The sequence below is a fragment of the Nerophis lumbriciformis genome, linkage group LG27, assembly GCF_033978685.3.
Source record: "Nerophis lumbriciformis linkage group LG27, RoL_Nlum_v2.1, whole genome shotgun sequence".
NCBI lineage: Eukaryota > Metazoa > Chordata > Actinopteri > Syngnathiformes > Syngnathidae > Nerophis > Nerophis lumbriciformis.
Window position 1 is genome coordinate 15,686,171 of NC_084574.2, and position 265,843 is coordinate 15,952,013.

The 265,843-nt window shown below is 39.2% G+C and overlaps 2 protein-coding genes, 236 non-coding genes and 4 pseudogenes across 240 annotated transcripts in view; 1 reads left to right on the forward strand and 241 right to left on the reverse strand.

The window, feature by feature from the left end:
• tmod1 (tropomodulin 1) overlaps positions 1–10,823 on the forward strand; it is a 54,855-nt gene extending 44,032 nt beyond the window's left edge. For 2 of the 3 annotated variants that reach the window (XM_061922802.2, XM_061922803.2), the window contains exons 10-12: positions 1,993–2,137; positions 4,788–4,887; positions 9,655–10,823. In XM_061922802.2, the coding sequence (XP_061778786.1) occupies positions 1,993–2,137; positions 4,788–4,887; positions 9,655–9,673 (264 nt within the window). In that variant the 3' untranslated portion in view covers positions 9,674–10,823. The remainder of the gene's footprint in view (positions 1–1,992; positions 2,138–4,787; positions 4,888–9,654) is intronic. The other variant, XM_061922805.2, reaches the window with a different exon arrangement.
• On the reverse strand, positions 5,732–5,948 carry LOC133570314 (small nucleolar RNA U3). The gene has a single exon (XR_009810091.1). It is a non-coding gene; the product is annotated as a small nucleolar RNA U3 (small nucleolar RNA).
• On the reverse strand, positions 6,240–6,426 carry LOC133570315 (small nucleolar RNA U3; annotated as a pseudogene).
• A 32,736-nt stretch (positions 10,824–43,559) lies between the features above and the next one.
• On the reverse strand, positions 43,560–43,631 carry trnaw-cca (transfer RNA tryptophan (anticodon CCA)). Its single transcript has one exon. It is a non-coding gene; the product is annotated as a tRNA-Trp (tRNA).
• A 288-nt stretch (positions 43,632–43,919) lies between these two features.
• Positions 43,920–43,991, reverse strand: trnac-gca (transfer RNA cysteine (anticodon GCA)). Its single transcript has one exon. It is a non-coding gene; the product is annotated as a tRNA-Cys (tRNA).
• Positions 43,992–44,260: 269 nt separating this feature from the next.
• trnac-gca (transfer RNA cysteine (anticodon GCA)) lies at positions 44,261–44,332 on the reverse strand. The gene has a single exon. It is a non-coding gene; the product is annotated as a tRNA-Cys (tRNA).
• Positions 44,333–44,603: 271 nt separating this feature from the next.
• trnac-gca (transfer RNA cysteine (anticodon GCA)) lies at positions 44,604–44,675 on the reverse strand. The gene has a single exon. It is a non-coding gene; the product is annotated as a tRNA-Cys (tRNA).
• A 271-nt stretch (positions 44,676–44,946) lies between these two features.
• On the reverse strand, positions 44,947–45,018 carry trnac-gca (transfer RNA cysteine (anticodon GCA)). Its single transcript has one exon. It is a non-coding gene; the product is annotated as a tRNA-Cys (tRNA).
• Positions 45,019–45,289: 271 nt separating this feature from the next.
• trnac-gca (transfer RNA cysteine (anticodon GCA)) lies at positions 45,290–45,361 on the reverse strand. Its single transcript has one exon. It is a non-coding gene; the product is annotated as a tRNA-Cys (tRNA).
• A 271-nt stretch (positions 45,362–45,632) lies between these two features.
• On the reverse strand, positions 45,633–45,704 carry trnac-gca (transfer RNA cysteine (anticodon GCA)). The gene has a single exon. It is a non-coding gene; the product is annotated as a tRNA-Cys (tRNA).
• Positions 45,705–45,975: 271 nt separating this feature from the next.
• On the reverse strand, positions 45,976–46,047 carry trnac-gca (transfer RNA cysteine (anticodon GCA)). The gene has a single exon. It is a non-coding gene; the product is annotated as a tRNA-Cys (tRNA).
• A 1,151-nt stretch (positions 46,048–47,198) lies between these two features.
• Positions 47,199–47,270, reverse strand: trnac-gca (transfer RNA cysteine (anticodon GCA)). The gene has a single exon. It is a non-coding gene; the product is annotated as a tRNA-Cys (tRNA).
• A 269-nt stretch (positions 47,271–47,539) lies between these two features.
• Positions 47,540–47,611, reverse strand: trnac-gca (transfer RNA cysteine (anticodon GCA)). The gene has a single exon. It is a non-coding gene; the product is annotated as a tRNA-Cys (tRNA).
• A 271-nt stretch (positions 47,612–47,882) lies between these two features.
• trnac-gca (transfer RNA cysteine (anticodon GCA)) lies at positions 47,883–47,954 on the reverse strand. The gene has a single exon. It is a non-coding gene; the product is annotated as a tRNA-Cys (tRNA).
• A 271-nt stretch (positions 47,955–48,225) lies between these two features.
• On the reverse strand, positions 48,226–48,297 carry trnac-gca (transfer RNA cysteine (anticodon GCA)). The gene has a single exon. It is a non-coding gene; the product is annotated as a tRNA-Cys (tRNA).
• Positions 48,298–48,568: 271 nt separating this feature from the next.
• trnac-gca (transfer RNA cysteine (anticodon GCA)) lies at positions 48,569–48,640 on the reverse strand. The gene has a single exon. It is a non-coding gene; the product is annotated as a tRNA-Cys (tRNA).
• Positions 48,641–49,791: 1,151 nt separating this feature from the next.
• trnac-gca (transfer RNA cysteine (anticodon GCA)) lies at positions 49,792–49,863 on the reverse strand. Its single transcript has one exon. It is a non-coding gene; the product is annotated as a tRNA-Cys (tRNA).
• Positions 49,864–50,132: 269 nt separating this feature from the next.
• On the reverse strand, positions 50,133–50,204 carry trnac-gca (transfer RNA cysteine (anticodon GCA)). Its single transcript has one exon. It is a non-coding gene; the product is annotated as a tRNA-Cys (tRNA).
• A 271-nt stretch (positions 50,205–50,475) lies between these two features.
• Positions 50,476–50,547, reverse strand: trnac-gca (transfer RNA cysteine (anticodon GCA)). The gene has a single exon. It is a non-coding gene; the product is annotated as a tRNA-Cys (tRNA).
• A 598-nt stretch (positions 50,548–51,145) lies between these two features.
• On the reverse strand, positions 51,146–51,217 carry trnac-gca (transfer RNA cysteine (anticodon GCA)). Its single transcript has one exon. It is a non-coding gene; the product is annotated as a tRNA-Cys (tRNA).
• Positions 51,218–51,823: 606 nt separating this feature from the next.
• Positions 51,824–51,895, reverse strand: trnac-gca (transfer RNA cysteine (anticodon GCA)). Its single transcript has one exon. It is a non-coding gene; the product is annotated as a tRNA-Cys (tRNA).
• Positions 51,896–52,501: 606 nt separating this feature from the next.
• Positions 52,502–52,573, reverse strand: trnac-gca (transfer RNA cysteine (anticodon GCA)). The gene has a single exon. It is a non-coding gene; the product is annotated as a tRNA-Cys (tRNA).
• Positions 52,574–52,841: 268 nt separating this feature from the next.
• On the reverse strand, positions 52,842–52,913 carry trnac-gca (transfer RNA cysteine (anticodon GCA)). Its single transcript has one exon. It is a non-coding gene; the product is annotated as a tRNA-Cys (tRNA).
• A 271-nt stretch (positions 52,914–53,184) lies between these two features.
• Positions 53,185–53,256, reverse strand: trnac-gca (transfer RNA cysteine (anticodon GCA)). Its single transcript has one exon. It is a non-coding gene; the product is annotated as a tRNA-Cys (tRNA).
• A 606-nt stretch (positions 53,257–53,862) lies between these two features.
• On the reverse strand, positions 53,863–53,934 carry trnac-gca (transfer RNA cysteine (anticodon GCA)). The gene has a single exon. It is a non-coding gene; the product is annotated as a tRNA-Cys (tRNA).
• A 269-nt stretch (positions 53,935–54,203) lies between these two features.
• Positions 54,204–54,275, reverse strand: trnac-gca (transfer RNA cysteine (anticodon GCA)). The gene has a single exon. It is a non-coding gene; the product is annotated as a tRNA-Cys (tRNA).
• A 439-nt stretch (positions 54,276–54,714) lies between these two features.
• On the reverse strand, positions 54,715–54,786 carry trnac-gca (transfer RNA cysteine (anticodon GCA)). Its single transcript has one exon. It is a non-coding gene; the product is annotated as a tRNA-Cys (tRNA).
• A 5,872-nt stretch (positions 54,787–60,658) lies between these two features.
• On the reverse strand, positions 60,659–60,873 carry LOC133570421 (small nucleolar RNA U3). The gene has a single exon (XR_009810188.2). It is a non-coding gene; the product is annotated as a small nucleolar RNA U3 (small nucleolar RNA).
• A 341-nt stretch (positions 60,874–61,214) lies between these two features.
• LOC133570353 (U5 spliceosomal RNA) lies at positions 61,215–61,327 on the reverse strand. Its single transcript, XR_009810127.2, has one exon. It is a non-coding gene; the product is annotated as a U5 spliceosomal RNA (small nuclear RNA).
• A 280-nt stretch (positions 61,328–61,607) lies between these two features.
• LOC133570352 (U5 spliceosomal RNA) lies at positions 61,608–61,720 on the reverse strand. Its single transcript, XR_009810126.1, has one exon. It is a non-coding gene; the product is annotated as a U5 spliceosomal RNA (small nuclear RNA).
• Positions 61,721–62,150: 430 nt separating this feature from the next.
• On the reverse strand, positions 62,151–62,365 carry LOC133570430 (small nucleolar RNA U3). Its single transcript, XR_009810197.2, has one exon. It is a non-coding gene; the product is annotated as a small nucleolar RNA U3 (small nucleolar RNA).
• Positions 62,366–62,705: 340 nt separating this feature from the next.
• On the reverse strand, positions 62,706–62,818 carry LOC140680091 (U5 spliceosomal RNA). Its single transcript, XR_012051382.1, has one exon. It is a non-coding gene; the product is annotated as a U5 spliceosomal RNA (small nuclear RNA).
• Positions 62,819–63,095: 277 nt separating this feature from the next.
• On the reverse strand, positions 63,096–63,208 carry LOC140680100 (U5 spliceosomal RNA). Its single transcript, XR_012051391.1, has one exon. It is a non-coding gene; the product is annotated as a U5 spliceosomal RNA (small nuclear RNA).
• A 430-nt stretch (positions 63,209–63,638) lies between these two features.
• On the reverse strand, positions 63,639–63,843 carry LOC140680000 (small nucleolar RNA U3). Its single transcript, XR_012051292.1, has one exon. It is a non-coding gene; the product is annotated as a small nucleolar RNA U3 (small nucleolar RNA).
• A 341-nt stretch (positions 63,844–64,184) lies between these two features.
• Positions 64,185–64,297, reverse strand: LOC140680002 (U5 spliceosomal RNA). Its single transcript, XR_012051294.1, has one exon. It is a non-coding gene; the product is annotated as a U5 spliceosomal RNA (small nuclear RNA).
• A 268-nt stretch (positions 64,298–64,565) lies between these two features.
• Positions 64,566–64,678, reverse strand: LOC140680068 (U5 spliceosomal RNA). The gene has a single exon (XR_012051359.1). It is a non-coding gene; the product is annotated as a U5 spliceosomal RNA (small nuclear RNA).
• Positions 64,679–65,108: 430 nt separating this feature from the next.
• On the reverse strand, positions 65,109–65,319 carry LOC140679994 (small nucleolar RNA U3). Its single transcript, XR_012051288.1, has one exon. It is a non-coding gene; the product is annotated as a small nucleolar RNA U3 (small nucleolar RNA).
• A 315-nt stretch (positions 65,320–65,634) lies between these two features.
• On the reverse strand, positions 65,635–65,751 carry LOC140680099 (U5 spliceosomal RNA). Its single transcript, XR_012051390.1, has one exon. It is a non-coding gene; the product is annotated as a U5 spliceosomal RNA (small nuclear RNA).
• A 260-nt stretch (positions 65,752–66,011) lies between these two features.
• Positions 66,012–66,122, reverse strand: LOC133570361 (U5 spliceosomal RNA). Its single transcript, XR_009810134.2, has one exon. It is a non-coding gene; the product is annotated as a U5 spliceosomal RNA (small nuclear RNA).
• Positions 66,123–66,554: 432 nt separating this feature from the next.
• Positions 66,555–66,763, reverse strand: LOC140680001 (small nucleolar RNA U3). Its single transcript, XR_012051293.1, has one exon. It is a non-coding gene; the product is annotated as a small nucleolar RNA U3 (small nucleolar RNA).
• A 375-nt stretch (positions 66,764–67,138) lies between these two features.
• Positions 67,139–67,251, reverse strand: LOC140680069 (U5 spliceosomal RNA). The gene has a single exon (XR_012051360.1). It is a non-coding gene; the product is annotated as a U5 spliceosomal RNA (small nuclear RNA).
• Positions 67,252–67,531: 280 nt separating this feature from the next.
• Positions 67,532–67,644, reverse strand: LOC140680012 (U5 spliceosomal RNA). Its single transcript, XR_012051304.1, has one exon. It is a non-coding gene; the product is annotated as a U5 spliceosomal RNA (small nuclear RNA).
• Positions 67,645–68,074: 430 nt separating this feature from the next.
• Positions 68,075–68,289, reverse strand: LOC133570429 (small nucleolar RNA U3). Its single transcript, XR_009810196.1, has one exon. It is a non-coding gene; the product is annotated as a small nucleolar RNA U3 (small nucleolar RNA).
• A 311-nt stretch (positions 68,290–68,600) lies between these two features.
• Positions 68,601–68,714, reverse strand: LOC140680076 (U5 spliceosomal RNA). Its single transcript, XR_012051367.1, has one exon. It is a non-coding gene; the product is annotated as a U5 spliceosomal RNA (small nuclear RNA).
• A 278-nt stretch (positions 68,715–68,992) lies between these two features.
• On the reverse strand, positions 68,993–69,103 carry LOC140680006 (U5 spliceosomal RNA). The gene has a single exon (XR_012051298.1). It is a non-coding gene; the product is annotated as a U5 spliceosomal RNA (small nuclear RNA).
• Positions 69,104–69,535: 432 nt separating this feature from the next.
• LOC140680103 (small nucleolar RNA U3) lies at positions 69,536–69,750 on the reverse strand. Its single transcript, XR_012051394.1, has one exon. It is a non-coding gene; the product is annotated as a small nucleolar RNA U3 (small nucleolar RNA).
• Positions 69,751–70,061: 311 nt separating this feature from the next.
• LOC140680057 (U5 spliceosomal RNA) lies at positions 70,062–70,175 on the reverse strand. The gene has a single exon (XR_012051349.1). It is a non-coding gene; the product is annotated as a U5 spliceosomal RNA (small nuclear RNA).
• Positions 70,176–70,455: 280 nt separating this feature from the next.
• On the reverse strand, positions 70,456–70,568 carry LOC140680045 (U5 spliceosomal RNA). The gene has a single exon (XR_012051337.1). It is a non-coding gene; the product is annotated as a U5 spliceosomal RNA (small nuclear RNA).
• A 430-nt stretch (positions 70,569–70,998) lies between these two features.
• Positions 70,999–71,213, reverse strand: LOC140679991 (small nucleolar RNA U3). The gene has a single exon (XR_012051285.1). It is a non-coding gene; the product is annotated as a small nucleolar RNA U3 (small nucleolar RNA).
• Positions 71,214–71,524: 311 nt separating this feature from the next.
• On the reverse strand, positions 71,525–71,638 carry LOC140680058 (U5 spliceosomal RNA). Its single transcript, XR_012051350.1, has one exon. It is a non-coding gene; the product is annotated as a U5 spliceosomal RNA (small nuclear RNA).
• Positions 71,639–71,918: 280 nt separating this feature from the next.
• Positions 71,919–72,031, reverse strand: LOC140680042 (U5 spliceosomal RNA). The gene has a single exon (XR_012051334.1). It is a non-coding gene; the product is annotated as a U5 spliceosomal RNA (small nuclear RNA).
• A 430-nt stretch (positions 72,032–72,461) lies between these two features.
• On the reverse strand, positions 72,462–72,676 carry LOC140679985 (small nucleolar RNA U3). Its single transcript, XR_012051279.1, has one exon. It is a non-coding gene; the product is annotated as a small nucleolar RNA U3 (small nucleolar RNA).
• A 314-nt stretch (positions 72,677–72,990) lies between these two features.
• LOC140680098 (U5 spliceosomal RNA) lies at positions 72,991–73,107 on the reverse strand. Its single transcript, XR_012051389.1, has one exon. It is a non-coding gene; the product is annotated as a U5 spliceosomal RNA (small nuclear RNA).
• Positions 73,108–73,367: 260 nt separating this feature from the next.
• LOC140680038 (U5 spliceosomal RNA) lies at positions 73,368–73,478 on the reverse strand. Its single transcript, XR_012051330.1, has one exon. It is a non-coding gene; the product is annotated as a U5 spliceosomal RNA (small nuclear RNA).
• Positions 73,479–73,910: 432 nt separating this feature from the next.
• Positions 73,911–74,125, reverse strand: LOC140679975 (small nucleolar RNA U3). The gene has a single exon (XR_012051269.1). It is a non-coding gene; the product is annotated as a small nucleolar RNA U3 (small nucleolar RNA).
• Positions 74,126–74,436: 311 nt separating this feature from the next.
• LOC140680077 (U5 spliceosomal RNA) lies at positions 74,437–74,550 on the reverse strand. The gene has a single exon (XR_012051368.1). It is a non-coding gene; the product is annotated as a U5 spliceosomal RNA (small nuclear RNA).
• Positions 74,551–74,828: 278 nt separating this feature from the next.
• LOC140680052 (U5 spliceosomal RNA) lies at positions 74,829–74,939 on the reverse strand. The gene has a single exon (XR_012051344.1). It is a non-coding gene; the product is annotated as a U5 spliceosomal RNA (small nuclear RNA).
• A 432-nt stretch (positions 74,940–75,371) lies between these two features.
• On the reverse strand, positions 75,372–75,586 carry LOC140680104 (small nucleolar RNA U3). The gene has a single exon (XR_012051395.1). It is a non-coding gene; the product is annotated as a small nucleolar RNA U3 (small nucleolar RNA).
• A 311-nt stretch (positions 75,587–75,897) lies between these two features.
• Positions 75,898–76,011, reverse strand: LOC140680078 (U5 spliceosomal RNA). The gene has a single exon (XR_012051369.1). It is a non-coding gene; the product is annotated as a U5 spliceosomal RNA (small nuclear RNA).
• A 278-nt stretch (positions 76,012–76,289) lies between these two features.
• Positions 76,290–76,400, reverse strand: LOC140680053 (U5 spliceosomal RNA). Its single transcript, XR_012051345.1, has one exon. It is a non-coding gene; the product is annotated as a U5 spliceosomal RNA (small nuclear RNA).
• A 432-nt stretch (positions 76,401–76,832) lies between these two features.
• On the reverse strand, positions 76,833–77,047 carry LOC140679996 (small nucleolar RNA U3). Its single transcript, XR_012051290.1, has one exon. It is a non-coding gene; the product is annotated as a small nucleolar RNA U3 (small nucleolar RNA).
• A 375-nt stretch (positions 77,048–77,422) lies between these two features.
• Positions 77,423–77,535, reverse strand: LOC133570360 (U5 spliceosomal RNA). Its single transcript, XR_009810133.2, has one exon. It is a non-coding gene; the product is annotated as a U5 spliceosomal RNA (small nuclear RNA).
• A 260-nt stretch (positions 77,536–77,795) lies between these two features.
• LOC133570372 (U5 spliceosomal RNA) lies at positions 77,796–77,906 on the reverse strand. Its single transcript, XR_009810144.2, has one exon. It is a non-coding gene; the product is annotated as a U5 spliceosomal RNA (small nuclear RNA).
• A 432-nt stretch (positions 77,907–78,338) lies between these two features.
• LOC133570437 (small nucleolar RNA U3) lies at positions 78,339–78,553 on the reverse strand. The gene has a single exon (XR_009810204.2). It is a non-coding gene; the product is annotated as a small nucleolar RNA U3 (small nucleolar RNA).
• Positions 78,554–78,864: 311 nt separating this feature from the next.
• Positions 78,865–78,978, reverse strand: LOC140680079 (U5 spliceosomal RNA). The gene has a single exon (XR_012051370.1). It is a non-coding gene; the product is annotated as a U5 spliceosomal RNA (small nuclear RNA).
• Positions 78,979–79,256: 278 nt separating this feature from the next.
• LOC140680054 (U5 spliceosomal RNA) lies at positions 79,257–79,367 on the reverse strand. The gene has a single exon (XR_012051346.1). It is a non-coding gene; the product is annotated as a U5 spliceosomal RNA (small nuclear RNA).
• A 432-nt stretch (positions 79,368–79,799) lies between these two features.
• Positions 79,800–80,014, reverse strand: LOC133570427 (small nucleolar RNA U3). The gene has a single exon (XR_009810194.2). It is a non-coding gene; the product is annotated as a small nucleolar RNA U3 (small nucleolar RNA).
• A 311-nt stretch (positions 80,015–80,325) lies between these two features.
• On the reverse strand, positions 80,326–80,439 carry LOC140680080 (U5 spliceosomal RNA). Its single transcript, XR_012051371.1, has one exon. It is a non-coding gene; the product is annotated as a U5 spliceosomal RNA (small nuclear RNA).
• A 278-nt stretch (positions 80,440–80,717) lies between these two features.
• On the reverse strand, positions 80,718–80,828 carry LOC140680055 (U5 spliceosomal RNA). The gene has a single exon (XR_012051347.1). It is a non-coding gene; the product is annotated as a U5 spliceosomal RNA (small nuclear RNA).
• A 432-nt stretch (positions 80,829–81,260) lies between these two features.
• On the reverse strand, positions 81,261–81,475 carry LOC133570435 (small nucleolar RNA U3). The gene has a single exon (XR_009810202.2). It is a non-coding gene; the product is annotated as a small nucleolar RNA U3 (small nucleolar RNA).
• A 375-nt stretch (positions 81,476–81,850) lies between these two features.
• On the reverse strand, positions 81,851–81,963 carry LOC133570371 (U5 spliceosomal RNA). Its single transcript, XR_009810143.2, has one exon. It is a non-coding gene; the product is annotated as a U5 spliceosomal RNA (small nuclear RNA).
• Positions 81,964–82,243: 280 nt separating this feature from the next.
• On the reverse strand, positions 82,244–82,356 carry LOC133570350 (U5 spliceosomal RNA). The gene has a single exon (XR_009810124.1). It is a non-coding gene; the product is annotated as a U5 spliceosomal RNA (small nuclear RNA).
• A 260-nt stretch (positions 82,357–82,616) lies between these two features.
• LOC133570349 (U5 spliceosomal RNA) lies at positions 82,617–82,729 on the reverse strand. The gene has a single exon (XR_009810123.1). It is a non-coding gene; the product is annotated as a U5 spliceosomal RNA (small nuclear RNA).
• A 430-nt stretch (positions 82,730–83,159) lies between these two features.
• Positions 83,160–83,374, reverse strand: LOC140680102 (small nucleolar RNA U3). Its single transcript, XR_012051393.1, has one exon. It is a non-coding gene; the product is annotated as a small nucleolar RNA U3 (small nucleolar RNA).
• A 311-nt stretch (positions 83,375–83,685) lies between these two features.
• On the reverse strand, positions 83,686–83,799 carry LOC133570393 (U5 spliceosomal RNA). The gene has a single exon (XR_009810162.1). It is a non-coding gene; the product is annotated as a U5 spliceosomal RNA (small nuclear RNA).
• Positions 83,800–84,077: 278 nt separating this feature from the next.
• Positions 84,078–84,188, reverse strand: LOC133570341 (U5 spliceosomal RNA). Its single transcript, XR_009810115.2, has one exon. It is a non-coding gene; the product is annotated as a U5 spliceosomal RNA (small nuclear RNA).
• A 432-nt stretch (positions 84,189–84,620) lies between these two features.
• LOC133570449 (small nucleolar RNA U3) lies at positions 84,621–84,835 on the reverse strand. The gene has a single exon (XR_009810216.2). It is a non-coding gene; the product is annotated as a small nucleolar RNA U3 (small nucleolar RNA).
• Positions 84,836–85,146: 311 nt separating this feature from the next.
• Positions 85,147–85,260, reverse strand: LOC140680064 (U5 spliceosomal RNA). The gene has a single exon (XR_012051356.1). It is a non-coding gene; the product is annotated as a U5 spliceosomal RNA (small nuclear RNA).
• A 280-nt stretch (positions 85,261–85,540) lies between these two features.
• On the reverse strand, positions 85,541–85,653 carry LOC140680013 (U5 spliceosomal RNA). Its single transcript, XR_012051305.1, has one exon. It is a non-coding gene; the product is annotated as a U5 spliceosomal RNA (small nuclear RNA).
• A 280-nt stretch (positions 85,654–85,933) lies between these two features.
• On the reverse strand, positions 85,934–86,046 carry LOC140680014 (U5 spliceosomal RNA). Its single transcript, XR_012051306.1, has one exon. It is a non-coding gene; the product is annotated as a U5 spliceosomal RNA (small nuclear RNA).
• A 279-nt stretch (positions 86,047–86,325) lies between these two features.
• Positions 86,326–86,437, reverse strand: LOC140680089 (U5 spliceosomal RNA). The gene has a single exon (XR_012051380.1). It is a non-coding gene; the product is annotated as a U5 spliceosomal RNA (small nuclear RNA).
• A 431-nt stretch (positions 86,438–86,868) lies between these two features.
• On the reverse strand, positions 86,869–87,083 carry LOC140680096 (small nucleolar RNA U3). Its single transcript, XR_012051387.1, has one exon. It is a non-coding gene; the product is annotated as a small nucleolar RNA U3 (small nucleolar RNA).
• A 339-nt stretch (positions 87,084–87,422) lies between these two features.
• Positions 87,423–87,534, reverse strand: LOC140680074 (U5 spliceosomal RNA). Its single transcript, XR_012051365.1, has one exon. It is a non-coding gene; the product is annotated as a U5 spliceosomal RNA (small nuclear RNA).
• Positions 87,535–87,816: 282 nt separating this feature from the next.
• On the reverse strand, positions 87,817–87,929 carry LOC140680004 (U5 spliceosomal RNA). The gene has a single exon (XR_012051296.1). It is a non-coding gene; the product is annotated as a U5 spliceosomal RNA (small nuclear RNA).
• Positions 87,930–88,359: 430 nt separating this feature from the next.
• LOC140680105 (small nucleolar RNA U3) lies at positions 88,360–88,574 on the reverse strand. The gene has a single exon (XR_012051396.1). It is a non-coding gene; the product is annotated as a small nucleolar RNA U3 (small nucleolar RNA).
• A 340-nt stretch (positions 88,575–88,914) lies between these two features.
• On the reverse strand, positions 88,915–89,027 carry LOC133570348 (U5 spliceosomal RNA). Its single transcript, XR_009810122.2, has one exon. It is a non-coding gene; the product is annotated as a U5 spliceosomal RNA (small nuclear RNA).
• Positions 89,028–89,286: 259 nt separating this feature from the next.
• Positions 89,287–89,399, reverse strand: LOC133570373 (U5 spliceosomal RNA). The gene has a single exon (XR_009810145.2). It is a non-coding gene; the product is annotated as a U5 spliceosomal RNA (small nuclear RNA).
• A 430-nt stretch (positions 89,400–89,829) lies between these two features.
• LOC140679990 (small nucleolar RNA U3) lies at positions 89,830–90,043 on the reverse strand. Its single transcript, XR_012051284.1, has one exon. It is a non-coding gene; the product is annotated as a small nucleolar RNA U3 (small nucleolar RNA).
• A 311-nt stretch (positions 90,044–90,354) lies between these two features.
• Positions 90,355–90,468, reverse strand: LOC133570398 (U5 spliceosomal RNA). The gene has a single exon (XR_009810166.2). It is a non-coding gene; the product is annotated as a U5 spliceosomal RNA (small nuclear RNA).
• Positions 90,469–90,748: 280 nt separating this feature from the next.
• LOC140680043 (U5 spliceosomal RNA) lies at positions 90,749–90,861 on the reverse strand. The gene has a single exon (XR_012051335.1). It is a non-coding gene; the product is annotated as a U5 spliceosomal RNA (small nuclear RNA).
• Positions 90,862–91,291: 430 nt separating this feature from the next.
• Positions 91,292–91,506, reverse strand: LOC140679979 (small nucleolar RNA U3). Its single transcript, XR_012051273.1, has one exon. It is a non-coding gene; the product is annotated as a small nucleolar RNA U3 (small nucleolar RNA).
• A 340-nt stretch (positions 91,507–91,846) lies between these two features.
• On the reverse strand, positions 91,847–91,959 carry LOC133570385 (U5 spliceosomal RNA). The gene has a single exon (XR_009810155.2). It is a non-coding gene; the product is annotated as a U5 spliceosomal RNA (small nuclear RNA).
• Positions 91,960–92,219: 260 nt separating this feature from the next.
• On the reverse strand, positions 92,220–92,332 carry LOC140680015 (U5 spliceosomal RNA). The gene has a single exon (XR_012051307.1). It is a non-coding gene; the product is annotated as a U5 spliceosomal RNA (small nuclear RNA).
• A 430-nt stretch (positions 92,333–92,762) lies between these two features.
• Positions 92,763–92,977, reverse strand: LOC133570440 (small nucleolar RNA U3). The gene has a single exon (XR_009810207.1). It is a non-coding gene; the product is annotated as a small nucleolar RNA U3 (small nucleolar RNA).
• Positions 92,978–93,288: 311 nt separating this feature from the next.
• On the reverse strand, positions 93,289–93,402 carry LOC133570330 (U5 spliceosomal RNA). Its single transcript, XR_009810105.2, has one exon. It is a non-coding gene; the product is annotated as a U5 spliceosomal RNA (small nuclear RNA).
• A 264-nt stretch (positions 93,403–93,666) lies between these two features.
• On the reverse strand, positions 93,667–93,777 carry LOC133570381 (U5 spliceosomal RNA). The gene has a single exon (XR_009810151.2). It is a non-coding gene; the product is annotated as a U5 spliceosomal RNA (small nuclear RNA).
• A 432-nt stretch (positions 93,778–94,209) lies between these two features.
• LOC133570452 (small nucleolar RNA U3) lies at positions 94,210–94,424 on the reverse strand. Its single transcript, XR_009810219.2, has one exon. It is a non-coding gene; the product is annotated as a small nucleolar RNA U3 (small nucleolar RNA).
• Positions 94,425–94,764: 340 nt separating this feature from the next.
• LOC133570394 (U5 spliceosomal RNA) lies at positions 94,765–94,877 on the reverse strand. Its single transcript, XR_009810163.2, has one exon. It is a non-coding gene; the product is annotated as a U5 spliceosomal RNA (small nuclear RNA).
• Positions 94,878–95,157: 280 nt separating this feature from the next.
• LOC133570345 (U5 spliceosomal RNA) lies at positions 95,158–95,270 on the reverse strand. Its single transcript, XR_009810119.2, has one exon. It is a non-coding gene; the product is annotated as a U5 spliceosomal RNA (small nuclear RNA).
• Positions 95,271–95,700: 430 nt separating this feature from the next.
• LOC133570439 (small nucleolar RNA U3) lies at positions 95,701–95,911 on the reverse strand. The gene has a single exon (XR_009810206.2). It is a non-coding gene; the product is annotated as a small nucleolar RNA U3 (small nucleolar RNA).
• Positions 95,912–96,252: 341 nt separating this feature from the next.
• LOC133570329 (U5 spliceosomal RNA) lies at positions 96,253–96,365 on the reverse strand. The gene has a single exon (XR_009810104.2). It is a non-coding gene; the product is annotated as a U5 spliceosomal RNA (small nuclear RNA).
• Positions 96,366–96,633: 268 nt separating this feature from the next.
• On the reverse strand, positions 96,634–96,746 carry LOC133570333 (U5 spliceosomal RNA). Its single transcript, XR_009810108.2, has one exon. It is a non-coding gene; the product is annotated as a U5 spliceosomal RNA (small nuclear RNA).
• A 430-nt stretch (positions 96,747–97,176) lies between these two features.
• LOC133570423 (small nucleolar RNA U3) lies at positions 97,177–97,387 on the reverse strand. The gene has a single exon (XR_009810190.2). It is a non-coding gene; the product is annotated as a small nucleolar RNA U3 (small nucleolar RNA).
• Positions 97,388–97,728: 341 nt separating this feature from the next.
• LOC133570343 (U5 spliceosomal RNA) lies at positions 97,729–97,841 on the reverse strand. The gene has a single exon (XR_009810117.2). It is a non-coding gene; the product is annotated as a U5 spliceosomal RNA (small nuclear RNA).
• Positions 97,842–98,121: 280 nt separating this feature from the next.
• Positions 98,122–98,234, reverse strand: LOC140680016 (U5 spliceosomal RNA). The gene has a single exon (XR_012051308.1). It is a non-coding gene; the product is annotated as a U5 spliceosomal RNA (small nuclear RNA).
• Positions 98,235–100,189: 1,955 nt separating this feature from the next.
• Positions 100,190–100,302, reverse strand: LOC140680046 (U5 spliceosomal RNA). Its single transcript, XR_012051338.1, has one exon. It is a non-coding gene; the product is annotated as a U5 spliceosomal RNA (small nuclear RNA).
• A 430-nt stretch (positions 100,303–100,732) lies between these two features.
• LOC140680106 (small nucleolar RNA U3) lies at positions 100,733–100,947 on the reverse strand. The gene has a single exon (XR_012051397.1). It is a non-coding gene; the product is annotated as a small nucleolar RNA U3 (small nucleolar RNA).
• A 311-nt stretch (positions 100,948–101,258) lies between these two features.
• On the reverse strand, positions 101,259–101,372 carry LOC140680081 (U5 spliceosomal RNA). The gene has a single exon (XR_012051372.1). It is a non-coding gene; the product is annotated as a U5 spliceosomal RNA (small nuclear RNA).
• Positions 101,373–101,650: 278 nt separating this feature from the next.
• LOC140680007 (U5 spliceosomal RNA) lies at positions 101,651–101,763 on the reverse strand. The gene has a single exon (XR_012051299.1). It is a non-coding gene; the product is annotated as a U5 spliceosomal RNA (small nuclear RNA).
• Positions 101,764–102,193: 430 nt separating this feature from the next.
• On the reverse strand, positions 102,194–102,411 carry LOC140679992 (small nucleolar RNA U3). The gene has a single exon (XR_012051286.1). It is a non-coding gene; the product is annotated as a small nucleolar RNA U3 (small nucleolar RNA).
• Positions 102,412–102,751: 340 nt separating this feature from the next.
• Positions 102,752–102,864, reverse strand: LOC140680017 (U5 spliceosomal RNA). Its single transcript, XR_012051309.1, has one exon. It is a non-coding gene; the product is annotated as a U5 spliceosomal RNA (small nuclear RNA).
• A 280-nt stretch (positions 102,865–103,144) lies between these two features.
• On the reverse strand, positions 103,145–103,257 carry LOC140680072 (U5 spliceosomal RNA). The gene has a single exon (XR_012051363.1). It is a non-coding gene; the product is annotated as a U5 spliceosomal RNA (small nuclear RNA).
• A 280-nt stretch (positions 103,258–103,537) lies between these two features.
• On the reverse strand, positions 103,538–103,650 carry LOC133570365 (U5 spliceosomal RNA). Its single transcript, XR_009810137.1, has one exon. It is a non-coding gene; the product is annotated as a U5 spliceosomal RNA (small nuclear RNA).
• A 279-nt stretch (positions 103,651–103,929) lies between these two features.
• Positions 103,930–104,041, reverse strand: LOC133570335 (U5 spliceosomal RNA). The gene has a single exon (XR_009810110.2). It is a non-coding gene; the product is annotated as a U5 spliceosomal RNA (small nuclear RNA).
• A 431-nt stretch (positions 104,042–104,472) lies between these two features.
• On the reverse strand, positions 104,473–104,687 carry LOC133570426 (small nucleolar RNA U3). Its single transcript, XR_009810193.2, has one exon. It is a non-coding gene; the product is annotated as a small nucleolar RNA U3 (small nucleolar RNA).
• A 340-nt stretch (positions 104,688–105,027) lies between these two features.
• Positions 105,028–105,140, reverse strand: LOC133570357 (U5 spliceosomal RNA). Its single transcript, XR_009810130.2, has one exon. It is a non-coding gene; the product is annotated as a U5 spliceosomal RNA (small nuclear RNA).
• Positions 105,141–105,420: 280 nt separating this feature from the next.
• LOC133570356 (U5 spliceosomal RNA) lies at positions 105,421–105,533 on the reverse strand. Its single transcript, XR_009810129.1, has one exon. It is a non-coding gene; the product is annotated as a U5 spliceosomal RNA (small nuclear RNA).
• Positions 105,534–105,793: 260 nt separating this feature from the next.
• LOC133570376 (U5 spliceosomal RNA) lies at positions 105,794–105,906 on the reverse strand. The gene has a single exon (XR_009810148.2). It is a non-coding gene; the product is annotated as a U5 spliceosomal RNA (small nuclear RNA).
• Positions 105,907–106,336: 430 nt separating this feature from the next.
• On the reverse strand, positions 106,337–106,551 carry LOC133570311 (small nucleolar RNA U3). Its single transcript, XR_009810088.2, has one exon. It is a non-coding gene; the product is annotated as a small nucleolar RNA U3 (small nucleolar RNA).
• A 311-nt stretch (positions 106,552–106,862) lies between these two features.
• On the reverse strand, positions 106,863–106,976 carry LOC133570325 (U5 spliceosomal RNA). The gene has a single exon (XR_009810100.2). It is a non-coding gene; the product is annotated as a U5 spliceosomal RNA (small nuclear RNA).
• A 264-nt stretch (positions 106,977–107,240) lies between these two features.
• LOC140680049 (U5 spliceosomal RNA) lies at positions 107,241–107,351 on the reverse strand. Its single transcript, XR_012051341.1, has one exon. It is a non-coding gene; the product is annotated as a U5 spliceosomal RNA (small nuclear RNA).
• Positions 107,352–107,783: 432 nt separating this feature from the next.
• LOC140679976 (small nucleolar RNA U3) lies at positions 107,784–107,998 on the reverse strand. The gene has a single exon (XR_012051270.1). It is a non-coding gene; the product is annotated as a small nucleolar RNA U3 (small nucleolar RNA).
• Positions 107,999–108,309: 311 nt separating this feature from the next.
• On the reverse strand, positions 108,310–108,423 carry LOC140680059 (U5 spliceosomal RNA). Its single transcript, XR_012051351.1, has one exon. It is a non-coding gene; the product is annotated as a U5 spliceosomal RNA (small nuclear RNA).
• Positions 108,424–108,703: 280 nt separating this feature from the next.
• On the reverse strand, positions 108,704–108,816 carry LOC133570347 (U5 spliceosomal RNA). Its single transcript, XR_009810121.2, has one exon. It is a non-coding gene; the product is annotated as a U5 spliceosomal RNA (small nuclear RNA).
• Positions 108,817–109,246: 430 nt separating this feature from the next.
• LOC133570441 (small nucleolar RNA U3) lies at positions 109,247–109,461 on the reverse strand. Its single transcript, XR_009810208.1, has one exon. It is a non-coding gene; the product is annotated as a small nucleolar RNA U3 (small nucleolar RNA).
• Positions 109,462–109,772: 311 nt separating this feature from the next.
• On the reverse strand, positions 109,773–109,886 carry LOC140680082 (U5 spliceosomal RNA). Its single transcript, XR_012051373.1, has one exon. It is a non-coding gene; the product is annotated as a U5 spliceosomal RNA (small nuclear RNA).
• A 278-nt stretch (positions 109,887–110,164) lies between these two features.
• LOC140680008 (U5 spliceosomal RNA) lies at positions 110,165–110,277 on the reverse strand. Its single transcript, XR_012051300.1, has one exon. It is a non-coding gene; the product is annotated as a U5 spliceosomal RNA (small nuclear RNA).
• Positions 110,278–110,707: 430 nt separating this feature from the next.
• On the reverse strand, positions 110,708–110,922 carry LOC133570424 (small nucleolar RNA U3). Its single transcript, XR_009810191.2, has one exon. It is a non-coding gene; the product is annotated as a small nucleolar RNA U3 (small nucleolar RNA).
• A 340-nt stretch (positions 110,923–111,262) lies between these two features.
• On the reverse strand, positions 111,263–111,375 carry LOC133570346 (U5 spliceosomal RNA). Its single transcript, XR_009810120.2, has one exon. It is a non-coding gene; the product is annotated as a U5 spliceosomal RNA (small nuclear RNA).
• Positions 111,376–111,635: 260 nt separating this feature from the next.
• On the reverse strand, positions 111,636–111,748 carry LOC133570351 (U5 spliceosomal RNA). Its single transcript, XR_009810125.1, has one exon. It is a non-coding gene; the product is annotated as a U5 spliceosomal RNA (small nuclear RNA).
• Positions 111,749–112,178: 430 nt separating this feature from the next.
• On the reverse strand, positions 112,179–112,393 carry LOC140680107 (small nucleolar RNA U3). Its single transcript, XR_012051398.1, has one exon. It is a non-coding gene; the product is annotated as a small nucleolar RNA U3 (small nucleolar RNA).
• A 311-nt stretch (positions 112,394–112,704) lies between these two features.
• LOC140680083 (U5 spliceosomal RNA) lies at positions 112,705–112,818 on the reverse strand. Its single transcript, XR_012051374.1, has one exon. It is a non-coding gene; the product is annotated as a U5 spliceosomal RNA (small nuclear RNA).
• Positions 112,819–113,096: 278 nt separating this feature from the next.
• Positions 113,097–113,207, reverse strand: LOC140680056 (U5 spliceosomal RNA). Its single transcript, XR_012051348.1, has one exon. It is a non-coding gene; the product is annotated as a U5 spliceosomal RNA (small nuclear RNA).
• Positions 113,208–113,639: 432 nt separating this feature from the next.
• LOC140679997 (small nucleolar RNA U3) lies at positions 113,640–113,854 on the reverse strand. The gene has a single exon (XR_012051291.1). It is a non-coding gene; the product is annotated as a small nucleolar RNA U3 (small nucleolar RNA).
• A 375-nt stretch (positions 113,855–114,229) lies between these two features.
• On the reverse strand, positions 114,230–114,337 carry LOC140680067 (U5 spliceosomal RNA; annotated as a pseudogene).
• Positions 114,338–114,619: 282 nt separating this feature from the next.
• LOC140680018 (U5 spliceosomal RNA) lies at positions 114,620–114,732 on the reverse strand. The gene has a single exon (XR_012051310.1). It is a non-coding gene; the product is annotated as a U5 spliceosomal RNA (small nuclear RNA).
• Positions 114,733–114,992: 260 nt separating this feature from the next.
• On the reverse strand, positions 114,993–115,105 carry LOC140680019 (U5 spliceosomal RNA). Its single transcript, XR_012051311.1, has one exon. It is a non-coding gene; the product is annotated as a U5 spliceosomal RNA (small nuclear RNA).
• Positions 115,106–115,535: 430 nt separating this feature from the next.
• LOC133570434 (small nucleolar RNA U3) lies at positions 115,536–115,750 on the reverse strand. The gene has a single exon (XR_009810201.1). It is a non-coding gene; the product is annotated as a small nucleolar RNA U3 (small nucleolar RNA).
• A 311-nt stretch (positions 115,751–116,061) lies between these two features.
• Positions 116,062–116,175, reverse strand: LOC133570323 (U5 spliceosomal RNA). Its single transcript, XR_009810098.2, has one exon. It is a non-coding gene; the product is annotated as a U5 spliceosomal RNA (small nuclear RNA).
• Positions 116,176–116,453: 278 nt separating this feature from the next.
• Positions 116,454–116,564, reverse strand: LOC140680070 (U5 spliceosomal RNA). The gene has a single exon (XR_012051361.1). It is a non-coding gene; the product is annotated as a U5 spliceosomal RNA (small nuclear RNA).
• A 432-nt stretch (positions 116,565–116,996) lies between these two features.
• Positions 116,997–117,211, reverse strand: LOC140680108 (small nucleolar RNA U3). Its single transcript, XR_012051399.1, has one exon. It is a non-coding gene; the product is annotated as a small nucleolar RNA U3 (small nucleolar RNA).
• Positions 117,212–117,522: 311 nt separating this feature from the next.
• LOC140680060 (U5 spliceosomal RNA) lies at positions 117,523–117,636 on the reverse strand. The gene has a single exon (XR_012051352.1). It is a non-coding gene; the product is annotated as a U5 spliceosomal RNA (small nuclear RNA).
• A 280-nt stretch (positions 117,637–117,916) lies between these two features.
• LOC140680047 (U5 spliceosomal RNA) lies at positions 117,917–118,029 on the reverse strand. Its single transcript, XR_012051339.1, has one exon. It is a non-coding gene; the product is annotated as a U5 spliceosomal RNA (small nuclear RNA).
• Positions 118,030–118,459: 430 nt separating this feature from the next.
• On the reverse strand, positions 118,460–118,674 carry LOC140679988 (small nucleolar RNA U3). Its single transcript, XR_012051282.1, has one exon. It is a non-coding gene; the product is annotated as a small nucleolar RNA U3 (small nucleolar RNA).
• A 314-nt stretch (positions 118,675–118,988) lies between these two features.
• Positions 118,989–119,105, reverse strand: LOC140680095 (U5 spliceosomal RNA). Its single transcript, XR_012051386.1, has one exon. It is a non-coding gene; the product is annotated as a U5 spliceosomal RNA (small nuclear RNA).
• A 260-nt stretch (positions 119,106–119,365) lies between these two features.
• LOC140680039 (U5 spliceosomal RNA) lies at positions 119,366–119,476 on the reverse strand. The gene has a single exon (XR_012051331.1). It is a non-coding gene; the product is annotated as a U5 spliceosomal RNA (small nuclear RNA).
• Positions 119,477–119,908: 432 nt separating this feature from the next.
• On the reverse strand, positions 119,909–120,146 carry LOC140679998 (small nucleolar RNA U3; annotated as a pseudogene).
• A 340-nt stretch (positions 120,147–120,486) lies between these two features.
• On the reverse strand, positions 120,487–120,599 carry LOC140680020 (U5 spliceosomal RNA). Its single transcript, XR_012051312.1, has one exon. It is a non-coding gene; the product is annotated as a U5 spliceosomal RNA (small nuclear RNA).
• A 280-nt stretch (positions 120,600–120,879) lies between these two features.
• LOC133570374 (U5 spliceosomal RNA) lies at positions 120,880–120,992 on the reverse strand. Its single transcript, XR_009810146.2, has one exon. It is a non-coding gene; the product is annotated as a U5 spliceosomal RNA (small nuclear RNA).
• Positions 120,993–121,272: 280 nt separating this feature from the next.
• On the reverse strand, positions 121,273–121,385 carry LOC140680021 (U5 spliceosomal RNA). Its single transcript, XR_012051313.1, has one exon. It is a non-coding gene; the product is annotated as a U5 spliceosomal RNA (small nuclear RNA).
• A 279-nt stretch (positions 121,386–121,664) lies between these two features.
• Positions 121,665–121,776, reverse strand: LOC140680090 (U5 spliceosomal RNA). The gene has a single exon (XR_012051381.1). It is a non-coding gene; the product is annotated as a U5 spliceosomal RNA (small nuclear RNA).
• Positions 121,777–122,207: 431 nt separating this feature from the next.
• On the reverse strand, positions 122,208–122,422 carry LOC140680101 (small nucleolar RNA U3). The gene has a single exon (XR_012051392.1). It is a non-coding gene; the product is annotated as a small nucleolar RNA U3 (small nucleolar RNA).
• A 339-nt stretch (positions 122,423–122,761) lies between these two features.
• On the reverse strand, positions 122,762–122,873 carry LOC140680075 (U5 spliceosomal RNA). Its single transcript, XR_012051366.1, has one exon. It is a non-coding gene; the product is annotated as a U5 spliceosomal RNA (small nuclear RNA).
• A 282-nt stretch (positions 122,874–123,155) lies between these two features.
• On the reverse strand, positions 123,156–123,268 carry LOC140680005 (U5 spliceosomal RNA). Its single transcript, XR_012051297.1, has one exon. It is a non-coding gene; the product is annotated as a U5 spliceosomal RNA (small nuclear RNA).
• Positions 123,269–123,698: 430 nt separating this feature from the next.
• On the reverse strand, positions 123,699–123,913 carry LOC140680109 (small nucleolar RNA U3). The gene has a single exon (XR_012051400.1). It is a non-coding gene; the product is annotated as a small nucleolar RNA U3 (small nucleolar RNA).
• A 340-nt stretch (positions 123,914–124,253) lies between these two features.
• LOC140680022 (U5 spliceosomal RNA) lies at positions 124,254–124,366 on the reverse strand. Its single transcript, XR_012051314.1, has one exon. It is a non-coding gene; the product is annotated as a U5 spliceosomal RNA (small nuclear RNA).
• Positions 124,367–124,625: 259 nt separating this feature from the next.
• LOC140680094 (U5 spliceosomal RNA) lies at positions 124,626–124,738 on the reverse strand. The gene has a single exon (XR_012051385.1). It is a non-coding gene; the product is annotated as a U5 spliceosomal RNA (small nuclear RNA).
• A 430-nt stretch (positions 124,739–125,168) lies between these two features.
• Positions 125,169–125,382, reverse strand: LOC140679995 (small nucleolar RNA U3). Its single transcript, XR_012051289.1, has one exon. It is a non-coding gene; the product is annotated as a small nucleolar RNA U3 (small nucleolar RNA).
• A 311-nt stretch (positions 125,383–125,693) lies between these two features.
• LOC133570392 (U5 spliceosomal RNA) lies at positions 125,694–125,807 on the reverse strand. Its single transcript, XR_009810161.2, has one exon. It is a non-coding gene; the product is annotated as a U5 spliceosomal RNA (small nuclear RNA).
• Positions 125,808–126,087: 280 nt separating this feature from the next.
• On the reverse strand, positions 126,088–126,200 carry LOC140680044 (U5 spliceosomal RNA). Its single transcript, XR_012051336.1, has one exon. It is a non-coding gene; the product is annotated as a U5 spliceosomal RNA (small nuclear RNA).
• A 430-nt stretch (positions 126,201–126,630) lies between these two features.
• LOC140679980 (small nucleolar RNA U3) lies at positions 126,631–126,845 on the reverse strand. The gene has a single exon (XR_012051274.1). It is a non-coding gene; the product is annotated as a small nucleolar RNA U3 (small nucleolar RNA).
• Positions 126,846–127,175: 330 nt separating this feature from the next.
• LOC140680023 (U5 spliceosomal RNA) lies at positions 127,176–127,288 on the reverse strand. The gene has a single exon (XR_012051315.1). It is a non-coding gene; the product is annotated as a U5 spliceosomal RNA (small nuclear RNA).
• Positions 127,289–127,548: 260 nt separating this feature from the next.
• On the reverse strand, positions 127,549–127,661 carry LOC140680024 (U5 spliceosomal RNA). Its single transcript, XR_012051316.1, has one exon. It is a non-coding gene; the product is annotated as a U5 spliceosomal RNA (small nuclear RNA).
• Positions 127,662–128,091: 430 nt separating this feature from the next.
• Positions 128,092–128,306, reverse strand: LOC140680110 (small nucleolar RNA U3). The gene has a single exon (XR_012051401.1). It is a non-coding gene; the product is annotated as a small nucleolar RNA U3 (small nucleolar RNA).
• Positions 128,307–128,617: 311 nt separating this feature from the next.
• LOC140680084 (U5 spliceosomal RNA) lies at positions 128,618–128,731 on the reverse strand. The gene has a single exon (XR_012051375.1). It is a non-coding gene; the product is annotated as a U5 spliceosomal RNA (small nuclear RNA).
• Positions 128,732–128,995: 264 nt separating this feature from the next.
• Positions 128,996–129,108, reverse strand: LOC140680025 (U5 spliceosomal RNA). The gene has a single exon (XR_012051317.1). It is a non-coding gene; the product is annotated as a U5 spliceosomal RNA (small nuclear RNA).
• Positions 129,109–129,538: 430 nt separating this feature from the next.
• LOC140679981 (small nucleolar RNA U3) lies at positions 129,539–129,753 on the reverse strand. The gene has a single exon (XR_012051275.1). It is a non-coding gene; the product is annotated as a small nucleolar RNA U3 (small nucleolar RNA).
• A 314-nt stretch (positions 129,754–130,067) lies between these two features.
• Positions 130,068–130,184, reverse strand: LOC140680097 (U5 spliceosomal RNA). The gene has a single exon (XR_012051388.1). It is a non-coding gene; the product is annotated as a U5 spliceosomal RNA (small nuclear RNA).
• Positions 130,185–130,444: 260 nt separating this feature from the next.
• On the reverse strand, positions 130,445–130,555 carry LOC140680040 (U5 spliceosomal RNA). The gene has a single exon (XR_012051332.1). It is a non-coding gene; the product is annotated as a U5 spliceosomal RNA (small nuclear RNA).
• Positions 130,556–130,987: 432 nt separating this feature from the next.
• Positions 130,988–131,225, reverse strand: LOC140679999 (small nucleolar RNA U3; annotated as a pseudogene).
• Positions 131,226–131,565: 340 nt separating this feature from the next.
• Positions 131,566–131,678, reverse strand: LOC140680026 (U5 spliceosomal RNA). Its single transcript, XR_012051318.1, has one exon. It is a non-coding gene; the product is annotated as a U5 spliceosomal RNA (small nuclear RNA).
• A 280-nt stretch (positions 131,679–131,958) lies between these two features.
• LOC140680073 (U5 spliceosomal RNA) lies at positions 131,959–132,071 on the reverse strand. Its single transcript, XR_012051364.1, has one exon. It is a non-coding gene; the product is annotated as a U5 spliceosomal RNA (small nuclear RNA).
• Positions 132,072–132,351: 280 nt separating this feature from the next.
• Positions 132,352–132,464, reverse strand: LOC133570389 (U5 spliceosomal RNA). Its single transcript, XR_009810159.2, has one exon. It is a non-coding gene; the product is annotated as a U5 spliceosomal RNA (small nuclear RNA).
• A 279-nt stretch (positions 132,465–132,743) lies between these two features.
• Positions 132,744–132,855, reverse strand: LOC133570339 (U5 spliceosomal RNA). The gene has a single exon (XR_009810113.2). It is a non-coding gene; the product is annotated as a U5 spliceosomal RNA (small nuclear RNA).
• Positions 132,856–133,286: 431 nt separating this feature from the next.
• On the reverse strand, positions 133,287–133,501 carry LOC133570442 (small nucleolar RNA U3). The gene has a single exon (XR_009810209.2). It is a non-coding gene; the product is annotated as a small nucleolar RNA U3 (small nucleolar RNA).
• A 340-nt stretch (positions 133,502–133,841) lies between these two features.
• Positions 133,842–133,954, reverse strand: LOC133570384 (U5 spliceosomal RNA). The gene has a single exon (XR_009810154.2). It is a non-coding gene; the product is annotated as a U5 spliceosomal RNA (small nuclear RNA).
• A 280-nt stretch (positions 133,955–134,234) lies between these two features.
• On the reverse strand, positions 134,235–134,347 carry LOC140680027 (U5 spliceosomal RNA). The gene has a single exon (XR_012051319.1). It is a non-coding gene; the product is annotated as a U5 spliceosomal RNA (small nuclear RNA).
• A 260-nt stretch (positions 134,348–134,607) lies between these two features.
• Positions 134,608–134,720, reverse strand: LOC133570379 (U5 spliceosomal RNA). The gene has a single exon (XR_009810150.2). It is a non-coding gene; the product is annotated as a U5 spliceosomal RNA (small nuclear RNA).
• Positions 134,721–135,150: 430 nt separating this feature from the next.
• Positions 135,151–135,365, reverse strand: LOC133570312 (small nucleolar RNA U3). The gene has a single exon (XR_009810089.2). It is a non-coding gene; the product is annotated as a small nucleolar RNA U3 (small nucleolar RNA).
• Positions 135,366–135,676: 311 nt separating this feature from the next.
• Positions 135,677–135,790, reverse strand: LOC133570319 (U5 spliceosomal RNA). The gene has a single exon (XR_009810095.2). It is a non-coding gene; the product is annotated as a U5 spliceosomal RNA (small nuclear RNA).
• Positions 135,791–136,054: 264 nt separating this feature from the next.
• LOC140680050 (U5 spliceosomal RNA) lies at positions 136,055–136,165 on the reverse strand. The gene has a single exon (XR_012051342.1). It is a non-coding gene; the product is annotated as a U5 spliceosomal RNA (small nuclear RNA).
• Positions 136,166–136,597: 432 nt separating this feature from the next.
• LOC140679977 (small nucleolar RNA U3) lies at positions 136,598–136,812 on the reverse strand. The gene has a single exon (XR_012051271.1). It is a non-coding gene; the product is annotated as a small nucleolar RNA U3 (small nucleolar RNA).
• Positions 136,813–137,123: 311 nt separating this feature from the next.
• On the reverse strand, positions 137,124–137,237 carry LOC140680061 (U5 spliceosomal RNA). The gene has a single exon (XR_012051353.1). It is a non-coding gene; the product is annotated as a U5 spliceosomal RNA (small nuclear RNA).
• A 280-nt stretch (positions 137,238–137,517) lies between these two features.
• On the reverse strand, positions 137,518–137,630 carry LOC140680028 (U5 spliceosomal RNA). Its single transcript, XR_012051320.1, has one exon. It is a non-coding gene; the product is annotated as a U5 spliceosomal RNA (small nuclear RNA).
• A 430-nt stretch (positions 137,631–138,060) lies between these two features.
• On the reverse strand, positions 138,061–138,275 carry LOC140680111 (small nucleolar RNA U3). Its single transcript, XR_012051402.1, has one exon. It is a non-coding gene; the product is annotated as a small nucleolar RNA U3 (small nucleolar RNA).
• Positions 138,276–138,586: 311 nt separating this feature from the next.
• On the reverse strand, positions 138,587–138,700 carry LOC140680085 (U5 spliceosomal RNA). Its single transcript, XR_012051376.1, has one exon. It is a non-coding gene; the product is annotated as a U5 spliceosomal RNA (small nuclear RNA).
• Positions 138,701–138,978: 278 nt separating this feature from the next.
• On the reverse strand, positions 138,979–139,091 carry LOC140680009 (U5 spliceosomal RNA). Its single transcript, XR_012051301.1, has one exon. It is a non-coding gene; the product is annotated as a U5 spliceosomal RNA (small nuclear RNA).
• Positions 139,092–139,521: 430 nt separating this feature from the next.
• LOC133570308 (small nucleolar RNA U3) lies at positions 139,522–139,736 on the reverse strand. Its single transcript, XR_009810085.2, has one exon. It is a non-coding gene; the product is annotated as a small nucleolar RNA U3 (small nucleolar RNA).
• A 311-nt stretch (positions 139,737–140,047) lies between these two features.
• On the reverse strand, positions 140,048–140,161 carry LOC140680066 (U5 spliceosomal RNA). Its single transcript, XR_012051358.1, has one exon. It is a non-coding gene; the product is annotated as a U5 spliceosomal RNA (small nuclear RNA).
• A 280-nt stretch (positions 140,162–140,441) lies between these two features.
• On the reverse strand, positions 140,442–140,554 carry LOC140680029 (U5 spliceosomal RNA). The gene has a single exon (XR_012051321.1). It is a non-coding gene; the product is annotated as a U5 spliceosomal RNA (small nuclear RNA).
• Positions 140,555–140,984: 430 nt separating this feature from the next.
• LOC140680112 (small nucleolar RNA U3) lies at positions 140,985–141,199 on the reverse strand. The gene has a single exon (XR_012051403.1). It is a non-coding gene; the product is annotated as a small nucleolar RNA U3 (small nucleolar RNA).
• A 311-nt stretch (positions 141,200–141,510) lies between these two features.
• LOC140680086 (U5 spliceosomal RNA) lies at positions 141,511–141,624 on the reverse strand. The gene has a single exon (XR_012051377.1). It is a non-coding gene; the product is annotated as a U5 spliceosomal RNA (small nuclear RNA).
• A 278-nt stretch (positions 141,625–141,902) lies between these two features.
• LOC140680010 (U5 spliceosomal RNA) lies at positions 141,903–142,015 on the reverse strand. The gene has a single exon (XR_012051302.1). It is a non-coding gene; the product is annotated as a U5 spliceosomal RNA (small nuclear RNA).
• Positions 142,016–142,445: 430 nt separating this feature from the next.
• On the reverse strand, positions 142,446–142,660 carry LOC140679982 (small nucleolar RNA U3). The gene has a single exon (XR_012051276.1). It is a non-coding gene; the product is annotated as a small nucleolar RNA U3 (small nucleolar RNA).
• Positions 142,661–143,000: 340 nt separating this feature from the next.
• Positions 143,001–143,113, reverse strand: LOC133570387 (U5 spliceosomal RNA). The gene has a single exon (XR_009810157.2). It is a non-coding gene; the product is annotated as a U5 spliceosomal RNA (small nuclear RNA).
• Positions 143,114–143,373: 260 nt separating this feature from the next.
• LOC140680030 (U5 spliceosomal RNA) lies at positions 143,374–143,486 on the reverse strand. The gene has a single exon (XR_012051322.1). It is a non-coding gene; the product is annotated as a U5 spliceosomal RNA (small nuclear RNA).
• Positions 143,487–143,916: 430 nt separating this feature from the next.
• LOC140679986 (small nucleolar RNA U3) lies at positions 143,917–144,131 on the reverse strand. Its single transcript, XR_012051280.1, has one exon. It is a non-coding gene; the product is annotated as a small nucleolar RNA U3 (small nucleolar RNA).
• A 308-nt stretch (positions 144,132–144,439) lies between these two features.
• On the reverse strand, positions 144,440–144,554 carry LOC140680092 (U5 spliceosomal RNA). The gene has a single exon (XR_012051383.1). It is a non-coding gene; the product is annotated as a U5 spliceosomal RNA (small nuclear RNA).
• A 282-nt stretch (positions 144,555–144,836) lies between these two features.
• Positions 144,837–144,949, reverse strand: LOC140680031 (U5 spliceosomal RNA). Its single transcript, XR_012051323.1, has one exon. It is a non-coding gene; the product is annotated as a U5 spliceosomal RNA (small nuclear RNA).
• A 260-nt stretch (positions 144,950–145,209) lies between these two features.
• Positions 145,210–145,322, reverse strand: LOC140680032 (U5 spliceosomal RNA). Its single transcript, XR_012051324.1, has one exon. It is a non-coding gene; the product is annotated as a U5 spliceosomal RNA (small nuclear RNA).
• Positions 145,323–145,752: 430 nt separating this feature from the next.
• On the reverse strand, positions 145,753–145,967 carry LOC140680113 (small nucleolar RNA U3). The gene has a single exon (XR_012051404.1). It is a non-coding gene; the product is annotated as a small nucleolar RNA U3 (small nucleolar RNA).
• Positions 145,968–146,278: 311 nt separating this feature from the next.
• On the reverse strand, positions 146,279–146,392 carry LOC140680087 (U5 spliceosomal RNA). The gene has a single exon (XR_012051378.1). It is a non-coding gene; the product is annotated as a U5 spliceosomal RNA (small nuclear RNA).
• Positions 146,393–146,670: 278 nt separating this feature from the next.
• LOC140680071 (U5 spliceosomal RNA) lies at positions 146,671–146,781 on the reverse strand. Its single transcript, XR_012051362.1, has one exon. It is a non-coding gene; the product is annotated as a U5 spliceosomal RNA (small nuclear RNA).
• Positions 146,782–147,213: 432 nt separating this feature from the next.
• LOC140680114 (small nucleolar RNA U3) lies at positions 147,214–147,428 on the reverse strand. Its single transcript, XR_012051405.1, has one exon. It is a non-coding gene; the product is annotated as a small nucleolar RNA U3 (small nucleolar RNA).
• Positions 147,429–147,739: 311 nt separating this feature from the next.
• Positions 147,740–147,853, reverse strand: LOC140680062 (U5 spliceosomal RNA). Its single transcript, XR_012051354.1, has one exon. It is a non-coding gene; the product is annotated as a U5 spliceosomal RNA (small nuclear RNA).
• Positions 147,854–148,133: 280 nt separating this feature from the next.
• On the reverse strand, positions 148,134–148,246 carry LOC140680048 (U5 spliceosomal RNA). Its single transcript, XR_012051340.1, has one exon. It is a non-coding gene; the product is annotated as a U5 spliceosomal RNA (small nuclear RNA).
• Positions 148,247–148,676: 430 nt separating this feature from the next.
• On the reverse strand, positions 148,677–148,894 carry LOC140679993 (small nucleolar RNA U3). Its single transcript, XR_012051287.1, has one exon. It is a non-coding gene; the product is annotated as a small nucleolar RNA U3 (small nucleolar RNA).
• A 340-nt stretch (positions 148,895–149,234) lies between these two features.
• Positions 149,235–149,347, reverse strand: LOC140680065 (U5 spliceosomal RNA). Its single transcript, XR_012051357.1, has one exon. It is a non-coding gene; the product is annotated as a U5 spliceosomal RNA (small nuclear RNA).
• A 280-nt stretch (positions 149,348–149,627) lies between these two features.
• Positions 149,628–149,740, reverse strand: LOC140680033 (U5 spliceosomal RNA). The gene has a single exon (XR_012051325.1). It is a non-coding gene; the product is annotated as a U5 spliceosomal RNA (small nuclear RNA).
• A 280-nt stretch (positions 149,741–150,020) lies between these two features.
• Positions 150,021–150,133, reverse strand: LOC140680034 (U5 spliceosomal RNA). Its single transcript, XR_012051326.1, has one exon. It is a non-coding gene; the product is annotated as a U5 spliceosomal RNA (small nuclear RNA).
• Positions 150,134–150,412: 279 nt separating this feature from the next.
• On the reverse strand, positions 150,413–150,524 carry LOC133570342 (U5 spliceosomal RNA). The gene has a single exon (XR_009810116.2). It is a non-coding gene; the product is annotated as a U5 spliceosomal RNA (small nuclear RNA).
• Positions 150,525–150,955: 431 nt separating this feature from the next.
• On the reverse strand, positions 150,956–151,170 carry LOC133570420 (small nucleolar RNA U3). The gene has a single exon (XR_009810187.2). It is a non-coding gene; the product is annotated as a small nucleolar RNA U3 (small nucleolar RNA).
• Positions 151,171–151,509: 339 nt separating this feature from the next.
• Positions 151,510–151,621, reverse strand: LOC133570388 (U5 spliceosomal RNA). The gene has a single exon (XR_009810158.2). It is a non-coding gene; the product is annotated as a U5 spliceosomal RNA (small nuclear RNA).
• A 282-nt stretch (positions 151,622–151,903) lies between these two features.
• Positions 151,904–152,016, reverse strand: LOC133570386 (U5 spliceosomal RNA). The gene has a single exon (XR_009810156.2). It is a non-coding gene; the product is annotated as a U5 spliceosomal RNA (small nuclear RNA).
• Positions 152,017–152,446: 430 nt separating this feature from the next.
• LOC133570304 (small nucleolar RNA U3) lies at positions 152,447–152,661 on the reverse strand. Its single transcript, XR_009810081.2, has one exon. It is a non-coding gene; the product is annotated as a small nucleolar RNA U3 (small nucleolar RNA).
• Positions 152,662–153,001: 340 nt separating this feature from the next.
• LOC133570318 (U5 spliceosomal RNA) lies at positions 153,002–153,114 on the reverse strand. Its single transcript, XR_009810094.2, has one exon. It is a non-coding gene; the product is annotated as a U5 spliceosomal RNA (small nuclear RNA).
• Positions 153,115–153,373: 259 nt separating this feature from the next.
• LOC140680003 (U5 spliceosomal RNA) lies at positions 153,374–153,486 on the reverse strand. Its single transcript, XR_012051295.1, has one exon. It is a non-coding gene; the product is annotated as a U5 spliceosomal RNA (small nuclear RNA).
• Positions 153,487–153,766: 280 nt separating this feature from the next.
• LOC140680035 (U5 spliceosomal RNA) lies at positions 153,767–153,879 on the reverse strand. The gene has a single exon (XR_012051327.1). It is a non-coding gene; the product is annotated as a U5 spliceosomal RNA (small nuclear RNA).
• A 260-nt stretch (positions 153,880–154,139) lies between these two features.
• Positions 154,140–154,252, reverse strand: LOC140680036 (U5 spliceosomal RNA). The gene has a single exon (XR_012051328.1). It is a non-coding gene; the product is annotated as a U5 spliceosomal RNA (small nuclear RNA).
• Positions 154,253–154,683: 431 nt separating this feature from the next.
• Positions 154,684–154,898, reverse strand: LOC140679989 (small nucleolar RNA U3). The gene has a single exon (XR_012051283.1). It is a non-coding gene; the product is annotated as a small nucleolar RNA U3 (small nucleolar RNA).
• Positions 154,899–155,209: 311 nt separating this feature from the next.
• Positions 155,210–155,323, reverse strand: LOC140680088 (U5 spliceosomal RNA). Its single transcript, XR_012051379.1, has one exon. It is a non-coding gene; the product is annotated as a U5 spliceosomal RNA (small nuclear RNA).
• A 264-nt stretch (positions 155,324–155,587) lies between these two features.
• Positions 155,588–155,698, reverse strand: LOC140680051 (U5 spliceosomal RNA). Its single transcript, XR_012051343.1, has one exon. It is a non-coding gene; the product is annotated as a U5 spliceosomal RNA (small nuclear RNA).
• A 432-nt stretch (positions 155,699–156,130) lies between these two features.
• Positions 156,131–156,345, reverse strand: LOC140679978 (small nucleolar RNA U3). Its single transcript, XR_012051272.1, has one exon. It is a non-coding gene; the product is annotated as a small nucleolar RNA U3 (small nucleolar RNA).
• A 311-nt stretch (positions 156,346–156,656) lies between these two features.
• On the reverse strand, positions 156,657–156,770 carry LOC140680063 (U5 spliceosomal RNA). Its single transcript, XR_012051355.1, has one exon. It is a non-coding gene; the product is annotated as a U5 spliceosomal RNA (small nuclear RNA).
• Positions 156,771–157,050: 280 nt separating this feature from the next.
• Positions 157,051–157,163, reverse strand: LOC133570354 (U5 spliceosomal RNA). The gene has a single exon (XR_009810128.1). It is a non-coding gene; the product is annotated as a U5 spliceosomal RNA (small nuclear RNA).
• A 430-nt stretch (positions 157,164–157,593) lies between these two features.
• On the reverse strand, positions 157,594–157,808 carry LOC133570433 (small nucleolar RNA U3). Its single transcript, XR_009810200.2, has one exon. It is a non-coding gene; the product is annotated as a small nucleolar RNA U3 (small nucleolar RNA).
• Positions 157,809–158,119: 311 nt separating this feature from the next.
• LOC133570395 (U5 spliceosomal RNA) lies at positions 158,120–158,233 on the reverse strand. Its single transcript, XR_009810164.1, has one exon. It is a non-coding gene; the product is annotated as a U5 spliceosomal RNA (small nuclear RNA).
• Positions 158,234–158,511: 278 nt separating this feature from the next.
• On the reverse strand, positions 158,512–158,624 carry LOC140680011 (U5 spliceosomal RNA). Its single transcript, XR_012051303.1, has one exon. It is a non-coding gene; the product is annotated as a U5 spliceosomal RNA (small nuclear RNA).
• Positions 158,625–159,054: 430 nt separating this feature from the next.
• LOC140679983 (small nucleolar RNA U3) lies at positions 159,055–159,269 on the reverse strand. The gene has a single exon (XR_012051277.1). It is a non-coding gene; the product is annotated as a small nucleolar RNA U3 (small nucleolar RNA).
• Positions 159,270–159,609: 340 nt separating this feature from the next.
• On the reverse strand, positions 159,610–159,722 carry LOC133570331 (U5 spliceosomal RNA). The gene has a single exon (XR_009810106.2). It is a non-coding gene; the product is annotated as a U5 spliceosomal RNA (small nuclear RNA).
• A 260-nt stretch (positions 159,723–159,982) lies between these two features.
• Positions 159,983–160,095, reverse strand: LOC133570334 (U5 spliceosomal RNA). The gene has a single exon (XR_009810109.2). It is a non-coding gene; the product is annotated as a U5 spliceosomal RNA (small nuclear RNA).
• Positions 160,096–160,525: 430 nt separating this feature from the next.
• Positions 160,526–160,740, reverse strand: LOC140679987 (small nucleolar RNA U3). The gene has a single exon (XR_012051281.1). It is a non-coding gene; the product is annotated as a small nucleolar RNA U3 (small nucleolar RNA).
• Positions 160,741–161,048: 308 nt separating this feature from the next.
• On the reverse strand, positions 161,049–161,163 carry LOC140680093 (U5 spliceosomal RNA). Its single transcript, XR_012051384.1, has one exon. It is a non-coding gene; the product is annotated as a U5 spliceosomal RNA (small nuclear RNA).
• A 282-nt stretch (positions 161,164–161,445) lies between these two features.
• On the reverse strand, positions 161,446–161,558 carry LOC140680037 (U5 spliceosomal RNA). Its single transcript, XR_012051329.1, has one exon. It is a non-coding gene; the product is annotated as a U5 spliceosomal RNA (small nuclear RNA).
• Positions 161,559–161,818: 260 nt separating this feature from the next.
• LOC140680041 (U5 spliceosomal RNA) lies at positions 161,819–161,929 on the reverse strand. Its single transcript, XR_012051333.1, has one exon. It is a non-coding gene; the product is annotated as a U5 spliceosomal RNA (small nuclear RNA).
• A 432-nt stretch (positions 161,930–162,361) lies between these two features.
• On the reverse strand, positions 162,362–162,576 carry LOC140679984 (small nucleolar RNA U3). The gene has a single exon (XR_012051278.1). It is a non-coding gene; the product is annotated as a small nucleolar RNA U3 (small nucleolar RNA).
• A 314-nt stretch (positions 162,577–162,890) lies between these two features.
• Positions 162,891–163,007, reverse strand: LOC133570400 (U5 spliceosomal RNA). The gene has a single exon (XR_009810168.1). It is a non-coding gene; the product is annotated as a U5 spliceosomal RNA (small nuclear RNA).
• Positions 163,008–163,267: 260 nt separating this feature from the next.
• Positions 163,268–163,378, reverse strand: LOC133570370 (U5 spliceosomal RNA). The gene has a single exon (XR_009810142.1). It is a non-coding gene; the product is annotated as a U5 spliceosomal RNA (small nuclear RNA).
• A 432-nt stretch (positions 163,379–163,810) lies between these two features.
• Positions 163,811–164,025, reverse strand: LOC133570450 (small nucleolar RNA U3). The gene has a single exon (XR_009810217.2). It is a non-coding gene; the product is annotated as a small nucleolar RNA U3 (small nucleolar RNA).
• A 1,311-nt stretch (positions 164,026–165,336) lies between these two features.
• LOC133570401 (U5 spliceosomal RNA) lies at positions 165,337–165,448 on the reverse strand. Its single transcript, XR_009810169.2, has one exon. It is a non-coding gene; the product is annotated as a U5 spliceosomal RNA (small nuclear RNA).
• A 6,639-nt stretch (positions 165,449–172,087) lies between these two features.
• On the reverse strand, positions 172,088–172,201 carry LOC133570321 (U5 spliceosomal RNA). Its single transcript, XR_009810097.2, has one exon. It is a non-coding gene; the product is annotated as a U5 spliceosomal RNA (small nuclear RNA).
• A 4,340-nt stretch (positions 172,202–176,541) lies between these two features.
• On the reverse strand, positions 176,542–222,579 carry cplx2a (complexin 2a). Its single transcript, XM_061922801.2, has 4 exons — positions 222,332–222,579; positions 221,601–221,689; positions 184,423–184,601; positions 176,542–177,767 (listed from the first exon to the last, which is right to left on the reverse strand). Exons 2-4 carry the CDS (start codon positions 221,629–221,631, stop codon positions 177,576–177,578), a joined length of 402 nt encoding a protein of 133 aa, XP_061778785.1. The 5' UTR covers positions 221,632–221,689; positions 222,332–222,579; the 3' UTR covers positions 176,542–177,575.
• Between the last annotated feature and the right edge of the window lie 43,264 nt (positions 222,580–265,843).

Below are 265,843 nucleotides of genomic sequence, written 5' to 3' on the forward strand. Positions count from 1 at the left end.
AAGCACTTGATGAAAGCGGATACAATTTCACCCTCACCTATGAACCCACGCCAGGAAACCAGCCAAAAAAGAACAGAAAACGAAACAACATCATCTGGTACAACCCCCCATACAGCAAAAACGTCTCAACTAACATTGGCCACAAATTCCTCACTCTGATTGACAAACACTTCCCCAAAGGCAACACCCTAAGAAAAGTATTCAACAAGAACAACATTAAATTGAGCTACAGCTGTATGAACAATATACGACAAATCATCTCAAACCACAACAAGACAATTGCAAATGAGCCGTCGGCCCCTGAACAGAGCGACTCCAAAACCAACAAAGGCTGCAACTGCCGCAAGAAACCTGATTACATTATTTATTGTTATTATTATAGTATGTGGGCTTTGTACCGAGGATGTCGTTGTGGCTTGTGCAGCCCTTTGAGACACTTGTGATTTAGGGCTATATAAATAAAGATTGATTGATTGATTGATTGATACCCTCTCAACGGGGGGTGCTTACAAACATCAGTTGTTTACCAATCTAAGGTAACACGCAAGGACATTAACACATCCGACACATATGTAGGATTAACCGAGGGAGAGTTTAAAACCAGATGGAACAATCACAAGGCTTCTTTCAGGAACCAAAACCTGCGAAATACCACAGAACTCAGCAAACACATTTGGGACCTCAAAGACAATAATGTTGAATATTCAATAACATGGCAAATTCTTGCATCCAGCACACCTTACAATAGTGGTAATAAAAGATGTAACCTATGCTTGAAAGAGAAACTGTTTATTATATACCGTCCAGACCTGTCATCCCTCAACAAGCGCAGTGAAATTGTATCAGCATGCCGCCACAGACGGAAACACCTCCTCGGTAACACATGAGCCAATCACCACGCCCCTACGCCAGCCTGTACCCACCCACTCTGTGCCTTATATAAACCATGGTATGTGAATGCTTCCATTAAAATCTCCTGATGATTGAGGGAACCCCTCATGAAACAGGCCTGTAGAGATGAAGTAGTCTTGTGATTTTCTTCCCACACATACATATATATATATACACATGTACATATATATATATGTGTGTGTGTGTGTGCATATATATATATATATATATATATATATATATATATATATATATATATATATATATATATATATATATATATATATATATGTGTGTGTATATACTGTATATGTGTATGTATATATATACATCTGTATATCTATAATATATATATATGTATATATATACAAATATATGTATATATAGATATATATGTATATATATATTTTTTATATACATACATATATATATGTGTATGTATCAAACACATACACACCATTTTGAAACATGCTGCAACCCGTACATAATCACAACATAAAAAGCACAAAACAGCTCCATTTAAAAAAGAGAGGGAAACAAAAGTAGTGAACAGAAGGAAAACATTTACGTCGGGCAAACAGAAATGCACATATCCACGTTTGCTAACAGTGGAAGTCACTGCTTATTCAGCACCTGCAGTGAGCAAACTAGTCCAGAAGATGGCGCCATAGCACAAATAATAACCTCTCCGTTTATGTTAGGTTCTGCGCATGTCAATGTAAAGTATACCGATTTAAGGGGTGATGCATGAAAATGCATGTCATAATCAGATAAAAAAAATTCAGGGTCCATGTACACAGTAACATTCTAATCCGTATGATGATCAGATTAAATACATTTTTGGCTATTGATTCTTATGGGGAACTCTGCTTCACTATACAAACTTTTCGGTTTACGAACCATATTCAAGAACCAATAAAAAGATGTTTCACTTTATCACTAAAATGTGCCCGCTTACGTAAAAATCTACATAAATGGCTGAGGGCTTTTGTTGATATAACACGAAGGGATCATCATTTCTATGAAAATAATGCTCACTGTGTGCACTTCACATTGTCAACTCCTTTATAGTTGCTCCTCTCTCTCTCTCGCTCTCTCCAGAGTCAGCCGTTAGGCAACAAGGTGGAGATGGAGATAGCCAGCATGTTGGAGAAAAACACCACACTGTTGAGGTTCGGCTACCATTTCACCCAGCAGGGCCCGCGCCTCAGAGGCTCCAACGCCATGATGAACAACAATGACCTTGGTGGGCACACACACACAATTTTACTCACTAACCAACCATCATATTAAGTCATATGATCAAATATAGTAAACTGCAATCAGGTTGTGCCTTTGTAAAGACAACGAGCAGAGCACGGACCTTGCTTGAATGTTGTCATTAAGATGTATTTATTGGACTAAAATTCAGTGGTTTCTTCTCTCATGCCCCACAAAGTTTTGTCAAAATTATTAATTAGGGTTGGGGATACGAAACAATGAATTGTTTGAATGTAGATGATTGTGAACAACTGATTGAGTTTAAATGAATGCACTGCTCAGCTACAACCAGCAGGGAATGCTGTTTACCCAGTCTGTAAAAAAAACCCACTGACATCAGCTATTTAAAATTTTCCCTAGAATTTTTAATACGGTAATGTTCCTTATGGTGAGTTTATAATTGTTGTCTCAAAGTGCATTGTGATGAGAGGTGTTTATAATATTCTGAGCATGTCTTACTGCTAAATATGTGTATACCAATGCTTAGTTAAGTACACTATTGTGGGCATTGTTATATTTCTAAAGCCTGCGTTTTTAATAGTTTGTAATGTCAAAAGATGTACCTTAAATTGCGAATGAAATTGAAAGATGATATGTCACTAGTAGGGGTGTAACGATTCATTTTAACAATGATTCGATTTGAGTCATAATGTGATGTTGCCCTTACGATTTATTGACAATTTTTCTTTAGAACGATACAATCCGAAACGATTCAGTGAGTTGAAATCGATTCAGTAACTTTATAGCAAAAAACAAATCAACCTGTGTGACTGTGAAATAAATAGCATGCTGGACACTATAAGTGAAGTGTCCTATATTCCTGTTATTCCTTGTAAGGGAATTAGGTATAAATTAATTATTAATACAAACAAGCAGGATAACAACAATTAATGGCCAATGCATTCACATCTTATTTGAATAAAGTGCAACCAACCCTTTAGGTTGAATTAACAAGAGGAAACACTTTCTGCTCTTATTTTAAAAATTAAATAATTTTTTAGTAAAAGTACAGTAATCGACATTTTAACAGTAGATTTACCTGTTACTTTTTGCTGTTGTTTTTAGCATAAAATAGTACAATATTAATATAATAAACGAAATGCAACCAACATTCCTCCAGGTTGAATTAAAAGTAGATTTACTTGAGAATTTCAATGCAACTAAATATTTTCAGCTTAAAAGAGCAGTGGTTTGACCTGCTACTACTCTCACTTTAGAAAAGTCGCAACGAATACAAACGCCACAACACAAAAACATAGAGCCATAACGCAACAACTCAAAGCCAAAGCACAACAATACATTGACGCAACAGAAGTGACAGCGGACACGTTTTGGCAACAAGCCACAATGGCTGAGGAGTAAAGTTGAAAACGGTGTAATGAACAAAATTTTCAGTTATAAATTACTTTTTTTTGTTTTTCACTAACACTAATATACTATGTTCATTATACTGTTTTTAACCTTCTGCCTCAGCTTGATCCGTCCCTGTAACTTGCACCACTCTCACTTCCGTTGTGTCCGCCGTTACAGTTGTCTTGTGGCTTTATATAATAGTTTTGTGGTGTTTGTATTTGTTGTGGCTTTTGTAATCGTGCTGTAGCTGAAAGTTGTTGTGTGGTTGCTTTATGATATTGTTTTGTAGCATTTGCATTTTTTGTGACCTTTCTGAAAAATCGTAGATATTCGCCATTTTTGTTTCGATGACTGATTTCATCGGGCAGGCAAACTTGAGTAATCTTTAATGTACTATCATTAAAAGGTCATTGCCATTCTTAAATCCAATGATTTCTTATTTCTAGTATGGATAGAATTAACATATTGCCTTTTAAAACGATGTTGGCTCGATCTTCTTGAAGGCCAACGTGCCGAGCACGGCTTGAATCAGTGGTTGAATCTTAGGAATATACATATATATATATTAATATATCATTTAATCGTTACACCCCTAATCGCTGGTACACAGGCTTTAAGAACCTACACTTTTTTCAAATAATTTTAGGTCAATACTGTTTGAATGACCCCGCTGGTTGTGTAAGAATTGTACATTTGGCAGTGTTAGTTGTTACACGCTCCAAGGCTGTCACTTTATCTCTCGATTACACATTTTGCTTTAAGCAAACTCTTAACAGAAGAATCAGAGTGATGTCCTCAGCTTCTATCTTAGTGCAGTCTGACAGCTGAGACAAACTAAAACCTTTGTAAATTATGACATCAGCTCTAAAACCAGAACAGAGTGCATGGAAGAGGACTGACCTCATTGCCCATAAGCACTTGAAGTAAATGTTGCATCAACTGGAGTTGGATAATTTATGTGAAGAACTGTTTTTGTGTGTGTTTTCGTAGTTCTGTAGCATTTGAGAGCTTACGTCAAAAGTTTTTTTGAATAATTTCCTTGAAAGGCTTGATGAAACTGTTACTCCAAACTCAACCACTAGGGAGAACAATCATACTCTGATTGTGCTCTAATCAAGCTGCATAATGTTATTCGTCAGGAAAAAACAGACTATATTTAATAGCCCATCCAACAGTGTATTTAGGTAAAATAATTTATTAAACGTCCACTGTTTTTATGCCTGTTAATGTGGTTTAAAAAAATCCATATTTCATTTACATAACTACCTCCTCTCGTTTTGAAGCCCGTGTTGTCAGGTCAGAGTCTGATGGCTCCTTCACCCTCACTTTGTCCGTCCCTGAGCTGGAACGGGCCTTTGGGAAAAAGTTCAAGTCAAAGACTAAGTAAACACCATATGGCCATTCAGTCTCACTCTGTTATCTTTCACTTATGGTCCACTTGTCTACTGAAACGCTGCCGCCTCCTCTCAAAGCTTCTCTTGCGCTCCTTTCAACATCCTCTGTGTTCTCTTCAGGTTGCCGACTATACTGTCCTTCAGCTCTAACCTCAGAACAGAAATACTTAGTTAAAACTTTATGGATGAGCATCCTTGATCTTAAAATTGTTATATAGAAATCGAGATGTTTTGATAGTCTAACCAAACCCTACTTTTAAACGTATCAACATACTAGAGCTGCAACGATTAGTCGACATTGTGAGGCACAATCACTAACCCCTATTCCACAGTACTTCCCCGACCTTACACTTTAGAAACACATTTCTCAAGTCAATTACTATAGAAAGAATACCTGAAAGTATAGTCCTGATTTCACATCAACAATAACAGGAAGTCATCTTCAAGACTACCTTTTTTACTGAGGATGCATTCATGTTGACAAATATGTATTCTAGTAAATTAGTATAAAATGTACAGGTCTCCATAGAGGTACATTAATGTAGGATGTAATCAGTAAAAAAGTATTTACTGAAAGCGCAGACTAACTTTATGGAGCCAAGCGCTATTCAGTCGGCCAGTTAATTGAAATGTACGAATCCAACCACACGTCAAATGCATTTGGTGCCACTCTACTTCAAAATGTGTTAATTCAAAGCCTAGTATTTGCATTTCAATTTGAGAATGCGTGTAACACCTTATCAATCAACAGTCAATAACATAGAAATGACTCTAATTGCTGCAGCACATTGATGACTTCCTTATTGAATATGTTCATGCTGACAAATCAATTAACCACTCTGAACATTCCTTCTTTCAATCAAGGCTTCATTAAGAAGTTACAAACAATCATCAATGACAGAGAACATAGGATAGAATCATTATTCTCCCTCAGTTTCATGTTGATGAAGGATTATTTGATCCGATCATCGCGGTTAGCAAAACCATACAGTTGAGAAACGTATTTCTCAAGTCAACGACTATAGAATGGATCCCTGAAAGTGTAGTCTTAGTTTTATAACAAGTGATAACAGAAAATGATCTTCTACAGTATGGATACTGTAGCAGGATATACCTCTGTTAACGTCATCATTACCGAGAGTTAAAAAAATTATTCTTCAATGGGAAAACTAACATGTTACTTCAGAATGTGTAGATTCCAAGACTTCTCATTACAGGTTGAAAGTGCTATAAACTAAGAACAAAACCACAGGAACCGACAGTCAAGTAGATACAACTCTAACTGTTGTAGCACAGTGATGACTTGCTTATTAAAACTTGTTCATGCTGACAAGTCAATCAATCACTCAAAATAGATTCCTTCCATTGAAGCTTTATTAAGAAGCAAAGAACAATCATAATTGTTCTGTCAGCTTCATGTTCAGGAAGAAACATCTAATCTCATCATCATGGTTAGCAAGACCTTACACTTTAGAAACACATTTCTCAAGACAATAACTTTAGAAATGATCTCTAAAAGTATAGTCTTGATTTTATAGCAATTGCTGAAAGGAAGTCATCTTCAGGACTACTATTGTCACTCAGAGGATGTACTTACGTTAATGGATACACATTTTACTGTTTTGAATGCAGAAACTAATTATAATTAAAATAAATGTCCTTTCCCCCCAATGAAGACTCAACAGCGTCGGTCAATCAACCAAAGACCTAAACAGACAAACACTCACATGAATCCAATCAATCACACTCTCACTAATTTCCATAACATGTGAGTCACATCGTTTACAAAGTGCATTCATATATTGAAAGTATATAAGAATGCTGACACCAAAGGATAAACGCTGGGTGAATTAGCATCAGACGAAATACCAACATATGGGGAACATATGATAGAATCATTACTTTGTATAACATTTGTTTTTAGAAAGTGATACATACGGTCTTCTTAGTGGTTGGTGAGACAAGTTTTATAAACACAATTATCAAGTCTGCAGAAATTATCCTTGTTTGTATGCTCCTAATGTCTTCATGACAGGAAGTCATACATGACTGTTTTCACTCAGGATACTTTCTCTCATTTCAATCCAATTTCATGGGTGGTAAACAAAATTTCTCTTCCCTCTGCTGCAATTCTGCTTTTTTTCTCACATATGAAAAAACTTTCACTTTTCATCAGCTATGTGAGCAACATGTCTTGTTTTTTTGTTTTTTTTACCGGTTTCCTCTCAAGCAGTCATTGCTGCATTTTAAGTAGAAGTCATGCTAATACAGGGTTCTTATTGGTGCTTTTTAGGTCTTCAAAAGTACTTTAAAATATATCTGTGGATGTTCTAATTGGATTTGCAAGAAATGTAATCAATTGCAACTGTACTGTTTGATTTGTCTTAGATGACGTTACGCCTCTCATCCAAGTAGGCTTCATCAGTTTATGCTCTAGACCACTGGTTCTTAACCTGGGTTCGATCGAACCCTCGGTGAGTCGGCCTCAGGGGTTCGACGGAGCCTCCGCCGCGGAGGTCAAGACACACCCCACTCATCGTGTAAATAAAAACTTCTCTCTATCAGCGTATTATGGATACCCCCAAACAATGTTCCCTCTAATTTTCCATATGCTTGAGCAAACGCAAAAACTCCTTGAGCATTCAGTGGAGCACATGTGAGTGACGTCAGACATGCACATGCACTGTGGCCACACCAGCAGCACACCAGTCCCAAACCTGACTAAATAACAAGTTAAATGTTTTATCATTATAATCAAATGACAGCAGTCATTTCCATGAGATTATTTTCTAATATAAGTGTTTTGGCCCACTTACAATAACAATAACAAAAAATATTGTTTTTCATGAGCTGTGTACTTGGTGGGGGGTCCTGCTTTGGAAATAATTTGTACCCCTTTTAGATATCACATTTAGTTCCCACTAAAACATTCACATGTTGCACAATGAGATGTAAACATGGGATTATGTGTACATTCCTGTAACTTTATGTTTGTAAAATATATCTTTATTAGTATTTCTTTAATATGATAACATAATTTCATGATTAATATTTACAAATTAAGAAAAGACATTTTATTTTTCACTAAAGAAGGGTTCGGTGAATGCGCATATGAAACTGGTGGGGTTCGGTTCCTCCAACAAGGTTAAGAACCACTGCTCTAGACTTATATTGGTCAGAAACATCCTTGCCCAGGCACACCCTCCTAGTGTTGGAGTATCAATAGTCTAACACCAACTGCTAGACTCGATCTGACCAATCTAAGTCTATAAGCATGAGCTGATGAAGCTTACTTGGATGAGAGGCAAAACTTCTTCACCAAACAGTCCAGTTGTGACCGATTGAATGCCCCGACAATACTTTAAGTTACAAAAGTACGTTTAAGGTATCAAATTGACCTTGGGAAAATTGTCTGAGCCCTGTAGTAGTAGCAGTCACAATCATTTAAAGGGAAACTGCACTTTTTAAAAATGTTGCCTACCGTTCAGTCATTGTTAGAGACAAGAAAACAAAAGGGTTTTGGTTTTTTTTGCCTTGTTGTATGTAAACATTCGCTCGTTCTTGGTGGCTAGCAATGCAGCTAATGGGAGCAATCAATTCCACCTCTAAATCCCTTTAAAAATGCGTTCAAAAACTGTCAACAATACTTCATTTACGTTCCGTAACCTGTATAATAACCAAACCGTAACAACATTGTTATTGTAAGAGTGAACACTGAGGAATTATTTTACTAGCGTAGTAACACATTGGCATGCTTCGGTATTATCCGTAAAAGCTTACTACGGCAAGAGATAAGCTACCTTCTACGTCAGCACAAAACACATTTGAGTTTGTAATGCACAACACAATGCGATAGGACACCAATCAGGTACTGACTAAAAAAACATGAACAATCATATTACAGTATCTGTAAAGTATTAGCCCACATTTCATGTTTTGTTTGTACACAGCTAGCCAGGCAGCATATACCGTCTGTCATGACACACACATGACGTGCTGCATGATCAATATTAAGTGTGATTCACTCGATGTCCAGCTGGCCAGGGACGTTTTTTCTGGTTTATTTTGGTAATCACTCCATTTATGTTAAAATAGCTTGGCTTCAAATTCCACATTTTCCAGCTTCGAGTCTCTTTCACCTCACTCTCTCGGCTTCCGTCCGCTCCAACGATTCACTCTTCCTTCGTGCTTGCTTCTAGAAGCAGTAGTTCATCCTCCGTATACTCAGCTTCAAAAAGATAAGGTTGCGAATCCTCATTTGTCCAAGAATAGTCATCTTTGTTGTTTGTTACCAAATCTGCCATGATTAGGAGACACACACGTCTTTGTTTCAGGAAGTAAGAACACACTATTGTTACTGGAAGTCGGTAGTGTGCTGATGTCGAAATGGGAATACACGTGCTCAGGAATTAGTTCCGGCAATGATTAAAATGACCAAAATACAGTATATATTGAACATATTTCACATTGTTATAAACATGCCTGTTACTACATAATATATAGACCTGCAGTGTGTATATAAAACGTTGATGGCCGCATTTTCCAAGTGTTTTTTATCATCTTTAAAATAATTGAAAAAAAATATGTGTGTTCTTGTCTCTAATAATGATTGTGAACTATAGGCAAAAATTCCCAAAAAACTGCAGTTCCCCTTAAGTATTCTATTTTGCTTGTTTTCTGTCCCTGTTCTTTCTCTGTCCTTCCTGTTCCTGTCATCTGGTTCTCGTCCTCTCATATGCCGTCTCTCCATCCACAGTGAGAAAGAGAAGGCTTGAAGGAGGACCCATCCTCCCCAAGTGTCGGACAAATGTGTAGAAACCGCCCCCGACCCTCCATCACCCTCCTGGTTTGTTTTTTGCCTCCCACCTGCCATTTAAAAAAAAAAAAAAAAAAAAAAAAACACTTCCCTACAGCCTCTACAGACGGCCTTGAACATCATCTCTTGGTTATGCAAGTGCAATTCAGGGTTCCAAGAAAATACTTTTTGGACTTTTTAAGAAGGTGGATAGTAAACGATGAAACCAGTGTGGTCCGCAGTATCCACGCATGCGAAAAGAGATGATTAGTTTTTCAATCAATCAAAGTTTATTTATATAGCCCTTAATCACAAGTGTCTCAAAGGGCTGCACAAGCCACTACGACATCCTCGGCTCAGATCCCACATCAGGGCAAGAAAAAACTCAACCCAATGGGTTTTTGAATGTTTATGTGCTGGGATGGAAACTAACCGCACAGTGCTGCCATCTAGCGTCCTTTACTAGCAACTGCAGTGCCTTGACTCCTTGGACTGTTTGTGATTGATGATGGCTTCACATTTTGGAACAGTTACATTTGGCAATCTGTGTTTCTACTGTTGTGTTGAATTATCATTATTAGTCGTATGATTGTTTTGCTGTAAATGACGTGTTCTGATGTTGTTCTTCACATCTTTCTGCAAGTTTTACACTGTTTGTCCCATCCATAGCCAAAACCAAAGTGTCAGACCGCAGGATATTTAGTTTATGACATCCAAGAATAATGCCGTTTCTTAACAAATATATGACACTTATTTGCCATGTCACCAAAAATGTGGATGATTTGGCAGATAATAGTCAACATTGAGAACTCAATGTTCTCCATGTGGCCGTCGCTGTATTCATTTTGGCCATTTCTAGGTTTTGTGGCAGTTGTAGCTCAATATGTAAAAGTTAAAGTTCCACTGATAGTCACACAAACACACTTGTTGTGGTAAAATTACCCTCTGCATTTGACCCATCCCCTTGTTCCACCCCCTGGGAGGTGAGGGGAGCAGTGAGCAGCAGCGGTGGCCGCACTCAGGAATTATTTTGGTGATTGAACACCCAAATTCCAACCTTACAGTCAGGGTACCCACACAACACATTAGGGGTGTTAATTCCCAACTAAAATCGAAGCCAAAAGTTAGGACACTCATTCAATGTTTTTTTTTATTTTCATGACTATTTACATTGTAGATTGTCACTGAAGGCATCAAAACTATGAATAAACACATGTGGAGTTATGTACTTAACAAAAAAAGGTGAAATAACCGAAAACATGTTTTTACATTTTGTCAGGCCTGTATGTTTTTGATGGCTGGTTAATAATATCATAATAATAATTACAAATAATTAATAATAGTAAACGAAATAATGATAATTGGAACAGGTACGATTATAATGGAATAAAATAAATATACTGTTGACAAAAGATTTTTAGATCATTTAAAATGTCATAAGTGACACAAATCCCTATTTCTTATTAATGATTGCCCCTGACATACATATATATATACATATATATATATATATATATACATATATATACATATATATATATATATATATATATATATATATATACATATATATACATATATATATATATATATATATATATATATATATATATATATATATATATATATATATATATATATATATATATAGTAAGGCCACAAGTTTGGACACACCTCATTCAATGCGTTTTCTTTATTTTCATGACTAGAAAATAGTAGATTGTCACTGAAGGCATCAAAACTATGAATGAACACATGTGGAGTTATGTACTTAACAAAAAAAAAAGGTGAAATAACCGAAAACATGTTTTATATTTTAGTTTCTTCAAAATAGCCACCCTTTGCTCGGATTACTGTTTTGCACACTCTTGGCATTCTCTCGATGAGCTTCAAGTGGTAGTCACCTGAAATGGTTTTCACTTCACAGGCCTTCAGTGACAATCTACAATGTAAAGAGTCATGGAAATAAAGAAAACACATTAAAATGAGAAGGTGTGTCTAAACTTTTGGCCTGTACCGTATGTTTTATTCTTTTTTTAATTTGACAATACAAATATTGAGAGAGCTGAAATTGAATGTTATGTATCACTTTTCTCGGACGCTCCTACAAAGTTGTGTATTTTTCCGTTTCTTCTCTTACCCCATCTTGGTTCCCGAATTCTGATGCCGTGTGTGTGTGTGTGTGTGTGTGAAAACATAAAGAGCTTAAAGGCCTACTGAAATGCGATTTTCTTATTTAAACGGGGATAGCAGGTCCATTCTATGTGTCATACTTGATCATTTCGCGATATTGCCATATTTTTGCTGAAAGGATTTAGTAGAGAACATCGACGATAAAGTTCGCAACTTTTGGTCGCTGATAAAAAAGCCTTGCCTGTACCGGAAGTAGCAGACGAGTAGCGCGACGTCACAGGTTGTGGAGCTCCTCACATCCACACATTGTTTACAATCATGGCCACCAGCAGCGAGAGCGATTCGGACCGAGAAAGCGACGATTTCCCCATTAATTTGAGCGAGGATGAAAGATTTGTGGATGAGGAAAGTGAGAGTGAAGGACTAGAGGGCAGTGGGAGCGATTCAGATAGGGAAGATGCTGTGAGAGGCGGGTGGGACCTGATATTCAGCTGGGAATGACTAAAACAGTAAATAAACACAAGACATATATATACTCTATTAGCCACAACACAACCAGGCTTATATTTAATATGTCACAAATTAATCCCGCATAACAAACACCTCCCCCCTCTCGTGCATATAACCCGCCAATACAACTCAAACACCTGCACAACACACTCAATCCCACAGCCCAAAGTACCATTCACCTCCCCAAAGTTCATACAGCACATATATTTCCCCAAAGTCCCCAAATTTACATACGTGACATGCACATAGCGGCACGCACGTACGGGCAAGCGATCAAATGTTTGGAAGCCGCAGCTGCATGCGTACTCACGGTACCGTGTCTGCGTATCCAACTCAAAGTCCTCCTGGTAAGAGTCTCTGTTGTCCCAGTTCTCCACAGGCCAATGGTAAAGCTTGACTGTCATCTTTCGGGAATGTAAACAATGAAACACCGGCTGTGTTATCCGGCACAACAGTCAGGGGGTGCATTCTACGGCGGGGGTGCGTTATCCGGCACAACACCTGCCGCAATACACCGCTTCCCACCTACAGCTTTCTTCTTTGCTGTCTCCATTGTTCATTGAACAAATTGCAAAAGATTCACCAACACAGATGTCCAGAATACTGTGGAATTTTGCGATGAACACAGACAACTTAATAGCTGGCCACCATGCTGTCCCAAAATGTCCGCTACAATCTGTGATGTCACGCGCAGGCGTCATCATACTGAGACGTTTTCAGCAGGATATTTCGTGCAAAATTTAAAATTGCACTTTAGTAAGCTGCCGTATTGGCATGTGTTGCAATGTTAAGATTTCATCATTGATATATAAACTATCAGACTGCGTGGTCGGTAGTAGTGGGTTTCAGTAGGCCTTTAAGCCACCAACTTTAGTTGAACACACACATTTATACACCTTTGTCGCTCTAAACCAGTTAAATCCCAGCAAACATCTCTCTTTCGAAAGCCTCTCCGGGATTTCTGCAATGTTGCGACGGCACTAGTTCTAATTCGAATGTGTCTCTACATCACGTCTTTGTTGAAATTGACTGACATGTCGACTTGCACCTGAGCAAACGCCGACCCATATCTATAACTGTCTGGGTTAGGTCACTTTGAACTTTTCCAAACAACTTCTAATCAAAACAAATATTACTTTAATCAGGTGACATTGTTGACTTATCTTTAAGTCCAACCCCTTGCCTGGTATTTTTCTTTTTCTTATAGAGCGTTGATTCTTAATGCAGCACCTCTACATTTTCATCTTTTTTTATTTACTTGATCTTACAAAAATGACCTTATACGACAGCTGGCAGCTAATCACACACAAACATGGAATTCCGATCAGGAAGATTCACGGTATTAAGCTAAGGTTTTAATGGATGAAGTTCAGCTTTTGAAGAAGTTTTATTGGATACTGCAAGTTTGATCTTCTATTGTTCTTTATTTCACCAAATGACTAAGTAGATAACAGACTTAGACTTAGGCAAACTTTAATGATCCACAAGGGAAATTGTTCCACACAGTAGCTCAGTTACAAAGGATGGGAAGTGTAAGGATGGAAAGGACAATGGAGGTATAAAATAGACTAAAAATTAACCGTAGTAGCAATATAAAATATAACATATATGTAATATTTACATAATATATGTACAGTATATGGTATATACTGATATATTATATTATATGTTTATATCAATATATAACTGACCATGTACAATAGCAATCAATCAATGTTTACTTATATAGCCCTAAATCACGAGTGTCTCAAAGGGCTGCACAAGCCACAACGACATACTCGGCTCAGATCCCACATCAGGGCAAGGAAAAACTCAACCCAATGGGATAACAATGAGAAACCTTGGAGGGGACCGCAGATGTGGGGACCCCCACCCCCACCCTTGGGCGAGCGGTGCTATGGACGTCGAGTGGATCTAGCATAATATTGTGAGAGTCCAGTCCATAGTGGATCTAACATAATGGTGAGAGTCCAGTCCGTAGTGGGCCATCTGGAGGTTACAGTACATGTAACAGCTGCAGCATAAAATAGAGAGGAACATCAGGAATTTATTAGGATAAGGAGGGAATAGCAGCTGCAATCGTGCAGGAAATAGAACGCACTAATAGCTGCTAACAGAACACATTAAAATTGTTCACTAACATAAAGGGATGAGAATCTAATTTAAAAAAAAAAAAAAATGTTGTGACATTTAAAACAAACCGTTGTGACTGCTGAGCAAATATGAATTACGGATGTAAACATTTGTTATTTAACTGAGTGACACTTGCAGCGTTTGTGTTTCCACATGTTCTTCCCCATCTGCATCCTATTTGTAGCATCGTAGGACTTGATCAAGACGTGTGTTAGATAGTTCACATCTTTTGGTTTGGTTTTTGAAATAAAAGAGCCTTGAAAATGAAATATTCACAGTGTTTTGTTTTATTACACTAAAATCAAAAGTCCTACACAATTATCAAAACCTTACACCAGGGGTCCCCAAACTTTTTGACTCGGGGGCTGCATTGGGTTAAAAAAATGTGGCCGGCGGCCGGGTTGTGTATATGTATATATATATATATATATATATATATATATATATATATATATATATATATATATATATATATATATATATATATATATATATATATACCAGTGACGTGCAGTCACTAGAGGCAGGTGAGGCGCGGCCTCACCTGCCATCATGGAAAGAAAAAAAATGTAAAAAGAAAAAAAAAAATTAAATTGTTATATGTATCCAGTGATTATACTATAAAGTTATTTTCCATTTAACTTCACCAGTTTTAGATTATTTTTATTCAAAATCGCTGAATTTTCACATTTGCCGTTCAAATACTGAGAAGAGATGGTGCGGTGAACAGCAGCCAGTCGAGGCACGTCACTCAGTGCCGCAACATGGATTGCGCAATGACTCGGCTAACTGCTGGCCTGCTGTGCAGTGAGACCGTATTGCTATATGAATTATATTATACATTTCCATAGTTTAGTTAGCTGAGGTATATAATGTACAGTGTATTTTGTCAACAACTGTATGTGTGTAAAGTATTTCTTGTGCTGAGCGATCATAAAACGGCTACAAAAGACACACTGTGTGAGGCTCGCCTCCTGCACCCCCGCTGTTATGCCCGTTTGATAGTGGACTATTACTGACACCTTGTGGCGATGGAAAATGTTGCGCGTCATTAGTTTGGGCACTTCCGGTTTACGATCTTAGTCCAGTTTATGAGACAATGAGAGTCAGACAAGTTGTGTTAGCTCTTACAAGCCTTGGAAAAGATAAGTCCGTAAGTAAACTGTTTGACTTGTTTATGTGGCTCAATATGAAGGTGGAAAGTGGCTAAATTTGATAGTAAGATGTGTATTGAAAAAACGATTTTTGTGCACTAATTTAATGGATGTTTGAGGACTTAAAATGGCTGCCGGTCGCATATTTCCACCATAGAAGTAGTTTCAACGCTCAGCAGTATTTGTTTGGTGATAATGCTGTATATTTGTGTAAAGCTAATGTTTACATATTGTGTATTACATTTCAGTATGTTGGTTGAATCATATAGCTTATACATTGTCATTGTGTGTATTTCAGTTTTACAAATAAATAAATAAAATAAAAGTCCAGTGCAAGACAAAGCAAGATCAACAACAATAAAGAGCCTAAATGGATTAATCTGCTTTGGAACTTTATTAGAACGTCCTGGATTGGTTGTTAGCTGTCTGCCAAGCTGTACAACCTCAACACATATAGTGAGGGCAGAACACCCGCCGTAGAATTGTTATATCAACTAAAGTCCACACTGCAGACTGCAGGTGTACTTAATTCACAACTCCTCCAACACGAACATTATTGTTTTTGCACTTTTTGGCTTCTTATTAAATAACTTTTGTAACCTATTTTCATGGGCTTTCCTCTTTGTGATGTTAAGTTCCTGTTATGCGCTGTTATACAGTATATGCCTTGAGCTCTTATTTTGAAGGCGCTAAGAGCGGAAGTGATGTCACGTTGCGGAGGTTTTTGAAAGAAGGTAAATAAAGTGGTCCTCGTGTAAACTGGAGCCTCCGTGTTTGTTATTTTGTAGTTTCATACAGTATAGGCGACATTTATAAACCCTCGGTTACACTTTTTTAAATAGATTCAATCTTGCACGTGGAAAGTTTAAGTGAGGGCTTTAGTTGCGGCGCATGGACTTAATTTCTAAGTAAAGGTAAGACCATAATAACATTTTTTTTATTAAATGTGCTTTTTTGTGTGCTACAGTTTGTATGTGTAAAGTTAAAGTTAAGTTAAAGTACCAATGATTGTCACACACACACTAGGTGTAATGAAATTTGTCCTCTGCATTTGACCCATCCCCTTGATCACCCCCTGGGAGGTGAGGGGAGCAGTGGGCAGCAGCGGCGCTGCGCCTGGAATCATTATTGGTGATTTAACCCCCAATTCCAACCCTTGATGCTGAGTGCCAAGCAGGGAAGAATGCTGGTATGAGCTTTTAAACATAACCCGTTAACTGCTGCCAATCAAATGGTGAATAAGATACTCTTTAGGGTTCATATGTTTGTAAATCTGACTGTGATGAAGTCAGTGCCTCACCAGCCATCAACCTCACCGCACGTCACTGATATATACACACACACACACATATATATATATACACATATATAAATATAAATGTGTGTGTGTATATACACACATATACATATATATATATATATATATATATATATATATATATGTGTGTGTGTGTGTTTGTATATATATACATATACATATATATATATATACACATATATATATACACACACACGCATATATAGATGTACACAGACACACATATAGATGTATATGTATACACGCACACACGCATATATATATATACTAGAGATGCGCGGTTTGCGGACACAACCGCGGAGTCCGCGGATTATCCGCGGATCGGGCGGATGAAATTTAAAAAAAAAAGATTTTATCCACTCGCGGGTCGGGTCGGGCGGATTAATTAGATTTTTTTTTTTTTTTTTTTTTTTTTTTGCGGGTGGCAGTTAAACCAATTCGGAAATATATATACATAGTTAAATGTTGTTACCCACATACGAAAAACGAGCAGGCACCTGCAGCATATGCCACAACAGAAGAAAAAAAAAGAAAAGAGATGGACACTTTTACGGAGCGGAGAAGGGACGCCTCGCCGGGGTCCGGGACCGAGGCCCCTTCCCCGAGAGGGCCCCACCGGGAGCCGTAGCTGAGGCGATCCGCGAGAAGGGCCCGACGCACGTCCAGGGTCACTACCGCGCCCACCGCACCGACACCCCGCCTCGTCCGCTTTCGCCGCGGCCGGCGTCACGCGCAGCAGGTAAGCAGCTTACCTGCCCGCCACCCCCGTGGCCGGGGGCTCGTAACATGGGTCACTCCGCGCGCTCCGCCCGCGCAGCTTACCTGCTTGCCACCCCTGTTGCCGGGGGCGCGTAACAGGGGTCACTCCGCGCGCAGTGCGCTCACGAAAGGGGTGGGGCTCACCCTGGTTGATATAGAGAGCAGGACGGTGGCCATGGAATTTCATTTAAGGTTTGTGATAAACCATCAAACTCATTCGTTAAAAGGACTCTATAGTAATATAAAGCGAATTTTTCTGGACATTATCATGCAAGAAAAGTTTATTTTTGGGATCGCGATCACCGCGTAATGATTTTGCCTCCGTAAATAAAACTTCGGCATTTATCACATTTTTCACCCTTTTTTTTTTTTTTAATTAATATTAGATATATAACAACGGGCGGATGGCGGGCGGGTGCAGTTCTGATCAAACGTTACATCGGGTGGATGGCGGATGGTTGACGACTTTCTGACGCGGTTGCGGATGAAATAAATTGCCTATCCGCGCATCTCTAGTGTGTATATATATATATATATATATATATATATATGTGTATGTATATACAGTATATATACTGTATATATGTGTATATATATATGTGTATGTACACACACACATATATACAGTATATACATATATATACAGTATATACATATATATATGTGTGTGTGTGTATATATATATATATATATATATATATATATATATATATATATATATATATATATATGTATATATATATATATATATATATATATATATATATACATACATATATATATATATATATATATATATATATATATATATATATATATATATATATTCCTTGTGCATTTGATGTCACGTTATCGATGGAAAAATGCATTTTTTAGACAATACGATTTGCTTGAGTGGCTAGGAAACACCGAGAGTAACAAGCAGTAGAAAATGATCTAGAGAGGACAGATTTAAAAATAAAAAAAAGTATTATTATTAATTTAGTTTTAAACTTGGGACTTCCAGCGGTACGCTGGTGGGCCGGATCCGGCCCGTGGGCCATAGTTTGGGGACCCCTGCCTTACACTCTCAGAGCAAAACACCAGACCCGTTTACACAACTATAAGCACGATGTCAGCATCACACTTTTTGCAAACCACTGCACACAAGGAATTGCAAAACACTTATAGTATACATCAGACCGGTGGTCCCAGACTTGTGGCAATTGCAGCTCCCGAGACAATATTTTGTGCCCCCCCCACCACCTTAAAGGTGCAGTTTGCAACTTCCTCACAACATTTTTTTTAAAGCAAAATATATAACAAAAACATCACAGGCTAGCTTATGTTACCATTAGTGGTTTAACAGAACACATCTTTGTCTATATTTTTCCCATTTACAAAGTATATATACATTTCAATCAATCAAAGTTTATTTATATAGCCCTTAATCACAAGTGTCTCAAAGGGCTGCACAAGTCACAACGACATCCCACATCAGGGCAAGAAACAACTCAACCCAGTGGGATACAGTGAGAAACCTTGGAGGGGACCGCAGATGTGCGGCGACCGGTGTGAGTCACTAGAGAAAAGCGCTATATAAATATAATTCACTTCACTATTGTAGCCTGATGTAGTTTGCAGTCACATAGCGACACCTGTCCGTCAGCAATAACAGTCCCCGGTAACCCCGTCCAATTATAGGGTGACACCGTCGTTATTTTTTTATTTGCATTGCGCTATTTGCTTTGTATTTGTGTTTTCTCACACAATGAACTCTACTTATATTTCTATTTGATGTCATTTGGTTCTTTTTTGGTTTCTATGACTAAGTTTCAAACAACAACAACAACAACAGAAAGAAAGAAAAAATGGCTGAACACAACAGTGACACCAAATGGAATGATTTATAGTCCACAGTCCCAAACATGTTTTTTTCTTATTTTCTTGCTCCTTTTTTTCATGTGTTTATTTATTTTGTTCATCTTATTTTTGTGTTGGAAATGACAAATTAAGACATTTTTAAGCTTTTCTTGTGGAAGCCTCACCCAGACTCTGCCTCCAGCGGCGCCCAGGGAAATTGAGTTTAAGACCCCTGCATTAAACCAAGGTGCGTATCATGACGTCACTTCCTTGCAAATTCCAAAACACTGACTTTCAAATGATTATATAATAATAATAACAATGAATAATTTCTAAGTCTTTGTTAGCCGTTTGTGAGGTTTTGTGCTCGTGCGCTACGTTCGCTTGCATCCTGTGCATCTCCTGGGGGCTAAGCCCCCCCTGTCCTTAAAAGCTAGTGACGTCCCTGCTACTGAGTTTTCCTTCCATTTTAGGTGTTCCCACACCTTAGACAACTTTTGTCGCTTCTTAATTCCCTCGTTTTGCTATGGCTCTTGTCCACTGCTTTCTGCGGCGTCTGCCATTGCGAGTTATGTCGGCAAAAAAGTTTTCTAAACTCAAGCGTATTTAAAGAAGCGGTGTTGTGCAGTGCAGGGGGCACATGATCTGGCGTAAACACGCTGTGCAATACCTAAACAGTCCGTGTGAAACGTGGGCTTTGACTACTGTTTACTAAAGGAGGCAAAATGTCGTAAAAAAAATTAACGACGCCTCCTGCAGCGAAAATTCCTCGAATATATTTTGTAATCAAATTACTCGAGGAATCGTTTCAGCTCTACATACAGCTAGCCTAAATAGCATGTTAGCATTGCTTAGCTTGCAGTCATGCATTGATTGATTGATTGAAACTTGTATTAGTAGATTGCACAGTACAGTACATATTCCGTACAATTGACCACTAAATGGTAACACCCGAATAGGTTTTTCAACTTGTTTAAGTCGGGGTCCAGTTAAATTGATTCATGATACAGATATATACTATCATCACAATACAGTCATAACACAAGATAATCATCAGAGTATATACATTGAATTATTTACATTATTTACAATCCGGGGTGTGGGATATGGAGGGGGGGGGGGGTTAGGTTTGGTTGATATCAACACTTCAGTCATCAACAATTGCATCATCAGAGAAATGGACATTGGAACAGTGTAGGTCTGACTTGGTAGGATATGTACAGCAAGTAGTGGACATAGAAAGAGAGATCAGAAAGCATAAGAACAAGTATCAACATTTGATTATTTACATTTGATTATTTACAATCCGGGGAGGTAGGATGTGGAAGGGAGGGTGTTCATTTAGGGTTGAAGTTGCCTGGAGGTGTTCTTTTAGTGCGGTTTTGAAAGAGGATAAAGATGCCCTTTGTTTTACACCTGTTGGGAGTGCATTCCACATTGATGTGGCATAGAAAGAGAATGAGTTAAGACCTTTGTTGGATCGGAATCTGGGTTTAACGTGGTTAGTGGAGCTCCCCCTGGTGTTGTGGTTATGGCGGTCATTTACGTTAAGGAAGTAGTTTGACATGTACTTCGGTATCAGGGAGGTGTAGCGGATTTTATAGACTAGGCTCAGTGCAAGTTGTTTTACTCTGTCCTCCACCCTGAGCCACTTTGGAGAAGTGGGTAGGAGTGAGGTGGGATCTGGGGTGGAGGTCTAGAAGTAATCTGACGAGCTTGTTCTGGGATGTTTAGAGTCTAGATTTGAGGGTTTTGGAGGTGCTAGGGTACCAGGAGGTGCATGCGTAATCGAAAAAGGGTTGAACGAGAGTTCCCGCTAGAATTTTCAGGGTGCTTTTGTTGACCAGAGAGGAGATTCTATAGAGAAATCTCGTTCGTTGGTTGACCTTTTTGATTACCTTGGTTGCCATTTTATCACAGGAAAGATTAGCCTCTAGAATGGAACCTAGGTAGGTGACCTCATATTTCCTGGTGATAACAATGTCACCCACCTTTATAGTGAAGTCACTGACTTTCTTAAGGTTGATGTGGGACCCAAACAGGATGGATTTCGTTTTACCCAAGTGTATAGATAGCTTGTTGTCAGCGAGCCAGGTGCAAATTCTACAGAGTTCAGCATTGAGGATTTTCTCCACCTGGGATTTGTCCTTGCCGGATACCAGCAGGGCCGAGTCATCCGCAAACAAGAATAATTCACAGTCGCATGCTGATGACATGTCGTTTATGTACAAACCCCGTTTCCATATGAGTTGGGAAATTGTGTTAGATGTAAATATAAACGGAATAGAATTATTTGCAAATCATTTTCAACCCATATTCAGTTGAATGTGCTACAAAGACAACATATTTGATGTTCAAACTGATAAACATTTTTTTTTGTGCAAATAATCATTAAAGGGGAACATTATCACCAGACCTATGTAAGCGTCAATATATACCTTGATGTTGCAGAAAAAATACCATATATTTTTTTAACCGATTTCCGAACTCTAAATGGGTGAATTTTGGCGAATTAAACGCCTTTCTAATATTCGCTCACGTTGTGACGTCACATCGGGAAGCAATCCGCCATCAAACACCGAGTCAAATCAGCTCTGTTATTTTCCGTTTTTTCGACTGTTTTCCGTACCTTGGAGACATCATGCCTCGTCGGTGTGTTGTCGGAGGGTGTAACAACACCAACAGGGACGGATTCAAGTTGCACCAGTGGCCCAAAGATGCGAAAGTGGCAAGAAATTGGACGTTTGTTCCGCACACTTTACCAACGAAAGCTATGCTACGACAGAGATGGCAAGAATGTGTGGATATTCTGCGACACTCAAAGCAGATGCATTTCCAACGATAAAGTCAAAGAAATCTGCCGCCAGACCCCCATTGAATCTGCCGGAGTGTGTGAGCAATTCAGGGACAAAGGACCTCGGTAGCACGGCAAGCAATGGCGGCAGTTTGTTCCCGCAGACGAGATCTAAACCCCATGGATGTCTTGGCTCACACCGTCCCTTATGCCACCGAAGATGATCAAGAGAAGAATATCGACCCTAGCTTCCCTGGCCTGCTGACATGAGGGTATGTCTACAGAATATATTAATTAAAGAAAATTGGGCTGTCTGCACTCTCAAAGTGCATGTTGTTGCCAAATGTATTTCATATGCTGTAAACCTAGTCCATAGTTGTTAGTTTCCTTTAATGTCAAACAAACACATACCAATCGTTGGTTAGAAGGCGATCGCCAAATTTGTCCTCGCTTTCTCCCGTGTCGCTGGCTGTCGTGTCGTTTTCGTCGGTTTCGCTTGCATACGGTTCAAACCGATATGGCTCAATAGCTTCAGTTTCTTCTTCAATTTCGTTTTCGCTACCTGCCTCCACACTACAACCATCCGTTTCAATACATGCGTAATCTGTTGAATCGCTTAAGCCGCTGAAATCCGAGTCTGAATCCGAGCTAATGTCGCTATAGCTTGCTGTTCTTTCCGCCATGTTTGTTTGTGTTGGCTTCACTATGTGACGTCACAGGAAAATGGACGGGTGTTTATAACGATGGTTAAAATCAGGCACTTTGAAGCTTTTTTGACGGATATTGCGTGATTGATAAAATTTTGAAAAAAACTTCGAAAAATATAATAAGCCACTGGGAACTGATTTTTAATGGTTTTAACCATTCTGAAATTGTGATAATGTTCCCCTTTAACTTTAGAATTTGATGCCAGCAACACGTGACAAAGAAGTTGGGAAAGGTGGCAATAAATACTGATAAAGTTGAGGAATGCTCTTTAAACACTTATTTGGAACACCCCACAGGTGAACAGGCAAATTGGGAACAAGTGGGTGCCACGATTGGGTATAAAAGTAGATTCCATGAAATGCTCAGTCATTCACAAACAAGGATGGAGGGAGGGTCATCACTTTTATACAAATGCGTGAGCAAATTGTTGAACAGTTTAAGAAAAATCTTTCTCATCCAGCTATTGCAAGGAATTTAGGGATTTCACCATCTACGGTCCGTAATATCATCAAAGGGTTCAGAGCATTGGCGTTGTTAGGCCTATTTTAGGGGGGGGCTCAAGCCCCCTTAAAATATTCTTAAGCCCCCCTAAATAATTTGGTGTTAAAAAAAAAATAATTATTATTATTTTATTTTATTTTTTTTTTACAAATACATGCCGACATATTCATTATAAAGTGGCCCGAATATGAGTTTAAATAAATAATCATATAACCTGTCATTATTCACTCAGTTTCCCCTCACTTCATAGCATAAGGTAGAGAGCCCCTTTCATGCGTCGGTATCCAATCCATTCCACTTGTTCATATAGAAAAGCCCACATCACTCAAAATCCAGTCCGCATTTTCTCTGCGACCTTGCTTGCGGTCCTGCAGGTGTATGAAGCACATTAGCACACAACACTGCAGAACAAGAACGTGAACGGATGCAAAATGGACATAAGAAACTTTTTCAAGAAAGTAAGTATTCATCACTGCTTGTAGTAAAATGTATTAGCTCCACTTTACACCTGGTCTGTGTTTGACAAAAAGTTACATTCCCGCTCTAAAACAATGCTGCTACTTAGTTAGCTAGTTAGCCTGAAATGCATCATGAAGGTCCTGGTTATTTATAAAGTTAAATGTGCACTCTTTTTTACCATTTGCTATCTTTGGGGTTACTTCCTTCTGGAGCATCAGCTGTTATTCTCACTTTACACATGGAGGAGAACAGGAGCTGAGCTCATTCACCTATGACTATCATCAGTAGATAATAATAATAATCACTCCACAACCCCTATTGACCTGTAGGAGTCAGGGCAGAGGAGCACAGAAAGTGAGAGGAGGGAGGCCTCTACTGGAAAGGTGAGTAGGAGAATAATGATACATATAAATAAATATTAAAACTTCTTTTTTTTAAATGGCTTATCGATTAGCCATTTGTTTTATTTATTTCTGGGTGGATCATGTTGACTATTGGTCCTCCTAATTGTGAATCATTCTGGTGATGACACATACGGACATATATATATATATATATATATATATATATATATATATATATATATATATATATATATATATATATATATATATATATACAGTATATATATATACATATATCCATCCATCCATCCATTTTCTACCGCTTATTCATATATATATATATATATATATATATATATATATATATATATATATATATACTATATATATATTATTTATTTATGTAATATATTGTATTTGTAATCTACTTTACATTTGATTCCAAATCTCAAAGTGCTACAGAATTACAACCATTGACGTTGTTAGGCCTATTTTGGCATTGTATTAAATAAATAAAATAAAAATGGCTTATCGATAAGCCATTTGTTTTATTTGATATATATATATATAAACACAGACACCATCATTGTAGTCATTTTTCTCCTGCGTGGACTTCCGTCTTCCTTTACAATGAGTGAAGCTGCACGAAACCTTGTGTCTGCAATTGTAAATAATGTAGTTTTTAAGTTTTGTGTTTCTTGTAGAATCTATATAAAGTAATATACATTAGCCTATTGTTAAAATAATGAAAAAAAAACATCATTAAATATATTTGTTTTATTGTATTGTTACATTAATAGCTGTTGTATTATTATAGGATGGCTTGTTAAACATTTCATAGGATTTTCAGAGGGAGGAAAAAAACAAAACATTTAATACAAAATGTAAAATGAATAAATACATAAAAAGAAAAAGAAAAAAATGGTTAAAAGCCATCGCCCTGGGGAGCATTTATTTTCGTCCCGTGCATTTTTTTTACCGTCCCCGGGACGACGGGACTACGTTAATCTCAGGCCCTGGAAATTACATTTAATTGTTTGCATTATTTGTTTCAGCATTACACTTTGAAGATGGTCCCTCAGCTCTGTGACAGTTTTGGCTCTTTTTCAGATCAGCAGACGGACTCTAAGTCTTTCTTATTTACAGTATATATAAACGTTTCTCATTTCTATTCAAACTTCCATATATATTTAATTTCCTTAACAGTTTACCATAATATATATATATATATATATATATATATATATATATATATATATATATATATATATATATATGTATATATATATATATATATATATGTATATATATATATATATATATATATATATATATATATGTATATATATATATATATATATATATATATATATATATATATATATATATATATATATATATATATATATATATATATATTTATATATATTTTATATATATAAGCAAAATTATCCCGATCCAGATATTACTTTAATTCTAGTAATTAAGTAATATTTCCAGGGCTTGAATTTACAACCATTTTAGTCACATATGTGCCCAAAATGTAATCTGTGCAACTTCAAAATATTTGGGAACAAACAATTATTGTATTGTGAGCGAAAGTCGTGGCATTAGCCTCTATGTTGTGAAGGAATAACATAGAGGCTAATGCCATGACTTTCATTGTGTTTCAGTGTATCTTGAAGGATCATGCAAGTAATTGTTTCTTGTTGATGCTGTAAACAAAATGTCACTGTGCAAACCCATGTTTGTTGTTGTACTGAACACAGATTGAAAATAAACCGACTGAAGTAATAATAATAACAATGAATAATTTCTAGGTCTCTGTTAGCCGTTTGTGAAGTTTTGTGCTCGTGCGCTACGTTCGCTCGCATCCTGTGCATCTCCTGGGGGCTAAGCCCCCCCTGTCCTTAAAAGCTAGTGATGTCCCTGTATGTTGGTAGCATTTTGTTCCACCTTAAGTCTCCAATTAGCTTTTTATATGAGCCGGAAAGAAAGATATACCAGTACCAGGATGGCCCGGTGGTTAAGACTCTTGTTTAGGATTAGGATTAAACAGTCCTGGGTTCAATACCAGACGGTTTGACAGTATTTTATTCCACTATTTTATAGTGTAGTTTACCCAGCAACAAGTCCCTGATTACCTTTCTATATGAGCTAGAAAAAAATGTTCACAAGATGCAGGATGGCCCAGTGGTTAAGATTCTTGACATGCAATAAACAGTCCTGAGTTCAATACCTGTCTGTTTGACAGTATTTTGGTCCATCTCTTGTGTATTTTACCCAGCAAAGAGTCCCTGTATAGATTTCTATACAAGCCGGATACAGGATTTTCAAAAGATCCAGCATAGCACAGTGGGTAAGACTGTTGACTTGGAATGAAGGGTGCTGGGTTCAATCCCAGGTAAATTGCTAGTATTTTGTTCCACCTTTAGTCTCTGATTAGCTTTTTATATGAGCCGGAAAACACCACTTACCAGTGCCAGGATGGCCCAGTGGTTAAGATTCTTGACATGAAATAAACAGTCCTGAGTTCGATTCCTGTCTGGTTGACAGTATTTTGGTCCACCTCTTGTATATTTTACCCAGCAAAGATTCCCTGGTTAGCTTTCTATACAAGCCGGATAGAGGACTTTTACAAGGCCCAGAATAGCACAGTGGGTAAGACTGTTGACTTGGAATGAATGGTGCTGGGTTCAATCCCAGGTAAGTTGCTAGTATTTTGTTCCACCTTAGGTCTCTGTTTAGCTTTTTATGTGAGCCGGAAAGAATGGCTTACCAGTGCCAGGATGGCCCAGTGGTAAAGACTCTTGATTAGGATTAAACAGTCCTGGGTTCAATACCAGACGGTTTGACAGAATTTTATTCCACTATTTTATAGTGTAGTTTGCCCAGCAACGAGTCCCTGATTACCTTTCTATATGAGCCAGAAAAACATCTTACAAGACCCAGGATGGCCCAGTGGTTAAGATTCTAGACATGCAATAAACAGTCTTGAGTTAGATACCTGTCTGGTTGACAGTATTTTGGTCCACCTCTTGTGTATTTTACCCAGCAAAGATTCCCTGGTTAGCTTTCTATACAAGCCGGATAGAGGACTTTTACAAGGCCCAGAATAGCACAGTGGGTAAGACTGTTGACTTGGAATGAATGGTGCTGGGTTCAATCCCAGGTAAGTTGCTAGTATTTTGTTCCACCTTAGGTCTCTGATTAGCTTTTTATGAGCCACAAAGAAAGGCTTACCAGTGCCAGGATGGCCCAGTGGTAAAGACTCTTGAATGGGATTAAACAGTCCTGGGTTCAATACCAGTCGGGTTGGCAGTATTTTATTCCACTGGTTTATAGTGAAGTTTACCCAGCAACGAGTCCCTGATTACCTTTCTTAATGAGCCAGAAAAACGTCCTCACAAGACCCAGGATGGCCCAGTGGTTAAGATTCTTTACATGCAATAAACAGTCCTGAGTTAAATACCTGTCTGGTTGACAATATTTTGGTCCACCTCTTGTGTATTTTGCCCAGCAAAGAGTCCCTGATTAGCTTTTTATACAAGCCGGATAGAGGACTTTTACAAGGCCCAAAATAGCACAGTGGGTAAGACTGTTGACTTGGAATGAATGGTGCTGGGTTCAATCCCAGGTAAGTTGCTAGTATTTTGTTCCACCTTAGGTCTCTGTTTAGCTTTTTATATGAGCCGGAAAGAATGGCTTACCAGTGCCAGGATGGCCCAGTGGTAAAGACTCTTGATTAGGATTAAACAGTCCTGGGTTCAATACCAGACGGTTTGACAGCATTTTATTCCACTATTTTATAGTGTAGTTTGCCCAGCAACGAGTCCCTGATTACCTTTCTATATGAGCCAGAAAAACATCTTACAAGACCCAGGATGGCCCAGTGGTTAAGATTCTAGACATGCAATAAACAGTCTTGAGTTAGATACCTGTCTGGTTGACTATATTTTGGTCCACCTCTTGTGTATTTTACCCAGCAAAGATTCCCTGGTTAGCTTTCTATACAAGCCGGATAGAAGACTTTTATAAGGCCCAGAATAGCACAGTGGGTAAGACTGTTGACTTGGAATGAATGGTGCTGGGTTCAATCCCAGGTAAGTTGCTAGTATTTTGTTCCACCTTAGGTCTCTGATTAGCTTTTTATGAGCCAGAAAGAAAGGCTTACCAGTGCCAGGATGGCCCAGTGGTAAAGACTCTTGAATGGGATTAAACAGTCCTGGGTTCAATACCAGTCGGGTTGGCAGTATTTTATTCCACTGGTTTATAGTGAAGTTTACCCAGCAACGAGTCTCTGATTACCTTTCTTAATGAGCCAGAAAAACATCTTACAAGACCCAGGATGGTCCAGTGGTTAAGATTCTAGACATGCAATAAACAGTCCTGAGTTCGATACCTGTGTGGTTGACAGTATTTTGGTCCATCTCTTGTGTATTTTACCAGCAAAGAGTCCCTGATTAGATTTCTATACAAACCGGATACAGTACTTCAAAAGATCCAGGACAGCACAGTGGGTAAGACTGTTGAATTGGAATGAAGGGTGCTGGGTTCAATCCCAGGTAAGTTGCTAGTATTTTGTTCCACCTTAAGTCTTTGATTAACTTTTTATATGAGCCGGAAAAAGGAGCTTACCAGTGCCAGGATGACCCACTGGTTAAGACTCTTGATTAGGATTAAACAGTCCTGGGTTCAATATCAGTCGGGTTGACAGTGTTTTATTCCACTGGTTTATAGTGTAGTTTACCCAGCAACGAGTCTCTGATTACCTTTCTTAATGAGCCAGAAAAACTTCCTCACAAGACCCAGGATGGCCCAGTGGTTAAGATTCTTGACATGCGATAAACAGTCCTGAGTTCAATACCTGTCTGGTTGACAATATTTTGGTCCACCTCTTGTGTATTTTACCCAGCAAAGAGTCCCTGATTAGCTTTCTATACAAGCCGGATAGAGGTTTTTTACAAGCCCCAGAATAGCACAGTGGGTAAGACTGTTGACTTGGAATGAATGGTGCTGGGTTCAATCCCAGGTAAGTTGCTAGTATTTTGTTCCACCTTAGGTCTCTGTTTAGCTTTTTTTATGAGCCGGAAAGAATGGCTTACCAGTGCCAGGATGGCCCAGTGGTAAAGACTCTTGATTAGGATTAAACAGTCCTGGGTTCAATACCAGATGGTTTGACAGCATTTTATTCCACTATTTTATAGTGTAGTTTACCCAGCAACGAGTCCCTGATTACCTTTCTATATGAGCCAGAAAAACATCTTACAAGACCCAGGATGGCCCAGTGGTTAAGATTCTAGACATGCAATAAACAGTCTTGAGTTCGATACCTGTCTGGTTGACAGTATTTTGGTCCACCTCTTGTGTATTTTACCCAGCAAAGAGTCCCTGATTAGATTTCTATACAAACCGGATACAGGATTTCAAAAGATCCAGGATAGCACAGTGGGTAAGACTGTTGAATTGGAATGAAGGGTGCTGGGTTCAATCCCAGGTAAGTTGATAGCATTTTGTTCCACCTTTAGTCTCTGATTAGCTTTTTATATGAGCCGTAAAAAGAAAATTACCAGTGCCAGGATGGCCCAGTGTTTAAGACTCTTGATTAGGATTAAACAGTCCTGGGTTCAATACCAGACGTTTTGACAGCATTTTATTCCACTATTTTATAGTGTAGTTTACCCAGCAACGAGTCCCTGATTACCTTTCTATATGAGCCAGAAAAACATCTTACAAGACCCAGGATGGCCCAGTGGTTAAGATTCTAGACATGCAATAAACAGTCCTGAGTTCGATACCTGTGTGGTTGACAGTATTTTGGTCCACCTCTTGTGTATTTTACCCAGCAAAGAGTCCCTGATTAGCTTTCTATACAAGCCGGATAGAGGTTTTTTACAAGGCCCAGAATAGCACAGTGGGTAAGACTGTTGAATTGGAATGAAGGGTGCTGGGTTCAATCCCAGGTAAGTTGCTAGTATTTTGTTCCACCTTTGGTCTCTGTTTAGCTTTTTATATGAGCCGGAAAGAATGGCTTACCAGTGCCAGGATGGCCCAGTGGTTAAGACTCTTGAATGGGATTAAACAGTCCTGGTTTCAATACCAGTTGGGTTGGCAGTATTTTATTCCACTGGTTTATAGTGAAGTTTACCCAGCAACGAGTCCCTGATTACCTTTCTATATGAGCCAGAAAAACATCTTACAAGACCCAGGATGGCCCAGTTGTTAAGATTCTAGACATACAATAAACAGTCCTGAGTTCGATACCTGTCTGGTTGACAGTATTTTGGTCCACCTCTTGTGTATTTTACCCAGCAAAGAGTCCCTGATTAGATTTCTATACAAGCCGGAAGCAGGATTTCAAAATATCCAGGATAGCACAGTGGGTAAGACTGTTGAATTGGAATGAAGGGTGCTGGGTTCAATCCCAGGTAAGTTGCTAGTATTTTGTTCCACCTTAAGTCTTTGATTAGCTTTTTATATGAACCGGAAAAAGTAGTTTACCAGTGCCAGGATGGCCCAGTGGTTAAGACTTTTGATTAGGATTAAACAGTCCTGGGTTCAATATCAGTCGGGTTGACAGTATTTTATTCCACTGGTTTATAGTATAGTTTACCCAGCAACGAGTCTCTGATTACCTTTCTTAGTGAGCCAGAAAAACATCCTCACAAGACCCAGGATGGCCCAGTGGTTAAGATTCTTGACATGCAATAAACAGTCCAGAGTTCAATACCTGTCTGGTTGACAGTATTTTGGTCCACCTCTTGTGTATTTTACCCAGCAAAGAGTCCCTCATTAGCTTTCTATACAAGCCGGATAGAGGTTTTTTACAAGGCCCAGAATAGCACAGTGGATAAGACTGTTGACTTGGAATGAATGGTGCTGGGTTCAATCCCAGGTAAGTTGCTAGTATTTTGTTCCACCTTAGGTCTCTGTTTAGCTTTTATATGAGCCGGAAAGAACGGCTAACCAGTGCCAGGATGGCCCAGTGGTTAAGACTCTTGAATGGGATTAAACAGTCCTGGGTTCAATACCAGTCGGGTTGGCAGTATTTTATTCCACTGGTTTATAGTGAAGTTTACCCAGCAACTAGTCTCTGATTAGCTTTCTATACAAGCCGGATACAAGAGTTCTCAAGACCCGAGATAGCACAGTGGGTAAGGCTGTTGACATGGAATAAAGGGTGCTGGGTTCAAATCCAGTAAAATGGCTTGTATCTTCTGAAGCTTTGATTGGAAGTGTTGAATGATATATTTCACCTCCATGTGTAATGGAAACATAATAATTAACTTATTTAATTTTTTTTTTAACTGTTCCAATTATCTTTTTTTTAAATTGTACCCAGGAGAGTTCATTGGTCAACGCTATCTATTATTAAGTTTTACTCCTATTCCCCCCACCTCAGGAATTACACTCACACGCTCACACTCATACACGCACACACACACACTCTCTCTCTCTCTCTCACACACACACACACAGGTAACCCCTGAGGTGTATTCATTGACTATTTGACAATTATTATTATCTTTAGCATTGACTTTATTTTTTAACTTTATTTTATTCAAGCAACGAGCACATAACGTTACTCAATTTATGTCGTTTTGATGACATTCAGCCAAATTAATGTTTACTTGTCTGGGGTTTGAACCAAGTACCCCTGTATTGGGAGCCCACAGTGTTGACCATTGAGCTATTCTGGGTCCCATCATATCCTGATTTTCGCTCATATACAAATGCAATCAGTGGACTATGATAGAAATGAAACAAAAACATACATTTTCCTAGTCATGGATTTGAACCTCATACGACTGACTGAGAGGTAGCAGTCTTAGCCACCATGCCATGCAGGGTCTTGGTATAACTTCATTTTTGTTCATATACAAATGCAATCAGTGAACTATTCTAGAGGTAAAACAAAACAACTAAACTTTCAAAGTAAGAGATTTGAAGCCACCACTACTAACTGAGATGCAGCAGTCTTAACCACTATGCTATCATGGGTCTTGCTGAGTTGGGATTCTGGGGAGCCCACAGTGTTGACTATTAAACTATCCAGAATCTTGTTGATTCATGATTTTTGTTTATTTACAAATGCAATAAGTGATATATGATAGAGGTAAAACAAATTCCTCAACTTTAAAAGTCAAGGATTTGAACTCAGTACAACGGACTCAGAAGCAGCAGTCTTAACCACTGTTCTATCCTGGGTTTTCTTCACTGATGTAATGGTGAACTAGTAAACTAGTAACCTACGATTGAGGTGATACAAAAACATAGAACCAGCTATTTTTCACTGTGAGAAGAGGTGACATCCCTGCAGCAAACATCTGCTGAGCGCGTCATTCTCGATGTAGGTGGTGCCAGGATGGCCCAGTGGTTAAGACTGTTGATTAGAATTAAACAGTCCTGGGTTCTATACCAGACGTTTTGACAGTATTTTATTCCACTATTTTATAGTGTAGTTTGCCCAGCAACAAGTCCCTGATTACCTTTCTATATGAGGCAGAAAAACATCTAAACAAGACCCAGGATGGCCCAGTTGTTAAGATTCTTGACATGCAATAAACAGTTGTGAGTTCGATACCTGTCTGGTTGACAGTATATTGGTCCACCTCTTGTGTATTTTACCCAGCAAAGAGTCCCTGATTAGATTTCTATACAAGCCGCATACAGTATTTCAAAAGATCCAAGATAGCACAGTGGGTAAGACTGTTGACTTGGAATGAAGGGTGCTGGGTTCAATCCCAGGTAAGTTGCTAGTATTTTGTTCCACCTTAGGTCTCTGATTAGCTTTTTTATGAGCCAGAAAGAAAGGCTTACCAGTGCCAGGATGGCCCAGTGGTAAAGACTCTTGAATAGGATTAAACAGTCCTGGTTTCAATACCAGACGGTTTGACAGCATTTTATTCCACTATTTTATAGTGTAGTTTACCCAGCAACGAGTCCCTGATTACCTTTCTATATGAGCCAGAAAAACATCTTACAAGACCCAGGATGGCCCAGTGGTTAAGATTCTAGACATGCAATAAACAGTCCTGAGTTCGATACCTGTCTGGTTGACAGTATTTTGGTCCACCTCTTGTGTATTTTACCCAGCAAAGAGTCCCTGATTAGATTTCTATACAAACCGGATAGAGGTTTATCACAAGGCCCAGAATAGCACAGTGGGTAAGACTGTTGACTTGGAATGAATAGTGCTGGGTTCAATCCCAGGTAAGTTGCTAGTATTTTGTTCCACCTTAGGTCTCTGTTTAGCTTTTTATATGAGCCGGAAAGAATGGCTTGCCAGTGCCAGGATGGCCTAGTGGTTAAGACTCTTGAATGGGATTAAACAGTCCTGGGTTCAATACCAGTCGGGTTGGCAGTATTTTATTCCACTGGTTTATAGTGAAGTTTACCCAGCAACAAGTCTCTGATTAGCTTTCTATACAAGCCGGATACAAGAGTTCTCAAGACCCGGGATATCCCAGTGGGTAAGGCTGTTGACTTGGAATAAAGGGTGCTGGGTTCAAATCCAGTAAATTGACTTGTATCTTCTGAAGCTTTGATTGGAAGTGTTGAATGATATATTTCACCTCCATGTGTAATGAAAACATAATAATTAACTTATTTAATTTTTTAACTGTTCCAATTAACTTTTTTTTTAATTGTACCCAGGAGAGCTCATTGGTCAACGCTCTCTATTATTAAGTTTTACTCCTATTCCCCCCACCTCAGGAATTACACTCACACGCACTCATACACACACACACTCTCTCACACAGGTAACCCCTGAGGTGTATTCATTGACTATTTGACAATTATTATTATCTTTAGCATTGACTTTATTTTTTAACTTTATTTTATTCAAGCAACGAGCACATAACATTACTCAATTTATGTCGTTTTGACGACATTCAGCCAAATTAATGATTGTCTGGGGTTTGAACCAAGTACCCCTGTATTGGGAGCCCACAGTGTTGACCATTGAGCTATTCTGGGTCCCATCATAACCTGATTTTCGCTCATATACAAATGCAATCAGTGGACTATGATAGAAATGAAACAAAAACATACATTTTCCTAGTCATGGATTTGAACCTCATATGACTGACTGAGAGGTAGCAGTCTTAATCACCATGCTATGCAGAGTCTTGGTATAACTTCATTTTTGTTCATATCCAAATGCAATCAGTGAACTATTCTAGAGGTAAAACAAAACAACTAAACTTTCAAAGTAAGAGATTTGAAGCCACCACTACTAACTGAGATGCAGCAGTCTTAACCACTATGCTATCATGGGTCTTGCTGAGTTGGGATTCTGGGGAGCCCACAGTGTTGACTATTAAACTATCCAGAATCTTGTTGATTCATGATTTTTGTTTATTTACAAATGCAATCAGTGATATATGATAGAGGTAAAACAAATTCCTCAACTTTAAAAGTCAAGGATTTGAACTCAGTACTACAGACTCAGAGGTAGCTGTCTTAAACACTGTTCTATCCTGGGTTTTCTTAACTGAAGAAATGGTGAACTAGTAAACTAGTAACCTACGATTGAGGCGATACAAAAACATAGAACCAACTATTTTTTGCTGTGAGAAGAGGTGACATCCCTGCAGCAAACATCTGCTGAGTGCATCATTCTCGAAGCGGGTGGTGCTTCACTTCAGTGTTCAGGTTTGCAGTTAAGTTGCAGTGATAACAGAACATTTATAGTAGATTGTTACTGTGACTGATTTAGTAAGTAAGATGACATAAATGTTCCTGCTCTAAATACACCATCATTGTAGTCATTTTTCTCCTGCGTGGACTTTCGTCTTCCTTTACAATGAGTGAAGCTGCACGAAACCTTGTGTCTGCAATTGTAAATAATGTAGTTTTTAAGTTTTGTGTTTCTTGTAGAATCTATATAAAGTTATATACATTAGCCTATTGTTAAAATAATGAAAAAAGCTTCATTAATTATATTTGTTGTATTGTATTATTACATTAATAGCTGTTGTATTATTATAGGATGGCTTGTTAAACATCTCATAGGATTTTCAGAGGGAGGAAAAACCAAGACATTTAATATAAAATGTAAAATACATAAATACATAAAAAGAAAAAGAATAAAAATGGTTAAAAGCCATCGTCCCGGGGAGCATTTCATTTCGTCCCGTGCATTTTTTTTTACCGACGACGGTACGACGGGACTACATTAATCTCAAGCCCTGGAAGTTACATTTTGTTGTTTGCATTATTTGTTTCAGCATTGCACTTTGAAGATGGTCCCTCAGCTCTTTGACAGCTTTGGCTCTTTTTCAGATCAGCGGACGGACTCTAAGTCTTTCTTATTTACAGTATATATATAAACGTTTCTCATTTCTATTCAAACTTCCATATATATTTAATTTCCTTAACGGCTTACCATAAATATATATATATATATATATATATATATATATATATATATATATATATATATATATATATATATATATATATATATATATATATATATATATATATATATATATATATATATTATATAAGCCAAATCATCCCGATCCATATATTACTTTAATTCAAGTAATTAAGTAATATTTCAGGGCTTGAATTTACAACCAGTTTAGTCACATATGTGCCCAAAATGTAATCTGTGCAACTTCAAAATATTTGGGAACAAACAATTATTGTATTGTGAGCGAAAGTCATGGCATTAGCCTCTATGTTGTGAAGTAATAACATAGAGGCTAATGCCATGACTTTCATTGTGTTTCAGTGTATCTTGAAGGATCATGCAAGTAATTGTTTCTTGTTGATGCTGTAAACAAAATGTCACTGTGCAAACCCATGTTTGTTGTTGTACTGAACACAGATTGAAAGTAAACCGACTGAAATAATAATAATAACAATGAATAATTTATAAGTCTTTGTTAGCCGTTTGTGAAGTTTTGTGCTCGTGCGCTATGTTCGCTTGCATCCTGTGCATCTCCTGGGGGCTAAGCCCTCCCTGTCCTTAAACGCTAGTGACGCCCCTGGTGACAATCATTGGTACTTTAACTTAACTTTGCAAAGTTAAGCACAACTTAATTTAATAAAAATTATATTTTGTTACTGCATGGAAACGTTTCATATGACTAAATTCGGTGTGCCTAACCTAAAACACTTTTAGCAATTGGAATGTACATGAAGTACACAAACCAGCAAAAGTGCAAATACTGAAAATGTATCACATACAACATAAGACCAATGCAGCAGAATGATGAAAACATAATTAATTTCTCTAAATCAGTCAAAATTTCAACAAAATAAGTTCATGCTACAAAAGTGGTGAACACATGGTCATAACTACCATTGAGGACACCAAGGTCATGGCCATGTTATTTTTTTAAGAGACAAAAAAAAAGATGATTTGGCCGGCGAGATGACAGCTCACGCTTGATTTCAAAAAGCAACCTCAATTTAAATTTTTAAAGCCTTGTTGACTGATAAGTGACGTTTCCAATCCAATCCACTTTATTTATATAGCACATTTAAACAACAAAAATGTTTCCGAAGTGCTGCACAACAATATTAAAAACAATATTCAAATATTATCCTTAGCTCCAGCAATGACTGAAAAAACAAACAATAAATCAATATAAAAATAAATATGATTAAAAACGATTTTAAAGGGTAAAACCAATTAAAACAGTAAATAGAAATCAAAATGTATTTTAAAAAAAACAAACCTTTTTGTCACCCTCTTGTGGACAATGTTGGAACCACAGGTCAGTACACATGACTTACGCAATTTTGACGTGACTATTTGAATGACCCAATCCAAATTTAATTTCTTAGTCATGGTGCAGAAAAAAAAAATTAACCAGCACAAACTGTCAACACACATGGCCACACATATAACACGACCTGCTTACTGAACTTTGTGGATATCATACAAAATATATCCCGTCACCATAAAAAAAATAAAAAAAAATCGTAATTTAAATCCATTGCAAGGCATGATGGGAAAGATGCAAAAAAACTCTTTCTACACTTATCTGTGTTTGAGTTGAATTGATTACAAAGCTTTAAAAAGGTCCTCACGGAAGTAAACAAAGTAGGAATTGAAATTTCACATACTCTTGATATTCAATTATAATAAATTATAATATGTGAACACGCACGCACACACACACACACACACACACACACATATATGTGTATACGTTGGGTCAGGAAAAAACACAGAGGCTATTTAATCCCTACAAGCCTGTTTCGCAAGAAGTTTCTCTGCTCTTCAGGGAATAAATATATATATATATATATATATATATATATATATATATATGTATATATATATATATATATATATATATATATATATATATATATATATATATATATATATATATATATATATATATATATATATATATATATATATATATATATATATATATATATATATATATGTAACTGCTGTGTACCCGTCCCGCCAAGAACCCACACACAGGCTGGATTGGATGATGTGGTTCTTTACTGGTAGCTGCAGTAAGTGATCGGAACGCACATACACACAATATGTGGTTCGCACCTTCGCTGGTTTCGATGTCATTAGCAGAGGACAGGAAGTCTGCCCAATTACATAACATTTTCATATTCTTACAATTACATGAGATGCAATTACAGATGTAACTTAATACAATGTTTTTTAACAGTATACTTTTTAACGTGTGATCGTATAGTGGTTTTAACTTGCTTTTATCTTTCAATACAACATATTCTTTACCTGGTTTTTAACCAACATCATCCTTTTTTATATATTTATGAAATAGAAAATAGAAAAATACAAAATACAATACAAGACATGACACAAATGATTAAATGGACTTTTAGCACCCTCTGGTGGTGACTATCGAATATGACAGACCACGTTGTCCATCCATCCATCCATCTTCTTCCGCTTATCCGAGGTCGGGTCGCGGGGGAAGCAGCCTAAGCAGGGAAGCCCAGACTTCCCTCTCCCCAGCCACTTCGTCCAGCTCCTCCCGGGGGATCCCGAGGCGTTCCCAGGCCAGCCGGGAGACATAGTCTTCCCAACGTGTCCTGGGTCTTCCTCGTGGCCTCCTACCGGTCGGACATGCCCTAAACACCTCCCTAGGGAGGCGCTCGGGTGGCATCCTGACCAGATGCCCGAACCACCTCATCTGGCTCCTCTCGATGCGGAGGAGCAGCGGCTTTACTTTGAGCTCCCCCCGGATGACAGAGCTTCTCACCCTATCTCTAAGGGAGAGCCCCGCCACCCGGCGGAGGAAACTCATTTCGGCCGCTTGTACCCGTGATCTTGTCCTTTCGGTCATAACCCAAAGCTCATGACCATAGGTGAGGATGGGAACGTAGATCGACCGGTAAATTGAGAGCTTTGCCTTCCGGCTCAGCTCCTTCTTCACCACAACGGATCGATACAGCGTCCGCATTACTGAAGACGCCGCACCGATCCGCCTGTCGATCTCACGATCCACTCTTCCCCCACTCGTGAACAAGACTCCGAGGTACTTGAACTCCTCCACTTGGGGCAAGATCTCCTCCCCAACCCGGAGATGGCACTCCACCCTTTTCCGGGCGAGACCACGTTGTTCACATGTTAAAATGGCGAACAATACACATTTAAATATGAACGTCTTGACACGTAAAACGCACATTGTGCAACAATTATTACCTGCAATGAGTGATCAGAACGCACATACACACAATATGTGGTTAGCACCTCTGCTGGTTTCGATGTCTACAGGGGGAAATAATATCGACTTCAGTGCAAAATAGTAGTACATCTGACGTGAGCAACAATAGGTTCAAAACGAAAATTCCACAACATAGCATTTCAGCTGCGATTAAATAACTGTGTATCTTACAATAAATCTCACGTTAGCTTTAGTGTAATATATAATATTTTGCAGAGCAATATCAGTACATGGCTTACCATTAGCAGAGGACAGGAAGTCTACTAATAGCTTCCGGTTTGCGGTCATATTTACAGACTTTCAGGTACCAACGGGTGGCGCAATTGGACCTCTCATTGCATAACAAACAATATACACATTTTACAAGGAATTTCACTCAAATAATCAAAGTATTTATTTTACTCGTTACATACATATATATATATATATATATATATATATATATATATATATATATATATATATATATATATATATATATATATACATATATATATATATATATATATATATATATATATATATATATATATATATATATATATATATATGTCTTAATAAGGTTATCCAAAAAATAGTGCTCGATACCGTAGTAGAGCGCAATATATGTATGTGTGGGAAAAAAATCACAAGACTACTTCATCTCTACAGGCCTGTTTCATGAGGGGTTCCCTCAATCATCAGGAGATTTTTTTTTTTTTTTTTTTTTTTTTTTTTTTAAATCTCCTGATGATTGAGGGAACCCCTCATGAAACAGGCCTGTAGAGATGAAGTAGTCTTGTGATTTTTTCCCCACACATACATATATATATATTTATATATATATATATATATATATATATATATATATATATATTAGGGGTGTGGGAAAAAATTGATTCGTTGTGCGATTCAGAATCGATTCTCATTTTTTTTAAATCGATTTATTTATTTTTATTTATTTATTTTTTCCTTTTTTTTTTTCTTTTTTTAATAAATCAATCCAACAAAAAAATACACAGCAATACCATAACAATGCAATCCAATTCCAAAACCAACCCGACCCAGCAACACTCAGAACTGCAATAAACAGAGCAATTGAGAGGAGACACAAACACGACACAGAACAAACCAAAAGTAGTGAAACAAAAATTTCAACATAGCAGTGATTAAAAATCCCTCATTGACATTATCATTAGACATTTATTAAAAAATAAAAAAAGAACAATAGTGTCACAGTGGCTTACACTTGCATCGCATCTCATACGCTTGACAACACACAGTGTCCAATATTTTCACAAAGATAAAATAAGTCATATTTTTGGTTCATTTAATAGTTAAAACAAATTTACATTATTGCAATCAGTTGATAAAACATTGTCCTTTACAATTATAAAAGCTTTTTACAAAAATCTACTACTCTGCTTGCATGTCAGCAGACTGGGGTAGATCCTGCTGAAATCCTATGTATTGAATGAATAGAGGATCGTTTTGAATCAGGAAAATATCGTTTTTGAATCAAGAATCGTGTTGAATTGAAAAAATATCGATTTTGAATCGAATCGTGGGACACCCAAAGATTCACAGCCCTAATATATATATATATATTGTATTCATATATACAATATATATACTATACATACTGTATATGTATATATACAGTACATATACACAGATTCAAATTTATACTGTATATCTAAGGGCTGTCAAGTGATTACCATTTTTAAGTCAGAGTAATCACACTCTAGATCTGTAATTAACCATGAGTAATCACAAATTATTTTTCTAGCATGTTTTTTGTTTATTGTTTTTATATACCGTATTTTCCGCACTATAAGGCGCACCGGATTATTAGCCGCACCTTCAATGAATGGCATATTTCATAACTTTGTCCACCAATAAGCCGCCCCGGACTATAAGCCGCGCCTACGCTGCGCTAAAGGGAATGTCAAAAAAACAGTCAGATAGGTCAGTCAAACTTTAATAATATATTAAAAACCAGCGTTCTAACAACTCTGTTCACTCCCAAAATGTACGCAAATGTGCAATCACAAACATAGTAAAATTCAAAATAGTGCAGAGCAATAGCAACATAATGTTGCTCGAACGTTAATGTCACAACACACAAAATAAACATAGCGCTCACTTTCTGAAGTTATTCTTCATTCGTAAATCCTTCGTCTTCGGTGTCCGAAGTGAAAAGTTGGGCAAATTTACGATCCACTGGCAGATGTTGGCGTCGTCTGGCGCTGCCTCCTCGTCTTAGTGAAGGTGTGTTCGCCTTCTGTCATCCATTGTTCCCACGCAGTTAGCAGTCTAGCTTCGAATGCCCTGTTGACACCAATATCTAGCGGCTGGAGGTCTTTTGTCAATCCACCCGGAATGACGGCGAGTATTGAATTAAGCGCGTAAGCGTGTCTCTCAATGTGCTGTTATGAGCTAGCAAATATAACAACTACACTACCCAGCATGCAACGATAGTTACGAGCATGCGCGGTAGCCCTGAGAAGCGTTGTATGCTGGCAGTTAGAATGTGGTTATGAGCACGCTGTGAGTAAACGTTGAGAACTCAGTTAACACGCCTCGTCTGCATTATTTATAATTAGACAGACAACACACTTAATAGGAGCCATTTTGGGGTCTTTACATAAACACACAAATGGAAATGAAACGTCACATATCCCAGCATGCACCGCGCGCTTCTTCTACGGGGAAAAAAGATGGCGGCTGTTTACCGTAGTTGCGAGACCTAAACTTTATGAAAATGAATCTTAATATTTATCCATATATAAAGCGCACCGGGTTATAAGGCGCACTGTCAGCTTTTGAGAAAATTTGTGGTTTTTAGGTGCGCCTTATAGTGCGGAAAATACGGTATATATATATATATATATTTCATTTATTTAAGTATCTTTATTTTATATTATTTAAAAAAAAAAGTTTTATATTTATCTATTTTTTTGTTTTTTTAAGTGGCATCATTCAGAGCCTGCAGGTTTCAGAAAGGCCTTATCTCATTAATTTTTTACTACGACTTTGAGGTAAAATCTCAGCACAGTCCTGTTACCTAAATATTTTCAATGTCATTTGTTTGTCTTCCAAATAAACGAATGTGGTAAATAACTGTAAAGCGTCAACATGCTATCAGCATCCATCCATCCATTTTCTACCGCTTATTCCCTTTGGGGTCGCGGGGGGGCGCTGGAGCCTATCTCAGCTACAATCGGGCGGAAGGCGGGGTACTATCAGCATGTATATATATATATATATATATATATATATATATATACATATATTGCGCTCTACTACGGTATCGAGCACTATTTTTTGGATAACCTTATTAAGACATATATATATATATATATATATATATATATATCATCCGGACACGGAACATTTTCCTTACATTCATGTTGCACTAAAACAATTGTCGTTGTGTTGCTGCAGCTTCAATTATTGTTCACTACAATTGTTGTATTGATTGATCATGGTTCATCACTAACGGAGGTTAGGAGCAATTTATCGATAGTTGCAGTGTCGCAATTATGGGATATTTTTTAAATTTGTGAGCCATGTATTAAGTATCACAATGGAAGGAAAGGAACCTTTGTCCATGGGGCGGAATAGAGGTGTTACAAGATCCAGGATAGCTCAGTCGTTAACACAACTCGCTCTCAGTTATTGGCTCTGGTTTTGAATCCCAGTTCGGTCGAATGGTATTCAGTTTTGCTTCACCTCCATTGTAGTTTAACTGAGACAGGGTTCCCTAATTATATTTGCAATTGATGCCCGGAATCTTTTCTGAAGAAGACCCAGGATGGCTGAGTGGTTAAAACCGTTGCCTCCTCAACAAGTGCTACTGGGTTCAAATCCCAGTAGGACTGGTAGGTAACTTACAAAAATCTAGTTGGAAGAGTTAGTGTTTTATGGCATCTCTTTGATAGTTTACTGAGACAGGGTTACAATTTAATATGGCAATAGGGCCCGAAATCTGGCATTAAAAACCACAAGGATAGCTGAGTGGTTAACACTGGTAACTGTGAGCCAAGGGGTACTGGGTACGAACCCCGTTCTGGTTACAATGCTCCAGTCAAAAGAGTGAGTGTTTTGTTTCACCTCCATTATAGTTTACTGAGACAGGTTCTCATTTAAATATGTCATTGGGGCCCTGAAATCTGCTCTTCAACTGACCAAGGATAGCTGAGTGGTTAAACAGCTAGCTCCCAATCAAAGGGAACTAGGTTCAAATCCAAGTCATGGTCAAGTGATGACTAGGATAGGTCCAGCTGGGGGAGTTTCAGTTTTATATCATAGTTTACTAGGACAGGTTATGTCATTGGGGCCCGAAAACAGTGAATTGGCAGATAAAGTATAGTTGAGTGGTTAAGGCAGCTATCTCTCGCTCAAAGGGGATTGGTTTCAAATCCACGTCATGTCGTGCAGTGACTAGGAAAGCTCCAACTGAAACAACAGCCTTTGAACAATGCTAACGAGGTTTGTACAAGTTGAGACTTTGTTCAAAGGAAGTGCAGGAACCTGATGAGGGGGCACCCAGAGTTGAACTGGGGACCTCTTGATCTGGAGTCAAATGCTCTACCACTGAGCTACACCCCCTTAACAGCATGATGATTCCATTATACATTATACAAAACACTTATTGGGTTTAAAACATTGCTCAAGAAGATTGTAGAAGATCAGAAAATGCTCGGAGGAAGTGGAAGACTCTGATAAGGGGGCGGTGCTTAGAGCTGAACTGGGGACTTCTTGATCTGCAGTTAAGTGCTCTACCAATGAGCTACACCACTTGGCAATGTTACTGATTTAATTGTACAAACATGTTTGGGGTTTAAAACATCCCTCAAGAAAATGTTTAAAGATCAGAAAAATTGGTTTATCTCGAAGAGGGGGCACCCAGAGTTGAACTGGGGACCTCTTGATCTGCAGTCAAATGCTCTACCACTGAGCTACACCCCCTGATAAGCTTGATGATTTCATTATACCAAACACTTTTTGGGTTTAAAACATTGCTTAAGAAGATCAGAAAATGCTCGGAAGAAGTGGAAGACTGATAAGGGGATGGTGCTCAGAGCTGAACCGGGCACTTCTTGATCTGCAATTAAGTGCTCTACCAAAGAGCTACACCACCTGGCAATGTTACCGATTTAATTGTACCAACATGTTTGGGGCTTTAAACATTGCTCAAGAAAATGTTTAAAGCTCAGAAAAAGTGGTTTATCCTGAAGAGGGGGCACCCAGAGTTGAACTGGGGACCTCTTGATCTGCAGTCAAATGCTCTACCACTGAGCTATACCCCCTGATATGCATGATGATTTCATTATACAAAACACTTTTTGGGTTTAAAACATTGCTTAAGAAGATCAGAAAATGCTCGGAAGAAGTGGAAGACTCTGAAAAGGGGGTGGTGCTCAGAGCTGAACTGGGGACTTCTTGATCTGAAGTTAAGTGCTCTACCAATGAGCTACACCACTTGGCAATGTTACTGATTTAATTGTACAAACATGTTTGGGGTTTAAAACATCCCTCAAGAAAATGTTTAAAGATCAGAAAAATTGGTTTATCTCGAAGAGGGGGCACCCAGAGTTGAACTGGGGACCTCTTGATCTGCAGTCAAATGCTCTACCACTGAGCTACACCCCCTGATAAGCTTGATGATTTCATTATACCAAACACTTTTTGGGTTTAAAACATTGCTTAAGAAGATCAGAAAATGCTCGGAAGAAGTGGAAGACTCTGATAAGGGGGCGGTGCTCAGAGCTGAACTGGGGACTTCTTGATCTGCAGTTAAGCGCTTTACCAAAGAGCTACACCACCTGGCAATGTTACCGATTTAATTGTACAAACATGTTTGGGGCTTAAAACATTGCTCAAGAAAATGTTTAAAGCTCAGAAAAAGTGGTTTATCCTGAAGAGGGGGCACCCAGAGTTGAACTGGGGACCTCTTGAGCTGCAGTCAAATGCTCTACCACTGAGCTATACCCCCTGATATGCATGATGATTTCATTATACAAAACACTTTTTGGGTTTAAAACATTGCTTAAGAAGATCAGAAAATGCTCGGAAGAAGTGGAAGACTCTGAAAAGGGGGTGGTGCTCAGAGCTGAACTGGGGACTTCTTGATCTGCAGTTAAGTGCTCTACCAATGAGCTACACCACTTGGCAATGTTACTGATTTAATTGTACAAACATGTTTGGGGTTTAAAACATCCCTCAAGAAAATGTTTAAAGATCAGAAAAATTGGTTTATCTCGAAGAGGGGGCACCCAGAGTTGAACTGGGGACCTCTTGATCTGCAGTCAAATGCTCTACCACTGAGCTACACCCCCTGATAAGCTTGATGATTTCATTATACCAAACACTTTTTGGGTTTAAAACATTGCTTAAGAAGATCAGAAAATGCTCGGAAGAAGTGGAAGACTCTGATAAGGGGGCGGTGCTCAGAGCTGAACTGGGGACTTCTTGATCTGCAGTTAAGCGCTCTACCAAAGAGCTACACCACCTGGCAATGTTACCGATTTAATTGTACAAACATGTTTGGGGCTTAAAACATTGCTCAAGAAAATGTTTAAAGCTCAGAAAAAGTGGTTTATCCTGAAGAGGGGGTACCCAGAGTTGAACTGGGGACCTCTTGATCTGCAGTCAAATGCTCTACCACTGAGCTATACCCCCTGATATGCATGATGATTTCATTATACAAAACACTTTTTGGGTTTAAAACATTGCTTAAGAAGATCAGAAAATGCTCGGAAGAAGTGGAAGACTCTTATAAGGGGGTGGTGCTCAGAGCTGAACTGGGGACTTCTTGATCTGCAGTTAAGTGCTCTACCAATGAGCTACACCACTTGGCAATGTTACTGATTTAATTGTACAAACATGTTTGGGGTTTAAAACATCGCTCAAGAAAATGTTTAAAGCTCAGAAAAAGTGGTTTATCCTGAAGAGGGGGTACCCAGAGTTGAACTGGGGACCTCTTGATGTGCAGTCAAATGCTCTACCACTGAGCTACACCCCCTGTTAGACACAGTAATTCCATTATACATAACACGATCAGTGTATAAAACATGGCTCAAAAAGTTTGAAGAAGCTCAGGAAACCGTCGGAAAAAATGGAGGACTCTTATGAGGGGGCACCCAGAGTTGAATTGGGGACCTTTTTATCCGCAGTCAAATGCTCTACCAGTGAGCTGCAAACACAATCCGAAAACCTTGTTTCATCTTCCAAAATATGGTTTAGGTTTTGAACATTGCTTTTTAAAACTTGTATGTATTGGTATTGACCACAAAAAGTAAAGAGGAACACATATGAGAGTAACCAGATTTGAAGTGGAGAATTCTTGTTCTGCAGTTAAACACTGTACCACTGAGCAACACACCCGTCTGAAAATTTAAACGTGTTTAATTGTAAAAACAGCATTTGTGGTTTTGATTAATGCTAATGAGGGTTGTACAAGTTGAGACTTTGTTCAAAGGAAGTGCAGGACCCCAATGAGGGAGAACCCAGAGTTGAATTGGGGACCTCTTGATCTGCAGTAAAATGCTCTACCACTGAGCTACACCCCCTGACAAACATTATGATTTCATTATACAAAACACTTTTTGGGTTTAAAACATTGCTCAAGAAGATCAGAAAATGCTCAGAAGAAGTGGAAGACTGATAAAGGGGCGGTGGTCAGAGCTGAACTGGGAATCTTTTGATCTGCAGTTAAGTGCTCTATCAATGAGCTACAACTCCTGGCAATGTAACAGATTTAATTGTACAAACATGTTTGGGGTTCAAAACATCGCTCAAAAATATGTTTAAAGCTCAGAAAAAGTGGTTTATCCTGAAGACGGGGCACCCAGAATTGAACTGGGGACCTCTTGATCTGCAGTCAACCACTGAGCTACACCCCCTGATAAGCATGATGATTTCATTATACAAAACACTTTTTGGGTTTAAAACATTGCTTAAGAAGATCAGAAAATGCTCGGAAGAAGTGGAAGACTCTGATAAAGGGGCGGTGCTCAGAGCTGAACTGGGGACTTCTTGATCTGCAGTTAAGTGCTCTACCAATGAGCTGCACCACTTGGCAATGTTAGTGATTTAATTGTACAAACATGTTTGGGGTTTAAAACATCCCTCAAGAAAATGTTTAAAGATCAGAAATAGTGGTTTATTCTGAAGAGGGGGCACCCAGAGTTGAACTGGGGACCTCTTGATCTGCAGTCAAATGCTCTACCACTGAGCTATACCCCCTGATATGCATGATGATTTCATTATACAAAACACTTTTTGGGTTTAAAACATTGCTTAAGAAGATCAGAAAATGCTCGGAAGAAGTGGAAGACTGATAAGGGGATGGTGCTCAGAGCTGAACCGGGCACTTCTTGATCTGCAATTAAGTGCTCTACCAAAGAGCTACACCACCTGGCAATGTTACCGATTTAATTGTACAAACATGTTTGGGGCTTTAAACATTGCTCAAGAAAATGTTTAAAGCTCAGAAAAAGTGGTTTATCCTGAAGAGGGGGCACCCAGAGTTGAACTGGGGACCTCTTGATCTGCAGTCAAATGCTCTACCACTGAGCTATACCCCCTGATATGCATGATGATTTCATTATACAAAACACTTTTTGGGTTTAAAACATTGCTTAAGAAGATCAGAAAATGCTCGGAAGAAGTGGAAGACTCTGAAAAGGGGGTGGTGCTCAGAGCTGAACTGGGGACTTCTTGATCTGCAGTTAAGTGCTCTACCAATGAGCTACACCACTTGGCAATGTTACTGATTTAATTGTACAAACATGTTTGGGGTTTAAAACATCCCTCAAGAAAATGTTTAAAGATCAGAAAAATTGGTTTATCTCGAAGAGGGGGCACCCAGAGTTGAACTGGGGACCTCTTGATCTGCAGTCAAATGCTCTACCACTGAGCTACACCCCCTGATGAGCTTGATGATTTCATTATACCAAACACTTTTTGGGTTTAAAACATTGCTTAAGAAGATCAGAAAATGCTCGGAAGAAGTGGAAGACTCTGATAAGGGGGCGGTGCTCAGAGCTGAACTGGGGACTTCTTGATCTGCAGTTAAGCGCTCTACCAAAGAGCTACACCACCTGGCAATGTTACCGATTTAATTGTACAAACATGTTTGGGGCTTAAAACATTGCTCAAGAAAATGTTTAAAGCTCAGAAAAAGTGGTTTATCCTGAAGAGGGGGTACCCAGAGTTGAACTGGGGACCTCTTGATCTGCAGTCAAATGCTCTACCACTGAGCTATACCCCCTGATATGCATGATGATTTCATTATACAAAACACTTTTTGGGTTTAAAACATTGCTTAAGAAGATCAGAAAATGCTCGGAAGAAGTGGAAGACTCTTATAAGGGGGTGGTGCTCAGAGCTGAACTGGGGACTTCTTGATCTGCAGTTAAGTGCTCTACCAATGAGCTACACCACTTGGCAATGTTACTGATTTAATTGTACAAACATGTTTGGGGTTTAATACATCGCTCAAGAAAATGTTTAAAGCTCAGAAAAAGTGGTTTATCCTGAAGAGGGGGTACCCAGAGTTGAACTGGGGACCTCTTGATGTGCAGTCAAATGCTCTACCACTGAGCTACACCCCCTGTTAGACACAGTAATTCCATTATACATAACACGATCAGTGTATAAAACATGGCTCAAAAAGTTTGAAGAAGCTCAGGAAACCGTCGGAAAAAATGGAGGACTCTTATGAGGGGGCACCCAGAGTTGAATTGGGGACCTTTTTATCCGCAGTCAAATGCTCTACCAGTGAGCTGCAAACACAATCCGAAAACCTTGTTTCATCTTCCAAAATATGGTTTAGGTTTTGAACATTGCTTTTTAAAACTTGTATGTATTGGTATTGACCACAAAAAGTAAAGAGGAACACATATGAGAGTAACCAGATTTGAAGTGGAGAATTCTTGTTCTGCAGTTAAACACTGTACCACTGAGCAACACACCCGTCTGAAAATTTAAACGTGTTTAATTGTAAAAACAGCATTTGTGGTTTTGATTAATGCTAATGAGGGTTGTACAAGTTGAGACTTTGTTCAAAGGAAGTGCAGGACCCCAATGAGGGGGCACCCAGAGTTGAATTGGGGACCTCTTGATCTGCAGTAAAATGCTCTACCACTGAGCTACACCCCCTGACAAACATTATGATTTCATTATACAAAACACTTTTTGGGTTTAAAACATTGCTCAAGAAGATCAGAAAATGCTCAGAAGAAGTGGAAGACTGATAAAGGGGCGGTGGTCAGAGCTGAACTGGGAATCTTTTGATCTGCAGTTAAGTGCTCTATCAATGAGCTACAACTCCTGGCAATGTAACAGATTTAATTGTACAAACATGTTTGGGGTTCAAAACATCGCTCAAAAATATGTTTAAAGCTCAGAAAAAGTGGTTTATCCTGAAGACGGGGCACCCAGAATTGAACTGGGGACCTCTTGATCTGCAGTCAACCACTGAGCTACACCCCCTGATAAGCATGATGATTTCATTATACAAAACACTTTTTGGGTATAAAACATTGCTTAAGAAGATCAGAAAATGCTCGGAAGAAGTGGAAGACTCTGATAAAGGGGCGGTGCTCAGAGCTGAACTGGGGACTTCTTGATCTGCAGTTAAGTGCTCTACCAATGAGCTGCACCACTTGGCAATGTTAGTGATTTAATTGTACAAACATGTTTGGGGTTTAAAACATCCCTCAAGAAAATGTTTAAAGATCAGAAAAAGTGGTTTATTCTGAAGAGGGGGCACCCAGAGTTGAACTGGGGACCTCTTGATCTGCAGTCAAATGCTCTACCACTGAGCTATACCCCCTGATATGCATGATGATTTCATTATACAAAACACTTTTTGGGTTTAAAACATTGCTTAAGAAGATCAGAAAATGCTCGGAAGAAGTGGAAGACTGATAAGGGGATGGTGCTCAGAGCTGAACCGGGCACTTCTTGATCTGCAATTAAGTGCTCTACCAAAGAGCTACACCACCTGGCAATGTTACCGATTTAATTGTACAAACATGTTTGGGGCTTTAAACATTGCTCAAGAAAATGTTTAAAGCTCAGAAAAAGTGGTTTATCCTGAAGAGGGGGCACCCAGAGTTGAACTGGGGACCTCTTGAGCTGCAGTCAAATGCTCTACCACTGAGCTATACCCCCTGATATGCATGATGATTTCATTATACAAAACACTTTTTGGGTTTAAAACATTGCTTAAGAAGATCAGAAAATGCTCGGAAGAAGTGGAAGACTCTGAAAAGGGGGTGGTGCTCAGAGCTGAACTGGGGACTTCTTGATCTGCAGTTAAGTGCTCTACCAATGAGCTACACCACTTGGCAATGTTACTGATTTAATTGTACAAACATGTTTGGGGTTTAAAACATCCCTCAAGAAAATGTTTAAAGATCAGAAAAATTGGTTTATCTCGAAGAGGGGGCACCCAGAGTTGAACTGGGGACCTCTTGATCTGCAGTCAAATGCTCTACCACTGAGCTACACCCCCTGATAAGCTTGATGATTTCATTATACCAAACACTTTTTGGGTTTAAAACATTGCTTAAGAAGATCAGAAAATGCTCGGAAGAAGTGGAAGACTCTGATAAGGGGGCGGTGCTCAGAGCTGAACTGGGGACTTCTTGATCTGCAGTTAAGCGCTTTACCAAAGAGCTACACCACCTGGCAATGTTACCGATTTAATTGTACAAACATGTTTGGGGCTTAAAACATTGCTCAAGAAAATGTTTAAAGCTCAGAAAAAGTGGTTTATCCTGAAGACGGGGCACCCAGAGTTGAACTGGAGTCAAATGCTCTACCACTGAGCTATACCCCCTGATATGCATGATGATTTCATTATACAAAACACTTTTTGGGTTTAAAACATTGCTTAAGAAGATCAGAAAATGCTCGGAAGAAGTGGAAGACTCTTATAAGGGGGTGGTGCTCAGAGCTGAACTGGGGACTTCTTGATCTGCAGTTAAGTGCTCTACCAATGAGCTGCACCACTTGGCAATGTTAGTGATTTAATTGTACAAACATGTTTGGGGTTTAAAACATCCCTCAAGAAAATGTTTAAAGATTAGAAAAAGTGGTTTATTCTGAAGAGGGGGCACCCAGAGTTGAACTGGGGACCTCTTGATCTGCAGTCAAATGCTCTACCACTGAGCTATACCCCCTGATATGCATGATGATTTCATTATACAAAACACTTTTTGGGTTTAAAACATTGCTTAAGAAGATCAGAAAATGCTCGGAAGAAGTGGAAGACTGATATGGGGGTGGTGCTCAGAGCTGAACCGGGCACTTCTTGATCTGCAGTTAAGTGCTCTACCAAAGAGCTACACCACCTGGCAATGTTACCGATTTAATTGTACAAACATGTTTGGGGCTTTAAACATTGCTCAAGAAAATGTTTAAAGCTCAGAAAAAGTGGTTTATCCTGAAGACGGGGCACCCAGAGTTGAACTGGAGTCAAATGCTCTACCACTGAGCTACACCCCCTTAACAGAAGGATGATTCCATTATACAAAACACTTATTGGGTTTAAAACATTGCTCAAGAAGATTGTAGAAGATCAGAAAATGCTCGGAGGAAGTGGAAGACTCTGATAAAGGGGCGGTGCTCAGAGCTGAACTGGGGACTTCTTGATCTGCAGTTAAGTGCTCTACCAATGAGCTACACCACTTGGCAATGTTACTGATTTAATTGTACAAACATGTTTGGGGTTTAAAACATCTCTCAAGAAAATGTTTAAAGATCAGAAAAAGTGGTTTATTCTGAAGAGGGGGCACCCAGAGTTGAACTGGGGACCTCTTGATCTGCAGTCAAATGCTCTACCACTGAGCTATACCCCCTGATATGCATGATGATTTCATTATACAAAACACTTTTTGGGTTTAAAACATTGCTTAAGAAGATCAGAAAATGCTCGGAAGAAGTGGAAAACTGATAAAGGGGCGGTGGTCAGAGCTGAACTGGGAACCTTTTGATCTGCAGTTAAGTGCTCTACCAATGAGCTACAACTCCTGGCAATGTAACAGATTTAATTGTACAAACATGTTTGGGGTTTAAAACATCGCTCAAGAATATGTTTAAAGCTCAGAAAAAGTGGTTTATCCTGAAGACGGGGCACCCAGAGTTGAACTGGAGTCAAATGCTCTACCACTGAGCTACACCCCCTTAACAGAAGGATGATTCCATTATACAAAACACTTATTGGGTTTAAAACATTGCTCAAGAAGATTGTAGAAGATCAGAAAATGCTCGGAGGAAGTGGAAGACTCTGATAAAGGGGCGGTGCTCAGAGCTGAACTGGGGACTTCTTGATCTGCAGTTAAGTGCTCTACCAATGAGCTACACCACTTGGCAATGTTACTGATTTAATTGTACAAACATGTTTGGGGTTTAAAACATCTCTCAAGAAAATGTTTAAAGATCAGAAATAGTGGTTTATTCTGAAGAGGGGGCACCCAGAGTTGAACTGGGGACCTCTTGATCTGCAGTCAAATGCTCTACCACTGAGCTATACCCCCTGATATGCATGATGATTTCTTTATACAAAACACTTTTTGGGTTTAAAACATTGCTTAAGAAGATCAGAAAATGCTCGGAAGAAGTGGAAGACTGATAAGGGGGTGGTGCTCAGAGCTGAACCGGGCACTTCTTGATCTGCAGTTAAGTGCTCTACCAAAGAGCTACACCACCTGGCAATGTTACCGATTTAATTGTACAAACATGTTTGGGGCTTTAAACATTGCTCAAGAAAATGTTTAAAGCTCAGAAAAAGTGGTTTATCCTGAAGAGGGGCACCCAGAGTTGAACTGGGGACCTCTTGATCTGCAGTCAAATGCTCTACCACTGAGCTATACCCCCTGATATGCATGATGATTTCATTATACAAAACACTTTTTGGGTTTAAAACATTGCTTAAGAAGATCAGAAAATGCTCGGAAGAAGTGGAAGACTCTGAAAAGGGGGTGGTGCTCAGAGCTGAACTGGGGACTTCTTGATCTGCAGTTAAGTGCTCTACCAATGAGCTACACCACTTGGCAATGTTACTGATTTAATTGTACAAACATGTTTGGGGTTTAAAACATCCCTCAAGAAAATGTTTAAAGATCAGAAAAAGTGGTTTATCCTGTCGAGGGGGAACCCAGAGTTGAACTGGGGACCTCTTGATCTGCAGTCAAATGCTCTACCACTGAGCTATGCCCCCTGACAAGCATTATCATTTCATTATACAAAACACTTTTTGGGTTTAAAACATTGCTCAAGAAGATCAGAAAATGCTCAGAAGAAGTGGAAGACTGATAAAGGGGCGGTGGTCAGAGCTGAACTGGGAACTTTTTGATCTGCAGTTAAGTGCTCTACCAATGAGCTACAACTCCTGGCAATGTAACAGATTTAATTGTACAAACATGTTTGGGGTTTAAAACATCACTCAAGAATATGTTTAAAGCTCAGAAAAAGTGGTTTATACTGAAGACGGGGCACCCAGAGTTGAACTGGAGTCAAATGCTCTACCACTGAGCTACACCCCCTTAACAGAAGGATGATTCCATTATACAAAACACTTATTGGGTTTAAAACATTGCTCAAGAAGATTGTAGAAGATCAGAAAATGCTCGGAGGAAGTGGAAGACTCTGATAAAGGGGTGGTGCTCAGAGCTGAACTGGGGACTTCTTGATCTGCAGTTAAGTGCTCTACCAATGAGCTACACCACTTGGCAATGTTACTGATTTAATTGTACAAACATGTTTGGGGTTTAAAACATCTCTCAAGAAAATGTTTAAAGATCAGAAAAAGTGGTTTATTCTGAAGAGGGGGCACCCAGAGTTGAACTGGGGACCTCTTGATCTGCAGTCAAATGCTCTACCACTGAGCTATACCCCCTGATATGCATGATGATTTCATTATACAAAACACTTTTTGGGTTTAAAACATTGCTTAAGAAAATCAGAAAATGCTCAGCTGAAGTGGAAGACTGATAAAGGGGCAGTGGTCAGAGCTGAACTGGGGACTTCTTGATCTGCAGTTAAGTGCTCTACCAATGAGCGACACCACTTGGCAATGTTACTGAATTAATTGTACAAACATGTTTGGGGTTTAAAACATCCCTCAAGAAAATGTTTAAAGCTCAGAAAAAGTGGTTTATCCTCAAGAGGGGGCACCCAGAGTTGAACTGGGGACCTCTTGATCTGCAGTCAAATGCTCTACCACTGAGCTATACCCCCTGACAACCACAACAATTCCATTATACATAACACGATCAGCGTATAAAACATGGCTCAAAAAGTTTGAAGAAGCTCAGGAAACCATCGGAAAAAGTGGAGGACTCTTGTGAGGAGGAGCCCAGAGTTGAATTGGGGACTTTTTTATCCGCAGTCAAATGCTCTACCAGTGAGCTGCAAACACAATCCAAAAACCTTGTTTCATCTTCCAAAATATGGTTTAGGTTTTGAACATTGCTTTTTATAACTTGTATGTATTGGTATTGACCACAAAATGTAAAGAGGAACACATATGAGAGTAACCAGATTTGAAGTGGAGAATTCTTGTTCTGCAGTTAAACACTGTACCACTGAGCAACAGATAGAGTGTGTGGTTTTGATTAATGCTAATGAGGGTTGTACAAGTTGAGACTTTGTTCAAAGGAAGTGCAAGAACTTGATGAGGGGGCACCCAGAGTTGAACTGGGGACCTCTTGATCTGCAGTCAAATGCTCTACCACTGAGCTACACCCCCTTAACAGTTTGATGATTCCATTATACAAAAGACTTTTTGGGTTCAAAACATTGCTCAAGAAGATTGTAGAAGATCAGAAAATGCTTGGAGGAAGTGGAAGACTCTGAGTAGATAGCGGTGCTTAAAGCTGAACTGGAGACTTCTTGATCTGCAGTTAAATGCTCTACCAATGAGCTACACCACCTGCCAATGTTACTGATTTAATTGTACAAACATGTTTGGGGCTTTACACATTGCTAAAGAAAATGTTTCAAGCTCAGAAAAAGCGGTTTATCCTGAAGATGGGGCACCCAGAGTTGAACTGGGCACCTCTTGATTTGCAGTCAAATGCTCTACCAATGAGGTACACCATCTGCCATCATCGCAGATTTAATTGTACAAAACTTGTTTGGGGTTGAAAACATTGCCCCAACAAATTGTAGAATCTCATAAAGAAGGCCCATAGTTGAACAGTTTCTTTCTTTAGCTTTCTCATTGTTGCAAATTGGTTCTGCTGTTAGAGCAGTAGCAGTAGAAAGAGTGTACCTGGGCTGTGCAATCAATCAACTATACTTCTATTGCGCTACTCTGTGGAATTACTTGGTATTACAGGACAATGAATGTGGTCCTATTTATTACAGATTTTGCTCAATTCTGTTTTATTTTTTGGCGGGCCGGATAAGAAAGACCATAGTTTGCCCACCCCTGCCCTACGCTGACCTGGGACATTGACTAAAGCCCTGTGGCCAATTATGTTTCTGCATCTCCTTGTTGTAGTGCTTGAACCTGATTGGTTTAACTATGTATCGTTGAACCTGAGTGTGGGGGATACAGTTTTTTTTGGATTGCATAAACACTCTGATAAAAAGTCTTAAACAATTATTAAAAACCTTACACTCGAGGAGCAAAACATCGGACAACAATAGCACAACAATAAGCACAATATCGGCTTCACACTTTTTGCAAACCACTGAACACAGCGAATTGCAAAAAAAAGATGCATATCATGATGTTACTTCCTTGCAAATTCCAAAGCACTGACTTGCAAATGACCATACTCATTAGCCAATTGGTTAAACACAACCCTCAGGTGCACCAACATATAATTGCTTAACTACAGACACACCAATCAGGTTTCAGCACAATTTTCGATGCGATATATAGAACTTAAAAAAAAATATTGTGTGATATCTTTTTATACTTTATACATGATTGTGTGACTGCTCGGTTGTTGGAGTCTGCAATTAAGCTTGATGATGATGGTGATGATATACCTTCCACCATAATCTCCGTTTCTCAATCCAATCGAGGAGTTCTCCTCAACATGGCGGTGGAAGGTGTATGATCTCCAGGCTCAGGTGAACCTCATTCAGGCCATGAAGAAGGGCTGTGACCAAGTGGACGCCATAGCCATTTAGAGATGAATTCGACATGCCCAGCGGTTCTTCCCATGCGGCCTTTCTAATTACATTGATGTTGATTAAATTCTCTCCCAGCAGGCACCAGACATTGATACAACGTTGATTATACATACGTGTCCTTTAAAACTGACTTTGAAACAACGTTGCAAAATAGTTGTATTTGTGAATTGAGACAACGTTGATGTCTAACGTTGGTTGTTGGTTGGGAAATGACCAAATTCCAATGGTCAAATCAACGTCACAACCAGACATTGAATAAATGTTGTCAAAAAGCATGTTGTTTCAACGTTGTGTTTGTGTTGTAGAATATTAGTTGACCAAAATTCAATGGTCAAATCAACGTCAGAGCAGGCGGTGACACTCAGGGCCGATGACTAAGACTTCAGTCTTGTCCTGGTTAAGCTGTAAAAAGTTATCTGCCGAAATGCAGCTAAAAAGAGTATCAATTGGTCTTGTGTCATCAGGAGACGTGGAAATATACAACTGTGTGTCGTCAGCATAACTGTGGAAATTAATTCCATGTCTCCTGATGACACTGCCAAGTGGAATCATGTAAATATTAAAAATAATACGACCTATATTGATCCTTGAGGCACACCACATGTGATTTCATAGGTATGTGAGGAGCAAGTATCCATACTTACGAAAAACGTTCTGTCTGACAGATAGGAAGTGAACCATTTGTGAACAGTACCAGAAAGGCCACCCAGGTGTTTCAGTCTATTTAAAACTCAAACTCAATTTACCTGGGGGCCACTGGATGCAGAGTCTGGGTGAGGCTGGGCCGCAAGAAAATATTTCTTTAAAAAAATATTTTTAAATGTCTTTATTTTTATTTTCAACACAAAATAAAATCAAAATATAAATGAACAACATGAGAATTAAGTAAATAAATCAGTCATAAATAATAACAATAATAATTCGATTTCTCCAGATAGCAACAATGTATACACATACTTACTATGTGAGAAGTAACAATAAATAAATCTGTGAACCTGAACATGGCTTCTCTTGCCTACTTCTTGCTGCTAGACACCTGGCAGCGCTTCCTCTCGCATAGCTGAGCTACATTTGACTGGAGAGAGGAAGCAATTGAGACCCTCAGTATGGCTTGAAGATGATCCTCAGTAAGTCTGGACCTGTACTTGGACTTATTGAAGTTCAAGGTGGAGGAGAGCTTTTCGCACAAGTATGTGCTCCCAAAAAGGCACATGGTCCGCTTGTACATTCGGGAAAGTTCAGGGAAGCTGGGAGGCAATTTTCTCAAAAATTTTCCAAGTTTGTCTGCTTTTCCACTCACCTCCCTGAACTTGGCTTTGAGGTCAGAGTTGCACTGCAGGTCAATGAGCTGCATTTGACGCACAGGAGGGGCATCTTGCACATCAATGGAGAAGGTGTCTGCAAAAATTAGAAATGTGGCTCTGTGTGTCTTGAAGTCTGCACATCTGTGATCAAATTCCTCCCCTCGCTTCAAAATTGCATCAACATACATCTCACCACTGAATGGTGTGCCTGCATCCACGAGTGCCTTGCATGCTGGGAAATGGCAAAGGTTTGTCTGAGATAGCTGGGTTTCCATAACTGACATTTTGTGGAGAATGCTCTCACGTTGTCATAGTTGCCGCTGGCCTTGTAACTTCTTGTTCAGTACATTAAGCTCATGTGTGATGTCAACAAGTATAGCTAAGTCCATGAGCCATTTGAGATCACTTAGCACAGCCACCCCAACCTTCTCCATGAAGGCTTTCACTTCTGCTCTCAACTCAAAAAATCTCTTCGAGTTTCCCCTGCCGAGCCAACGTACCTCAGTGAAGTAGAGCACATTCCCATATTCAGACTCCATTTCCTCTAAAAAAGGAAACTTCTGTGCTTTAAGCCCCTGGATCTGATTTGGTTTATGCATTTGACAACAGACATCACGTGGTCAAACTTCAGGCATGTGCTGCAAAGGTCCTGCTGATGGATAATGCAGTGCAAAGCAATGGCCTCCTCTGCACCCTCATCTTTCAGTTTTTTTTTTAACAAGTGTCACTAGTCTATTTTTCTTCCCTGTCATTGATAGCGCTCCATCGGTTGTTATTCCAACTAACCTCTTCCATGGCAAACCGGCATTCTCGAAGGCATCACACAGCTGGTGAAATATCTCCTGAGCAGTGGTCTGACCATGCATTGGAACTACTGTGAGCAACTCCTCTATCACTTCAAAATTGTCATCAATACCACAGACATATATTGCGAGCTGGGCAGTGTCTGTGATGTCTGTGGTCTCATCAAGAGCGACCGAGTATGAACTGAAATATTTGGCTTTCTCGCACAGTTGATCATAAATGTTAGTTGACAAGTCAGAAATGCGCTGTGCCACGGTATTGGCAGAAAGGCTGATGTTGCTAAACTGATCTTTCTTTTCTGGACAAACTATACTTGCAGCCTGTAACATGCACTTTTTAATGAATTCACCTTCTTTGAACGGCTTTCCCGCCCTAGCAACCATCTCACTCACCATGTAGCTAGCTTTGACTGCTGCATCGCTCTTTTCGGTTGCTTTCTTGAAGAAATCTTGTTGCCTCAGTAGACTGGTTTTAAAACTTGCAACCCGGTTCATTGTCTCATCTCCCTGGTATTTTGCATACTCCTCAGCATGTCTAGTTGTATAATGACGTTTTAAATTGTATTCCTTGTGCACCGCAACTTTCTCTGTGCAAATAAGACACGTCGGGGTGCCCCTGTGCTCAACAAAGAAATATTGCATCTCCCACTTTTCCTGGAATTGTCTTTGCTCATCACTAACCTTTCTCTTCACTGCAGGCTTTGAAAAAGACATGTTTGGGGTTGGGGAATATATTTGTATTCAGCCAACGCACGTAGAATAATGTTATTTTCGCAATGTGTGTCGTTCCGCGGTTCCTCCCTACAGCAACACGGCGGTCGGCAGATAATAGCCGGGAAATAGCTCGGGATAGCGAGCGCAAAAAAGTGACGGCTCCCGGAATGTTATCCGGCGTCATATAGAAATATATGTAGTGTTCATCGTGTGAGACAATGCAAATTAAACAATTAAAAAAACAAATAACGGTTTGAATTGGTCCAGGTTATTGGGGACTGTTATTACTGACGGACAGGTGTCATGGTGTGACTGCAGCCAGGCACGTAAGAAAACCCTCGTCTCCATGGCAACGTTTCTGTCGCTTTCACTCATTTGCCGCTTTTCCACTAACGCAGGGGTAGGCAACCCAGAACGTTGAAAGAACCATTTTGGACCCAAATAACAAAAATTGTTTCTGTCTGGAGCCAACAGGGGGGGCTCACTGTGGAGTTTACAGTTACGGTAACACAACTAACCCCAAAAAGGCTAACATCACGACTCACGTGTTACACGTCCGATTCGCCCAGCGACTCTCTGTCGGGAAGACAGCGCTGTGCTGCTGACTTGACATGACTTGACTTGTCAGCGCTGGGGTCCAGTGCACCACAGTTTTGTATTGTCGCTCGGTCCTTCGGCGGAGTGCTTCGGAAGCTACCGGACCGCACGTCTCCCCGGCCCGGCCTGTTTACAGCGCCGCCGGGGGAGGGAGCGAGAGAGAGACACACACACAGTGACAGAGAGATTTATTGATTGATTGAAACTTTTATTAGTAGATTGCACAGTTCAGTACATATTCCGTACAATTGACCACTAAATGGTAACACCCGAATAAGTTTTTCAACTTGTTTAAGTCGGGGTCCACGTAATCGATTCATGAGAGCGAGCAGGCGGGCGAGTAAAGGAAGAATTTAGTCCATGGATGTTAGTCAAGTATCATCCAGCCTTAGTTTAATGGGCACAACGGGTTCTGGTACTTAGCCAAAAAACAATAGGCATCAGTTTAATTTGTTTTTCTTCTAGTTCTAAATATACAAGTTATAACATGTATGGGTGTTTAGTGCAATGCGGTCATACGATTTGTTGCCACTGTTCATTGGAAGACAAGTCTCCTCATATCAAACTGAGAATGCTTTAATCAAAGAGTAACATTGTAGCTATCAACAGTCAAGAGATTTATGCGACTTTAAGACAAACAAGAGTGATCTAATGGCTGAACGTACTTTGGCCGACCCCATTCCGGCCACACGGTTTCAAGGTGACACTTGAGTTAACCAACAACTGATGGTATCAAGTCATGTTCACAAGTAATGCTGCAGCACCTTACAAATGTCCACGGATTTTAGTCAAGTATCATCGCGCCTTAGTTTAATGGAAACAACGGCTTCTGGTACTTAGCCAAAACACAACAGGCATCAGTTTAATTTGTTTTTCTTCTATTTCCAAATATACAAGTTATGGGTATTTAAGTGCCATGCGGTCGTACGATTTGTTGCCATTGTTCATTGGAAGACTAGTCTCCTCATATCCAACTGAGGATGCTTTAATTAAAGAGGATCATTTTAGCAATAAGCCATACATTTTCAAGACTTTCTTAATAAAGATGTAGATAACCACTCTGAACATATTCCTTCCATCAAAGCCTCATTAAGAAGCAAAGAACAATCATCAATGACAAAGAACACATGACAGAATCATTATTCTATGTCAGCTTCATGTTCAGGAAGAAACATCTCATCTCATCATCATGGTTAGCAAAACCTTACACTTTAGAAACACATTTCTCAAGACAAAATCTTTAGAAATGATCCCTGAAAGTATAGTCTTAACATTCTAACAATTGCTGAGAGGAAGTCATCTGCAAGACTACTGTTTTCACTCACAGGGTGCATTTTGTTGATGTACAACACATTTTACGGTTTTATATTTTGAAAAACCAAAACAGTTCAAATAAATTTACTTTCCCCCGATGAAATCAAGTGGATTGTAAAAAGTTCAAAAAGAAAAGCACTGGTCAATTGACCGAGGACCTGAATGTTGGCAAGGAACTTAAAAGTTTTAAATCAGACCGGATCCATTCATTACCGCATGTTTACCACTGGCTGTACCCTTGGTATTGTTGCAACAGTCAACCTATGCTCATTGTTATTGTTTTCAAAGAAAAGACAAGCCCTGCTTCACAGGGCATTCAAAAATTTAGTTATACTCTTGTTGTTCCTCCCCACGGAAATCTTTAGTAAAAGGCGAAAGATTTATGCAACTTGAAGAGAAACAAAAGTGTTCTGCAGGCTCAACGTACTTTGGCCGAGCCCATTCCCGGCCACACCAAGGTAACACACGGTTTCAAGGTGACACTTTAGTTAACCAACAACTGATGGTATCCAGGGACATTCACAAGCAATGCTGCAGCACCTTACAAAGGTCCACAGATTTTAAATGACACCGGATCATTTCATTACCACATGTTCACCACTGGCTGTATCCTTTGTATAGTTGCAACTGCACACCTAACATTGCAACAGTCACACTCCACTCGTTGTTATTGTTTTCACAGGTAGGCTAGTCCTGCTTTACAGGACATTTAAAAATTTAGTTTTACTCTTGTTGTTCCTCCCCACGGAAATCTTTAGTAAAAGGCGAAAGATTTATGCGACTTGAAGAGAAACAAGAGTGATCTGCAGGCTGAACATTCTTTGGCCGACCCCATTCCCAGCCACACCAAGGTAACACACGGTTTCAAGGTGACACTTTAGTTAACCAACAACTGATGGTATCCAGTCACATTCACAAGCAATGCTGCAGCACCTTACAAAGATCCACGGATTTTAGTCAAGTATCATCTCACCTTAGTTTAATGGGCACTACGGGTTCTGGTACTTAGCCAAAAAACAATAGGCATCAGTTTAATTTGTTTTTCTTCTATTTCCAAATATACAAGTTATAACATGTATGGGTTTTTAAGTGCCATGCGGTCGTACGATTTGTTGCCACTGTTCATTGGAAGACTAGTCTCCTCATATCCAACTGAGAATGCTTTAATCAAAGAGTAACATTTTAGCAATAAGCCATACATTTTCAAGACTTTCTTATTAAAGATGTAGGTAACCACTCTGAACATATTCCTTCCTTCCTAACCTCATTAAGAAGCAAAGAACAATCATCAATGACAAAGAACACATGACAGAATCATTATTCTATGTCAGCTTCATGTTCAGGAAGAAACATCTCATCTCATCATCATGGTTAGCAAAACCTTACACTTTAGAAACACATTTCTCAAGACAAAATCTTTGGAAATGATCCCTGAAAGTATAGTCTTAACATTCTAACAATTGCTGAGAGGAAGTCATCTGCAAGACTACTGTTTTCACTCACAGGGTGCATTTTGTTGATGTTCAACACATTTTACGATTTTAAATTTTGAAAAACCAAAACAGTTCAAATAAATATACTTTCCCCCGTTGAAATCAAGTGGATTGTAAAAAGTTCAAAAAGAAAAGCACTGGTCAATTGACCGAGGACCTGAATGTTGGCAAGGAACTTAAAAGTTTTAAATCAGACCGGATTCATTCATTACCGCATGTTTACCACTGGCTGTACCCTTGGTATTGTTGCAACAGTCAACCTATGCTCATTGTTATTGTTTTCACAGGTAGGCAAGTCCTGCTTTACAGGACATTTAAAAATTTAGTTTTACTCTTGTTGTTCCTCCCCACAGAAATCTTTAGTAAAAGGCGAAAGATTTATGCAACTTGAAGAGAAACAAGAGTGATCTGCAGGCCGAACGTACTTTGGCCGACCCCATTCCCGGCCACACCAAGGTAACACACGGTTTCAAGGTGACACTTTAGTTAACCAACAACTGATGGTATCCAGGGACATTCACAAGCAATGCTGCAGCACCTTACAAAGGTCCACAGATTTCAAATGACACCGGATCCTTTCATTACCACATGTTTACCACTGGCTGTATCCTTTGTATAGTTGCAACTGCACACCTAATATTACAACGGTCACACTCCACTCGTTGTTATTTTCACAGGTAGGCAAGACCTGCTTTACAGGACATTTAAAAATTTAGTTTTACTCTTGTTGTTCCTCCCCACGGAGATCTTTAGCAAAAGGCGAAAGATTTATGCAACTTGAAGAGAAACAAGAGTGATCTGCAGGCTGAACATACTTTGGCCGACCCCATTCCCGGCCACACCAAGGTAACACACGGTTTCAAGGTGACACTTTAGTTAACCAACAACTGATGATATCCAGTCACATTCACAAGCAATGCTGCAGCACCTTACAAAGATCCACGGATTTTAGTCAAGTATCATCTCACCTTAGTTTAATGGGCACTACGGGTTCTGGTACTTAGCCAAAAAACAATAGGCATCAGTTTAATTTGTTTTTCTTCTATTTCCAAATGTACAAGTTATAACATGTATGGGTTTTTAAGTGCCATGCGGTCGTACGATTTGTTGCCACTGTTCATTGGAAGACTAGTCTCCTCAAATCCAACTGAGAATGCTTTAATCAAAGAGTAACATTTTAGCAATAAGCCATACATTTTCAAGACTTTCTTATTAAAGATGTAGGTAACCACTCTGAACATATTCCTTCCTAACCTCATTAAGAAGCAAAGAACAATCATCAATGACAAAGAACACATGACAGAATCATTATTCTATGTCAGCTTCATGTTCAGGAAGAAACATCTCATCTCATGGTTAGCAAACCCTTACACTTTAGAAACACATTTCTCAAGACAACATCTTTAGAAATTATCCCTGAAAGTATAGTCTTAACATTCTAACAATTGCTGAGAGGAAGTCATCTGCAAGACTACTGTTTTCACTCACAGGGTGCATTTTGTTGATGTTCAACACATTTTACGGTTTTAAATTTTGAAAAACCAAAACAGTTCAAATAAATTTACTTTCCCCCGATGAAATCAAGTGGATTGTAAAAAGTTAAAAAAGAAAAGCACTGGTCAATTGACCGAGGACCTGAATGTTGGCAAGGAACTTAAAAGTTTTAAATCAGACCGGATCCATTCATTACCGCATGTTTACCACTGGCTGTACCCTTGGTATTGTTGCAACAGTCAACCTATGCTCATTGTTATTGTTTTCACAGAAACGACAAGCCCTGCTTCACAGGGCATTCAAAAATTTAGTTACACTCTTGTTGTTCCTCCCCACGGAAATCTTTAGTAAAAGGCGAAAGATTTATGCGACTTGAAGAGAAACAAGAGTGATCTGCAGGCCGAACGTACTTTGGCCGACCCCACCAAGGTAACACACGGTTTCAAGGTGACCTTTTAGTTAACCAACAACTGATGGTATCCAGGGACATTCACAAGCAATGCTGCAGCACCTTACAAAGGTCCACAGATTTCAAATGACACCGGATCCTTTCATTACCACATGTTTACCACTGGCTGTATCCTTTGTATAGTTGCAACTGCACACCTAACATTACAACGGTCACACTCCACTCGTTGTTATTGTTTTCACAGGTAGGCAAGTCCTGCTTTACAGGACATTTAAACATTTAGTTTTACTCTTGTTGTTCCTCCCCACGGAAATCTTTAGTAAAAGGCGAAAGATTTATGCGACTTGAAGAGAAACAAGAGTGATCTGCAGGCTGAACATACTTTGGCCGACCCCATTCCCGGCCACACCAAGGTAACACACGGTTTCAAGGTGACACTTTAGCTAACCAACAACTGATGATATCCAGTCACATTCACAAGCAATGCTGCAGCACCTTACAAAGATCCACGGATTTTAGTCAAGTATCATCTCACCTTAGTTTAATGGGCACTACGGGTTCTGGTACTTAGCCAAAAAACAATAGGCATCAGTTTAATTTGTTTTTCTTCTATTTCCAAATGTACAAGTTATAACATGTATGGGTTTTTAAGTGCCATGCGGTCGTACGATTTGTTGCCACTGTTCATTGGAAGACTAGTCTCCTCAAATCCAACTGAGAATGCTTTAATCAAAGAGTAGCATTTTAGCAATAAGCCATACATTTTCAAGACTTTCTTATTAAAGATGTAGGTAACCACTCTGAACATATTCCTTCCTAACATCATTAAGAAGCAAAGAACAATCATCAATGACAAAGAACACATGACAGAATCATTATTCTATGTCAGCTTCATGTTCAGGAAGAAACATCTCATCTCATCATCATGGTTAGCAAAACCTTACACTTTAGAAACACATTTCTCAAGACAACATCTTTAGAAATGATCCCTGAAAGTATAGTCTTAACATTCTAACAATTGCTGAGAGGAAGTCATCTGCAAGACTACTGTTTTCACTCACAGGGTGCATTTTGTTGATGTTCAACACATTTTACGGTTTTAAATTTTGAAAAACCAAAACAGTTCAAATAAATTTACTTTCCCCCAAATGAAATCAAGTGGATTGTAAAAAGTTCAAAAAGAAAAGCACTAGTCAATTGACCGAGGACCTGAATGTTGGCAAGGAACTTAAAAGTTTTAAATCAGACCGGATCCATTCATTACCGCATGTCTACCACTGGCTGTACCCTTGGTATTGTTGCAACAGTCAACCTATGCTCATTGTTATTGTTTTCACAGGGCATTTAAAAATTTAGTTTTACTCTTGTTGTTCCTCCCCACGGAAATATTTAGTAAAAGGCGAAAGATTTATGCGACTTGAAGAGAAACAAGAGTGTTCTGCAGGCTCAACGTACTTTGGCCGACCCCATTCCCGGCCACACCAAGGTAACACACGGTTTCAAGGTGACACTTTAGTGAACCAACAACTGATGGTATCCAGGGACATTCACAAGCAATGCTGCAGCACCTTACAAAGGTCCACAGATTTTAAATGACACCGGATCATTTCATTACCACATGTTCACCACTGGCTGTATCCTTTGTATAGTTGCAACAGTCACACTCCACTCGTTGTTATTGTTTTCACAGGTAGGCAAGTCCTGCTTTACAGGACATTTAAAAATTTAGTTTTACTCTTGTTGTTCCTCCCCACGGAAATCTTTAGTAAAAGGCGAAAGATTTATGCGACTTGAAGAGAAACAAGAATGATCTGCAGGCTGAACGTACTTTGGCCGACCCCATTCCCAGCCACACCAAGGTAACACACGGTGTCAAGGTGACACTTTAGTTAACCAACAACTGATGGTATCCAGTCACATTCACAAGCAATGCTGCAGCACCTTACAAAGATCCACGGATTTTAGTCAAGTATCATCTCACCTTAGTTTAATGGGCACTACGGGTTCTGGTACTTAGCCAAAAAACAATAGGCATCAGTTTAATTTGTTTTTCTTCTATTTCCAAATATACAAGTTATAACATGTATGGGTTTTTAAGTGCCATGCGGTCGTACGATTTGATGCCACTGTTCATTGGAAGACTAGTCTCCTCATATCCAACTGAGAATGCTTTAATCAAAGAGTAACATTTTAGCAATAAGCCATACATTTTCAAGACTTTCTTATTAAAGATGTAGGTAACCACTCTGAACATATTCCTTCCTTCCTAAACTCATTAAGAAGCAAAGAAAAATCATCAATGACAAAGAACACATGACAGAATCATTATTCTATGTCAGCTTCATGTTCAGGAAGAAACATCTCATCTCATCGTTAGCAAAACCTTACACTTTAGAAACACATTTCTCAAGACAACATCTTTAGAAATGATCCCTGAAAGTATAGTCTTAACATTCTAACAATTGCTGAGAGGAAGTCATCTGCAAGACTACTGTTTTCACTCACAGGGTGCATTTTGTTGATGTTCAACACATTTTACGGTTTTAAATTTTGAAAAACCAAAACAGTTCAAATAAATTTACTTTCCCCCGATGAAATCAAGTGGATTGTAAAAAGTTCAAAAAGAAAAGCACTGGTCAATTGACCGAGGACCTGAATGTTGGCAAGGAACTTAAAAGTTTTAAATCAGACCGGATCCATTCATTACCGCATGTTTACCACTGGCTGTACCCTTGGTATTGTTGCAACAGTCAACCTGGCTGTACCCTTGGTATTGTTGCAACAGTCAACCTATGCTCATTGTTATTGTTTTCACAGGTAGGCAAGTCCTGCTTTACAGGACATTTAAAAATTTAGTTTTACTCTTGTTGTTCCTCCCCATGGAAATCTTTAGTAAAAGGCGAAAGATTTATGCGACTTGAAGAGAAACAAGAGTGATCTGCAGGCCGAACGTACTTTGGCCGACCCCATTCCCGGCCACACCAAGGTAACACACGGTTTCATGGTGACACTTTAGTTAACCAACAACTGATGGTATCCAGGGACATTCACAAGCAATGCTGCAGCACCTTACAAAGGTCCACAGATTTTAAATGACACCGGATCATTTCATTACTACATGTTCACCACTGGCTGTATCCTTTGTATAGTTGCAACTGCACACCTAACATTGCAACAGTCACACTCCACTCATTGTTAATGTTTTCACAGGTAGGCAAGTCCTGCTTTACAGGACATTTAAAAATTTAGTTTTACTCTTGTTGTTCCTCCCCACGGAAATCTTTAGTAAAAGGCGAAAGATTTATGCGACTTGAAGAGAAACAAGAGTGATCTGCAGGCTGAACATACTTTGGCCGACCCCATTCCCAGCCACACCAAGGTAACACACGGTTTCAAGGTGACACTTTAGTTAACCAACAACTGATGGTATCCAGTCACATTCACAAGCAATGCTGCAGCACCTTACAAAGATCCACGGATTTTAGTCAAGTATCATCTCACCTTAGTTTAATGGGCACTACGGGTTCTGGTACTTAGCCAAAAAACAATAGGCATCAGTTTAATTTGTTTTTGTTCTATTTCCAAATATACAAGTTATAACATGAATGGGTTTTTAAGTGCCATGCGGTCGTACGATTTGTTGCCACTGTTCATTGGAAGACTAGTCTCCTCATAACCAACTGAGAATGCTTTAATCAAAGAGTAACATTTTAGCAATAAGCCATACATTTTCAAGACTTTCTTATTAAAGATGCAGGTAACCACTCTGAACATATTCCTTCCTTCCTAACCTCATTAAGAAGCAAAGAACAATCATCAATGACAAAGAACACATGACAGAATCATTATTCTATGTCAGCTTCATGTTCAGGAAGAAACATCTCATCTCATCATCATGGTTAGCAAAACCTTACACTTTAGAAACACATTTCTCAAGACAAAATCTTTAGAAATGATCCCTGAAAGTATAGTCTTAACATTCTAACAATTGCTGAGAGGAAGTCATCTGCAAGACTACTGTTTTCACTCACAGGGTGCATTTTGTTGATGTTCAACACATTTTACGGTTTTAAATTTTGAAAAACCAAAACAGTTCAAATAAATTTACTTTCCCCCGATGAAATCAAGTGGATTGTAAAAAGTTCAAAAAGAAAAGCACTGGTCAATTGACCGAGGACCTGAATGTTGGCAAGGAACTTAAAAGTTTTAAATCAGACCGGATCCATTCATTACCGCATGTTTACCACTGGCTGTACCCTTGGTATTGTTGCAACAGTCAACCTATGCTCATTGTTATCACAGGGCATTCAAAAATTTAGTTATACTCTTGTTGTTCCTCCCCACGGAAATCTTTAGTAAAAGGCGAAAGATTTATGCGACTTGAAGAGAAACAAGAGTGTTCTGCAGGCTCAACGTACTTTGGCCGACCCCATTCCCGGCCACACCAAGGTAACACACGGTCAAGGTGACACTTTAGTTAACCAACAACTGACGGTATCCAGGGACATTCACAAGCAATGCTGCAGCACCTTACAAAGGTCCACAGATTTTAAATGACACCGGATCATTTCATTACCACATGTTCACCACTGGCTGTATCCTTTGTATAGTTGCAACTGCACACCTAACATTGCAACAGTCACATTCCACTCATTGTTAATGTTTTCACAGGTAGGCAAGTCCTGCTTTACAGGACATTTAAAAATTTAGTTTTAATCTTGTTGTTCCTCCCCACGGAAATCTTTAGTAAAAGGCGAAAGATTTATGCGACTTGAAGAGAAACAAGAGTGTTCTGCAGGCTCAACGTACTTTGGCCGACCCCATTCCCAGCCACACCAAGGTAACACTCGGTTTCAAGGTGACACTTTAGTTAACCAACAACTGATGGTATCCAGTCACATTCACAAGCAATGCTGCAGCACCTTACAAAGATCCACGGATTTTAGCCAAGTATCATCTCACCTTAGTTTAATGGGCACTACGGGTTCTGGTACTTAGCCAAAAAACAATAGGCATCAGTTTAATTTGTTTTTGTTCTATTTCCAAATATACAAGTTATAACATGAATGGGTTTTTAAGTGCCATGCGGTCGTACGATTTGTTGCCACTGTTCATTGGAAGACTAGTCTCCTCATAACCAACTGAGAATGCTTTAATCAAAGAGTAACATTTTAGCAATAAGCCATACATTTTCAAGACTTTCTTATTAAAGATGCAGGTAACCACTCTGAACATATTCCTTCCTTCCTAACCTCATTAAGAAGCAAAGAACAATCATCAATGACAAAGAACACATGACAGAATCATTATTCTATGTCAGCTTCATGTTCAGGAAGAAACATCTCATCTCATCATCATGGTTAGCAAAACCTTACACTTTAGAAACACATTTCTCAAGACAACATCTTTAGAAATGATCCCTGAAAGTATAGTCTTAACATTCTAACAATTGTTGAGAGGAAGTCATCTGCAAGACTACTGTTTTCACTCACAGGGTGCATTTTGTTGATGTTCAACACATTTTACGGTTTTAAATTTTGAAAAACCAAAACAGTTCAAATAAATTTACTTTCCCCCGATGAAATCAAGTGGATTGTAAAAAGTTCAAAAAGAAAAGCACTGGTCAATTGACCGAGGACCTGAATGTTGGCAAGGAACTTAAAAGTTTTAAATCAGACCGGATCCATTCATTACCGCATGTTTACCACTGGCTGTACCCTTGGTATTGTTGCAACAGTCAACCTATGCTCATTGTTATCACAAGGCATTCAAAAATTTAGTTATACTCTTGTTGTTCCTCCCCACGGAAATCTTTAGTAAAAGGCGAAAGATTTATGCGACTTGAAGAGAAACAAGAGTGTTCTGTAGGCTCAACGTACTTTGGCCGACCCCATTCCCGGCCACACCAAGGTAACACACGGTTTCAAGGTGACACTTTAGTTAACCAACAACTGATGGTATCCAGGGACATTCACAAGCAATGCTGCAGCACCTTACAAAGGTCCACAGATTTTAAATGGCACCGGATCATTTCATTACCACATGTTCACCACTGGCTGTATCCTTTGTATAGTTGCAACTGCACACCTAACATTGCAACAGTCACACTCCACTCATTGTTAATGTTTTCACAGGTAGGCAAGTCCTGCTTTACAGGACATTTAAAAATTTACTTTTACTCTTGTTGTTCCTCCCCACGGAAATCTTTAGTAAAAGGCGAAAGATTTATGCGACTTGAAGAGAAACAAGAGTGATCTGCAGGCTGAACATACTTTGGCCGACCCCATTCCCAGCCACACCAAGGTAACACACGGTTTCAAGGTGACACTTTAGTTAACCAACAACTGATGGTATCCAGTCACATTCACAAGCAATGCTGCAGCACCTTACAAAGATCCACGGATTTTAGTCAAGTATCATCTCACCTTAGTTTAATGGGCACTACGGGTTCTGGTACTTAGCCAAAAAACAATAGGCATCAGTTTAATTTGTTTTTCTTCTATTTCCAAATATACAAGTTATAACATGTATGGGTTTTTAAGTGCCATGCGGTCGTACGATTTGTTGCCACTGTTCATTGGAAGACTAGTCTCCTCATATCCAGCTGAGAATGCTTTAATCAAAGAGTAACATTTTAGCAATAAGCCATACATTTTCAAGACTCTCTTATTAAAGATGTAGGTAACCACTCTGAACATATTCCTTCCTTCCCAAACTCATTAAGAAGCAAAGAACAATCATCAATGACAAAGAACACATGACAGAATCATTATTCTATGTCAGCTTCATGTTCAGGAAGAAACATCTCATCTCATCATCATGGTTAGCAAAACCTTACACTTTAGAAACACATTTCTCAAGACAACATCTTTGGAAATGATCCCTGAAAGTATAGTCTTAACATTCTAACAATTGCTGAGAGGAAGTCATCTGCAAGACTACTGTTTTCACTCACAGGGTGCATTTTGTTGATGTTCAACACATTTTACGGTTTTAAATTTTGAAAAACCAAAACAGTTCAAATAAATTTACTTTCCCCCGATAAAATCAAGTGGATTGTAAAAAGTTCAAAAAGAAAAGCACTGGTCAATTGACCGAGGACCTGAATGTTGGCAAGGAACTTAAAAGTTTTAAATCAGACCGGATCCATTCATTACCGCATGTTTACCACTGGCTGTACCCTTGGTATTGTTGCAACAGTCAACCTATGCTCATTGTTATCACAAGGCATTCAAAAATTTAGTTATACTCTTGTTGTTCCTCCCCACGGAAATCTTTAGTAAAAGGCGAAAGATTTATGCGACTTGAAGAGAAACAAGAGTGTTCTGCAGGCTCAACGTACTTTGGCCGACCCCATTCCCGGCCACACCAAGGTAACACACGGTTTCAAGGTGACACTTTAGTTAACCAACAACTGATGGTATCCAGGGACATTCACAAGCAATGCTGCAGCACCTTACAAAGGTCCACAGATTTTAAATGACACCGGATCATTTCATTACCACATGTTCACCACTGGCTGTATCCTTTGTATAGTTGCAACTGCACACCTAACATTGCAACAGTCACACTCCACTCATTGTTAATGTTTTCACAGGTAGGCAAGTCCTGCTTTACAGGACATTTAAAAATTTAGTTTTACTCTTGTTGTTCCTCCCCACGGAAATCTTTAGTAAAAGGCGAAAGATTTATGCGGCTTGAAGAGAAACAAGAGTGATCTGCAGGCTGAACATACTTTGGCCGACCCCATTCCCAGCCACACCAAGGTAACACACGGTTTCAAGGTGACACTTTAGTTAACCAACAACTGATGGTATCCAGTCACATTCACAAGCAATGCTGCAGCACCTTACAAAGATCCACGGATTTTAGTCAAGTATCATCTCACCTTAGTTTAATGGGCACTACGGGTTCTGGTACTTAGCCAAAAAACAAAAGGCATCAGTTTAATTTGTTTTTCTTCTATTTCCAAATATACAAGTTATAACATGTATGGGTTTTTAAGTGCCATGCGGTCGTACGATTTGTTGCCACTGTTCATTGGAAGACTAGTCTCCTCATATCCAACTGAGAATGCTTTAATCAAAGAGTAACATTTTAGCAATAAGCCATACATTTTCAAGACTTTCTTATTAAAGATGCAGGTAACCACTCTGAACATATTCCTTCCTTCCTAAACTCATTAAGAAGCAAAGAACAATCATCAATGACAAAGAACACATGACAGAATCATTATTCCATGTCAGCTTCATGTTCAGGAAGAAACATCTCATCTCATCATCATGGTTAGCAAAACCTTACACTTTAGAAACACATTTCTCAAGACAACATCTTTAGAAATGATCCCTGAAAGTATAGTCTTAACATTCTAACAATTGCTGAGAGGAAGTCATCTGCAAGACTACTGTTTTCACTCACAGGGTGCATTTTGTTGATGTTCAACACATTTTACGGTTTTAAATTTTGAAAAACCAAAACAGTTCAAATAAATTTACTTTCCCCCGATAAAATCAAGTGGATTGTAAAAAGTTCAAAAAGAAAAGCACTGGTCAATTGACCGAGGACCTGAATGTTGGCAAGGAACTTAAAAGTTTTAAATCAGACCGGATCCATTCATTACCGCATGTTTACCACTGGCTGTACCCTTGGTATTGTTGCAACAGTCAACCTATGCTCATTGTTATTGTTTTCACAGGGCATTCAAAAATTTAGTTATACTCTTGTTGTTCCTCCCCACGGAAATATTTAGTAAAAGGCAAAAGATTTATGCGACTTGAAGAGAAACAAGAGTGTTCTGCAGGCTCAACGTACTTTGGCCGACCCCATTCCCGGCCACACCAAGGTAACACACGGTTTCAAGGTGACACTTTAGTGAACCAACAACTGATGGTATCCAGGGACATTCACAAGCAATGCTGCAGCACCTTACAAAGGTCCACAGATTTTAAATGACACCGGATCATTTCATTACCACATGTTCACCACTGGCTGTATCCTCTGTATAGTTGCAACAGTCACACTCCACTCGTTGTTATTGTTTTCACAGGTAGGCAAGTCCTGCTTTACAGGACATTTAAAAATTTAGTTTTACTCTTGTTGTTCCTCCCCACGGAAATCTTTAGTAAAAGGCGAAAGATTTATGCGACTTGAAGAGAAACAAGAATGATCTGCAGGCTGAACGTACTTTGGCCGACCCCATTCCCAGCCACACCAAGGTAACACACGGTGTCAAGGTGGCACTTTAGTTAACCAACAACTGATGGTATCCAGTCACATTCACAAGCAATGCTGCAGCACCTTACAAAGATCCACGGATTTTAGTCAAGTATCATCTCACCTTAGTTTAATGGGCACTACGGGTTCTGGTACTTAGCCAAAAAACAATAGGCATCAGTTTAATTTGTTTTTCTTCTATTTCCAAATATACAAGTTATAACATGTATGGGTTTTTAAGTGCCATGCGGTCGTACGATTTGTTGCCACTGTTCATTGGAAGACTAGTCTCCTCAAATCCAACTGAGAATGCTTTAATCAAAGAGTAACATTTTAGCAATAAGCCATACATTTTCAAGACTTTCTTATTAAAGATGTAGGTAACCACTCTGAACATATTCCTTCCTTCCTAACCTCATTAAGAAGCAAAGAACAATCATCAATGACAAAGAACACATGACAGAATCATTATTCTATGTCAGCTTCATGTTCTGGAAGAAACATCTCATCTCATCATCATGGTTAGCAAAACCTTACACTTTAGAAACACATTTCTCAAGACAAAATCTTTAGAAATGATCCCTGAAAGTATAGTCTTAACATTTTAACAATTGCTGAGAGGAAGTCATCTGCAAGACTACTGTTTTCACTCACAGGGTGCATTTTGTTGATGTTCAACACATTTTACGGTTTTAAATTTTGAAAAACCAAAACAGTTCAAATAAATTTACTTTCCCCCGATAAAATCAAGTGGATTGTAAAAAGTTCAAAAAGAAAAGCACTGGTCAATTGACCGAGGACCTGAATGTTGGCAAGGAACTTAAAAGTTTTAAATCAGACCGGATCCATTCATTACCGCATGTTTACCACTGGCTGTACCCTTGGTATTGTTGCAACAGTCAACCTATGCTCATTGTTATCACAGGGCATTCAAAAATTTAGTTATACTCTTGTTGTTCCTCCCCACGGAAATCTTTAGTAAAAGGCGAAAGATTTATGCGACTTGAAGAGAAACAAGAGTGTTCTGCAGGCTCAACGTACTTTGGCCGACCCCATTCCCGGCCACACCAAGGTAACACACGGTCAAGGTGACACTTTAGTTAACCAACAACTGACGGTATCCAGGGACATTCACAAGCAATGCTGCAGCACCTTACAAAGGTCCACAGATTTTAAATGACACCGGATCATTTCATTACCACATGTTCACCACTGGCTGTATCCTTTGTATAGTTGCAACTGCACACCTAACATTGCAACAGTCACACTCCACTCATTGTTAATGTTTTCACAGGTAGGCAAGTCCTGCTTTACAGGACATTTAAAAATTTAGTTTTAATCTTGTTGTTCCTCCCCACGGAAATCTTTAGTAAAAGGCGAAAGATTCATGCGACTTGAAGAGAAACAAGAATGATCTGCAGGCTGAACGTACTTTGGCCGACCCCATTCCCAGCCACACCAAGGTAACACACGGTGTCAAGGTGACACTTTAGTTAACCAACAACTGATGGTATCCAGTCACATTCACAAGCAATGCTGCAGCACCTTACAAAGATCCACGGATTTTAGTCAAGTATCATCTCACCTTAGTTTAATGGGCACTACGGGTTCTGGTACTTAGCCAAAAAACAATAGGCATCAGTTTAATTTGTTTTTGTTCTATTTCCAAATATACAAGTTATAACATGAATGGGTTTTTAAGTGCCATGCGGTCGTACGATTTGTTGCCACTGTTCATTGGAAGACTAGTCTCCTCATAACCAACTGAGAATGCTTTAATCAAAGAGTAACATTTTAGCAATAAGCCATACATTTTCAAGACTTTCTTATTAAAGATGCAGGTAACCACTCTGAACATATTCCTTCCTTCCTAACCTCATTAAGAAGCAAAGAACAATCATCAATGACAAAGAACACATGACAGAATCATTATTCTATGTCAGCTTCATGTTCAGGAAGAAACATCTCATCTCATCATCATGGTTAGCAAAACCTTACACTTTAGAAACACATTTCTCAAGACAACATCTTTAGAAATGATCCCTGAAAGTATAGTCTTAACATTCTAACAATTGCTGAGAGGAAGTCATCTGCAAGACTACTGTTTTCACTCACAGGGTGCATTTTGTTGATGTTCAACACATTTTACGGTTTTAAATTTTGAAAAACCAAAACAGTTCAAATAAATTTACTTTCCCCCGATGAAATCAAGTGGATTGTAAAAAGTTCAAAAAGAAAAGCACTGGTCAATTGACCGAGGACCTGAATGTTGGCAAGGAACTTAAAAGTTTTAAATCAGACCGGATCCATTCATTACCGCATGTTTACCACTGGCTGTACCCTTGGTATTGTTGCAACAGTCAACCTATGCTCATTGTTATCACAGGGCATTCAAAAATTTAGTTATACTCTTGTTGTTCCTCCCCACGGAAATCTTTAGTAAAAGGCGAAAGATTTATGCGACTTGAAGAGAAACAAGAGTGTTCTGCAGGCTCAACGTACTTTGGCCGACCCCATTCCCGGCCACACCAAGGTAACACACGGTCAAGGTGACACTTTAGTTAACCAACAACTGACGGTATCCAGGGACATTCACAAGCAATGCTGCAGCACCTTACAAAGGTCCACAGATTTTAAATGACACCGGATCATTTCATTACCACATGTTCACCACTGGCTGTATCCTTTGTATAGTTGCAACTGCACACCTAACATTGCAACAGTCACACTCCACTCATTGTTAATGTTTTCACAGGTAGGCAAGTCCTGCTTTACAGGACATTTAAAAATTTAGTTTTAATCTTGTTGTTCCTCCCCACGGAAATCTTTAGTAAAAGGCGAAAGATTCATGCGACTTGAAGAGAAACAAGAATGATCTGCAGGCTGAACGTACTTTGGCCGACCCCATTCCCAGCCACACCAAGGTAACACACGGTGTCAAGGTGACACTTTAGTTAACCAACAACTGATGGTATCCAGTCACATTCACAAGCAATGCTGCAGCACCTTACAAAGATCCACGGATTTTAGTCAAGTATCATCTCACCTTAGTTTAATGGGCACTACGGGTTCTGGTACTTAGCCAAAAAACAATAGGCATCAGTTTAATTTGTTTTTCTTCTATTTCCAAATATACAAGTTATAACATGTATGGGTTTTTAAGTGCCATGCGGTCGTACGATTTGATGCCACTGTTCATTGGAAGACTAGTCTCCTCATATCCAACTGAGAATGCTTTAATCAAAGAGTAACATTTTAGCAATAAGCCATACATTTTCAAGACTTTCTTATTAAAGATGTAGGTAACCACTCTGAACATATTCCTTCCTTCCTAAACTCATTAAGAAGCAAAGAAAAATCATCAATGACAAAGAACACATGACAGAATCATTATTCTATGTCAGCTTCATGTTCAGGAAGAAACATCTCATCTCATCATCATGGTTAGCAAAACCTTACACTTTAGAAACACATTTCTCAAGACAACATCTTTAGAAATGATCCCTGAAAGTATAGTCTTAACATTCTAACAATTGCTGAGAGGAAGTCATCTGCAAGACTACTGTTTTCACTCACAGGGTGCATTTTGTTGATGTTCAACACATTTTACGGTTTTAAATTTTGAAAAACCAAAACAGTTCAAATAAATTTACTTTCCCCCGATGAAATCAAGTGGATTGTGAAAAGTTCAAAAAGAAAAGCACTGGTCAATTGACCGAGGACCTGAATGTTGGCAAGGAACTTAAAAGTTTTAAATCAGACCGGATCCATTCATTACCGCATGTTTACCACTGGCTGTACCCTTGGTATTGTTGCAACAGTCAACCTGGCTGTACCCTTGGTATTGTTGCAACAGTCAACCTATGCTCATTGTTATTGTTTTCACAGGTAGGCAAGTCCTGCTTTACAGGACATTTAAAAATTTAGTTTTACTCTTGTTGTTCCTCCCCACGGAAATCTTTAGTAAAAGGCGAAAGATTTATGCGACTTGAAGAGAAACAAGAGTGTTCTGCAGGCTCAACGTACTTTGGCCGACCCCATTCCCGGCCACACCAAGGTAACACACGGTTTCAAGGTGACACTTTAGTGAACCAACAACTGATGGTATCCAGGGACATTCACAAGCAATGCTGCAGCACCTTACAAAGGTCCACAGATTTTAAATGACACCGGATCATTTCATTACCACATGTTCACCACTGGCTGTATCCTCTGTATAGTTGCAACAGTCACACTCCACTCGTTGTTATTGTTTTCACAGGTAGGCAAGTCCTGCTTTACAGGACATTTAAAAATTTAGTTTTACTCTTGTTGTTCCTCCCCACGGAAATCTTTAGTAAAAGGCGAAAGATTTATGCGACTTGAAGAGAAACAAGAATGATCTGCAGGCTGAACGTACTTTGGCCGACCCCATTCCCAGCCACACCAAGGTAACACACGGTGTCAAGGTGGCACTTTAGTTAACCAACAACTGATGGTATCCAGTCACATTCACAAGCAATGCTGCAGCACCTTACAAAGATCCACGGATTTTAGTCAAGTATCATCTCACCTTAGTTTAATGGGCACTACGGGTTCTGGTACTTAGCCAAAAAACAATAGGCATCAGTTTAATTTGTTTTTCTTCTATTTCCAAATATACAAGTTATAACATGTATGGGTTTTTAAGTGCCATGCGGTCGTACGATTTGTTGCCACTGTTCATTGGAAGACTAGTCTCCTCAAATCCAACTGAGAATGCTTTAATCAAAGAGTAACATTTTAGCAATAAGCCATACATTTTCAAGACTTTCTTATTAAAGATGTAGGTAACCACTCTGAACATATTCCTTCCTTCCTAACCTCATTAAGAAGCAAAGAACAATCATCAATGACAAAGAACACATGACAGAATCATTATTCTATGTCAGCTTCATGTTCTGGAAGAAACATCTCATCTCATCATCATGGTTAGCAAAACCTTACACTTTAGAAACACATTTCTCAAGACAAAATCTTTAGAAATGATCCCTGAAAGTATAGTCTTAACATTTTAACAATTGCTGAGAGGAAGTCATCTGCAAGACTACTGTTTTCACTCACAGGGTGCATTTTGTTGATGTTCAACACATTTTACGGTTTTAAATTTTGAAAAACCAAAACAGTTCAAATAAATTTACTTTCCCCCGATAAAATCAAGTGGATTGTAAAAAGTTCAAAAAGAAAAGCACTGGTCAATTGACCGAGGACCTGAATGTTGGCAAGGAACTTAAAAGTTTTAAATCAGACCGGATCCATTCATTACCGCATGTTTACCACTGGCTGTACCCTTGGTATTGTTGCAACAGTCAACCTATGCTCATTGTTATCACAGGGCATTCAAAAATTTAGTTATACTCTTGTTGTTCCTCCCCACGGAAATCTTTAGTAAAAGGCGAAAGATTTATGCGACTTGAAGAGAAACAAGAGTGTTCTGCAGGCTCAACGTACTTTGGCCGACCCCATTCCCGGCCACACCAAGGTAACACACGGTCAAGGTGACACTTTAGTTAACCAACAACTGACGGTATCCAGGGACATTCACAAGCAATGCTGCAGCACCTTACAAAGGTCCACAGATTTTAAATGACACCGGATCATTTCATTACCACATGTTCACCACTGGCTGTATCCTTTGTATAGTTGCAACTGCACACCTAACATTGCAACAGTCACACTCCACTCATTGTTAATGTTTTCACAGGTAGGCAAGTCCTGCTTTACAGGACATTTAAAAATTTAGTTTTAATCTTGTTGTTCCTCCCCACGGAAATCTTTAGTAAAAGGCGAAAGATTCATGCGACTTGAAGAGAAACAAGAATGATCTGCAGGCTGAACGTACTTTGGCCGACCCCATTCCCAGCCACACCAAGGTAACACACGGTGTCAAGGTGACACTTTAGTTAACCAACAACTGATGGTATCCAGTCACATTCACAAGCAATGCTGCAGCACCTTACAAAGATCCACGGATTTTAGTCAAGTATCATCTCACCTTAGTTTAATGGGCACTACGGGTTCTGGTACTTAGCCAAAAAACAATAGGCATCAGTTTAATTTGTTTTTGTTCTATTTCCAAATATACAAGTTATAACATGAATGGGTTTTTAAGTGCCATGCGGTCGTACGATTTGTTGCCACTGTTCATTGGAAGACTAGTCTCCTCATAACCAACTGAGAATGCTTTAATCAAAGAGTAACATTTTAGCAATAAGCCATACATTTTCAAGACTTTCTTATTAAAGATGCAGGTAACCACTCTGAACATATTCCTTCCTTCCTAACCTCATTAAGAAGCAAAGAACAATCATCAATGACAAAGAACACATGACAGAATCATTATTCTATGTCAGCTTCATGTTCAGGAAGAAACATCTCATCTCATCATCATGGTTAGCAAAACCTTACACTTTAGAAACACATTTCTCAAGACAACATCTTTAGAAATGATCCCTGAAAGTATAGTCTTAACATTCTAACAATTGCTGAGAGGAAGTCATCTGCAAGACTACTGTTTTCACTCACAGGGTGCATTTTGTTGATGTTCAACACATTTTACGGTTTTAAATTTTGAAAAACCAAAACAGTTCAAATAAATTTACTTTCCCCCGATGAAATCAAGTGGATTGTAAAAAGTTCAAAAAGAAAAGCACTGGTCAATTGACCGAGGACCTGAATGTTGGCAAGGAACTTAAAAGTTTTAAATCAGACCGGATCCATTCATTACCGCATGTTTACCACTGGCTGTACCCTTGGTATTGTTGCAACAGTCAACCTATGCTCATTGTTATCACAGGGCATTCAAAAATTTAGTTATACTCTTGTTGTTCCTCCCCACGGAAATCTTTAGTAAAAGGCGAAAGATTTATGCGACTTGAAGAGAAACAAGAGTGTTCTGCAGGCTCAACGTACTTTGGCCGACCCCATTCCCGGCCACACCAAGGTAACACACGGTCAAGGTGACACTTTAGTTAACCAACAACTGACGGTATCCAGGGACATTCACAAGCAATGCTGCAGCACCTTACAAAGGTCCACAGATTTTAAATGACACCGGATCATTTCATTACCACATGTTCACCACTGGCTGTATCCTTTGTATAGTTGCAACTGCACACCTAACATTGCAACAGTCACACTCCACTCATTGTTAATGTTTTCACAGGTAGGCAAGTCCTGCTTTACAGGACATTTAAAAATTTAGTTTTAATCTTGTTGTTCCTCCCCACGGAAATCTTTAGTAAAAGGCGAAAGATTCATGCGACTTGAAGAGAAACAAGAATGATCTGCAGGCTGAACGTACTTTGGCCGACCCCATTCCCAGCCACACCAAGGTAACACACGGTGTCAAGGTGACACTTTAGTTAACCAACAACTGATGGTATCCAGTCACATTCACAAGCAATGCTGCAGCACCTTACAAAGATCCACGGATTTTAGTCAAGTATCATCTCACCTTAGTTTAATGGGCACTACGGGTTCTGGTACTTAGCCAAAAAACAATAGGCATCAGTTTAATTTGTTTTTCTTCTATTTCCAAATATACAAGTTATAACATGTATGGGTTTTTAAGTGCCATGCGGTCGTACGATTTGATGCCACTGTTCATTGGAAGACTAGTCTCCTCATATCCAACTGAGAATGCTTTAATCAAAGAGTAACATTTTAGCAATAAGCCATACATTTTCAAGACTTTCTTATTAAAGATGTAGGTAACCACTCTGAACATATTCCTTCCTTCCTAAACTCATTAAGAAGCAAAGAAAAATCATCAATGACAAAGAACACATGACAGAATCATTATTCTATGTCAGCTTCATGTTCAGGAAGAAACATCTCATCTCATCATCATGGTTAGCAAAACCTTACACTTTAGAAACACATTTCTCAAGACAACATCTTTAGAAATGATCCCTGAAAGTATAGTCTTAACATTCTAACAATTGCTGAGAGGAAGTCATCTGCAAGACTACTGTTTTCACTCACAGGGTGCATTTTGTTGATGTTCAACACATTTTACGGTTTTAAATTTTGAAAAACCAAAACAGTTCAAATAAATTTACTTTCCCCCGATGAAATCAAGTGGATTGTGAAAAGTTCAAAAAGAAAAGCACTGGTCAATTGACCGAGGACCTGAATGTTGGCAAGGAACTTAAAAGTTTTAAATCAGACCGGATCCATTCATTACCGCATGTTTACCACTGGCTGTACCCTTGGTATTGTTGCAACAGTCAACCTGGCTGTACCCTTGGTATTGTTGCAACAGTCAACCTATGCTCATTGTTATTGTTTTCACAGGTAGGCAAGTCCTGCTTTACAGGACATTTAAAAATTTAGTTTTACTCTTGTTGTTCCTCCCCACGGAAATCTTTAGTAAAAGGCGAAAGATTTATGCGACTTGAAGAGAAACAAGAGTGATCTGCAGGCCGAACGTACTTTGGCCGACCCCATTCCCGGCCACACCAAGGTAACACACGGTTTCATGGGGACACTTTAGTTAACCAACAACTGATGGTATCCAGGGACATTCACAAGCAATGCTGCAGCACCTTACAAAGGTCCACAGATTTTAAATGACACCGGATCATTTCATTACCACATGTTCACCACTGGCTGTATCCTTTGTATAGTTGCAACTGCACACCTAACATTGCAACAGTCACACTCCACTCATTGTTAATGTTTTCACAGGTAGGCAAGTCCTGCTTTACAGGACATTTAAAAATTTAGTTTTACTCTTGTTGTTCCTCCCCACGGAAATCTTTAGTAAAAGGCGAAAGATTTATGCGACTTGAAGAGAAACAAGAGTGATCTGCAGGCTGAACATCCTTTGGCCGACCCCATTCCCAGCCACACCAAGGTAACACACGGTTTCAAGGTGACACTTTAGTTAACCAACAACTGATGGTATCCAGGGACATTCACAAGCAATGCTGCAGCACCTTACAAAGGTCCACAGATTTTAAATGACACCGGATCATTTCATTACCACATGTTCACCACTGGCTGTATCCTTTGTATAGTTGCAACAGTCACACTCCACTCATTGTTAATGTTTTCACAGGTAGGCAAGTCCTGCTTTACAGGACATTTAAAAATTTAGTTTTACTCTTGTTGTTCCTCCCCACGGAAATCTTTAGTAAAAGGCGAAAGATTTATGCGACTTGAAGAGAAACAAGAGTGATCTGCAGGCTGAACATACTTTGGCCGACCCCATTCCCAGCCACACCAAGGTAACACACGGTTTCAAGGTGACACTTTAGTTAACCAACAACTGATGGTATCCAGTCACATTCACAAGCAATGCTGCAGCACCTTACAAAGATCCACGGATTTTAGTCAAGTATCATCTCACCTTAGTTTAATGGGCACTACGGGTTCTGGTACTTAGCCAAAAAACAATAGGCATCAGTTTAATTTGTTTTTGTTCTATTTCCAAATATACAAGTTATAACATGAATGGGTTTTTAAGTGCCATGCGGTCGTACGATTTGTTGCCACTGTTCATTGGAAGACTAGTCTCCTCATAACCAACTGAGAATGCTTTAATCAAAGAGTAACATTTTAGCAATAAGCCATACATTTTCAAGACTTTCTTATTAAAGATGCAGGTAACCACTCTGAACATATTCCTTCCTTCCTAACCTCATTAAGAAGCAAAGAACAGTCATCAATGACAAAGAACACATGACAGAATCATTATTCTATGTCAGCTTCATGTTCAGGAAGAAACATCTCATCTCATCATCATGGTTAGCAAAACCTTACACTTTAGAAACACATTTCTCAAGACAACATCTTTAGAAATGATCCCTGAAAGTATAGTCTTAACATTCTAACAATTGCTGAGAGGAAGTCATCTGCAAGACTACTGTTTTCACTCACAGGGTGCATTTTGTTGATGTTCAACACATTTTACGGTTTTAAATTTTGAAAAACCAAAACAGTTCAAATAAATTTACTTTCCCCCGATGAAATCAAGTGGATTGTAAAAAGTTCAAAAAGAAAAGCACTGGTCAATTGACCGAGGACCTGAATGTTGGCAAGGAACTTAAAAGTTTTAAATCAGACCGGATCCATTCATTACCGCATGTTTACCACTGGCTGTACCCTTGGTATTGTTGCAACAGTCAACCTATGCTCATTGTTATCACAGGGCATTCAAAAATTTAGTTATACTCTTGTTGTTCCTCCCCACGGAAATCTTTAGTAAAAGGCGAAAGATTTATGCGACTTGAAGAGAAACAAGAGTGTTCTGCAGGCTCAACGTACTTTGGCCGACCCCATTCCCGGCCACACCAAGGTAACACACGGTCAAGGTGACACTTTAGTTAACCAACAACTGACGGTATCCAGGGACATTCACAAGCAATGCTGCAGCACCTTACAAAGGTCCACAGATTTTAAATGACACCGGATCATTTCATTACCACATGTTCACCACTGGCTGTATCCTTTGTATAGTTGCAACTGCACACCTAACATTGCAACAGTCACATTCCACTCATTGTTAATGTTTTCACAGGTAGGCAAGTCCTGCTTTACAGGACATTTAAAAATTTAGTTTTAATCTTGTTGTTCCTCCCCACGGAAATCTTTAGTAAAAAGCGAAAGATTTATGCGACTTGAAGAGAAACAAGAGTGATCTGCAGGCTGAACATACTTTGGCCGACCCCATTCCCAGCCACACCAAGGTAACACTCGGTTTCAAGGTGACACTTTAGTTAACCAACAACTGATGGTATCCAGTCACATTCACAAGCAATGCTGCAGCACCTTACAAAGATCCACGGATTTTAGCCAAGTATCATCTCACCTTAGTTTAATGGGCACTACGGGTTCTGGTACTTAGCCAAAAAACAATAGGCATCAGTTTAATTTGTTTTTGTTCTATTTCCAAATATACAAGTTATAACATGAATGGGTTTTTAAGTGCCATGCGGTCGTACGATTTGTTGCCACTGTTCATTGGAAGACTAGTCTCCTCATAACCAACTGAGAATGCTTTAATCAAAGAGTAACATTTTAGCAATAAGCCATACATTTTCAAGACTTTCTTATTAAAGATGCAGGTAACCACTCTGAACATATTCCTTCCTTCCTAACCTCATTAAGAAGCAAAGAACAATCATCAATGACAAAGAACACATGACAGAATCATTATTCTATGTCAGCTTCATGTTCAGGAAGAAACATCTCATCTCATCATCATGGTTAGCAAAACCTTACACTTTAGAAACACATTTCTCAAGACAACATCTTTAGAAATGATCCCTGAAAGTATAGTCTTAACATTCTAACAATTGTTGAGAGGAAGTCATCTGCAAGACTACTGTTTTCACTCACAGGGTGCATTTTGTTGATGTTCAACACATTTTACGGTTTTAAATTTTGAAAAACCAAAACAGTTCAAATAAATTTACTTTCCCCCGATGAAATCAAGTGGATTGTAAAAAGTTCAAAAAGAAAAGCACTGGTCAATTGACCGAGGACCTGAATGTTGGCAAGGAACTTAAAAGTTTTAAATCAGACCGGATCTATTCATTACCGCATGTTTACCACTGGCTGTACCCTTGGTATTGTTGCAACAGTCAACCTATGCTCATTGTTATCACAAGGCATTCAAAAATTTAGTTATACTCTTGTTGTTCCTCCCCACGGAAATCTTTAGTAAAAGGCAAAAGATTTATGCGACTTGAAGAGAAACAAGAGTGTTCTGCAGGCTCGACGTACTTTGGCCGACCCCATTCCCGGCCACACCAAGGTAACACACGGTTTCAAGGTGACACTTTAGTTAACCAACAACTGATGGTATCCAGGGACATTCACAAGCAATGCTGCAGCACCTTACAAAGGTCCACAGATTTTAAATGGCACCGGATCATTTCATTACCACATGTTCACCACTGGCTGTATCCTTTGTATAGTTGCAACTGCACACCTAACATTGCAACAGTCACACTCCACTCATTGTTAATGTTTTCACAGGTAGGCAAGTCCTGCTTTACAGGACATTTAAAAATTTAGTTTTACTCTTGTTGTTCCTCCCCACGGAAATCTTTAGTAAAAGGCGAAAGATTTATGCGACTTGAAGAGAAACAAGAGTGATCTGCAGGCTGAACATACTTTGGCCGACCCCATTCCCAGCCACACCAAGGTAACACACGGTTTCAAGGTGACACTTTAGTTAACCAACAACTGATGGTATCCAGGGACATTCACAAGCAATGCTGCAGCACCTTACAAAGGTCCACAGATTTTAAATGACACCGGATCATTTCATTACCACATGTTCACCACTGGCTGTATCCTTTGTATAGTTGCAACTGCACACCTAACATTGCAACAGTCACACTCCACTCATTGTTAATGTTTTCACAGGTAGGCAAGTCCTGCTTTACAGGACATTTAAAAATTTAGTTTTACTCTTGTTGTTCCTCCCCACGGAAATCTTTAGTAAAAGGCGAAAGATTTATGCGACTTGAAGAGAAACAAGAGTGATCTGCAGGCTGAACATACTTTGGCCGACCCCATTCCCAGCCACACCAAGGTAACACACGGTTTCAAGGTGACACTTTAGTTAACCAACAACTGATGGTATCCAGGGACATTCACAAGCAATGCTGCAGCACCTTACAAAGGTCCACAGATTTCAAATGACACCGGATCCTTTCATTACCACATGTTTACCACTGGCTGTATCCTTTGTATAGTTGCAACTGCACACCTAACATTACAACAGTCACACTCCACTCGTTGTTATTGTTTTCACAGGTAGGCAAGTCCTGCTTTACAGGACATTTAAAAAATTAGTTTTACTCTTGTTGCTCCTCCCCACGGAAATCTTTAGTAAAAGGCGAAAGATGTATGCGACTTGAAGAGAAACAAGAGTGATCTGCAGGCTGAACATACTTTGGCCGACCCCATTCCCGGCCACACCAAGGTAACACACGGTTTCAAGGTGACACTTTAGTTAACCAACAACTGATGGTATCCAGTCACATTCACAAGCAATGCTGCAGCACCTTACAAAGATCCACGGATTTTAGTCAAGTATCATCTCACCTTAGTTTAATGGGCACTACGGGTTCTGGTACTTAGCCAAAAAACAATAGGCATCAGTTTAATTTGTTTTCCTTCTATTTCCAAATGTACAAGTCATAACATGTATGGGTTTTAAGTGCCATGCGGTCGTACGATTTGTTGCCACTGTTCATTGGAAGACTAGTCTCCTCATATCCAACTGAGAATGCTTTAATCAAAGAGTAACAGTTTAGCAATAAGCCATACATTTTCAAGACTTTCTTATTAAAGATGTAGGTAACCACTCTGAACATATTCCTTCCTTCCTAACCTCATTAAGAAGCAAAGAACAATCATCAATGACAAAGAACACATGACTGAATCATTATTCTATGTCAGCTTCATGTTCAGGAAGAAACATCTCATCTCATCATCATGGTTAGCAAAACCTTACACTTTAGAAACACATTTCTCAAGACAAAATCTTTAGAAATGATCCCTGAAAGTATAGTCTTAACATTCTAACAATTGCTGAGAGGAAGTCATCTGCAAGACTACTGTTTTCACTCACAGGGTGGATTTTGTTGATGTTCAACACATTTTACGGTTTTAAATTTTGAAAAACCAAAACAGTTCAAATAAATATACTTTCCCCCGTTGAAATCAAGTGGATTGTAAAAAGTTCAAAAAGAAAAGCACTGGTCAATTGACCGAGGACCTGAATGTTGGCAAGGAACTTAAAAGTTTTAAATCAGACCGGATCCATTCATTACCGCATGTTTACCACTGGCTGTACCCTTGGTATTGTTGCAACAGTCAACCTATGCTCATTGTTATTGTTTTCACAGGTAGGCAAGTCCTGCTTTAGAGGACATTTAAAAATTTAGTTTTACTCTTGTTGTTCCTCCCCACGGAAATCTTTAGTAAAAGGCGAAAGATTTACGCGACTTGAAGAGAAACAAGAGTGATCTGCAGGCCGAACGTACTTTGGCCGACCCCATTTCCGGCCACACCAAGGTAACACACGGTTTCAAGGTGACACTTTAGTTAACCAACAACTGATGGTATCCAGGGACATTCACAAGCAATGCTGCAGCACCTTACAAAGGTCCACAGATTTCAAATGACACCGGATCCTTTCATTACCACATATTTACCACTGGCTGTATCCTTTGTATAGGTACAACTGCACACCTAACATTACAACGGTCACACTCCACTCATTGTTATTGTTTTCACAGATAGGCAAGTCCTGCTTTACAGGGCATTCAAAAATTTAGTTTTACTCTTGTTGTTCCTCCCCACGGAAATCTTTAGTAAAAGGCGAAAGATTTATGCGACTTGAAGAGAAACAAGAGTGATCTGCAGGCTGAACATACTTTGGCCGACCCTATTCCCGGCCACACCAAGGTAACACACGGTTTCAAGGTGACACTTTAGTTAACCAACAACTGATGGTATCCAGTCACATTCACAAGCAATGCTGCAGCACCTTACAAAGATCCACGGATTTTAGTCAAGTATCATCTCACCTTAGTTTAATGGGCACTACGGGTTCTGGTACTTAGCCAAAAAACAATAGGTATCAGTTTAATTTGTTTTTCTTCTATTTCCAAATGTACAAGTTATAACATGTATGGGTTTTTAAGTGCCATGCGGTCGTACGATTTGTTGCCACTGTTCATTGGAAGACTAGTCTCCTCAAATCCAACTGAGAATGCTTTAATCAAAGAGTAACATTTTAGCAATAAGCCATACATTTTCAAGACTTTCTTATTAAAGATGTAGGTAACCACTCTGAACATATTCCTTCCTTCCTAACCTCATTAAGAAGCAAAGAACAATCATCAATGACAAAGAACACATGACAGAATCATTATTCTATGTCAGCTTCATGTTCAGGAAGAAACATCTCATCTCATCATCATGGTTAGCAAAACCTTACACTTTAGAAACACATTTCTCAAGACAACATCTTTAGAAATGATCCCTGAAAGTATAGTCTTAACATTCTAACAATTGCTGAGAGGAAGTCATCTGCAAGACTACTGTGTTCACTCACAGGGTGCATTTTGTTGACGTTCAACACATTTTACGGTTTTAAATTTTGGAAAACCAAAACAGTTCAAATAAATTTACTTTCCCCCGATGAAATCAAGTGGATTGTAAAAAGTTCAAAAAGAAAAGCACTGGTCAATTGACCGAGGACCTGAATGTTGGCAAGGAACTTAAAAGTTTCAAATCAGACCGGATCCATTCATTACCGCATGTTTACCACTGGCTGTACCCTTGGTATTGTTGCAACAGTCAACCTATGCTCATTGTTATTGTTTTCACAGGTAGGCAAGTCCTGCTTTACAGGACATTTAAAAATTTAGTTTTACTCTTGTTGTTCCTCCCCACGGAAATCTTTAGTAAAAGGCGAAAGATTTATGCGACTTGAAGAGAAACAAGAGTGATCTGCAGGCCGAACGTACTTTGGGCGACCCATTCCCACACCAAGGTAACACACGGTTTCAAGGTGACACTTTAGTTAACCAACAACTGATGGTATCCAGGGACATTCACAAGCAATGCTGCAGCACCTTACAAAGGTACACCGGATCATTTCATTACCACATGTTCACCACTGGCTGTATCCTTTGTATAGTTGCAACTGCACACCTAACATTGCAACAGTCACACTCCACTCATTGTTAATGTTTTCACAGGTAGGCAAGTCCTGCTTTACAGGACATTTAAAAATTTAGTTTTACTCTTGTTGTTCCTCCCCACAGAAATCTTCAGTAAAAGGCGAAAGATTTATGCGACTTGAAGAGAAACAAGAGTGATCTGCAGGCTGAACATACTTTGGCCGACCCCATTCCCGGCCACACCAAGGTAACACACGGTTTCAAGGTGACACTTTAGTTAACCAACAACTGATGGTATCCAGTCACATTCACAAGCAATGCTGCAGCACCTTACAAAGATCCACGGATTTTAGTCAAGTATCATCTCACCTTAGTTTAATGGGCACTACGGGTTCTGGTACTTAGCCAAAAAACAATAGGCATCAGTTTAATTTGTTTTTCTTCTATTTCCAAATGTACAAGTTATAACATGTATGGGTTTTTAAGTGCCATGCGGTCGTACGATTTGTTGCCACTGTTCATTGGAAGACTAGTCTCCTCAAATCCAACTGAGAATGCTTTAATCAAAGAGTAACATTTTAGCAATAAGCCATACATTTTCAAGACTTTCTTATTAAAGATGTAGGTAACCACTCTGAACATATTCCTTCCTTCCTAACCTCATTAAGAAGCAAAGAACAATCATCAATGACAAAGAACACATGACAGAATCATTATTCTATGTCAGCTTCATGTTCAGGAAGAAACATCTCATCTCATCATCATGGTTAGCAAAACCTTACACTTTAGAACACATTTCTCAAGACAACATCTTTAGAAATTATCCCTGAAAGTATAGTCTTAACATTCTAACAATTGCTGAGAGGAAGTCATCTGCAAGACTACTGTTTTCACTCACAGGGTGCATTTTGTTGATGTTCAACACATTTTACGGTTTTAAATTTTGAAAAACCAAAACAGTTCAAATAAATTTACTTTCCCCCGATGAAATCAAGTGGATTGTAAAAAGTTCAAAAAGAAAAGCACTGGTCAATTGACCGAGGACCTGAATGTTGGCAAGGAACTTAAAAGTTTTAAATCAGACCGGATCCATTCATTACCGCATGTTTACCACTGGCTGTACCCTTGGTATTGTTGCAACAGTCAACCTATGCTCATTGCTATCACAAGGCATTCAAAAATTTAGTTATACTCTTGTTGTTCCTCCCCACGGAAATCTTTAGTAAAAGGCGAAAGATTTATGCGACTTGAAGAGAAACAAGAGTGTTCTGCAGGCTCAACGTACTTTGGCCGACCCCATTCCCGGCCACACCAAGGTAACACACGGTTTCAAGGTGACACTTTAGTTAACCAACAACTGATGGTATCCAGGGACATTCACAAGCAATGCTGCAGCACCTTACAAAGGTCCACAGATTTTAAATGACACCGGATCATTTCATTACCACATGTTCACCACTGGCTGTATCCTTTGTATAGTTGCAACTGCACACCTAACATTGCAACAGTCACACTCCACTCATTGTTAATGTTTTCACAGGTAGGGAAGTCCTGCTTTACAGGACATTTAAAAATTTAGTTTTACTCTTGTTGTTCCTCCCCACGGAAATCTTTAGTAAAAGGCGAAAGATTTATGCGGCTTGAAGAGAAACAAGAGTGATCTGCAGGCTGAACATACTTTGGCCGACCCCATTCCCAGCCACACCAAGGTAACACACGGTTTCAAGGTGACACTTTAGTTAACCAACAACTGATGGTATCCAGTCACATTCACAAGCAATGCTGCAGCACCTTACAAAGATCCACGGATTTTAGTCAAGTATCATCTCACCTTAGTTTAATGGGCACTACGGGTTCTGGTACTTAGCCAAAAAACAAAAGGCATCAGTTTAATTTGTTTTTCTTCTATTTCCAAATATACAAGTTATAACATGTATGGGTTTTTAAGTGCCATGCGGTCGTACGATTTGTTGCCACTGTTCATTGGAAGACTAGTCTCCTCATATCCAACTGAGAATGCTTTAATCAAAGAGTAACATTTTAGCAATAAGCCATACATTTTCAAGACTTTCTTATTAAAGATGCAGGTAACCACTCTGAACATATTCCTTCCTTCCTAAACTCATTAAGAAGCAAAGAACAATCATCAATGACAAAGAACACATGACAGAATCATTATTCTATGTCAGCTTCATGTTCAGGAAGAAACATCTCATCTCATCATCATGGTTAGCAAAACCTTACACTTTAGAAACACATTTCTCAAGACAACATCTTTAGAAATGATCCCTGAAAGTATAGTCTTAACATTCTAACAATTGCTGAGAGGAAGTCATCTGCAAGACTACTGTTTTCACTCACAGGGTGCATTTTGTTGATGTTCAACACATTTTACGGTTTTAAATTTTGAAAAACCAAAACAGTTCAAATAAATTTACTTTCCCCCGATAAAATCAAGTGGATTGTAAAAAGTTCAAAAAGAAAAGCACTGGTCAATTGACCGAGGACCTGAATGTTGGCAAGGAACTTAAAAGTTTTAAATCAGACCGGATCCATTCATTACCGCATGTTTACCACTGGCTGTACCCTTGGTATTGTTGCAACAGTCAACCTATGCTCATTGTTATTGTTTTCACAGGTAGGCAAGTCCTGCTTTACAGGACATTTAAAAATTTAGTTTTACTCTTGTTGTTCCTCCCCACGGAAATCTTTAGTAAAAGGCGAATGATTTATGCGACTTGAAGAGAAACAAGAGTGATCTGCAGGCCGAACGTACTTTGGCCGACCCCATTCCCGGCCACACCAAGGTAACACACGGTTTCATGGTGACACTTTAGTTAACCAACAACTGATGGTATCCAGGGACATTCACAAGCAATGCTGCAGCACCTTACAAAGGTCCACAGATTTTAAATGACACCGGATCATTTCATTACCACATGTTCACCACTGGCTGTATCCTTTGTATAGTTGCAACAGTCACACTCCACTCATTGTTAATGTTTTCACAGGTAGGCAAGTCCTGCTTTACAGGACATTTAAAAATTTAGTTTTACTCTTGTTGTTCCTCCCCACGGAAATCTTTAGTAAAAGGCGAAAGATTTATGCGACTTGAAGAGAAACAAGAGTGATCTGCAGGCTGAACATACTTTGGCCGACCCCATTCCCAGCCACACCAAGGTAACACACGGTTTCAAGGTGACACTTTAGTTAACCAACAACTGATGGTATCCAGTCACATTCACAAGCAATGCTGCAGCACCTTACAAAGATCCACGGATTTTAGTCAAGTATCATCTCACCTTAGTTTAATGGGCACTACGGGTTCTGGTACTTAGCCAAAAAACAATAGGCATCAGTTTAATTTGTTTTTGTTCTATTTCCAAATATACAAGTTATAACATGAATGGGTTTTTAAGTGCCATGCGGTCGTACGATTTGTTGCCACTGTTCATTGGAAGACTAGTCTCCTCATAACCAACTGAGAATGCTTTAATCAAAGAGTAACATTTTAGCAATAAGCCATACATTTTCAAGACTTTCTTATTAAAGATGCAGGTAACCACTCTGAACATATTCCTTCCTTCCTAACCTCATTAAGAAGCAAAGAACAATCATCAATGACAAAGAACACATGACAGAATCATTATTCTATGTCAGCTTCATGTTCAGGAAGAAACATCTCATCTCATCATCATGGTTAGCAAAACCTTACACTTTAGAAACACATTTCTCAAGACAACATCTTTAGAAATGATCCCTGAAAGTATAGTCTTAACATTCTAACAATTGCTGAGAGGAAGTCATCTGCAAGACTACTGTTTTCACTCACAGGGTGCATTTTGTTGATGTTCAACACATTTTACGGTTTTAAATTTTGAAAAACCAAAACAGTTCAAATAAATTTACTTTCCCCCGATGAAATCAAGTGGATTGTAAAAAGTTCAAAAAGAAAAGCACTGGTCAATTGACCGAGGACCTGAATGTTGGCAAGGAACTTAAAAGTTTTAAATCAGACCGGATCCATTCATTACCGCATGTTTACCACTGGCTGTACCCTTGGTATTGATGCAACAGCCAACCTATGCTCATTGTTATCACAGGGCATTCAAAAATTTAGTTATACTCTTGTTGTTCCTCCCCACGGAAATCTTTAGTAAAAGGCGAAAGATTTATGCGACTTGAAGAGAAACAAGAGTGTTCTGCAGGCTCAACGTACTTTGGCCGACCCCATTCTCGGCCACACCAAGGTAACACACGGTTTCAAGGTGACACTTTAGTTAACCAACAACTGATGGTATCCAGGGACATTCACAAGCAATGCTGCAGCACCTTACAAAGGTCCACCGGATCATTTCATTACCACATGTTCACCACTGGCTGTATCCTTTGTATAGTTGCAACTGCACACCTAACATTGCAACAGTCACACTCCACTCATTGTTAATGTTTTCACAGGTAGGCAAGTCCTGCTTTACAGGACATTTAAAAATTTAGTTTTAATCTTGTTGTTCCTCCCCACGGAAATCTTTAGTAAAAGGCGAAAGATTTATGCAACTTGAAGAGAAACAAGAGTGATCTGCAGGCTGAACATACTTTGGCCGACCCCATTCCCAGCCACACCAAGGTAACACACGGTTTCAAGGTGACACTTTAGTTAACCAACAACTGATGGTATCCAGTCACATTCACAAGCAATGCTGCAGCACCTTACAAAGATCCACGGATTTTAGCCAAGTATCATCTCACCTTAGTTTAATGGGCACTACGGGTTCTGGTACTTAGCCAAAAAACAATAGGCATCAGTTTAATTTGTTTTTGTTCTATTTCCAAATATACAAGTTATAACATGAATGGGTTTTTAAGTGCCATGCGGTCGTACGATTTGTTGCCACTGTTCATTGGAAGACTAGTCTCCTCATAACCAACTGAGAATGCTTTAATCAAAGAGTAACTTTTTAGCAATAAGCCATACATTTTCAAGACTTTCTTATTAAAGATGCAGGTAACCACTCTGAACATATTCCTTCCTTCCTAACCTCATTAAGAAGCAAAGAACAATCATCAATGACAAAGAACACATGACAGAATCATTATTCTATGTCAGCTTCATGTTCAGGAAGAAACATCTCATCTCATCATCATGGTTAGCAAAACCTTACACTTTAGAAACACATTTCTCAAGACAAAATCTTTAGAAATGATCCCTGAAAGTATAGTCTTAACATTCTAACAATTGCTGAGAGGAAGTCATCTGCAAGACTACTGTTTTCACTCACAGGGTGCATTTTGTTGATGTTCAACACATTTTACGGTTTTAAATTTTGAAAAACCAAAACAGTTCAAATAAATATACTTTCCCCCGTTGAAATCAAGTGGATTGTAAAAAGTTCAAAAAGAAAAGCACTGGTCAATTGACCGAGGACCTGAATGTTGGCAAGGAACTTAAAAGTTTTAAATCAGACCGGATCCATTCATTACCGCATGTTTACCACTGGCTGTACCCTTGGTATTGTTGCAACAGTCAACCTATGCTCATTGTTATTGTTTTCACAGGTAGGCAAGTCCTGCTTTACAGGACATTTAAAAATTTAGTTTTACTCTTGTTGTTCCTCCCCACGGAAATCTTTAGTAAAAGGCGAAAGATTTATGCGACTTGAAGAGAAACAAGAGTGATCTGCAGGCCGAACGTACTTTGGCCGACCCCATTCCCGGCCACACCAAGGTAACACACGGTTTCAAGGTGACACTTTAGTTAAGCAACAACTGATGGTATCCAGGGACATTCACAAGCAATGCTGCAGCACCTTACAAAGGTCCACAGATTTCAAATGACACCGGATCCTTTCATTACCACATGTTTACCACTGGCTGTATCCTTTGTATAGTTGCAACTGCACACCTAACATTACTACGGTCACACTCCACTCGTTGTTATTGTTTTCACAGGTAGGCAAGTCCTGCTTTACAGGACATTTAAAAATTTAGTTTTACTCTTGTTGTTCCTCCCCACGGAAATCTTTAGTAAAAGGCGAAAGATTTATGCGACTTGAAGAGAAACAAGAGTGATCTGCAGGCTGAACATACTTTGGCCGACCCCATTCCCGGCCACACCAAGGTAACACACGGTTTCAAGGTGACACTTTAGTTAACCAACAACTGATGATATCCAGTCACATTCACAAGCAATGCTGCAGCACCTTACAAAGATCCACGGATTTTAGTCAAGTATCATCTCACCTTAGTTTAATGGGCACTACGGGTTCTGGTACTTAGCAAAAAAACAATAGGCATCAGTTTAATTTGTTTTTCTTCTATTTCCAAATGTACAAGTTATAACATGTATGGGTTTTTAAGTGCCATGCGGTCGTACGATTTGTTGCCACTGTTCATTGGAAGACTAGTCTCCTCAAATCCAACTGAGAATGCTTTAATCAAAGAGTAACATTTTAGCAATAAGCCATACATTTTCAAGACTTTCTTATTAAAGATGTAGGTAACCACTCTGAACATATTCCTTCCTAACATCATTAAGAAGCAAAGTACAATCATCAATGACAAAGAACACATGACAGAATCATTATTCTATGTCAGCTTCATGTTCAGGAAGAAACATCTCATCTCATCATCACGGTTAGCAAAACCTTACACTTTAGAAACACATTTCTCAAGACAACATCTTTAGAAATGATCCCTGAAAGTATAGTCTTAACATTCTAACAATTGCTGAGAGGAAGTCATCTGCAAGACTACTGTGTTCACTCACAGGGTGCATTTTGTTGATGTTCAACACATTTTACGGTTTTAAATTTTGAAAAACCAAAACAGTTCAAATAAATTTACTTTCCCCCGATGAAATCAAGTGGATTGTAAAAGGTTCAAAAAGAAAAGCACTGGTCAATTGACCGAGGACCTGAATGTTGGCAAGGAACTTAAAAGTTTTAAATCAGACCGGATCCATTCATTACCGCATGTTTACCACTGGCTGTGCCCTTGGTATTGTTGCAACAGTCAACCTATGCTCATTGTTATTGTTTTCACAGAAACGACAAGCCCTGCTTCACAGGGCATTCAAAAATTTAGTTATACTCTTGTTGTTCCTCCCCACGGAAATCTTTAGTAAAAGGCGAAAGATTTATGCGACTTGAAGAGAAACAAGAGTGATCTGCAGGCTGAACGTACTTTGGCCGACCCCACCAAGGTAACACACGGTTTCAAGGTGACCTTTTAGTTAACAAACAACTGATGGTATCCAGGGACATTCACAAGCAATGCTGCAGCACCTTACAAAGGTCCACAGATTTCAAATGACACCGGATCCTTTCATTACCACATGTTTACCACTGGCTGTATCCTTTGTATAGTTGCAACTGCACACCTAACATTACAACGGTCACACTCCACTCGTTGTTATTGTTTTCACAGGTAGGCAAGTCCTGCTTTACAGGACATTTAAACATTTAGTTTTACTCTTGTTGTTCCTCCCCACGGAAATCTTTAGTAAAAGGCGAAAGATTTATGCGACTTGAAGAGAAACAAGAGTGATCTGCAGGCTGAACATACTTTGGCCGACCCCATTCCCGGCCACACCAAGGTAACACACGGTTTCAAGGTGACACTTTAGCTAACCAACAACTGATGATATCCAGTCACATTCACAAGCAATGCTGCAGCACCTTACAAAGATCCACGGATTTTAGTCAAGTATCATCTCACCTTAGTTTAATGGGCACTACGGGTTCTGGTACTTAGCCAAAAAACAATAGGCATCAGTTTAATTTGTTTTTCTTCTATTTCCAAATGTACAAGTTATAACATGTATGGGTTTTTAAGTGCCATGCGGTCGTACGATTTGTTGCCACTGTTCATTGGAAGACTAGTCTCCTCAAATCCAACTGAGAATGCTTTAATCAAAGAGTAGCATTTTAGCAATAAGCCATACATTTTCAAGACTTTCTTATTAAAGATGTAGGTAACCACTCTGAACATATTCCTTCCTAACATCATTAAGAAGCAAAGAACAATCATCAATGACAAAGAACACATGACAGAATCATTATTCTATGTCAGCTTCATGTTCAGGAAGAAACATCTCATCTCATCATCACGGTTAGCAAAACCTTACACTTTAGAAACACATTTCTCAAGACAACATCTTTAGAAATGATCCCTGAAAGTATAGTCTTAACATTCTAACAATTGCTGAGAGGAAGTCATCTGCAAGACTACTGTTTTCACTCACAGGGTGCATTTTGTTGATGTTCAACACATTTTACGGTTTTAAATTTTGAAAAACCAAAACAGTTCAAATAAATTTACTTTCCCCCAAATGAAATCAAGTGGATTGTAAAAAGTTCAAAAAGAAAAGCACTAGTCAATTGACCGAGGACCTGAATGTTGGCAAGGAACTTAAAAGTTTTAAATCAGACCGGATCCATTCATTACCGCATGTTTACCACTGGCTGTACCCTTGGTATTGTTGCAACAGTCAACCTATGCTCATTGTTATTGTTTTCACAGGTAGGCAAGTCCTGCTTTACAGGACATTTAAAAATTTAGTTTTACTCTTGTTGTTCCTCCCCACGGAAATCTTTAGTAAAAGGCGAAAGATTTATGCGACTTGAAGAGAAACAAGAGTGATCTGCAGGCCGAACGTACTTTGGCCGACCCCATTCCCGGCCACACCAAGGTAACACACGGTTTCATGGGGACACTTTAGTTAACCAACAACTGATGGTATCCAGGGACATTCACAAGCAATGCTGCAGCACCTTACAAAGGTCCACAGATTTTAAATGACACCGGATCATTTCATTACCACATGTTCACCACTGGCTGTATCCTTTGTATAGTTGCAACTGCACACCTAACATTGCAACAGTCACACTCCACTCATTGTTAATGTTTTCACAGGTAGGCAAGTCCTGCTTTACAGGACATTTAAAAATTTAGTTTTACTCTTGTTGTTCCTCCCCACGGAAATCTTTAGTAAAAGGCGAAAGATTTATGCGACTTGAAGAGAAACAAGAGTGATCTGCAGGCTGAACATCCTTTGGCCGACCCCATTCCCAGCCACACCAAGGTAACACACGGTTTCAAGGTGACACTTTAGTTAACCAACAACTGATGGTATCCAGGGACATTCACAAGCAATGCTGCAGCACCTTACAAAGGTCCACAGATTTTAAATGACACCGGATCATTTCATTACCACATGTTCACCACTGGCTGTATCCTTTGTATAGTTGCAACAGTCACACTCCACTCATTGTTAATGTTAGTGATGGGTCCGGCAACACCGATGCATCGGCGCATGCGTCGAGCTCATAGAGCAAAACCCTGTGTCGGTGCGCGTACCGCTTTTAGAAAGTCACGTGACCGATCATGAGCTGTTTTGGTCACGTGACCGATACGCGAACTGTGTCGCACTGACGCCTCCTCTGTGCCCTGTGAGCGGGTCTTTTCTACAGCCGGAGAAATAATAACTAAGAAGAGAAATCGTCTAAAATGTAATACGTCGGAAAAACTTTTTATATTTTATTTTTTATAAAAATGTGTAAAAAAATAATATTAAAGAAATTCCCAGTCCACAATCATCCACAACACGTTCTCTTAGATTTCCATGTTATGATACATGTTCACATTATTTATTGACTGTATCTAAAAAAGATACAAATATATTTTTATTTAAATGAAGATATGAAATAATCCTAAATGAAATACAATGACTTGGTTTATATTAGCCCGTAAGGACCAGATCAGTCGCCCGCTGGCCTGTTCTAAAAATAGCTCAAAGAGCAGCACTTACCAGTGAGCTGCCTCTATTTTTTTAATTTTATTTATTTACTAGCAAGCTGGTCTCGCTTTGCTCGACATTTGTAATTCTAAAAGAGACAAAATTCAAATAGAATTTGAAAATCCAAGAAAATATTTTAAAGACTTGGTCTTCACTTGGAATAAGCGGTAGAAAATGGATGGATGGGTCTTCACTTGTTTAAATAAATTCATTTATTTTTTACTTTGCTTCTTATTACTTTTAGAAATACAATTTTAGAGAAAAAATACAACCTTAAAAATGATTTTAGGATTTTTAAACAAATATACCTTTTTACCTTTTAAATTTCTTCCTCTTCTTTCCTGACAATTTAAATCAATGTTCAAGTAAATTTATTTATTTTTTATTGTAAAGAATAATAAATATTTTAGCTTCTGTTTTTTCGACGAAGAATATTTGTGAAATATTTCTTCAAACTTACTATGATTAAAATTCAAAAAAATTATTCTGCCAAATCTAGAAAATCTGTAGAATCAAATTTAAATCTTATTTCAAAGTATTTTGAATTTCTTTTAAAATTTTTGTTCTGGAAAATCTAGAAGAAATACTGATTTGTCTTTGTTAGAAATATAGCTTGGTCCAATTTGTTAAATATTCTAACAAAGTACAGATTGGATTTTAACCAATTTAAAACATGTCATCAAAATTCTAAAATGTATCTTAATCAGGAAAAATTACTAATGATGTTCCATAAATTCTTTTTTTTATTTTTTCAAAAAGATTCTCTACAAAAAACCTTCCGTAAAAGGAAAAAAAAATGTACGACGGAATGACAGACAGAAATACCCATTTTTTTTTATATATATAAATTAATTTATTTAGCTATTCTTGTTTAAATCACACTTACGTGTAACTTACAAATGACAATATATTTATTTATTTAAGTGTGTATCAAACTGGTAGCCCTTCGCATTAATCAGTACCCAAGAAGTAGTGTTTGGTTTCAAAAAGGTTGGTGACCCCTGTACTAGGGCATAAAATCAGTGTCAGTTGAGTCGGTCCATAGGTTGCCTGTAGGGATTTTTAATGTCCAGCAGATGTCAGTATTTAGTGACACAGTATCGACACAGTATCAATACAGTTTTGCAATGTGTCGAAACGCTTCATGAGGCCTCATCAACCCATCACTAGTTAATGTTTTCACAGGTAGGCAAGTCCTGCTTTACAGGACATTTAAAAATTTACTTTTACTCTTGTTGTTCCTCCCCACGGAAATCTTTAGTAAAAGGCGAAAGATTTATGCGACTTGAAGAGAAACAAGAGTGATCTGCAGGCTGAACATACTTTGGCCGACCCCATTCCCAGCCACACCAAGGTAACACACGGTTTCAAGGTGACACTTTAGTTAACCAACAACTGATGGTATCCAGTCACATTCACAAGCAATGCTGCAGCACCTTACAAAGATCCACGGATTTTAGTCAAGTATCATCTCACCTTAGTTTAATGGGCACTACGGGTTCTGGTACTTAGCCAAAAAACAATAGGCATCAGTTTAATTTGTTTTTGTTCTATTTCCAAATATACAAGTTATAACATGAATGGGTTTTTAAGTGCCATGCGGTCGTACGATTTGTTGCCACTGTTCATTGGAAGACTAGTCTCCTCATAACCAACTGAGAATGCTTTAATCAAAGAGTAACATTTTAGCAATAAGCCATACATTTTCAAGACTTTCTTATTAAAGATGCAGGTAACCACTCTGAACATATTCCTTCCTTCCTAACCTCATTAAGAAGCAAAGAACAATCATCAATGACAAAGAACACATGACAGAATCATTATTCTATGTCAGCTTCATGTTCAGGAAGAAACATCTCATCTCATCATCATGGTTAGCAAAACCTTACACTTTAGAAACACATTTCTCAAGACAACATCTTTAGAAATGATCCCTGAAAGTATAGTCTTAACATTCTAACAATTGCTGAGAGGAAGTCATCTGCAAGACTACTGTTTTCACTCACAGGGTGCATTTTGTTGATGTTCAACACATTTTACGGTTTTAAATTTTGAAAAACCAAAACAGTTCAAATAAATTTACTTTCCCCCGATGAAATCAAGTGGATTGTAAAAAGTTCAAAAAGAAAAGCACTGGTCAATTGACCGAGGACCTGAATGTTGGCAAGGAACTTAAAAGTTTTAAATCAGACCGGATCCATTCATAACCGCATGTTTACCACTGGCTGTACCCTTGGTACTGTTGCAACAGTCAACCTATGCTCATTGTTATCACAGGGCATTCAAAAATTTAGTTATACTCTTGTTGTTCCTCCCCACGGAAATCTTTAGTAAAAGGCGAAAGATTTATGCGACTTGAAGAGAAACAAGAGTGTTCTGCAGGCTCAACGTACTTTGGCCGACCCCATTCCCGGCCACACCAAGGTAACACACGGTCAAGGTGACACTTTAGTTAACCAACAACTGACGGTATCCAGGGACATTCACAAGCAATGCTGCAGCACCTTACAAAGGTCCACAGATTTTAAATGACACCGGATCATTTCATTACCACATGTTCACCACTGGCTGTATCCTTTGTATAGTTGCAACTGCACACCTAACATTGCAACAGTCACACTCCACTCATTGTTAATGTTTTCACAGGTAGGCAAGTCCTGTTTTACAGGACATTTAAAAATTTAGTTTTACTCTTGTTGTTCCTCCCCACGGAAATCTTTAGTAAAAGGCGAAAGATTTATGCGACTTGAAGAGAAACAAGAGTGATCTGCAGGCTGAACATACTTTGGCCGACCCCATTCCCAGCCACACCAAGGTAACACACGGTTTCAAGGTGACACTTTAGTTAACCAACAACTGATGGTATCCAGTCACATTCACAAGCAATGCTGCAGCACCTTACAAAGATCCACGGATTTTAGTCAAGTATCATCTCACCTTAGTTTAATGGGCACTACGGGTTCTGGTACTTAGCCAAAAAACAATAGGCATCAGTTTAATTTGTTTTTCTTCTATTTCCAAATATACAAGTTATAACATGTATGGGTTTTTAAGTGCCATGCGGTCGTACGATTTGTTGCCACTGTTCATTGGAAGACTAGTCTCCTCATATCCAACTGAGAATGCTTTAATCAAAGAGTAACATTTTAGCAATAAGCCATACATTTTCAAGACTTTCTTATTAAAGATGTAGGTAACCACTCTGAACATATTCCTTCCTTCCTAAACTCATTAAGAAGCAAAGAACAATCATCAATGACAAAGAACACATGACAGAATCATTATTCTATGTCAGCTTCATGTTCAGGAAGAAACATCTCATCTCATCATCATCATGGTTAGCAAAACCTTACACTTTAGAAACACATTTCTCAAGACAAAATCTTTAGAAATGATCCCTGAAAGTATAGTCTTAACATTCTAACAATTGCTGAGAGGAAGTCATCTGCAAGACTACTGTTTTCACTCACAGGGTGCATTTTGTTGATGTTCAACACATTTTACGGTTTTAAATTTTGAAAAACCAAAACAGTTCAAATAAATTTACTTTCCCCCGATGAAATCAAGTGGATTGTAAAAAGTTCAAAAAGAAAAGCACTGGTCAATTGACCGAGGACCTGAATGTTGGCAAGGAACTTAAAAGTTTTAAATCAGACCGGATCCATTCATTACCGCATGTTTACCACTGGCTGTACCCTTGGTATTGTTGCAACAGTCAACCTATGCTCATTGTTATTGTTTTCACAGGTAGGCAAGTCCTGCTTTACAGGACATTTAAAAATTTAGTTTTACTCTTGTTGTTCCTCCCCACGGAAATCTTTAGTAAAAGGCGAAAGATTTATGCGACTTGAAGAGAAACAAGAGTGATCTGCAGGCCGAACGTACTTTGGCCGACCCCATTCCCGGCCACACCAAGGTAACACACGGTTTCATGGTGACACTTTAGTTAACCAACAACTGATGGTATCCAGGGACATTCACAAGCAATGCTGCAGCACCTTACAAAGGTCCACAGATTTTAAATGACACCAGATCATTTCATTACCACATGTTCACCACTGGCTGTATCCTTTGTATAGTTGCAACTGCACACCTAACATTGCAACAGTCACACTCCACTCATTGTTAATGTTTTCACAGGTAGGCAAGTCCTGCTTTACAGGACATTTAAAAATTTAGTTTTACTCTTGTTGTTCCTCCCCACGGAAACCTTTAGTAAAAGGCGAAAGATTTATGCGACTTGAAGAGAAACAAAAGTGATCTGCAGGCTGAACATACTTTGGCCGACCCCATTCCCAGCCACACCAAGGTAACACACGGTTTCAAGGTGACACTTTAGTTAACCAACAACTGATGGTATCCAGGGACATTCACAAGCAATGCTGCAGCACCTTACAAAGGTCCACAGATTTTAAATGACACCGGATCATTTCATTACCACATGTTCACCACTGGCTGTATCCTTTGTATAGTTGCAACTGCACACCTAACATTGCAACAGTCACACTCCACTCATTGTTAATGTTTTCACAGGTAGGCAAGTCCTGCTTTACAGGACATTTAAAAATTTAGTTTTACTCTTGTTGTTCCTCCCCACGGAAATCTTTAGTAAAAGGCGAAAGATTTATGCGACTTGAAGAGAAACAAGAGTGATCTGCAGGCTGAACATACTTTGGCCGACCCCATTCCCAGCCACACCAAGGTAACACACGGTTTCAAGGTGACACTTTAGTTAACCAACAACTGATGGTATCCAGGGACATTCACAAGCAATGCTGCAGCACCTTACAAAGGTCCACAGATTTCAAATGACACCGGATCCTTTCATTACCACATGTTTACCACTGGCTGTATCCTTTGTATAGTTGCAACTGCACACCTAACATTACAACAGTCACACTCCACTCGTTGTTATTGTTTTCACAGGTAGGCAAGTCCTGCTTTACAGGACATTTAAAAAATTAGTTTTACTCTCGTTGTTCCTCCCCACGGAAATCTTTAGTAAAAGGCAAAAGATGTATGCGACTTGAAGAGAAACAAGAGTGATCTGCAGGCTGAACATACTTTGGCCGACCCCATTCCCGGCCACACCAAGGTAACACACGGTTTCAAGGTGACACTTTAGTTAACCAACAACTGATGGTATCCAGTCACATTCACAAGCAATGCTGCAGCACCTTACAAAGATCCACGGATTTTAGTCAAGTATCATCTCACCTTAGTTTAATGGGCACTACGGGTTCTGGTACTTAGCCAAAAAACAATAGGCATCAGTTTAATTTGTTTTCCTTCTATTTCCAAATGTACAAGTCATAACATGTATGGGTTTTAAGTGCCATGCGGTCGTACGATTTGTTGCCACTGTTCATTGGAAGACTAGTCTCCTCATATCCAACTGAGAATGCTTTAATCAAAGAGTAACAGTTTAGCAATAAGCCATACATTTTCAAGACTTTCTTATTAAAGATGTAGGTAACCACTCTGAACATATTCCTTCCTTCCTAACTTCATTAAGAAGCAAAGAACAATCATCAATGACAAAGAACACATGACTGAATCATTACTCTATGTCAGCTTCATGTTCAGGAAGAAACATCTCATCTCATCATCATGGTTAGCAAAACCTTACACTTTAGAAACACATTTCTCAAGACAAAATCTTTAGAAATGATCCCTGAAAGTATAGTCTTAACATTCTAACAATTGCTGAGAGGAAGTCATCTGCAAGACTACTGTTTTCACTCACAGGGTGGATTTTGTTGATGTTCAACACATTTTACGGTTTTAAATTTTGAAAAACCAAAACAGTTCAAATAAATATACTTTCCCCCGTTGAAATCAAGTGGATTGTAAAAAGTTCAAAAAGAAAAGCACTGGTCAATTGACCGAGGACCTGAATGTTGGCAAGGAACTTAAAAGTTTTAAATCAGACCGGATCCATTCATTACCGCATGTTTACCACTGGCTGTACCCTTGGTATTGTTGCAACAGTCAACCTATGCTCATTGTTATTGTTTTCACAGGTAGGCAAGTCCTGCTTTACAGGACATTTAAAAATTTAGTTTTACTCTTGTTGTTCCTCCCCACGGAAATCTTTAGTAAAAGGCGAAAGATTTGTGCGACTTGAAGAGAAACAAGAGTGATCTGCAGGCCGAACGTACTTTGGCCGACCCCATTCCCGGCCACACCAAGGTAACACACGGTTTCATGGTGACACTTTAGTTAACCAACAACTGATGGTATCCAGGGACATTCACAAGCAATGCTGCAGCACCTTACAAAGGTCCACAGATTTTAAATGACACCGGATCATTTCATTACCACATGTTCACCACTGGCTGTATCCTTTGTATAGTTGCAACTGCACACCTAACATTGCAACAGTCACACTCCACTCATTGTTAATGTTTTCACAGGTAGGCAAGTCCTGCTTTACAGGACATTTAAAAATTTAGTTTTACTCTTGTTGTTCCTCCCCACGGAAATCTTTAGTAAAAGGCGAAAGATTTATGCGACTTGAAGAGAAACAAGAGTGATCTGCAGGCTGAACATCCTTTGGCCGACCCCATTCCCAGCCACACCAAGGTAACACACGGTTTCAAGGTGACACTTTAGTTAACCAACAACTGATGGTATCCAGGGACATTCACAAGCAATGCTGCAGCACCTTACAAAGGTCCACAGATTTTAAATGACACCGGATCATTTCATTACCACATGTTCACCACTGGCTGTATCCTTTGTATAGTTGCAACAGTCACACTCCACTCATTGTTAATGTTTTCACAGGTAGGCAAGTCCTGCTTTACAGGACATTTAAAAATTTAGTTTTACTCTTGTTGTTCCTCCCCACGGAAATCTTTAGTAAAAGGCGAAAGATTTATGCGACTTGAAGAGAAACAAGAGTGATCTGCAGGCTGAACATACTTTGGCCGACCCCATTCCCAGCCACACCAAGGTAACACACGGTTTCAAGGTGACACTTTAGTTAACCAACAACTGATGGTATCCAGTCACATTCACAAGCAATGCTGCAGCACCTTACAAAGATCCACGGATTTTAGTCAAGTATCATCTCACCTTAGTTTAATGGGCACTACGGGTTCTGGTACTTAGCCAAAAAACAATAGGCATCAGTTTAATTTGTTTTTGTTCTATTTCCAAATATACAAGTTATAACATGAATGGGTTTTTAAGTGCCATGCGGTCGTACGATTTGTTGCCACTGTTCATTGGAAGACTAGTCTCCTCATAACCAACTGAGAATGCTTTAATCAAAGAGTAACATTTTAGCAATAAGCCATACATTTTCAAGACTTTCTTATTAAAGATGCAGGTAACCACTCTGAACATATTCCTTCCTTCCTAACCTCATTAAGAAGCAAAGAACAATCATCAATGACAAAGAACACATGACAGAATCATTATTCTATGTCAGCTTCATGTTCAGGAAGAAACATCTCATCTCATCATCATGGTTAGCAAAACCTTACACTTTAGAAACACATTTCTCAAGACAACATCTTTAGAAATGATCCCTGAAAGTATAGTCTTAACATTCTAACAATTGCTGAGAGGAAGTCATCTGCAAGACTACTGTTTTCACTCACAGGGTGCATTTTGTTGATGTTCAACACATTTTACGGTTTTAAATTTTGAAAAACCAAAACAGTTCAAATAAATTTACTTTCCCCCGATGAAATCAAGTGGATTGTAAAAAGTTCAAAAAGAAAAGCACTGGTCAATTGACCGAGGACCTGAATGTTGGCAAGGAACTTAAAAGTTTTAAATCAGACCGGATCCATTCATTACCGCATGTTTACCACTGGCTGTACCCTTGGTATTGATGCAACAGCCAACCTATGCTCATTGTTATCACAGGGCATTCAAAAATTTAGTTATACTCTTGTTGTTCCTCCCCACGGAAATCTTTAGTAAAAGGCGAAAGATTTATGCGACTTGAAGAGAAACAAGAGTGTTCTGCAGGCTCAACGTACTTTGGCCGACCCCATTCCCGGCCACACCAAGGTAACACACGGTTTCAAGGTGACACTTTAGTTAACCAACAACTGATGGTATCCAGGGACATTCACAAGCAATGCTGCAGCACCTTACAAAGGTCCACCGGATCATTTCATTACCACATGTTCACCACTGGCTGTATCCTTTGTATAGTTGCAACTGCACACCTAACATTGCAACAGTCACACTCCACTCATTGTTAATGTTTTCACAGGTAGGCAAGTCCTGCTTTACAGGACATTTAAAAATTTAGTTTTAATCTTGTTGTTCCTCCCCACGGAAATCTTTAGTAAAAGGCGAAAGATTTATGCAACTTGAAGAGAAACAAGAGTGATCTGCAGGCTGAACATACTTTGGCCGACCCCATTCCCAGCCACACCAAGGTAACACACGGTTTCAAGGTGACACTTTAGTTAACCAACAACTGATGGTATCCAGTCACATTCACAAGCAATGCTGCAGCACCTTACAAAGATCCACGGATTTTAGCCAAGTATCATCTCACCTTAGTTTAATGGGCACTACGGGTTCTGGTACTTAGCCAAAAAACAATAGGCATCAGTTTAATTTGTTTTTGTTCTATTTCCAAATATACAAGTTATAACATGAATGGGTTTTTAAGTGCCATGCGGTCGTACGATTTGTTGCCACTGTTCATTGGAAGACTAGTCTCCTCATAACCAACTGAGAATGCTTTAATCAAAGAGTAACATTTTAGCAATAAGCCATACATTTTCAAGACTTTCTTATTAAAGATGCAGGTAACCACTCTGAAAATATTCCTTCCTTCCTAACCTCATTAAGAAGCAAAGAACAATCATCAATGACAAAGAACACATGACAGAATCATTATTCTATGTCAGCTTCATGTTCAGGAAGAAACATCTCATCTCATCATCATGGTTAGCAAAACCTTACACTTTAGAAACACATTTCTCAAGACAACATCTTTAGAAATGATCCCTGAAAGTATAGTCTTAACATTCTAACAATTGCTGAGAGGAAGTCATCTGCAAGACTACTGTTTTCACTCACAGGGTGCATTTTGTTGATGTTCAACACATTTTACGGTTTTAAATTTTGAAAAACCAAAACAGTTCAAATAAATTTACTTTCCCCCGATGAAATCAAGTGGATTGTAAAAAGTTCAAAAAGAAAAGCACTGGTCAATTGACCGAGGACCTGAATGTTGGCAAGGAACTTAAAAGTTTTAAATCAGACCGGATCCATTCATTACCGCATGTTTACCACTGGCTGTACCCTTGGTATTGTTGCAACAGTCAACCTATGCTCATTGTTATCACAAGGCATTCAAAAATTTAGTTATACTCTTGTTGTTCCTCCCCACGGAAATCTTTAGTAAAAGGCGAAAGATTTATGCGACTTGAAGAGAAACAAGAGTGTTCTGCAGGCTCAACGTACTTTGGCCGACCCCATTCCCGGCCACAGCAAGGTAACACACGGTTTCAAGGTGACACTTTAATTAACCAACAACTGATGGTATCCAGGGACATTCACAAGCAATGCTGCAGCACCTTACAAAGGTCCACAGATTTTAAATGACACCGGATCATTTCATTACCACATGTTCACCACTGGCTGTATCCTTTGTATAGTTGCAACTGCACACCTAACATTGCAACAGTCACACTCCACTCATTGTTAATGTTTTCACAGGTAGGCAAGTCCTGCTTTACAGGACATTTAAAAATTTAGTTTTACTCTTGTTGTTCCTCCCCACGGAAATCTTTAGTAAAAGGCGAAAGATTTATGCGACTTGAAGAGAAACAAGAGTGATCTGCAGGCTGAACATACTTTGGCCGACCCCATTCCCAGCCACACCAAGGTAACACACGGTTTCAAGGTGACACTTTAGTTAACCAACAACTGATGGTATCCAGTCACATTCACAAGCAATGCTGCAGCACCTTACAAAGATCCACGGATTTTAGTCAAGTATCATCTCACCTTAGTTTAATGGGCACTACGGGTTCTGGTACTTAGCCAAAAAACAATAGGCATCAGTTTAATTTGTTTTTGTTCTATTTCCAAATATACAAGTTATAACATGAATGGGTTTTTAAGTGCCATGCGGTCGTACGATTTGTTGCCACTGTTCATTGGAAGACTAGTCTCCTCATAACCAACTGAGAATGCTTTAATCAAAGAGTAACATTTTAGCAATAAGCCATACATTTTCAAGACTTTCTTATTAAAGATGCAGGTAACCACTCTGAACATATTCCTTCCTTCCTAACCTCATTAAGAAGCAAAGAACAATCATCAATGACAAAGAACACATGACAGAATCATTATTCTATGTCAGCTTCATGTTCAGGAAGAAACATCTCATCTCATCATCATGGTTAGCAAAACCTTACACTTTAGAAACACATTTCTCAAGACAACATCTTTAGAAATGATCCCTGAAAGTATAGTCTTAACATTCTAACAATTGCTGAGAGGAAGTCATCTGCAAGACTACTGTTTTCACTCACAGGGTGCATTTTGTTGATGTTCAACACATTTTACGGTTTTAAATTTTGAAAAACCAAAACAGTTCAAATAAATTTACTTTCCCCCGATGAAATCAAGTGGATTGTAAAAAGTTCAAAAAGAAAAGCACTGGTCAATTGACCGAGGACCTGAATGTTGGCAAGGAACTTAAAAGTTTTAAATCAGACCGGATCCATTCATAACCGCATGTTTACCACTGGCTGTACCCTTGGTACTGTTGCAACAGTCAACCTATGCTCATTGTTATCACAGGGCATTCAAAAATTTAGTTATACTCTTGTTGTTCCTCCCCACGGAAATCTTTAGTAAAAGGCGAAAGATTTATGCGACTTGAAGAGAAACAAGAGTGTTCTGCAGGCTCAACGTACTTTGGCCGACCCCATTCCCGGCCACACCAAGGTAACACACGGTCAAGGTGACACTTTAGTTAACCAACAACTGACGGTATCCAGGGACATTCACAAGCAATGCTGCAGCACCTTACAAAGGTCCACAGATTTTAAATGACACCGGATCATTTCATTACCACATGTTCACCACTGGCTGTATCCTTTGTATAGTTGCAACTGCACACCTAACATTGCAACAGTCACACTCCACTCATTGTTAATGTTTTCACAGGTAGGCAAGTCCTGTTTTACAGGACATTTAAAAATTTAGTTTTACTCTTGTTGTTCCTCCCCACGGAAATCTTTAGTAAAAGGCGAAAGATTTATGCGACTTGAAGAGAAACAAGAGTGATCTGCAGGCTGAACATACTTTGGCCGACCCCATTCCCAGCCACACCAAGGTAACACACGGTTTCAAGGTGACACTTTAGTTAACCAACAACTGATGGTATCCGGTCACATTCACAAGCAATGCTGCAGCACCTTACAAAGATCCACGGATTTTAGTCAAGTATCATCTCACCTTAGTTTAATGGGCACTACGGGTTCTGGTACTTAGCCAAAAAACAATAGGCATCAGTTTAATTTGTTTTTCTTCTATTTCCAAATATACAAGTTATAACATGTATGGGTTTTTAAGTGCCATGCGGTCGTACGATTTGTTGCCACTGTTCATTGGAAGACTAGTCTCCTCATATCCAACTGAGAATGCTTTAATCAAAGAGTAACATTTTAGCAATAAGCCATACATTTTCAAGACTTTCTTATTAAAGATGTAGGTAACCACTCTGAACATATTCCTTCCTTCCTAAACTCATTAAGAAGCAAAGAACAATCATCAATGACAAAGAACACATGACAGAATCATTATTCTATGTCAGCTTCATGTTCAGGAAGAAACATCTCATCTCATCATCATGGTTAGCAAAACCTTACACTTTAGAAACACATTTCTCAAGACAACATCTTTAGAAATGATCCCTGAAAGTATAGTCTTAACATTCTAACAATTGCTGAGAGGAAGTCATCTGCAAGACTACTGTTTTCACTCACAGGGTGCATTTTGTTGATGTTCAACACATTTTACGGTTTTAAATTTTGAAAAACCAAAACAGTTCAAATAAATTTACTTTCCCCCGATAAAATCAAGTGGATTGTAAAAAGTTCAAAAAGAAAAGCACTGGTCAATTGACCGAGGACCTGAATGTTGGCAAGGAACTTAAAAGTTTTAAATCAGACCGGATCCATTCATTACCGCATGTTTACCACTGGCTGTACCCTTGGTATTGTTGCAACAGTCAACCTATGCTCATTGTTATTGTTTTCACAGGTAGGCAAGTCCTGCTTTACAGGACATTTAAAAATTTAGTTTTACTCTTGTTGTTCCTCCCCACGGAAATCTTTAGTAAAAGGCGAAAGATTTATGCGACTTGAAGAGAAACAAGAGTGATCTGCAGGCCGAACGTACTTTGGCCGACCCCATTCCCGGCCACACCAAGGTAACACACGGTTTCATGGTGACACTTTAGTTAACCAACAACTGATGGTATCCAGGGACATTCACAAGCAATGCTGCAGCACCTTACAAAGGTCCACAGATTTTAAATGACACCGGATCATTTCATTACCACATGTTCACCACTGGCTGTATCCTTTGTATAGTTGCAACAGTCACACTCCACTCATTGTTAATGTTTTCACAGGTAGGCAAGTCCTGCTTTACAGGACATTTAAAAATTTAGTTTTACTCTTGTTGTTCCTCCCCACGGAAATCTTTAGTAAAAGGCGAAAGATTTATGCGACTTGAAGAGAAACAAGAGTGATCTGCAGGCTGAACATACTTTGGCCGACCCCATTCCCAGCCACACCAAGGTAACACACGGTTTCAAGGTGACACTTTAGTTAACCAACAACTGATGGTATCCAGTCACATTCACAAGCAATGCTGCAGCACCTTACAAAGATCCACGGATTTTAGTCAAGTATCATCTCACCTTAGTTTAATGGGCACTACGGGTTCTGGTACTTAGCCAAAAAACAATAGGCATCAGTTTAATTTGTTTTTGTTCTATTTCCAAATATACAAGTTATAACATGAATGGGTTTTTAAGTGCCATGCGGTCGTACGATTTGTTGCCACTGTTCATTGGAAGACTAGTCTCCTCATAACCAACTGAGAATGCTTTAATCAAAGAGTAACATTTTAGCAATAAGCCATACATTTTCAAGACTTTCTTATTAAAGATGCAGGTAACCACTCTGAACATATTCCTTCCTTCCTAACCTCATTAAGAAGCAAAGAACAATCATCAATGACAAAGAACACATGACAGAATCATTATTCTATGTCAGCTTCATGTTCAGGAAGAAACATCTCATCTCATCATCATGGTTAGCAAAACCTTACACTTTAGAAACACATTTCTCAAGACAACATCTTTAGAAATGATCCCTGAAAGTATAGTCTTAACATTCTAACAATTGCTGAGAGGAAGTCATCTGCAAGACTACTGTTTTCACTCACAGGGTGCATTTTGTTGATGTTCAACACATTTTACGGTTTTAAATTTTGAAAAACCAAAACAGTTCAAATAAATTTACTTTCCCCCGATGAAATCAAGTGGATTGTAAAAAGTTCAAAAAGAAAAGCACTGGTCAATTGACCGAGGACCTGAATGTTGGCAAGGAACTTAAAAGTTTTAAATCAGACCGGATCCATTCATTACCGCATGTTTACCACTGGCTGTACCCTTGGTATTGTTGCAACAGTCAACCTATGCTCATTGTTATCACAGGGCATTCAAAAATTTAGTTATACTCTTGTTGTTCCTCCCCACGGAAATCTTTAGTAAAAGGCGAAAGATTTATGCGACTTGAAGAGAAACAAGAGTGTTCTGCAGGCTCAACGTACTTTGGCCGACCCCATTCCCGGCCACACCAAGGTAACACACGGTCAAGGTGACACTTTAGTTAACCAACAACTGACGGTATCCAGGGACATTCACAAGCAATGCTGCAGCACCTTACAAAGGTCCACAGATTTTAAATGACACCGGATCATTTCATTACCACATGTTCACCACTGGCTGTATCCTTTGTATAGTTGCAACTGCACACCTAACATTGCAACAGTCACACTCCACTCATTGTTAATGTTTTCACAGGTAGGCAAGTCCTGCTTTACAGGACATTTAAAAATTTAGTTTTAATCTTGTTGTTCCTCCCCACGGAAATCTTTAGTAAAAGGCGAAAGATTCATGCGACTTGAAGAGAAACAAGAATGATCTGCAGGCTGAACGTACTTTGGCCGACCCCATTCCCAGCCACACCAAGGTAACACACGGTGTCAAGGTGACACTTTAGTTAACCAACAACTGATGGTATCCAGTCACATTCACAAGCAATGCTGCAGCACCTTACAAAGATCCACGGATTTTAGTCAAGTATCATCTCACCTTAGTTTAATGGGCACTACGGGTTCTGGTACTTAGCCAAAAAACAATAGGCATCAGTTTAATTTGTTTTTCTTCTATTTCCAAATATACAAGTTATAACATGTATGGGTTTTTAAGTGCCATGCGGTCGTACGATTTGATGCCACTGTTCATTGGAAGACTAGTCTCCTCATATCCAACTGAGAATGCTTTAATCAAAGAGTAACATTTTAGCAATAAGCCATACATTTTCAAGACTTTCTTATTAAAGATGTAGGTAACCACTCTGAACATATTCCTTCCTTCCTAAACTCATTAAGAAGCAAAGAAAAATCATCAATGACAAAGAACACATGACAGAATCATTATTCTATGTCAGCTTCATGTTCAGGAAGAAACATCTCATCTCATCATCATGGTTAGCAAAACCTTACACTTTAGAAACACATTTCTCAAGACAACATCTTTAGAAATGATCCCTGAAAGTATAGTCTTAACATTCTAACAATTGCTGAGAGGAAGTCATCTGCAAGACTACTGTTTTCACTCACAGGGTGCATTTTGTTGATGTTCAACACATTTTACGGTTTTAAATTTTGAAAAACCAAAACAGTTCAAATAAATTTACTTTCCCCCGATGAAATCAAGTGGATTGTGAAAAGTTCAAAAAGAAAAGCACTGGTCAATTGACCGAGGACCTGAATGTTGGCAAGGAACTTAAAAGTTTTAAATCAGACCGGATCCATTCATTACCGCATGTTTACCACTGGCTGTACCCTTGGTATTGTTGCAACAGTCAACCTGGCTGTACCCTTGGTATTGTTGCAACAGTCAACCTATGCTCATTGTTATTGTTTTCACAGGTAGGCAAGTCCTGCTTTACAGGACATTTAAAAATTTAGTTTTACTCTTGTTCCTCCCCACGGAAATCTTTAGTAAAAGGCGAAAGATTTATGCGACTTGAAGAGAAACAAGAGTGATCTGCAGGCCGAACGTACTTTGGCCGACCCCATTCCCGGCCACACCAAGGTAACACACGGTTTCATGGGGACACTTTAGTTAACCAACAACTGATGGTATCCAGGGACATTCACAAGCAATGCTGCAGCACCTTACAAAGGTCCACAGATTTTAAATGACACCGGATCATTTCATTACCACATGTTCACCACTGGCTGTATCCTTTGTATAGTTGCAACTGCACACCTAACATTGCAACAGTCACACTCCACTCATTGTTAATGTTTTCACAGGTAGGCAAGTCCTGCTTTACAGGACATTTAAAAATTTAGTTTTACTCTTGTTGTTCCTCCCCACGGAAATCTTTAGTAAAAGGCGAAAGATTTATGCGACTTGAAGAGAAACAAGAGTGATCTGCAGGCTGAACATCCTTTGGCCGACCCCATTCCCAGCCACACCAAGGTAACACACGGTTTCAAGGTGACACTTTAGTTAACCAACAACTGATGGTATCCAGGGACATTCACAAGCAATGCTGCAGCACCTTACAAAGGTCCACAGATTTTAAATGACACCGGATCATTTCATTACCACATGTTCACCACTGGCTGTATCCTTTGTATAGTTGCAACAGTCACACTCCACTCATTGTTAATGTTTTCACAGGTAGGCAAGTCCTGCTTTACAGGACATTTAAAAATTTAGTTTTACTCTTGTTGTTCCTCCCCACGGAAATCTTTAGTAAAAGGCGAAAGATTTATGCGACTTGAAGAGAAACAAGAGTGATCTGCAGGCTGAACATACTTTGGCCGACCCCATTCCCAGCCACACCAAGGTAACACACGGTTTCAAGGTGACACTTTAGTTAACCAACAACTGATGGTATCCAGTCACATTCACAAGCAATGCTGCAGCACCTTACAAAGATCCACGGATTTTAGTCAAGTATCATCTCACCTTAGTTTAATGGGCACTACGGGTTCTGGTACTTAGCCAAAAAACAATAGGCATCAGTTTAATTTGTTTTTGTTCTATTTCCAAATATACAAGTTATAACATGAATGGGTTTTTAAGTGCCATGCGGTCGTACGATTTGTTGCCACTGTTCATTGGAAGACTAGTCTCCTCATAACCAACTGAGAATGCTTTAATCAAAGAGTAACATTTTAGCAATAAGCCATACATTTTCAAGACTTTCTTATTAAAGATGCAGGTAACCACTCTGAACATATTCCTTCCTTCCTAACCTCATTAAGAAGCAAAGAACAATCATCAATGACAAAGAACACATGACAGAATCATTATTCTATGTCAGCTTCATGTTCAGGAAGAAACATCTCATCTCATCATCATGGTTAGCAAAACCTTACACTTTAGAAACACATTTCTCAAGACAACATCTTTAGAAATGATCCCTGAAAGTATAGTCTTAACATTCTAACAATTGCTGAGAGGAAGTCATCTGCAAGACTACTGTTTTCACTCACAGGGTGCATTTTGTTGATGTTCAACACATTTTACGGTTTTAAATTTTGAAAAACCAAAACAGTTCAAATAAATTTACTTTCCCCCGATGAAATCAAGTGGATTGTAAAAAGTTCAAAAAGAAAAGCACTGGTCAATTGACCGAGGACCTGAATGTTGGCAAGGAACTTAAAAGTTTTAAATCAGACCGGATCCATTCATTACCGCATGTTTACCACTGGCTGTACCCTTGGTATTGTTGCAACAGTCAACCTATGCTCATTGTTATCACAGGGCATTCAAAAATTTAGTTATACTCTTGTTGTTCCTCCCCACGGAAATCTTTAGTAAAAGGCGAAAGATTTATGCGACTTGAAGAGAAACAAGAGTGTTCTGCAGGCTCAACGTACTTTGGCCGACCCCATTCCCGGCCACACCAAGGTAACACACGGTCAAGGTGACACTTTAGTTAACCAACAACTGACGGTATCCAGGGACATTCACAAGCAATGCTGCAGCACCTTACAAAGGTCCACAGATTTTAAATGACACCGGATCATTTCATTACCACATGTTCACCACTGGCTGTATCCTTTGTATAGTTGCAACTGCACACCTAACATTGCAACAGTCACATTCCACTCATTGTTAATGTTTTCACAGGTAGGCAAGTCCTGCTTTACAGGACATTTAAAAATTTAGTTTTAATCTTGTTGTTCCTCCCCACGGAAATCTTTAGTAAAAAGCGAAAGATTTATGCGACTTGAAGAGAAACAAGAGTGATCTGCAGGCTGAACATACTTTGGCCGACCCCATTCCCAGCCACACCAAGGTAACACTCGGTTTCAAGGTGACACTTTAGTTAACCAACAACTGATGGTATCCAGTCACATTCACAAGCAATGCTGCAGCACCTTACAAAGATCCACGGATTTTAGCCAAGTATCATCTCACCTTAGTTTAATGGGCACTACGGGTTCTGGTACTTAGCCAAAAAACAATAGGCATCAGTTTAATTTGTTTTTGTTCTATTTCCAAATATACAAGTTATAACATGAATGGGTTTTTAAGTGCCATGCGGTCGTACGATTTGTTGCCACTGTTCATTGGAAGACTAGTCTCCTCATAACCAACTGAGAATGCTTTAATCAAAGAGTAACATTTTAGCAATAAGCCATACATTTTCAAGACTTTCTTATCAAAGATGCAGGTAACCACTCTGAACATATTCCTTCCTTCCTAACCTCATTAAGAAGCAAAGAACAATCATCAATGACAAAGAACACATGACAGAATCATTATTCTATGTCAGCTTCATGTTCAGGAAGAAACATCTCATCTCATCATCATGGTTAGCAAAACCTTACACTTTAGAAACACATTTCTCAAGACAACATCTTTAGAAATGATCCCTGAAAGTATAGTCTTAACATTCTAACAATTGTTGAGAGGAAGTCATCTGCAAGACTACTGTTTTCACTCACAGGGTGCATTTTGTTGATGTTCAACACATTTTACGGTTTTAAATTTTGAAAAACCAAAACAGTTCAAATAAATTTACTTTCCCCCGATGAAATCAAGTGGATTGTAAAAAGTTCAAAAAGAAAAGCACTGGTCAATTGACCGAGGACCTGAATGTTGGCAAGGAACTTAAAAGTTTTAAATCAGACCGGATCCATTCATTACCGCATGTTTACCACTGGCTGTACCCTTGGTATTGTTGCAACAGTCAACCTATGCTCATTGTTATCACAAGGCATTCAAAAATTTAGTTATACTCTTGTTGTTCCTCCCCACGGAAATCTTTAGTAAAAGGCGAAAGATTTATGCGACTTGAAGAGAAACAAGAGTGTTCTGCAGGCTCGACGTACTTTGGCCGACCCCATTCCCGGCCACACCAAGGTAACACACGGTTTCAAGGTGACACTTTAGTTAACCAACAACTGATGGTATCCAGGGACATTCACAAGCAATGCTGCAGCACCTTACAAAGGTCCACAGATTTTAAATGGCACCGGATCATTTCATTACCACATGTTCACCACTGGCTGTATCCTTTGTATAGTTGCAACTGCACACCTAACATTGCAACAGTCACACTCCACTCATTGTTAATGTTTTCACAGGTAGGCAAGTCCTGCTTTACAGGACATTTAAAAATTTACTTTTACTCTTGTTGTTCCTCCCCACGGAAATCTTTAGTAAAAGGCGAAAGATTTATGCGACTTGAAGAGAAACAAGAGTGATCTGCAGGCTGAACATACTTTGGCCGACCCCATTCCCAGCCACACCAAGGTAACACACGGTTTCAAGGTGACACTTTAGTTAACCAACAACTGATGGTATCCAGTCACATTCACAAGCAATGCTGCAGCACCTTACAAAGATCCACGGATTTTAGTCAAGTATCATCTCACCTTAGTTTAATGGGCACTACGGGTTCTGGTACTTAGCCAAAAAACAATAGGCATCAGTTTAATTTGTTTTTCTTCTATTTCCAAATATACAAGTTATAACATGTATGGGTTTTTAAGTGCCATGCGGTCGTACGATTTGTTGCCACTGTTCATTGGAAGACTAGTCTCCTCATATCCAGCTGAGAATGCTTTAATCAAAGAGTAACATTTTAGCAATAAGCCATACATTTTCAAGACTCTCTTATTAAAGATGTAGGTAACCACTCTGAACATATTCCTTCCTTCCTAAACTCATTAAGAAGCAAAGAACAATCATCAATGACAAAGAACACATGACAGAATCATTATTCTATGTCAGCTTCATGTTCAGGAAGAAACATCTCATCTCATCATCATGGTTAGCAAAACCTTACACTTTAGAAACACATTTCTCAAGACAACATCTTTGGAAATGATCCCTGAAAGTATAGTCTTAACATTCTAACAATTGCTGAGAGGAAGTCATCTGCAAGACTACTGTTTTCACTCACAGGGTGCATTTTGTTGATGTTCAACACATTTTACGGTTTTAAATTTTGAAAAACCAAAACAGTTCAAATAAATTTACTTTCCCCCGATAAAATCAAGTGGATTGTAAAAAGTTCAAAAAGAAAAGCACTGGTCAATTGACCGAGGACCTGAATGTTGGCAAGGAACTTAAAAGTTTTAAATCAGACCGGATCCATTCATTACCGCATGTTTACCACTGGCTGTACCCTTGGTATTGTTGCAACAGTCAACCTATGCTCATTGTTATTGTTTTCACAGGGCATTCAAAAATTTAGTTATACTCTTGTTGTTCCTCCCCACGGAAATATTTAGTAAAAGGCGAAAGATTTATGCGACTTGAAGAGAAACAAGAGTGTTCTGCAGGCTCAACGTACTTTGGCCGACCCCATTCCCGGCCACACCAAGGTAACACACGGTTTCAAGGTGACACTTTAGTGAACCAACAACTGATGGTATCCAGGGACATTCACAAGCAATGCTGCAGCACCTTACAAAGGTCCACAGATTTTAAATGACACCGGATCATTTCATTACCACATGTTCACCACTGGCTGTATCCTTTGTATAGTTGCAACAGTCACACTCCACTCGTTGTTATTGTTTTCACAGGTAGGCAAGTCCTGCTTTACAGGACATTTAAAAATTTAGTTTTACTCTTGTTGTTCCTCCCCACGGAAATCTTTAGTAAAAGGCGAAAGATTTATGCGACTTGAAGAGAAACAAGAATGATCTGCAGGCTGAACGTACTTTGGCCGACCCCATTCCCAGCCACACCAAGGTAACACACGGTGTCAAGGTGACACTTTAGTTAACCAACAACTGATGGTATCCAGTCACATTCACAAGCAATGCTGCAGCACCTTACAAAGATCCACGGATTTTAGTCAAGTATCATCTCACCTTAGTTTAATGGGCACTACGGGTTCTGGTACTTAGCCAAAAAACAATAGGCATCAGTTTAATTTGTTTTTCTTCTATTTCCAAATATACAAGTTATAACATGTACGGGTTTTTAAGTGCCATGCGGTCGTATGATTTGTTGCCACTGTTCATTGGAAGACTAGTCTCCTCATATCCAACTGAGAATGCTTTAATCAAAGAGTAACATTTTAGCAATAAGCCATACATTTTCAAAACTTTCTTATTAAAGATGTAGGTAACCACTCTGAACATATTCCTTCCTTCCTAACCTCATTAAGAAGCAAAGAACAATCATCAATGGCAAAGAACAATCATCAATGACAAAGAACACATGACAGAATCATTATTCTATGTCAGCTTCATGTTCAGGAAGAAACATCTCATCTCATCATCATCATGGTTAGCAAAACCTTACACTTTAGAAACACATTTCTCAAGACAAAATCTTTAGAAATGATCCCTGAAAGTATAGTCTTAACATTCTAACAATTGCTGAGAGGAAGTCATCTGCAAGACTACTGTTTTCACTCACAGGGTGCATTTTGTTGATGTTCAACACATTTTACGGTTTTAAATTTTGAAAAACCAAAACAGTTCAAATAAATTTACTTTCCCCCGATGAAATCAAGTGGATTGTAAAAAGTTCAAAAAGAAAAGCACTGGTCAATTGACCGAGGACCTGAATGTTGGCAAGGAACTTAAAAGTTTTAAATCAGACCGGATCCATTCATTACCGCATGTTTACCACTGGCTGTACCCTTGGTATTGTTGCAACAGTCAACCTATGCTCATTGTTATTGTTTTCACAGGTAGGCAAGTCCTGCTTTACAGGACATTTAAAAATTTAGTTTTACTCTTGTTGTTCCTCCCCACGGAAATCTTTAGTAAAAGGCGAAAGATTTATGCGACTTGAAGAGAAACAAGAGTGATCTGCAGGCCGAACGTACTTTGGCCGACCCCATTCCCGGCCACACCAAGGTAACACACGGTTTCATGGTGACACTTTAGTTAACCAACAACTGATGGTATCCAGGGACATTCACAAGCAATGCTGCAGCACCTTACAAAGGTCCACAGATTTTAAATGACACCGGATCATTTCATTACCACATGTTCACCACTGGCTGTATCCTTTGTATAGTTGCAACTGCACACCTAACATTGCAACAGTCACACTCCACTCATTGTTAATGTTTTCACAGGTAGGCAAGTCCTGCTTTACAGGACATTTAAAAATTTAGTTTTACTCTTGTTGTTCCTCCCCACGGAAATCTTTAGTAAAAGGCGAAAGATTTATGCGACTTGAAGAGAAACAAGAGTGATCTGCAGGCTGAACATACTTTGGCCGACCCCATTCCCAGCCACACCAAGGTAACACACGGTTTCAAGGTGACACTTTAGTTAACCAACAACTGATGGTATCCAGGGACATTCACAAGCAATGCTGCAGCACCTTACAAAGGTCCACAGATTTTAAATGACACCGGATCATTTCATTACCACATGTTCACCACTGGCTGTATCCTTTGTATAGTTGCAACTGCACACCTAACATTGCAACAGTCACACTCCACTCATTGTTAATGTTTTCACAGGTAGGCAAGTCCTGCTTTACAGGACATTTAAAAATTTAGTTTTACTCTTGTTGTTCCTCCCCACGGAAATCTTTAGTAAAAGGCGAAAGATTTATGCGACTTGAAGAGAAACAAGAGTGATCTGCAGGCTGAACATACTTTGGCCGACCCCATTCCCAGCCACACCAAGGTAACACACGGTTTCAAGGTGACACTTTAGTTAACCAACAACTGATGGTATCCAGGGACATTCACAAGCAATGCTGCAGCACCTTACAAAGGTCCACAGATTTCAAATGACACCGGATCCTTTCATTACCACATGTTTACCACTGGCTGTATCCTTTGTATAGTTGCAACTGCACACCTAACATTACAACAGTCACACTCCACTCGTTGTTATTGTTTTCACAGGTAGGCAAGTCCTGCTTTACAGGACATTTAAAAAATTAGTTTTACTCTTGTTGCTCCTCCCCACGGAAATCTTTAGTAAAAGGCGAAAGATGTATGCGACTTGAAGAGAAACAAGAGTGATCTGCAGGCTGAACATACTTTGGCCGACCCCATTCCCGGCCACACCAAGGTAACACACGGTTTCAAGGTGACACTTTAGTTAACCAACAACTGATGGTATCCAGTCACATTCACAAGCAATGCTGCAGCACCTTACAAAGATCCACGGATTTTAGTCAAGTATCATCTCACCTTAGTTTAATGGGCACTACGGGTTCTGGTACTTAGCCAAAAAACAATAGGCATCAGTTTAATTTGTTTTCCTTCTATTTCCAAATGTACAAGTCATAACATGTATGGGTTTTAAGTGCCATGCGGTCGTACGATTTGTTGCCACTGTTCATTGGAAGACTAGTCTCCTCATATCCAACTGAGAATGCTTTAATCAAAGAGTAACAGTTTAGCAATAAGCCATACATTTTCAAGACTTTCTTATTAAAGATGTAGGTAACCACTCTGAACATATTCCTTCCTTCCTAACCTCATTAAGAAGCAAAGAACAATCATCAATGACAAAGAACACATGACTGAATCATTATTCTATGTCAGCTTCATGTTCAGGAAGAAACATCTCATCTCATCATCATGGTTAGCAAAACCTTACACTTTAGAAACACATTTCTCAAGACAAAATCTTTAGAAATGATCCCTGAAAGTATAGTCTTAACATTCTAACAATTGCTGAGAGGAAGTCATCTGCAAGACTACTGTTTTCACTCACAGGGTGGATTTTGTTGATGTTCAACACATTTTACGGTTTTAAATTTTGAAAAACCAAAACAGTTCAAATAAATATACTTTCCCCCGTTGAAATCAAGTGGATTGTAAAAAGTTCAAAAAGAAAAGCACTGGTCAATTGACCGAGGACCTGAATGTTGGCAAGGAACTTAAAAGTTTTAAATCAGACCGGATCCATTCATTACCGCATGTTTACCACTGGCTGTACCCTTGGTATTGTTGCAACAGTCAACCTATGCTCATTGTTATTGTTTTCACAGGTAGGCAAGTCCTGCTTTAGAGGACATTTAAAAATTTAGTTTTACTCTTGTTGTTCCTCCCCACGGAAATCTTTAGTAAAAGGCGAAAGATTTACGCGACTTGAAGAGAAACAAGAGTGATCTGCAGGCCGAACGTACTTTGGCCGACCCCATTTCCGGCCACACCAAGGTAACACACGGTTTCAAGGTGACACTTTAGTTAACCAACAACTGATGGTATCCAGGGACATTCACAAGCAATGCTGCAGCACCTTACAAAGGTCCACAGATTTCAAATGACACCGGATCCTTTCATTACCACATATTTACCACTGGCTGTATCCTTTGTATAGGTACAACTGCACACCTAACATTACAACGGTCACACTCCACTCATTGTTATTGTTTTCACAGGTAGGCAAGTCCTGCTTTACAGGGCATTCAAAAATTTAGTTTTACTCTTGTTGTTCCTCCCCACGGAAATCTTTAGTAAAAGGCGAAAGATTTATGCGACTTGAAGAGAAACAAGAGTGATCTGCAGGCTGAACATACTTTGGCCGACCCTATTCCCGGCCACACCAAGGTAACACACGGTTTCAAGGTGACACTTTAGTTAACCAACAACTGATGGTATCCAGTCACATTCACAAGCAATGCTGCAGCACCTTACAAAGATCCACGGATTTTAGTCAAGTATCATCTCACCTTAGTTTAATGGGCACTACGGGTTCTGGTACTTAGCCAAAAAACAATAGGTATCAGTTTAATTTGTTTTTCTTCTATTTCCAAATGTACAAGTTATAACATGTATGGGTTTTTAAGTGCCATGCGGTCGTACGATTTGTTGCCACTGTTCATTGGAAGACTAGTCTCCTCAAATCCAACTGAGAATGCTTTAATCAAAGAGTAACATTTTAGCAATAAGCCATACATTTTCAAGACTTTCTTATTAAAGATGTAGGTAACCACTCTGAACATATTCCTTCCTTCCTAACCTCATTAAGAAGCAAAGAACAATCATCAATGACAAAGAACACATGACAGAATCATTATTCTATGTCAGCTTCATGTTCAGGAAGAAACATCTCATCTCATCATCATGGTTAGCAAAACCTTACACTTTAGAAACACATTTCTCAAGACAACATCTTTAGAAATGATCCCTGAAAGTATAGTCTTAACATTCTAACAATTGCTGAGAGGAAGTCATCTGCAAGACTACTGTGTTCACTCACAGGGTGCATTTTGTTGATGTTCAACACATTTTACGGTTTTAAATTTTGGAAAACCAAAACAGTTCAAATAAATTTACTTTCCCCCGATGAAATCAAGTGGATTGTAAAAAGTTCAAAAAGAAAAGCACTGGTCAATTGACCGAGGACCTGAATGTTGGCAAGGAACTTAAAAGTTTCAAATCAGACCGGATCCATTCATTACCGCATGTTTACCACTGGCTGTACCCTTGGTATTGTTGCAACAGTCAACCTATGCTCATTGTTATTGTTTTCACAGGTAGGCAAGTCCTGCTTTACAGGACATTTAAAAATTTAGTTTTACTCTTGTTGTTCCTCCCCACGGAAATCTTTAGTAAAAGGCGAAAGATTTATGCGACTTGAAGAGAAACAAGAGTGATCTGCAGGCCGAACGTACTTTGGGCGACCCATTCCCACACCAAGGTAACACACGGTTTCAAGGTGACACTTTAGTTAACCAACAACTGATGGTATCCAGGGACATTCACAAGCAATGCTGCAGCACCTTACAAAGGTCCACCGGATCATTTCATTACCACATGTTCACCACTGGCTGTATCCTTTGTATAGTTGCAACTGCACACCTAACATTGCAACAGTCACACTCCACTCATTGTTAATGTTTTCACAGGTAGGCAAGTCCTGCTTTACAGGACATTTAAAAATTTAGTTTTACTCTTGTTGTTCCTCCCCACAGAAATCTTCAGTAAAAGGCGAAAGATTTATGCGACTTGAAGAGAAACAAGAGTGATCTGCAGGCTGAACATACTTTGGCCGACCCCATTCCCGGCCACACCAAGGTAACACACGGTTTCAAGGTGACACTTTAGTTAACCAACAACTGATGGTATCCAGTCACATTCACAAGCAATGCTGCAGCACCTTACAAAGATCCACGGATTTTAGTCAAGTATCATCTCACCTTAGTTTAATGGGCACTACGGGTTCTGGTACTTTGCCAAAAAACAATAGGCATCAGTTTAATTTGTTTTTCTTCTATTTCCAAATGTACAAGTTATAACATGTATGGGTTTTTAAGTGCCATGCGGTCGTACGATTTGTTGCCACTGTTCATTGGAAGACTAGTCTCCTCAAATCCAACTGAGAATGCTTTAATCAAAGAGTAACATTTTAGCAATAAGCCATACATTTTCAAGACTTTCTTATTAAAGATGTAGGTAACCACTCTGAACATATTCCTTCCTTCCTAACCTCATTAAGAAGCAAAGAACAATCATCAATGACAAAGAACACATAACAGAATCATTATTCTATGTCAGCTTCATGTTCAGGAAGAAACATCTCATCTCATCATCATGGTTAGCAAAACCTTACACTTTAGAACACATTTCTCAAGACAACATCTTTAGAAATTATCCCTGAAAGTATAGTCTTAACATTCTAACAATTGCTGAGAGGAAGTCATCTGCAAGACTACTGTTTTCACTCACAGGGTGCATTTTGTTGATGTTCAACACATTTTACGGTTTTAAATTTTGAAAAACCAAAACAGTTCAAATAAATTTACTTTCCCCCGATGAAATCAAGTGGATTGTAAAAAGTTCAAAAAGAAAAGCACTGGTCAATTGACCGAGGACCTGAATGTTGGCAAGGAACTTAAAAGTTTTAAATCAGACCGGATCCATTCATTACCGCATGTTTACCACTGGCTGTACCCTTGGTATTGTTGCAACAGTCAACCTATGCTCAGTGTTATCACAAGGCATTCAAAAATTTAGTTATACTCTTGTTGTTCCTCCCCACGGAAATCTTTAGTAAAAGGCGAAAGATTTATGCGACTTGAAGAGAAACAAGAGTGTTCTGCAGGCTCAACGTACTTTGGCCGACCCCATTCCCGGCCACACCAAGGTAACACACGGTTTCAAGGTGACACTTTAGTTAACCAACAACTGATGGTATCCAGGGACATTCACAAGCAATGCTGCAGCACCTTACAAAGGTCCACAGATTTTAAATGACACCGGATCATTTCATTACCACATGTTCACCACTGGCTGTATCCTTTGTATAGTTGCAACTGCACACCTAACATTGCAACAGTCACACTCCACTCATTGTTAATGTTTTCACAGGTAGGCAAGTCCTGCTTTACAGGACATTTAAAAATTTAGTTTTACTCTTGTTGTTCCTCCCCACGGAAATCTTTAGTAAAAGGCGAAAGATTTATGCGGCTTGAAGAGAAACAAGAGTGATCTGCAGGCTGAACATACTTTGGCCGACCCCATTCCCAGCCACACCAAGGTAACACACGGTTTCAAGGTGACACTTTAGTTAACCAACAACTGATGGTATCCAGTCACATTCACAAGCAATGCTGCAGCACCTTACAAAGATCCACGGATTTTAGTCAAGTATCATCTCACCTTAGTTTAATGGGCACTACGGGTTCTGGTACTTAGCCAAAAAACAAAAGGCATCAGTTTAATTTGTTTTTCTTCTATTTCCAAATATACAAGTTATAACATGTATGGGTTTTTAAGTGCCATGCGGTCGTACGATTTGTTGCCACTGTTCATTGGAAGACTAGTCTCCTCATATCCAACTGAGAATGCTTTAATCAAAGAGTAACATTTTAGCAATAAGCCATACATTTTCAAGACTTTCTTATTAAAGATGCAGGTAACCACTCTGAACATATTCCTTCCTTCCTAAACTCATTAAGAAGCAAAGAACAATCATCAATGACAAAGAACACATGACAGAATCATTATTCTATGTCAGCTTCATGTTCAGGAAGAAACATCTCATCTCATCATCATGGTTAGCAAAACCTTACACTTTAGAAACACATTTCTCAAGACAACATCTTTAGAAATGATCCCTGAAAGTATAGTCTTAACATTCTAACAATTGCTGAGAGGAAGTCATCTGCAAGACTACTGTTTTCACTCACAGGGTGCATTTTGTTGATGTTCAACACATTTTACGGTTTTAAATTTTGAAAAACCAAAACAGTTCAAATAAATTTACTTTCCCCCGATAAAATCAAGTGGATTGTAAAAAGTTCAAAAAGAAAAGCACTGGTCAATTGACCGAGGACCTGAATGTTGGCAAGGAACTAAATCAGACCGGATCCATTCATTACCGCATGTTTACCACTGGCTGTACCCTTGGTATTGTTGCAACAGTCAACCTATGCTCATTGTTATTGTTTTCACAGGTAGGCAAGTCCTGCTTTACAGGACATTTAAAAATTTAGTTTTACTCTTGTTGTTCCTCCCCACGGAAATCTTTAGTAAAAGGCGAAAGATTTATGCGACTTGAAGAGAAACAAGAGTGATCTGCAGGCCGAACGTACTTTGGCCGACCCCATTCCCGGCCACACCAAGGTAACACACGGTTTCATGGTGACACTTTAGTTAACCAACAACTGATGGTATCCAGGGACATTCACAAGCAATGCTGCAGCACCTTACAAAGGTCCACAGATTTTAAATGACACCGGATCATTTCATTACCACATGTTCACCACTGGCTGTATCCTTTGTATAGTTGCAACAGTCACACTCCACTCATTGTTAATGTTTTCACAGGTAGGCAAGTCCTGCTTTACAGGACATTTAAAAATTTAGTTTTACTCTTGTTGTTCCTCCCCACGGAAATCTTTAGTAAAAGGCGAAAGATTTATGCGACTTGAAGAGAAACAAGAGTGATCTGCAGGCTGAACATACTTTGGCCGACCCCATTCCCAGCCACACCAAGGTAACACACGGTTTCAAGGTGACACTTTAGTTAACCAACAACTGATGGTATCCAGTCACATTCACAAGCAATGCTGCAGCACCTTACAAAGATCCACGGATTTTAGTCAAGTATCATCTCACCTTAGTTTAATGGGCACTACGGGTTCTGGTACTTAGCCAAAAAACAATAGGCATCAGTTTAATTTGTTTTTGTTCTATTTCCAAATATACAAGTTATAACATGAATGGGTTTTTAAGTGCCATGCGGTCGTACGATTTGTTGCCACTGTTCATTGGAAGACTAGTCTCCTCATAACCAACTGAGAATGCTTTAATCAAAGAGTAACATTTTAGCAATAAGCCATACATTTTCAAGACTTTCTTATTAAAGATGCAGGTAACCACTCTGAACATATTCCTTCCTTCCTAACCTCATTAAGAAGCAAAGAACAATCATCAATGACAAAGAACACATGACAGAATCATTATTCTATGTCAGCTTCATGTTCAGGAAGAAACATCTCATCTCATCATCATGGTTAGCAAAACCTTACACTTTAGAAACACATTTCTCAAGACAACATCTTTAGAAATGATCCCTGAAAGTATAGTCTTAACATTCTAACAATTGCTGAGAGGAAGTCATCTGCAAGACTACTGTTTTCACTCACAGGGTGCATTTTGTTGATGTTCAACACATTTTACGGTTTTAAATTTTGAAAAACCAAAACAGTTCAAATAAATTTACTTTCCCCCGATGAAATCAAGTGGATTGTAAAAAGTTCAAAAAGAAAAGCACTGGTCAATTGACCGAGGACCTGAATGTTGGCAAGGAACTTAAAAGTTTTAAATCAGACCGGATCCATTCATTACCGCATGTTTACCACTGGCTGTACCCTTGGTATTGATGCAACAGCCAACCTATGCTCATTGTTATCACAGGGCATTCAAAAATTTAGTTATACTCTTGTTGTTCCTCCCCACGGAAATCTTTAGTAAAAGGCGAAAGATTTATGCGACTTGAAGAGAAACAAGAGTGTTCTGCAGGCTCAACGTACTTTGGCCGACCCCATTCTCGGCCACACCAAGGTAACACACGGTTTCAAGGTGACACTTTAGTTAACCAACAACTGATGGTATCCAGGGACATTCACAAGCAATGCTGCAGCACCTTACAAAGGTCCACCGGATCATTTCATTACCACATGTTCACCACTGGCTGTATCCTTTGTATAGTTGCAACTGCACACCTAACATTGCAACAGTCACACTCCACTCATTGTTAATGTTTTCACAGGTAGGCAAGTCCTGCTTTACAGGACATTTAAAAATTTAGTTTTACTCTTGTTGTTCCTCCCCACGGAAATCTTTAGTAAAAGGCGAAAGATTTATGCGACTTGAAGAGAAACAAGAGTGATCTGCAGGCTGAACATACTTTGGCCGACCCCATTCCCAGCCACACCAAGGTAACACACGGTTTCAAGGTGACACTTTAGTTAACCAACAACTGATGGTATCCAGTCACATTCACAAGCAATGCTGCAGCACCTTACAAAGATCCACGGATTTTAGTCAAGTATCATCTCACCTTAGTTTAATGGGCACTACGGGTTCTGGTACTTAGCCAAAAAACAATAGGCATCAGTTTAATTTGTTTTTCTTCTATTTCCAAATATACAAGTTATAACATGTATGGGTTTTTAAGTGCCATGCGGTCGTACGATTTGTTGCCACTGTTCATTGGAAGACTAGTCTCCTCATATCCAACTGAGAATGCTTTAATCAAAGAGTAACATTTTAGCAATAAGCCATACATTTTCAAGACTTTCTTATTAAAGATGTAGGTAACCACTCTGAACATATTCCTTCCTTCCTAAACTCATTAAGAAGCAAAGAACAATCATCAATGACAAAGAACACATGACAGAATCATTATTCTATGTCAGCTTCATGTTCAGGAAGAAACATCTCATCTCATCATCATGGTTAGCAAAACCTTACACTTTAGAAACACATTTCTCAAGACAACATCTTTAGAAATGATCCCTGAAAGTATAGTCTTAACATTCTAACAATTGCTGAGAGGAAGTCATCTGCAAGACTACTGTTTTCACTCACAGGGTGCATTTTGTTGATGTTCAACACATTTTACGGTTTTAAATTTTGAAAAACCAAAACAGTTCAAATAAATTTACTTTCCCCCGATAAAATCAAGTGGATTGTAAAAAGTTCAAAAAGAAAAGCACTGGTCAATTGACCGAGGACCTGAATGTTGGCAAGGAACTTAAAAGTTTTAAATCAGACCGGATCCATTCATTACCGCATGTTTACCACTGGCTGTACCCTTGGTATTGTTGCAACAGTCAACCTATGCTCATTGTTATTGTTTTCACAGGGCATTCAAAAATTTAGTTATACTCTTGTTGTTCCTCCCCACGGAAATATTTAGTAAAAGGCGAAAGATTTATGCGACTTGAAGAGAAACAAGAGTGTTCTGCAGGCTCAACGTACTTTGGCCGACCCCATTCCCGGCCACACCAAGGTAACACACGGTTTCAAGGTGACACTTTAGTGAACCAACAACTGATGGTATCCAGGGACATTCACAAGCAATGCTGCAGCACCTTACAAAGGTCCACAGATTTTAAATGACACCGGATCATTTCATTACCACATGTTCACCACTGGCTGTATCCTTTGTATAGTTGCAACAGTCACACTCCACTCGTTGTTATTGTTTTCACAGGTAGGCAAGTCCTGCTTTACAGGACATTTAAAAATTTAGTTTTACTCTTGTTGTTCCTCCCCACGGAAATCTTTAGTAAAAGGCGAAAGATTTATGCGACTTGAAGAGAAACAAGAATGATCTGCAGGCTGAACGTACTTTGGCCGACCCCATTCCCAGCCACACCAAGGTAACACACGGTGTCAAGGTGACACTTTAGTTAACCAACAACTGATGGTATCCAGTCACATTCACAAGCAATGCTGCAGCACCTTACAAAGATCCACGGATTTTAGTCAAGTATCATCTCACCTTAGTTTAATGGGCACTACGGGTTCTGGTACTTAGCCAAAAAACAATAGGCATCAGTTTAATTTGTTTTTCTTCTATTTCCAAATATACAAGTTATAACATGTATGGGTTTTTAAGTGCCATGCGGTCGTACGATTTGTTGCCACTGTTCATTGGAAGACTAGTCTCCTCATATCCAACTGAGAATGCTTTAATCAAAGAGTAACATTTTAGCAATAAGCCATACATTTTCAAGACTTTCTTATTAAAGATGTAGGTAACCACTCTGAACATATTCCTTCCTTCCTAACCTCATTAAGAAGCAAAGAACAATCATCAATGGCAAAGAACAATCATCAATGACAAAGAACACATGACAGAATCATTATTCTATGTCAGCTTCATGTTCAGGAAGAAACATCTCATCTCATCATCATCATGGTTAGCAAAACCTTACACTTTAGAAACACATTTCTCAAGACAAAATCTTTAGAAATGATCCCTGAAAGTATAGTCTTAACATTCTAACAATTGCTGAGAGGAAGTCATCTGCAAGACTACTGTTTTCACTCACAGGGTGCATTTTGTTGATGTTCAACACATTTTACGGTTTTAAATTTTGAAAAACCAAAACAGTTCAAATAAATTTACTTTCCCCCGATGAAATCAAGTGGATTGTAAAAAGTTCAAAAAGAAAAGCACTGGTCAATTGACCGAGGACCTGAATGTTGGCAAGGAACTTAAAAGTTTTAAATCAGACCGGATCCATTCATTACCGCATGTTTACCACTGGCTGTACCCTTGGTATTGTTGCAACAGTCAACCTATGCTCATTGTTATTGTTTTCACAGGTAGGCAAGTCCTGCTTTACAGGACATTTAAAAATTTAGTTTTACTCTTGTTGTTCCTCCCCACGGAAATCTTTAGTAAAAGGCGAAAGATTTATGCGACTTGAAGAGAAACAAGAGTGATCTGCAGGCCGAACGTACTTTGGCCGACCCCATTCCCGGCCACACCAAGGTAACACACGGTTTCATGGTGACACTTTAGTTAACCAACAACTGATGGTATCCAGGGACATTCACAAGCAATGCTGCAGCACCTTACAAAGGTCCACAGATTTTAAATGACACCAGATCATTTCATTACCACATGTTCACCACTGGCTGTATCCTTTGTATAGTTGCAACTGCACACCTAACATTGCAACAGTCACACTCCACTCATTGTTAATGTTTTCACAGGTAGGCAAGTCCTGCTTTACAGGACATTTAAAAATTTAGTTTTACTCTTGTTGTTCCTCCCCACGGAAACCTTTAGTAAAAGGCGAAAGATTTATGCGACTTGAAGAGAAACAAAAGTGATCTGCAGGCTGAACATACTTTGGCCGACCCCATTCCCAGCCACACCAAGGTAACACACGGTTTCAAGGTGACACTTTAGTTAACCAACAACTGATGGTATCCAGGGACATTCACAAGCAATGCTGCAGCACCTTACAAAGGTCCACAGATTTTAAATGACACCGGATCATTTCATTACCACATGTTCACCACTGGCTGTATCCTTTGTATAGTTGCAACTGCACACCTAACATTGCAACAGTCACACTCCACTCATTGTTAATGTTTTCACAGGTAGGCAAGTCCTGCTTTACAGGACATTTAAAAATTTAGTTTTACTCTTGTTGTTCCTCCCCACGGAAATCTTTAGTAAAAGGCGAAAGATTTATGCGACTTGAAGAGAAACAAGAGTGATCTGCAGGCTGAACATACTTTGGCCGACCCCATTCCCAGCCACACCAAGGTAACACACGGTTTCAAGGTGACACTTTAGTTAACCAACAACTGATGGTATCCAGGGACATTCACAAGCAATGCTGCAGCACCTTACAAAGGTCCACAGATTTCAAATGACACCGGATCCTTTCATTACCACATGTTTACCACTGGCTGTATCCTTTGTATAGTTGCAACTGCACACCTAACATTACAACAGTCACACTCCACTCGTTGTTATTGTTTTCACAGGTAGGCAAGTCCTGCTTTACAGGACATTTAAAAAATTAGTTTTACTCTCGTTGTTCCTCCCCACGGAAATCTTTAGTAAAAGGCAAAAGATGTATGCGACTTGAAGAGAAACAAGAGTGATCTGCAGGCTGAACATACTTTGGCCGACCCCATTCCCGGCCACACCAAGGTAACACACGGTTTCAAGGTGACACTTTAGTTAACCAACAACTGATGGTATCCAGTCACATTCACAAGCAATGCTGCAGCACCTTACAAAGATCCACGGATTTTAGTCAAGTATCATCTCACCTTAGTTTAATGGGCACTACGGGTTCTGGTACTTAGCCAAAAAACAATAGGCATCAGTTTAATTTGTTTTCCTTCTATTTCCAAATGTACAAGTCATAACATGTATGGGTTTTAAGTGCCATGCGGTCGTACGATTTGTTGCCACTGTTCATTGGAAGACTAGTCTCCTCATATCCAACTGAGAATGCTTTAATCAAAGAGTAACAGTTTAGCAATAAGCCATACATTTTCAAGACTTTCTTATTAAAGATGTAGGTAACCACTCTGAACATATTCCTTCCTTCCTAACCTCATTAAGAAGCAAAGAACAATCATCAATGACAAAGAACACATGACTGAATCATTACTCTATGTCAGCTTCATGTTCAGGAAGAAACATCTCATCTCATCATCATGGTTAGCAAAACCTTACACTTTAGAAACACATTTCTCAAGACAAAATCTTTAGAAATGATCCCTGAAAGTATAGTCTTAACATTCTAACAATTGCTGAGAGGAAGTCATCTGCAAGACTACTGTTTTCACTCACAGGGTGGATTTTGTTGATGTTCAACACATTTTACGGTTTTAAATTTTGAAAAACCAAAACAGTTCAAATAAATATACTTTCCCCCGTTGAAATCAAGTGGATTGTAAAAAGTTCAAAAAGAAAAGCACTGGTCAATTGACCGAGGACCTGAATGTTGGCAAGGAACTTAAAAGTTTTAAATCAGACCGGATCCATTCATTACCGCATGTTTACCACTGGCTGTACCCTTGGTATTGTTGCAACAGTCAACCTATGCTCATTGTTATTGTTTTCACAGGTAGGCAAGTCCTGCTTTACAGGACATTTAAAAATTTAGTTTTACTCTTGTTGTTCCTCCCCACGGAAATCTTTAGTAAAAGGCGAAAGATTTGTGCGACTTGAAGAGAAACAAGAGTGATCTGCAGGCCGAACGTACTTTGGCCGACCCCATTCCCGGCCACACCAAGGTAACACACGGTTTCATGGTGACACTTTAGTTAACCAACAACTGATGGTATCCAGGGACATTCACAAGCAATGCTGCAGCACCTTACAAAGGTCCACAGATTTTAAATGACACCAGATCATTTCATTACCACATGTTCACCACTGGCTGTATCCTTTGTATAGTTGCAACTGCACACCTAACATTGCAACAGTCACACTCCACTCATTGTTAATGTTTTCACAGGTAGGCAAGTCCTGCTTTACAGGACATTTAAAAATTTAGTTTTACTCTTGTTGTTCCTCCCCACGGAAATCTTTAGTAAAAGGCGAAAGATTTATGCGACTTGAAGAGAAACAAGAGTGATCTGCAGGCTGAACATCCTTTGGCCGACCCCATTCCCAGCCACACCAAGGTAACACACGGTTTCAAGGTGACACTTTAGTTAACCAACAACTGATGGTATCCAGGGACATTCACAAGCAATGCTGCAGCACCTTACAAAGGTCCACAGATTTTAAATGACACCGGATCATTTCATTACCACATGTTCACCACTGGCTGTATCCTTTGTATAGTTGCAACAGTCACACTCCACTCATTGTTAATGTTTTCACAGGTAGGCAAGTCTTGCTTTACAGGACATTTAAAAATTTAGTTTTACTCTTGTTGTTCCTCCCCACGGAAATCTTTAGTAAAAGGCGAAAGATTTATGCGACTTGAAGAGAAACAAGAGTGATCTGCAGGCTGAACATACTTTGGCCGACCCCATTCCCAGCCACACCAAGGTAACACACGGTTTCAAGGTGACACTTTAGTTAACCAACAACTGATGGTATCCAGTCACATTCACAAGCAATGCTGCAGCACCTTACAAAGATCCACGGATTTTAGTCAAGTATCATCTCACCTTAGTTTAATGGGCACTACGGGTTCTGGTACTTAGCCAAAAAACAATAGGCATCAGTTTAATTTGTTTTTGTTCTATTTCCAAATATACAAGTTATAACATGAATGGGTTTTTAAGTGCCATGCGGTCGTACGATTTGTTGCCACTGTTCATTGGAAGACTAGTCTCCTCATAACCAACTGAGAATGCTTTAATCAAAGAGTAACATTTTAGCAATAAGCCATACATTTTCAAGACTTTCTTATTAAAGATGCAGGTAACCACTCTGAACATATTCCTTCCTTCCTAACCTCATTAAGAAGCAAAGAACAATCATCAATGACAAAGAACACATGACAGAATCATTATTCTATGTCAGCTTCATGTTCAGGAAGAAACATCTCATCTCATCATCATGGTTAGCAAAACCTTACACTTTAGAAACACATTTCTCAAGACAACATCTTTAGAAATGATCCCTGAAAGTATAGTCTTAACATTCTAACAATTGCTGAGAGGAAGTCATCTGCAAGACTACTGTTTTCACTCACAGGGTGCATTTTGTTGATGTTCAACACATTTTACGGTTTTAAATTTTGAAAAACCAAAACAGTTCAAATAAATTTACTTTCCCCCGATGAAATCAAGTGGATTGTAAAAAGTTCAAAAAGAAAAGCACTGGTCAATTGACCGAGGACCTGAATGTTGGCAAGGAACTTAAAAGTTTTAAATCAGACCGGATCCATTCATTACCGCATGTTTACCACTGGCTGTACCCTTGGTATTGATGCAACAGCCAACCTATGCTCATTGTTATCACAGGGCATTCAAAAATTTAGTTATACTCTTGTTGTTCCTCCCCACGGAAATCTTTAGTAAAAGGCGAAAGATTTATGCGACTTGAAGAGAAACAAGAGTGTTCTGCAGGCTCAACGTACTTTGGCCGACCCCATTCCCGGCCACACCAAGGTAACACACGGTTTCAAGGTGACACTTTAGTTAACCAACAACTGATGGTATCCAGGGACATTCACAAGCAATGCTGCAGCACCTTACAAAGGTCCACCGGATCATTTCATTACCACATGTTCACCACTGGCTGTATCCTTTGTATAGTTGCAACTGCACACCTAACATTGCAACAGTCACACTCCACTCATTGTTAATGTTTTCACAGGTAGGCAAGTCCTGCTTTACAGGACATTTAAAAATTTAGTTTTAATCTTGTTGTTCCTCCCCACGGAAATCTTTAGTAAAAGGCGAAAGATTTATGCAACTTGAAGAGAAACAAGAGTGATCTGCAGGCTGAACATACTTTGGCCGACCCCATTCCCAGCCACACCAAGGTAACACACGGTTTCAAGGTGACACTTTAGTTAACCAACAACTGATGGTATCCAGTCACATTCACAAGCAATGCTGCAGCACCTTACAAAGATCCACGGATTTTAGCCAAGTATCATCTCACCTTAGTTTAATGGGCACTACGGGTTCTGGTACTTAGCCAAAAAACAATAGGCATCAGTTTAATTTGTTTTTGTTCTATTTCCAAATATACAAGTTATAACATGAATGGGTTTTTAAGTGCCATGCGGTCGTACGATTTGTTGCCACTGTTCATTGGAAGACTAGTCTCCTCATAACCAACTGAGAATGCTTTAATCAAAGAGTAACATTTTAGCAATAAGCCATACATTTTCAAGACTTTCTTATTAAAGATGCAGGTAACCACTCTGAAAATATTCCTTCCTTCCTAACCTCATTAAGAAGCAAAGAACAATCATCAATGACAAAGAACACATGACAGAATCATTATTCTATGTCAGCTTCATGTTCAGGAAGAAACATCTCATCTCATCATCATGGTTAGCAAAACCTTACACTTTAGAAACACATTTCTCAAGACAACATCTTTAGAAATGATCCCTGAAAGTATAGTCTTAACATTCTAACAATTGCTGAGAGGAAGTCATCTGCAAGACTACTGTTTTCACTCACAGGGTGCATTTTGTTGATGTTCAACACATTTTACGGTTTTAAATTTTGAAAAACCAAAACAGTTCAAATAAATTTACTTTCCCCCGATGAAATCAAGTGGATTGTAAAAAGTTCAAAAAGAAAAGCACTGGTCAATTGACCGAGGACCTGAATGTTGGCAAGGAACTTAAAAGTTTTAAATCAGACCGGATCCATTCATTACCGCATGTTTACCACTGGCTGTACCCTTGGTATTGTTGCAACAGTCAACCTATGCTCATTGTTATCACAAGGCATTCAAAAATTTAGTTATACTCTTGTTGTTCCTCCCCACGGAAATCTTTAGTAAAAGGCGAAAGATTTATGCGACTTGAAGAGAAACAAGAGTGTTCTGCAGGCTCAACGTACTTTGGCCGACCCCATTCCCGGCCACAGCAAGGTAACACACGGTTTCAAGGTGACACTTTAATTAACCAACAACTGATGGTATCCAGGGACATTCACAAGCAATGCTGCAGCACCTTACAAAGGTCCACAGATTTTAAATGACACCGGATCATTTCATTACCACATGTTCACCACTGGCTGTATCCTTTGTATAGTTGCAACTGCACACCTAACATTGCAACAGTCACACTCCACTCATTGTTAATGTTTTCACAGGTAGGCAAGTCCTGCTTTACAGGACATTTAAAAATTTAGTTTTACTCTTGTTGTTCCTCCCCACGGAAATCTTTAGTAAAAGGCGAAAGATTTATGCGACTTGAAGAGAAACAAGAGTGATCTGCAGGCTGAACATACTTTGGCCGACCCCATTCCCAGCCACACCAAGGTAACACACGGTTTCAAGGTGACACTTTAGTTAACCAACAACTGATGGTATCCAGTCACATTCACAAGCAATGCTGCAGCACCTTACAAAGATCCACGGATTTTAGTCAAGTATCATCTCACCTTAGTTTAATGGGCACTACGGGTTCTGGTACTTAGCCAAAAAACAATAGGCATCAGTTTAATTTGTTTTTGTTCTATTTCCAAATATACAAGTTATAACATGAATGGGTTTTTAAGTGCCATGCGGTCGTACGATTTGTTGCCACTGTTCATTGGAAGACTAGTCTCCTCATAACCAACTGAGAATGCTTTAATCAAAGAGTAACATTTTAGCAATAAGCCATACATTTTCAAGACTTTCTTATTAAAGATGCAGGTAACCACTCTGAACATATTCCTTCCTTCCTAACCTCATTAAGAAGCAAAGAACAATCATCAATGACAAAGAACACATGACAGAATCATTATTCTATGTCAGCTTCATGTTCAGGAAGAAACATCTCATCTCATCATCATGGTTAGCAAAACCTTACACTTTAGAAACACATTTCTCAAGACAACATCTTTAGAAATGATCCCTGAAAGTATAGTCTTAACATTCTAACAATTGCTGAGAGGAAGTCATCTGCAAGACTACTGTTTTCACTCACAGGGTGCATTTTGTTGATGTTCAACACATTTTACGGTTTTAAATTTTGAAAAACCAAAACAGTTCAAATAAATTTACTTTCCCCCGATGAAATCAAGTGGATTGTAAAAAGTTCAAAAAGAAAAGCACTGGTCAATTGACCGAGGACCTGAATGTTGGCAAGGAACTTAAAAGTTTTAAATCAGACCGGATCCATTCATAACCGCATGTTTACCACTGGCTGTACCCTTGGTACTGTTGCAACAGTCAACCTATGCTCATTGTTATCACAGGGCATTCAAAAATTTAGTTATACTCTTGTTGTTCCTCCCCACGGAAATCTTTAGTAAAAGGCGAAAGATTTATGCGACTTGAAGAGAAACAAGAGTGTTCTGCAGGCTCAACGTACTTTGGCCGACCCCATTCCCGGCCACACCAAGGTAACACACGGTCAAGGTGACACTTTAGTTAACCAACAACTGACGGTATCCAGGGACATTCACAAGCAATGCTGCAGCACCTTACAAAGGTCCACAGATTTTAAATGACACCGGATCATTTCATTACCACATGTTCACCACTGGCTGTATCCTTTGTATAGTTGCAACTGCACACCTAACATTGCAACAGTCACACTCCACTCATTGTTAATGTTTTCACAGGTAGGCAAGTCCTGTTTTACAGGACATTTAAAAATTTAGTTTTACTCTTGTTGTTCCTCCCCACGGAAATCTTTAGTAAAAGGCGAAAGATTTATGCGACTTGAAGAGAAACAAGAGTGATCTGCAGGCTGAACATACTTTGGCCGACCCCATTCCCAGCCACACCAAGGTAACACACGGTTTCAAGGTGACACTTTAGTTAACCAACAACTGATGGTATCCGGTCACATTCACAAGCAATGCTGCAGCACCTTACAAAGATCCACGGATTTTAGTCAAGTATCATCTCACCTTAGTTTAATGGGCACTACGGGTTCTGGTACTTAGCCAAAAAACAATAGGCATCAGTTTAATTTGTTTTTCTTCTATTTCCAAATATACAAGTTATAACATGTATGGGTTTTTAAGTGCCATGCGGTCGTACGATTTGTTGCCACTGTTCATTGGAAGACTAGTCTCCTCATATCCAACTGAGAATGCTTTAATCAAAGAGTAACATTTTAGCAATAAGCCATACATTTTCAAGACTTTCTTATTAAAGATGTAGGTAACCACTCTGAACATATTCCTTCCTTCCTAAACTCATTAAGAAGCAAAGAACAATCATCAATGACAAAGAACACATGACAGAATCATTATTCTATGTCAGCTTCATGTTCAGGAAGAAACATCTCATCTCATCATCATGGTTAGCAAAACCTTACACTTTAGAAACACATTTCTCAAGACAACATCTTTAGAAATGATCCCTGAAAGTATAGTCTTAACATTCTAACAATTGCTGAGAGGAAGTCATCTGCAAGACTACTGTTTTCACTCACAGGGTGCATTTTGTTGATGTTCAACACATTTTACGGTTTTAAATTTTGAAAAACCAAAACAGTTCAAATAAATTTACTTTCCCCCGATAAAATCAAGTGGATTGTAAAAAGTTCAAAAAGAAAAGCACTGGTCAATTGACCGAGGACCTGAATGTTGGCAAGGAACTTAAAAGTTTTAAATCAGACCGGATCCATTCATTACCGCATGTTTACCACTGGCTGTACCCTTGGTATTGTTGCAACAGTCAACCTATGCTCATTGTTATCACAAGGCATTCAAAAATTTAGTTATACTCTTGTTGTTCCTCCCCACGGAAATCTTTAGTAAAAGGCGAAAGATTTATGCGACTTGAAGAGAAACAAGAGTGATCTGCAGGCCGAACGTACTTTGGCCGACCCCATTCCCGGCCACACCAAGGTAACACACGGTTTCATGGTGACACTTTAGTTAACCAACAACTGATGGTATCCAGGGACATTCACAAGCAATGCTGCAGCACCTTACAAAGGTCCACAGATTTTAAATGACACCGGATCATTTCATTACCACATGTTCACCACTGGCTGTATCCTTTGTATAGTTGCAACTGCACACCTAACATTGCAACAGTCACACTCCACTCATTGTTAATGTTTTCACAGGTAGGCAAGTCCTGCTTTACAGGACATTTAAAAATTTAGTTTTACTCTTGTTGTTCCTCCCCACGGAAATCTTTAGTAAAAGGCGAAAGATTTATGCGACTTGAAGAGAAACAAGAGTGATCTGCAGGCTGAACATACTTTGGCCGACCCCATTCCCAGCCACACCAAGGTAACACACGGTTTCAAGGTGACACTTTAGTTAACCAACAACTGATGGTATCCAGTCACATTCACAAGCAATGCTGCAGCACCTTACAAAGATCCACGGATTTTAGTCAAGTATCATCTCACCTTAGTTTAATGGGCACTACGGGTTCTGGTACTTAGCCAAAAAACAATAGGCATCAGTTTAATTTGTTTTTGTTCTATTTCCAAATATACAAGTTATAACATGAATGGGTTTTTAAGTGCCATGCGGTCGTACGATTTGTTGCCACTGTTCATTGGAAGACTAGTCTCCTCATAACCAACTGAGAATGCTTTAATCAAAGAGTAACATTTTAGCAATAAGCCATACATTTTCAAGACTTTCTTATTAAAGATGCAGGTAACCACTCTGAACATATTCCTTCCTTCCTAACCTCATTAAGAAGCAAAGAACAATCATCAATGACAAAGAACACATGACAGAATCATTATTCTATGTCAGCTTCATGTTCAGGAAGAAACATCTCATCTCATCATCATGGTTAGCAAAACCTTACACTTTAGAAACACATTTCTCAAGACAACATCTTTAGAAATGATCCCTGAAAGTATAGTCTTAACATTCTAACAATTGCTGAGAGGAAGTCATCTGCAAGACTACTGTTTTCACTCACAGGGTGCATTTTGTTGATGTTCAACACATTTTACGGTTTTAAATTTTGAAAAACCAAAACAGTTCAAATAAATTTACTTTCCCCCGATGAAATCAAGTGGATTGTAAAAAGTTCAAAAAGAAAAGCACTGGTCAATTGACCGAGGACCTGAATGTTGGCAAGGAACTTAAAAGTTTTAAATCAGACCGGATCCATTCATAACCGCATGTTTACCACTGGCTGTACCCTTGGTACTGTTGCAACAGTCAACCTATGCTCATTGTTATCACAGGGCATTCAAAAATTTAGTTATACTCTTGTTGTTCCTCCCCACGGAAATCTTTAGTAAAAGGCGAAAGATTTATGCGACTTGAAGAGAAACAAGAGTGTTCTGCAGGCTCAACGTACTTTGGCCGACCCCATTCCCGGCCACACCAAGGTAACACACGGTCAAGGTGACACTTTAGTTAACCAACAACTGACGGTATCCAGGGACATTCACAAGCAATGCTGCAGCACCTTACAAAGGTCCACAGATTTTAAATGACACCGGATCATTTCATTACCACATGTTCACCACTGGCTGTATCCTTTGTATAGTTGCAACTGCACACCTAACATTGCAACAGTCACACTCCACTCATTGTTAATGTTTTCACAGGTAGGCAAGTCCTGTTTTACAGGACATTTAAAAATTTAGTTTTACTCTTGTTGTTCCTCCCCACGGAAATCTTTAGTAAAAGGCGAAAGATTTATGCGACTTGAAGAGAAACAAGAGTGATCTGCAGGCTGAACATACTTTGGCCGACCCCATTCCCAGCCACACCAAGGTAACACACGGTTTCAAGGTGACACTTTAGTTAACCAACAACTGATGGTATCCGGTCACATTCACAAGCAATGCTGCAGCACCTTACAAAGATCCACGGATTTTAGTCAAGTATCATCTCACCTTAGTTTAATGGGCACTACGGGTTCTGGTACTTAGCCAAAAAACAATAGGCATCAGTTTAATTTGTTTTTCTTCTATTTCCAAATATACAAGTTATAACATGTATGGGTTTTTAAGTGCCATGCGGTCGTACGATTTGTTGCCACTGTTCATTGGAAGACTAGTCTCCTCATATCCAACTGAGAATGCTTTAATCAAAGAGTAACATTTTAGCAATAAGCCATACATTTTCAAGACTTTCTTATTAAAGATGTAGGTAACCACTCTGAACATATTCCTTCCTTCCTAAACTCATTAAGAAGCAAAGAACAATCATCAATGACAAAGAACACATGACAGAATCATTATTCTATGTCAGCTTCATGTTCAGGAAGAAACATCTCATCTCATCATCATGGTTAGCAAAACCTTACACTTTAGAAACACATTTCTCAAGACAACATCTTTAGAAATGATCCCTGAAAGTATAGTCTTAACATTCTAACAATTGCTGAGAGGAAGTCATCTGCAAGACTACTGTTTTCACTCACAGGGTGCATTTTGTTGATGTTCAACACATTTTACGGTTTTAAATTTTGAAAAACCAAAACAGTTCAAATAAATTTACTTTCCCCCGATAAAATCAAGTGGATTGTAAAAAGTTCAAAAAGAAAAGCACTGGTCAATTGACCGAGGACCTGAATGTTGGCAAGGAACTTAAAAGTTTTAAATCAGACCGGATCCATTCATTACCGCATGTTTACCACTGGCTGTACCCTTGGTATTGTTGCAACAGTCAACCTATGCTCATTGTTATTGTTTTCACAGGTAGGCAAGTCCTGCTTTACAGGACATTTAAAAATTTAGTTTTACTCTTGTTGTTCCTCCCCACGGAAATCTTTAGTAAAAGGCGAAAGATTTATGCGACTTGAAGAGAAACAAGAGTGATCTGCAGGCCGAACGTACTTTGGCCGACCCCATTCCCGGCCACACCAAGGTAACACACGGTTTCATGGTGACACTTTAGTTAACCAACAACTGATGGTATCCAGGGACATTCACAAGCAATGCTGCAGCACCTTACAAAGGTCCACAGATTTTAAATGACACCGGATCATTTCATTACCACATGTTCACCACTGGCTGTATCCTTTGTATAGTTGCAACAGTCACACTCCACTCATTGTTAATGTTTTCACAGGTAGGCAAGTCCTGCTTTACAGGACATTTAAAAATTTAGTTTTACTCTTGTTGTTCCTCCCCACGGAAATCTTTAGTAAAAGGCGAAAGATTTATGCGACTTGAAGAGAAACAAGAGTGATCTGCAGGCTGAACATACTTTGGCCGACCCCATTCCCAGCCACACCAAGGTAACACACGGTTTCAAGGTGACACTTTAGTTAACCAACAACTGATGGTATCCAGTCACATTCACAAGCAATGCTGCAGCACCTTACAAAGATCCACGGATTTTAGTCAAGTATCATCTCACCTTAGTTTAATGGGCACTACGGGTTCTGGTACTTAGCCAAAAAACAATAGGCATCAGTTTAATTTGTTTTTGTTCTATTTCCAAATATACAAGTTATAACATGAATGGGTTTTTAAGTGCCATGCGGTCGTACGATTTGTTGCCACTGTTCATTGGAAGACTAGTCTCCTCATAACCAACTGAGAATGCTTTAATCAAAGAGTAACATTTTAGCAATAAGCCATACATTTTCAAGACTTTCTTATTAAAGATGCAGGTAACCACTCTGAACATATTCCTTCCTTCCTAACCTCATTAAGAAACAAAGAACAATCATCAATGACAAAGAACACATGACAGAATCATTATTCTATGTCAGCTTCATGTTCAGGAAGAAACATCTCATCTCATCATCATGGTTAGCAAAACCTTACACTTTAGAAACACATTTCTCAAGACAACATCTTTAGAAATGATCCCTGAAAGTATAGTCTTAACATTCTAACAATTGCTGAGAGGAAGTCATCTGCAAGACTACTGTTTTCACTCACAGGGTGCATTTTGTTGATGTTCAACACATTTTACGGTTTTAAATTTTGAAAAACCAAAACAGTTCAAATAAATTTACTTTCCCCCGATGAAATCAAGTGGATTGTAAAAAGTTCAAAAAGAAAAGCACTGGTCAATTGACCGAGGACCTGAATGTTGGCAAGGAACTTAAAAGTTTTAAATCAGACCGGATCCATTCATTACCGCATGTTTACCACTGGCTGTACCCTTGGTATTGTTGCAACAGCCAACCTATGCTCATTGTTATCACAGGGCATTCCAAAATTTAGTTATACTCTTGTTGTTCCTCCCCACGGAAATCTTTAGTAAAAGGCGAAAGATTTATGCGACTTGAAGAGAAACAAGAGTGATCTGCAGGCCGAACGTACTTTGGCCGACCCCATTCCCGGCCACACCAAGGTAACACACGGTTTCATGGGGACACTTTAGTTAACCAACAACTGATGGTATCCAGGGACATTCACAAGCAATGCTGCAGCACCTTACAAAGGTCCACAGATTTTAAATGACACCGGATCATTTCATTACCACATGTTCACCACTGGCTGTATCCTTTGTATAGTTGCAACTGCACACCTAACATTGCAACAGTCACACTCCACTCATTGTTAATGTTTTCACAGGTAGGCAAGTCCTGCTTTACAGGACATTTAAAAATTTAGTTTTACTCTTGTTGTTCCTCCCCACGGAAATCTTTAGTAAAAGGCGAAAGATTTATGCGACTTGAAGAGAAACAAGAGTGATCTGCAGGCTGAACATCCTTTGGCCGACCCCATTCCCAGCCACACCAAGGTAACACACGGTTTCAAGGTGACACTTTAGTTAACCAACAACTGATGGTATCCAGGGACATTCACAAGCAATGCTGCAGCACCTTACAAAGGTCCACAGATTTTAAATGACACCGGATCATTTCATTACCACATGTTCACCACTGGCTGTATCCTTTGTATAGTTGCAACAGTCACACTCCACTCATTGTTAATGTTTTCACAGGTAGGCAAGTCCTGCTTTACAGGACATTTAAAAATTTAGTTTTACTCTTGTTGTTCCTCCCCACGGAAATCTTTAGTAAAAGGCGAAAGATTTATGCGACTTGAAGAGAAACAAGAGTGATCTGCAGGCTGAACATACTTTGGCCGACCCCATTCCCAGCCACACCAAGGTAACACACGGTTTCAAGGTGACACTTTAGTTAACCAACAACTGATGGTATCCAGTCACATTCACAAGCAATGCTGCAGCACCTTACAAAGATCCACGGATTTTAGTCAAGTATCATCTCACCTTAGTTTAATGGGCACTACGGGTTCTGGTACTTAGCCAAAAAACAATAGGCATCAGTTTAATTTGTTTTTGTTCTATTTCCAAATATACAAGTTATAACATGAATGGGTTTTTAAGTGCCATGCGGTCGTACGATTTGTTGCCACTGTTCATTGGAAGACTAGTCTCCTCATAACCAACTGAGAATGCTTTAATCAAAGAGTAACATTTTAGCAATAAGCCATACATTTTCAAGACTTTCTTATTAAAGATGCAGGTAACCACTCTGAACATATTCCTTCCTTCCTAACCTCATTAAGAAGCAAAGAACAATCATCAATGACAAAGAACACATGACAGAATCATTATTCTATGTCAGCTTCATGTTCAGGAAGAAACATCTCATCTCATCATCATGGTTAGCAAAACCTTACACTTTAGAAACACATTTCTCAAGACAACATCTTTAGAAATGATCCCTGAAAGTATAGTCTTAACATTCTAACAATTGCTGAGAGGAAGTCATCTGCAAGACTACTGTTTTCACTCACAGGGTGCATTTTGTTGATGTTCAACACATTTTACGGTTTTAAATTTTGAAAAACCAAAACAGTTCAAATAAATTTACTTTCCCCCGATGAAATCAAGTGGATTGTAAAAAGTTCAAAAAGAAAAGCACTGGTCAATTGACCGAGGACCTGAATGTTGGCAAGGAACTTAAAAGTTTTAAATCAGACCGGATCCATTCATTACCGCATGTTTACCACTGGCTGTACCCTTGGTATTGTTGCAACAGTCAACCTATGCTCATTGTTATCACAGGGCATTCAAAAATTTAGTTATACTCTTGTTGTTCCTCCCCACGGAAATCTTTAGTAAAAGGCGAAAGATTTATGCGACTTGAAGAGAAACAAGAGTGTTCTGCAGGCTCAACGTACTTTGGCCGACCCCATTCCCGGCCACACCAAGGTAACACACGGTCAAGGTGACACTTTAGTTAACCAACAACTGACGGTATCCAGGGACATTCACAAGCAATGCTGCAGCACCTTACAAAGGTCCACAGATTTTAAATGACACCGGATCATTTCATTACCACATGTTCACCACTGGCTGTATCCTTTGTATAGTTGCAACTGCACACCTAACATTGCAACAGTCACATTCCACTCATTGTTAATGTTTTCACAGGTAGGCAAGTCCTGCTTTACAGGACATTTAAAAATTTAGTTTTAATCTTGTTGTTCCTCCCCACGGAAATCTTTAGTAAAAAGCGAAAGATTTATGCGACTTGAAGAGAAACAAGAGTGATCTGCAGGCTGAACATACTTTGGCCGACCCCATTCCCAGCCACACCAAGGTAACACTCGGTTTCAAGGTGACACTTTAGTTAACCAACAACTGATGGTATCCAGTCACATTCACAAGCAATGCTGCAGCACCTTACAAAGGTCCACGGATTTTAGCCAAGTATCATCTCACCTTAGTTTAATGGGCACTACGGGTTCTGGTACTTAGCCAAAAAACAATAGGCATCAGTTTAATTTGTTTTTGTTCTATTTCCAAATATACAAGTTATAACATGAATGGGTTTTTAAGTGCCATGCGGTCGTACGATTTGTTGCCACTGTTCATTGGAAGACTAGTCTCCTCATAACCAACTGAGAATGCTTTAATCAAAGAGTAACATTTTAGCAATAAGCCATACATTTTCAAGACTTTCTTATCAAAGATGCAGGTAACCACTCTGAACATATTCCTTCCTTCCTAACCTCATTAAGAAGCAAAGAACAATCATCAATGACAAAGAACACATGACAGAATCATTATTCTATGTCAGCTTCATGTTCAGGAAGAAACATCTCATCTCATCATCATGGTTAGCAAAACCTTACACTTTAGAAACACATTTCTCAAGACAACATCTTTAGAAATGATCCCTGAAAGTATAGTCTTAACATTCTAACAATTGTTGAGAGGAAGTCATCTGCAAGACTACTGTTTTCACTCACAGGGTGCATTTTGTTGATGTTCAACACATTTTACGGTTTTAAATTTTGAAAAACCAAAACAGTTCAAATAAATTTACTTTCCCCCGATGAAATCAAGTGGATTGTAAAAAGTTCAAAAAGAAAAGCACTGGTCAATTGACCGAGGACCTGAATGTTGGCAAGGAACTTAAAAGTTTTAAATCAGACCGGATCCATTCATTACCGCATGTTTACCACTGGCTGTACCCTTGGTATTGTTGCAACAGTCAACCTATGCTCATTGTTATCACAAGGCATTCAAAAATTTAGTTATACTCTTGTTGTTCCTCCCCACGGAAATCTTTAGTAAAAGGCGAAAGATTTATGCGACTTGAAGAGAAACAAGAGTGTTCTGCAGGCTCGACGTACTTTGGCCGACCCCATTCCCGGCCACACCAAGGTAACACACGGTTTCAAGGTGACACTTTAGTTAACCAACAACTGATGGTATCCAGGGACATTCACAAGCAATGCTGCAGCACCTTACAAAGGTCCACAGATTTTAAATGGCACCGGATCATTTCATTACCACATGTTCACCACTGGCTGTATCCTTTGTATAGTTGCAACTGCACACCTAACATTGCAACAGTCACACTCCACTCATTGTTAATGTTTTCACAGGTAGGCAAGTCCTGCTTTACAGGACATTTAAAAATTTACTTTTACTCTTGTTGTTCCTCCCCACGGAAATCTTTAGTAAAAGGCGAAAGATTTATGCGACTTGAAGAGAAACAAGAGTGATCTGCAGGCTGAACATACTTTGGCCGACCCCATTCCCAGCCACACCAAGGTAACACACGGTTTCAAGGTGACACTTTAGTTAACCAACAACTGATGGTATCCAGTCACATTCACAAGCAATGCTGCAGCACCTTACAAAGATCCACGGATTTTAGTCAAGTATCATCTCACCTTAGTTTAATGGGCACTACGGGTTCTGGTACTTAGCCAAAAAACAATAGGCATCAGTTTAATTTGTTTTTCTTCTATTTCCAAATATACAAGTTATAACATGTATGGGTTTTTAAGTGCCATGCGGTCGTACGATTTGTTGCCACTGTTCATTGGAAGACTAGTCTCCTCATATCCAGCTGAGAATGCTTTAATCAAAGAGTAACATTTTAGCAATAAGCCATACATTTTCAAGACTCTCTTATTAAAGATGTAGGTAACCACTCTGAACATATTCCTTCCTTCCTAAACTCATTAAGAAGCAAAGAACAATCATCAATGACAAAGAACACATGACAGAATCATTATTCTATGTCAGCTTCATGTTCAGGAAGAAACATCTCATCTCATCATCATCATGGTTAGCAAAACCTTACACTTTAGAAACACATTTCTCAAGACAAAATCTTTAGAAATGATCCCTGAAAGTATAGTCTTAACATTCTAACAATTGCTGAGAGGAAGTCATCTGCAAGACTACTGTTTTCACTCACAGGGTGCATTTTGTTGATGTTCAACACATTTTACGGTTTTAAATTTTGAAAAACCAAAACAGTTCAAATAAATTTACTTTCCCCCGATGAAATCAAGTGGATTGTAAAAAGTTCAAAAAGAAAAGCACTGGTCAATTGACCGAGGACCTGAATGTTGGCAAGGAACTTAAAAGTTTTAAATCAGACCGGATCCATTCATTACCGCATGTTTACCACTGGCTGTACCCTTGGTATTGTTGCAACAGTCAACCTATGCTCATTGTTATTGTTTTCACAGGTAGGCAAGTCCTGCTTTACAGGACATTTAAAAATTTAGTTTTACTCTTGTTGTTCCTCCCCACGGAAATCTTTAGTAAAAGGCGAAAGATTTATGCGACTCGAAGAGAAACAAGAGTGATCTGCAGGCCGAACGTACTTTGGCCGACCCCATTCCCGGCCACACCAAGGTAACACACGGTTTCATGGTGACACTTTAGTTAACCAACAACTGATGGTATCCAGGGACATTCACAAGCAATGCTGCAGCACCTTACAAAGGTCCACAGATTTTAAATGACACCGGATCATTTCATTACCACATGTTCACCACTGGCTGTATCCTTTGTATAGTTGCAACTGCACACCTAACATTGCAACAGTCACACTCCACTCATTGTTAATGTTTTCACAGGTAGGCAAGTCCTGCTTTACAGGACATTTAAAAATTTAGTTTTACTCTTGTTGTTCCTCCCCACGGAAATCTTTAGTAAAAGGCGAAAGATTTATGCGACTTGAAGAGAAACAAGAGTGATCTGCAGGCTGAACATACTTTGGCCGACCCCATTCCCAGCCACACCAAGGTAACACACGGTTTCAAGGTGACACTTTAGTTAACCAACAACTGATGGTATCCAGGGACATTCACAAGCAATGCTGCAGCACCTTACAAAGGTCCACAGATTTTAAATGACACCGGATCATTTCATTACCACATGTTCACCACTGGCTGTATCCTTTGTATAGTTGCAACTGCACACCTAACATTGCAACAGTCACACTCCACTCATTGTTAATGTTTTCACAGGTAGGCAAGTCCTGCTTTACAGGACATTTAAAAATTTAGTTTTACTCTTGTTGTTCCTCCCCACGGAAATCTTTAGTAAAAGGCGAAAGATTTATGCGACTTGAAGAGAAACAAGAGTGATCTGCAGGCTGAACATACTTTGGCCGACCCCATTCCCAGCCACACCAAGGTAACACACGGTTTCAAGGTGACACTTTAGTTAACCAACAACTGATGGTATCCAGGGACATTCACAAGCAATGCTGCAGCACCTTACAAAGGTCCACAGATTTCAAATGACACCGGATCCTTTCATTACCACATGTTTACCACTGGCTGTATCCTTTGTATAGTTGCAACTGCACACCTAACATTACAACAGTCACACTCCACTCGTTGTTATTGTTTTCACAGGTAGGCAAGTCCTGCTTTACAGGACATTTAAAAAATTAGTTTTACTCTTGTTGCTCCTCCCCACGGAAATCTTTAGTAAAAGGCGAAAGATGTATGCGACTTGAAGAGAAACAAGAGTGATCTGCAGGCTGAACATACTTTGGCCGACCCCATTCCCGGCCACACCAAGGTAACACACGGTTTCAAGGTGACACTTTAGTTAACCAACAACTGATGGTATCCAGTCACATTCACAAGCAATGCTGCAGCACCTTACAAAGATCCACGGATTTTAGTCAAGTATCATCTCACCTTAGTTTAATGGGCACTACGGGTTCTGGTACTTAGCCAAAAAACAATAGGCATCAGTTTAATTTGTTTTCCTTCTATTTCCAAATGTACAAGTCATAACATGTATGGGTTTTAAGTGCCATGCGGTCGTACGATTTGTTGCCACTGTTCATTGGAAGACTAGTCTCCTCATATCCAACTGAGAATGCTTTAATCAAAGAGTAACAGTTTAGCAATAAGCCATACATTTTCAAGACTTTCTTATTAAAGATGTAGGTAACCACTCTGAACATATTCCTTCCTTCCTAACCTCATTAAGAAGCAAAGAACAATCATCAATGACAAAGAACACATGACTGAATCATTATTCTATGTCAGCTTCATGTTCAGGAAGAAACATCTCATCTCATCATCATGGTTAGCAAAACCTTACACTTTAGAAACACATTTCTCAAGACAAAATCTTTAGAAATGATCCCTGAAAGTATAGTCTTAACATTCTAACAATTGCTGAGAGGAAGTCATCTGCAAGACTACTGTTTTCACTCACAGGGTGGATTTTGTTGATGTTCAACACATTTTACGGTTTTAAATTTTGAAAAACCAAAACAGTTCAAATAAATATACTTTCCCCCGTTGAAATCAAGTGGATTGTAAAAAGTTCAAAAAGAAAAGCACTGGTCAATTGACCGAGGACCTGAATGTTGGCAAGGAACTTAAAAGTTTTAAATCAGACCGGATCCATTCATTACCGCATGTTTACCACTGGCTGTACCCTTGGTATTGTTGCAACAGTCAACCTATGCTCATTGTTATTGTTTTCACAGGTAGGCAAGTCCTGCTTTAGAGGACATTTAAAAATTTAGTTTTACTCTTGTTGTTCCTCCCCACGGAAATCTTTAGTAAAAGGCGAAAGATTTACGCGACTTGAAGAGAAACAAGAGTGATCTGCAGGCCGAACGTACTTTGGCCGACCCCATTTCCGGCCACACCAAGGTAACACACGGTTTCAAGGTGACACTTTAGTTAACCAACAACTGATGGTATCCAGGGACATTCACAAGCAATGCTGCAGCACCTTACAAAGGTCCACAGATTTCAAATGACACCGGATCCTTTCATTACCACATATTTACCACTGGCTGTATCCTTTGTATAGGTACAACTGCACACCTAACATTACAACGGTCACACTCCACTCATTGTTATTGTTTTCACAGGTAGGCAAGTCCTGCTTTACAGGGCATTCAAAAATTTAGTTTTACTCTTGTTGTTCCTCCCCACGGAAATCTTTAGTAAAAGGCGAAAGATTTATGCGACTTGAAGAGAAACAAGAGTGATCTGCAGGCTGAACATACTTTGGCCGACCCTATTCCCGGCCACACCAAGGTAACACACGGTTTCAAGGTGACACTTTAGTTAACCAACAACTGATGGTATCCAGTCACATTCACAAGCAATGCTGCAGCACCTTACAAAGATCCACGGATTTTAGTCAAGTATCATCTCACCTTAGTTTAATGGGCACTACGGGTTCTGGTACTTAGCCAAAAAACAATAGGTATCAGTTTAATTTGTTTTTCTTCTATTTCCAAATGTACAAGTTATAACATGTATGGGTTTTTAAGTGCCATGCGGTCGTACGATTTGTTGCCACTGTTCATTGGAAGACTAGTCTCCTCAAATCCAACTGAGAATGCTTTAATCAAAGAGTAACATTTTAGCAATAAGCCATACATTTTCAAGACTTTCTTATTAAAGATGTAGGTAACCACTCTGAACATATTCCTTCCTTCCTAACCTCATTAAGAAGCAAAGAACAATCATCAATGACAAAGAACACATGACAGAATCATTATTCTATGTCAGCTTCATGTTCAGGAAGAAACATCTCATCTCATCATCATGGTTAGCAAAACCTTACACTTTAGAAACACATTTCTCAAGACAACATCTTTAGAAATGATCCCTGAAAGTATAGTCTTAACATTCTAACAATTGCTGAGAGGAAGTCATCTGCAAGACTACTGTGTTCACTCACAGGGTGCATTTTGTTGATGTTCAACACATTTTACGGTTTTAAATTTTGGAAAACCAAAACAGTTCAAATAAATTTACTTTCCCCCGATGAAATCAAGTGGATTGTAAAAAGTTCAAAAAGAAAAGCACTGGTCAATTGACCGAGGACCTGAATGTTGGCAAGGAACTTAAAAGTTTCAAATCAGACCGGATCCATTCATTACCGCATGTTTACCACTGGCTGTACCCTTGGTATTGTTGCAACAGTCAACCTATGCTCATTGTTATTGTTTTCACAGGTAGGCAAGTCCTGCTTTACAGGACATTTAAAAATTTAGTTTTACTCTTGTTGTTCCTCCCCACGGAAATCTTTAGTAAAAGGCGAAAGATTTATGCGACTTGAAGAGAAACAAGAGTGATCTGCAGGCCGAACGTACTTTGGGCGACCCATTCCCACACCAAGGTAACACACGGTTTCAAGGTGACACTTTAGTTAACCAACAACTGATGGTATCCAGGGACATTCACAAGCAATGCTGCAGCACCTTACAAAGGTCCACCGGATCATTTCATTACCACATGTTCACCACTGGCTGTATCCTTTGTATAGTTGCAACTGCACACCTAACATTGCAACAGTCACACTCCACTCATTGTTAATGTTTTCACAGGTAGGCAAGTCCTGCTTTACAGGACATTTAAAAATTTAGTTTTACTCTTGTTGTTCCTCCCCACGGAAATCTTTAGTAAAAGGCGAAAGATTTGTGCGACTTGAAGAGAAACAAGAGTGATCTGCAGGCCGAACGTACTTTGGCCGACCCCATTCCTGGCCACACCAAGGTAACACACGGTTTCATGGTGACACTTTAGTTAACCAACAACTGATGGTATCCAGGGACATTCACAAGCAATGCTGCAGCACCTTACAAAGGTCCACAGATTTTAAATGACACCGGATCATTTCATTACCACATGTTCACCACTGGCTGTATCCTTTGTATAGTTGCAACTGCACACCTAACATTGCAACAGTCACACTCCACTCATTGTTAATGTTTTCACAGGTAGGCAAGTCCTGCTTTACAGGACATTTAAAAATTTAGTTTTACTCTTGTTGTTCCTCCCCACGGAAATCTTTAGTAAAAGGCGAAAGATTTATGCGACTTGAAGAGAAACAAGAGTGATCTGCATGCTGAACATCCTTTGGCCGACCCCATTCCCAGCCACACCAAGGTAACACACGGTTTCAAGGTGACACTTTAGTTAACCAACAACTGATGGTATCCAGGGACATTCACAAGCAATGCTGCAGCACCTTACAAAGGTCCACAGATTTTAAATGACACCGGATCATTTCATTACCACATGTTCACCACTGGCTGTATCCTTTGTATAGTTGCAACAGTCACACTCCACTCATTGTTAATGTTTTCACAGGTAGGCAAGTCCTGCTTTACAGGACATTTAAAAATTTAGTTTTACTCTTGTTGTTCCTCCCCACGGAAATCTTTAGTAAAAGGCGAAAGATTTATGCGACTTGAAGAGAAACAAGAGTGATCTGCAGGCTGAACATACTTTGGCCGACCCCATTCCCAGCCACACCAAGGTAACACACGGTTTCAAGGTGACACTTTAGTTAACCAACAACTGATGGTATCCAGTCACATTCACAAGCAATGCTGCAGCACCTTACAAAGATCCACGGATTTTAGTCAAGTATCATCTCACCTTAGTTTAATGGGCACTACGGGTTCTGGTACTTAGCCAAAAAAACAATAGGCATCAGTTTAATTTGTTTTTGTTCTATTTCCAAATATACAAGTTATAACATGAATGGGTTTTTAAGTGCCATGCGGTCGTACGATTTGTTGCCACTGTTCATTGGAAGACTAGTCTCCTCATAACCAACTGAGAATGCTTTAATCAAAGAGTAACATTTTAGCAATAAGCCATACATTTTCAAGACTTTCTTATTAAAGATGCAGGTAACCACTCTGAACATATTCCTTCCTTCCTAACCTCATTAAGAAGCAAAGAACAATCATCAATGACAAAGAACACATGACAGAATCATTATTCTATGTCAGCTTCATGTTCAGGAAGAAACATCTCATCGAATCATCATGGTTAGCAAAACCTTACACTTTAGAAACACATTTCTCAAGACAACATCTTTAGAAATGATCCCTGAAAGTATAGTCTTAACATTCTAACAATTGCTGAGAGGAAGTCATCTGCAAGACTACTGTTTTCACTCACAGGGTGCATTTTGTTGATGTTCAACACATTTTACGGTTTTAAATTTTGAAAAACCAAAACAGTTCAAATAAATTTACTTTCCCCCGATGAAATCAAGTGGATTGTAAAAAGTTCAAAAAGAAAAGCACTGGTCAATTGACCGAGGACCTGAATGTTGGCAAGGAACTTAAAAGTTTTAAATCAGACCGGATCCATTCATTACCGCATGTTTACCACTGGCTGTACCCTTGGTATTGATGCAACAGCCAACCTATGCTCATTGTTATCACAGGGCATTCAAAAATTTAGTTATACTCTTGTTGTTCCTCCCCACGGAAATCTTTAGTAAAAGGCGAAAGATTTATGCGACTTGAAGAGAAACAAGAGTGTTCTGCAGGCTCAACGTACTTTGGCCGACCCCATTCCCGGCCACACCAAGGTAACACACGGTTTCAAGGTGACACTTTAGTTAACCAACAACTGATGGTATCCAGGGACATTCACAAGCAATGCTGCAGCACCTTACAAAGGTCCACCGGATCATTTCATTACCACATGTTCACCACTGGCTGTATCCTTTGTATAGTTGCAACTGCACACCTAACATTGCAACAGTCACACTCCACTCATTGTTAATGTTTTCACAGGTAGGCAAGTCCTGCTTTACAGGACATTTAAAAATTTAGTTTTAATCTTGTTGTTCCTCCCCACGGAAATCTTTAGTAAAAGGCGAAAGATTTATGCAACTTGAAGAGAAACAAGAGTGATCTGCAGGCTGAACATACTTTGGCCGACCCCATTCCCAGCCACACCAAGGTAACACACGGTTTCAAGGTGACACTTTAGTTAACCAACAACTGATGGTATCCAGTCACATTCACAAGCAATGCTGCAGCACCTTACAAAGATCCACGGATTTTAGCCAAGTATCATCTCACCTTAGTTTAATGGGCACTACGGGTTCTGGTACTTAGCCAAAAAACAATAGGCATCAGTTTAATTTGTTTTTGTTCTATTTCCAAATATACAAGTTATAACATGAATGGGTTTTTAAGTGCCATGCGGTCGTACGATTTGTTGCCACTGTTCATTGGAAGACTAGTCTCCTCATAACCAACTGAGAATGCTTTAATCAAAGAGTAACATTTTAGCAATAAGCCATACATTTTCAAGACTTTCTTATTAAAGATGCAGGTAACCACTCTGAAAATATTCCTTCCTTCCTAACCTCATTAAGAAGCAAAGAACAATCATCAATGACAAAGAACACATGACAGAATCATTATTCTATGTCAGCTTCATGTTCAGGAAGAAACATCTCATCTCATCATCATGGTTAGCAAAACCTTACACTTTAGAAACACATTTCTCAAGACAACATCTTTAGAAATGATCCCTGAAAGTATAGTCTTAACATTCTAACAATTGCTGAGAGGAAGTCATCTGCAAGACTACTGTTTTCACTCACAGGGTGCATTTTGTTGATGTTCAACACATTTTACGGTTTTAAATTTTGAAAAACCAAAACAGTTCAAATAAATTTACTTTCCCCCGATGAAATCAAGTGGATTGTAAAAAGTTCAAAAAGAAAAGCACTGGTCAATTGACCGAGGACCTGAATGTTGGCAAGGAACTTAAAAGTTTTAAATCAGACCGGATCCATTCATTACCGCATGTTTACCACTGGCTGTACCCTTGGTATTGTTGCAACAGTCAACCTATGCTCATTGTTATCACAAGGCATTCAAAAATTTAGTTATACTCTTGTTGTTCCTCCCCACGGAAATCTTTAGTAAAAGGCGAAAGATTTATGCGACTTGAAGAGAAACAAGAGTGTTCTGCAGGCTCAACGTACTTTGGCCGACCCCATTCCCGGCCACAGCAAGGTAACACACGGTTTCAAGGTGACACTTTAATTAACCAACAACTGATGGTATCCAGGGACATTCACAAGCAATGCTGCAGCACCTTACAAAGGTCCACAGATTTTAAATGACACCGGATCATTTCATTACCACATGTTCACCACTGGCTGTATCCTTTGTATAGTTGCAACTGCACACCTAACATTGCAACAGTCACACTCCACTCATTGTTAATGTTTTCACAGGTAGGCAAGTCCTGCTTTACAGGACATTTAAAAATTTAGTTTTACTCTTGTTGTTCCTCCCCACGGAAATCTTTAGTAAAAGGCGAAAGATTTATGCGACTTGAAGAGAAACAAGAGTGATCTGCAGGCTGAACATACTTTGGCCGACCCCATTCCCAGCCACACCAAGGTAACACACGGTTTCAAGGTGACACTTTAGTTAACCAACAACTGATGGTATCCAGTCACATTCACAAGCAATGCTGCAGCACCTTACAAAGATCCACGGATTTTAGTCAAGTATCATCTCACCTTAGTTTAATGGGCACTACGGGTTCTGGTACTTAGCCAAAAAACAATAGGCATCAGTTTAATTTGTTTTTGTTCTATTTCCAAATATACAAGTTATAACATGAATGGGTTTTTAAGTGCCATGCGGTCGTACGATTTGTTGCCACTGTTCATTGGAAGACTAGTCTCCTCATAACCAACTGAGAATGCTTTAATCAAAGAGTAACATTTTAGCAATAAGCCATACATTTTCAAGACTTTCTTATTAAAGATGCAGGTAACCACTCTGAACATATTCCTTCCTTCCTAACCTCATTAAGAAGCAAAGAACAATCATCAATGACAAAGAACACATGACAGAATCATTATTCTATGTCAGCTTCATGTTCAGGAAGAAACATCTCATCTCATCATCATGGTTAGCAAAACCTTACACTTTAGAAACACATTTCTCAAGACAACATCTTTAGAAATGATCCCTGAAAGTATAGTCTTAACATTCTAACAATTGCTGAGAGGAAGTCATCTGCAAGACTACTGTTTTCACTCACAGGGTGCATTTTGTTGATGTTCAACACATTTTACGGTTTTAAATTTTGAAAAACCAAAACAGTTCAAATAAATTTACTTTCCCCCGATGAAATCAAGTGGATTGTAAAAAGTTCAAAAAGAAAAGCACTGGTCAATTGACCGAGGACCTGAATGTTGGCAAGGAACTTAAAAGTTTTAAATCAGACCGGATCCATTCATAACCGCATGTTTACCACTGGCTGTACCCTTGGTACTGTTGCAACAGTCAACCTATGCTCATTGTTATCACAGGGCATTCAAAAATTTAGTTATACTCTTGTTGTTCCTCCCCACGGAAATCTTTAGTAAAAGGCGAAAGATTTATGCGACTTGAAGAGAAACAAGAGTGTTCTGCAGGCTCAACGTACTTTGGCCGACCCCATTCCCGGCCACACCAAGGTAACACACGGTCAAGGTGACACTTTAGTTAACCAACAACTGACGGTATCCAGGGACATTCACAAGCAATGCTGCAGCACCTTACAAAGGTCCACAGATTTTAAATGACACCGGATCATTTCATTACCACATGTTCACCACTGGCTGTATCCTTTGTATAGTTGCAACTGCACACCTAACATTGCAACAGTCACACTCCACTCATTGTTAATGTTTTCACAGGTAGGCAAGTCCTGTTTTACAGGACATTTAAAAATTTAGTTTTACTCTTGTTGTTCCTCCCCACGGAAATCTTTAGTAAAAGGCGAAAGATTTATGCGACTTGAAGAGAAACAAGAGTGATCTGCAGGCTGAACATACTTTGGCCGACCCCATTCCCAGCCACACCAAGGTAACACACGGTTTCAAGGTGACACTTTAGTTAACCAACAACTGATGGTATCCGGTCACATTCACAAGCAATGCTGCAGCACCTTACAAAGATCCACGGATTTTAGTCAAGTATCATCTCACCTTAGTTTAATGGGCACTACGGGTTCTGGTACTTAGCCAAAAAACAATAGGCATCAGTTTAATTTGTTTTTCTTCTATTTCCAAATATACAAGTTATAACATGTATGGGTTTTTAAGTGCCATGCGGTCGTACGATTTGTTGCCACTGTTCATTGGAAGACTAGTCTCCTCATATCCAACTGAGAATGCTTTAATCAAAGAGTAACATTTTAGCAATAAGCCATACATTTTCAAGACTTTCTTATTAAAGATGTAGGTAACCACTCTGAACATATTCCTTCCTTCCTAAACTCATTAAGAAGCAAAGAACAATCATCAATGACAAAGAACACATGACAGAATCATTATTCTATGTCAGCTTCATGTTCAGGAAGAAACATCTCATCTCATCATCATGGTTAGCAAAACCTTACACTTTAGAAACACATTTCTCAAGACAACATCTTTAGAAATGATCCCTGAAAGTATAGTCTTAACATTCTAACAATTGCTGAGAGGAAGTCATCTGCAAGACTACTGTTTTCACTCACAGGGTGCATTTTGTTGATGTTCAACACATTTTACGGTTTTAAATTTTGAAAAACCAAAACAGTTCAAATAAATTTACTTTCCCCCGATAAAATCAAGTGGATTGTAAAAAGTTCAAAAAGAAAAGCACTGGTCAATTGACCGAGGACCTGAATGTTGGCAAGGAACTTAAAAGTTTTAAATCAGACCGGATCCATTCATTACCGCATGTTTACCACTGGCTGTACCCTTGGTATTGTTGCAACAGTCAACCTATGCTCATTGTTATTGTTTTCACAGGTAGGCAAGTCCTGCTTTACAGGACATTTAAAAATTTAGTTTTACTCTTGTTGTTCCTCCCCACGGAAATCTTTAGTAAAAGGCGAAAGATTTATGCGACTTGAAGAGAAACAAGAGTGATCTGCAGGCCGAACGTACTTTGGCCGACCCCATTCCCGGCCACACCAAGGTAACACACGGTTTCATGGTGACACTTTAGTTAACCAACAACTGATGGTATCCAGGGACATTCACAAGCAATGCTGCAGCACCTTACAAAGGTCCACAGATTTTAAATGACACCGGATCATTTCATTACCACATGTTCACCACTGGCTGTATCCTTTGTATAGTTGCAATAGTCACACTCCACTCATTGTTAATGTTTTCACAGGTAGGCAAGTCCTGCTTTACAGGACATTTAAAAATTTAGTTTTACTCTTGTTGTTCCTCCCCACGGAAATCTTTAGTAAAAGGCGAAAGATTTATGCGACTTGAAGAGAAACAAGAGTGATCTGCAGGCTGAACATACTTTGGCCGACCCCATTCCCAGCCACACCAAGGTAACACACGGTTTCAAGGTGACACTTTAGTTAACCAACAACTGATGGTATCCAGTCACATTCACAAGCAATGCTGCAGCACCTTACAAAGATCCACGGATTTTAGTCAAGTATCATCTCACCTTAGTTTAATGGGCACTACGGGTTCTGGTACTTAGCCAAAAAACAATAGGCATCAGTTTAATTTGTTTTTGTTCTATTTCCAAATATACAAGTTATAACATGAATGGGTTTTTAAGTGCCATGCGGTCGTACGATTTGTTGCCACTGTTCATTGGAAGACTAGTCTCCTCATAACCAACTGAGAATGCTTTAATCAAAGAGTAACATTTTAGCAATAAGCCATACATTTTCAAGACTTTCTTATTAAAGATGCAGGTAACCACTCTGAACATATTCCTTCCTTCCTAACCTCATTAAGAAACAAAGAACAATCATCAATGACAAAGAACACATGACAGAATCATTATTCTATGTCAGCTTCATGTTCAGGAAGAAACATCTCATCTCATCATCATGGTTAGCAAAACCTTACACTTTAGAAACACATTTCTCAAGACAACATCTTTAGAAATGATCCCTGAAAGTATAGTCTTAACATTCTAACAATTGCTGAGAGGAAGTCATCTGCAAGACTACTGTTTTCACTCACAGGGTGCATTTTGTTGATGTTCAACACATTTTACGGTTTTAAATTTTGAAAAACCAAAACAGTTCAAATAAATTTACTTTCCCCCGATGAAATCAAGTGGATTGTAAAAAGTTCAAAAAGAAAAGCACTGGTCAATTGACCGAGGACCTGAATGTTGGCAAGGAACTTAAAAGTTTTAAATCAGACCGGATCCATTCATTACCGCATGTTTACCACTGGCTGTACCCTTGGTATTGTTGCAACAGCCAACCTATGCTCATTGTTATCACAGGGCATTCCAAAATTTAGTTATACTCTTGTTGTTCCTCCCCACGGAAATCTTTAGTAAAAGGCGAAAGATTTATGCGACTTGAAGAGAAACAAGAGTGTTCTGCAGGCTCAACGTACTTTGGCCGACCCCATTCCCGGCCACACCAAGGTAACACACGGTTTCAAGGTGACACTTTAGTTAACCAACAACTGATGGTATCCAGGGACATTCACAAGCAATGCTGCAGCACCTTACAAAGGTCCACAGATTTTAAATGGCACCGGATCATTTCATTACCACATGTTCACCACTGGCTGTATCCTTTGTATAGTTGCAACTGCACACCTAACATTGCAACAGTCACACTCCACTCATTGTTAATGTTTTCACAGGTAGGCAAGTCCTGCTTTACAGGACATTTAAAAATTTAGTTTTACTCTTGTTGTTCCTCCCCACGGAAATCTTTAGTAAAAGGCGAAAGATTTATGCGACTTGAAGAGAAACAAGAGTGATCTGCAGGCTGAACATACTTTGGCCGACCCCATTCCCAGCCACACCAAGGTAACACACGGTTTCAAGGTGACACTTTAGTTAACCAACAACTGATGGTATCCAGGGACATTCACAAGCAATGCTGCAGCACCTTACAAAGGTCCACAGATTTTAAATGACACCGGATCATTTCATTACCACATGTTCACCACTGGCTGTATCCTCTGTATAGTTGCAACAGTCACACTCCACTCGTTGTTATTGCTTTCACAGGTAGGCAAGTCCTGCTTTACAGGACATTTAAAAATTTAGTTTTACTCTTGTTGTTCCTCCCCACGGAAATCTTTAGTAAAAGGCGAAAGATTTATGCGACTTGAAGAGAAACAAGAATGATCTGCAGGCTGAACGTACTTTGGCCGACCCCATTCCCAGCCACACCAAGGTAACACACGGTGTCAAGGTGGCACTTTAGTTAACCAACAACTGATGGTATCCAGTCACATTCACAAGCAATGCTGCAGCACCTTACAAAGATCCACGGATTTTAGTCAAGTATCATCTCACCTTAGTTTAATGGGCACTACGGGTTCTGGTACTTAGCCAAAAAACAATAGGCATCAGTTTAATTTGTTTTTCTTCTATTTCCAAATATACAAGTTATAACATGTATGGGTTTTTAAGTGCCATGCGGTCGTACGATTTGTTGCCACTGTTCATTGGAAGACTAGTCTCCTCATATCCAACTGAGAATGCTTTAATCAAAGAGTAACATTTTAGCAATAAGCCATACATTTTCAAGACTTTCTTATTAAAGATGTAGGTAACCACTCTGAACATATTCCTTCCTTCCTAAACTCATTAAGAAGCAAAGAACAATCATCAATGACAAAGAACACATGACAGAATCATTATTCTATGTCAGCTTCATGTTCAGGAAGAAACATCTCATCTCATCATCATGGTTAGCAAAACCTTACACTTTAGAAACACATTTCTCAAGACAACATCTTTAGAAATGATCCCTGAAAGTATAGTCTTAACATTCTAACAATTGCTGAGAGGAAGTCATCTGCAAGACTACTGTTTTCACTCACAGGGTGCATTTTGTTGATGTTCAACACATTTTACGGTTTTAAATTTTGAAAAACCAAAACAGTTCAAATAAATTTACTTTCCCCCGATAAAATCAAGTGGATTGTAAAAAGTTCAAAAAGAAAAGCACTGGTCAATTGACCGAGGACCTGAATGTTGGCAAGGAACTTAAAAGTTTTAAATCAGACCGGATCCATTCATTACCGCATGTTTACCACTGGCTGTACCCTTGGTATTGTTGCAACAGTCAACCTATGCTCATTGTTATTGTTTTCACAGGGCATTCAAAAATTTAGTTATACTCTTGTTGTTCCTCCCCACGGAAATATTTAGTAAAAGGCGAAAGATTTATGCGACTTGAAGAGAAACAAGAGTGTTCTGCAGGCTCAACGTACTTTGGCCGACCCCATTCCCGGCCACACCAAGGTAACACACGGTTTCAAGGTGACACTTTAGTGAACCAACAACTGATGGTATCCAGGGACATTCACAAGCAATGCTGCAGCACCTTACAAAGGTCCACAGATTTTAAATGACACCGGATCATTTCATTACCACATGTTCACCACTGGCTGTATCCTCTGTATAGTTGCAACAGTCACACTCCACTCGTTGTTATTGTTTTCACAGGTAGGCAAGTCCTGCTTTACAGGACATTTAAAAATTTAGTTTTACTCTTGTTGTTCCTCCCCACGGAAATCTTTAGTAAAAGGCGAAAGATTTATGCGACTTGAAGAGAAACAAGAATGATCTGCAGGCTGAACGTACTTTGGCCGACCCCATTCCCAGCCACACCAAGGTAACACACGGTGTCAAGGTGGCACTTTAGTTAACCAACAACTGATGGTATCCAGTCACATTCACAAGCAATGCTGCAGCACCTTACAAAGATCCACGGATTTTAGTCAAGTATCATCTCACCTTAGTTTAATGGGCACTACGGGTTCTGGTACTTAGCCAAAAAACAATAGGCATCAGTTTAATTTGTTTTTCTTCTATTTCCAAATATACAAGTTATAACATGTATGGGTTTTTAAGTGCCATGCGGTCGTACGATTTGTTGCCACTGTTCATTGGAAGACTAGTCTCCTCAAATCCAACTGAGAATGCTTTAATCAAAGAGTAACATTTTAGCAATAAGCCATACATTTTCAAGACTTTCTTATTAAAGATGTAGGTAACCACTCTGAACATATTCCTTCCTTCCTAACCTCATTAAGAAGCAAAGAACAATCATCAATGACAAAGAACACATGACAGAATCATTATTCTATGTCAGCTTCATGTTCTGGAAGAAACATCTCATCTCATCATCATGGTTAGCAAAACCTTACACTTTAGAAACACATTTCTCAAGACAAAATCTTTAGAAATGATCCCTGAAAGTATAGTCTTAACATTTTAACAATTGCTGAGAGGAAGTCATCTGCAAGACTACTGTTTTCACTCACAGGGTGCATTTTGTTGATGTTCAACACATTTTACGGTTTTAAATTTTGAAAAACCAAAACAGTTCAAATAAATTTACTTTCCCTTGATGAAATCAAGTGGATTGTAACAAGTTCAAAAACAAAAGCACTGGTCAATTGACCGAGGACCTGAATATTGGCAGGGAAATTCAAAGTTTTAAATGAGACCGGATCCATCCATTACCGCATGTTAATGTAATCGCCCTGAGAAGGGAGATGTTTGAGTATACAGATACGAGGACACAACTTCGTTCTGCTCACGTCTGTATTGACTGCAAACAAATCAAACACCAAACATGTACAAGTACACAGTATTGCAACAAACATAAAATGCACTCCAGTATTATCATACGGATTTTACATTGAAATAATCGAGGAGATTTTCCTGTTCTTTGCACTAATAGACTTTACCTTAGTGTAACAGTATTTGAAGATGTCTCAACAAGTAAATACAAAGGTTCACCCAATACAGTAAGCCTGTTTTTGCAACAAAAGTCACTTATCATTCCTTAAGATTAAACAAACTACACTGAATTAGTCCCAGAAACTGTAGTAAATACACATTTCATCAGCAATATACACAGATTAATAATTAACTACGCACAGTACCTTTCTATATATTTTACACTGTTGATGCAGTTAGCATCTGCTTCGTCATCGGCAGTGCAATTAGCTTTAGCATTAGCTTGGTCATGTATGAAGCATTGTCGACTGTAAAGACAAATATCATAAAATATACTCTTTCAAACATGTTTAAACACTATAAAGATACATTCGGGGGTACAACTATTTACATAAAGACACTTGTACCTGAGAAGGAAGATGTTTGAGTATACAGATATGAGGACACAACTTCGTTCTGCTCACGTCTGTATTGATTGCAAGCAGGAAGTCAGGTGTCCTCTAGAATAGCTCCCAGCACAACGCGCCCCCTGCTGGAGCCGTCCAGTACTACAATGGCTCTTATTAATGCTGGCATTACAATAACATTAGCTCTATATTCTACAAATAATGGTGTTTTACTGTTGTCATTAACAATAAACATTTTTAAGTTGCAAATATAAAATCACATAGTAATACAACTCAAAAGCTTACTTTGCTACTTACAATCACTGTATTCTAAATGTACATCCTGTCACATATACCACTGGCAGTAACCTTGGTATTGCTGCAACCGCACACTAAACGTTGCAACAGTCAACCTCCGCTCATTGTTATTGTTTTCACAGGAAATGCAAGTCCTGCTTTACAAGGAATAAAAAAATTAGTTATACTCTTGTTGGTCCTCCCCACAGACATCTTTAATAAAAGGCAAAAGATTTATGCGAAATGAAGAGGGACAAAAGTGATTTGCAGGCTGAATGTACTTTGGCCGACCTGATTCCCGGCCACACCAAGGTAACACACGGTTTCAAGGTGACACTAGTTAACTAACAACTGATGGTATTCACATTCACAAGCAATGCTGCAGCACCTTACAAAGATCCACGGATTTTAATCAAGTATCATCTCGCCTTAGTTTAATGGGTACAACGGGTTCTGGTACTTAGCCAAAACACAATAGGCATCAGTTTAATTTGTTTTTCTTCTATTTCCAAATATACAAGTTATAACATGTATGGGTTTTTAAGTGCCATGCGGTCGTACGATTTGTTGCCACTGTTCATTGGAAGACTAGTCTCCTCATATCCAACTGAGAATGCTTTAATCAAAGAGTAACTTCGTAGTTTTGTTCTTCTCCAACAACACCATGTGGTTCAGTGCAACATTTTGGCCAACAAAATTAGTCAGACTCGAGTCATGAATTTGATGACTTTAGACTCGACTTGACAAAATGTAAAGAGACTTGCAACTCGACTTAGACTTTAACATCAATGACTTGTGACTTCACTTGGACTTGAGCCTTTTGACTTGACATGACTTGACATGACTTGCTACTTTCCCCAAAATCCAACGCTTAAAAAGTTATTTGGGAGCGCTCCGTATTTTTCATTTTTTTCGTCTGTGTCTCTCAGCGTGTTGTTCCTGTCAGCTGGTGTGCTGTCAGTACAACAGCCAATCAAATTAGATCTACGTTGTTTTCATCAGGCAGCATTCATCCAATCAAATTGCAGTACAACCACCGAACAAGTTGTCAAACAACGCAACAATTATGCCAAAGTTGGTTTCGTTCGGGTATAAAAACTACGACTTGGTCAACAAAAAACGAACTGCCGTATGGAAATCACGCAGTTCGAATATTACAGACGGAGACGCAACAACGTTCAACATTTGAAGTTGCACAAAGAAGGGTAAGTTTTGAATGTAAGATAACGTTTATTGGCTAAGTTACGTGACTTGTATTTGCTGTGTAGTTAAATCAGTGAGGCTGCAAACTCACTGCTAACGTTATAACCATAGACATCTTATAAATAGACGCAGCATGGAGCGCTACTGCCTACTGGCGCAGACGAGGCGCGGGGCCGCCATCTTGGAGTGGTGATCCGCTCCACTCAGTGCAATTCATTTGGCAGGAACAATGAACTGTCAGCGCATTTAATTCATTTTACCTCACTGAATACCACTGATTTTCACCCCCCTTTTTTGTCATACGTGTAGCTATGATAACAGACACATGTTTTGGCGTGTTTTAGTATTCATAGTTTGCTTAACAGTAATATAATATTCTTATATGCTATAAGTGACCAGACGTCCGAGATCAAAACTGGGATTATAATCCTAGAGAAAGGGAAAAAACGGTAAACTATTTTTAAGTTGAAGAAACAATATGATTAGGTTATATATACATGCGTATATCCTACATAAACAATGTATGAATACATTAGATATCTATATATCTTAGAGACCTATAGACTGTATCTCTGTTGCTGCAGCAGCAGAGAGTTTATTCTGTCTTGACACTTTGTATTGATATTTTCTATTACATTCTTCCCTTAAATGATAATGTTTGCAGTGATTGTTTTATATGTATTATTTTATGTAAGTCGCTTTGGATAAAAGCGTCTGCCAAATACTTAAACATAAACACATATAAACACCTGAAAGTCTTCATATCAGCTAAAACCACCAATCTGTTTCACTGGATTCAGAATAAAACCAAATTCTGTTTTACCCAACAATGTTAGTATTTGAATATTGTTACTTGAAGACTTATTCCTGGTTACAATTATACTGTTAAGAAAGTATTGTCTTATACTTTGCCTAAAATGAGAATGCATCATAATCAGTGGCGGCTGGTGAATTTTGTTTTAGGTGGGGCTGAAAGTTTGTAAACCAAACCCCTGTAGGGGCGTCAGCCTCCCCCAGAAGATTTATTTGTGATTTTCACATACAAATATTGAAGATCTTTGATCCTTCTCAACTCTGTGGTAATATTATTTTCATAAGATACAACCAATAGTACGTTAATGTTAAATCTTACTTGTGAAAAGTAATCCCCCGATTCCTATTTTCAACAGTCCGCTCATTTGAGCAGGAAAACGCTGAACACCAGCCCGGCATCTTTGTTTTCTACCTGTCAACTGTCAGTTTAGGCTGCTCGCCGGCTTTTCATCACCACTTCAAGATGGCGGCCAAATTGCTCACGTCACAGCAACCTGCGTCTACTTATAAGATGTCTATGGTTATAACGTCATTGCAAACACGGCAATCTGTTGCGTCCACTGCAGTTTGCTACCTTATTCATACTTTTTGTCAAGTGATTTTTTTTTAAGCAGGGTTGCATGAGGTACCTACACATAACGTTACGTTAGACAATGTATCACACACAGTAACGTAACGTTAGTCAATGTATCACACACAGTAACGTAACGTTAGTCAATGTATCACACACAGTAACATTACGTTAGTCAATGTATCACACACAGTAACATTACGTTAGTCAATGTATCACACACAGTAACATTACGTTAGTCAATGTATCACACACAGTAACATTACATTAGTCAATGTATCACACACAGTAACGTAAAGTTAGACGGTGGTCAGCAGCACCGCGTATTTTAGCCACCTACAAAAAGACAAACATAGTCAAATAAAGGTCAGTTAAAATGTATACTATATTAAGAATATGTGTACATATTGCATAGGGTCCTGACATCTAAAAAGTACAACTCTGTTCATTGTTATGTTCATATATTTGTTATGTTTTTCATGTGTACGCACACATAAACACACATACAGTATGAGATGAGATCAATGAGATAAGGTAAGAACAGGATAGAAACTGCTGTGGAACTAGTTACAATGCAATATGCCATTGAAATACAATGTTAACACTTTTGTGCAAATAAGTACAGTTGCACTTGTTTTTTTCAAATGTGTTTATTCTGTAAAGGAATGAGTTACATGTTTAAAATGACTGGTTAATAGTGCTATTTTGAAGTGCAATGTCAGCACTATCTTTTTCCCTGCAATTTCAAATGCACTTGTTTTAATAAATAAATACAGCATTTTAAAAGCATACACAATCTGTGTAAATATATTAGTCTGTGGTTAAACGACTTGAAAGGACTCGAAACTCAAAATGTAGGACTTGGGACTTGACTTGAGACTTTCCAGTCTTGACTTTGGACTTGACTCGGACTTGCTCTGTCTTGACTCGGGACTTGACTCGGACTTGAGGGCAAAGACTTGAGACTTACTTGTGACTTGCAAAGCAATGACTTGGTCCCACCTCTGGGTGATACCCACACATGTAATACACAATCTTCGTACTGGAACACTGACAAAGTTAGTGTTACGGTACAAGGGGGAAGAAGACGGCACAGAATGGATGGATGGACTTTATTTTCTGAACTCAACATGGACTGCCGTAGGAGTGCCCACACAACACAGGGGGCGCTAAATCCCCACTTAGATCAACATATTTTATTATATTTTATATTTTTCAATGCAAATATTGAGATAGCTGAAATTTGAGGTTTTGTAAAACGTTCTCTGACGCTCCAACAGAGTCGTGTAATTTTCCTTTTCTCCGTTCAACTCATTTTAGTTCCTGAATGCTGATGTTTGTTTTATCCACTTGGGCAAATAATTATTTACCCCTTTCCCTCTGCCCTCATTCATGCGGCACCCCTTAGAAATTGCCAGTCCATATCTAAAACTGACACTGCCTGGGTTAGGTAACTTTCAACTTTTCCAAATAACTTATAATCAAAACAAATATTGCAAGTAAATTGTATTTCTTTAATAGGTTGACATTGTCCAGGATTTTTTTTAAAGTCTAGCCCCCTGTCTGATATATATATATATATATCTATATATATATACTGTATATATATATATATATATATATATATATATACATATATATATACCATACCATACCAACTTTATTTATAAAGCCCTTTAAAAACAACCACAGTTGAAAAGCAAAGGGCTGTACACCACAAAGAAATAGAGGCAAAGGACAGACTAAAAAATAACATTTAAAACATAAATAAAAAATACACATTTAAAAATCAAATATAAAATTACCCAAAGAACATATATATATATATATATATATATATATATATATATATATATATATATATATATATATATATTTTTTTTTTTTTTTTAATAGTGTTGATCATTTATGCAGAACAGAGTTCCTCTACATTTTAATGCAGGTATTTTTTTTTAATATACTTAATTTTACAAATATGATCTTTAAAATGTGATGGTTGGCAGATGATCTCCACACAAACATGGAATTCTGATCAGGAAGATTCACATTATTGAGCCAAAGTTTTAACAGATGAAGATCAGCTTTTGAAACAATTTTATTTTAGTTTTAATTGGACCCTTCAGACATTTTAAGGGTTTGATTGCACGGATGCTGCAGGTTTGATCTTCAATTGTTCTTCTTTTTCATCAAACAGTGTCTTTGATAACTATGAAGATGACATCAGCACTAACTGCTCAGCATCTGGCAGTGCCTTTATTAAGATAAGGAGGGGGAAAGCAGCTGCAATACAGGAAGGAAGAAGAGGTAATACTTTTATTATTCAACAAAATAAAAGAACAAGAATCCCATTCAACACAAATGTGGTTCTTGTGATTTAAAAAAAAAACAGTGTGACTGCTGAACAAATGTTATTTAAGGATGTAAACATTTATTTAACAAAGTGACATTTGCAGCCTTTGTGTTTCCACATATTATCATCCTATTTATAGCATCATGGGACTTACTTAGAGTTTTTTTTTGGATACTTCTAATTGTTGGTTTAGTTTTTGAAATAAAATGAAACATCCACAGTTTTGTTTTATTATAATTATTTGCTTCAATGCTGCAGAACGCACTTTATATGAGAAACAGTTCCACCGTGTGGCTAATTGAAGAACTGCAGGTTTGAAATCTACAGAACATCATATTGGATACACTTTCTAATGTGGTCTAGTGCAGTGGTTCTCAACCTTTTTTCAGTGATGTACCCCCTGTGAACATTTTTTTAATTTAAGTACCCGCTAATCAGAGCAAAGCATTTTTGGTTGAAAAAAAGAGATAAAGAAGTAAAATACAGCACTATGTCATCAGTTTCTGATTTATTAAATTGTATAACAGTGCAAAATATTGCTCATTTGTAGTGGTCTTTCTTGAACTATTTGTAAAAAAAAGATATAAAAATAACTAAAAACTTGTTGAAAAATAAACAAGTGATTCAATTATAAATAAATATTTCTACACATAGAAGTAATCATCAACTTAAAGTGCCCTCTTTGGGGATTGTAATAGAGATCCATCTGGATTCATGAACTTAATTCTAAACATTTCTTCACAAAAAATAAATCTTTACATCAATATTTATGGAACATGTCCACAAAAAATCTAGCTGTCAACACTGAATATTGCATTTGTTGCATTTCTTTTCACAGTTCTTTTTGACAGACATTTTAGTGAGGGTCAAACCATCATGGCATGGGGGAAACTCTGGGTTTATGGTAATGAATGGAATAGCCTACTTGATGTGATGTTCAGTTTATGAACTTAAATTCATATTTTGTTGAAGTATTATTCAATAAATATATTTATAAAGGATTTTTGAATTGTTACTATTTTTAGAATATTTAAAAAAAATCTCACGTACCCCTTGGCATAGCTTCAAGTACCCCCAGGGGTACCCCCATTTGAGAACACATGGATAATAATGTTGCATTTTAAATGTGACATTTTTAGAGAGCAACTGCTTTTTTTTTTACACTTTAATTCATCGTAATAGTGGTCAAGTCTTAAGAGGTATGCCGTTTGTATTATTTTAAACGAATAACACTGCGACTTAAAATATTAATCATATTAATAGTAATAATACTAACCCATTTCATGTATATGTTTTATATTTTTCACAATCATTTTTAAAATCACGGCAACATTCTAAAATTGTATTTAAACAACAAACTAAATTAGGTTTGAAAGATTATAATTTTCTGTTCTCGTCAAAATACATTTTAATTTGCTTGCCCCCTTTAAAAATATGTATATTTATTATATTTGAATACAGTATATCGCATACAGTTAAACGCTTACGCTTTACCATGAATTGATTCAACGTAAACAAGTTGAAAAACGTATTCGGGTGTTACCATTTAGTGGTCAATTGTACGGAATATGTACTGTGCAATCTTCTTATAAAAGTTCCAATCTATGAATTAAAAAAAAAACTTAGTCCTGCACGTTGAAAGTACTGGCGTCTTCTGTGACATGATTGACTTTATGAGCTCTAGGGGCACCCGTACTAAAACAAACTTGGAATACGACTGTCGTAAACTGTGTTGCTGGGTTACTATGACCTTGTACGTTGCACGGCAGGTACTCTGTTATTTCTCGTTCCATATATTTTAAAGTCTTGTATAATGTAAAAATGTCCACAGTGGGACAGATGACATGGAACAATGTCTAGTTTTAATCGTAAAGTTGCGTTTGTAGTCGGTGCGGGTTTAGACTTAAGTACCTACTACTGACGTAAGTCAGGTCGAGGCCATGTTTGTATTGTACACCATTAGAAAGCCCCGCTTTCGCAGAGCATCAAAAAATTGAGTTATACTCTTGTTGTTCCTCCCCACGGAAATCTTTAGTAAAAGGCGAAAGATTTATGCGATCTGAAGAGAAGCAAGAGTGATCTGACATAATATTGTACTTTGGCTGAGCCTATTCCCGGCCACAACAAGGTAACACACGGTCTTAAGGTGGCCCACTTTATTTACCTAACAAACATGATGTTATCCATTCACATTCACAGTCAACGCCGTGCCACCTTAAATCACTACATTATAGCCGCTTAACTTCGAGCCCTATTTTACTATTTGGTGGGTTGGTCGCAAAGGATTCTGGGAATTAGCCGACACCCAATAGGCATCGGTTTAATTTGCTTTTTGAACCCTGGAGGCCCCCGTAGTGAAGGCATGGAATACGACTGTCGTAAACCGTGTTGCCGGGTTACTATGACGCCTGATGCGCATGGTTGTGCATTGCGCTGTCGGCACCCCGTTGTGTTTCTTGTTTGAAATATTGTGTCATGTAAAATTGTTCACACTGAGACCGCCGATAAGTGTGTTCCGCTGACTTTATAGAGCATGTGCTTTCGCGACAGCTATCACTGCTTTACGGTGCGGATGTCGTAAACGTCAGAAGTAACGTTCTACTTCTCTTGTTAAACTTGTAATAAGTATGGCCTTTTTGCATGGAAAAATAACAAACGTGGGATACGAACACATTTATTGATAAGCGTTTAGCGTAGACTGCGAACTACGTAATAACTTAGTACTATCTGGCTTGCCCAGTCACAGTGTTACAGAAAGCTCCACCCACATGAGAGAAGCCCCGCCTACGAAGTGCATCAGAATAGTATCATACTCTTATGATCTATATCAGTGGTTCTCAACCTTTTTTCAGTGCTGTATCCCCTGTGAACATTTTTTTAATTCAAGTACGCCCTAATCAGAGGAAAGCATTTTTGGTTGAAAAAAAGTGATAAAGAAGTAAAATACAGCACTATGTCATCAGTTTCTGATTTATTAAATTGTATAACAGTGCAAAATATTGCTCATTTGTAGTGGTCTTTCTTGAACTATTTGGAAAAAAAGATATAAAAATAACTAAAAACTTGTTGAAAAATAAACAAGTGATTCAATTATAAATAAAGATTTCTACACATAGAAGTAATCATCAACTTAAAGTGCCCATGAACTTAATTCTAATTATTTATTTTGTTGAAGTATTATTCAATAAATATATTTATAAAGGATTTTTGAATTGTTGCTATTTTTAGAATATTTAAAAAAAATATCACGTACCCCTTGGCATACCTTCAAGTACCCCCAGGGGTATGCGTACCCCCATTTGAGAACCACTGATCTATATAATGAACAACATTATTTAATATATAACCAGATGTGGGTAGAGTAGCCAGAAATTGTACTCAAGTAAGATTACTGTTACTTTAGAGATGTATTACTCAAGTAAAAGTACGGAGTAGTCACCCAAATATTTACTTGAGTAAAAGTAAAATGTATGTTGTGAAAAAACTACTCAAGTAACTGATGAGTAACCTGTTCGTTTAATGATGACGGCAACAAATGATGCACAAAAACATAAAAATAGAAATGAGCAAATTCAGAGCCAGGAATATCTCTTAAAAAACTAAAACAATAATATATATTAAATAATAGTACATTAATATAAAAATAAAAAAATTAAGGCAAATTGAGCCACAATAACTTAACAGCACCATAGGCTCAGTAGGCAGAGATTACAAAGGAAAATAACAAGTTAGCCTTTACACAAACCATAAACTGATAGGTGTGGGCTGCATCTGGGAACACACTGATTGGTGTTTCTATGCATGCGTGTGAGTGTGTGTGTGTGTGTGTGTGTCTTTGTCTGTCTCTCTATGAGGCTGCAGTGCGTTAATAAATGTCCCCACGCGATGTACATTTGACAGTGATTCATAGCAGGGAAGCTAACATCAGCCTACGGTGACAGCCAAAATATCTACTAACGTTACTTACCGCAATGTGCTTCCTCCAATTTGACGTTGAGTTCATGTAAGCTTAAGCTTGTTGTTTGCCGCTGAAACTTTATGTGCTTTATGTGAGCACGTGACCGCCTGGCTCTGTTTGATTGGTGAAACGGAGTCAAACGTCACCAGTGACTGTATTTGATTGGCGAAACGCAGGCATGCGATAGATCCTACTTTGAAGGTCTGTCTGACAAACCAAAACAAACAAAGCGTGCATTAACAGATCGATAAAAATCAGTAGCGAGTAGCAGGCTGAATGTAGATAAATGGAGCGGAGTAAAAGTAGCGTTTCTTCTCTATAAATATACTCAAGTAAAAGTAAAAGTATGTTGCATTAAAACTACTCTTAGAAGTACAATTTATCCCAAAAGTTTCTCAAGTAGATGTAACAGAGTAAATGTAGCGCGTTACTACCCACCTCTGTATATAATTCATATGTATTATACAAATTGTATCCTTGTACAGTAATATTAATAACACTACGAATAATAACATTACTATTAAGTATACAAGAGGGCCTTTGCACAAGTCTATGTTTGTGTGTGTTTAAAGGGGAACATTATCACCAGACCTATGTAAGCGTCAATATATACCTTGATGTTGCAGAAAAAAGACCATATATTTTTTTAACCGATTTCCGAACTCTAAATGGGTGAATTTTGGCGAATTAAACGCCTTTCTATTATTCGCTCTCGGAGCGATGACGTCACAACGTGGCGTCACATCGGGAAGCAATCCGCCATTTTCTCAAACACCGAGTCAAATCAGCTCTGTTATTTTCCGTTTTTTCGACTGTTTTCCGTACCTTGGAGACATCATGCCTCGTCGGTGTGTTGTCGGAGGGTGTAACAACACCAACAGGGACGGACGGATTCAAGTTGCACCAGTGGCCCAAAGATGCAAAAGTGGCAAGAAATTGGACGTTTGTTCCGCACACTATACCAACGAAAGCTATGCTACGACAGAGATGGCAAGAATGTGTGGATATCCTGCGACACTCAAAGCAGATGCATTTCCAACGATAAAGTCAAAGAAATCTGCCGCCAGACCCCCATTGAATCTGCCGGAGTGTGTGAGCAATTCAGGGACAAAGGACCTCGGTGGCACGGCAAGCAATGGCGGCAGTTTGTTCCCGCAGAGGAGCGAGCTAAACCCCCTGGATGTCTTGGCTCACACCGTCCCTTATGCCACCGAAGATGATCAAGAGAAGAATATCGACCCTAGCTTCCCTGGCCTGCTGACATCAACTCCAAAACTGGACAGATCAGCTTTCAGGAAAAGAGCGCGGATGAGGGTATGTCTACAGAATATATTAATTGATGAAAATTGGGCTGTCTGCACTCTCAAAGTGCATGTTGTTGCCAAATGTATTTCATATGCTGTAAACCTAGTTCATAGTTGTTAGTTTCCTTTAATGCCAAACAAACACATACCAATCGTTGGTTAGAAGGCGATTGCCGAATTCGTCCTCGCTTTCTCCCGTGTCGCTGGCTGTCGTGTCGTTTTCGTCGGTTTCGCTTGCATACGGTTCAAACCGATATGGCTCAATAGCTTCAGTTTCTTCTTCAATTTCGTTTTCGCTACCTGCCTCCACACTACAACCATCCGTTTCAATACATTCGTAATCTGTTGAATCGCTTAAGCCGCTGAAATCCAAGTCTGAATCCGAGCTAATGTCGCTATACCTTGCTGTTCTTTCCGCCATGTTTGTTTGTGTTGGCATCACTATGTGACGTCACAGGAAAATGGACGGGTGTTTATAACGATGGTTAAAATCAGGCACTTTGAAGCTTTTTTTTAGGGATATTGCGTGATGGGTAAAATTTTGAAAAAAACTTCGAAAAATATAATAAGCCACTGGGAACTGATTTTTAATGGTTTTAACCATTCTGAAATTGTGATAATGTGCCCCTTTAATTTAAATCATATTTTCCTATTTTTTTCAATGATACTAAATTGATTTCTCATTTTCATGTTTCTAATGTCTGACCAATGACTTATTTTTATTTGTTACTATAATATTTTAGCTGTGGTATATGTATCATAAAACAAGTACATTCCCACCCTAAATGATACTCATGATTATTTCCAATTTGAATTATTTGTCTTTATTTTTAACTCCTGGAAGTGTGTTTTTAATCTTCCTTATAGGTTTTAAATGAATACTAATAATTCCATAATGAATAAAAAAAAAAAAGTAAGGTGGTCTTATAAAAAAAATAGTGTGTTTGAATAGTTGGCCAAGCACTGATGGCATAATATTTTTTAACTATGCTTGCGTAAAACTGACATGACCTGGAAAGAGAAGCCGCAATTTGTTTTATTTTTATGTTCAAAAAGAGCCTGAAAGCAAAACAGGAAGGAGATTTTTACATACCATTTAGCTCAGGGGTTTGGTGTTACTTACACATCAGCCAACGTCACAGAGAAAAATAATACCATTACTGGTGTGAACAAGATATTAGATTTTTATTGATTTATCAGGCAGAAACATACATAATAATTCCTTATTGCTCATGAAGATCTATGTCGCCTCGGCGGCCTTTTATCACACCCATACTACAATACCGGTAAATAAAATCTCAGTGAAACACTTTTATTTCATGATCACATATGGTCGCTTCTAGCCATAAATAAGACGTGAAACAAAATCACAATTAACAAGAAAAAGTCTATCACTCTTCTCACCCTGTTGAAAAATGATAATAATGTTATTATAAAGCTTTTTTTTTTTCCCAACAAAAAAGAAACCCTTGCAAATGAAGTATCCTAAATGCTTTATACGTATTAGCATCATTATTCGAGGTTATATTGACATGAGAAAACACACAAACTGAGGAGTTATTGCCTTAATATTTTTTGCATAACAAAGAAGAGGGTTAAAAAGGTTTACATGGGGTCACACAACTTGTCAAGACAAAATGGCATGCAAGACATAAGAAGTTCCGATACAACAAACATTTTCTACGCTACACAAACACTTAGAAGGCGGGGAGAGAGACGACACTTTTCACAGAGAACGTGTAACACTGTGCAAAAAAAGGCGAGAGACACAACAATAGCTTTAGGAGCACACAGACATTGTATTAAATCTTTTTTTTTTTTTTTTTTTTTTAAATATGGCTTATCAAGTCATCACATTTTCTATTTGGAGAGACACAGTATAATAAATGGAGTCAGTATATTTTGAATGTGATTGTTTGGCCCGGCTTGAGGCTTGTAATAGATTTGTTTATGTACAATTAAAGTGAACAGCGAGGTGAAGGAGGACATTATGTTGTTGCTTCAAGCTCTTCAAGGGAGTTTTAGAAGAAGTGAAGGCCCTCCGCTTTGGCGCACCTGGCCGGTGACGCCGTATGGCCTATAGCCGGACTGCTGCATTTCCACACAATGCTAAATAAACCAAATTTGAAACTATACAATGCTAATCTGGCGCCGGTTTGGGATTGAAGCCAACCTGTGAACGATTTACTGACTACTTCTTTAGCATGTCCTGCAGCGGACCTGGCAGGTATTTCATCACTGTGTCCATGATGCTCTCCTCCTCCTCTTCGTCACCGCAGCCGGTCGGCACCGCCTTCTTGGGTCGGGTCAAGCTGCCCGCCGCAGTCTCCTCCGCCGCCGCCGCTGCCTCAGCCTCCGCCTCCTCGCGCTTTTTCAAGCCATACTGTTGATAAAAAGCATGGAGGGTTATGAGGGCTGTGAAAAAAACAAAAAAGATTTTCGAATGAACCACAATTCTTATTTGTAACGATTCTTAATGGAGTAAAAAAATAGATTTTTTAAAATTTTGAAATTTTACTTTACTTCTAGCCATTAAGGCAAATCGCATTGTTGATGTACAGAATTACTTTACAAAAGACAAGTCTTACTTCTCTTGTTGTCTTATTTGTATTTGACTGTATTGAATGTTTGGGTAAAATTGTATTAAACAAAACCTTTTTTTTTTTTTTAAGTAATAGAAACATTTTCAGAGCTGTTTGTCTACACACTAAAAATGCTTGGTTATTTTGATAACCCCATTTATGAGTTGCGAGTAGGGATGATGTTTGATAAGAAATTATCGAGTTCGAGCCTATTATCGAATCCTCCTATCGAACCGATTCCTTATCGATTCTCTTATCGAGTCCAGATAGGTTGTTGTATATAGAAAAATAACACACAATATTTGGTTTAACAAAAGCTCACTTTTATTATATAAGAAAAAAATGAAATCTAACAAATAAATAAATATTGACTGTTACCCCTCTAAAAAAATAAAATAAAATAAATAAATATTGACTGTTGTTACCCAAAGTATATTAAGTGGGATTTTTCAGAAAAACAAATATATACAGTAACACAACAACAACCCGTTTCCGCTCGGGATGGTGTCCTGCTGGCCCCACTATGGACTGGACTCTTACTATTATGTTGGATCCACTATGGACTGGACTCTCACAATATTATGTCAGACCCACTCGACATCCATTGCTTTCGGTCTCCCCTAGAGTTGGGGGGTTACCCACATATGCGGTCCTCTCCAAGGTTTCTCATAGTCATTCACATCGACGTCCCACTGGGGTGAGTTTTTCCTTGCCCTTATGTGGGCTTTGTACCGAGGATGTCGTTGTGGCTTGTGCAGCCCTTTGAAACACTTGTGATTTAGGGCTATATAAATAAACATTGATTGATTGATTGATTGACTGTCTCTGTGATCACTATAGGTGTATAAATAATAATATAGTGTTAAATAAAATCAGTTCCTTGGGCACAAAACTGAAAATAATACAGCTCTTCAAAAAGTGCACTTCTGCTGCTATTTGACATAACTGTTTGTTATGATGCTTTGACATTTTTGCACTTTATTTCTTTATTGAAAGAAAATTCTATGAAGAGAAAAGTTGTTCGCAAATGTGGTTACAATGCTAAAAAATGAAAAGTTAAAGCTAAAAAAAGAAATACACTTTATTGAGTTAACATTATTTCTTTATAGGGGGAAAGATGTGATGTTATGAGCTAGGGAATATAACAACTACACTACCCAGCATGCAACGGGAGTGACGAGCATGCGCGGTAGCCCCGAAAAGTGTTGTTGCACGTCGTCTAAGAATGAGGTTATGAGCACGCAGTGAAAGTAAACGTCAAGAACTCAGCCAACACGCCTCGTCTGCATTATTTATAATTAGACAGACAACACATATACAGTGTGATTTTGTTTTGTTTACAAGGAAAGAAAAACAAAAGTTAAAAAAGGGAGATGTGTTGTATATACATGTATGGGGCAGGGCCGACATCCGGGCAACTGAGCTACATACGGGTTCTTCGAGCCATAGCAACCTGACTGGCGTTGAAAACAAACCGTCGCCATTACTCTTTAACCTGTCGACCTGCGCTAATTAAACCCGTCATTCTGCCTCCAAAATGCCAAAAAACTGTGTTGTTTTTGGTTGTGCAAACCACAACTGGAAACAGGGAAAACAAAGGTCGTATTTTGTTCTGCCAAAGCGTGCTAAAAGCCCACAGAGACGAGACAAATGGCTCGCAGCTTTACACCAGGAAAACGAGGACGGTTCTCACTGGAGTCCCCCAAAATCCCGGGTCGTGTGTTCGGATCACTTCGTTTCTGGTAAATATAAGGAACAAAAATCCACCTTCTTAACCACAACTTGGCTATACCGTCCATGCTAATGTTGAACCCGTTGAATTTTTACTGAATAACGTTCGACAGCTGAAGTTGTTGTTGTTGCACAACAATAACATACGGTATAAGGGCTATTTCCAGTAATTCAGCAAATAATAAATCATAATACTGAACTGAATTTGAATGAGCTCTCTACAGATATAATAAATATACAGATACTGGTATCCACCGTGTCATCCTTATTATCATTTATCAACATACCTTGGGTGATTTAACAATTTTTATGTGATTTATTCGTTATATAACAACCGAAGCTAACAACCGACCTGGTGCGCTTGTGAGGGAGACATAAAGATTTCCAAATTCCATGTCCGGCCATTGTGTAGGATTATCAGTCCACGCATCTGCTGGAAGGCGGTAAGGGCAGTCGTTTAATCCAACTACAGAACATTTTAACTCGTATCTTAACCTAGCCTCACTGGAAAGACTATTTACATAATCATACGCCATTTAGAACAGTTTAAAATGCCGTGAAACCTCGTTAAATGCCTTTTCTGTCAATGCTGTGTTCGCTGTGAGCTGGTTTGTTTTCAACGAATTCAATATGGCGACCGCGTTGCTAGGGGATTGGAGGGCGGAAGTGACGTTGGTCCGCCCTCGCCCATGTGCTGCGGTTGCTTTAAGAACGTTGCGACAGCTGCCGTAAAGGAGGTGCGTTGCTAGCCTGGTTGCTATGTTTCCGGTTGGTCGTGTGTTTGTACCCTGCTCAAATCTCTCTGTAAAGTTATTCATTGGATTATACCTTTTTGTTTTGAACTTTATTACACCTTGGAGCGCTTTTTCCGGTTCATTTTCTCCTGCTTTCGCTATCTGCGCCTAATGACTGAGCTACGTGACGTCATTTCTTGTGATGTCACACGGAGCATTTCTGGTCGGGACGGGATTCCCAGGGATTCGAATAAAGAACCAACTCTTTTTCTTAACTATAGTGGTCTCGATAACGGGTACCGGTTCTCAAAAAGGGATTCGAGTCCGAGGACTCGGTTCTTTTCTTATCGAACAACCGTAAAAATCGGTTTCGAGTATCATCCCTTGTTGCGAGTGTTGGGTTAAATTTTGAGATTATTTTTATAAAGAGCAATCCATTTTTTGGGTTATAAGGGTATTATTTTGACTTAATTTCTGGGTTTTCAAAACTATTAATAATTTTTGGCTTGTTTTTCAATGAGTAACGCATTTTTGGGTAAAAGGCTTTTTTTTAATTAAAAAGGTCCAATAAAGCAATGCTTCCTGCGGCTGAGCCAATCAGAGGCCACGATGCCGAACAGCGTTTGTGTGGGAAATACTACTGTATAATTGATATTTTTAGTTTATATACGCTTAAGAGATGCTAAATTTAGGGCAAAATACGTAATAAAGGCTCGTAAAAAAAAAAATGAAATAGGGCCACAAATTTTGAAACCTGGTGTCGCGAAAAATGACGGTCTTATATGACTTTAAAATGAGCATTTTTCCAAGGGGCCGTGATCTGTTGACATGAATACTAGACGACTCTGAACATAAGACAATTATGCTTCTCAGCACACATTTTTGTGGGAATTTTTATTTATTCATCGTGATTTTAGTATGAGTGAAACAAAAACTGTTAAGCTGCAAAAACGAAATAATCATATTTTCGAGCTACGCGACAGTTTTATGATGTCCGTATGCTTGATAACTCATCTGTTTGTTTGTCAGCAGTGCCACATTGTAGTCTGCATTGAGCAAAATGCACTCGAACTTGTTTGAAAAGCCATTTAGCACCACCTGCTAGTTTGCGTGCAAACATCTTATTGACATTAACGTATTTTCTATAGGGCACAAAAAATATAGTCCTATATTCGGGTCAGTACGGTGTGTTTGTGGAGCACTTTTTACAGCGTGTAACAACAAGGTGGCATCATCAACGAGGAACCCTAAAAAGGATTTTAAAATGGATTTCATCACCTCAATCGACATACAGTACAGGCCAAAATTTTGGACACGCCTTCTCATTGAATGCGTTTTCTTTAGTTTCATGACTATTTACATTGTAGATTGTCACTGAAGGCATCAAAACTATAAATGAACACATGTGGAGTTATGTACTTAACAAAAAAAGGTGAAATAACTGAAAACACGTTTTATATTCTAGTTTCTTCAAAATAGCCACCCTTTGCTCAGATTACTGCTTTGCACACTCTAAGCGCACCTGTGAAGGGAAAACCATTTCAGGTGACTACCTGTTTAAGCTCATCGAGAGAATGCCAAGAGTGTGCGAAAAAAGGTAATCAGCGCAAAGGGTGGCTATTTTGAAGAAACTAGACTATAAAACATGTTTTCAGTTATTTCACCTTTTTTTTAGGTAAGTACATAACTCCACATGTGTTCATTCATAGTTTTGATGCCTTTAGTGACAATCTATAATGTAAATAGTCATGAAAATAAAGAAACTGCACTGAATGAGAAGGTGTGTCCAAAACTTTTGGCCTGTACTGTACATTCATACATTGCACTGTGGATTGGGTTTATGTTGTCGAGTTTGCTTAATTTCAATTGTATTTCATTCTGTGGCAATAAAATGAAATTGTTATGGACACATTTGATTTGTTACTGTTTTTTCCGAGGCTATCGGTGTATTAAACATACAAACCCCGTTTCCATATGAGTTGGGAAATTGTGTTAGATGTAAATATAAACGGAATACAATGATTTGCAAACCCTTTTCAACCCATATTCAGTTGAATGCACTACAAAGACAAGATATTTGATGTTCAAACTCATAAACTTTATATATTTTTTTGCAAATAATAATCAACTTAGAATTTCATGGCTGCAACACATGCCAAAGTATAGGGAAAGGGCATGTTCACCACTGTGTTACATGGCCTTTCCTTTTAACAACACTCAGTAAACGTTTGGGAACTGAGGAGACACATTTTTTAAGCTTCTCAGGCGGAATTCTTTCCCATTCTTGCTTGATGTACAGCTTAAGTTGTTCAACAGTCCGGGGGTCACCGTTGTGGTATTTTAGGCTTCATAATGTGCCACACATTTTCAATGGGAGACAGGTCTGGACTACAGGCAGGCCAGTCTAGTACCCGCACTATTTTACTATGAAGCCACGTTAATGTAACTCGTGGTTTGGCATTGTCTTGCTGAAATAAGCAGGGGCGTCCATGGTAACGTTGCTTGGATGGCAACATATGTTGCTCCAAAACCTGTATGTACCTTTCAGCATTAATGGCGCCTTCACAGATGTGTAAGTTACCCATGTCTTGGGCACTAATACACCCCCATACCATCACACATGCTGGCTTTTCAACTTTGCGCCTATAACAATCCGGATGGTTCTTTTCCTCTTTGGTCCGGAGGACACGACGTCCACAGTTTTCAAAAACAATTTGAAATGTGGACTTGTCAGACCACAGAACACTTTTCCACTTTGTATCAATCCATCTTAGATGAGCTTAGGCTCAGCGAAGCCGACGGCGTTTCTGGGTGTTGTTGATAAACGGTTTTCTCCTTGCATAGGAGAGTTTTAACTTGCACTTACAGATGTAGCGACCAACTGTAGTTACTGACAGTGGGTTTCTGAAGTGTTCCTGAGCCCACGTGGTGATATCCTTTACACACTGATGTCGCTTGTTGATGCAGTACAGCCTGAGGGATCGAAGGTCACGGGCTTAGCTGCTTACGTGCAGTGTTTTCTTCAGATTCTCTGAACTCTTTGATGATATTACGGACCGTAGATGGTGAAATCCCTAAATTCCTTGCAATAGCTGGTTGAGAAAGATTTTTCTTAAACTGTTCAACAATTTGCTCACGCATTTGTTGACAAAGTGGTGACCCTCGGCCCATCCTTGTTTGTGAATGACTGAGCATTTCATGGAATCTACTTTTATACCCAATCATGGCACCCACCTGTTCCCAATTTGCCTGTCCACCTGTGGGATGTTCCAAATAAGTGTTTGATGAGCATTCCTCAACTTTATCAGTATTTATTGCCACCTTTCCCAACTTCTTTATCACGTGTTGCTGGCATCAAATTCTAAAGTTAATGATTATTTGCAAAAAAAAAAGAAAAGTTTATCAGTTTGAACATCAAATATGTTGTCTCTGTAGCATATTCAACTGAATATGGGTTGAAAAGGATTTGCAAATCATTGTATTCCGTTTATATTTACGTCTAACACAATTTCCCAACTCATATGGAAACGGGGTTTGTAAATGGTATATTTTGAATTGCCCCATCTTGGATGTGTAATTGATCCTAAAGATTTCAAATATCCACACGAGATGCACAAATTGTATTTGAAGTGTGCTAATTATGCTTTTCAGCATGTTAATTGGTGACTTTAGTTGTAATATTTCCACACTTCCTCTGCTGATATACAGTATGATCCTACAGTCTCAGTAAGTTGGAAAAAGCATTAAAGGAAGCGATTAAAAATAGCTCGACAATAATCTGCTTCCATGGCAAGGTTGCTTCTTTAAAAGGAAAAAAAAAACTGGCAGGCGATATGTGATGCCTTCAGAAGCAGTGCTCGCATCAAAAATGAGGACGCCGTCCAAAAATAATCAAAACGTTTAGATGAGGAGAACTGCATTCTAGTGCTCAAAGTACTTTAAGTGACAAAACAAGTATGATAGTGCACTTTTACTTTTATGACTGTTGTACCTTATCCCTGATGCCTTGTCTCATCGATTCCCTCTCGGCCTCCATCTTGGAATATTTGGCCTTCCTCTCCTCCTCCTGCTGCCTCAGCGCTTCCTGCCTCTCCTCTTCTTTCTTTGCAGCATCAGGGTCCTCCTCCTTCTCCTCCCCGCCCAGCATCTTGCCCACATCAGGAGGACCTCCTGTATGACACAAACACAACATAATAAGACACATACCTTCCAAAATAATAGCTTGCGTTCAATATATAGTTTTAAATAATGACAATATCCACTAAAATTATGTTTTACCAACAAAGTTTGTAAAATTATCATTATCATGTTGTCTTCAGTCAAAGGACATTTTAATTTGCTTGCACTTGGCATTTAAGTATGTGTATATTTTATATGTATGTAATATTTGAATACAGTATGTTGTATACAGTCAAAAATGGACCTCTTCAAATTACTACATGACGAAACTTCACTGACATCTTCTTTTTTTAAATTTATTTTATTTATTTATTTTTTGAACAACAAACATACTGTCATGACTTGGTCCTGGGGTTTAGTTTTTCTAGAAGGCAACGGAAAGTTGGCTCGGGCGAGATGGGAATGTGAGAACATATTTATTTCAACTTATCAAAAAAAGTACAAACGAAAAGCGCGCACAGTGGCGGAGAAACAACTTGGCTATGAAAACAAATACTTGCACAAAGGCAGAAACTATGAACAACAAAAAAAGCACTAACTGTGGCATTAATAAACAAAACTTACTTGGCATGGACAAAAGGAGCAGCGTGAACGATGGACATGAAAAAAGTGTCAGAAATGTGCAGAGCATAAATGTGGGATGTCACCAGAAAGACAAACTGAAAACAATGAACTTAAATACTACAGACATGATTAACGAAAACAGGTGCGTGACTCAAAACGTGAAACAGGTGCGTGACAGGTGAAAACTAATGGGTTGCTATGGTGACAAACAAGAGTGCACAATGAGTCCAAACGTGGAACAGGTGAAACTAACGGGTAATCATGGAAACAAGACAAGGGAGTGAAAAGCCAGAAACTAAAGAGTCCAATAACTAAACAAAACATGACTAAAACAAAACATGATCACACAGACATGACACATACATTTATAATGCACACAAAAGTCAAGGCACTTTCAATATAACCAACAATATACAAATCAGGTTGAGCAAATCACGACATCAGCAAAACATGTCAAGGAATATCATATCATTGATTATGTTTTTAAAAATGGTATTATTTTTTGTTGTCTTAAGAGTATTTTATGTAGGTTGTTTTAAAAGCACTGCTGGATTGCTGTTCAATTTCATTTTTTCCATAAAATGACAATAAATGTATTCTGATTGTGATTCTGAAAGAAAACAAACGCAAATACAGATAGAGTATTAAATAATTATCAATGATGATAAAATATATAATAAACAATATGAAAAAATACAAAAGACAAAAAGGGCTACCTAAATCACTTTAAATGTTTATTAACAAAGATAGCAATTTAAGGGCTTTTGTACTCTTAATCATCCTCCAAGATTTGATTGACAAATTGTAAACCATTAAGCCAATTAGAAAATCGAGGCCTTACTTTAATAAATCGACATTTATGTAGAACATTTTTTGCCTGTAGTATAATAATGTTGACAAACATTTCTATTTATTTTTATTTTTTAAGTTTGTAATGCCATTTATTGGGAGATAAACAATAGCGTTTTAACTGGGAGATAATATAAACATGTTTTCCTCAAGTTTGGCACAATTATTTGCCTCAATATTGACTGAACATTTTAATACTGCTGTATGTGTTGCTGATAAACGTCTTGAATACATTTTATTTTATTTTTTTTAAATACCGACAGTAACATATACGACATACAGTACATACAAATTAGAGGATATTTATTGTACACAAAAAAAAAACCTTTTGTAGTTTAATATAGAGTATGCGAATATATCTGAAAACAACGACATCATAGCTTTTGTGTCATAGGTGACAAAGCAAATTAGTGTCAAGAGTAATAATAATAATAATATACTGTCACTTAAAAAAAGAGCTCACCCGAGAACGTCACCTTTTGGCCAAATGCTTCACTAATAAAACTGCAGTGTTTCCCACAGGACTGCAATCTATTCATGGTGGTGGGTATAATTGGCCATGACGCATACCATATCATACCATACCATACCATACCAACTTTATTTATAAAGCCCTTTAAAAACAAGCACAGTTGAAAAACAAAGGGCTGTACACCACAAACAAATAGAGGCAAAGGACAGACTAAAAAATAACATTTAAAACAGAAATAAAAACACACATTGAAAAAGCAAATGCAAATTACCATAAGAACAATTTGTTGGATAAAAAACAGTTTAAAAGTTAAAAACAGTTAAAAAAGTTAAAAGCTAAAAACAGTTTAAAGTCTCATGTTCATGTTAAGTCTATGGACGCTGTGAGGAAGACAAAAAGTGAGTACAAACAAACAAAACACGAAAAGCAAACCAAATATGTTATGAAATATGAATAAACTTTCCTGCAGTTGCTTCTTTTTGTTATATTTTCTTGGCGTTGGTAAATTCCCCAATCAAGACTGAGTAGCCTGACAAACATTTCTATATTAAAATCGTTTATAAAGCACTGACGTCTTCTATTCTATGATATAATATGCTGTGCAAAACCCTGGAGGCACGCGTAGTGAACCCCTGGAATACGACTGTCGTAAATTGTGTTGCTAGGTTACCATGGCGCTCATGGGGTACACCATTGTGTTTATAAGATAATATAGCAGCTGCAGTGTAAACACACTCTTTTATTCATTATTTAATTCATTTATTCATATTAAAATATACAAATAAGCACGATACGACATAAAAGCAATACATAAACACGGAATCGCATAGTTTAATTTGTTACAAATATTCCAAGTCTTCGACTTATATGCAGCTGAGATAGGTTCCAGCACCCCCCTGCCACCCTGAACGGGACAAGCGGTAGCAAATGAATGGATGGACTTATATCATGAAAAAATAAAAGGGGAACATTATCACAATTTCAGAAGGGTTAAAACCATTAATAATCAGTTCCCAGTGGCTTATTTTATTTTTCGAAGTTTATTTCAAAATTTTACCCATCACGCAATATCCCTAAAAAAAGCTTCAAAGTGCCTGATTTTAACCACCCGTCCATTTTCCTGTGACGTCACATAGTGATGCCAACACAAACAAACATGGCGCATAGAACAGCAAGCTATAGCGACATTAGCTCGGATTCAGACTCGGATTTCAGCGGCTTAAGCGATTCAACAGATTACGCATTACTGCAGGTTTGTAGTTGGTTGTTTTACTCCTTTAATTTTGTTATTGTATTCAATTAATAGTGTTTTGGTAATTGATTTTAATATACCTGAAATAACTAACTAATATAACTAATATATATATATATATATATATATATATATATATATAAATGATAAATGGGTTGTACTTGTATAGCGCTTTTCTACCTTCAAGGTACTCAAAGCGCTTTGACACTACTTCCACATTTACCCATTCACACACACATTCACACACTGATGGAGGGAGCTGCCATGCAAGGCGCTAACCAGCACCCATCAGGAGCAAGGGTGAAGTGTCTTGCTCAGGACACAACGGACATGACGAGGTTGGTACTAGGTGGGGATTGGAACCAGGGACCCTCGGGTCGCGCACGGCCACTCTTCCACTGCGCCAGCCGTCCCATAGTTATATATATATATATATATATATATATATATATATATATATATATATATATATATATATATATATATATATATATATATGTATATACGGTATATATATATATATATATATATATAAATACATATATATATATACATATATATACATATATATATATATATATATATATATATATATATATATATATATATATATATATATATATATATATATATATTTTTTTTTTTTTTACATTGTATGTAAAAATATATACCAGGCATCAATAAAATGCGTAGGCAAATGTGTAATAAAATCATGAGATGAATCCCTAAACATTTATATTTATAAAGTATTCACAGTTACAAACGGCCATCTGAGGGCAGCCATAACAGCAATGTGAAAAAGAGTTTGACACACCTGATATAATGGTATGCCAACGCATCACTTGATTACAGTACAGTGTTTTATTTCCTTATATTCAAACACAGTGTTACTGTTCAAACTGTGTGTAATGTTAATGTGGCCAACATTATTAAATATACTTGTTAAATAAAACCTCTGCCTTGTTTTTAATATTTAGACCTACGAGGCTAGTGTATTCCAATGTGGGTCGTTAAAATACAGCATTGTATGTGGCGGCAGTGGCGGGTTGTGCGTTTCCTACCTACGCCTTCAGCAATGTCCTACTTAGTCCGACTTTCATTAATACCCCTCAAAATACCATAACTTATGTCATCACATAACCACGGCTGGAGAAATACTATACACAGAAACACACTTGTGCACCCCTGGGGATTGAATCACCAAAACAGTTAAAGTTAAAGTACCAATGATTGTCACACACACACTAGGTGTGGTGAAAGTTGTCATATGCATTTGACCCATCCCCTTGATCACCCCCTGGGAGGTGAGGGGAGCAGTGGGCAGCAGCGGTGCCACGCCCGGGAATCATTTTTGGTGATTTAACCCCTAATTCCAACCCTTGATGCCAAGCAGTGAGGTAATGAGTCCCATTTTTATAGTCTTTGGTATGACTCGGCCGGGGTTTGAACTCACAACCTACAGATCTCAGGGCGGACACTCTAACTCAGTGGTTCTTAACCTTGTAGGAGGTACCGAACCCCACCAGTTTCATATGTGCATTCACCGAACCCTTCTTTAGTGAAAAATGAAATTTTTTTTTTTTTTCAAATTCAAGACAAAGTTATATGTTTTTGGTAACACTTTAGTATGAGGAACATATTCTAAGTAACAAAGACTTAATTTAGAGTTATTTGGTTAGGGTTAGGGCCAGGGTTAGAGGGTTAGGGTTATAATAAGGCCATGCAGAATAAGGCATTAATAAGTACTTAATAATGACTTGTTAAGCATTTAAAACATATTTTACGAGGTACTGTCAAAATTAAAACGATAGTAAAAAAACATATTTACGTGGGAACCTTTTTTTTTTTTAACTTTGCTCTCCTTTGTGAGTTAAAAAAGTGAGTGCCGATTATTTCTCCGCTGGCCGGGTGTCAAAACGTGGTCCTTGGGTTGTGTTTTCCCGGAATGCAAAGGAAAGTTGGCGCGGGCAAGGCGTGAATGTGAGTACATTTTTATTTTAACACTAACAAACTACAAAAAGGGGTACAAACAAAAGGCGCGCTCACCGGCGGAGATAAACTTGGCTAACAAAACAAAACTAGGACAAAGGCAAAATTATGGACGCGAAACTAATAAACACTTACTGTGACAAGAGCAAAACAAAAACGTACGTGGTATGGCATGAAGCAAACACTATGGAATAAGCATGGCATGATAATGACAGAGGTAAACAGAGTTAGAAAGGGTAGATAGATATGATAATGTCACCAGGCCGACTGCCTGGCAACAACAAGCTTAAATACTGGTGACATGATTAGTGAAAACAGGTGCGTGACTCAAAATGTGAAAACGTGAGACAGGTGCGTGACATGAGGATGTGAACCAGGTGAAACTAATGGTTTCTATGGTGACAAAGCAAGGGAGTGAAGACAAGAACTAAAAAGTGTCCAAAAACCAAGCAAAACATAACTAAACAAAACATGATCACAGACATGACACCGGGTATGGCCCCAGTGCCACTTCCTGCTTTTCGCAAATTAAAACTTGTGATTGGATACTCGCTTAGGAGTGACAAGTGAAAATCCAATTTAAGGCTACTGTCAACAACTTGTGATCTGATTGGCTATAGCAACTGTCTATCAACCGGCAGAATTCACACAACGCTGGCAACAAGCTAGCTCATACTTGCCAACCCTCCTGGATTTTCCGAGAGACTCCCGAAATTCAGCGCCTTTCCCGAAAACCTCCTGGGACAAATTTTCTCCCGAAAATCTCCCGAAATTCAGGCGGACCTGAGTGACGTGTCGACAGCCTGTTTTCACGTCCGCTTTCCCACAATATAAACAGCGTGCCTGCCCAATCACGTTATAACTGTAGAATGATCGAGGGCGAGTTCTTGGTTTCTTATGTGGGTTTATTGTTAGGCAGTTTCATTAAAGTCCTCCCAGCGCGGTAACAACACTCAACAACAGCAGTCACGTTTTCGTCTACCATAAAGCAGTTCGTCTGCCGTAAACAGCAATGTTGTGACACTCTTAAACAGTCAATACTGCCATCTACTGTACAAACATATGTGACAATAACATCTACGGCTTTTAGAGAGTGCAGTGCACAACTGCGCACACAACAAGGCGACGAAGCAGAATGCATCTTCAGAGAGTGTGTTCAGCATGGTTAGAAAAATAGTGACAGAGAATAAAACAAGGATGGACAATTCAACCCTTAACTCAACAATGAGTAGATGAGTGTTATGTGTGTGTATATGTGTAAATAAATGAACACTGAAATTCAAGTATTTCTCTTATTTATATATATATATATATATATATATATATATATATATATATATATATATATATATATATATAGCTAGAATTCACTGAAAGTCAAGTATTTCTTATATATATATATATATATGAAATACTTGACTCCTCCCCCCCACCTCCCGAAATTGGAGGTCTCAAGGTTGGCAAGTATGAGCTAGCTGAATTCTGATTGGATAAAAACTCTAACCTAGAAACAAGCAACGCTGGAGCCTAATAAGACATGAAGAGAATACGATGAATACTTTATGGAAAGTAGATTAAAATGAACGTTTATTAATCTATGATCATGATTTATGTTAGGCCAGCAGAGAGGCTGTGCAAACACGCACCCTATGGACTGGAGGCAGTATAGATGATCACATCCATTTTGCAGAAATAAAATCCAACATTTAGTCAATTAAATCAGTGTGAATGCTTGAGTCTTGTAGCATTCTTGCAGTCCTGTGCCGTAAAAGCGACATGAAAGAATAATACGTGTGGACTGTCATGCATTATATGTGCCTCATATTTATAGACAGGCTTAGAAGCAACCAGCATGATGTGAACAATAACAACTCTGGTTGAGTGAGCAGCCGGCCATCATGTTCTCTTCTTTTGGAGAGAACATCACGGGACAATGATGGAGACTTGAATTATAGGGATGAGGCGATGGAATAGTAAATTAGAGCGAACAGAACAAAAGCCATGGATGTGACGTGTTTGTTTTTGAAGAGAAGCAGATAAGCGGGAAGGACGAGGTACTGTGTGTATAATGGAAATCATAATGAGAGGGAGGGAATGTGTCAGAAACGTTTTCCGAGCTGTTCCAGTTGGTGGGATTATCCAGCAGGTTGTAGTTTTCCAATTTACAAAAATGGAGAGCGTGACTAGAGGGAAGTGACAAACCAAAGAAGATGGAGAATAAACTCAAGTAAAAGAGGATAACAAAAGAGGGGAGTGAAATGCAGGATGCACAGCCAAGCAGGATGGGCGGGCGGGGACGGCGGGAAGTCTTGAGGGGCATTTGAGGAGAGGACGAAAGCGAGCGAGCGGAAAAGAAAGTCAGAGTATAATCCCTGAGACGAGCGTCGCCGCTGGTATTGTTGCTATTTCACTCGTCATCATCAGCATAATAAAGATGAAGTGCGGCGCATTGCGGGGTTAGAAGACAAACAGAAAAACCATCTTAATCTTGGATGTAAAATGAATGCTACCGTTTGCCTCGACGTACTCCTTTTATATCGTGCATGGCTGCAAAATAGGCAGTAGGAAAGTTTCGAGTCCCAGCACTTTGATGAAGAATGTGAGAAACACGATTGAATTCAAGAAAGAACCCTGGAGGTGGTTTTTGAGTCTGCATGTACAAACGTAAAACACACTCAATGTCCGATATAACGCGGTCGTTGGAGTCCATAAAATACTGATGGCGGCATTTCTGAGATTGTATTATGTAGAAATCCTTATTTCTTATCCTTTTATTTTCGAAAGAATACAATAAAATGATCCCCAAACCAGACTATCCAGAGTAGATTAGGACATTACTGTCCTAACAGAGCATTGCATAAGAAAAAACATGTTTTAATTCCTAAACCAGTGGTTCTCACACTTTTTTCACTAAGTACCACCTCAGAAAGCACTTGGCTCTCTCCGTACCGTAACATTGAAATACAGTAGCCTAGTAGGGCTAAATATTCATTAAAAACAAGGCAGATATTTTATTTAACAACTATATTTATTATTTTTAGCCACTGTAACATTACTCACAGTTTGAACGGTAACACTGTCTTTGAATATTTAATTAGGTGATTCTTTGGCGTACCACTAGATGGAGCCGTCATTTGAGAATCACTGTCCTGGACACCAAATAATGGCAAATTTCCATATTTGGTTACATTTGACAGGAAGCCATGCACAGTCACTTATTTAATCCAATAAAGCAATGCTTCCTGCGGCTGAGCCAATCAAAGACCACGATACCGAACAGCGTTTGTGTGGAAAATACTACAGTAGAATTGATATTTGTAGTTTATATATGCTTAAGAGATGCTAAATTTAGGGCAAAATACGTAATGAAGGCTCGTAAAAAAATATAAAATAGGGCCACAATTTTTTAAACGTGGTGTGGTTTTTGATTGATTGACTGAGACTTTTATTAGTAGATTGCACAGTACAGTACATATTCCGTACAATTGACCACTAAATGGTAACACCCCAATAAGTTTTTCAACTTGTTTAAGTCGGGGTCCACTTAAATCAATTCATGGTAATTCACGGTCTTATCTGGCTTTAAAATGGGCATTTTTACAAGGGGTCGTGATCTATCTGTTGACATGAATACTAGACGACTCTGAACATAAGACAATTATGCTTATAGATATTTAGTTATTTCTATTTTGTAACTTCCAGTTTCTTCCAACAAAGAAAATGTATTATTCACATTGCTATTGGCTGTATTCCTTCGTGCTGCTTTCTCATCAAAGCTAAGTGCTATCTTTCTATTTTGCGTGCTTCTAAATATTTTCTATCCTTCTTTAGCTCTTCTCCAACACCATTTTGTAGTCCTAATGAATTTACAAAGCACTTGCTCTCTTTGTTTCACCGCTTCATTTTCAGCTAGCTAGCTGCTAAACTAGCAAGGCTAAGCTAGCCTTGGTCCGAAGCCACCCTTCTCATGGAGAGGTTGTCCCTTTGATTGATTGATTGAAACTATTATTAGTAGATTGCACAGTACAGTACATATTCCGTACAATTGACCATTAAATGGTAACACCCGAATAAGTTTTTCAACTAAGTCAGGGTCCACATTAATCAATTCATGGTAGAGGAACGTGTCCACCAAATAGAGCGGAGTAACTTCGTAACACAGCATCGACCACTACTGCCTATTGGCGCTGACGAGGCGTAGGGCAGCCATCTTCAAAGGGGCAACATACCCATCTACTGACAGGCGTATTGAAGTGTCATTTATTCCATCATAAATTTCTAAATACTAAACAAATTTTCATCTTAGCTTTTAGCTAACTGGCAACAATTTTGCTGGTGGGCATAAATACAGTACAATAATCTTCGATCCACAAAATACTACTAATAGTAATGTTCACTCTTACTTGTGGAAAGTAATCCCCCGTGACTTTTCCTCGGTCCACTGATTCGAGTAGGATTATGTAGAAGAATGACTCGGCATTGGGGAGTTCCACATTGGGGGAGTTCCACAAACCACGTTAAACACAGATTCCGATCTAACAAAGGTCTGAACTCATTCTCCTTCTATGCCACATCAATATGGAATGCACTCCCAACAGGTGTAAAAGAAAGTGCATCTCTATCCTCCTTCAAAACAACACCTCCAGGCAACTTCAACCCTTGACTAACACCCTCCCCCTTCCACATCCCACCTCCCCGGATTGTAAATAACCCAATGTATCCATCCATTCATCCATCCATCTTCTTCCGCTTATCCGAGGTCAGGTCGCGGGGGCAGAAGCCTAAGCAGGGAAGCCCAGACTTCCCTCTCCCCAGCCACTTCGTCCAGCTCTTCCTGTGGGACCCCGAGGCGTTCCCGGGCCAGCCGGGAGACATAGTCTTCCCAACGTGTCCTGGGTCTTCCCCGCGGCCTCCTACCGGTCGGACGTGCCCTAAACACCTCCCTAGGGAGGCGTTCGGGTGGCATCCTGACCAAATGCCCGAACCACCTCATCTGGCTCCTCTCGATGTGGAGGAGCAGCGGCTTTACTTTGAGCTCCTCCCGGATGGCAGAGCTTCTCACCCTATCTCTAAGGGAAGAGGAAACTCACTTCGGCCGCTTGTACCCGTGATCTTGTCCTTTCGGTCATAACCCAAAGCTCATGACCATAGGTGAGGATGGGAACGTAGATCGACTGGTAAATTGAGAGCTTTGCCTTCCGGCTCAGCTCCTTCTTCACCACAACGGATCGATACAGCGTCCGCATTACTGAAGACGCCGCACCGATCCGCCTGTCGATCTCACGATCCACTCTTCCCCCACTCGTGAACAAGACTCCGAGGTACTTCAACTCCTCCACTTGGGGCAAAATCTAAATGTAAATAATCAAATGTATTTCTAATGGATATACTTGTTCTTATGCTATCTGAAATCACGATGTTCTCTGCTCGCTGTACATATCCTACCAAATCAGACCTACACTGTTTCAATGTCCATTTCTCTGATGATGCAATTGTTGATGACTGAAGTGCTGATATCAACCAAACCCTCCTCATCCCACCCCCCGGATTGTAAATAATGTAAATAATTCAATGTATGTACTCTGATGATTAACTTGTGTGATGACTGTATTATGGTGTACCATGAATTGATTACGCGGACCCTGTCTTAAAGGGGAACATTATCACAATTTCAGAATGGTTAAAACCATTAAAAATCAGTTCCCAGTGGCTTATTATATTTTTCGAAGTTTTTTTCAAAATTTTACCCATCACGCAATATCCCTAAAAAAAAGCTTCAAAGTGCCTGATTTTAACCATCGTTATAAACACCCGTCCATTTTCCTGTGACGTCACATAGTGAAGCCAACACAAACAAACATGGCGGAAAGAACAGCAAGCTATAGCGACATTAGCTCGGATTCAGACTCGGATTTCAGCGGCTTAAGCAATTCAACAGATTACGAATGTATTGAAACGGATGGTTGTAGTGTGGAGGCTGGTAGCGAAAACGAAATTGAAGAAGAAACAGAAGCTATTGAGCCATATCGGTTTGAACCATATGCAAGCGAAACCGTCGAAAACGATACGACAGCCAGCGACACGGGAGAAAGCGAGGACGAATTCGGCGATCGCCTTATAACCAACGATTGGTATGTGTTTGTTTGGCATTAAAGGAAACTAACAACTATGAACTAGGTTTACAGCATATGAAATACATTTGGCAACAACATGCACTTTGAGAGTGCAGACAGCCCAATTTTCATCAATTAATATATTCTGTAGACATACCCTCATCCGCGCTCTTTTCCTGAAAGCTGATCTGTCCAGTTTTGGAGTTGATGTCAGCAGGCCAGGGAAGCTAGGGTCGATATTCTTCCCTTGATCATCTTGGGACGGTGTGAGCCAAGACATCCAGGGGGTTTAGCTTGCTCGTCTGCGGGAACAAACTGCCGCCTTTGCTTGCCGTGCTACTGAGGTCCTTTGTCCCTGAATTGCTCACACACTCCGGCAGATTCAATGGGGGTCTGGCGGCAGATTTCTTTGACTTTATCGTTGGAAATGCATCTGCTTTGAGTGTCGCAGGATATCCACACATTCTTGCCATCTCTGTCGTAGCATAGCGTTCGTCGGTAAAGTGTGCGGAACAAACATTTCTTGCCACTTTCGCATCTTTGGGCCACTGGTGCAACTTGAATCCATCCCTGTTCGTGTTGTTACACCCTCCGACAACACACCGACGAGGCATGATGTCTCCAAGGTACGGAAAACAGTCGAAAAAATGGAAAATAACAGAGCTGATTTGACTCGGTGTTTGAGAAAATGGCGGATTGCTTCCCGATGTGACGTCACGTTGTGACGTCATTGCTCCGAGAGCGAATATTAGAAAGGCGTTTAATTAGCCAAAATTCACCCATTTAGAGTTCGGAAATCGGTTAAAAAGATATATGGTCTTTTTTCTGCAACATCAAGGTATATATTGACGCTTACATAGGTCTGGTGATAATGTTCCCCTTTAAACAAGTTGAAAAACTTATTCGGGTGTTACCATTTAGTGGTCAATTGTACGGAATATATACTGAACAGTGCAATCTACTGATAAAAGTTTCAGTCAATCAATCAATCAATCGTGTTTTTCCTCGTTGTTTCTACTGCTGAAATATGAGTGGATGCCCCTCTCAAGATGGCTGCCGAATTTCTCGCACCCCAGCAGACAATGCGGTGTCTACGACTTTAGAGGCCGTGGACACGCTTGCTAGCATTAGCCGTATTGAGCTACAGTTTGTAGCCGCCCTAAAAGGCATACAAACTACGTTGAACCGGATAAGAGACATAACCGATTTAGTTTGTTAGCTAATCCTACACCGCAGTCTACCACACAAATGTAAAAGGACGAAAATTCTGGGTCCATGGCACAATCGCGTTTTATCGAACTTCGAGTGTCTATCGAACTTTGAGTGTACATCTATTCTCTGTCAAATATGTTGATATTTTTGGGTGTGTGGAACATTTCCTTCAGTTTTAGTCAGACCTTTTAGAATGGAGTACTAATGAAAACTGAAGTACCACTCTGCAAGACTTTGGCCACTAAAGTGAGGTCATGGATAGAAAAGAAATAATGTGCTAATGACATCATCGCAGAGCACTTACAGTAGACGCTCCAAAGCCGGGGGGTTGTAAAATTCAGAAATTCGACAAATTCATTGGTAGAGATGCACAAATAAATCAAATATGAGGTCATGTGTGACCTCAGCTCAGCAAGTATCAGTAAATGAACCTGGTTCGCTTGGGCTTTGACACCAAAAAGGAGCAGCCTTTTATGTCTCAAAGGGCCCCTCTAATGCTGACAACATTTTTTAGTTCATTGTTCTAAACCGGTGGTCAGCAACCCGCGGCTCTCTAGTGGCTCTCTGGAGCTTTTTCAAAAATGTATGAAAAATGGAAAAAGAGAAAAAATATATTTTTTGTTTTAATATGGTTTCTGTTGGAGGACAAACATGACACAAATCTCCATAATTTATAGAAATCACACTGTTTATAATAAACATGCTTCAGTGATTAGAGACTGTTTGGTGAGGGCCGTTTTGTCCTACTAATTTAGGCGGTCCTTGAACTCACCGTAGTTTGTTTACAAGTACAACTATCTCCGACTTTCTAAGACATGTTTTATGCCACGTTTTGTGTTTTGTTTCATTTTGTCCACCAAACTTTTATTGTTGTGTGTGAAGGCTATTGACTTGTGTGGAAAGCTAATCAGACATATTTGGTCACTGCATGACTGCAAGCTAATCGATGCTAACATGCTATTTAGGCTAGCTGTATGTACATAATGCATTATTATGCCTCATTTAATTGCCTTTAAGTCCTCTTAATTACATTTATATTTACATGTCTCATTACACATTATCTGTATGTAATATTGGCTGCATTTCTGATAGTTGTTTGTGTACCATGTTGTTCCAGACCACAGCAAATGTCACCCAGCTTGCAAAGATTGTTATAAATCCATTTATTTTTAATCCTGCCATTTCCTTTAACTTGGACACACACATCTATACCTTTGGCATTTCTAAGCTAGTCATTTCCAGGAGTTATCTCAACCTCTGAGAAGCCTCCATTTTACTAATGATTTCAAATGTTGTAAAAATGTGTAGAATAAATTTTAAATTTCAACATTTCTGTCAAGAAAGATTTGTGTCAGCCTGCAACACATAGTCATTTTGATAGTAGGCTAATATAGCTAATATAGACACTTACATAATGTGTTGTCTTCATTATAACACTTGTACAAGGTTTTTAATTTTTTGCGGCTCCAGACAGATTTTTTTTTTAGTATTTTTGGTCCAATATGGCTCTTTCAACATTTTGGGTTGCTGACCCCTGTTCTAAACCTAAAAGTGATAAGCAAAATTTTTCCTAAAATAGACATAGTAGTGATTTTAGGATTGTTTTTTTAACGGGTTTCAGCACATTGTGTAACACCCAAAAGTCAAAATGACTCGCACAAAATGGGACGGCCCATGCGAAAGGAGTGTAATTTGAATGATTCTGACTTCAAAGAAGAAGGGTTTAAAGCAAATGTAAAAGACTCAAGCCAAAAGCGATCCCAAAAATCAGGAGCACTGTCAGAATAATTGTATATAAGTTATCACAAAACTTTGTGTTGCCATGAGTTCCCGGCGAGAAGACAAAAGCTGTCTTTGATCCTACCAAGAAGAAGGCTTGTAAAACTCCACTGTGTAGGATGGGAAGCAACATGAAGGTGTTCTGTTTCTTTGAGGTATTGTAATCCACAGAAAGATTTTGTCTTGACCCGAGAACTACAAAGCGGAGACAAAGCAGGGCCTGCCCAAGTTCCAGGCACCTTTTCTTTTAACTGTTTTACGACCTTTTCTTTGAACTGTTTGTAATGAAAGGCGATGGCTGTTTACGACCCCCGTCCCTTTAGAAACAGCTGTTGCCATGTAATCAGGGAAAGTCCAAATAAAAGAGGAGGCGTACAATCTTTCATGGTGACACTGTTCAAGGGTACAGGTGTACGCGTTTCTCCTCACTGAGCCAAATTTAATTCTCTCACTGTTTGATTCCTTGCTTCTTGTCTTGTTTAATTGATGTCATCAGTGTTTAAACCTGACAAGCACCCTCCAGAGAAGAAAGACTGAGTCGGAACCTGCCGAAAAACCGAGAAAACAAAGCAGACCTGCACTCAAAAACGATAGAAAAAGGTTGTGTTGTATTTTGTGTCCTCTTCTATTGATGTTTTCCCTCAAGGTGCTAAAAGAACATGAGGAAACACAAGCTATGGTGTCTATAAAAGAAGAGCTGGATGAGATAGGGAATCCGAAAATTATGATTATTTTATATTTCTTTTTTTGTTCGCAATGTTAACCATATCAGTTCTGAAGTAACCATAAACCAGGGCGACCAAAACATGCACTTAAGTGGTCAAAATAATTGTTTTACATGCCTTTATCCACAATGTCTATGCGGGGAAATGGAATCCAGTTTTGTAGATAAATTTACTCATTACTCAAAAGCCAACTGATATTATGGGAAATGTCTGCCAAATTCATTTTTGGGTGCAAAAAATACATATAAAGAGAACTTGTTTGTGAAATTTTGGTTAACTGGACGCTATGGGTCCTTTAACAGCAATTTTACACTTGCATGACCGTTACTTTCTACTTAAAAATTGCTTGGATGGATAATTAATGTATTATTTATAATGTTGATGGTATGACATTAGAACAGATTGTATATGTTATTATTTGCATCATGATTTCGATTGTTCTTTTCTAAATGCTGACAAATCAGAAGTTGATCAGAGTCATGTGTGACAGATTGTGCTGGACCTTGTAATTTCCACTGTTCTTGGGAAGCTTGCCTCATTACATCCAAGAGTGTGCTCCCCGCTAACCCTTGGGGACATGCCATGAATGATAATTGATTACAGAATATATCATGGGTATTGATGTATGGACTGACAGCTATGAGAGCCAGATTGAAAAGCCGGTTGATGTTTCTTTAGTCGTTTCCTATGGGAAATTATTGTCCATGGGAAAATTGATCAATCCTAGTGTGACCAATTTTCTGGAATGCTAACCTCAGTGGTTCCACAATCCAATCAGATTGATCCAATGCCATCTTCATACCACTTCTGTCCTTCAGGGGGCATAATTACTTAGGATCTAGAGCAGGGATTCTCAAACTGTGGTCCTCTTTTTAGGGTGCAACAAAAGACTAGAGCGCAAAAAGTAAACTGACTAGCCAACACACCAGAAACTATACACTACTAGGGGCGGTATAGCTCGGTTGGTAGAGTGGCCATGCCAGCAACTTGAGGGTTCCAGGTTCGATCCCCGCTTCCGCCATCCTAGTCACTGCCGTTGTGTCCTTGGGCAAGACACTTTACCCACCTGCTCCCAGTGCCACCCACACTGGTTTAAATGTAACTTAGATATTGGGTTTCACTATGTAAAATGCTTTGAGTCACTAGAGAAAAAGCGCTATATAAATATAATTCACTTCACACTTCACTTCACTACTGCCAATTAACGTGTTGGACTTGCAGCTGTAATTTGACTCAGAAATGTGATAATAAAACAAGATACAACAACTGGACAGCAGTTATCATAGATCAATTTTGAATGTTGCAAAAAAAATAAATGTTATTATCAAAAGCAATTAATATTTATTAACACACACAAAAGTATAAACAATTGGTACTGTTGAGTACCGATGTTGATTCCCAGGTACTGGGAATTGGTACCGTATCGGTTGAAATGTGAACGGTGCCCATCCCTAGGCTACGGTGTGTTGCTTAGTCAGGGAGTAGTCTTTGCCATTAAGCTGAATCTTGTCTTTTGTTGTGCCCTACAAAGTGTTTATACTGTAAATATTGTACATATTACACACTAGCTGTTTGATTTGTAACGTGCATCTTAGTTGTAGTTTTCATTACCAAATTTGGAGGTGTTGAAATCGCCATTGTCAAAATCACTAATGCTAATCAAAAGCATGTCTATGGCATTGAGCTAGGTGGAGCCTTACTTTATGTTCGAGTGTTTTCTATCAGGCATGGAAAATTACAACATTACTGAAAAGCAACTAAATCTGCTCCGAGTGCTACTTGAGAGCTTGTTTGCCCTGTTTGAGCCGATGAGATGAAACAAATGTACTGCTTCATAAAAAAAAATAAAACCAGTTGCCTAGTTACAACATAAGTAATGGTCGGATTTTGATTAAATGTTCAGAAAATGTCCAAAGTAGGTCTTGGAACAAGTGATTGTGTAGTTTTTATTATTGTTCCTATATCCATCCATCCATTTTCTACCGCTTGTCCCTTCCGGAGCTTATCAAAATACTTACTGTTGACATTAATTTTGTCACCATACAGTATAGACCAGACCTGGGCAAAATAAGGCCCGGGGGCCGCATGTGGCCCGTTAATCTTTTCAATCTGGCCCGTCGGACATTACCAAATTATTTTTTTAGATGTTTAAGATGAAAAGTGTAGCTGCCATTATGATGTGCAGTGATGTTTTCAAATGACCGGAAGTCTTCAATTATACTAAGTATTTCAATGGTTGGAATCTGCACTTTTTCCTGACATACTAGTTATTATGGTAATCTAATTAGTTACTATGGTCATCTAATTAGTTACTATGGTCATCTAATTAGTTACTATGGTCATCTAAGTCCCAGCAGCTCAGACGAGGCACCAAGCAGTGTAAGTTATATTATAAGTCAATTATATTTACATAGCACTTTTCTCTAGTGACTCAAAGCGCTTTTACATAGAGTGAAACCCAATATCTAAGTTACATTTAAACTAGTGTGGGTGGCACTGGGAGCAGGTGGGTAAAGTGTCTTGCCCAAGGACACAACGGCAGTAACTAGGATGGCGGAAGCAGGAATCGAACCTGGAACCCTCAAGTTGCTGGCACGGCCGCTCTACCAACCGAGCTATGCTATGTGTTTCCAGAGCCTGAAATGTGGGTGTCAGGGACAGACGAGGAAGGAGATTTTTACAACAAAGTTGTAACGCTTAGTGATATATCAGATATATCAGATTGTAGGTGGGTTTATTTTTTTACCCATCGCGTTCATATTTCGCTGTTTGTTATATTTTTGTTGCGTTTCACTTGTTTGTAAAATATGTGGATGGAGATGGGGTGTGACGTTCATATGTTGTCAATATTCAGTGTTTTATCGTTCATAGTTAATATTGTAAATCCCACATTCTTTATTTTCATGTACATTCTGATTGTCTCATTCAGTAAAAAAATGTATGATTCTATTCCGTTTTTTAAGGCCGTCTGTCATAACGTTTTTGGCTTTCAATCAGACATTGTGAGGTTTTGTATTAGTGTTCCTAAAAATATATACACCGGCCCTCAGACACATTTTTTTCTCTAAATTTGGCCCCCCGAGTCAAAATAATTGCCCAGGCCTGGTATAGACAAACAAGCAGCTGTCAAGACTTAGACTATGGCGTGGTTTGTTCTCCCGTGGTGCAAATGATTTGGACCAGACATGGCGTGAATGTGAAGACATATTTAATTTTACTATAACAAAAGGAACAAACTAAAGGTGCGCACAAGGCGGAAGTACAAACTTGACAAATGAAACCAATACTTGCACGTGGGCAAAAAACTAAGGACATGAACAAAAGTCGCTAACTGTGGCATGAATCGAAAAAACTTACTTGGACAGGGCATGAAGTGCGCAGAGGTAAACAGAGTGTGACAGGGGTATGAATCCGGATGTCGCCAGAAAGACAAACTGAAAACAATGAACTTAAATACTACAGACATGATTAACTAAAACAGGTGCGTGACTCAAAACGTGAAACAGGTGCGTGACGTGACAGGTGAAAACTAATGGGTTGCTATGGTGACAAACAAGAGTGCACAATGAGTCCAAACGTGGAACAGGTGAAACTAATGGGTAACTATGGAAACAAGACAAGAGAGTGAAAAGGCAGAAACTAAAGAGTCCAATAACTAAACAAAACAAAACATGACTAAAACAAAACATGATTACACAGACATGACAGCAGCAGTGCATTTTAGGTTAATCAAGGATTATACCGTTTTGGTTTTGGTTTCCTAGTATGTAAAATAATGCTAATAAATAACCACAATATAGCAAAGTGTTGTTGTTTTTTAACCTTAATTGCTATTGTTATCTTGTCCGAAGAAACCTTTAACGTTTATGCACATTGCTCAGTAGCGTGTGGTAGCACATTTTTACAGGTAGCACATTCTGCCAATTCTGCAACCGGACGTGACTTCACGTGCAACAAAGGTACCGAAATATGTCACCATTGGATTTTATGTGAACTGATACCCGGTCGGTACCAAATTTGGTACCCATCCCCTACCCATAATCCTGAACAGGGTAAATGCTGTGAAATTAGATAGGTATTTTTTTAATTCACAATATGCATGGTTCTTGCACAATTGCACAACAAAAGATAGCCATTCAAGAATGAATAAATGTTTAAATTGCATGAGTGCTCTTGGTTACATTGTTTAACCTGAAGAAGCGATCAGCATTAAAGTTGGTAATTACTCTTGTAAAAGACAACAGATTCATCTCCTTAATGAGCTGCTTGGACTTTGGCCATAAAAAAGAAAGAAGATAAATCAGAAGCTCCAACGTATGCAAGGTGAAGGAACTAACGCGGCAGCATGCACCCGGCCGTGACACACTATCTATAAGACTGTGTGTCGACTGAATATACTGTACAGTATGTGTGCATCTACTGTATGTGTGCATGTATGTATCTGGAGGGTGTCAAAAAAATATATATATAAAATGCATTTACAGTAAGTGTTGCTATACGGATATAAATAATTGCTACATCCATTAATTAGTAATGTAAGGGTGAACAGCTACTTGCTGTGTAATAATGCACATTGCATGTTATGGATGTACATAGTCTGCAATGAAGGCAGCTCTTAAATGGGAACATTATCACCAGACCTATGTAAGCGTCAATATATACCTTGATGTTGCAGAAAAAAGACCATATATTTTTTTAACCGATTTCCGAACTCTAAATGGGTGAATTTTGGCGAATTAAACGTCTTTCTATTATTCGCTCTCAGGAAGCAATCTGCCATTTTCTCACTTTCGTCGGTGTGTTGTCGGAGGGTGAAACAACACGAACAGGGACGGATTCAAGTTGCACCAGTGGCCCAAAGATGTGAAAGTGGCAAGAAATTGGACGAAATTTGTTCAAAATACGAGGGTGTGGGGAAAGCCGACGAAATGGTCAGTCGTTTGTTCCGCACACTTTACCGACGAAAGCTATGCTACGACAGAGATGGCAAGAATGTGTGGATATCCTGCGACACTCAAAGCAGATGCATTTCCAACGATAAAGACCCTAGCTTCCCTGGCCTGCTGACATCAACTCCAAAACTGGACAGATCAGCTTTCAGGAAAAAAGAGCGGATGAGGGTATGTCTACAGAATATATTAATTGATGAAAACTTTATTCATTACTCGCGGTTTTACGTAAATTATTATACATAAACTGCGTTTACCAATAATTTAGCTTAAAAACATTTTTTTTTTTCAATCATTCGAGTAGTCTTGTGTAATGCAGTATTTTGTGTCTATAAGGTATGGTTAACCTGAGTGCTGAAATCGTGGAAAAATATATGTTCTTAGCGCACCTGAAATGGGCTGTCTGCACTCTCAAAGTGCATGTTGTTGCCAAATGTATTTCATATGCTGTAAACCTAGTTCATAGTTGTTAGTTTCCTTTAATGCCAAACAAACACATACCAATCGTTGGTTAGAAGGCGATCGCCGAATTCGTCCTCGCTTTCTCCCGTGTCGCTGGCTGTCGTGTCGTTTTTGTCGGTTTCGCTTGCATACGGTTCAAACCGTTATGGCTCAATAGCTTCAGTTTCTTCTTCAATTTCGTTTTCGCTACCTGCCTCCACACTACAACCATCCGTTTCAATACATGTGTAATCTGTTGAATCGCTTAAGCCGCTGAAATCCGAGTCTGAATCCGAGCTAATGTCGCTATACCTTGCTGTTCTACCCGCCATGTTTGTTTGTATTGGCATCACTGTGTGACGTCACAGGAAAATGGACGGGTGTATATAACGATGGTTAAAATCAGGCACTTTGAAGCTTTTTTTAGGGATATTGCGTGATGGGTAACATTTTGAAAAAAATAAGCCACTAGGAACTGATTTTTAATGGTTTTAACCCTTCTGAAATTGTGATAATGTTCCCCTTTAAAGGCAAACAGCTTCTTTATAGTGTATCGTGCAGTAGTAATTGCGTGCAACTTTATTGTTAATGCGTCCTCCAGCTATATGCACAATGTATCAACTAATAGTGCAAATATGCATTAGCCTCTGCAAAATGAAGCCGAACTTTAAAAATGAAAAAAGTCATGTTTTTCAAGGATTCACAAAATAAGCCTGGATATATGTGTGCATATATATATATATATATATATATATATATATATATATATATATATATATATATATATATATATATATATACATGAGCTGAAAAATCCTGTAAATGAAGCAGTGACTCACAATCAGCTTAGCCTCATTGTCAAATAACTCTCACTACATTTCCCTTCCCTGAAAGCTTATTAGCACATTCAAATTGTCTTTGCTGGGATGTAAAAGACCAAATAAAAAAAAGAGAAGAAGCAGATCCTGGGAGACAAAAGGCTGAGTTATATTGAGCCATGAGCTAGGCTCTTGTGTACCATTTGCAAGAGATACAGCAACATCCTGTCAAGACAGGCTATTAAGGCTCTCATGCGTCACACGGGCGGCGCCGAGAGAAGATTGACTGCTTTGATTGAAGAGCTTCCACGCTGAAGTTGGCAACAAACTAGTTGCCGGTGCAACATTCAATGTACAAAACTATACGTCGTCAGCTTTTTTGTTTTTTTAAGACTTCATGTGTTTCGTGTAAATTCCCATTACGAGTCAACGCGCATTGTGCAATCATGCAAGAATAAAATTATGGTTGGATGATTTGATTTGTGGAAACAAGTTATAAGGGCGATGCAAGGCTGTAAGTAAGTTGACTCAAAGGGGAAATCAGATGACTTTCAACTGGTCTCCTTCCCAATTTTTATTCATGAAATCCTGCTATTGTGAAAGTCTTTGTTAAATCCAAAGTCTTGCAAGAAGATGGCAGACTAACCTCTGCTCACCCTCCCCAACGCATGAACTTTGAACAGTTTTAGATTAAAGCAACTCATCTGCGATCCTTCTAAGTTCTCTAGCAAATCTCTCTCTAAGTCGGAAAAGTGGTGAGAAAGTGAAAAGCGAAGGGCTACATTTTAAATTAGAGAGGAACGTATTGGCTAATGGACGGCCTCTGTGCTTTGAATTAAACATAGATTCGGTGATTTGCCTTTCCCACAGGACTCTAATCTATTTGTGGTGGCAGTGGGCTGAAGTGGGGGTGGGATAATATAATGGTGTCATCTGCAAATTTGCCTAATTGGCCATTTTGCATTGTATTGGATGGAGCGTTCAATAATGTTGTGAGAGGTATAAAGCGTAAAAAGCAAAACAAATTTAGAACCACAAATTAACTTTCTTCTGCCGCTTCTTAGACCAGTGTTTTTCAACCTTTTCCGAGCCAAGGCACATTTTTTTCGTTGAAAAACTACCGAGGCACACCACCAGCAGAAAACATAAAAAAATTAAACTCAGCAGCCGATATTGACAATAAAAAGCCGTTCTCGCAATTGTTGGATATGAATTCAAACCATAACCTACCATGCATCACTATAGCTCTTGTCTCAAAGTAGGTGTACTGTCATGACCTGTCACGTCACGGCGTGACCTATTTGGAGTTTTTTTGGTGTTTTCCTGTGTGTAGTGTTTTAGTACTTGTCTTGCGCTCCTATTCTGTTGTTGATTGTCATGGCATGTACGGATGTACTTTGTGGACGCCGTCTGCTGCTCCACACGCTGTAAGTCTTTGCTGTCGTCCAGCATTCTGTTTTTGTTTACTTTGCAGCCAGTTCAGTTTTAGCTTTATTTACCATAGCCATCCCTAAGCTTCAATGCCTTCACTTAGTGGCACTAACCTTTTGTTTATTTTTGGTTTAAGTGTTAGACACCTTTTTACCTGCACTCTGCCTCCCTCATATTGTGATCATGACAAACCATGTTCCCGACATCCACAAAGCAATTAGCTACCTGCTGCCACCTACTGATATGGAAGAGTATTACACGGTTACTCTGCCGAGCTCAGAACAGCACAGACACTCAACAACGGCACATTTGCGGATTATAATTACTGGTTTGCAAAAAAAAATATTTGAACCCAATTAGGTGAAATGACATAATCTCCCACGGCACACCAGACAATATCTCACGGCCCAGTGGTTGAAAAACACTGTCTTAGACTACGTTTACACTGTAGGCCAAAATGGACCAAATTTTTTCTAAATCTGATTTTTTCCAGATGAGTGTTCAGATTACAAGTAAAATGTGATCTTTATCAGACTCTAGTACAAACGCGCCCCCGATCTGGTCCCAGTATGCATATATATATATGTGTATATATATATACAAGCCTGTTTTGCAGGTTTCCCTGCTCTTCAGGAATCCCCAGAAGAGCAGGGAAACCTGCGAAACAGGCTGGTAGGGATGAAATAGCCTTTGTGATTTTTCCTGACCTAACGTATATTCCGCTCTACCCCGGTATTGAGCACTGTATAACGGATAAACCACAGAAACCTTGACTATATATATATATATATATATATATATATATGTATATATATATGTATATAACCACCTCATCTAGCTCCTCTCGATGTGGAGGAGCAGTGGCTTTAGTTTGAGCTCCTCCCGGATGGCAGAGCTTCTCACCCTATCTCTAAGGGAGAGCCCCGCCACCCGGCGGAGGAAGCTCATTTCGGCCGCTTGTACCCGTGATCTTGTCCTTTCGGTCATAACCCAAAGCTCGTGACCATAGGTGAGGATGGGAACGTAGATCGACCGGTAAATTGAGAGCTTTGCCTTCCGGCTCAGCTCCTTCTTCACCACAACGGATGGATACAGCGTCCACATTACTGAAGACGTCGATCTTCAGTAATGAACAAGACTCTGAGGTACTTGAACTCCTCCACTTGGGGTAAGATCTCCTCCCCAACCCGGAGATGGCACTCCACCCTTTTCTGGGCGAGAAAAATAGACTCGGACTTGGAGGTGCTGATTCTCATCCCAGTCGCTTCACACTCGGCTGCGAACCGATCCAGTTAGAGCTGAAGATCTTGGTCAGATGAAGCCATCAGGACCACATCATCTGCAAAAAGCAGAGACCTAACCGGATCCCCTCAACTCCCCTGACTGCGCCTAGAAATTATGTCCATAAAAGTAATGAATAGAATCGGTGACAAAGGGCAGCTTTGGCGGAGTCCAACCCTCACTGGAAACGGGTCCGACTTACTGCCGGCAATGCGGACCAAGCTCTGACACTGATCGGACAGGGAGCGGACCGCCACAACCAGACAGTCCGATACCCCATACTCTCTGAGCACTCTCCACAGGACTTCCCGAAGGACACGGTCGAATGCCTTCTCCAAGTCCACAAAGCACATGTAGACTGGTTGGGCAAACTCCCATGCACCCTCAAGGACCCTGCCGAGAGTCTAAGTGTAGTTTTAAATTACGTTTATATATAAATCTTATAGTTAGTCTGTATAAAGATTAATATAATATGATTTTATGTGAAGGATGGACTGGAACTGTATTGGACAACATTTCTGGAGGGGGCTCAAGGTCAATTTGATGAATTTAATAAGGTAATAACGTACTGTACAAGGAGAAGATAGGGAGGTGTGTGTGTGTGTGTGTGTGTGGTTTCTCTCTAGGTCAATCAAGCAATGAAGACTTGATTTTCAATCATATGTTAGTGCCACCCAATGACTGTGTGCACTTTGCGGTGATGGAAAAACATCTCAAGGTGTGTTCTGTTTTCATTAGACCCCCAGTAGCACCATTTTATCAAACACGCCAAACATGTTCAAAATCAAAATGAATATAGTTTGTTTGATGTGAGATGAGAGTTTGAGGTATTAATAGCAGTGCACTAGTGTGTCCTACTTAACTTAAATAGAAGCAGCATTTGTCTTTTGTGTTCAGGATACTGTTAAAATGATTGTGTATGCGGATATTTTTCAGTAAATGACTTTATTAATGACTAAATTTAAAGAGCATGATTAGAGAGGCAGATGTGAAGTCTTGTGGTGATGTTGCAACAAGCGCAATCATTTGTTGCATCATTTAAGATTAACATTGGTGAAGGTTTCTATTGGTAGGTCTATAGCAGGGGTCGGCAACCCAAAATGTTGAAAGAGCCATATTGGACCAAAAATACAAAAACAAATCTGTCTGGAGCCGCAAAAAAGCCATATTACATACAGATAGTGTGTCATGAGATATGAATTGAATTAAGATGACTTAAAGGAAACTAAATGACCTCAAATATACCTACAGATGAGGCATAATGATGCAATATGTACATATAGCTAGTCGAAATAGCATGTTAGCAACGATTAGCTTGCAGTCATGCAGTGACCAAATATGTCTGATTAGCACTCCACACAAGTCAATAACATCAACAAAACTCACCTTTGTGCATTCATGCACAAAATTAAAAGTCTGGTGGACAAAATGAGACAGAAAAAGAAGTGGCATAAAACACGTCCTAGAAAGTCGGAGAAAGTTATACATGTAAACAAACTACGGTGAGTTCAAGTACCGCCAAAATTAGTAGGACAAAATGGTGCTCGCCAAATGCTCGAATCAGTGAAGCATGTTTAATATAAACAGTGTGCTTTATAACAATTAGGGAAGTTTGTGTCATGTTTGTCCTCCTACAGAAACCATATTAAAACGAAAAAAAATATATATATTTTTTCCCCTCATCTTTTTCCATTTTTCATACATTTTTGAAAAAGCTCCATAGAGCCACTAGGGCGGCGCTAAAGATCTAGAGCCGCGGGTTGCCGACCCCTGGTCTATAGGGATGTTACGAATAATGGTAATAATTGATAACCGTGGTAAAACTCCAGACGGTTAGTACTCCCGTTTTAAATAGAAAGTATCGAAAAACCAAGATTGATAACTGAAATTTGATTAACTCACGAACTGACTTGAGCCAGCTCGTTAGCTTAAATGGGGGCGGCATGGCGTAGTGGGTAGAGCAACCGTGCCGGAAACCTGAGGGTTGCAGGTTCGCTCCCCGCCTCTTACCATCCAAAAATCGCTGCCGTTGTGTCCTTGGGCGGGACACATCACCCTTTGCCACCAGTGAATTGAATGATGAATGATAGGTGGTGGTCGGAGGGGCCGTTGGCACAAATTGCAGCCACGCTTCCGTCAGTCTACCCCAGGGCAGCTGTGGCTATGAAAGTAGCTTACCACCACCAGGTGTGAATGAATGATGGGTTCTACATGTAAAGCGACTTTGGGTACTTAGAAAAGCGCTATATAAATCTCAGGTATTATTATTATTATTAAATGCTAACATGAAAACAAGAGTCATTAACGTCTTTCCCCATCATGAAACGACATACCCCGATCTAAACTCGTATGAACACATTTCTGTCTGAGCAACTAAGATATTCAATTGTGCACAATGAATGTTGTGCTCTCTTAGAACAGAGTGATCGTTCTATAAACGTATATAAAAGACGCGCTGAAGAGCGTAGGATGCCACAACGCCTGCCAGAAATAATAAATATCTATACATTTATTTTTTTACGCACTTTTCATTTAAATAAATCTTAAAGTTTTGCAGTACAAACCAATAGCCATTAAAACAGATTAAATACTAAGACTAAAACACTATTAGTGAAGCATAAGAAACACAAAGCATGCAAAGTAGTCAGTTTTCTAATTATGTCTATTCATTTTAGTTATTATTTTTCATAAACTTGATCAAAAACTTTCAGTGTGTGTATAACTGACTGGATAATTAATAACTGACTGCTTGACAAGAGACGCAAATGAAAAACGGTTTAATATTCTGACTCCTTTAAGATTAATAAATTGTCAATAATGATATATATTATTATTTTTACGATTTTCAGGATGAAAACATAAACCTATGATAAATCTTCTTTATTGTAGCATTAATCTTTGATGCCATCAAAATTAGTCTAGCGCTTCAAACCAAATTTTTTAGGAGTACTTGGAAACAACATCATGAACTTATCTGTATCAAGATGATAAAAATCGATCGGCATTTTGAGTAAAGTTCGTTATATTATTACCTAATTTTTCGAACTATAAATCGTTACTTTTTTCCTACGCTTTGTACCCTGCGGTTTATAAAAGGGTGCAGCTAATTTGTGGATTTTTCTTCACTAACGTCCATAATGTTTTGTATTAAAAAAATTGTATTGAAAAAAATGTTTGCTTAAATACAGAGGAGCCTCTCTTTGGAATAAACTACCTCTTTGATGCAAAAATGTAATTTATTGTTTTAAAAAACAATTAAAGGCTCATGTATGTTGGTCTCAAGTAAATTATAATGAGGATGCTTGCTGTATGTGAAATGTATTGTATTTGACTTGTATATTCTTGCTGCAGAGATAATTGTGACGTCTTGGGGGAGGTGACTTTATAAGACCTTAGGGTCTACTTAACCTTTCCTGCACTTTTTTCTTCGCTTTTCATTGCATATTAAATGTTTTGTGTGTGTTTGTGTGTGTGTGTGTGTGTGTGTGTGTGTGTGTGTGTGTGTGTGTGTGTGTGTGTGTGTGTGTGTGTGTGTGTGTGTGTGTGTGCAATTCAACAAATACAAATATTTTGTGACTGACCATCCTTCTTTACACACAACTTTTCTGCTGATGATGATGTTGTTCCTGCTCCATTGAGGCCCATTCCCTCCAACTAATGTCTGCTTCATTTAACAGCCCCTTAGTCTGTCACGCTAACTTAAGACGAGTTGGAAAAAGTGATGAGTCAGCAGCGGAGCACTCAGCAGGGGTGGAAATTCAAACACAGAGCGTTCGGGAAAAAGGCTTCGCGATTCAAGGTGAACCGAATGTGTGCGACTGTCAGGCTGATGGCATCAAAATATGTACGTGCCGTACATACATTCATACACAGCTGAAGTAATCGTGCATGGTCTTGAGTTTTGTTGGAACGTATTCCACGGTTTTGGAGCAAAACATTTCAGTTGCGATTATTTATCATCAAAGACCCCACTGTATCCAGTTGACATCCTTGTTATTAAACAATGGATTTAAAGTCTGAATAAATATGATTTATTATAATCATCGTATATATCAGGGGTCCCCAAACTACGGCCCGCGGGCCGTATCCGGCCCCCCAGCATCCAAAATCCGGCCCACAGGAAGTCCCAAGTTAATTTTTTTATTTTTTATTTTTTTATTTTTTTTAATCTTTCCTTTCTAATCCATTTTCTACCGCTTGTTACTCTCCTTGCCGCTCAGGCAAATCATATTGTCTAAAAATGAATTTTCCCATCGATAACGTGACAATGTTAAATGTTGATGAACATCTATGTCAGGGGTCGGCAACCCGCGGCTCTTTAGCGCCGCCCTAGTGGCTCTCTGGAGCTTTTTCAAAAATGTATGAAAAGTGGAAAAAGATGAGGGGGGAAAAAAAAATTTTTTTGTTTTAATATGGTTTCTGTAGAAGGACAAGCATGACACAAACCTCCCTAATTGTTATAAAGCACACTGTTTATATTAAACATGCTTCACTGATTCGAGTATTTGGCGAGCGCCGTTTTGTCCTACTAATTTTGGCGGTCCTTGAACTCACTGTAGTTTGTTTACATGTATAACTTTCTCCGACTTTCTAGGACGTGTTTTATGCCACTTCTTTTTCTGTCTCATTTTGTCCACCAAACTTTTAACGTTGTGCATGAATGCACAAAGGTGAGTTTTGTTGATGTTATTGACTTCTGTGGAGTGCTAATCAGACATATTTGGTCACTGCATGACTGCAAGCTAATCGATGCTAACATGCTATTTGTACATATTGCATCATTATGCCTCATCTGTAGGTATATTTGAGGTCATTTAGTTTCATTTAAGTCATTTCAATTTAACGTATATCTCATGACACACTATCTGTATGTAATATGGCTATTAATTATTTTTGATCCAATATGGCTCTTTCAACATTTTGGGTTGCTGACCCCTGATCTATGTTAATTGATGTTAAATGACAAAACGGATTTTATATATATATATATATATATATATATATATATATATATATATATATATATATATATATATATATATAGCCTTGCCAAAAAATTTTAACCCAATGCGGCCCCTGAGTCAAAAAGTTTGGGGACCCCTGGTATATATGGTACTGTTTTCCTAATTTACTGCCAACTGTTCTTTCTCTGTTGTGTCAGGCAGAGTCCCCTTCCCACAATTTTCCAATTTCTTTCAGTGGGCTTGCAACATGGACGATCGTTCACAGCAAAATCTGCCTAGCAACAGAACATCTCTGTTTGTTTTAAGAGTGAGTTACTTTTTTTTTTTTACACTTGTGCATACTTGCCAACCTTCCCGGATTTTCCGGGAGACTCCCGAAATTCAGCGCCCCTCCCGAAAACCTCCCGGGACAAATTATCTCCCGAAAATATCCCGAAATTCAGGCGCTTTCCCACAATATAAACGGTGTGCCTGCCCAATGACGTTATAACTGTAGAATGATCGAGGGCGAGTTCTTGGTTCCTTATGTGGGTTTATTGTTAGGCAGTTTCATTAACGTCCTCCCAGCGCGGTAACAACACACAACAACAGCAGTCACGTTTTGGTCTACCGTAAAGCAGTTCGTCTGCCGTAAACAGCAATCTTGTGACACTCTTAAACAGGACAATACTGCCATCTAGTGCATTTGATGAAAGCACTTTTGTGCGTGCCACACAGCAATGCATCATCAGAGAGGGTGTTCAGCATGGTTAGAAAAATAGTGACAGAGAATAGAACAAGGATGGACAATTCAACCCTTATCTCAACAAGTATATGTGTAAATAAATGAACACTGAAATTCAAGCATTTCTTTTATGTATACTGTATATATATATATATATATATATATATATATATATATATATATATATACACAATAAAATAAATATATATTTATAGCTATAATTCACTGAAAGTCAAGTATTTCTTATATATATATATATATATATATATATATATATATATATATATATATATATATGAAATACTTGACTTGGTGAATTCTAGCTGTAAATATACTCCTCCCCTCTTAGCCACGCCCCCAACCACGCCCCCCCCCGCCCCCCCCCACCCCCACCTCCCGAAATCGGAGGTCTCAAGGTTGGCAAGTATGCACTTGTGTGGCAATTAAAAGTGTAATGGGTTCATTACATGCATCAATGTTATGGAGCGGTATAGCTCGGTTGGTGTGCCAAGCAACTTGAGGGTTCCAGGTTCGATACCCCGCTTCCGCCATCCTAGTCACTGCCGTTGTGTCCTTGGGCAAGACACTTTACCCACCTGCTCCCAGTGCCACCCACACTGGTTTAAATGTAACATAGATATAGGGTTTCACTATATAAAGCGCTTCAAATCACTAGAGAAAAGTGCTATATAAATATAATTCACAACACTGCTTTGGGCACCAAGCCATTAAACATCAGTGATTACATAATATTTCATGGGCATTGTTGTATTGATTGATTAATTTACTGGCCAATTATTTTCCCTTCATTATCCACTTATCCCACCCCTTTAGCGACCTTGTGTCATCCTGGGCAAAGTCAGCAAATTCACAGATGTTTTTGTTGTTAAGGGAGGTCAAAAAACAAACAAACCCAGACTGAAAATAATCAGCCTGACAGGCACACATGTTCCACTTGACCCAATAACATTGATAAAGAGCTGACTACAAATACAGTGGTTGGATTGACACTGCCAGCGAGCGTTACCAATTTGTTTATTATTGCGGTTATAGTTTGCACAACTGCGGCGAGCCGTGCTGAACAGCATCCGATGCAATGCAGTCGATTTAGGGATTCATACAGCGTAGCTACTGTATGAGCTACGGCAAGGATGAGGCAGCAGTGGCGTCCCCGGAATCCTAATGAGCAGCAGAGGAGCTCTTCTCCCTTATCTCGCCATCCGGACTGTAACCCGACCACACTGCTGTAACCTGCACAACGGCGGCTCGCTGCTACGTGCGCCGCAGCTGATTTACAACCGCCGGTGTCACTTTGCTGCTTCACTCTGGAAGCTGCAGCTGTCAAAGGGGATGAATTACACCACTGAGCTAAGGACTAATTAGGGGACAAATTATAATGAAGCTAACCTAAAAAAAAAAAAACTATGGAAGGAAAGTATTGGTGTGTCCAATCAGCCATTCATTAGCTGCACTGCTTGTCCTCATTAAGGTTCTGGGAGTCACTTTGGGGGACATTGGACTGCTCGCCAGTCACTCACAAGGATGTTGAAGTTTCTCTGTTGCACTTTTTCCCCATTTGTGAGGTCAAATGTCTGCAGCCTCACGACTTTTGTTCTCGTTCACCGGCGTCGAACTCAAGGTCAGATTTGGCCCGACACGACATTTAATGTGGCTTGCAAAAGGCCGGACAGAAAAAAGCATGGTCTGGCTAAATCTATTTGTGTGGTTTTCGCAGGGGCACCGCTAGGGATTTTGGGCCCCATGAAAAGAATCTTAACAGGGCCCCCAACACAGTGTCATTATTTTTTCTGTATTATAATTTCATCATCATTAGGGGCCTCTCTGGGCCCCCCTCCATCATGGGCCCCTAGAATCCGTCTCCTTTATCCCCCCTTTTCGGCGCCCCTGGGTTTTCGGGTCTGTGCGGACCCGTTTTAATTTTTTATTAGAAGAAAAATGATACAATTAATTCATTTTTCAAACTGAGACTCACTGACTTTGGCTCATTTTCTGTGAAGAACATATATCACAAAAAAAATAAAAATAAATAAAAATAAATATATATATATATATATATATATATATATATATATACACAGTACAGGCCAAAAGTTTGGACACACCTCAATTCAATGTGTTTTCTTTATTTTCAAGACTATTTAGACTGTAGATTGTCACTGAAGGCATCAAAACTATGACACCTTTGAAGTGAAAACAATTTCAGGTGACTACCTCTTGAAGCTCATCGAGAGAATGCCAAGAGTGTGCAAAGCAGAAATCAGAGCAAAGGGTGGCAATTTTGAAGAAACTAAAATATAAAACATGTTTTCAGTTATTTCACCTTTTTTTTTGTTCAGTACATAACTCCACATGTGTTCATTCATAGTTTTGATGCCTTCAGTGACAATCGACAATGTAAATAGTCGTGAAAATATAGAAAACGCATTGAATGAGAAGTCCAAACTTTTGGCCTGTACTGTATATTTAAATATACCGTACCTTAATATAATATGTGTTGCATGACCAGATAATTATCCAGTTTCAAATACATGCAATTGTATGCAGTAAATGCAATGCTTCTGTCAAAATTGAAAGAAATATTACGTTTAGTAAGAAGGTTGAAGTGCTTTATTTCTAAGGTATCGTTGGCCAAACAAAATGATGTGGCGGGCCAGACCCGGCCCCTGGGGCCTTGTGTTTGACATCCGTTTTCTACACTTTCATATGATCTGATCATGCAACAAGGGGGTTATCAAAAATAACTACTTCAATATCTGTTTGTCACCCCTACTTTGGATTCAAAAGCTAGTTTGATCAATCTGTCCGAAAAAAAAAAAAAAATTATAATCAGAGGTGGGTAGTAACGCGCTACATTTACTCCGTTACATCTACTTGAGTAACTTTTGGGATAAATTGTACTTCTAAGAGTAGTTTTAATGCAACATACTTTTACTTTTACTTGAGTATATTTATAGAGAAGAAACGCTACTTTTACTCCGCTACTTTTATCTACATTCAGCTCGCTACTCGCTACTAATTTTTATCGATCTGTTAATGCACGCTTTGTTTGTTTTGGTCTGTCAGACAGACCTTCATAGTGCCTGCGTTTCAACAAATACTGTCACTGGTGACGTTCACTCCGTTCCACCAATCAGATACAGTCACTGGTGACGTTGGACCAATCAAACAGAGCCAGGGGTCACATGACCTGACTTAAACAAGTTGAAAAACTTATTGGGGTGTTACCATTTAGTGGTCAATTGTACGGAATATGTACTGTACTGTGCAGTCTACTAATACAAGTTCCAATCAATCAATCAAAAGTGTGAAGGAAAAAGACAATTTTTATTTCAACCGTACACCCCGTCAAAAGCCTAAAGACTGACTGCACAGTTCCTGTCTTCACAATAAAAGTGCCGCTCCATCGCGCCTGCGCTTTCAAAATAAGAGTCTCCGAAAGCCTGCGCAAACAAGCTAGCAAGCTACGGAGTTTGCCGCCAATGTATTTCTTGTAAAGTGTATAAAAACGAATATGGAAGCTGGACATATAAGATGCCAAAAACCAACCACTTTCATGTGGTATTAGACAGAAAGGAGGAACTTTTTTTCTCCTCCATTTGAAAACGTGGACGTTTGTCATCACTACTGTCTGATTCCAATCAATGCAAGTCATCAGAATCAGGTAATACACCAACTTATATTCTTGTCTTCATGAAAGAAAGGAATCTATATGTGTTAAACATGCATGTATATTCATTAAAACACTATTAACATGTAAACAAAAACGGCAAAAAAAATAAATATAAATTATATACTGTATATATCTATGTATATATATATATATATATATATATATATATGTGTGTGTATATATATATATATGTATATATGTGTGTGTGTGTGTGTGTATATATATATATATATATATATATATATATATATATATATATATATATATATATATATATATATATATATATATATATATATATATATATATATGTGTGTGTATGTTACTCATCAGTTACTCAGTACTTGAGTAGTTTTTTTACAACATACTTTTTACTTTTACTCAAGTAAATATTTGGGTGACTACTCCTTACTTTTACTTGAGTAATAAATCTCTAAAGTAACAGTACTCTTACTTGAGTACAATTTCTGGCTACTCTACCCACCTCTGATTATAATCAACAACCGTTTGTGTAACAAGGTTATTATACGTTTATATTAAGGCTTTCAAAAAAAAAAGACTTATCCCATTAATCATGTTTATGGGTAGAATAATCACGTTATTTATTTTGACCGGACATGCTCTTTTATCATAATAATCCCCTCAATTCCCCCAAAAAAGGGATTAACTCGCTGGAATATAAAGACAATATAACATACATCCATAAACGTGGATGCATATGCAAAAGTGCAATATATTTATCTGTACAGTCATCTATTTATTTATATCTGCACCTTATTGCTTTTTTAGCCTGCACTACCATGAGCTAATGCAACGAAATTTCCTTCTTATCTGTACTGTAAAGTTCAAATTTGAATGACAGTAAAAAAGTCTAAGTCTAAGTAGATGAAACTAAATTCTTGGGAATAATAATTATGTTGGAAACCGCATATTGAATATATAAAGGAAAAAATATCCAAATCCATTGCTATTCTTTATAAAGTAAGACACATGCTGAATAAGACATGTCTGCATATGTTATATTATTCTTTTATTTTTCCATATTTAACATATTGTGTTGAAGTTTGGGGAAATGTTTATAGAACAAACATTGACCCAATAATTCAACTTCAAAAAAGGGTCATTAAAATAATACACAAAGCGTGCTACTATGAACATACCAATCCATTATTTATAAGTTCTAATGTGTTAAAATGTTCAGATATTGTGTTTTTAAAAACAATGGAATTTATGTTTCGAGTAAAGAACTTGTATTCAACAGCTAGTATTCTTAAGTTATTTCAATTAAGAGGAGAAAACTATAATTTACGGGGGATATTGATTTTTGAAATAGGTCAAGTAAGAACGAATATAAAATACTTTAATGTATTTCAGTTTTAGGAGTTAAATGGTGGAACAAGCTCAGTCATGAGTTGAAGACATGTACTTCTTTATTCAGGTTTAAGAAAACCTTGAAAGGTGAAATAATAGAAAATTATAAATTATAGTAACAATTACTTTCATCCCATTGATTTTTTTTTTTAACGTAAATGTGTGTGATTGTTAAATATGTTATATAAATATATATATAATTTAATCTGTACTGTTAAACTGGTCACACAAAATGGTTGATGGTTGATTATATGACCGAAATAAACTTATTTCATTCATCCATTCATAAGTCTTTTACAGTAGGAATGGTATTCACATGGCCCCATTCGTTGTTGTTTACTTGACACATGAAACGTGACACATTTGAGGCGTGCACTATCCACTTGAGCCGCCAGATGGCGGTAGAGTGTTGGATATCTCAAAATCTGTTTTGCGGCAATTCCAGCTTTGACCGCAGCGTCAGTTGCCATGTAGAGCGGCGCTTTCCATCATTTTCAGCGGACTGAAAACAATGGGGCCATATGAATCCCTTCCCTGCTGTAACTTAACCGTGGTTATACGTTAAGTCAGTGGTTCTCAAATGGGGGTACGCGTACCCCTGGTTGTACTTGAAGGTATGCCAAGGGGTACGTGAGATCTTTTTTAAATGTCTATCAATAAGAACTGTGAAAAGAAATGCAACAATGCAATATTCAGTGTTGACAGCTAGATTTTTTGTGGACATGTTCCATAAATATTGATGTTAAAGATTTATTTTTTTGTGCAGAAATGTTTAGAATTAAGTTCATGAATCCCGATGGATCTCTATTACAATCCCCAAAGAGGGCACTTTAAGTTGAGGATTTCTTCTATGTGTAGAAATCTTTATTTATAATTGAATCACTCGTTTATTTTTCAACACGTTTTTAGTTATTTTTATATCTTTTTTTCAAGAAAGACTACTACAAATGAGCAATATTTTGCACTGTTATACAATTTAATAAATCAGAAACTGATGACACAGTGCTGTATTTTACTTCTTTATCTCCTTTTTTCAGCCAAAAATGCTTTGCTCTGATTAGGGGGTACTTGAATTAAAAAAAAATTCACAGGGGGTACATCCATACTTGCCAACCTTGAGACCTCCGATTTCGGGAGGTGGGGGGTGGGGGCGTGGTCGGGGGTGGGGCAGGGCGTGGTTGAGGGCGTGGTTAAGAGGGGAGGAGTATATTGACAGCTAGAATTCACCAAGTCAAGTATTTCATACATATATATATATATATATATATATATATATATATATATATATATATATATATATATATATATATCCTGAAAATATGCAAATAAAACTATGTTTAGATGATTGATAGTTCAAACTTGCATAAATAAATATTAAGGAATATAACATAACTTGACTTCTGAGAGTTTCAAAATGTAATGAATAAAATGCTAAAGTTGTTGATAAACAAGCAATTGTTTTAATAATTAAATATAGTCATTTTAAATGAATTATTATGATAATTTAAAATTAATTATTTCAAATATCTTTATTTTAATGTATAATTCTAATGGCTGGATGTAAAAAGGAGTCAGAAAAAATACAAATAAAAATACAATTAATTTTGATGTTTTTAGCAAAATATAGTAAAATTTGTATTTTTATTTTTTTTTAATTAATAAATATATTTATTTTTAGGTAAAATAAACATAATACAATTTATCTCATCTGGATGATTTAGTTCTTGTCACCCTGTTGTCCTCCCGTCGTGAAAAAAGGCTGTCCTCACTCAGGTCCGCATGGAACTGGAGGGGGCGTGGCCTCCAGCTCCGGCTGAAAATCGGTAGATTTTCGGGAGAATATTTGTCCCGGGAGGTTTTCGGGAGAGGCGCTGAATTTCGGGAGTCTCCCGGAAAATTCGGGAGGGTTGGCAAGTATGGGTACATCACTGGAAAAAGGTTGAGAACCACTGCGTAAAGTCATCAGCTCAGTGCAAAAGTGAGTGAAAGGGACTCCGACCGGAGTGCTCTTTGGCAAATTTCACATCAAAATAAACCCTGATGGGACTTTAGATACAACTGTTACCAGGTTTTAAGCCATAATGAATAAAAACTAGTTCATCCCAAAAGTGTCTGACGAGGTCAAAGTCAGGGTTTGCAAATTGTTAGAAGGAGGAATCATGAATATTAGCGTGTAAAATATGTTTTCAGTAGTCAACAAGAAGTCATCTTTTTTTGAACGCTCAGCAGTTTGGTGCAGGAAGGACTACAGCGTCCCATGTCCCAGTTGCGCGGTGCTGGTGCTGCGTGTGTGCCTGCTCGTGCTCAACATCCGCTGTACACTGCAGTGCTGTTAAATCAAGCCCTTGCCTGGCAGCCGACTCACCTCCCATTGCAGCTTTCATTACAAAATTCATGATGAAGCAGTTCTGTGTTCTCTTCCGTCAGTGGTCACGTTACCGGGGATGGATGGACCTGCAGCCAGGGGGGCAGGGACAAAGACACTTTTAGATACGCGTTAGGAAAGGTGCTCGGGACAAAAAGCGTGAATGACCTCTATAGTTGGGGGCGTCGGGGAAAGATACAAACCACCGCTTCTTGTCGGAGTCTACTTTTTATTAGAATCGTGATCATTTTTGTCGTATTTAATCACTTTGCTGCAAAAAAAGTTGCCGCTGACTTTTCTCAGGACAGGCGCCCCTGCTTTTACGACCGCAATCCATCTTGTGTGCGTTTATGCTGACGCTACCACCTGTCATGTATCTTCACGGGAAATAAAACGGACGAGCAAGGTGAAAAGTGCAAGGGAGAAGCATGCATTGTTATTCCGTTTAGATGAACTACTCTCAAGTTCACGTCTTTATTGACATTTTCGAAGGATTCTAACAATAACGCCGCGTCTCGCAGGTTTTCCCGCGCTGTACTGCAGCACAAAAACTTGCAATATTACAGTGCAGTTGCCTCAATCTGCAGCTAATCACTTCCTCCTCTTCGTCTGCGGCAGCGTCGGTTTCTCCCCACATGAACCCTCATAAACTCAGATGAACGACACACTTCCTGTTTTGCATCAATTTCAACGCGGTCATGTCCGCATCCTGTCCTGAGCTGTTCCTTTACCTTGGTTTGGATCTTCGCCCCAGTCTGTTGCAGCCAAAATTGGAGAGAGAAAAAGAGAGAGGAAAAAAATAGCCCTCTGCAGGTTTTAACACCAGCCTGCTTCTTCCTTTATAGCCGCCGAGGCAGAGAAAATACAAGTTGCTGCCTCTGGGAAAGAAAAAAAAAAGATGGATCGAGCCTCTCAGTTTGCAGACATGCCGGTTGTGTCGGAGTCAGGCTGCAGCGGAGGCGGAGGAGGAGGAGGAGGAGGAGGATGAGGAGGAGGAGAGTAGGCTCCTGCAGGACCAGATGAGAGCATGCAGAGGGAGAGGTGGGGGGAGGGGAAGGGAGGGGAGGGGGAGGCAAGAGCTCCATTTGAACAGCCTGTTTCATTGCCACTGTGTCAAAGGAGAGGCACTATTCATCCATCCATTTTCTCCGCCACTTAAGGCACTTCATCAATAATAGAATGCCCTGTAATGTACAAAGATTGAAAACGACCAACTTGTGTATAGTTGCTAAAGAGGTGACGTGGCAAACGCCGGAACAGCAAAAATAAAAAGCGATGATGTGAGGGACTACAATGCCCTCCGCATCGCATCGTACACAAATAAGCCCTCTGGAGGATGTTGACATGACTCTGTGCATTCACACATGCTTACTTTAAATGTATTTATATCCATGCATATATACACATTGTGTCTGTCCATTCTCATACACGCTTTATTCAAACATTCATATCCATTCACATATACACACATCATGTAAAATGTCTGTCTGTACATTCACATACACGCTTTATTTAACCATATTTCTACCCATTCACATATACACACAATGTAAACGTCTGTCCCTCCATTCACACACATGCTTTATTCAAACATTCATGTCCATTCACAAATACACACATAATGTAAACGTCTGTCTGTAAATTCACACACACGCTTTATTTAACCATATTCCTACCCATTCACATATACACACTATGTAAACGCCTGTCCGTCCATTCACGCACATGTTTTATTCAAACATTCATGTCCATTCACTTATACACACACACAATGTAAATGTCTGTCTGTACATTCACATGACGCTTAATTTAAATGTACTGTATTTCTATCCCTGCATATATACACATAATGTAATCGTCTGTTTGTCCATTCACATACACACTTTATTCAAACATTCATATCCATTCACATATACACACATCATGTAAAGGTCTGTCTGTACATTCACACACACGCTTTATTTAACCATATTCCAACCCATTCACATATGCACACAATGTAAACGTCTGTCCCTCCATTCACACACGTTTTATTCAAAAATTCATGTGCATTCACTTATACACACACAATGTAAATGTCTGTCTGTACATTCACATACACGCTTTATTTAAACATTCATGTCCATTCACTTATACACATGTAATGTAAATGTCTGTCTGTACATTCACATACATGCTTTATTTAAACATATTCCTACCCATTCACATATACACATTATGTAAACATCTGTCTGTCCATTCACATACACGCTTTATTCAAACATTCATGCCCATTCATATGTACACACAACGTAAAATGTCTGTCTGTACATTCACATACACGCTTCATTTAAACATATTCCTAACCATTCATATATACACACAACGTAAAATGTCTGTCTGTACATTCACATACACGCTTCATCTAAACATATTCCTACCCATTCACATATACACACAATGTAAACATCTGTGTCGTCCATTCACACACATGCTTAATTTAAATATATTCCTATCCATTTCACATGTACACACGTAAATGTCTGTCTGTCCATTCACATGTACACGCTTCACTTAAACCTATCCCCATCCAGTCGTATATACACCAAATGTAAATGTCTCTTTGTACATTCACATACTTGCTTAATTTAAACATGTTCCTATCCATTCACATACACACATATTGTAAACGTTAGTCTGTCCATTCACATACACGCTTTATTTAAACATATTCCTGTTCATTCACATATACACATAATGTAAACGTCTCTCTGTATATTCACATACTCGCTTAATTTTAACATAGTCCCATCCATTCACATATACACAAAATGATCATATCATAGCAATCACAAATAGGAAATAAATAAGCCCTCTGGAGGCTGTTAACATGACGCTTAATTTAAATGTATTTCTATCCATGCATATATACACATAATGTAAACGTCTGTTTGTCCATTCACATACACATTTTTTTCAAACATTCATATCCATTCACATATACACACATCATGTAAAACATCTGTCTGTACATTCACACACACGCTTTATTTAACCATATTCCTACCCATTCACATATACACACAATGTAAGCGTCTGTCCCTCCATTCACACACATGCTTTATTCAAACATTCATATCCATTCACATATACACACATAATGTAAACGTCTGTCTGTACATACACATACACGCTTTATTCAAACATTCATGTTCATTCATATATACACACACATAACGTAAAATGTCTGTCTGTACATTCACATACACATACAGAGTGATGTCCCCATTAAGTAAGCATTGCCAGAACACACACACACACACACACACACACACACACACACACACACACACACACACACACACACACACACACACACACACACACACACACATTTAATGTAGATAGGTGTCTATCCATGAACATATATACAACATGTAAACATTTGTATGTCCATTTACATACACACATAATGCAACCACCTGACTGTCTTTGCACAAATGCATCTGTTTGACCAGTGTTATGTGAAAAGCTGATGAAAAGGTGTCACATGCCCGAAACAAGCCTACCATTCACTGGCAACACATCAGTGCTCCTTTGAAATTGTGGTCTTAGTCGTTCATGCACAAGCTGTCATGCAGTGCGTGCAGTGAGAATCACACCATGTGAAGAACTAATGTTTTTGGAGTTGTTACTTTAAATGATGCTTTCAGCAAAGATTATACAGGTTGCTCATTTAAGGGGAACTGCACTTTTTGGGGGGAATTTTGCCTGTCACTCCCAATCATTATGAGAGACAAAAAGATATAAAGAATCAGATTTGTTTTTCTTTTGCATTCTAACATGTTTTAGGTGACTAGCAATGCAACTAATAGGAGCAATCGATTATGCCTCTAAACTTTAAAGGGGAACATTATCACAACTTCAGAAGGGTTAAAACCATTAAAAATCAGTTCCCAGTGGCTTATTATATTTTTCGAAGTTTTTTTCAAAATTTTACTCATCACGCAATATCCCTAAAAAAAGCTTCAAAGTGCCTGATTTTAACCATCGTTATAAACACCCGTCAATTTTCCTGTGACGTCACACAGTGATGCCAATACAAACAAACATGGCGCATAGAACAGCAAGCTATAGCGACATTAGCTCGGATTCAGACTCGGATTTCAGCGGCTTAAGCGATTCAACAGATTACGCATGTATTGAAACGGATGGTTGTAGTGTGGAGGCAGGTAGCGAAAACGAAATTGAAGAAGAAACTGAAGCTATTGAGCCATATCGGTTTGAACCGTATGCAAGCGAAACCGACGAAAACGACATGACAGCCAGCGACACGGGAGAAAGCGAGGACGAATTCGGCGATCGCCTTCTAACCAACGATTGGTATGTGTTTGTTTGGCATTAAAGGAAACTAACAACTATGAACTAGGTTTACAGCATATGAAATACATTTGGCAACAACATGCACTTTGAGAGTGCAGACAGCCCAGTTTTCATCAATTAATATATTCTGTAGACATACCCTCATCCGCGCTCTTTTCCTGAAAGCTGATCTGTCCAGTTTTGAGTTGATGTCAGCAGGCCAGGGAAGCTAGGGTCGATAGGGGGTTTAGCTCTCTCGTCTGCGGGAACAAACTGCCGCCATTGCTTGCCGTGCTACCGAGGTCCTTTGTCCCTGAATTGCTCACATACTCCGGCAGATTCAATGGGGGTCTGGCGGCAGATTTCTTTGACTTTATCGTTGGAAATGCATCTGCTTTGAGTGTCGCAGCATATCCACACATTCTTGCCATCTCTGTCGTAGCATAGCTTTCGTCGGTAAAGTGTGCGGAACAAACGTCCAATTTCTTGCCACTTTCGCATCTTTGGGCCACTGGTGCAACTTAAATCCGTCCCTGTTCGTGTTGTTACACCCTCCGACAACACACCGACGAGGCATGATGTCTCCAAGGTACGGAAAACAGTCGAAAAAATGGAAAATAACAGAGCTGATTTGACTCGGTGTTTGAGAAAATGGCGGATTGCTTCCCGATGTGATGTCACGTTGTGACACCATCGCTCCGAGAGCGAATAATAGAAAGGCGTTTAATTCGCCAAAATTCACCCATTTAGAGTTCGGAAATCGGTTAAAAAAATATATGGTCTTTTTTCTGCAACATCAAGGTATATATTGACGCTTACATAGGTCTGGTGATAATGTTCCCCTTTAAAGATGCATTAAAAACTGTCAACAATACTTCATTTACGTTCCGTAACCTGTATAATAACCAAGCTGTAGCGACACTGTTTTTGTAAGAGCGAACACTGAGGAAATCTTTTTCGGCGTGCTACAGTATTAGCCGTAAAAGCTAACTACGGCAAGAGATAAGCTAGCTTCTACAACAGCACGAAACACGTTTGAGTTTGTAGTGCACAACACTGCGATAGGACACCAATCTGTACTGACTGAAAAACATGAACAATCCTATTACAGTGCCTGTAAAGTATTAGCTCACATTTCTTGTTTTGTTTGTACACAGCTGAGATAGCCAGAGAGCGTATGTACTGTAGTTGTATAGACAAGTATGGTGTGCTGCGTGTATCATGATCGATATAAAGTGTGACTCACTTGATGGACAGATGTTCCTCTGGTCCAGCTGATCCGGGACGATTTTGTGTAAGCACTCCATTTATGTCGAAATAACCTGTCTCCAAATTCTACATTTTTACCTTTGAGTGACTTTCACCTCACTCTCTTGGCTTCCGTCTGCTCTAACGTTTTACCCTCCCTTTGTGCTCGCTTCTAGAAGCAGCAGCTCCTCCTCTGTATATTTAGAGAGAGAGAGAGTTTATTTTTTTTATTTCGAACATGCAAATAACTTCAAAAAGATAAGGTTGTGAATCCTCATTTGTCCAAAAATAGTCGTCTTCGTTGTCTGTTACCAAATCTGCTATGATCATAACCAGTGTTGGGACTAACGCGTTACTAAGTAACGCGTTACTGTAACGCCGTTAGTTTCGGCGGTAACTAGTAATCTAACGCGTTATTTTTTATATTCAGTAACTCAGTTACCGTTACTACGTGATGCGTTACTGCGTTATTTTACGTTATTTTTTTAATGTAGTATCGGCTAGAAACAGAAGAAGTGTCGTCCTTCTGTCTCACAAGGAAAAGAAAAGGCGTGCTTTCCTCGACCGAGGAGCGGAGCGCAGGGGAGACGTTCCTCCGGGGTCTATGTACTTCGGGGCTAACAACCTTCACTTTACCCGGCAGTGGGTCTTTACAGCTCCGGACTCGAGGGTGAATGACGAGGCCGGCGGTTTGTTGCAATTTTGTGACTTTATTGGTGTCTTGCACGCAGCCATCTACCAAGCTAGAGCACCTGCACGCACGCACTATTGCGCTCCCTCACCTCTCTCGCCCACTCACTCACTGACGTCACTCACCTCATAAGCTGTCATATCTTAAAGGGCCACACACACACACACACACACACACACACACACACACACACACACACACACACACACACACACACACACACATACGCTACTCTCATAACAACTAAAAAGACATCATGGCGAAGCCAGAAGTCGAGTTTCTTAACATGGAGACATTGTCACTTTATTTATTTTTTTTGAGCACAAAGAAAAGAACATTTTAGTTAAATGTAAGTTGTGTCTTGGATCAAAGATCCCATCTACTTAAAGTTAAAGTGCCAATGATTGTCACACACACACTAGGTGTGGTGAAATTATTCTCTGCATTTGACCCATCACCCCTGATCACCCCCTGGGAGGTGAGGGGAGCAGTGAGCAGCAGCAGTGACCGCACCCGGGAATACTGCCCAAAACAGCAATTCAAATCTGCTGAAACAGCTACATAAATGGTAAATGGGTTATACTTGTATAGCTTTTCTACCTTTTTCAGGAACTCAAAGCGCTTTGACACTATTTCCACATTCACCCATTTACACACACATTCACACACTGATGGCGGGAGCTGCCATGCAAGGCACTAACCAGGACCCATCAGGAGCAAGGTTGGAGTGTCTTGCTCAAGGACACAACAGACGTGACTAGGATGGTAGAAGGTGGGGATTGAACCAGTAACGCTCAGATTGCTGGCACGGCCACTCTCCCAACTTCGCCACGCCACATAAGCAACATGCTTCGACGAAGCTAGTAAAGAGAGACACAGACTCCGATGCCACTTCACCTCCACCTAAGGATTTTAACGGAGGCAATGCTAGCCAGGACAACATTGATAGAGCCATTGCAGCGTATGTGCTAGAAGACATGCAGGCTATTTCTACAGTGGAGTCACCCGTTTTCTGGCAGCTAATTAGCATGATACCGGCGTCAAACAACAAATGGCACGGAAAACATGTTCCAAGTACCTGGACAGTGAGTACATAAACATGGAAAGCGAGCTAAAGAAAACACTCCAAACTCTGCCTCTGCTCATCATTGAAGGTACACACTGTCAATTATCTTATAAACTATTTCATTCTAGACTTCTAGAGTGTTTGATTATCACATCATTCTAAATGTATAGACTATAAAGTTCACAAACATGAAGAGGGATCCTAGTGGGCCAGGCCAATCTTACCTTATCTCTAAACTAAAACTGGGGAAATGTGTAGAGTCTTCTGGGCTTCACTACAGTGTTGATCTCCTGAATACATGATTTTATTTCACAATTCCTTGAGAGAAAGAAATGCCTGACTAGGCTTTGTGTATGTGATGTGTGCCTTCCTTGGGTGAAGCCAGCTTTACAGCTATGTTGTTATTATGCGGTTTGTTACTTATGTATGTTATGTTGCAGCTATTTCAAATAGTTTTGTCAATTTGTTGTGGCCTGAAATAAATTGGCCCTTTGAAACATATCTTTGTCTTTGTGTGTTGTATGTAGACCACATTGCTTTCTGAGTTCAGTGATGCAAATGCATGTCAAGTTGATCAACACATTGTATTATTCTCCAGTGCAATAACAGTACTGAAATGAAGGCTAAAAGGGCATTAATGGGAGCCTTAAAAAAAAAAAGGAGAAAAAAATAAGTAACTAAATAGTTACTTTTCACAGTAACGCATTACTTTTTGGTGTAAGTAACTGAGTTAGTAACTGAGTTACTTTTGAAATAAAGTAACTAGTAACTGTAACTAGTTACTGGTTTTCAGTAACTAACCCAACACTGATCATAACACACAAGCGTGTTTGATTCCGGAAGTAGGAACACAAGTTGTTGCCAGAAGTCAGAAACAGAAATCAATTTGCGGAAGTAATACATCCCGGAAATGATTAAAATGATCAAAATACGGTAAATATTGAACATATTACATATTGTTATGAACGTGTCTGTTACTACACTATATATAGACTTGCATATAAAACGTTGATGGAGGGTTTTGAAGTCGTTTCAGAGAGCTTTGAAGGCTACAACGGCGACTCCTTTTAAGCCACATCTTTCAAGTGTTTTTTTATCATCTTTAAAATCCTAAAAAAAAAAAAAGGCCTGTGTGTTCTTGTCTCTCATGATGATTAGGAACGATAGGCAAAATAAAATTTAAAAAAAAGTGCAGTTCCCCTTTAAGATGAAAACAAAAAAACAAAAGGAAATAATTCAGTTTAATAAAATAATAATAATATTATAAATAAATAATAAATAAATAGTAATAATAAATAAATAATAATAAATAAATAAAATAATAATAAATATAATAATAGATAATAATAATAATATAATAATAAATAAAATAATAAATAAATATATAAATAATAATTAATAAAAGTGCAGTTCACCTTTAAGAAATAATTCAGTTTAATAATACTATTGTTATCCAGTACTTCTTAGTGCTATTTGTTTACTTTTATCAAATTAAAACCGAGTTGTGGTCTTACATTTAATTGGTATGTGAAGTACTATACTTTATTACTAATACTGTTTTAAAAGTATGATCACCAAGTCCAGTTTGGCAAAATATTTGATCTTGAATATATCATCAACCATAGTGGCAGTCAGATTTATTTATCAAGCAGAACGTTAAAATATATTTCTCGCATTTGACTTGTTGCTAAAAAAAAATTTAAAAAAAATGGTAGTAACATACACGTCTACGTGGTGACTCGGAGTACTACATCGCTTCAGTCTATAACAGACCTGGGAAAATTAAGGCCCGGGGGCCACATGCGGCCCGTTAAGCTTTTCAATCTGGCCCGCCGGACAATCCCGAATAATTCTTTTAGATCTTTAAGATGGAAAGTGTAGCTGCCATTATGATGTGCAGTGATGCTTTCTAATGACCGTAAGTCTTCAACTATACTAAGTATTTCAATGGTTGGAATCTGCACTTTTGGATGATGTACCAGTTACTATGGTAATCTAATTAGTTACTATGGTCATCTAATTAGTTACTATGGTCATCTAATTAGTTACTATGGTAATCTACGTCACAGCAGCTCAGACGAGGCACCAAGCAGTGTGGGTGGGAAGCGTTTCCACAGAAGCGGAAGGAGATTTTCACAACAAAGTTCTAAAGCGTAGTGATATATCAGATTGTAGGTGGGTTTATTATGTACCCTTCGTGTTCATATTTCACTGTTTGTTGCATTTTTGTTGCGTTTCTGTTGATTGTAAAATATGTCGATCGAAAAAGGGTGTGACATTCATATTTTGTCAATATTCAGTTTTATCCTGCATAGAAACATGTAAAATTCCATTACGTTTTTTTTAAGGAGGTCTGTCATAACGTTTTTAGCATTCAATCAGACATTATTGTGAGGTTTTGTATTACCGTAGTGTTCCTAAAAATAGATATACCGGCCCCCAGACACATTTTTTTCTCTAAATGTGGCCCCCCGAGTCAAAATAATTGCCTGGGGCTGCTCTATAATGTTCCTGTTTTTATAGTCCAGATAGAAAAACAAGGATGTCACACTTACTTTGGATACATTCCTCTTAAAACTAAAAAGTCATTGTATTGGCTACATGCTTGACAAACAGAAATAGCCACACCCAAACTAAGCACTGACTGCTGAGAGCACTCCGCTAGCCTGCTTGCGCACTAATTCATAGAGGAAAACTCACCACTGCCTTGTCTGGTTTCCAACATGCATTTATCCACGATGACTCGGCGGAGTGCTCTAAGCCGCCTGGATGCCAAGCGGCAGCTGTATATTGACTTTTTTTCCCAGTGTACGGTATGATCAGAACATTTGCAAATGTAGTGTTTTGTACTGAAAGTAATGTTCCAAAAAAATATTGTAAGTATACAGAAGATACATTTATAACATACTTTATAACATTTAGACAAATATTCATATTTAATTTATGTTATTATATTTTGTTATATATTTTTATATATTTTATATTTTCGTCCCGGTCGTGGAACTGTGGACCAGCTCTATACTCTCGGCAGGGTCCTTGAGGGTGCATGGGAGTTTGCCCAACCAGTCTACATGTGTTTTGTGGACTTGGAGAAGGCATTCGACCGTGTCCCTCGGGAAGTCCTGTGGGGAGTGCTCAGAGAGTATGGGGTATCGGACTGTCTGATTGTGGCTGTCCGCTCCCTGTATGATCAGTGCCAGAGCTTGGTCCGCATTGCCGGTAGTAAGTCGGACACGTTTCCAGTGAGGGTTGGACTCCGCCAAGGCTGCCCTTTGTCACAGATTCTGTTCATAACTTTTATGGACAGAATTTCTAGGCGCAGTCAAGGCGTTGAGGGGATCTGGTTTGGTGGCTGCAGGATTAGGTCTCTGCTTTTTGCAGATGATGTGGTCCTGATGGCTTCATCTGGCCAGGATCTTCAGCTCTCACTGGATCGGTTCGCAGCTGAGTGTGAAGCGACTGGGATGAGAATCAGCACCTCCAAGTCCGAGTCCATGGTTCCTGCCCGGAAAAGGGTGGAGTGCCATCTCCGGGTTGGGGAGGAGATCTTCCCCCAAGTGGAGGAGTTCAAGTACCTCGGAGTCTTGTTCACGAGTAAGGGAAGAGTGGATCGTGAGATCGACAGGCGGATCGGTGCGGCGTCTTCAGTAATGCGGACGCTGTATCAATCCGTTGTGGTGAAGAAGGAGCTGAGCCGGAAGGCAAAGCTCTCAATTTACCGGTCGATCTACATTTCCATCCTCACCTATTGTCATGAGCTTTGTGTTATGACCGAAAGGACAAGATCACGGGTACAAGCGGCCGAAATGAGTTTCCTCCGCCGGGTGGCGGGGCTCTCCCTTAGAGATAGGGTGAGAAGCTCTGCCATCCGGGAGGAGCTCAAAGTAAAGCCGCTGCTCCTCCACATCGAGAGGAGCCAGATGAGGTCGTTCGGGCATCTGGTTAGGATGCCACCCGAACGCCTCCCTAGGGAGGTGTTTAGGGCACGTCCGACCGGTAGGAGGCCGCGGGGAAGACCCAGGACACGTTGGGAAGACTATGTCTCCCGGCTGGCCTGGGAACGCCTCGGGGTCCCACAGGAAGAGCTGGACGAAGTGGCTGGGGAGAGGGAAGTCTGGGCTTCCCTGCTTAGGCTGCTGCCCCCGCGACCCGACCTCGGATAAGCGAAAGAAGATGGATGGATGGATGGATGGATATTTTTATATTTTTTTATATTTTTTTAATATATATATTTTTTTCGCCTGACCTACCTCACCTGACTGTCCTTGGTCATATGATTGCACTTTTGACTTGACGTTTCCTACAAGTTCATCAGTTTTTTTTCCAGAAATGCTGGTTATTTTAAGGAATAAGCAACTGAGAGACATGCACTCGGGCATCTACAGTTATACCTTCGGTCTTCAGGCCATGGTCTCCTAAAGATCCCCAAAACGCTTTTTAAAACCTGCATTCCAGGCTGCAGCCCCCAGACTCTGGAATAACTTGCAGCAGTCCCTCTGTGATCTTAAACACATTTGAATACTTTTTTTTTTTAGTAAACCTTTTAGTTTATGAACCTTCTAACTATCTTTTTTTTAATCCTTTTGATGTTGTTGCCCTGATGGTTTTAATTTAATTGCTGTTTTAATTCGCCTATTTTTTGTACAGCGCTTTATAAATAAAATGCTCTTACTTTTTTACAAGTACACACTCCATCCAGCTGTATAATCACTCGCCTTACAGCAATAGATGACATCTGCCTATTACCTGACACCTGACATGTTAGCTACTTCTCTTTGTTTATAATGTTTATAATGTCTATTTTCTATTTCCTGCTGGATCTACTCTCTATTTTATGCTGCTGCTGTCACATATACTGTATATACTGTAGTATTTTACGTGGTCATTGGTATATATTGTATATTTGTTATAGACATAATATAATATATCTGTATATATATTATTCTGTACACATATTATGTATATATTCGTATATATGTTAGATTTTTTATCACTATATTACTCTATTTATACCTGCATTGTCCTTTCCAACCTTACACTTTCCATCATTGTAACTGAGCTACTGTGTTGAACAATTTCCCTTGTGGATCATTAAAGTTTGTCTAAGTCTAAGTCTAAGTCTAAGTATGTATCTCCAATACAGAAATATGTCTTTGTTTGTATTATTTATCAACCACTATGATGAAGTGCATGCATTCATTGTCACTCATTCACTGTGTCAGTTTTAGTTGGAACATGTTCATTGTTTGTGTCAGAGTACTTCAGATACTACCATTGTATTTACTTCCTCAATTCCATGATGAGATGAGGTATCACTTTAACTTCCCTATTTGATTACACTCTAGATCAGGGGTGTCAAACTCATTTTAGATCAGGGGCCGCATGGATAAAAATCTACTCCCAAGTGGGCCGGACTGGTACAATAACGGCACGATAACTTAAAAATAAAGACAACTTCAGATTGTTTTCTTTGTTTAAAAATAGAACAAGCGCATTGTGAAAATGAACAAATCATAATGTTGATGTTGTTTTTTTACACTTACATGTTGTGGTTAATAGTATTCTATCTTTATTTGTCGTTACTTATACTTTCTGAATAAATGATGTGATAATGTTCATCAGTCTGTGACGACCGGGGCGCATGGTGATGCGGGGCTCGTTCTCCCAGGAATGCAGACGGGCGTCAGACACAGCGTGCAGGTAGGAAAAATGATTTATTAAAAATTAAATCAAAAGGGAACAAACAAAAACGTGCTCATAGCACTTAAGGCAAAAAACTAAATGGGCTAGCGTGGGAGCTAGCAAGTAACAAGAGCAGGAAACAAAAGACGTCATCTGTTGTACGAAAACAAACTAGGAAGCAAGACAGAATGACAGGGAAGGCAGGCTTAAATAATAATGTCAGTGATGACCAACAGGTGTGCGTCGGGAACACACGCGGCAGGTGAAAACAATAAGCAGCCATGGCAACAAACTCAGGTGTACAAACAGGCACTCAAGGAGTCCAAAACTAACAAAAAACACAAGCGCCTCGAAAACGTAAACAAAAATATGATCCGGGCAGCGGATCATAACACAGTCAACTCATTGGTGTTAATTTTCAATCTATTAAGATTAAAAAATAATATCAAAACCAAATTACAGGATGTTATTTATGTAGTTTGCTCATTTTCCTCGACTGGTGCACTAAGATCATGTTTTTTTTGTTTTTGTTTTTTTTACATATGTAGCATCATCTAAAATGATACAAAGAATTGCTATTGCGACATCTAGTGGACACATTTAGAAGAGCAGTTTCTTTCATTAAATTTTTTTCGCAAACTCATCCTGGGGGCCGGTTAAAACCTGTTCGTGGGCCTGATCCGGCCCACGGGCCGTACGTTTGACACCCCTGCTCAAGTTAAATGCTCATGCAATTATTTAAATATATGATCAAATCCACCACATGTCCAGTGGGATACATTGTGGTTATCTATGTGCAACCCCTGTAAAAAATGATGGAATCACCAGTCTTAGAGGACATTCAGTCAGTTTTTTCATTGTATCAAACACAAAACTATCGTCATTCAGATCAATCACAATTGTCAATGAAAACTTGTGCATTTACTGAAGATCTAATGACAAACATTTCACCAGTGCCTTTACCTGACTTGCATGTTTTCTTCAGGCAGTCGTCTTCATAAATCTCATTGGAATGGCATCACACAAAAGTTCCCCATGCAGAGTTGCGGTTCATCACTGAATATGACCTTTATCCAGTCATCCATTCTGTTACGTCGCGGCATCGTAGCGTTCGTTGTGACCCCAACATGTGGAGACAGGAGATGGCGTGCAGATAAAGGTGTATTTATTCACAAACGAAAGGAATAGTGCAGCAGGTAAGTGCACAAGAAGCATAACCTTTAATCGCTAATCAAGAGCAAGTGAGTGAAACAGTGCTCTAACCAGCGGAGTGGTGGACTCTAGACGTCCTCCCTGGCCAGAAGAAGATGTTGACCGGCGGCAGAAGGAGGTCTGGTGCAGTTTCCACCAAGCGTTGGCGTAGAACCGGAACAGGAGGCAACATGCCTTTGTTTGATGTGGAGCAGGACCCGGTGGCGCTGCAGCCTTGGAATTGGAATGGAGCAGGAACGGGACTTGGAGGAAGGAGAGCAATGTAAAGCCGGGGTGTGGGTACAGTTGGAAGTTGGGGTGCCAGTAAAGGAAGCTGCCTGGCTGTTTGGGCAAAAGAGAGAGTCTTTGGCCACTGGTACTTCTGCGCACGTGCACTCGACGAAAAGTCAGCCGGCCGCACTGGCTGGGCAGTGAACGCCGTGAAGAGAGTGGCAAAGTGTGCAATCGGATTACTGTACTTGGGCTGAGGTGGCGAGGATGTCCACACCTGAGTCTGACGCTGTGGAAGTCGGCGCCTATGTCGAGCACCAGATGGCGGTGTGACAAGCAGGACAAAAGTCAGCACAGAAAAACAATGATCCAGCAACAAGAGGAAGGTCATACTGGAATATAAACCCTCTTCATTAGCAATCAGAGGCAGGTGAGTCCACTGATGGCTAATCAAGAGCAGGTGTGGGAAACAGCGCTCAAACCAGCGAAGTGGTGGAGGGAAACCGGAAGCGGAATGAAAAATAAAAGTGCTAGACAGAAACTAAAACACTAAACACACAAAAATACAAAATAGACTCAGGCTTGACGGGACAAGTTCTGACACATAGTCCACAATTGCTTTTCCTCAGGCCACTGTCATCTTGTTTTTTATGTTTAGGTGTTAATGACAGCTTTCTTTTAGCTCAGGGATGTCTATGTCAAATACATCCAAAAACCAAATTTGCTACAACCCGACGGCCGGACTGGTTCAATGTTTATTAAAACATATTACAATGATTGCACATTACCTATTGAACCAAGATCTAACACAGTGTACTGTATTTTATTGAATGATTAAATGAATATTGGGCAGCACGGTGGAAGAGGGGTTAGTGCGTCTGCCTCACAATACGAAGGTCCTGAGTAGTCCTGGGTTCAATCCCGGGCTCGGGATCTTTCTGTGTGGAGTTTGCATGTTCTCCCCGTGACCGCATGGGTTCCCTCCGGGTACTCCGGCTTCCTCCCACCTCCAAAGACATGCACCTGGGGATAGGTTGATTGGCAACACTAAATTGGCCCTAGTGTGTGAATGTGAGTGTGAATGTTGTCTGTCTATCTGTGTTGGCCCTGCGATGAGGTGGCGACTTGTCCAGGGTGTACCCCGCCTTCCACCCGATTGTAGCTGAGATAGGCCCCAGCTCCCCCCGCGACCCCAAAGGGAATAAGCGGTAGAAAATGGATGGATGGATGGATTAAATGAATAATCCAATATGTTTGTATGGCTCTATCACTAATTGCAAGTGAAAACATTTTTCAACAGGCTCACAGACGAAAACAAACTTCCTTCAAAGCAGGCGGCTGTGGCCTGCGGGCCGGCTCTAATACTAAACAAATATCATCCCGGGGGCCATAGATAAGATCTGGCCCACGGGCCTTGACTTTGACATCACTGTTTTAGCTTTTCTGTATTAAATCTAATTCCCTTTAGGCTGTTTCTGATAGTTCGGTCTCAGAGAGGGCCTCTAGTTTCTGCTCATTTGGTCCTTATTTGCTTTGCTGTGCATTTTCTGTTTTCGAGACATACTGCTTCACGTTGTCTATCTTGACACTTTGATGTTTACTTTGGTCTACCAGTATGCTTACATTTTACAACCTTCTCATGTTATTTGTACTTGGTCCAGATTTTAGACACAGCTGAGTGTGAACAATCAAAATATTTTGCAACGTTGCTTAATGATTTACCTTCTTAAAGCCCCACTGCAGAACTTTTAAGTTTTGGTTGATTTTGGCGGCGCCAGTGGACCAAAGCGATAGTGTTTTGCCAGAGGAAGACCACATTTCCCATGAGGACTAGCGCATATAGCGTCAAGGTTAAAGTCCCAACAATTGTCACACACACACTGTGTGTGGTGAAATTTGTCCTCTGCATTTGACCCATCCCATGTTCACCCCCTGGGAGGTGAGGGGAGCAGTAAGCAGCAGTGTGCATCACGCTTAGGAATCATTTGGTGATTTACCCCCCAATTCCAACCCTTGATGCTGAGTGCCAAGCAGGGAGGCAATGGGTCCCATTTTTTGTAGTCTTTGGTATGACTGTGGGCAGCACGGTGGTACAGGGGTTAGTGCGTCTGCCTCACAATACGAAGGTCCTGAGTAGTCTTGGGTTCAATCCCAGGCTCGGGATCTTTCTGTGTGGAGTTTGCATGTTCTCCCCGTGGCTGCGTGGGTTCCCTCCGGGTACTCCGGCTTCCTCCCACCTCCAAAGACATGCACCTGGGGATAGGTTGATTGGCAACACTAAATTGGCCCTAGTGTGTGAATGTGAGTCTGAATGTTGTCTGTCTATCTGTGTTGGCCCTGCGATGAGGTGGCGACTTGTCCAGGGTGTACCCCGCCTTCCGCCCGATTGTAGCTGAGATAGGCTCCAGCGCCCCCGCGACCCCAAAGGGAATAAGCGGTAGAAAATGGATGGATGGATGTATGGGTATGACTGTATGTATGTATGTATTGAACTCACAACCTCCCAGTCTCAGGGCGGACACTCTAACCACAAGGCCACTGAGCATGATGTTCGCTGTAATATTGGCACAAATATTATGTCTCTAATGGCTATGCTGATGTTAAAAAGCAGACACTATCAAGAAATGATCTTGGATTGCGCTACAAACATGACGCTACTACCAAGAATGTTTCAGGGCGGATGCTGGTCCGAAGCAAAGAAAGACCAACGGGAGAGTTTTTTCGAAGGAAGTAGTGTGGAACTGAAAACTATCAAGCTGGTGCCTATTTGTTGCTACCACGCAAATTTTCAAAAGCTAACATTAGTATCACCATTATGATCTGAGCATCGGAAGTCACTTACTATTTTAGCAGGAACAGAGCCAAGGCCAAGGAATCCGATGGATTGTACAGTCCAGGTAGAGGACGAGACTCTGTCCCAGGTGGAGGAGTTTAAGTATCTCGGGGTCTTGTTCACAAGTGAGGGAAAGATGGAGAAGGAAATTAGCCGGAGAATCGGAGCAGCTGGGGCAGCATTACAGTCTCTCTGGCGCACTGTTGTGACGAAACGAGAGCAGAGCCAGAAGGCAAACCTCTCAATCTACCGAGCTATCTACATTTCTACTCTCACCTATGGTCATGAAGTGTGCGTCATGACCGAAAGAATAAGATCGCGGATACAAGCGGCCGAAATGAGTTCCCTCAGAAGGGTGGCTGGCATCTCCCTTGGAGATAGGATGAGAAGTTCAGTCACCCGAGAGAGACTCGGAGTACAGCCACTGCTCCTTCGCTTGGAAAGGAGCCAGCTTAGGTGGTTCGGGCACCTTGGGAGGTCCTCGTTGCACGTCCCACTGGGAGGAGACCTCGGGGCAGGCCAAGGACCAGATGGGGGGAATTACATCTCCTCTCTGGTCTGGGAACGCTTCGCGATCCCCCAGGAGGAAGTTGCTAATGTTGCTCTGGACAGGGAAGTCTGGGGGTCTCTGCTGGAACTGTTGTCTTCGCGACCCGATTCCGGATAAGCGGTTGAAGATGGATGGATGGATGGAGAGCCAAAACATAATCGGCCAAAATCCCTGATCTTTGAGCTCACGTCAGCAAGTGAAAGTTGGGCCAAAATTTATCCTGACTGTCCTTTTATCCGAGTATTCTTTTTTGTCTCTTCAGACAAAAAATTGTTGTTTCTTTGGTTGTTTTGTAGCTTCGGCCGTAATAGCAGTAATTGCACGTAGCCGTTCTTCTTCTTCTTCTTCTTCTTCTTTTCTGGCGGTACATAGGCATTCGCATCGACTTCCGTCTTTTTGACGTATGCGGTAAAGCAAGTCAGCACATTTGTTGTTTTTTGTGTGGGAACCCTCCTCAATGTCGCTAAGTGCCACTAAAAGCGATAAAGACGCCCTCGGGTCATGACAGAGTTGTCATTCAACTGGTTGCAAATCGATTTATCATCCCAAACGTTATAGAAAATATTTTATGAAGGTTGGAACGTTACTTAGTGCTGCTTTAAAGGGGAACATTATCACAATTTCAGAAGGGTTAAAACCATTAAAAATCAGTTCTCAGTGGCTTATTTTATTTTTCGAAGTTTTTTTCAAAATTTTACCCATCACGCAATATCCCTAAAAAAAGCTTCAAAGTGCCTGATTTTAACCATCGTTATATACACCCGTCCATTGTCCTGTCACGTCACATAGTGATGCCAACTCAAACAAACATGGCGCATAGAACAGCAAGGTATAGCGACATTAGCTCGGATTCAGACTCGGATTTCAGCGGCTTAAGCGATTCAACAGATTACGCATGTATTGAAACGGATGGTTGTAGTGTGGAGGCAGGTAGCGAAAACGAAATTGAAGAAGAAACTGAAGCTATTGAGCCATATCGGTTTGAACCGTATGCAAGCGAAACCGACGAAAACGACACGACAGCCAGCGACACGGGAGAAAGCGAGGACGAATTTGGCGATCGCCTTCTAACCAACGATTGGTATGTGTTTGTTTGGCATTAAAGGAAACTAACAACTATGAACTAGGTTTACAGCATATGAAATACATTTGGCAACAACATGCACTTTGAGAGTGCAGACAGCCCGATTTTCATCAATTAATATATTCTGTAGACATACCCTCATCCGCGCTCTTTTCCTGAAAGCTGATCTGTCCAGTTTTGGAGTTGATGTCAGCAGGTCAGGGAAGCTAGGGTCGATATTCTTCTCTTGATCATCTTTGGTGGCATAAGGGACGGTGTGAGCCAAGACATCCAGGGGGTTTAGCTCGCTCGTCTGCGGGAACAAACTGCCGCCATTGCTTGCCGTGCTACCAAGGTCCTTTGTCCCTGAATTGCTCACACACTACGGCAGATTCAATGGGGGTCTGGCAGCAGATTTCTTTGACTTTATCGTTGGAAATGCATCTGCTTTGAGTGTCGCAGGATATCCACACATTCTTGCCATCTCTGTCGTAGCATAGCTTTCGTCGGTAAAGTGTGCGGAACAGACGTCCAATTTCTTGCCACTTTCGCATCTTTGGGCCACTGGTGCAACTTGAATCCGTCCCTGTTCGTGTTGTTACACCCTCCGACAACACACCGACGAGGCATGATGTCTCCAAGGTACGGAAAACAGTCGAAAAAACGGAAAATAACAGAGCTGATTTGACTCAGTGTTTGAGAAAATGGCGGATTGCTTCCCGATGTGACGCCGAGAGCGAATAATAGAAAGGCGTTTAATTCGCCAAAATTCACCCATTTAGAGTTCAGAAATCGGTTAAAAAAATATATGGTCTTTTTTCTGCAACATCAAGGTATATATTGACACTTACATAGGTCTGGTGATAATGTTCCCCTTTAAAGAAGTTTGTTTCAATTGATATCTCTCATGTTGGAGTCATGTCAATTCACCTGGTGCAACAGCTCTGTGAACACTGCAGACTAATAACAGATTTAATCTGATGCAGGTGTTATCTTTAGAAATGTACATAGTCAATCCATAATGTAATCCTCAGAATTGAGGGATTCCATAATCGTTTCACTCTGCTTGATCTCAAAAGGACACTCTTACTGACTCCCATTATTTATGTTCTTCATTCTTTGTTTCTTAAAGCCAGAAAGTTGTGCACTTTTTTATATGACTATAGTTTTGTACTGTAGTTGTCTGTTATCTGCTTTTTTCTACAAAATTAATCAACTGAAAGAACATCCTCCAAAACTGGGCATTCCATCATTTTTGCCAGGGGTTGTATAGGCATTCATATCTGGTTTTACCGAGTTGGCGGGCAATTGAGACCAAAAAAAAAAAAAATCCTTAAAATCACAATGCAAGACTAAGATCATAACAAATAATAAAATGCCATCCTAATAAAATGGGTGGTTTTGTGGAAATAAATAATCCAAGGTGATCATAATAAGGAGTTGTTATGGTTAAATTGTCCATTTTAGTAAACACTCAACATAATCTCAGCCAAAATAGTACATAAAGTCTAGATATAAAATGCAAGTATTTACCACTGTTTGCAAAGTGTGTCTGCCCTCCCCCTGCGAATGCTCAAAGCACCCTTGCTCTTCAATAGGAATGGACAGGCAGCAAGCACACAGAGGACCAAGGGGGGCTCAAACTGCTGCATCTCCCATCAATTAATCAAGAGGCAGGAGACTGTGTCCAGTCAACCCACTGTGGCACCAACACATCCATCACCTTGTTTATAGCCTGGAACCGCTCCGAGACAACGGCAGCATGCGGTGCATTCTCTTTCTCGCTCTTTCTCTCTCTCTTTCGCAGACACACACATATATACGTCACGTGAGCACAATTTACAATCTTTCGGTTTGAGGTCAAAAATATAAATCTACTGTAATGTTTTTGGATGGAGCATTAGACTTATTCTATAGTAGACCTTGGTCCAAAGTACTTATCCTTTGACAGCCACATTCTAACAAAAGCATGCTCTTATACCATGTATTAATTCCATAGAAATAGATGTTTTTTTTATTAGGTTGACAAATAGCAAAGTTTGCTTCATACCACAACGCAGTCACTGTATGTGCCATAATAGAGATTTACAATTAAATGAAATCTCTGTCAGCCATTTTCAGCAGAAAATGTAAACTACAAGGTTCCACAGGGACTGGCTGCCATTCAAAAAAGGGCAAAATTAACATAGTGCGGCTGTCACACTAACACAGTGCAGGCGGGCCTCTAAAAATAATCATATAGCAACACTTCAACGGAGGAAAATACATCAGCCCTGATTGGAAATGTTTTTACAGGAACCAAAAAAAATGTATTGAAGCAAATGTTCCTATTGTTGCAAAAAGAAATAAGGAAAAATAAGACCTCCAAATTTGAACTTGAATCTGAGCTTGAATACTTTGGAAACTGAAAACAACAATCTACTGTTTTTACCGGACTATAAGCTGCTACTTTTTTCCTACGCCTTGAAGCTTGCGGCTTATAAAACGGCGCGGCTAATTTATGTATTTTTCTTTGCTAACGGCCATATTGTTTTGTGATAAACAAACAGTTTTCATAAAACACAGATAGATACTGAAAATAAGTGTTATTGTTTGTGCAATGGCAGTGGTGTGCCGTCAAGGCTAGCAAGGCCTTCTCTTCTGGCCTAACATAACCAGAAATCATGATCCGAATTAAAGATAAAAGTAATTTTTTTATTTACTTTCCCTAAACATCTAAAAGTATTCATATTCTCTTCATGTCATATTATGCTCCTTCCAGCGCTGTTGTTTTTAGGTTATAGAGTTTTTATCCAATCAAAATTCAGCTAGCTTATGTTGCCATGCTGTACCAAATCTGCCCGAAGCCTACAGAATCAACAATGTGGGCGTCCACAAACATTTGACAGTTGCGATAGCCAATCAGATCACGAGTTGTTGTTAGTAAGGCCTTCTAGCAGGCCTAAGGCATATATATATTGTGGTGTTATGAGCTTGGTAACATAAGAACTCCATTACCCAGCATGCCACCGTAGTGAAGAGCATGCGCATGAGCCCCGTTTAGGTTGAAGGAAGACATGCCGGCAGCGGGATGTTTTTGATGAGCACGCTGTGGAGTAAACTTTAAGAACTCAGCCAACACGCCTCGTCTGCATCGTTTATGATTAGACAAGACAACACATATTTTTGCAAAGCCATTTTCAAGAAGGATGTTTAAAGAGAAACTATGTCGGATTGTGAGTTCAGATTATTTCTTTCTTTATTTTTTCACATTTTTAATATATTTTTTATAATTTTAATTTTGACAGTACCACATAAGATATGTTTTAATTGCTGATGCGGGCTTATTGATTTTTAAATGCGCCCGAAAATAACCCGTTTTGTACACTGTTGATGTAATTCAATGCACAGTAGTGCGTAAATGTGTTCCTGTATACTATTTCTCCAGCAATTGTCATGTGGTGACATCAATGATGGTATTTTGAGAGGTAATCATTGGACGCGGGACATCACTGAAGGCCTAGGTGGGAAATGCACGGCCTGCTACTGGACACCAGTGATGGGCAAGTGACTTGGAAAATGTATTACTAGTCACTCTCAAATAAAACTACAGGTGAAGCGATCCCCAGAGAATTGTAGCAAACTACACTACAAGCTACACGTCAAAAGTAGCTTGCTGTATCAACACCACATATACTGTATATAAGTATATATCTCTACTTATGTGCAACTTCTCAACACACAAATGGACAGAGAATAAATGCTCAGTTTTATTGGCTATTGTGAGGAACTCGCATGGCTGCGGTAGTTGTGACCCCAAGATGCAGGAACCAGGAGAACGATGTGAAGGTAAGAGTCTTTTAATGTACTGTTGCGTTTGGACCAGTTGTTCCTCCTAGGGAATTCAAGTTTCTGGTCGCTCTCAAGCTCTTTACAACACTTAAAGCTGAGTAGAAGAACCACCAGAGACAGAATAGGTATTTTGTAATATATTTGCAAAGCTTTGTAAATATAATGAGACCAGTCCAGCATAGAACATTCAATCGCGCAGCTATGATGGTCTCCTGTAAAATATGGAAACCTCCTATTCTATAAAGTCTCTCTCCCTCCCACCCTCGCTGTCTTGTCTTTCCAGCCCAAACACATGCCCATTGTCCTCCGCAGCTGGACACAAGAAGAGATAAGGAGAAGGATTATCTCTCCTCCTTACATTCCATAGTCAAGGTTAGCACACAGTATTTGCAGACAACCAAAAGACCACAATTGGAAGAAAAACACTAACTGTTTTGTAATATGATTATGAAAATAAAGAAGTAACACTTAAATACGGATATATGTAAATATCTGCCTCCGACAGTACTCAACCAAGAGAGAAGCAGTCATGCATGCAAAAGGTCCTTAACATAGTCAATCGTCGAGCCCGGACGAACAGGCGAGGCAGGCATTAATTGCAGCCTGATTGGCAACTGCAACCAGGTGTGCCAGGCTGCCAATCAGGGACAGGTGAGGGAAACGAGCACTCTCGGAGACATGCAGGAAGTGGAACAAAAATAAAAGCCCTGACAGGAAATAAACACCAACTAAGGAAACATAACCAGACATGAAGTGACAGATCGTCACAACAGGTGTGAGACATGATTTATAATCTAGTGCAGGGATTCTCAAACTGTGGTACGTGGGCTCCATCTAGTGGTAGGCCAAAGAATCACTTAATTAAATATTTAAACACAGTGTTACTGTTCAAACAGTGCGTGATGTTACAGTGGCCAAACATATTAAATATACTTGTTAAATAAAACCTCTGCCTTGTTTTGAATGAAAATGTAAGCCTCCCACGCTGTTGTATTTTAATGTTGGTCATTATGGTGGTACTTGTTTTCTGACTTGACCACTGTTCTAATGTTAACTTTTACTAACTCAAAGGCAATACAGCAACAACAGAAGCAGCTCAAGCTTCATTTTTCTTTATTTTATGGCGGGTCGCAAACCAACATTATTAGCAGCTCAAGGTAGCGGGTTACTCGCTAGTGGTCAAAAGAGCAGTGTGAGCCGGTGTTCCTACGCCAAAAAAAAGTAGTTCTTCTGTGTTAGCTTTTACAATAAGAATGTTGCTACAGCTTGGTTAATATGCAGGTCACGGCATGTAAATGGAACCACCTCGTGCAGGCAGTTTTTTACTATTTAGAATGCAGAGACAAGGGAAATACATTCATATCTCACATTAGGATTGTGGATGATGGGCAAAAAAAAAAAAAAAAGTGCAATTCCACTTTAAGAAAATGTGTTTCTGAGCGAATTCTGAGCAGCTCTAACAAATGTTGAGTTTTATTATGTAGCTGTAGATAGGAAGTCGGCGTAGCGTAACGGAATTCCTATTGGTTTACCTCCTACATGTATGTTATGAAAGCGATGTCGTAAAGTGACAGCAGCATTGTGTCATAGCACAGCAATTTAGCCTTGGAATTTAGAGCCATTTCCTCAGGCAGGTTCAAGTAGAAAGGCATCAGTTTGGGTTTCTGCATCAGTACATTTTCAGAGAAAAAGCCTTTTAAAATCCCAGCAGCATCCTCCTTTCATGTACCAAAGACATTCAACCTAAAAAAAAAAAAAAAGCTCTAAAATGAAAGGAAGATTATGCATGTTGCAACATTAGTCTATGCCAGTGGTCGGCAACCCAAAACTGTGAAAGAGCCATATTGGACCAAAAATACAAAAATCGAATCTGTCTGGAGCCGCAAAAAATGAAAAGCCTTATATAAGTCTTATAATGAAGGCAACATGACGTAAGTGTCTATATTAGCTATAATAGCCTACTATCAAAATGACTGTGTCGCAGGCTGATGCAAATCTTCGTTGACAGAAATGTTGAATTTTAATAATTATTCTACACATTTTTACAAAATTAGAAACCATTAGTGAATCAGAGGCTACTCAGAAGGTGAGATAACTCCTAGAAATGACTGTCTTTTAATGGTCAAAGGTATAGATGTGTGTGTCCAAGTTAAAGGAAACGGCAGGCTGTCTTCTTCTAATGGATTTATTACAATCTTTGGCAAGCTAGGTAATGTTTGCTGTGGTCTGGAACAACATGGCACACAAACAACTATCTGAACTGCAGCCAATATTGCATACAGATAATGTGTCATGAGACATGCAAAACTAAATGATATACAAAGAGGATTAAAGTAAAGTAAATTAAATGAGCTCAAATATACCTTACACATGAGGTATAATGATGCAATATGTACATACAGCTAGCCTGAATAGCATGTTAGCATTGATTAGCTTGCAATCATGCACTGACCAAATATGTCTGATTAGCACCCCAACAAGTCAATAACATCAACAAAGCTCAACTTTGTGCATTCACGCACAGCATAAAACGTTTGGTGGACAAAATGAGACAAAAGGGTGGAAGATTTTACATGTAAACAAACTGTTGCGTCCACACTACGGTGAGTTCAAGAACCGCCGAAACTCGTAGGACAAAACGATGTTCACCAAATACTCTCATCAGTGAAGCATACACACAAACATATTATACATATTCCTCCCATCCAAAAGATCACAAAAAGCCGCTGCCTGACCAGGGCTCAAAAAATCTGTAAAGACTCTTCCCACCCCCACCAAGGACTGTTTTCACTGCTGGACTCTAGAAAGAGGTTCCGCAGCCTCCGAAACAGAACCTCCAGGTTCTGTAACAGCTTCTTCCCTCAGGCCGTAAGACTCTTAAACGCATCATAATTAAAGTATCCCCTCAACTCCCCCCAAAATGGATCAACTCGCTGGAATAAAAAAAATAATATAACATACATCCATCTATTTATTTATTTATATATATTATATATATTTATTTGTTTTATATATATATTATATATATTATTTATATTTATTTATTTATATATGCACCTTATTGCTTTTTTATCCTGCACTACCATGAGCTTATGTAACGAAATTTCGTTCTTATCTGTGCTGTAAAGTTCAAATTTGAATGACAATAAAAAGGAAGTCTAAGTCTAAGTCTAAGTTATATTAAACTGTGGGCTTTTTTAAAGGGGAACATTATCACCAGACCTATGTAAGCGTCAATATATACCTTGATGTTGCAGAAAAAAGACCATATATTTTTTTAACCGATTTCCGAACTCTAAATGGGTGAATTTTGGCGAATTAAACGCCTTTCTAATATTCGCTCTCGGAGCGATGACGTCACAACGTGGCATCACATCGGGAAGCAATCCGCCATTTTCTCAAACACCGAGTCAAATCAGCTCTGTTATTTTCCGTTTTTTCGACTGTTTTCCGTACCTTGGAGACATCATGCCTCGTCGGTGTGTTGTCGGAGGGTGTAACAACACGAACAGGGACGGATTCAAGTTGCACCAGTGGCCCAAAGATGCGAAAGTGGCAAGAAATTGGACGTTTGTTCCGCACACTTTACCGACGAAAGCTATGCTACGACAGAGATGGCAAGAATGTGTGGATATCCTGCGACACTCAAAGCAGATGCATTTCCAACGATAAAGTCAAAGAAATCTGCCGCCAGACCCCCATTGAATCTGTCGGAGTGTGTGAGCAATTCAGGGACAAAGGACCTCTGTAGCACGGCAAGCAATGGCGGCAGTTTGTTCCCGCAGACGAGCGAGCTAAACCCCCCTGGACGTCTTGGCTCACACCGTCCCTTATGCCACCGAAGATGATCAAGAGAAGAATATCGACCCTAGCTTCCCTGGCCTGCTGACATCAACTCCAAAACTGGACGGATCAGCTTTCAGGAAAAGAGCGGGGATGAGGGTATGTCTACAGAATATATTAATTGATGAAAGTTGGGCTGTCTGCACTCTCAAAGTGCATGTTGTTGCCAAATGTATTTCATATGCTGTAAACCTAGTTCATAGTTGTTAGTTTCCTTTAATGCCAAACAAACACATACCAATCGTTAGTTAGAAAGCGATCGCCGAATTTGTCCTCGCTTTCTCCCGTGTCGCTGGCTGTCGTGTCGTTTTTGTCGGTTTCGTTTGCATACGGTTCAAACCGATATGGCTCAATAGCTTCAGTTTCTTCTTCAATGTTGTTTTCGCTACCTGCCTCCACACTACAACCATCCGTTTCAATACATGCGTAATCTGTTGAATCGCTTAAGCCGCTGAAATCCGAGTCTGAATCCGAGCTAATGTCGCTATAGCTTGCTGTTCTATGCGCCATGTTTGTTTGTGTTGGCATCACTATGTGACGTCACAGGAAAATGGACGGGTGTATATAACGATGGTTAAAATCAGACACTTTGAAGCTTTTTTTTAGGGATATTGCGTGATGGGTAAAATTTTGAAAAAAACTTCGAAAAATAAAATAAGCCACTGGGAACTGATTTTTAATGGTTTTAACCATTCTGAAATTGTGATAATTTTCCCCTTTAACAATTGGGAAGATTTGTGTCGTGGTTGTCCTCGAACACAGAACATACTAAAACAAAAAAAGTATTTTTACCCTCACTTTTTCCATTCTCAATCCTTTTTTAAAAATGCTCCAGGGAGCCACTAGGGCGGTGCTAAAGAGCCACGAGTTGCTGACCCCATTGATGTAACATGATGCTGGTCGCCTGGTCCTTCACACGAACTCCGCCTGCACCTGACTGCATTGAACACCCATTATTATCTGTCATGGGAAGCTAATTCACACCTGACCTGGAAAGCTCACGACGACACAATATCAGCTCCGATCTAAAAAAAAACTAGTGCATTGTGATTTAAAAAAAAAACATTTTTAACCAACATGCCTCTGACAATAGTCAAAATAAACCCATATTCCATCCCGAAAGGTGCAAGACTGTTTGAGTGTGAGACATTGACATCTCTTAACGTATTACCATATTAATAACTTGACCTCTTACACCTGCGTCGGGGTTCCAACCGTGTCTGAAGGGCACGGTGAGGTTGTTTTGTGAAGTCAGAGGGGAGGAGTGGTTTAGTTTTTTTGCATTAGGCTGCTGTCCATCATCCATGCAGCACTCGGGAGGTCCCTGGAGAGGGAAAGAGGGAAAGGCAAAGAGGGAGAAGAAAGACAAGTGGGGGAAGGGAGCTGAGGTATTGAGGTGTGTGTGTGTGTGTGTGTGTGTGTGTGTCTGTGTGTGTGTGTCTGTGTGTGTGTGTCTGTGTGTGAGTGTCCATCAGCCCGTAAGGCCCTCAGAGGTCCCGTGCAGCGAGAGGTGCTGCTGCTGGTGTGCTGCAATGCGTAAAGGCACCGCTTTGTGCTCGCCCACTGCCTCTGCGATGAAGGCAATGCGAACGTGATAAGAGCAGAGAGCGCCATTTATAGACTTTTAGCATCTCTTGACAGGTGACATCACCAGAAAGGACCACAGGGGGACAAGCACAAACGATATTGTAATTGAATATAGCAGATGTCCACTCAAACGCGTTCTATTTTTTCGCACCAATCCCTTTGAATTCGAGAGCTTCTGTTCTTTGTCTCGACATTTTTGACATAGAACAGTCGATGAAGTCAATTATCGGGAGCACATGTGCCTTACGGGAAATGTCGGAGAGACATAATATAAGACGTCTGGCGGGTGAATGTCCAACGATGGGTGCGCCAAGCTTGTGGCATTGTGTTCAAAAAAGCTTGAGGTAGTAATTGCTGCCAAAGGTGCATCAACAAAGTATTGAGCAAAGGCTGTGAGTACTTATGTATATGTGTTTTTTTAATTTAAAAAAATTATATGAATGCAACTGGGATAGGCTCCAGCACCCCCCTCGACCCCAAAAGGGACAAGCGGTAGAAAATGGATGTATGGATGGATTATGGTGTTATGTGTGTAGAATTGTAACGACAAAAAAATCCATTTATATCAATTTGGAATAAGGCTGTAACATAAGAAAATGTTACAGGTGCTAGAACTGCGTTACCAAGTTAGCAACAATGTATTTCTTTAATTCACTTAAAGGCCTACTGAAATGCGATTTTCTTATTTAAACGGGGATAGCAGGTCCATTCTATGTGTCATACTTGATCATTTTGCTATATTTTTGCTGGAAGGATTTAGTAGAGAACATCGACGATAAAGTTCGCAACTTTTGGTCGCTGATAAAAAAGCCTTGCCTGTACCGGAAGTAGCAGACGAGTAGCGTGACGTCACAGGTTGTGGAGCTCCTCACATCCGCACATTGTTTACAATCATGGCCACTAGCAGAGAGAGCGATTCGGACCAGGAAAGCGACGATTTCCCCATTAACTTGAGCGAGGATGAAAGATTTGTGGATGAGGAAAGTGAGAGTGAAGGACTAGAGGGCAGTGGGAGCGATTCAGATAGGGAAGATGCTGTGAGAGGCGGGTGGGACCTGATATTCAGCTGGGAATGACTAAAACAGTAAATAAACACAAGACATATATATACTCTATTAACCACAACACAACCAGGCTTGTATTTAATATGCCACAAATTAATCCCGCATAACAAACACCTCCCCCCTCTCGTCCATATAACCCGTCAATACAACTCAAACACCTGCACAACACACTCAATCCCACAGCCCAAAGTACCGTTCACCTCCCCAAAGTTCATACAGCACATATATTTCCCCAAAGTTATGTACGTGACATGCACATAGCGGCACGCACGTACGGGTAAGCGATCAAATGTTTGGAAGCCGCAGCTGCATGCGTACTCACGGTACCGTGTCTGCGTATCCAGCTCAAAGTCCTCCTGGTAAGAGTCTCTGTTGTCCCAGTTCTCCACAGGCCAATGGTAAAGCTTGACTGTCATCTTCCGGGAATGTAAACAATGAAACACCGGCCGTGTTTGTGTTGCTGAAGTCGGCCGCAATACACCGCTTCCCACCTCCAGCTTTCTTCTTTGCAGTCTCCATTGTTCATTGAACAAATTGCAAAAGATTCACCAACACAGATGTCCAGAATACTGTGGAATTTTGCGATGAAAACAGACGACTTAATAGCTGGCCACCATGCTGTACCAAAATGTCCGCTACAATCCGTGACGTCACGCGCAGACGTCATCATACCAAGATGTTCTCAGCAGGATATTTCGCGCAAAATTTAAAATTGCACTTTAGTAAGCTAACCCGGCCGTATTGGCATGTGTTGCAATGTTAAGATTTCATCATTGATATATAAACTATCAGACTGCGTGGTCGGTAGTAGTGGGTTTCAGTAGGCCTTTAATATCATCCTCTTTCTTCTTTTCCCAGCACTGTCCTGCACTCTCACTTTCTTACTTCCAATGGTTGGAAAGTAAAGTTATGTCAATCTCTAGCTTTCAACTTAAAAAAAAAGCCCTAAAATGAAAGGAAGATTATGCATGTTGAAACATTAGTCTATGCCAGGGGTCGGCAACCCAAAATGTTGAAAGAGTCATATTGGACCAAAAAAAAACAAAAAAAATTGTCTGGAGCCACACAAAAAAAAGCCTTATATAAGTGTGAAATGAAGGCAACACATGATGTAAGTGTCTATATTAGCTATATTAGCCTACTATCAAAGGCTGACGCAAATCTTCGTTGACAGAAATGTTGTATTTAAATTTGTATTCTACATATTGTGCAACATTGGAAAACATTAGTAAAAGTGAGGCTTCTCACAGGATGAGATAACTTCTGGAAATGACTGGCTCAGAATTACCAAAGGTATAGATGTGTGTGTCCAAGTTTAAGGAAACGGTAGGCTGTCTTCTTCTAATGGATTTATTACAATATTTGCACATAAGTAAAGGAAATTAAAAAAGCTCAAATATACCTACAAACGAGGCATAATGTGCAATATGTACATAGAGCCAGCCGAAATAAAATGTTAGCATCAGTTAACTTGCAGTCATGGGTTGACCAAATATGCCTGATTAGAACTCCAACAAATCATTAAAATCAACAAAGCTCACCTTTGTGCATTCACGCACAGCATAAATCGTTTGGTGGACAAAATGAGACAAAGAAGGAGTGGCATAAAACATGTCTTTCTGTGGCAGCATCAGAGAAAGTTGAACATGTAAACAAACTACGATGAGTTCAAGGATCGCTGAAATTAGTAGGACAAAACGGTGCTTGCCAAATACTCTCATCAGTGAAGTATGCATAACATAAACCAGAGGTCCCCAAACTTTTTGACTCCGGGGCCGCATTGGGGTAAAACTATATATATATATATATATATATATGTATATATATATATATATATATATATATATATATATATATATATATATATATATATATATATATATATATATATATATATATATATATGTAAATGTGTGTGTGTGTGTATATATGTATATGTATATGTAAATATGTATATATGTGTGTATATATGTATATGTGTATGTGTAGGTATATGTCCATATATATATATATATATATATATATGTATACGTGTATATATGTATATCTATATATGTATATGTGTATATATGTATATATATATATATATGTATATGTGTCTATATGTGTGTATATATATATATATAAATATATATATATATATATATATATATATATATATATATATATATATATATATATATATATATATATATATATATATATATGTATTCATACATATATATTCCTCGCGCACTAATTAACTTAAAGAGTGCACTTGCTGCATGTCACGTTATCGATGGTAAAATGCATTTTTAGACAATATGATTTGCCTGAGTGGCTAGGAGACGGTAGAAAATGGATTAGTAAGGACAAATTAAAAATAAAATAATAATAAATAAATAAAATAAATTAAAAAAATTAAAAATTAAAAAAAATGTTTTACTTGGGACTTCCCGCAGGCCGGATTTTGGACGCTTGGGGGCCGTATCCGGCCCGCGGGCCGTAGTTTGGGGACCCCTGACATAAACAGTGGGATTTCTAACAATTAGGAAGGTTTGTGTCCTGTTTGTTCTCCTACAGAAAATATATTAAAAACAAAAAAAAAAATGTTCTTCATCTTTTTCCATTTTCACACATCTCTGAAAGAGGTCCAGGGAGCCACTAGGGCGGCGCTAAAGAGCCGCGGGTTGCTGACCCCCGCTTTAAGCTAATGCTAGCGAATAAGACCAGATGTTTTAAGCAGATCTTATGAGGTTCAATATGACATTTGCGATGCCAACTAATAGCGGGCATGCTTGTGCTGTATTTCAATCTTTTTTTTGCAATTTAAAGCATGAAAATTAGCCGGGAGACAGGCCTTATCTTGAAACACTTTTAAATTGGGCCATTCTTAAATTGAAATACCGCTGTACAAAAAAATGCCTAACATACCTAACTTTGTATTGTTTGTACAGTCCTATGTTAACATTCTCAATTAAAATGATAACCCTTATTAAATGTTGTGTGTCACGGCACGGGCGCATTCAAATGCGCATCCATCTGTGCACTGCACTGAGCACACCTTAAGCCACTCCTGCTGCTACAGGCGGCTGCAATCAATCAGCAATCTGCACACCTGAAACTAATGAGATGCCGCGCTTTTTAAGCCAGTGCAAGCCTGCGTTCCGGGCCAGAACGTAGCTACCTGTTCCCGTACAGTAAGCCGACATCTCTAGCTCTATGCTCACTCTCTCTCCCTCTCTCTGTGTTTTCTCCTCCTCCGTGTTCATTTGTTTTGTGTTCCTGTGTCGTTCCAGCAGCATTCCTCCGTTTCCTGATAACGAGCTGTGTGTTTCGTCTCCCTGTATTCCCCCTGGTTCCCGACCTCCTGCCCGGACACGGACTTTGACGCCTCGCTCTTGCCCCTGACCTCCTGCCTGTCCCTGGATCTCAGAGCTTGCCTTGCCCTCTCGGACTTCCGCACCTTGCTCAACACTCCTGGTAACACGACTCAGTTAATCGCTACACATAGTCACACAATACACATAATTAGATTAAGTTTCACAATTCATAATTTTGTTATTAATGAATAGAGCTAAAACGACATCCTTGCATCTGTGCCGTCTCCTTCTTCCCCGCTGTACCGTAACAGTATGTTGGAAAAGAATATTGCCATATGTGATTGCGTATTATGATTGGACACCGTCGCCTTTCACTGAGGTGTGGCATGAGAGATTACCAGATTGTGGTGTCAAAAGATCACTTCCTCCCTGATGACCAGCACAGGGGAAAGGAAGCAGCTCAGTATGATGACTGGAATCGCTCCATTAGCAAGAACTGCCTTACAAACATGACGTCAACAAGTAAGGTTACCCTTTTTGTTCACAGAGAGACAAAAGGAAAGAAGAGATTTGCCTCGGGATGGTTGCTGAATCCGGTCCTTTTTTTTAGGCACCGACCAAATCCAACGATTCTATGTTACGGTACCTGAGCTAACCCTTTGCACTTTTGCACTTGGCGATCACTCCAGCAGCACTGAGAGTGGACTCAGTCAAACTGCCTTTAGGTAATGTTGCAATTTTCCTTGCCAACAAAAAGTAAGTGACTCAAAAGTAAGGCTTCACTTTTCCAAAAATGTGCTAGCTTGATGCTAATACACAATTGTTATGATCCGCTGCCCGGATCATATTTTTGTTTACGTTTTCAAGGTACTTGTGTTTTTTGTTAGTTTTGGACTCCTTGAGTGCCTGTTTTGTACACCTGAGTTTGTTGCCATGGCTGCTTATTATTTTCACCTGCCGCGTGTGTTTCCGACGCACACCTGTTTGTCATCACTGACATTATTATTTAAGCCTGCCTTCCCTGTCATTCTGTCTTGCTTCGTAGTTTGCTTTTTTGCAACAGTAGACGACTTTTGTTCTTGCTCTGTACCTGTTAGCTTCCACGCTAGGCTCTGTTACTCGCTAGCTCTCACGCTAGTCTTCCTTAGTTTTTCCCTTATGTGCTATGAGCACCCTTTTCTTTGTTTCTTCTGAGTTATTCCGTAAATAAATCATTTCTTTTACCTTCACGCTGTGTCCGAAGTCCGTTGCATCCTGGGAGAACGAAACCCCGCATCACCATGCGCCCCGGTCGTCACAACAATGGCTTTGCTATTGACATGCTACTGATTAGCACTGGCGAGTTTACATGGCGGTTTCAACACCTCCAAATTTGTTAATGAAAACTACAACTAAGATGCACATTACAATCAACCAGCTGGTGCGTAATAAGTGAAATACTTGCAGTATTAACGCAAGAACATACCATAAACTAAACACTACTGCTATCTAACGTCTTGGACTTGCAACTGTAATTGCACCTTATTGTCATACCTGCTAATGATACTCAGAAATGTGATAATGAAACAAAATATAATAACTGGTTAGCAGTTATCATAATTAAACCATTTTTAAATGTTAACATTATTAACACAAAGGGGCTAATACACTATTATAGATATATTTGTGACGACCGGGTCGCATGGTGATGTGGGGTTGTTCTCTCAGGAATGCAGACGGGCTTCAGACACAGCGTGCAGGTAAGAAAATGATTTATTTAAGGAATAAATCAGAAGGAACAAACAAAAACGTGCTCGTAGCACGGAAGGCAAAAACTAAAGGAGGTAGCGTGGGAGCTAGAACGTAAAAAGGAGCAGGGAAACAAAAGTCGTCATCTGTTGTATGAAAACAAACTAGGAAGCCAGACCGACCCACTGGCAAGGCAGGCTTAAATAATGTCATTGATGGTCAACAAGTGTGTGTCCGGAAACACACGCGGCAGGTGAAAACAATAAGCAGCCATGGCAACAAACTCAGGTGCACAAAACTAACAGAAAACACAAGTGCCTCCAAAACGTAAACAGAAATATGATCCGGGCAGCGGATCATAACAATATTATTATCACAAAGTGTTTAGTGAAACCTCGATTTGCAAACTTAATTGGTCCTTGAACAGGGTTCCAAAATTTAAAAAATGTTATATTGATGCAAATTTCTCCATAAGAACAATGTATATATGAAAAGTGGGTTTTTAGCCCCGACAAAACCTTCTTCCACTCACCGTTTGAAATCACGAAACTACTTAAGTTGAACCTGCTGGTCACTACAAGGATTGGAAATAAAAAATGAAATCCACTTTACGTTGCCGGTTGCTTTTCCTTGTGTTCTGCGAAGAAAGTGGGATGGGAAGGTTGGAGTCAGTGTTGACAACGCTGTGGAACATTCGTAATGTTTCAAAGCACACATTACCTGTCCATTGCTTTCTTTTGACTCATATTGAGCTAGCAAAACTAGAAAAAATGCTGTAAAAAAGACTAAAAGAATGCGTAAAAAGCACACTAAGTAGCAATTAGCACAGTAGCTAATTGTAGAACTGCTCTGTGACTGAGATTGGTAAGCCTGACCATAATGGATGTTCTGCTTTGGCTCCCCTGGAGACACACAATGGGTGGATGAAACGTTCATACACGGAGACAAGGTTCGTACATCAGAGCATACTTCTATTCGTAATGTGGTTCATGAATCAAAAAGTTCGTATAATGAGAGGTTTGTAAATCCAGGTTCCACCAAAGCATTAAAAGAACAGTCCAACCCCTAGAATCATAATTACGCCTCCCATCAGCTTGTTATCCTCCATGAGCATGAACACAATGTTTGTACAGTAACAATAATTAATGGGGGTGTGTCGTAATCACAAAACGTCGTAAAGCGTAACATTGTAAAACAAGGACCCCCTGTAGTGTTTGTACACAAGTCAGTATGTTTAAGGTAAGATTATGACCACAATAGCAATGGCACAACTTCACAAAAATTAACACAACGGTGTGTTATCACTTGAACCACTAATTTTCTATTATCCAGTAGCAACCTGCAACCTATCCCTTGGACATGACGTCACGTCTGGCTCAAGTCCGGCTCACACACTGGTACTTTAACATTAACTTTAAATATGCGTGGTGGTCTGTTCTCAATGGGTACGAGGCACCATTTAGCCTTTCTCAAAGAAAAACGCCCTTTGGTTGTTTTCAGCTGTACGAATCGTTCAAATCGCGAAAAAAAATAAGCGTTTTTTTACAGTTCCTCGAAAAGTAATCCTTAACGGCAAAAGAGTGCAAGATTTTACAGAAGACGAGGAGAAAAATGGCGTGCACTCCAACTAAAGGAAGCAGAGTCAAATAACGCGCAAATTTGCAGTGACCACTTTGTTAAAGGTTTGTTTGATATACTTTTAACCTTTTAACCTTATCTGTACTGTAAAGTTCAAATTTGAATGACAATAAAAGAAAGTCTAAGTCTAGTATTATCTTGATATTATTTGTAATACATCTTGTGAATATATATATGAATAATTGTATGTATGTGAATTTGTATGTACAATAAAGAGAGCCCAACCCAAAACAGCAGGTCCGGTGCCCAGAGAACAAGGGACCACCGGCCCCACGCAGTCAGGCCGGCCAGCGACAGGAACCCCAGAGCTGGGCCCGCCGTGCCGCCCTGCAGGGCCAGCGGCAAGCCATAGACAGTGGACAAGGCACGGAGAAGCAGGGGACAGCCAGCCCCCAAGCCAGCAAGAGACCACACACCACGTGGGCAGAAAGACGGGACCCTCTGCCCCGAGGGGCCCAGAGATTCCCCGCAGCCGGACGGAAACACCGCCCCGTCCCACCAGCAACCGTGCCCCCACAAGCCCAAACCCCCGCCATCTGTTTTGTCGTGTACACACCCCGTTTCCATATGAGTTGGGAAATTGTGTTAGATGTAAATATAAACGGAATACAATGAATTGCAAATCCTTTTCAACCCATATTCAGTTGAATGCACTACAAAGACAAGATATTTGATGTTCAAACTCATAAACTTTATTTTTTTTTTGCAAATAATAATTAACTTAGAATTTCATGGCTGCAACACATGCCAAAGTAGTTGGGAAAGGGCATGTTCACCACTGTGTTACATGGCCTTTCCTTTTAACAACACTCAGTAAACGTTTGGGAACTGAGGAGACACATTTTTTAAGCTTCTCAGGTGGAATTCTTTCCTATTCTTGCTTGATGTACAGCTTAAGTTGTTCAACAGTCCGGGGGTCTCCGTTGTGGTATTTTAGGCTTCATAATGCGCCACACATTTTCATTGGGAGACAGATCTGGACTACAGGCAGGCCAGTCTAGTACCCGCACTCTTTTACTATGAAGCCACGTTGATGTAACTCGTGGCTTGGCATTGTCTTGCTGAAATAAGTAGGGGCATCCATGGTAGCGTTGCTTGGATGGCAACATATGTTGCTCCAAAACCTGTATGTACCTTTCAGCATTAATGGCGCCTTCACAGATGTGTAAGTTACCCATATCTTGAGCACTAATACACCCCCATACCATCACAGATGCTGGCTTTTCAACTTTGCACCTATAACAATCCGGATGGTTCTTTTCCTCTTTGGTCTGGAGGACACGACGTCCACAGTTTCCAAAAACAATTTGAAATGTGGACTCGTCAGACCACAGAACACTTTTCCACTTTGTATCAGTCCATCTTAGATGAGCTCAGGCCCAGCGAAGCCGACGGCGTTTCTGGGTGTTGTTGATAAACGTTTTTCGCCTTGCATAGGAAAGTGTTAACTTTCACTTACAGATGTAGCGATCAACTGACAGTGGGTTTCTGAAGTGTTCCTGAGCCCATGTGGTGATATCCTTTACAGACTGATGTCGCTTGTTGATGCAGTACAGCCTGAGGGATCGAAGGTCACAGGCTTAGCTGCTTACGTGCAGTGATTTCTCCAGATTCTCTGAACCCTTTGATGATATTACGGACCGTATATGGTGAAATCCCTAAATTCCTTGCAATAGCTGGTTGAGAAAGTTTTTTCTTAAACTGTTCAACAATTTGCTCACGCATTTGTTGACAAGGTGGTGACCCTCGCCCCATCCTTGTTTGTGAATGACTGAGCATTTCATGGAATCTACATTTATACCCAATAATGGCACCCACCTGTTCCCAATTTGCCTGTTCACCTGTGGGATGTTCCAAATAAGTGTTTGATGAGCATTCCTCAACTTTATCAGTATTTATTGCCACCTTTCCCAACTTCTTTGTCACGTGTTGCTGGCATCAAATTCTAAAGTTAATGATTATTTGCAAAAAAAAAAAAAAAAGTTAATCAGTTTGAACATCAAATATGTTGTCTTTGTAGCATATTCAACTGAATATGGATTGAAAATGATTTGCAAATCATTGTATTCCGTTTATATTTACATCTAACACAATTTCCCAACTCGTATGGAAACGGGGTTTGCATAAGGATGTCTGTAGCACCAGATAGTTTGACATGTCTGGGAACTCCACTGACGGATAACCCTCGATATCACTTGACAATTTTTTTTTTCATAAAGTACAGGGATCTATTCCATTGCATATTTTGATGTTTTGCTCGTGTCTGCTTTTTGCAGGAAGATCTGGACCCCTTGCGTACTCAGAGAGTTTCTGCACAACGGCCAACTTGGCTTGGTTGACCACCACTTGTTTTCACTTCCAGAAAGCATTCACGTGCAATTTGTTGAAAAAGCGCCACATGCTGAAAGGATCACCTTCGCCACCTAGTGTTGCGGAGGAAGACACAGTTTCACAGACAAGTGTTTAAAAACACAATCAGTAGCTTAGTTAAAATGTACTTTACAGTGTTTGTCTGCTTCCACAAGCTATGTCAGCTGCAAGGTGCAAGAATTGCAAATCCCCTTGCTGTCTGTCAGTCCTATCTGCATCCTTCAATGTCATTGAAAGGGTCAAACACTGCACAAAACAGCCTCCTCCTTCACTCCTGTCTCGTCGACAAAACTTGGAAAGCATTCACAGCAAGGCTCACGGGTCCCCAGAAAGCCTGTGCTGTAGTACTGTCACGGAGTAATGCAGGGTAGAAAAGAACGTGACAGGACGGGGCAGGCGCTCCGTACACACCACACCCACTGAGCTGCCAAATGTGAGCAGAAGGGAAGTGCTTAGAAGAGGAGGTGCAGAGATTTGAGGTCTGGGTAGATTTCATACAAATTTCCTATCTTGCAGTAAGTATGCATATTTCAGGGAGGTACAACAGGACACGTGTAATTATCACAGTGTATGCCGGCTTCAACAGTAACACTTTAAAAAGATCAAACCTGTCCAGTTAGGGAGCAATGATGGTTATGAATCAGTTTCAGCTGCCTTTGTGCAAACGGGACATAAAACTAGTGGAAAATAACAGCAATTACACAACCTTTTTTTATTAAGGACAAGTTTCGAAGGCAGTTGCCTCAGACCGTTTCTCTTTCAGGCTCATTCATTACTAGTTTAGAATAGGGATGTCCGATAATGGCTTTTTGCTGATATCCGATATTCCGATATTGTCCAACTCTTTAATTAACGATACCAATATCAATCGATACTGATATCAACCGATATATACAGTCGTGGAATTAACACATTATTATGCCAAATTTGGACAACCAGATATGGTGAAGATAAGGTACTTTTAAAAAATAATAATAAAATAAAATAAAATAAGATAAATTAATTCAAAACATTTTCTTGAATAAGAAAGAAAGTAAAACAATATAAAAACAGTTACATAGAAACTAGTAATTAATGAAAATTAGTAAAAATTGACTGTTAAAGGTTAGTACTATTAGTGGACCAGCAGCACGCACAATCATGTGTGCTTACGGACTGTATCCCTTGCAGACTGTATTGATATATATTGATATATAATGTAGGAACCAGAATATTAATAACAGAAAGAAACAACCCTTTTGTGTGAATGAGTGTGAAGGAGTGTAAATGGGGGAGGGAGGTTTTTTGGGTTGGTGCACTAATTGTAAGTGTATCTCATATTTTTTATGTTGATTTAATAAAAAAATAAAATAAAATAGAATAAAAAATAAAAAAAACAATACCGATAATTTCCGATATTACATTTTAACGCATTCATCGGCTTGCCGATATTATCGGACATCTCTAGTTTAGAATTCTTATAAATCCAGGCAAGTCTGAAAACACAGAGCTGGGCAAATATTTTGACTCGGAGGGGCCATATTGAGAGAAAAAAATGTGTCTGGGGGGCCAAGGTGTATGTGTGTATAAATTATAAGTAGGCATTTAGCTGTAAAAATCTGCTGCACAGTATGTATGTTTGGGTCTCTTTTTTTCAGGAACACTAATACCAAACGTAAAAATGTCCGATAGAGTTCTAAAAACGTTATTGACAGACCACCACAAAAAAAAACGGAATGAAATTTTACAGTTTTTTACTGAATGGGACACCCAAAATGTACATTAAAATAAAGAAAGTGGGATTTACCATATAAACTATGAACAATAAAACACTGAATATTAACAACATATGAAAGTCGCTCCTCTTTCACTTCTCGGACCAGCTCCTCGATAGTTGTGTATCTTTTACAATCAAGCAAAACACAACAAAAATGTAACAAACAGCAACATATGAATGCAAAGTGTAATAAGCACCTACAATATGATATATTATCACGTAAAAATCTGCTTCCACATCTGTTGCTGACACACGCGTTTCGGGCTCGCTGCTCTGAAAACCAACCCCGCCCACTCTGCTTTGTACCTCATCTGAGCTGCTGTGACGTAGATTACCGTAATAACTTGTATAACACTCAAAAGCGCAGATTTGAAATATTTTCTATAGTTCAAGACTTACGGTAATTTAAAAACTGCGCTGCACATCATAATGGCGGCGACAGTTTTGATGTTAAAGGTCTGAAAAAATGATGTACAACGTCCGGCGGACCAGATTGAAAATCTTAAGGGGCCGCATGTGGCCCGCCGGCCGTATTTTGCCCAGGTCTGCCTTAGAGGGAGACATCGAATGCATAACTGCTTGCCAGAGGTGTGGAACCTGCTATTAGGCATCAAACTGTGGTGTCCTGGGTTCCCTCCGTTGCAGTGCAATGCGGTTGGAAAATATCAATATTTACTGACTTTCTTCCAGGATGCTGAAGGCATCGGTGCTATTGACAGGCTGGCTATTCCCCAAATCTGAATCCAATGGAGTGTGTTCACATACTGTTGCATCTTGGCTGATGCCCTGATTGATGTTTGGCAGAAGACCTCCAGAAGGCCATCTGTCGTCCCATCAGGAGCATGCCTAGACATGTAGGGAGTGCATACGAAAACATGGAGGCCATACACACTACTACAAATTGAATTAGGTGTAATCCCATTTTTGGAGTATACTGCATCCTGTCCTCAAAACGTGATAATTTAAGTCTCTGCAAATTTATTGTACGTTATTTTGTTCTTGGATCTGTATGTTTCTGAGCAGTGCATGTGACCCATATTTCCTGGTATTTTTCTATGGCAGGCCTGGGCAATTATTTTGACTCGGGGGCCACATTTAGAGAAACAAATGTGTCTGGGGGCCGGTATATCTATTTTTAGGAACACTAATACAAAACGTCACAATAATGTCTGATTGAATGCTAAAAGCGTTATGACAGACCGCCTTAAAAGACGTAATGGAATTTTACATTTTTCTATGAACGATAAAACACTGAATATTGACAAAATATGAATGTCACACCCCCTTCCGATCGACATATTTTACAATCGAGTGAAACGCGACAAAAATGCAACAAACAGTGAAATATGAACGCGAAGGGTACATAATAAGCCCACCTACAATCTGATACATCTGATACATCACTAAGCTTTAGAACTTTGTTGTGAAAATCTCCTTCCGCTTCTGTGGAAACGCTTCCCACCCACACTGCTTGGTGCCTCGTCTGAGCTGCTGTGACGTAGATTACCATAGTAACTAATTAGATGACCATAGTAACTAATTAGATTACCATAGTAACTAATTAGATTACCATAGTAACTGGTATATCATCCAAAAGTGCAGATTCCAACCAATGAAATACTTAGTATAGTTGAAGACTTACGGTCATTAGAAAACATCACTGCACATCATAATGGCAGCTACACTTTCCATCTTAAAGATCTAAAAAAAAAATTTGGGAATGTCCGGCGGGCCAGATTGAAAAGCTTAACGGGCCGCATGTGGCCCCCGGGCCTTAATTTGCCCAGGTCTGCTCTATGGTATGTATTAATGGCTATTATTTTAAAAACTGCACTTATTCTTATCCATGAATGAACAAAGAGTATATACTGTCAAAATCTCACGTGACAGTTTTGACTTTGTTTGCTATTTTCCCATGTTTTGTATTAGTAGTATTATTACCTCGTGCTCCTATTTTGTTTCTACTTCCTGTTGGATTCATTGTTTTGCTGCTTCTTCACTTTATGTTCTGTCTCCTGCCAGCATACGTGTTTTTTATTATTCAATCACCTGTTGCTCCTTGTCGGTGCTCAATCATTGTGCTTTGTACCTTGACAAATGTTTGGCTTATGTGCACTTCCATGCTGCACTAGATGTTTATTTTTGCCTTGCCTTGTTTTCGTCACGAATAAAAAGGGCTTTTAAAGTTAAAGTTAAAGTCCCAACGATAGTCACACACACATTAGGTGTGGTGAAATTATCCTCTGCATTTGACCCATCCCCATGTTCACCCCCTGGGAGGTGAGGGGAGCAGTGAGCAGCAGCAGTGGCTGCGCTCGGGAATAATTTTGGTGATCTAACCCCCAATTCCAACCCTTGATGCTGAGTGCCAAGCAGGGAGGCAATGGGTCCAATTTTTATAGTCCTTGGTATGACTCGGCCGGGGTTTGAACTCACGACCTTGCAGTCTCAGGGTGGATACTCTAACCACACTTGCTCTGCATCCTGGGGTCCAGACCAAAAATGCTAACCAGAGAGAGTAACATACTGTATATGACCTGTACAGTGGTAGTTTTAGTACACCCCACTTTTTGTAGGATTCGATTTAAAACAAAAATATCGGGCAAAAGTTTACATTTTGCAATGTTTTCTGCATGTATAATGATGATTATTCTCTATTGTCATGTCTGTGATCATGTTTTGTTTTGTTTGGTTTTATGGACTCTTTTTAGTTCCTGTTTTCACTCCCTTGCTTTGTTACCATGTCAACCCATTAGTTGCACCTGTTTTCACGTCCGTACTCTCACACCTGTCATCAATCATGTCACTAGTATTTAAGCCTGTCTTTTTTTGTTGGTCGGCCTGGAGACATTAACTCTGCTACTTCTGATACTCATGCCTGTTTATAGTTATGCTTCATGCCATGCCACGTAAGTTTTGTTTGTTCATGTCACAGTTAGCGAGTTTTGTTTCATGTTCATTGTTTCTGCCTTTGTGATAGTATTTTGTATCATAGTCAAGTTTGCATTTCCGCCTTGTGCGCGCTTTTTGTTTGTTCATTTTATTAGTGTTAAGATAAATTATGTATTTACCTCCAAGCCATGTCCACTCCAACTATTCTTGCATCTCGGGAAAACAAAACCCCCATAGTCCACGTCCTGACATCTATAAACTGTTAATAGTTTTGGTGCACGGGGCAAAACTCTAACGCAAAGTTCAATACAACACGGTCGATGGGGCCGAACAAATTTTGATTGTGTTATTCCCAAGATCGCTTTATACAGAAATCCTTATTTTTTTACCCTTTTATTTTCACATTAATACAATAAAATGATCCCAATGGGCATTGTTTTCTCTTAACACATACATTTGTCTAAATATTGCCCAGAACATGCATTAATGTGGGTTTCCTGGACGTCATCTTCATCACTAAAAGAAAAATCTAATCTACGGGAGAGAATTCCTCCGCAAATTTTCAAGTATGCTTCTTTTTTTTCCCCAGTCGTCAGCTTGAAGCGTCCTTCTGTCTCCGACTCCCTCGTCATCATGTGACGTGAGTGCGAGTCTGATATGACTTTGCATCCTGGTTGTGATGACCCGCCTTATCCTGCCTCTGATAGGCCAGTCTGTAATGTTTCGCCCTAACCTTAGCCAATTGTGACTCATCAAACGAACACCTAAATCATCATGCATTTTCTCTGTATGTATGAATGTTCTCATTCATCCAGGTTATTGTATTTTCTCCGTATTTTTTTTTGTCCTGGATTTGCAGCTTTATAGCATTTTTGTAAGCTACCTCTCTACATGGGTCTGAAAATAGCTAAGTTACAGCAATCGCTGCTCTATCAAAAAGTAGTGAAGGTACAACCAATCTATTGGGAAATGTAGTTAAGCTATGACAGTGGCAGGCCGTGCGTTTCCCACCTAGGCCTTCAGTGATGTCCAACTTCAATTATTACGTCTCAAAATACCGTAATTTATGTCACCATGTCTACCATGAATTGATTAACGTGGACCCCGACTTAAACAAGTTGAAAAACTTATTCGGGTGTTACCATTTAGTGGTCAATTGTACAGAATATGTACTGTACTGTGCAATCTACTAATAAAAGTTTCAATTAATCAATCAAACCACATGACCATTGCTGGAGAAATACTATACAGGAACATTTACGCACCACTGCGCATTGAACACCTCAACAGTGTACAAAACGGGTTATTTTCTGGCGCATTTAAAAATCTATAAACC

Excerpts from the sequence above, each read along its gene's own strand:
- cplx2a (XM_061922801.2), bottom strand. The coding sequence starts at position 221,631 with ATGAATTTTGTAATGAAAGCTGCAATGGGAG. Across the intron at positions 184,602-221,600 it reads AATGAAAGCTGCAATGGGAG|GAGGTCCTCCTGATGTGGGC; the intron begins GTGAGTCGGCTG and ends TGTGTCATACAG. Across the intron at positions 177,768-184,422 it reads GACAAGGCATCAGGGATAAG|TATGGCTTGAAAAAGCGCGA; the intron begins GTACAACAGTCA and ends TTTTATCAACAG.